The sequence below is a fragment of the Rhinolophus sinicus genome, chromosome 8 (genome assembly GCF_057876585.1).
Source record: "Rhinolophus sinicus isolate RSI-liver-muscle chromosome 8, RSI-T2T, whole genome shotgun sequence".
Lineage (NCBI taxonomy): Eukaryota > Metazoa > Chordata > Mammalia > Chiroptera > Rhinolophidae > Rhinolophus > Rhinolophus sinicus.
In genome coordinates this window covers 60,365,263-60,612,842 of record NC_142508.1, presented here as the reverse complement: position 1 = coordinate 60,612,842, position 247,580 = coordinate 60,365,263, and the positions used below count along the sequence as shown (strand labels likewise).

General features: G+C 41.1%; 4 protein-coding genes, 1 long non-coding RNA gene and 2 pseudogenes across 12 annotated transcripts; 2 read left to right on the top strand and 5 right to left on the bottom strand.

The window, feature by feature from the left end:
- Positions 1-10,276: 10,276 nt before the first annotated feature.
- GLG1 (golgi glycoprotein 1) lies at positions 10,277-114,245 on the bottom strand. The gene is made up of 26 exons (XM_019710346.3): positions 113,624-114,245; positions 58,147-58,179; positions 55,625-55,711; positions 52,015-52,230; positions 46,504-46,707; positions 45,437-45,508; positions 44,314-44,497; positions 41,602-41,816; positions 37,686-37,807; positions 36,103-36,204; positions 34,309-34,462; positions 32,514-32,651; positions 30,224-30,310; positions 28,841-28,903; positions 28,044-28,157; positions 26,873-26,961; positions 25,801-25,918; positions 24,636-24,728; positions 22,932-23,069; positions 21,494-21,617; positions 20,657-20,799; positions 20,372-20,473; positions 19,342-19,449; positions 17,864-17,984; positions 17,204-17,310; positions 10,277-15,221 (listed from the first exon to the last, which is right to left on the bottom strand). Exons 1-26 carry the CDS (start codon positions 114,083-114,085, stop codon positions 15,054-15,056), a joined length of 3,564 nt encoding a protein of 1,187 aa, XP_019565905.3. The 5' UTR covers positions 114,086-114,245; the 3' UTR covers positions 10,277-15,053.
- LOC109459159 (STING ER exit protein pseudogene) lies at positions 65,615-67,059 on the bottom strand (annotated as a pseudogene).
- Positions 85,630-86,047, top strand: LOC148757589 (large ribosomal subunit protein eL36 pseudogene; annotated as a pseudogene).
- Positions 114,025-133,303, top strand: LOC148757588 (uncharacterized). Its single transcript, XR_016022032.1, has 3 exons — positions 114,025-114,441; positions 122,263-122,428; positions 133,100-133,303. It is a non-coding gene; the product is annotated as an uncharacterized LOC148757588 (long non-coding RNA).
- RFWD3 (ring finger and WD repeat domain 3) lies at positions 122,803-162,300 on the bottom strand. Of its 6 annotated transcripts, none has more exons than XM_074314574.2 (14): positions 162,144-162,292; positions 158,509-158,606; positions 154,095-154,569; positions 150,024-150,226; positions 142,207-142,277; positions 139,422-139,613; positions 139,236-139,327; positions 134,021-134,135; positions 133,298-133,526; positions 132,567-132,717; positions 131,292-131,468; positions 129,437-129,651; positions 127,772-127,983; positions 122,803-125,181 (listed from the first exon to the last, which is right to left on the bottom strand). In XM_074314574.2, the coding sequence occupies exons 2-14, from the start codon at positions 158,576-158,578 to the stop codon at positions 125,038-125,040; spliced, it is 2,346 nt and encodes a 781-aa protein (XP_074170675.1). In that variant the 5' UTR covers positions 158,579-158,606; positions 162,144-162,292; the 3' UTR covers positions 122,803-125,037. The 6 variants fall into 6 exon arrangements, with proteins under 6 accessions (XP_074170675.1, XP_074170672.1, XP_074170673.1 ...); XM_074314571.2 differs by having other exon boundaries at positions 139,422-139,616; positions 142,207-142,280; positions 162,144-162,291; XM_074314572.2 differs by having other exon boundaries at positions 142,207-142,280; positions 162,144-162,291.
- A 4,118-nt stretch (positions 162,301-166,418) lies between these two features.
- MLKL (mixed lineage kinase domain like pseudokinase) lies at positions 166,419-184,995 on the bottom strand. Of its 2 annotated transcripts, none has more exons than XM_019710411.3 (11): positions 184,765-184,995; positions 180,683-181,138; positions 176,830-176,904; positions 175,770-175,953; positions 173,420-173,517; positions 172,200-172,335; positions 170,733-170,814; positions 168,550-168,701; positions 168,289-168,338; positions 167,899-168,039; positions 166,419-167,055 (listed from the first exon to the last, which is right to left on the bottom strand). In XM_019710411.3, the coding sequence occupies exons 2-11, from the start codon at positions 181,134-181,136 to the stop codon at positions 167,012-167,014; spliced, it is 1,416 nt and encodes a 471-aa protein (XP_019565970.3). In that variant the 5' UTR covers positions 181,137-181,138; positions 184,765-184,995; the 3' UTR covers positions 166,419-167,011. The 2 variants fall into 2 exon arrangements, with proteins under 2 accessions (XP_019565970.3, XP_019565962.3); XM_019710403.3 differs by having other exon boundaries at positions 166,544-167,055; positions 180,683-181,148; positions 184,765-184,969.
- A 6,989-nt stretch (positions 184,996-191,984) lies between these two features.
- Positions 191,985-239,138, bottom strand: FA2H (fatty acid 2-hydroxylase). Of its 2 annotated transcripts, none has more exons than XM_019710427.3 (7): positions 238,765-239,138; positions 214,543-214,635; positions 204,388-204,530; positions 203,683-203,789; positions 196,394-196,566; positions 194,697-194,949; positions 191,985-193,457 (listed from the first exon to the last, which is right to left on the bottom strand). In XM_019710427.3, the coding sequence occupies exons 1-7, from the start codon at positions 239,032-239,034 to the stop codon at positions 193,378-193,380; spliced, it is 1,119 nt and encodes a 372-aa protein (XP_019565986.1). In that variant the 5' UTR covers positions 239,035-239,138; the 3' UTR covers positions 191,985-193,377. The 2 variants fall into 2 exon arrangements, with proteins under 2 accessions (XP_019565986.1, XP_088656363.1); XM_088800237.1 differs by having other exon boundaries at positions 193,234-193,457; positions 194,697-194,868; positions 238,765-239,131.
- Positions 239,139-247,580: the final 8,442 nt, after the last annotated feature.

Sequence of the window (247,580 nt, the reverse complement as noted above, 5' to 3'; positions counted from 1 at the left end):
AAGGGCAGCTGAGGGATGGGAGGAAGGGCACTAGGCAGAGAGGTAGTACTCTGGCAGCTGGGGTCACCTGTACAATGTTGTCCAACTAAGCTCAACCTAAGGAGTAGAAATAGGCGACACTGATTAAGCAGTTGCTGTGCTAGACTTGATCTCATTGAATCCTTACAATTCTGTGAGGTAAGTTCTATGACTTCCACTTGACAGGTGAAACTGGGGCTTCCACGATGTATTCAGTCACACAGCTAGGGCCAGCAGGGCCGCCCTGCAAGGAGGAGGATGGGCGGGAGGACTCCTGCGCTAGAGGAAAGTGCAAGACTGGGAGACGGACAAACTGTTCTGCAGGCGGGTGAAGCCCCTCCGATGGGGAATGGGGTGGGGTCTTGCTCCTCGCTCCAAGTATGGAAATGAGACCAGAGAGACACTGAGGAGTCCGCAGCAGAGCTGCTAGGTGCACTTGTACCGGAGACAGGAGAGGGGCGAGGGAGACAGATGCCCAGGACGAAGACCGAAGGGGCTAGAGGAGCTGATGGGACAAGAGGGAGGGGGAGAAGCCCAAGGTGGTGAGGACAGACGTGGCTTGGAGACGGACGTGGTCAGGGATGAAGTGCTGCAGAGAGGTCAGGAGATGAAGGTGAGGAGACACCATTAGCACTGGGGCTTGGTGTTCACGTGTGGGGTGGGAGAGGGGCTTTCTCCCTTTCCCCCTTACATTTCTCAAAACATAAAACTTTTTGTCTGATTGTAATAGTAAAACATGAAAAAATACAATTGAACAGGAGTAGGAATATTTAAAGGTATAAGACCTCCCATAATCTTAAACCCACACACTGCTATTAATGGTTTCAAGTATTTCCTTCTGATTTTGGAATATGAACAAAAACGGATAAATCTGAATGTATGAGAATTCCAATTGCTCCATGTCTTTGACAAATATTACCTGTCTTTTTCATTTTAGCCATTCAGGTGCGTGGACAGCTGTTCTCATTGTATTCTTAATTTCAGTTTCCCTGATGACTAGTGAGATTGAACACCTTTCATATATTCATTGACCTTTTGGATGTCCTGTTCAGTCAAGGGCCTGTTCAAGCCTTTTGCCCATTTTCTATTGGTTTGACCTTTTCTTTTTGTAGGAGGTCTTCACATAGACTAAATATAACTCCTCTGTTCGTTGTATGTGTTGTGAATTATCTTCCATTCCATGGCTCTTTTCACTGTTATTAACAGTGTCTTTTGAGAAACAGAAGCTCTGATTTTAATGTTCAATTTATAGTTTTTCTATTATAACTTTTAAAAAAAATTTTGGTATTGTATTTAAAATCATTGCCTATTAAGATTTCTAAGATCCTTTCCTATGATTCTAAGATTTATGCTCGTAAAGATATTCTCCTAGGTTTTCTTCTAAAAGTTTTATTGTTTTACCTCCTAAATTTCAATATATAATCCAGCTGAAACTGATTTTTGGTTGCAGTCTGCTCAGAGTAGATGTTAAAATTCATTTCCAGTGGATATCAAGTTGACCCAGCACCATTTATTGAAAGACCTGTCCGTTCCCCACAGCCTTGAGTATCCTCGTGTCATAAAACTTGACACAGCTTCTGGATTCTGACTTTCGTTCCACGGTCCGTTGTCTATCCTTGCGCCAGCACCACACTGTTTCCTTTACATCAGCCTTTTAATGTCTCGGTTCCTGGTAGTATAAATGCTCCAGGTTTGCTGTTCCACAAGATTGCCCTGAGCATTCTCGGTCCTTTACGTTTCCATAAGCTTTTTAGAATTAGCTTATTATTTTCCACAAAAAAAGACCTGCTGGGATGTGAGTGGGAGCGATTTGACACTGTGTATCAGTGTAGCGAGAACTGAAAGCTTTATAATACTGAGGTTGCAAGGCATGCATATAGTATAACCCTCTATTTATTTACATTTTCTTTCATTTATTTCATGAGGTTTTATTATGTTGTGTAGATTTCAGTATGGAGGATTTGCATTCATTTTGTGAGATTGATTTCTAGATATTTAACATTTTTTGCTACTATTATAAATGGTATTGTTTTGTTTTCATTGTATATTTGTAGCCATTATGTAGAAACACAAGTTATTTACAATAGTCACCTTATATCCAGTGACCTTGCTAAGCTCATTTATTAATCCTAATAGTTGATGCATTTTAAAATTTACTATGCATACCATAAGGCTGTCTACAAATAATGAAAGTTTTATTTCTTCCTTTCCCGTATTATGTGTTTTTAAAAACAACTTTTTAAAAGTATAAATGTCATAAAATTCACGAATTTTAAATGTACAATCTGTTTTTAGTAAATTTACCAAGTTGGGCAACTATAACCATAATCTAGTTTTAGGACATTTTAGCACCTGAATACGATCCCTCATGTCTGTCTATCGTCACTGCTTCAGCAGCATCCCACACATTTTTTGACATGCTGTGTTCTTATATTCATTCAGGTCAAAATACTAATACACTTCCTGATTTATTCTGTGACCCATGATATTTAGAAGCATGTTATTTACTTTCCAAATATCTTATTTACCTTCCACATATTTGTGTGACTTGAATCCTTTTCAATGTATTGCGACTTTTTTTTTTTTTTTTAAGGCTTAGAGTATTGTCTAAGTTGATAAATGTTCCAAGGGTACTTGAAAAGCAAAGTGTATTTGACAGTTGTTGGGTGTTGTCTGAAGACCATTTAGTACAGATTGGTTGATAGTATCATTAAGCCATCTTCATCCTCAGTGATTTTCTGTCTACTTGTTCTATCAAATAGTGAAAGATGGATGTTGAAATCTCGGGCTATTACTGTGGATTAGTCTTTTGTTTCCACCTGGTTCTATTATTTTTGCTTATTTTAAAATTCTGTTATATGTGCATAAATGTTTAGGATTATTACATTTTCTTGATGAACTCTTTAACATTATGAAATAAACCTTTTTACTGTCAGTAATGTTCTTTGCCCTGGAAACTACTTTATCTGATTTTGATACTGACACTTCAATTTTTAAAAAAATTCACAGCAGCATGGTATATAGATTTTCATCCTTTTTCTCTTAAACTATTTTTGTTTTTAAGTGGGTTTCTTGTGGGTGAAATACAGTTGGGTCCTTTTTTTTTTTTTTTTTTAATTCAATCAGACTTTTGAGGCTTTTAGACCACTTACCTTTAATGTGATTATTGATATGGTTGGGTTTATGTCTTCCTTGTAGATTGACACTTTTTTTGGTTGATTTTCTTTAATTTCTTTTCTTTCTTCCTTTTTTTTTTTTTTTTTTTTTTTAATTTTATTGGGTAACAGTGTGTTTTTTCCAGGACCCATCAGCTCCAAGTCAAGTCATCGTCCTTCAATCTAGCTGTGGAGGGCACAGCTCAGCTCCAAGTCCAGTCACCGTTTTCAGCCTAGTTGCAGGGGGCACAACCCACCATCCCATGCGGGAATCAAACCGGCAACCTTGTTATTAAGAGCACATGCTCCAACCAACTGAGCCATCTGGCTGCCCACAGGCAGCTCAGCTCAAGTAGTTGTCTTCAATCTATAGTTGTGGAGGGCGCAGCTCACTGACCCATGTGGGAATCGAACCGGCAACTTTGTTGTTAAGAGCATGTGCTCTAACCAACTGAGCTAAACTGCCGGCCAAGATTGACTCTTTCACATCATTAGGTGTACACCTTTATCTCTAATGTTTCTTGCCTTAAAGTCTACTTGGTCTGATATTAGTTATCTACACCAGTTATACTAATGTTTTTACTTTTAATCTTTTGATGTCCTAATATTTAAGGTGTATCTTTTGTTAGCAGCATATAGTTGTTTTTTAATCCATTCTGGCTTTCTTAGTCTTTTAATTGCAGAATTTAGTCCATTGATATTTATTTAGGTTTATATCTACTATATTATTTGTTTATTTTTCTCTTCTTGTTTTTGGGTTATTTTAAACAATGTTATTTCCTCCTCTAATAACTTGCTATTTATACATTTTAAATTATCCTTTTAGTGGTTATTCCCACAGATTAAAATATGCATTTCTGATTTAGTAGTCTAACACAGTGTTACTTCGATCACTTCTCCAGTAAGTCTAGAACTTTAGAGCACTTTAACTTCACTTGCCGCCTCCCCACTTTTGAGTTGTTTTTATAGACATTTTACCCTGTTTTCCTGAAAATAAGACCTAGCTGGACAATCAGCTCTAATGCATCTTTTGGAGCAAAAATTAATATAAGACCGGGTATTATATTATATCATATTATATTAGACCCGGTCTTATATTATAGTAAAATAAGACCGGGTCTTATATTAATTTTTGCTCCAAAAGACGCATAAGAGCTGATTGGCTGGCTAGGTCTTATTTTCGGGGAAACAGGGTAAGTCCATATATATTTTAAAAACATTTCTATTGCTTTGTACAGACAATATTTATTTATATTTAATCACATATTTACCCTTTCTAGTACTCTTCATTCCTTCATGCATTTCCATATTTCCACCTAGGATCATTTATTTCTCTTTTGTCTGAAGATTTTAAGATTCCTTTTGTGCAAGTCTGATGGTGAAAAATTCTGTCAGCTTTTCTTTATCTGAAAACATCTTTATTTTAAAGGCTATATTCATTAGGTATAAAATTTCTATGTTGGCAGTTTTTCTCACACTAGAACTTTAAATATGTCTTTTCACTGTCTTCTGGCTTCCATCATTTCTGATGACAAGCCAACAATCAGTCTTAGTACAACACAGTACAATGATCAAAATGAGGAAATTGACAACAAAATATTATTTAACTTACAAGTCTTATTCAAATCTCACCAATTCTCCCATCAATATTCTTTAGAGCAAAATAAAAAAATAACCTGGTCCAGGATCCAATCCAGGATCACACACTGCATTTCGTTTTCATGTCTCTTTAGTCTCCTTTAATCTGGAACAGTTCCATACTCTTTTTATCTTTCACGAGAGCAAGCTGGCCAGTTATTAATATTTTGTAGGATGTCCCTCAGTTTGGGTTTGTCTGATGTTTCCTCATGACTAGATTCAGGCTATGCATTTTTGACGGGAATACCACAAAAAGGCAGTTGTGTCCTCAATGCATTACATCAGGAGGCATGTGATGTCCATTTGTCCCATTCCATGTGATTAAGCTGTGTCTGCCAGGTTTCTCCTTGGTAAATTCCATTTTTTCTCTCTCTGTGTGGTTAGCAAGTAATTTGCGGGGAGGTACTTTGAGAATATGTAAGTACCTTGTTCTCAAAACACACACACACACACGCACACACACACGCACACACACGCACACACAAACCAAAATCCCAAAATGTTCAGACTAGTTTTATCACCTATTGATGTTCCTTTCCTGAGGAATTATTACTACGGCTGTTGTCAAATGATTTTTGAATTCCATAATTCCTTTTACAATTACTAGTTGGAAGTCCATCAAAGGCCGTTTTGACAGAATTCCATCTACTTCTCATTTATCTCTGTTCTTAAAGCCTTGCCCTTTAGGGCTTCCCACTGACGTCCTGGTAGTTCACTGGGGTCTCTTCTTTTGAGATCTTGAACTCTCATCTTTATCTTCTCAGCACTGTGATTCTGCAGAAGCTCTGCCCTGCTTTAAGAGGTTTGGGTTTAGCTTTTTAGGTTCCCATCTTGTAAAACTTCAGACTTCAGTAAATGGTGTGAAACCCTAACATATTTTTGAGGTCCCTCAAACCTTCAATTTTGTCACTCTAGGCTGTGAGACTATTAACAAAAAAACCCAAAAAAACAAAAACCCCTGCTAATTTCTCTTGTCCCACCTGAAGTCTTCTGCCTGGGGAAAACCTGCATCCTCAGCCTCGTGCCAGAGCTGGCAGATGAAAATGGCTGCAGACTGTCAGTTTGGCTCTTCTTGGTTCTCCCTTCTTCACAATCTTAACTCCCCTGGTTACTGGTGCTTCTACAACTCTTAAACCACAAAAATCATCCGTTTCACTGGTTTTACTGGTTGTTATCACTGGGAACATTAATCAGCTACAACCTACTCTATCCTACCCAGAAGTGGAAGGTCTACATTTTTCTTTTTGAGGACTGCATAATATTGCAACATATGGGTGTCTCATTTTAAAATTTAACCTCTGCTCTAATTATAGTTTAGTTTCTCATCACTATAAAGACTGTTATAATAATCATCCTTGTAGGTATACCAATATACATGAATTAAATTATTTTTATAGGATAAATTTATGGAAATAGATCAGAGGGTATGATGAACAATTTTCATAGGTATTGCCAAATAGCTCTCTAGAAAGACCTCACACTAGTCTGAGCTGAGCGTAAATGCCTAATAAATGGCCACAACAAAGGTATTCTGACTCTATCCTTCTCAGAGGTCTTCCAGCCCTCTCTGTTCCAGCCTCAGCCTTCTCTGGTGAGTGGACCAGGAAACCCACACATCTGGTTTGTGGAACGGGGCAGCCCTGCCAGGGCCCTTGTCTTGTCTCGGTACCAGCAGCTGATGGGGGATGGCCCCACCTTCCTGTTGAGTAAGCAAGAAGGGGCTCCCCCAACCTATGGTTTGAGGTGAACACCTGCTTCCTGGCAGAGATAGACCCCGCCCAGAATGCCGCACGCCTTACCGTGGGCAATGCCAGCCCTGATGAGGGCACTTCCTACGGCGCCATGTGGTTTTCAGGCCACTATATCTTTGAGGAAGATACCTGTCTGCTCTATCAGCGTGAGTCTGAGGGTGTAGGGTGCTGGGGCCCTTGGTGTGTAGGACTGCAATGAGGCGAGTGACAGTGGGCTTGGGAAGAAAGGTGTAGATGGTGAAGCCCCTTTGGAGGAAGCTTCGGTTGATGGGGGAAGGAGAGAAGGAAGGCTCAAAAGAGTGGACGCTCAAGCTTCTTGATGCGGGAACTGACCAGGAGTATTTGACGATGGACACATCCACCTTAAACCCAGATTTTTATGCCCTGGAAGGAAAGCCCAATCAAGAACACGAAATCGATTCCCTTCCTTTGCTCTGTAGGAAGGTGCATGTGGTAAACTCAGAGCTCATGTTCTGCGGAATAAGCTAAAAGGCTAGCTGTGGGGCAAAGTAGATTCTGGGAGAGGCAAGGGAAGGCCACCGAGGGAGGGAAGAAGAGAGTCTCCAGAGGCCCTGGGAAAGAAGGGGATGCAGCAGGACTATGGGTGGGTCTGAAAGAGGCTGCTGGTGGTGGATGACACCCTGCTTCCCTTCCCTGCCCACCGATGAGATGCAATGTCCAGCTCTCTGGCCACCCCAGCTGAGCCTCTCATCCCAGCCTCTGGCCCTCCCTTCCGTGAATTGTGTGGCCCCAGGACACGAGCCTGACCCTCTGAGGGGCTCCTGGGTCATGAGAGGCCAACATCAGGAAGAGGCGTTCACTGGGGGACCTGGGCATCCCATGGCCAGCTGGCTGCAGCTGCCTCGGGACATGGCAGGGATGTCTGTGACCTGCCAAGGCCTGCACCAGAGCAGGGCCTCGGGTGTTGGCTGCCCCTGCCCTGGGCCAAGGTGAGTACCGAGGACCCAGGGGCTACGCTGCAGTCTTCCTGATGCATCCATCCGGCACTTGGACATTCAGATCACCCCCTGGCTACCCGGAAGGTCAAGACAGGCACTGCTGTGTGTGGCCAAGCACTCCGGCTCTGCCCCTGCCTCCAGGTGAAGCCTGAAGAACATGGTGGGACCAGCTACTCGTGAGGTCCTAACACCCACTTGGTCACTCTTGGCTTCTGTGCTGTCTTGTGCTGAATGCCTGTTTACTTCCTTTGGGGGATACAGCAGAGGGAAGTTACTGGAAGGGTATCTGCTCTTTGTAGGGTGCAGAAGGCTGGACTCGGAGAATCGGACTGAGATGCATAACACGGGAGACATTCTCCTTGGTACAGATCCCCAGACATTGACCTAGAACCTAGGACCCCCTAGGTGGCGAAGACATGACTTTTCCCTGTCAAACTGACCCATTCAACAAATATTTATCGAAGACTAAGTATTTGCCAGGGCAGAGATGGCTGAACATAGTCCAAACACGAGGGAGTCTAGAAGGCTAGGTCAGACACTGAACCAAGGTTTAGAGCGAAAGGACGACTGTGCTAAGGCTCGAAGGACAGGAACACAAACTGCGTGCCGCTCCGAGAGGAGAGGAGCCCTCCCACTGGAGCGTCTGGGAAGTGAGCAGACCAGTCAAGAGCACCTGGGGCTAGTCCTAGCTGTGCCCCCAACTCTCTGTGCCCTGCGGATGAGTCCTCGTCTTGGTCTCAGACCCACCCACCTACTTACCACACCCGTCCAATCTATCTTTGCCCTTATAGAACTGAAGTTGAACTTTTCCATCTGTGAACGGGGCATAACTCAACCTCTAGAAGGATAAAGTGAGCGAGAAAAAGCTCTTAGGAAGGAGGCAGAGTGGTGGGGATAAGCCCATGAAAATGCAGTGTCAGAGGGCTGGGTGGGCCCACCTTTCACCCTGTGCCTCTCTCTCGTGGAGCTGGGACAGACCCTCACTGCGTCACCTACTGCTATGTGGGGCTGCTGTGTGCGCCTCTGCTCTGTGGCCTGGCCCTGGCTGCTCTCTGAGGGAATCGCTGCCCACCGTTCCGAGCCCCTCACCCTAGAGGTTCAGGGAGCAGCCCCCGGTTCCAGGATGCAGGCAGGTGGAAGATGCCAGTGCCCTGCAGTGCAAGGGGCAGAGCCCCAGCAGCTTTCACATCCTCCTAAGAACTGCCCCTGCCCTGGCCTCTCCCTCCTGCCTCCAGCCTTCTTCCTCCGAGTCTGTACCTTTTGTTCTCTCCCAGACTTTTGAGTTTCTCCACAAATACAGGGAATCTGGGAAGACACTGCTGTGCTATGGGTTGTTTGGGGCAAGGAGGTGGGAAGCCAGGACCAAGGCCAACAGCTCCCACGGGAGGCTTGTCCAGTCTGCAGACTGGGGGTCAGGTGAGCCGTCCCCACCTGGAGCCTGGGCTGGGGTTTTAGTTTGGTCACACAATTGCCAAAGTCAGTCTGGCTGGACAGAGGGGAAAGTGTACGACCTTTTGCTGCTAGTTAGCTGTGAAAGCGAGGTCCCTCCCCTTCTCTACACCTCACTCTTCATCCAAGTGGGAGAGTTGGATGGTCTAAGGTTCTCCCCCTTTTGGCTAAACCCCTTTTATTCTTAGTCCCTTTTGAGAACTAATGCCAAATGCCTGAGGATTGAAGTTGGTCAAGGATCTTTTACCAGAAAAATCACAAACACAAATTTGGGGTGTGGCGATTCATTCTGAGATTGCTGATGCTTCTGCAGGGCGGCGTGTTCCCCATTGCTGCTGAGCTCCCCTTGAGGGGCTGAGTGCAGCTGGGCTAGGGAGTCACTTCTCCCTTGTGGGGTCCTGGGAACGGAAACCTGAACCTTGAACCTCACTTCCCACACTTACACCAAAGAGGCAGCTTCTCCAGGACACTCAAAAACACCTGGTGCCAGACTCTTCCCATTCAGGGCTGATAGCTGCCCAGGGCTCCCTATGTAGAGGGGGACCCTAAAGGCCCCCAAACCCTCTGCCCCCTTCCTTGCACTTGTCACTTTCTCCCGGCCTCCACTCTATACCCAGGCCCACCACCTCTTAAGCGACAGCTGCTGAAATGGGTTTGAGGAGTGTGAGAAGAAACCCTGGGTCCCAGGTTACTCTTCTTTCCTCACTGAACATCCATTACTCAAATCCTAGTATGAACATTAGGATTTTAAGAAATCTTTGCTACCGTGCAAATTCATTAAGTTATTACTTTTTTAAACACCCAGATGCAAATTAGCTTTGCTGAGAGGGGAGGAGGTAGAAGAAAAGTCTCAGCAAGGGTGTCACAGCCGTCACTGACCCGAGGACTGGCCAGGCAAGGACTGACTAAAAGGGGACATGGCAGGGCACAGAAAATAAATGCTGTCTAGCTTTGGGCCTAAATGGGAAGGCGGCCACTAGACCAGGCACCATCCATGTGTCGTGTCAATAGGAAGGTTTTAGGTAGGGGGTCTCCCCAGGAAGGAGCCTCAGAACACGGGTTAAACACATTAGTAGGATTCATCATTCTGGACATACCAGCCTGAGAGTCAGAAAACCCCCGATCTGACTTCCATTTCTCCTCTAAAAGTTCCATGATCCTACTCTGCTTGACCTACTTAGCCAAGAATACTAAAAACCTAACAGAAAGCTGTGAGCGCCAGTGAGAAGCTCAGTCAGTGCTCACAGCTTGACATCTACTAGCGGAGCAGGTGGTTGGAGAATCCTCCCAGTCACCACAGAGAAGATTTAACAAGTAAAAACCTGCAAACTCTTTATTAAATTCTCCCGTTTCATCTGTACAGAAAAAAAAATGCACATTATGTTCAGAATCTCAGTAACATCTCAAAATTACACAGCATGAACATGTAAAAACAAGGAACTGCCGGGACTTTTTACATAGAAAGGAAAACCATTTACAAAAGAGGCTTGTTAATTTTAATTTTTTCTTTCTTAAAAAAAAGGGAAAGGTCTAAGATCTCACACAGCGTCTGCTGCGCAGTCTGTTTTCCTTCTCAGACTGACCTGGGAACACTGTGCTGGGAGAAGCTGCTCCATCCAGCGCCCTGCCATCTGACCAGGGGACCTGTTCCAACCACCCTGGCCTAGCATGTCTGGCATAGGGCCTGCTGGACTCTGGGTCCACATGTCAATTCCCCATTAGCGGAAGGCAAAAACAGAACATAGAGGCACTCTCTGAGGTTTCTCCACTGCACGTATGCCAACGTCCCTGCCTGTGTACTGTGGTGGAACGTGGGAAGGGGGAAGGAGGGGAAAGCACTGTCAGGATCCTGTCACCACCAGCCCGAGCAGACTGTCCCACACCGGTGCTCCCAGTGTAAACACTGGGTCTCCACAGTGATCTCACCAGATGGCTTGGGGGGAACTTGTCACTCTGAAGAGTGGGTCTGGGTTTGCTAATGACTTATCTGCTGTCTGAAATCTGGGCAGGAAGGGGGATTCGGCTTTACATCTGATGGCCCTAACATGGGACTCTGGTCCTAGTGGAGAGGAGGACCAAGAGGAGTGGAGAGAGGCGACCAGCCAAAGACAAACGAGAGAGCGAAGCAGGCCAGAACAGCAACTCTGGGCCTTTGGGATCAAAGACCAGTGTGGAGGAGGTTACCGGGGTGAGGCGTGTCCCTAAAGGCCTGGGAGAAACCCAGGGCACGGGAGTGCTGCATTTTACAGAACCACTTAGGTGCTGTCCAAACGGTGAGAAACAAAAGGGATTTTTGAGGTTTTTCACATTCACAAGAATCTGAAATACAAGTAAACATACCAAAATGCACATCATTCAAAAAGCCATATACTTCTTTTTGTTCTATGGCCAAAATTTAGGGTGAATGTGTCAGGCTGGGCTGGCTGGCTACCAAGGGTCCCTATTCTAGCTTCCTTCTCCATATCTGATTACTTAGAATAAGTTATATGTAAAGAACATTTATTTTTTGGTGGGGGCGGGAAGAAATGGGAAGCAAAGGTCTTTTCTCAGAGGAGCTTGAGGCCAGCTAAGAAAGGAGGCCCCACGAAGCAATCTAACTCTCCCCAAGACTCACTACAGAGGGGATCTTTGGGCTGGAAGTAGTATCACAGCCTGGGGGTGGGGAAGATGGGAGACATTTCCAGAAGTCTCCTCTTAGGAAGGCAGAGGAAGTCAGCATATAACTCCCTTTTCATTTTGTCCAATAAAATGTAAATGGATGCTACAGGCCTCTTTACCACTGGATTCTTCTATTACATGATCTCAGGAAATGGGAAGAGATGAGACCTCATCGTAATTTTCTGTTGCATCTTCTAGGAAAGCAGAATCTCCCTCTCCCCACTGGCAGAACTGCTCACTGTCCCCCAGAAGAGTAAGTGCAGGATGTGAGATCGCCAAAGGCCTGCAGTGAATTCAAGCCAACACCCCTCACTATACTAGAATTCCCCTAGTTTCTAAGGATGCACTGGCTCAGAACGAGCTGAGTGGATCTACAGAACTGGCAGAGGGCCTCCAGGGAAAGCAGAGGACTCACGCCTTTGCTATGGCTCCCATGTTGGTGTCTCTTGCCAGCAGGTTTCCCTTGGGACAGCAGCGATAGTAGAGGAAGGCCAGGGACGCACCAGGGTGGTCTCACTCCCAGAGTCTCCATCTCGGGAGATGATGCTCTGGGACAGGGAGCAGTCAGTCTCGTCCCTTACATTTGGACCAGATCTCTGATTTCTCACACGCAGTGCCTCCAGCCCAGGAGACCGACCTCCTGGGCCTCTGGGGTGTTGTGGAGCACTCAGAAGTGGGGTCCCTGAGACACTGGGGACAGCTAAACGGCCAGGAGCGTCACCTGGCTACTGTGATTTCCAGCAAGTGCCTGAGCCTTGGCCCTGGCAAAAAACTCTACCTGCTGCTTAGAGAAGAGATAAATGCCAAAGTCTGTCATCAGCTCCTCCACTTGGGCCCTGGTGTCTTCTTCTTGACTAGTTCTCGAGTACTGATTTACTCATGGCTGAACCATGAGGCCTATGAGCAGTGGTGCCCCAGCACCTGTTTTGTTGTACCTAATGCAGTGCAGAATAGATACCACGGGCTGCAGGTTCAGATGGGGCTGGAACTCTAGGACGTAGAAAACTGCTCAGGACACTGCTTGGACTCTCAAGAACCAGTCATATAAAACTATTCCAAGTAGGATGGGGAAATGCTTTCTGGCAACAAGCAATTGAAGATACTGGCAGTTATCTCTTCTATTCTGACCATTTCTAAAAGTGACAAATGTTTCAAGAATCAAACTCCTTTCCAAACTTTCAGATTTGCTGCAGACAATGAATGGGATTGGTTCTGAGTTCAGAAAGAACAGAAATATCACGACAGATTAAACTGTGAAGTTTTACCTATATTAGGGGGAGACTGCAGAGATGAGAATGGTACCCCCCTCCCGTCGTCAAAAGGTGAACATTCATCCTATCCTGTGAACCACACCCGACACCTCAGTGGGGGCCTGCATTTAGAGAACATCCCTGCTTCTCAACCCCAAGCCACAGTAGTTCACACCATCCAGGTGGGAACCCCTGGAGGTGGACGGCCGGGACCAGCTCAGTTCAGTTCCCACAGCGGTGGTGGTGGGGGGTGCTGCTTGGACTCCAAGTTTCAAGTTTTATGGGATGAAGAATCTCAGGGCAGCTGCTGAGAATCAGGAAGACCCTAAGAGCAGGACTGAGGGGATTAACAACTTAGTGGCTCCCCTTGTGGCTTGCAGTACTCTAGGCTGCGGGGATATACAGCTGGCTTCTGGAACCCACTGCCTCCAGGAAGGGCAGCAAAGAGAAAAGAAAGAAAAAGAAAACCACAGTATTCAAATATACATCAGTCAGATTAGACAAGGAGTACGTTGGATCAACTGATCCACAAACTGACGCACTTTGTATTGAACACATTTCAGGAAAGAAAAACGTTACGTAGGTCCGGCGGCACACAAGGACGGTGGCAAAGGAGGGGCAGAGCAAGGAAGGGCGCCATGGTCTATGCAGACAGTTTTAGGCACGTGATTTATAATACTTTGTGGACATCTAACAGGTTAATAAAATATATATTATATAAATATAACGGCTACTGTACACACCGCCCTCTCGTGCAGCCACTGTGATTCTGCCCCAAACTCAAGACCAGGTGTGCCAGGTAGAACCAGGATGCCTGCACGCCTCCCTCTTTAGACTCCGAGCCTGTCACCTCCAGATTGGAGGCCGAGGGAGGATTGCCAGGAATGTTGCTTCCATTAAGCTCAGACTCTGGAAAGACTGATGAATCACCAAAGTACAACATTTAGCTAATGCCTCCTACAGTGGGTGTATGAAGCAAATGGACAAAAAGGGGGGGGAAAAACGGAGAAAATCCTCCATATTTTAATGTAGTAACTTTCCATGCCCTCTCCACGTAGAGGCAGAAAAGAGTTTGTCTGGGAAGGCGGCCTTGGGCCTGCAGAAAGATCAGGTGGGACTGCCAATCACACCGAGACCATGCTAAATCTTTATAAGCCATTATCTCTGACCTGCATTGTTGCTTGAAAAATAAAGCAAAGTGAATCAATCCCTTGCTCCTCCTTCCTGTCCTGAGCCCCCTCCCTGCCAGTCACTTCCTCCTGGTAGGACTTCTGGAGCTACTGCTACCCCAGCGGGGTCATTCCCAGTGCCATTGAGCCCTGCACTAGCCTGGGATCCTGCTGCCTGGGACTCAGGGGACAGCCTCTTGATGCACATCAGTGGACTGACCAGCGTCTCACATTTTTGGTTCTCCTCCCCAACCCGTCTGCCCTTGGCCTAAGGAGGCTCATGCTTTATTTCACTGAGGTTAGGAGATCACAGAAATACCCATAGCCTTGGGGTCTTGACCAGCAGTGGCTCTATTAGGGTGGGAACTAGACGGCATCACGTTCCAGCAGAAGAAAAGAGGACCCAAAGCAGGCTGGTGAAGTCCATGGCACAGCATGACCCAAAGGTGCTTTTGAGAAATGAGCAAGACATCCCAGTTATAGCATATTGGGGGGGGGGGGGTGTTTCCCCTCTAATGTCCTGCCTTTGTTTTACACAGTCACACAGAAGAAATAACCCCACTGCCCAAATCAAGCCTGGAGGAGATGTGTTACTATATACATTTTTTTCTTTCTTTAAAAATTTCTTTTTTTTGGTGTTTTTTTTTGTTTTTTGTTTTTTTTTTTAAAAATTCATTTGAGTTGCAGGTCAGGTGAGTTGATTCTGGAAGTACTGGTTGTTCCATTGGTATGAGAGAGACTTTTCTACAGGCAGGTAAACCCAAGTTTGCCAACAAAGGCGATAACCCAAGTGGCCAGCTGTGGATGCTGCACAGATGATCGAAGGGAGGGAGACACCACGGACACGGGCGAGTCTGAGATGGGACAATGCAGTGCATACCTGCTGCTGCTCTACCATGGGTGTTGGTGCCACCTCTGAGAAGGACGAAGTGAGTGGGTATGCTATACAGGAGGGCTGTACAAACTGGGCACTGGACAGGTGGTTCCTTTGGTGGTCAAGGTAGCTCTACCTGTCCTTGAGCTCGCGTGTCACTCGTTTGGTGATACGTCCACACATCAGGCCGATCAGGAACAATATACAGATGCTCCCACTGATCACAGAGAGAATGTAGTTCTTTGACGGGGATGTCATCACTTGCATGGCGAGGTCAGAGAAGCCATCTGCCGGGGCTACCTGGAATGACACACAGCAGTATCACCCTCTGCGAGAGAACTGGGCTGGGGGCGGTGCTGGCTCGAACTCGTCCCCCCTCAATTCCTACTTTCATTGACACCATTTCTTTTGGAGAGAGAGGGCAAGGGACAAGAAAGTCAAACACAGAGTTACAAATCTTCTTCCTGATCGTGATATGATATATATCTACTGCACAAGATTAGAAAACACAAATCCAAAGAGGAAGAGTCTCATCAGAGCCTCTGATCACCACCAACCAAGGAATAGCCCTCACATTGAGGACTGGACCCTGGCAAAGGGCTCAACGTGTTAGCAATCATTTAGTCCTCACACCAATCCTCGCAAGTAGATTTTATTACTCCCGTATTATAGATGAAGACCCAGAAGCCCAAGCGGTGGAGGTGGTTTAGTAGATTGCACACGGTCACAGGTTCTTACGTATTCTGATTTATTTTCTTCATCATGTTTGCTCCCTTTTAAAAAAAATTGAAATTGTGCTGTATGCTAATTCTGTGTCTTGACTTGTGTTCACTCACCATTATATCATAAGCATTCCCTTACATCAAACCAAAGTGCAAACATGACTGAACGTGGACTGAACAGACTTCCCATTGTGGACATTACAATGTAACCAGTCTTCATCCTCAATTTCCCTCACTGCTTTCTCAAATGCACCTCTGTGGTAGCCTGCTATGGCAAAGGTTCCCCAGATGCACGCGAGCCTGTTCTTTTGAGTCTCACCTTAGCCTGGGTGCCTGAGAGGTGCTGGCCCAGAGATGTCTGGGTTGCTGCTATGCTCATCCCCGTGTACACAGAACAGAGCAGGAGGCTTCACATTAATTTGAATTCAATGTCAACATTTGCCAACACAAAACAAGCCGTGGAATCACCCTGAAGCAATGCTCAATAGCTCAAAAGTAGAAACCCGTGAGGAAAGAAGACTAATTTAGTGTCTCTGCTGCCTCTTCTAACCAAGGGCCTCAAAGCTGACTTTGTCCCCTTGGAAGAAGGGGCGAGAGGCGTGCTCGCTATTTTGACAGCTATGGTCCCTGACCCATCATGTCTAGCTAGGTATGAACACTTTCTGTGGTCTTTCCCGTTTGCCAGTTACCTTTGACCTTTAAGCACATGGGTGACATGAGGAACTGGTCAAGAAGGGGGGGAACTCTTGTGTTCACTCTCTTCATCTAAGGAATGTCTATCCCAGAGCAGGTAGATACAAAGAGCGTGGATCTAGAAATTTGACTTTTTCACCTTGGGCAAGTCATAATTTCTAAAGCCACGGTTTCCCTTTACCATAAAGTGGGGAAATAATCATTCTACTTACCTTGTAGGGTTTCAAGGTTTAAATGACAATAATATAGCCTTCAAAGTAATTTGTAAACTACAAAGCAATGCCTACATGAGAAGAACTGTTATCATTCTTCTCACTGAGGCTGATTTTTGTAGGAAACTTGCCCTAGCCCAAGTCTGCCTGGTACCACACACTTTCACTAGTGTAGTTCTGATGTCTTTCTGCATCCTATTACTCTCTATGTTCCAGGCTAGCTGAGGACCAGTCTCACATACATACTCTTCTCCTACAGACTGTGTAAAATTAAAAAAACAAGCTAGAAGACAGGAGTGGCTGGATTTCTTCCTTTTCCCATGGAATGATGTCTACGCGTAGTTTCGCTTTACATGGTTGGCTTAAGTCATCCTTCCTTTGGGTGGCTCCCTTTGTAGTGGTGGACTATGGGCAACTGAGGGCCGAAAGCACGGTCCGGGCAAAGCCTTGCAGACACAGACCAATGCAAAGGGACTCCATATGCATAGTGGCTCCAGGCTCATGGACGGCCAAGGAGCTTAGCGGTACACGGACAGATTTTTCAAATGCACTGACAGCCAGTCTCACAAGGACAAGAAGACCAGTGAAGTATCCTGAAGAGATTGGGAAACTGACAGAAGAGATGGCCACTTCAGGAGATTGTCTTGGTCATTACCTTTGCTGCATAACTCCACATTTCAATCCGGTCATTGAGGCGTTTTTTGCACTCAGGTTGTAGCCTCACCCGCTTATCCTCCAGGGCCTCCATGAGGCAGGACATTTCTGTGGAAGGGAAGGGATATAAAGAATCTGAAACCATACAGAAGAATTTCTGTAAGGTTGGGGAGAAGGGTATCTAACCACCAGAGAATTCAGATCTGTAGGCTAAACAAAGTTAAACCCATTCTAGGAAACTTGATCCAAGATCTAACACAGAGAATAATGATATTTAACTTCCAAGGTCAGCTGTCCAGAGTCTCTCTTAAAATCTCTTATTTTTACTGGGCACGCATGACTCAGAAACAACTTTACACCTGCCCAGGTTCTACCTCACATAGAGCCTGTGTATTGAGCCCAATGTGGCCACAGGGGAAGCTGATGAAACTGTTCCAGGTTGGACAAGCTGGGGAAGAGGGCCATACGACGGCTTAGGATTCTGACAGGTCACAGTTAGATCAGTTCAAACTTGCAGGATTAGTCCTAAGTTTATTTTGCCACAAAGGCCTAGTTCCAGCATCAAACAGGCTCCCAGAGTAGCTGCAATTGATGCCTCAGAGAAAGGCTTTGCTCCTCCTAAGACAGTTCAGACAGGATCAGAGTGAATACAGTGACTTACGACGCCCTCGGCCGGGGGTTATGGCAGCACAGTGGTGTTTAATGTCCAGGGCACAAGCTGTATGAAGAACTGGGTCCACAAAGATGTCTGCTTTGCTTTCCTTCAGCATGTTTAACACTTCCTAGGAAGGGAACATCATCACAGAGAGAGCTTTTACAGAGGAAATGCATCAGGTCTGTTGTCTGCAAATACTTTAGATACAAACAAAAAAGTCAAGGAGGGAAGGCTGAGGGTTAACGATAGAGCCTATTCCGAGATAGGCAGTAAGTGGTGATGATGCAAAGAATACAGATCTTTAGCATTCAATTTAATTCAATGAATACACTTGGGGAGCTAGTATATGCAAAGCTGTTTGCTAAGCAAAGCAGGTGATTGTAAGATCAGACTTGGGTTTTTGGCATTCTGGTATGCTGTATTATTAAATATTAAATATTAGTATTGGTGTGATAGTTATTCTGTTATTTTAAGAAGTGTGAAAATGTGATATTTGAAAATCAGAGTAATATGCTATATGAAAATTCCCAAACAAAGGTAAATATCTGCAAAATGTTTCACTTTACCTTCCTTATCCTCAAAAGGAAAAAAGAATTGACAGAGCATAATGTTACTGCAAGAATAATTCTTATTTGAATTTTAAAAAGTTCTGAACGAGAGACATATAAACATAATAGAACTGAAACCAACTCTGCAGACCCTCCAATTACACATGATGAAATTACAGGAAGTAAAGACAGGCTGGAAATGCTTTCTTAAATAAAAATTAGTTTGCTCTCAATAGAAAGACTGTAGTCCCTGTAAAACAACAACAATAAAAAAAAAAACTCCCCCAAAACAAAACTCAAATATTGTTCAAAAAGTCCTCCTTAAAGTTAGATGGGACCATTTGATGGTAAAGGAAAATAACTATATTTAGCTTTTAGTGAACTCAGATCATGAGAAACTAGAAACATTTCTAGCAGATGAAAATATTTGCATACAGTATTCACATTGACTCACCAAGGACATCACTGAACACTTTTCAAAATAAGATAAAGCTTCTTAAAAAAAGATCAAATATATTATTCGATTTTCAATTTTGCAAGATAATGTATGCTTAGCTGTCATATTTTGATAAATTTGTTTTTATTGATGTTTCTGAAATGAATTAAATTTTTAGTTTCATTGATTTTTATGAATGCAGTAGTACACTTAATGGTAATATTGGAATTGACATTTGGCGTTGGTATTGCATTCAGAGTGCCCTTTAAACAATGGTTTAGTCATGGAAATGAGACATTCACAAATAATTAGTACATGTAAAAGAATATTTAAGTTATAGATGATTAATGGTCAAGAACCAAACTAAAGTTTGGTAAGAGGGAACATAGAATTCTAAGAAGGAAGGTTTAGATTTTATTACTAAAAATGCAGACTATAGCATTAAAAGGCAAAAGGAGAGAAAAGCAAGTGGGGGGAAAATGGTGATTGATGGTGATTACCCTTTTACACATTTCCGTTTTGATTTTGAGCAGGTTAACTTTGAGACACTCCTCTACTTGACCTGTCTGCTCCTGGGCTGCTGCTTCTTCAGCACATAGATTGGAGATCTGTTCAGGAGACACACAAAAAACAAGGCCACCCTGCTCTCACCAGGAACTTTGGTCACTGTAATAGGCCAATACGGTGATCCTCCCACACAAGTGCTTGGGGCTCTTCTCAAACAGATTTCTGGTGGATTTCACTTCCCTCCCTCCAGAACGAGAAGCCAAACTCCGTTTCCTTTCATAAGGACTGACACAAAGTCAGTGCACGTATCTTTATGTTGTCAACCCTAAGACTTGAGTCAGATTATCTCAGGACTGGTCACAAAGGCTACTTACTCCTCGATTCCACAGGAGGAAGGTTTTACAGCTACGTAAAATACTAAAAGCAAATGCTTGACATTTAAGGAGGTTCAGGGTCAACCCAGACTCACAACTTAGAAATACACACACACACACACACACACACGTTCTGAAACACAGCCTACAACACAGACTAAAAATTTAACCTTCTTTGAACAGCTCTGAGTAAGCTTCTTTGAAATATTTTGAGCCATGATCCCCAAAAGCTCACCCATGTTGAACAAGGTTCTCCACATGGCCTTTTCTAGCTAGGAGATCAAATAATTTCCAAGGACAGGCACTTCTTTAGAGCTATAATGGGAGATATTCTAGCTTTCTGACAAGTCTTAGGGGTGTTCTGGGTTGACAATCAGAGTATGGAGAAGGGAAGAACAAACTATATGTAGATATAGTAAGAGAATGCTCTTAATAGAGAAATACGGAACCAACATTGTATAGTGACAGGGCTGGTGCCAAGTCTAATTCAGTGTTACAGAGAACCAGGAATTCAGACAATGGAGAGCCTAGAAGATGGGACTTCAATTAAGCCTGGAGTCAGGGCTTAGGGAAAGAGTAAAGAACTTTTCTCCAATAAAACCTCCTCTGACCAGCTCAGTTCACAAGCAGTTTCATCCCCAAATCCTACCTCATCTGAGCAGTGCAGCTGGAGCTGAGGATCGAGTCGGTAATCCAGAGCAGACTCCTGGATAATAATCTGGATCTGGTCTTCGCAGTCTGAAGAGAGGCGCTGTACGTGACAAAAGGAAAATATGTCCGCCTATTAGACAACTTCAACTTTTTATTTGGCCCCTGGCTTGGGGAAAAGGCTTTGGGAAAGTAGGAGCAAGTTAAGGAACTTCCAAAATAAAAACTGCCAGGAATAGCGGTGGCTACATAAGTACACCTATGTGGAGAGCCCAGGCCAGTTTACCTGGTCAGCATATCTCAGCTTGAGGCAAGAGATGACTTGACCTTCTAGCTCCGAATCATCCTTGGCCTTGGTCAGGATCCCGTGACAGAACTTAGGAATGTCAGCTTTACAGGCTTTCCTCAGCACAGGGTTTAAGCGGTAATCTAGGGCAGAAAATAAGTACATGAGAAAATATTCCAACTGGATTCACAATTTTTTAGAGATCCACCTTCCAAAAAGGGGTGTATTAAATCAATGACCACAAATAAAACACTGATTTGTTTATTCACTAAATGTTTACCGAGCCCTCACTATATTGTTTCTAATCAAATTTGGTGCAAGTGTAGATGTGGTGACCCTCAGAAATCCTTCTCATCTGCAGCAGCTCTGCAGGGTCTTAGGAGACCGATATTTTAAGCAGTTTTCACAAAAACCAAGCAGACATCAGCAACCTTTCACATACCAGCTGTTCATGAAAATACTGACAACAAAACAGCCAACTCACCTTGTCCATTGAGTACCAGGTCTTGCAACTCCTCTGTTCTAAAACAGATTACCCATATATTCTGCCACATGGAAGAAGTTTTATTAAATCTCTAGAATTTTCAAGAACTCTAGCCCTGATTTTTATTGTACGTCCTTCAACAGTAGTTTTCTATTTTTTCAGCCTCTTCTTTCCCATGACTTTCATTCCGTTCTTCTGGGTACTATTCAAGGAAGGAGTAAGTCATTTTGCTTACATCCAGGCTCTCCCTTAAAATTCCCAAGCAACAAAGCCCCTATAGTTCAGTTAAGTAAGTACATGCCCACTTCACTCTATTTAAGCATGGAACCAGGAAAACCACGCTGAGACGTTACCTGTGTTCTGGGTAATCTGGCGCTTGGTTATCATCTGTTTGCATTTGGGATCCATCAATTCGCTGTTTTTATTTTGCTTCAGGCATTGCAGCATGGTTTTGGAATCTGCTTCTGGACAGAACCTCTGCAAAGAATCAAAGTTTTATTAAAAAAAGCTATCCAAATATGGCAATTACCATCACCTGTATCACTCTTATTGAGGAGCTTATGACAGCAGAAGTTTGAAGGTATCACTTGGTACAAGAGAAAGGCTAAGCACTCGGCCTCAAGTTCCCTGTTCCTTACCTATTCTCCATTGTAGTTCTTACACTTCTTTCTCTCACCTCACTGTTTCCTACTTGGCATAGCATTGATTCCCTACCTTCATGCTATGTTACATTACAGGGCATCTCATGAGCTTAAATGTTATTTAAGCATGAATATAACAATGGACCAGGTGGCCATGTAGCCGTCAAGCCCTATCTACCCCATCCCAATGGGAGACTTAGGAATTCCCCACTAACCAATGTGAACAGGAAGTGTGGAAAGGACCCGCCCGGTTCATCCCTTAACTACAGGGCTAGCCCCTGTACACTTGCTAGTGTCCTTGAAGTCAGAGCTCCATTTTGGACTAGAGTTAAACTCCATCTCTATCTGTTGATTATAGTCTACTGACATCTTCATATGGGGATGTGGATTGCTGATTGATTTTTTAATAAAGTGACAGAAATCTTACCTCAAAAAATTCCCTCAAATCAGAGCCTGACGCTTCCACTTTTATAGAGGACTCAATTCTACCAGGCCCAGCTAAAGAGACTTCTAACTTCCATAGTACTCTTTGGGACTTACTTGATAGGGTGAAAAGTAGCATTTTATTTTAAAGAGAAGCTGAAATAAGGGGTCAGAACCTTAAGTTTAATGTGTTTGTATATACGGATCAACCCAGTGCCTGACACCTCGGCTATCATCAGCCCTGCTGCAGAGAGAATGTTCACTGCAGAAGTGAATGAAGCAAAAGAACTTACAGACAAGCCTTTCGATTGCGGGGGACGGATGACTAGGACATCTGATGGTGGCTTTCTCAGTCAGCAAGCACTCAATGCCCCCACGACCAATCATTTACTCATTGGATACCTATTTACTGGTGGCCTAGGTCAAAGTGAGGTCAGTTATCTTAGCTCAGTGGCTCTCAAACTTGAGCATGCATCAGAATCAACTGGAGGGCTTGTTAAACTCCACGCCCAGAGTTTCTGCTTCAGGAGATCTGGGGTGGAGCCCGAGAATTTGTAGGTTCCTAGGTATGCTGATGCTGCTGGTTTGGGACCAGACTTTGAGAACATCTTAGCCGTATAAAGAGGTTGAAATGGGAAGATTACATGAATTTGTTCTGACATTTAAAGAAGTTTATGCTGGTAATTTTACTTACCCTGTGCTCAACCCTTGGGTTTGGACCCCTTACCTTTATCATCTGTTTGCAGACTCTCATGAGCGTATAATCTAGCTCTGGGTCCATCATTTCTGTCTCCTGCAGCTTAAAAACTTTCTGGTGGCAACGGGTACTTAGCTGCTTCTTGTTTTCTTTCAGACATTCAATAATCTAGGGTGTAACAGTTATGGTCAAGTTAAGGGGTGTATCTGGGATTGATAATCCATGTAGTTTGACCGAAGCATTCAGATTTTAGTGCATCTCCCATTTTTCTATCCAAATACCTTCCATTGCTAATTCCTAGGTAATAGGAATCAGGTCTTCCTCCCCAAGGAGAATTACATTTATAGATTTACAACTTCAGAGCTAGTAGCAAACCAAACTGAATAAGAATAATGGATGAATAGCAGGCTGTACTAAACTCTAAAGGGAAGGAAACCATCTCAGGATTCCTGGTTTGTTTTGCCGTCTAGAGCCGTTCCTTGTCAAGATTCCCTCTGGAGCACACGTGGCTCTCTGCCCTTCCCTAGAGTGATAACCCTGACTAGGCAATAGGCACAAGCTAAGACGATCAGTCTAACTCACCACTTACCACGTGAGAATACAGCATTAGATGCCAGGTATGAATTAGACCCAGTCCTCACCCCTGCTGAATACAGTCTCACAGGGCAAACTTATAGAAACACATAACTACAATAAAGAAGATGAGTGGAAACAAGCATAAAGTCCATAGGATAGATTTTAAGATAGTGAATTAAGTATATCCCGAAATCTCCCCTTCCATCTGTAAGTGATGAAGGAAGCAGATGGGAAGCTGTAGAAGTTAGGGCTACAGCATAGTCACAAAATGTCTATGAAATCTTCAAAGGACAACCAAGAATCACCAAATATCTGAGTGCAAAAAAGTAATCAAGCAACTAAAACATATATTTAATACCCTCAGAACAATAAAGGAGGAAATGGTAAACAAAAATTAAAAATAGGTAGTTATGAAAAGAACCAATTACAGGTCTTAGAAATGAAAACTGAAGAAAGATATGAATTCTGAGACTGAAAGAGACAACCAGAATAAAGCAATCAAAAACCCATACCTAATTAAATCAAAGTGAAATTACGGATGATTAATGATAAGGAGAAAACGCAAAGAGAGTTTCACTGCACAGATAGGAGAATCAGATTGACATAAGACTTTGCATCAGAAGCAGTAGATACAAGAAGACAGTGAAACCATTATCTCACAGGAAAGCACTGTGAGAGCGCCTTGAACTAGAAGAGGTAGCTGAATCACTGGGAGAACATTAAAAAAATAAAAAAATAAAAAATCGCTTGCTCTTCATTCCTGATGATTCTGGGTAGGGCCCTGTTTCATGTATTTAAAAAAACTTCCTAGGTGATCCTTGTGTGACCTTTAGTTAAGAACTTCTGTGCAACTGGAACACAGTGAGGGAATAATTAATTTTGGAGGTGCAGGGTGTTGGGAAAGCTATAGAGAGGAGGAGGCATTTGAAGGATCATTAAGAGGTTATTAGGTAGACAAGGTAACCTGAAGGAAGGAAGAGAATAAACAGGAGACAAAGAGGAATGCAGGTGAAGAACTTTGGGAAAAGTCTGGTGTAGCTGAAGAGATGATTAGGCTGGATAGGGTGTGAGGAAGCCTATCCCACCAGCAAAGAATTAATTATTAAAATGTTACCTTAACATTACTTTTATAATTAAAAAATAACAACAAGACGTTACCTGAGCATTGCCATATTGCACTGTGGAACAATAGTTCTTGATGTCACTCTTACAGGCCTCATGCAGATCTGGTTCCAGACGGATGTCTTCTGTCTGCAAGAGAGGGAACCAGTACGGAAAAGAGAGGTTATTCTAAGCTGGAGATGTCAAATGTCCTACACACTTATTTATTGACTGACTCTTGTCTGGTAACCACAAAACATCTGCACAGCAAAGTGGCAGTAGAGTGGCCGCTGCAGTAAAAGAACTGGGATTTAGTTTCAGTTCTGCCACTAACTAGCTACATGGCCCTGGGCTTTCTTTGCACAATGAAATGGTACCATTTACACCAACCCCTTCACAGGACTGCTGTGAGATAACATGATGTGGAAACCACTATAGAAAGTTAAAACCATTATATAAATGTAGGCTTCTACTTTTATTATTATTATTTAACTGAAAGGTAGGTTCAAAACTAGGGACCCCAAAGTCTCAATTATAATAGGACATTTAGGCCAGCTCCCTAATTATCACTAAATCACTACCACTACATGTGAAAATCTGGTAAGGCAACTTTTGTGATATTAATGGTAGTTGGTGTTCATTACTAAGTTTTTGCTTAGACTGAGATGAAATAAGTATGATTCACAATACAAAACATACTAAAAATATTTTTAGCTGTTTTTTTTTTAACATGGTTTGGGCTTAACCTCTAGGAAGTTTCCCCTTGTTGTGTACACTGTGGCTGATTTCCCAATATCCATTTCACCTCAATGATCAGTCAGCTCGTCAGTGCATGGCACGCCCCTGGACGCTGCTGTTGACCAGGGAGTGGGCACAGATCTTAAACTGACACAATCAAATTGAAGGGAGGATCTTTTTTTCACGCTGCAGATTGATTTTGGGGCAGGTGGCCCAGTTATTGCAGGCAGCCATCATGAGGGAAACTGGCTTTAGGATGAAGCTGGTGCAAGGATAGCAGGATGAAAAGGGAGAGACCCTTGATCCTTGAGGACACTGCTGATGCAATGATTGTATCGCATGGTTACAGCTAGTCTTACTCTGGACTCCCAGTCACGTGCGGCAAAAAATATTTTTCTCGTTCAATTGGCCCTCTCCCCTGCCCCACATTTTATTCTCCGCCCCGGTGGTTTCTGGGCTGTGAGGCTCTGGCACGAGGCATTACCATCTCCAGCTCCTCCACACGCAGCTGCTTGCGGCACTTCAGGGACACCCTGTGTTCCTTGGCTTCTTGCAGAGTGTCGTTGCGCACGGTGGTGCTCAGGCAGATCACCACGTCCACTCTGCCACAGAAAGGAGAAGACTGAGACTGGATGGAGTCACATGAGGTCAGATGGCCGAGAGCTGGGCTGCGATAGTGGCAACACCACCTCCCAGAACGCATGACCCCCTTTACCACGCTCCTGAACGTCCTTCCTATAAGGTTCACTGTGTTTTTGGAGCTCTAAAAGCAGCACTTTGACTGTATATGTCATAAAAGTTGGGTCACAGCCCTGAATGTTGACTATATTCCTGATTGGCAGGGAGGCCAGAGAGGCGACATGTATGCAATGACAGTTCAATACTTGTTTTGTTAAAAACGTGACCAGAGAAGAATGCTGCTCTTAACTCTGGACTGTGTCTTTGATGTAGTGTGAAACTCATTTCTGAAAAGTACAGGAACCTGAGCATAATAGGAACTTGTCATATATGAGAGGAAATGTATTCTATAAACAGGCCTTTGCAAAGAGTGACATGGAAAGATTTGGGCAGCTATGCTATGAGAGCTCATCACTCTCCTCTAAGATGTTATTCTTAAATGAATAAAGTTTTTGTTTCATCACTAGATCTCTAACTCATTAAAAACCTCTGCTCCTTCCCTGAAGAGGCAACATATGGAGTTATGTTGGGAGCAATTCAGCTAACCTCTTGTATTCACATTGCAATTTGCTCCTCTAAGTACACAATCTGTGTCTGCTTCATCAGTTACATAGCGTGAACCTGGAAAAATTAAAAATGCTCCTTTAGCCTATAGGCTTTTCCATATCAGAACTACCAGTACCAGTTGTGGTTTTTAGCAGCTATAAAGATGATGTCCAGACAATCTGAGTGTTTGGCCACACAACCGATGGAGTGTGCAGGAGACCCCAGGGCTAATACTACCAGACAGCAGAAGGCCGCCTGACATCTTGGCTATTCATTCAGTAGCTAAGAGGGACTTCAGAGAAACAGAATGAAATCAACTGAAAGCTACATACTTCTTCTTTATGTTGGGGCAAAGTTTCAACACATCTTCCTTGCAGGCCATTTTAAACTTGTAGGAGAACCGAAAATCCTTCATCTGCACCTAAAAATGATGGTGAGAAAGAAGATCAGAAGCTCTGTGGCAAGTTCTAACCAGCAGTGCTGGGTGACACGGTGTTCACATGGTGTGCAGAAGCCTGTTTTCTAGGCCCTGCACGACTTGCCCTGTCTCTTGCAGGCTTCATGACCTGCCGACCTTCCCATTCCTCCCTCTGCTTCAGGCAAACCTGTTCCCTGCCATTCCAATTACACGCATGCTATTCCCTCAGCCAAGTGGCCCCTTTTCTCCCAGATCTCCCCATGGTTTGCTCCGTCACTACCTTGCATTTCTATTCAAATACCTCCTTCTGAAGTCCCTTTTCTCCTTCACCTGTCAGCCCTTCATTGCTTTATTTTTCTTCATAGGCCCACCTGAGACTGTATTTACTTGTAAACATGTTTTGTGTCTTTCTCGTACTAGAACATAGTCGACAGGGCAGGGTTTGTCTGTTCCACCACTGTCTCCTGGAGCCTGCACTCTGGAGGTCCTCAATACTATTTGTTAAAGGCTATCTGCCCTGAGAAGAGGGCAATTTTACACAGATGCCTGCATTTTGTCCTAGAAGGACATGCTTGCTTTACCAGAAATATTTCTTCAGACAGGTGGTAATTATGACGAGCATGGTTTAACCTTCTTATTCAAATGCCAGACTTCGGTAGTATGATTTAAAAGAAAAAAAGGCTAAGAGTCCAGTGCATTGATACATATTTGGGCCATTGCAATGAACAGTAACACAAAACAGCAGATCCCACTGTTACTGTACAAGGAAAGGCTAAAATACCTTGTCAAAGCAAGTGACGTTCGTGAAGCAGGCAAGGCCCGTTTACCTGTCTCTATCCCCACTGGAGGGCATGCTCCCTAAGGGTATGAACTATGTCTTATGTTATCATTGACTTTCCAGGAGCCTAACAAAGTGTCTGGCCATAGTAGACAAAAACCACATTTCTTGAGAACAAATCAAAATAAGACATATATTTGGAAAAAAATGACTTTTCACAGGAGGTGCTCTGGTGTTCTGAAAGAGGAAGGGATTCAATAACCACCCAAGCAGCCAAGACAGGAAGAATTTGCCAGGTGTTACTGACCAGCTGGAAATGGGTGACTCCAATGGCACACTTTTCATTCATGTCCTTCTGGTGTTTGTTCTGTATCAGACACTCCATCAGGTCCCCAGAGTCTATCTGGTTATCTGCCACATCCTGGGGAAGACAAAGCACATTTACCCTTCATCTGTAACAACTAATGAAAAAATCCTGCACCCCAGTCCATGGAAAATGCAACCAAGACTGATTCTAGAGCCTTCGCAAACAAGGTACCAAATATTAAATTATGTCAAAATAAGACTGAGAAACTGCAAGGGATAAACATTTGGGGAATACAATACACACGCAAGTCGCCCTGCATGCAGCTCCGACAGGAACATGGACATGCTGTGCTTTCACTCCTTTCCGCAGTGATGCGGAACAATTTAGATAGTTCAATAAGTTAATAAAGTAATAGAATTCACTCAATACTCAATATTGAAGTACAAGGAGAGAGTTGGAAGGGGAAGCCGCTATTACTGCTAACAAACGCTGGGCTGATGTATGGGAAGCAACTTAGCCATGCTAGTGAGGGCTTCCCACTTCCCTCTTTTCTTAAAAAGGGCATCTCAACAATTGTTGCTCACCACATATCTGGGTACCTCAAAGGATAATCAAATAAAGTTTCCCAGGATGGTGGCACCCCTCTTGATTCTGTTTACATCTTTAACTTCTCAAAGTTGACTATCGCTTAGGAGTAATGTATGCTGAAGACAGAGATGAGTCTGACACACTTGCGGGCCAGAGTCCCAGTAAATTTGGTTCTATTTCTAATCCTTGTTTCTCCAGACATCACTTACGTGGCAAAAGTTCTGAATTATGGGCTCACAGGCTCTCATCAGCAAGGCTTCTATTTGAATATCCTGTAGAAGATTAAATATATTAATTCTGCCTTAGAAAGAACCAAGGGTGGAGATAAGAGCATTTTCCTTCTCTGAATCAGTAGCACCTGACAGGCAAATAATCTAATATGTACATTTGGAAACTACTCTAATCTTTAAGTTAGGAAGCCCCAGCACAGACAGAACTGCACCTCCACTATACTTCGAAAGACAAGTTTTCTAGAAGCAGATGCAGAATTAAGATCAGTGGGGAGAAAAAACATTTAACAATACTAGAGTATAAAGCCTTTCAATTTTTCCAAAAAGCTGAGCAGTTCAAAATGAACATAGGGGTAACTGACATCTATCTTTAGTTTCTAAGCTCCTAACCCAGATCGCTGTCCTCTAATCAAATGATAAACCACTGCCTCTGGGGAACATACACTAAATGCCTTTAAGCAGAGAGTAACCCCTGTATAGCACTAGTTGCTGAAGTAACATTTTCCTTTAAAGATTTACACACCCCAGAATGTCCTCATAAGCCCACAAGGACAATGAGAATGGGAGAGGAGATGACAGAAGATGAACAATGGCAATAAACTTTTGAAAAATAGAAAGCAAAAGACAAACAGAAAAAACACAAAAGAACAACTGGCTGAGAAACGTGATTTTATATACTGCCAATTTTGACAATTCAAATTGTTCTAAAAGACTTATGATAAAAATAAAAAAAGAAGCAATTCCCTGTTTCCCTGATTTCTGCCCCCACAAGCCAATTTTAACATTTTTAGCTGTCTCCTCCTCAGTAATAATGTCTGCATTTCTAAAAAGTATGCCTATGCTTATGAGGTTTTTCTACTTTCATTTTTTAATGTTTTAGTGGGTTTCAGGATGGAACAGGATAAACACATGTATTCTATCTTCCATGTTTAACTGGATATCTTAGGCTTTTACTTTATTAAACACAAAAACATTACCAAATTACCTAATTGAAAGAGCTAAAGGTAAAAGAATAGGAATGCTTAGGTTATTCTTGAATGTGATTAAAAGATTTAAAGTATAGTTGCTATCTTTTCTTAAAGGAGGAAAAAGGGGGGAAAAGTTCTAATCACTGTGATAATTCTAATTTACGAAGAAAACCAAAGGGCTAAATGTATAGAGTGTTTTACTGGAGAAATGAGGAAAGGTGTTCAGGAAGCATCACAATATTCTGCTTTATAAAGCAAACAGATAAAATCTGACGAGGTTTCTTTTGTTTTACAGAGAATCTGTACTCTCAAAGGGTCTAGAAACAGTAGAACCAAGAAAAAAGGAAAGGCTGCTGCCAGGGCACTCTCCTTCTGGGAGCTGCAGACTGCTTACCTCAGATTCTAACTCGGTGAGGTTGCTGACTATATCTCTGCACTCTACAGCCAAGTCATCAAGATGGTCCTGGAGGCACTCAAGCTCCTGCAAATAAAAAGGCAATCCCTTGGCATTGGTCAAATTATACAAATGATCAAGGGAAGCTGAGATAACAGTGTCTACTTCCTTGTCAGTGGTCCTCCTCCTTTTTGTTTTCTTTTTAAAACAATCTCACTGAACAGAATACTAAAGCTTTATTTGATTTCCCAAACTGGGATAGTTTAAGAGATAACTGATGTAACAGGGTGGTTAAGAGGGTCAAGAGGGTACAACGGCCAGGCAAATCCTCCAGAAGTCCAACAAGAATCAATGTTCAGGTGTCCTCAGAGTCTAAAAATGTTATCTGGCCTTTCATTCCATCAACACCCTGCCATTCCATTTTCCCCCTGTGTTTTGATAGTCTTTGCCTTCCATTTTAAACCTGTATTTTGATAATGATCATTGGACAACAAATTAATAGTGAAAGACATGGAATATTTTAAGACTCTTTATGGGAAAAGTACGGTGGGACCCAGGATCTTAAACACAGCATAGAGCTGACAGTTCCTGCAAGCAAATCTGGATTCCAATCCTACCCCACATACAAGGATCCTCTGCAAGACAAGTGAGTACACAAGGTATCTAAAAACTATCTTGTCTGGGCTTTGGAAACAGCTAGAGCTACCTTGTAGCATCAGTCTATTACTATTTCTCTTAGAGATTTCGAGGTTTTTAAGTGTGACATCAGCTCACCTTCCCAAAGCACATTTCTCATCAAAGGTCTCTATTACCAGATCATTTTAACTTGCTGACTATTCTGCAACAATCTGTTTTGAAATTAGAATGGGAAGGGAGAAGGGTTGCAAAAATTGTACAACCCTAAAGGAAAATGCACAAACCTTTTGGGAGTAAGATAAATGGCTAAGGGCAAAATCCCATTCACAGAATCCTTTCCTAAGTTAAGCTTCACAGCCATGGGCTGCACTGCAGTACAGCTTCCTCAGTGCTACTTTACAGGAGGGTATGAAATGAAACTGTTTCCTAGGATTCTGTATGACCATATCCCTTGTTGCATTCAGAGAGGCAGCAGAAAGCAGCACAATAGGCATTTTCTAACAATAAACTCAATAGAACTGCAGCAGGTCCAGGAAGGGAACTGCTGAAAATGGTATTTTCAGGCCCAATAGATATGTGTAGGCAGCCATATTGTTTCTTAAAAATGTCCAATTCTTGCACATGTCACTTTTTAATAGTTTAATCCCAGAGGGCGTTTTGGAATAGTACAAGTGGAACCTGGAAACCTGGGTTCATGCCTTGTTCTAGTATTAAAGGGGCTTTAAAGAAGCAGCTTGGTTTCCTGCCTTAAAATAGAAGACAAGCTACCCTCCTACTTAGTTTGATAGAATGCAGTAATGTATCTTCTTCTGCTCCTCCTTCTCCCCCCACCCCTCTTTAAAAAAAAACAAAATTAGGCACAAAATCCTAAGGAACCATTCATGGCATGCATGTAATTCTTGGGGGCTGCCCCTTCTCTACACTCTCCTATATGGAGAGGTTAATATAATGGAACGAATGCCTGGCTAGGATTAGACCTGAGTTTTAGGTAAGGAAGTCCATACACTTCACTTCTCTGAGCCTCAGTTTTGTCAATTATGAGATGGAAAAAATCATTCCATTCCTGCATATCCTACAGGACAGTCATAGGGCCTGCACACTGCCCACGCACAGCAGTATTTATATATATAATGTATGTATGTCTATGTATACCTTGCCTTCCCTCAGAAGGGCTTAATGTGGTTATAAAAGTGAGAAAAGAAAAAGGCAAGATAAAATGAATTAAAAATGAGTAAAAAAGAGGAAAGAAAAGGAAACCATGTTAAGGAAAGTGGGATGGAGTCAGTAGCAGTAAGTTAGTACACAGAATGCCTACCATAAGATCTTACATACTTGCTACAGGCAGGCCATGCCTTTGGCTCTAGGCTTTCCAAGAGGTAACACAAAGAGGGAAAATGATCAATTACAAAATACAGTAACCATAATATAAAAACAAACTAACTGCTTAGGAAAAGCACAATTATTCCTGATATAGAGACCAAAGAGAAAAATTTCCTCAGGATTTCTTATGGAAAGAACATCAAATAATGTAACAAATCATGTCTGTGAAGTAAACAGAGATGGATTTTATGGGGTTTGTGCTCCATATAAAATGTTAATCATGAACTTTATTATTATAATTACTGTAAGATAAATGGGTAGTTATGTCACCTACCTGTCCAGACTCTGTTTTTTCACTGCACCATTTCCCCAGATCAATCAGGCACTTATCCTGGAGGGCAGGATCCAGCTTAACATCCATGGCACGTTGGTGGAGGATCCTTTGGACTTCAGCTCGGCACTCCCGTGACAGCTACAAGAGAAAGAACAAGCAAAATACTTTCAAGGTACCAAAGCCCAAACAAAAGCCACTAGATGATGTCAGGAAACTAACAAATAACTTTATACCTTGAATCTCTTCCAGAATAAGAATTAAATGTTCTAGGAAGGCTTCTAAAAACCCCAGACTCTTGGAATGAGATTATACGCTTGGCATATTCTAATATACTATATGAAGCAACATCCTTTTCTCAGGGCATCCTGAAAAAGCGAACTGCATTTGTTCAGATTAGGTTAGAGGGTTTTTTTACTCCATGAATGTAGAGTACAATGCTGGGTCCAATTCTAGACCCAGAATACACACGAGTCAGGAGAACTGAGTTCAAATTTACCTAAACTCAGAAAAAGCGAGCAACAGTAGAAGCAACAGTTACCATAAGTCAGAACCAGACTCTTCCAGATGGGTTAGAATTATCAGAGGGTGAAACAGATGGAAACTAACATGTTTGGAAGGGTTATGAGAAAGCTGTCACTGACAGGTACAGTTAATCTCTCCCCCTGAAAGGACCCACACACCTGAGGTAGGGGAAGGGGAATGGAGAGTAACTGCCCGATGGGCATGGGGTTTCCTTCTGGAGACATGGAAATGGTTTGAGAAGACAGAGGTGGTGGTTGCACAACTTTGTCAATGTACTGAATGCCACTGAAATTTTCTCTTTCAGATCGTTAATTTTATGTTATATGAATTTCACCTTAATTTTTAAAAGAAGTATATTTTTAAAAAAGACAGATTCCAGCTCTTTCTTCATTTGTAAGACAAGGAACCTCCTACTATAGTGACTACCAAGATGCCAGGATTTAGGAGCTCCGTGATTAATGAGCGACTCAGCATATGAAGAAAAAACTAACAATAAGTTCCTGTATTTTCTTACATAGTAGTATAAAAACTGGGTTAAGACTGCAGTAACTGAAGTATGACATTTCTTTACATCTGGGTCTCCTCATTCTGAATACTAAACTTAAACAGACTTTTGCATTAAGCTCGGAGGGGCATTTGTTAAGATGCATGTGGAATAATACCATCTCTATTTTCTGTGGCAAATGCAGGACTGAAATGCAATCGAATGCCTTAAAAAGGCCATCCTGGAGAGCAAGCAGTATGTCGGCATGGCAGCAGAAGGCAGTAAAAGTTGCCTGAGAGCCAAGTGCACACAAATATCCCAGAAAGAGGTGGCAATCAGGGCAGACAAATACCAAGAGGTTTCTGCTCCAAGTAGTGTACTGTGAGCAAGGCCTCATTAACAGAGGCATGATGTGTTCTGCTGCCAAAGGCAGAGCCTAAAACCATTTGTATCCTGGCTAAGAGCTTCTAATGGATCTTTTAAAGCTAAATAAAGTTAGGGCAACAGAATTTAATTGTCTATTTGTGAGTTAGATTTCGGTAATTTAAAGAAAAAACGGGAAATGTCCTGACTCACTTTGTTAAAAACATAAAATCAGAAGGAAAGAAGCCAGTAGAACAACTCTATGTACACTCACTGAATGAAGAAGTTTCTAGTAGTGCAGCAACCCTTCCCCACCAGATATACTAACTAAGTTTTCCTAGGACGACAGAAATTGGAACAGTATATAGCAAACTAATGAAAAAACCAATGATGGGGAGAAGAAATGAAGTCAACAGTGACACGTACCCTCCTGCCCTGTTCCTCAGTGCGGTAGGCATGTCTGTATAAGCAAGAGAACACAGCTCCGGGAGGTATGAGTTCACTGGTTTCATTCCAGCCGTGGGTGTGGCAAAGACGAGATGCATCTCCCTGGCACTTGCGGTACAAGACAGGGTCCAGCCTGGAAGGTTAAGAGTTAAAGGATAACCATCCTTACTACGCCTTTCCTTCTGACACACGCTAAGGGTTTTCACAAGGTTCTTGCTGGTGTAACAGACTGACAATCACCTCCAGGGCAGTGGAGACAGCAGGTAAGCAAAACTGTGTTCCTGAGTTTGTTCTTCGTGAGCACACAGTAGCCAATCTGTAGAAGTTTGTTAACCTTAATACGGAAGATTTAAGTTCTACCTCAAAGATGTTTTCTTGGCTATGTAAGGCACACATTACAGTAAGAGGCCCAACACTAAATGCCCTGGCTAAAATGAGAAGACAAGGGTTGTAGCAATCAGCAGGCAATTCACAACTTTGTACTCAACACTTTCTTCAAAGTATGAATGAAATTCAACCTTATCTGATATACTAGATTCAATAAGATCAGGAAATGTCAAGATAAAGAGAATCTCCCATTCACTTCCTTTCTAGTAAAACGGTTCCTCTTCTTTTTCCCACACAAGGTAAGGCAATTATAATTTTAGTTTACCTGAATATGCTTGTTGATTAAAAAAAAAAAATTTGACATTCAACTTTGACTCTGGAGACAGTGGATAAGGCAATGAACCTGCTGCTTCTCCAAATTTGACCAGTGATGCTTAATTGTGTCCACGTCATAATGTCAATTTGGGGGGAGGACTACTTGATGGGAGAGAGAGGCTAATATTTAGAGCAGTTTTTAATCCTGTGAAGCATCTTTTGATCATGGCTGAAGGAATTACAGAAGAGGAAAAATATGATTTTGTTACAGTAATAAAGTCAGTAACCTCTTGGTTATTCCGTTTAGATGCCTGAGCAAGCATGGGGAAATTCCCACTTTGCTTTTTGTAGTCTTTTCCAGAGCAAATTTGAGGGGACAGAAACAGAAACACATTGACTCTTTAGGTAATCTTTCTGGTGAAGTACGAGGGTAAAACCTATATTAATCACCAGAAAAAGTTAATGACCAAAGTGTAGTGGCTTAAATAACTGAATGAGGAAGAAGCTCAACTTGGGAAGCAGGAGCAGCAGCCTGATCTGGTACTGGCTGCTTTGGAGGTGGGAAGGGAAAACGACATGACAGAAGAGGGGATTGCAGCCAGTAATTATATTGATTCTACCGGTAATAGATCCTTGTCCTATTTTATCTCTCCCCCCCATTTTTTTGCTAACATGATGAGAAGAGAATCAAGTTGTCACTTACTGATAAGAGCCTCTTAAGATAGAATAAATTCAGTAATTTTGAATAGTTAAAGAAATAAAAGCAAATTCCCACATCCAGTGCCAATCAATAAAAATAAAAATGCACTATTATCTTCTTACAGACATATCTGAAAATGCTTATTCTGACCCAAAGGTGCTCAAATTCTTTCTAGAAAGGTATTTGTGGTATCAGAAACATTTGACCTGGACTTCCAAAGTAGCAATGCCTGGGGACAGACCTGCAGGGACTGCCTCTGCTTTTAGATACTGTTCTGAAGGCAAGAAAAGAGGTTTTCCAGGGGATTGGAGTATGTCAGCTATTCTAGAATTTAACAAATTCCTGCTGATTATTTCAAAAAATACAAGGGATACTGACTACACAGGAGAACAGGCTGAGGCTTACACTTATTCTGCCTTCAAAATACTCACTTCCAATCTCGGGAGATGAAATACTGTAGCTCTAACAGACGGTGTTCACAGTCTTCCACCATCTTCTCTGTGTATAAATGTTCCATCAGGCACGAGAGGATCCTGGGCATAAAACAGGGGAAATGGTAACAAGAGATAGAAGAGTTCTGACCACATGTTCAGAACTCACACATCAGTATTTCTTTGGTCTGTAGAAAATGTCATTTAGCTATTTTCTAGGGCAGTCAGGGACTTACTTTTCTGAGAATCGCTCAAATTAACTCACCCTGACAATGATTAGCCCTTCTATCAACTTCAGAGCCACTTAGGACGCACTTGCACAAGATCTGTGTGTAGCTGCTTTATTTTTAACTGTTTATTATGAAAATTTTCCAGCACAAACAAAAGGAAAGAATCATGTAACATCCACCTTCCCTTCCCATAGCTTTATCAACCTATGGCCAAGGTTGTGTTAACTTTATACCCCCTTGCGATATTTTGAAGCAAATCCCAGATACTACATTATCATTTCATTCTAAGTACTTCAGCATATTTCTCTATACTATGAGAATGCAGTAACATTATCTACCAAAAGAAATTAAATTTTAAAAATCCGTATTACGTAAGCTTTCAAAATTTTCCAATTATCTCATGCCTTTTTTACATGTTTGTTAAATCAGGACCCAGAAAAAGGTCCACACATTGCATTTAATTGATAGTATCTAAAATCTACTTCAATCTGCAGCAGTTCCCTTCTTCTTCCCTATCTGTTGTCCCCTTTATAGTCGATGCAGTTATTTTTATATTGGTAAATATACTTGATTAGTCTTCAGTGTGCTTGTCTGTCTTCTCCAACCACACAAAAAGCTTTAAGGAAGAATACCTTTCTGTAATCCCCTACCACAGCACGAACAGCAGGAGTGTATGTAGAGCAGAATGATGATAAACATGGACTGCTTTCATTTTACTGTTGCATACTGCCAGCTGTAGGCTGTAACGATTTTTGCAAAACAGGAAACCTGTTCTTACCTGCAGTCTAGTTTTAAGAGGTGTTTTCATATCATAGGGAATAAAACTAATGCATGGGATTCAAATACTTCATTATAGCATCTTATAGCTTTCCCAGATCCTGGATGCAGCTTCAGAGTTCATTTTGTCCATGATTATGCCTTCCAACCACCACATTTTGTTTTGTATTCCAATTATAATTAATTACTCTCTAATGATTATCAAGTAGCCAATGTATATGAGTCAATATAGAAACAGGATGAGAAGTATGGAGCCAAAGCATGTTGTCACTTTACCCTGAGCGTTTCTCTCTCTCATTTTATTTGCCCATTACATGGAATTACTCAGTGACCTAACATACAGGCCCGCTATACGCTCAGTCCCTGTCAACAAACATCATCACAATGCTGGATGTAGGTGTCTCTACATCATGGAGGAGGCAGAGACGAAGTCTCAATTCCCATTCTAGTTTTAACAGAAGTTGGTACGTGTTACTGTTTAACAAGATTCCAGTGAAGATGTTGAGGGAATGTTCCCTATGCTGCACTGCCAAATAAGATACAATATGGATAAATACCACAAACAAGATAACCTACATTGGGTCTCCGGATCTTATGTGTTTGCAGGCTGTCTGTATTACAGATTCACAAGCTTCATTCAAAGCTCTATCAATGCGGTAATCTGCACCAGGGTCAGTCTCCTGAATCAGTGTTTGAAGCTGGATTAAAAAAAAAATTAAGAAGGAAGAAAGAAAGTCACTTACATATCAGGGAAGAATAATGTCATCTCTTCATACAGTCACTCAGTCTGGTATATCACAGTGAACTCTTAACAAGGTACTACAAGTGCCACTGGCCAAGCTCAAGGCCTCTTGACAAATACTTTCCAACTGGTTTCTCTACGTTGATGGCAAGTTTTTCTGTTTAAGCCACTGTGGGGATTACTTGCCTACCAGTCTGAATCATCCCTGAACATTTGCAAAACAAAAGGTCTTTATAATATAAAGGCTGTCTCTTTCCTCATATCCGCCTACATATTAATCAGGTTACTAAATCTGACACTGAGGGCCAAGCAAGAACTGAGTGGAGAAGCTTACATAGAAGACATTTCCAGTTTAAAGATCTAATTTGGTCATAAGAATCTAGAATTTAATTTCACTGTAGACACTGGCATTAAAACAAGCATACTCTGCTTTATTAAAAACAGATGTGAGATTTCATTTAACTTGCAAGAAATATTAATTACAAAAAATTAGAATACTTATACTTTCCTATTTTCCCTCAACCATCTTTTATACAACCAAAAGGTAAATCAGACCTTCCTCATTATAACCATACAGAACAATACTTGTCATTGTGCAGCTGAAAATGAGAAGAGAGTCTGTTAACATTTACTTCTGCTTGATCCATCCTTTGTCATGAAATAAAGCAGGAGATGTGCCTGAGATTCTTTTTTCCTGTCTGAGGAAAAAGCAGTTGGGGCACAGAGAAAAAAGCTCTAAATTAAGGATCAGGAGATCTGAGTTCTATTAATAGTTCTGACTCTGCCAGATATTAGCTGTGAGAATATGGGCAAGTTGGTTAAGCTCTAAGTTCCAGTTTCTTTAACTGCAGAGGATTATAAGAATACATAGGAGAAGGCTGTGTACACTGAAAATCATTTTACAGATGTAAAAGATCATTATTACCACAGATCAGTAGCAGGTGGTGTTTTGGGGTGGGAATCTGAAACAACTGAAAGCAAATTTGAAAACTACAATCCTTCTGGTTTGGGCTCCTTTCTTCCAAGTTAAAGAACTGGAGCCCTTTTTGTGTCAAAGACACAGGTAGGTAGCCTCTGTAGGAGCTTTCTCTGATTCTCATACATTTGACCTACGATCCTTCAGGGGCTCATACCGGCCTCATCACATATTCCTCAGAGAACAGATCAAAAGGAAATGAAGAAAGAAAACCCTATTCTGTCTATTCTAAAAGAAGTCAATATCAAGATGAGAGAAATATGAAAGATTTCCCAGTATTCTGGGATGGAAGTTATTTGTATCAATTCTTGGTGGCAATTTGGAGAAGCTACAAAATGCTGTGGTTAGTTGATAGAAAGATTACTGTCAAAGGATTATCGATTTTAGTAATGATGTTTGTTGACAAAGACCAAAATATTTACATCTTTTTCATGGGAGTCTGAAAGTCTCTGCAAAAACTGTATCAGTTAAATATCCGCGACTGACAGGCAAACGCTGAGAATTCATAATGAATGCACCAGATTGCAGCTAATAAAGGCAGGCAACGAATGCCCCATAGACTCTATTAGGCTAACGGCTCAAGGGGTCATTGCCACTCTGGAATCCGGTGATAACAGTGTGGGAAATAAACACTAAGAATGGAAACTGCTACATGATTATACATCTATTCTGGCCCCTGACTGCTTAGGAAAAACCTGGGGAAATGCTTCTGAGAAATGGTTAGTCCAGAGACCGGACTGGGCAGTCAGTAGTCATCTGGGAGAGACTGGGCCCAGACTCGTTCAGCCAGACTCAAGAGAATTTATTAAGTTCATGGTTATGGTGCATTTGGAAAAGTATGTACTCACTAAGATAATATTTATTTTTATGCTTTACAGTTTACTATTTGTTGAGAGATCAGTAAATCAAAGCACGACAAACAGCGAATAGGAAAAATTAATGGTCAACCACAGCCAGGTACGGAAATCTACTGTATCAAGGAAGAAAACTTCGGAAAAGAAAGAAAGAAACCCACTCAAATAATTTCAAAACACTCCTCCATTTGACTGAGGATGGATAATGTAGTAGAAGGCTAAGGACAATTTTTTTCCTTTGGATCATTTATTCCTTCAATTCCTAAAAACCATGGGTCCATAAAAACCCAAATCAAGTGTTTGTTTCCCACTTAGCTAAACTTAATGTGGTTAAAAATAACATATTTCACTATTTGAGGTTTAACGTCTAGGTTTGGAAAGCATTTTTATTCTGGGCACAAAGGATGAGGTGGGCGGTACTTATTTATCTTTCAAGTTGAGTCACTAGCTCTTTTAACAAGCTAAATTTCAAAAAGCTCTGGAGGTTAACTAGAGCCTCATAATAAAGTCAAACCAGTTTTTTTCCTTTTTTCCGTACCCCTTAGTACAAGTGTAGCCTAATTTAAAAGAAGAAAAAATATATGTAATATGTAAATATATATATATTCTCTCCCCTTTCCATGATACATTAAGGATGAAATGCAAACATAGGATGTCTTGATTAATTCTTGGTCTGGGGCCCAGGCACATACATCGCCACAGAGGTTTCTCAGGACAGTCATCAGCAAGGACTGCTCCAGAGGAACTATATCCAGAAGCCTTCTGTCTAGGTAGGCTTGTATTTTGAAGAAGCAGCTACATTTTTCTATTTTTCCCACCATGGGTCAGAGTAATAGAACCTAAGATGAAATTTTACTCCACATAAAAATTCTATATAAATTTTGTATTTCAGGCTGTAAGATTCTGATTTTCCATGATTAGCAGGAAAATAAAATTTTAGTAATATTCAATTTTTAATAAAAACAATAACACAATAAAAAGACTAAAGAATTGCGGTTTGCTAGTTTCCCTGAGGCGAGAGCCTCAACTCCCTAATTTAGGTTATAAAGTTAAACTGTATCTTTTGTGCTTCCTAAAGGAAGGTATAGGAAAGTACAAGTACATTGTACAGGGTACCACTGTTGCATTTGGTATTGTAAATTGTTCAGACTCTTATTCAGTAAAATATGGACAATGGTCATGAAAGAGAGGCATTATATCTTTAATATTTTGTTAACTTTATACTATGTACCTGCTCTGTAGTTATTCAACTGTTTATGAACCCTGGGCAAGAGTAACTTTATCTTCTCAAGCAAAGTATGCTAATATTTTCCAACTATTTTTATAGAACTGACTGTAGAGTTTGGAGGTAGAGGAAGAAAGACCCTTCCACGCATAGTTGCCCTAGTCTAACAAGAAAAGATGGCGTGATTTTGAAAACGACATGCTTTCGTGATCCCTTCAGGCCTGGAATTCATGCCATGTTGCACATTAGTAATAAAAAGAAACTCTTAGAAAATTTCTACTATTTTTAGCTCTCTTTCAGCCTCAACTCAGTCAAACCTAATGGGCAAGTTCTCTTTTGGTGAAGGACCTTTTTTGGTTTATTAGAACTTGGTTTGCCTTGATTCTGAGTTGAGTAAATCCAATCTATCAAGTTACCTTTAAAAAAAAATATTCCAGCAAACAATGCATTTTATCTATTTCTTTAAGTATATAGCTGTTTTTATTGGTTATGAGCTCAAATGTCTACTTTGCAGCAGAATCCATACTCTTACTGTTACATGCCTGAAGAAACAATATTCCATGTCTGGTTTTTAGTACCTAATATTTGCTGTGATGTCACAAATGATCCAGAAAAGGTAAGTTGGGACAGTGTCAGGAAGACATTCCTTAGCTGATAAATTATGACATTCAAAATGGGAGAACATTTTTCCTTACCGCCTGTTGGCAGTTCATTCCAAGGTTGCCTTTCTCCCCCCGAACTACTTTCATCAGACAATGCAGGGTTCGCCCTTTTCGATGTAATCCAGAACAGTGATGTTCAATCTCCCCCCGACAGCTCAGGATGATCTCAGGGCTCAAAGAAAAATCTTCCATCAACATGCGTCGGTAATCTAACATCTCCCCCTGGCACTCACTGCTCACTTGTCGGCCTAAGGTAGGATTTAAGTCATAACGTTATGGTGAGCATTAGGATCAGATACCAACACATAGTAAAGGTACATGTTTTTTCCCTAGAATATAATATACCAGTTACACTATTATCTACACTGAAAAGCTTAGAATTTAGCAAAAGCTTCATCAGCATAAAATGAGTTTAAGGCTCCAGAGACTAGGCTTTACCTTGTCAGTGTTTTGTATTATACAGATTTTACACTACTGAATAATGCAAATGTTTTGCCAATGAAAATCTCATCAATAAAATAACTATTTGGGTAAAAAAAAAAAAAAAATCCCTACTGGCCTAGGAGGTTAAAGCTTATGGAAAAGATTACACTTCAGATATTCACAACAGACCCCCACCTTCCTTGAGCTGTAAATGCCAAATGGGAAAGCTTAAGAAATGTGGTGTTTTTTTTTAAATTTATTGGGGTGACAGTTGTTAGTGAAATTACATAGATTTCAGATGTACAATTCTGTATTACATCATCTATAAATCCCATTGTGTGTTCACCACCCAGAGTCAGTTCTCCTTCCATCACCATATATTTGATCCCCCTAAGAAAGGTTTTAAAAAACAGCTTTACTGAGGTTCAATTGACCTATAATAAACGATACTTTTAAAACATATAATTGAATAAGTTTGACATTTGTACACATTGGTAAAACCATCACCACAGTCAAGATACTGAACATATATCCACCAACTCCAAAAGTTTCCTTATGCTCCTTTAGAATCCCTCTTTCTTTCCTCTTCACCCCACCTACCCCATCCCCGGTCAACCATTAATCTGCTTTCTGTGACTATAGATCAGTTTACTAGTTTGCACTTTTTAGAAGTTTATGTAAATGGTATGGGTTCTTTTTCATCTGACTTCTTTCACTCGGCATAACTATTTTAAGATTCATCCATGTATTTACAGTTCATTCCTTTTTATTGCTAAGCAATATTATTCCATTATGTGAATGTACTCTAATTTGTTTACCCCTTCAACTGTTGATGGACATTTGGGTTATTTCCAGTGTGGGGCTATTACAAATAAAGCTATTATTAGCATTAATGTACAAGAGTTTCTATGGACATATGCTTTCATATCTCTTGGGTACATACCTAGGAGTTACATGGCTGGGTCATATATATAGGAGATGCATGTTTCATTTTTTAAGAAACTGGTAAACTATTTTCCAAAGTGATTGTACCATTTTAAATTCCCATCAGCAATGTACGATAGTTCCAATTTTTCCATATTCTCACCAACACATAATATAAATCAGTCTCTTTAATATTAGCAATCTGTATTACTTTTCTGAATTATCTGTTCATATCCTTTGGCCATTTATTTACTGAGTCTTTTCGTGTTTCTTGTTAATTTTAGTTTAAGGACATTAACACTCTATTTTTTAAATATCAAATTAGATCACATTATACATATTGTTCTATAATATGCTTTTACTAGTCAATAATTTCCACCTTTCCATCTTAGGAAAATTTCATCTAACACCCAGACCATAATCAAAATTCTCCACTTGTCTCCAAAATGTCCTTTGTTTGGTATTCAATCCAAGACCATGCACTGCCTCTGGTTGCTATTCCATTGCTTTCCGGGTTAGAAGTTCTTCAATATCCAGATATGAAAAAAATATTCACCAAGAAGTTCAGAGTTTTACTTAATGATTGATTTTTTTCATTTATATTACTAATTGTCCCAGCACCATTTATTCAATAAGAGCTAGGAATTTAAATTTTGCCGCCGAGAGCCAACATTAAGGAAGACAACCCTGACCTTCTGTATATCCTTCTTGGTTCCTTTGTCAGGTGTTCACTGTTGGACTAAACAGACCATGAGTCTGACTCTATGGGGGTAAACCTTTCATCTTTACTGTTTAATTCCTTAATATCACCAGTTATAATAATCATAGTATCTATCACTTATTATATGCTAAGTGCTATTCCAAATAGCCTCACTCAGTCTTCAGGCTGAGTGGCACTCCTCAACATAGGTAATATTATTTTTTATAGATAAGAAAAATGAGGTTTGGAGAGATTAAGAAATGTAAACAGTGGACATCCAGACAGTTAGTTTGGTGACAGAGCCATAATTTGAAGCCATGTCTCTCTGACATAAAGCTCATGTGTTAAATCATGATGCTACTCTGATTCTCCTAAAAATGCTGTAAAATATGTATTTAAAAAAACTGAAATATTTGGATTTGAGAAATATGCTTTACTTTGGGGGAAAAAAAGCAAGCTGGGATATAAAGAAAGACAAAATCATGGATTGTTGAGCTAAGAGAAGGGCCTTCAATAAGGCTTAAGGATACCAAGCCTTCATTCCTAGAGCTTTGCTTACAAAGATAGATTCCTGAGTCACAGACACAAGTATACTTGAAAGAGCAACTAGAGGGGGAAACTGACGTTTACAGGTATAAGAGGTTTTAGCGTATGAATCTAAAATGGAATGAAAAGGATAAAAAGAAATGAACTCTTACCTCTATGCACAGCTGATTCCAGACACATCAGAAGGTAGGACAGCCTGGCTTCCCGGGACCGGGGAAGGTTTTCCACATTGCACCGGTATTTTTTCAAGTCACTTTTACAGGATTTGGCCAATGAATAACTGACCTTATAATCTTGGGCAATCAGCTTTTGGCGGGTTGTTAGTGCTTCTCGACACTGAATAAAGAGTGCCACAAGAGAATTAAGTTAAGACTGCTCAGGTGGTTCAGCAGCTCACATGTACCTCTAGGACAAGTAGAGGCTCATGGCCAAGTACATGTCAACAACTGCAGCTGTTACAAAATGCCTATGTTTAAATTCAGTTAAAACTGAACACGAGCGTGCTGAACAAGTGTGGCAAGAGGCAGGGGTAAATGGGTGGGGAGCTGTGGAATTCTACAGTGAATCGTGGATTGTTGCTGCAATCAATAACAGCTGTCATAAACACATACAGGTTTGGTAGATTCTAATACATGAACTTGACAAAGTATTCTTTTCCACTGCAACAGTATCTCTAACGTCAATTTTACCAGAATCAAAGTGGCAACTGACACAATACTCTGGAAGTTTCATTCTATACTTTTTAAATATAATTATTCAATAGTAAAGGAACCGAAATAAAAAATATTTCTTCAGCTGCATAGGAAAGTAAATGACAAGATAGAAAAACCAAAAATAATTACTTTTAAAAGTCATAAAAGATTCTTGTATTCATGAAAAAACAGAGAACTAACAGTAATGATAATGCTTAATGAGACAGCCACTGAAAAATTAAATAGCTAATTACCTATGAAGTACATTGGTTTGGTTAAACTTCCTGAGTATGTAGGACTGGCTTCAGTGTGATTCTGATTTAAAATTCCCCAAGTTTACTCTCCTCACCGATTCCCTATTGGCTTCCCTATGTCCAGATATCACAATTAAAGCTTCACTTTCTTGGCTTAAGCAAAATATGCTCTGGTTCCCTACTAAAAGCCAAGTATCTCACCTCTGAAAAGGGTAAGTTTTATCAGTCATTTTACATTTTGCTATCAATTTATAAGAATATTGTTCGAGAGGATTTGAGGAAACTTTTAAGAAATGAATAAAACTGACTTGTTTCAAAGTAAGACTTACCTTTTCACTCATGGATTCTTCAAATTTATGATTGAAGAGGCACTTATACACTCTGCCTTCCCCAGCCTGTGTCTATAAGATGGAACATACATAACAGTTATATATGATGTCAGAGGGGTAGTAGATTGGGGGGGTAGTAGATTGAGGGGTGTAAATGTCTAACTATTACATTGCTTTGTACACCTGAAACTATTAAAACAAAATGGAACATACACATTATGATGATGACGATGATTAGCTAACTAGTTATGTTGAACATTATCCATAATCCTATATAGAACTTTCTGTTAAATTAATACAATGATTAATACCTTTGAACAAATGGCTCAGTCATTTATAAAATCTAGTAGTTGCTGAAAGGAAATAATGCCTGTAGCAAAGATGGAATGAATTTTTCCCATAATGCCTATTGTCATTTATTCCCAGATACACTGCTAATTAGGGAATCAAGAGGTGTCAGTGAGTCTCCCTTTTTACAACATTATGCTAGAGGCAATAAAACTCTTATAATCAGTGGCTCTGACAGTTAAAGCTATTAATTCAAAACAGCAGGCAAAGTGGGAGTGTACACAAGTCCTGCTCAGTCCTCTGTTGTAAAGATAATAGATTATTCTATTTAAAGTGTTAAAAAGCTATTCTATAGGGTCTGTGGGTAGCAATCAAGGACCTGGTTTTAAAAGCTAACCGCCTGTTGTTTTTACACTTTAGCTAAAAACATATAAATAAATGTGTAATATTAATGGCAAAGTTTTAGCCATGGAATAGATGTGAATAGGATTCTCTGGTAAAATAGAATAATACCTATAGGTAAAATAGACTGAAATTGAGAAGTTAAAGTAGAAAAAATAATGTGTGGAGATTGTCAGAAGTCAAGTGTTAACCAGATGTTAAATCAAGGCTGCGCATCCAGTATAACATTTTCTGTTATCCTGAGACCAACTCCACCTTCCATTCTCAGTGGCTTTTCTACATGTGAGGTTTGTGTTATTTTATTTTATTTTGGGATAGAGTATTTAAAAATTAAAAAGGAAAGGAAGAAAAGAAGAACAGTTTCAGAGTTGACTCACATTTTCACAAAAACGCTCCCGATCATCTCGACAAGCAAAATATAAATGCCGGTCTAAATGAAAGTCATCTGAGGACAGCTCAGCCACCCGGAGAATGGCTTTCTTGCACAGTTCAGAGACTTGAATCTTGGGATCTCTTTCTTCTGCTTCCTTCACTAGGCCTTTTTCCAAGCATGATACCACCTCACCTTGTGAATGTGCATCCTAAAATAGTAAGGATACTAGTATTTTACAACTCTCACCACAGTGAGTTTCAAATAAACATCATTTGGTTAAAAACAAAAAAGAGGCTCAACATATAGTTAGTTTATTGATGTTCTATTTAGAAATCAGGTGGGAACCAACCATGCTATGGAAGTTACAGAAAATGTCCTCAATAATCTTCGTTAGAATGCAATACATGCATGCTGTAAAAAATAGAGATCCTGGGAAATTAAGTATAGTTTAGTTAGCACTAGAAAGAGGAACCCGAGTTTTTAAAGTTTAAAATGTCAGAAAAAGTTAAAGGAATTATATCAACCTAATGCTCTGTTCATACCTCCTGCCAATGCTGAAATAATACTGTAGAAATCTGTTAATTTATCTCGTACGGGCTAGGTACTTTCGAGATAACAGTGCTTTTAGTCAAATTAAAAAAACAACAAACTACAATATTCATTGAGAAAAGATATTATAGAGACCCTCTTTCTCCTTTTCTTTATTACATATTATCCACAAAGACCCCAATACGTACAACCTATAGTGTAATATTCACGTCAATGTTTTGGATTTACCTTAATGTGATTTTAACAAGATTATCATTTATACAAACTGCTTTGGAGAGCTTTCCTAAAACAATCTAATTACCTTTAATTGTACATTGCATCATCCCCATAGCAACCATAAACATTCATTCATTCAAAATATGAGAAACTTCAGCTCCTAAATATTTTCTATTCAAGAGTCCTAATCTTTTATCTCAGAAAATATGCTTCAATAACTTGAAACGTATAACCATTAATAGAGCAAACCAAAGCAGCAGAAAATACAGTGCTATCATTTATTTATATACACATATAAAATCTTTTTATAGTAAAATACCATGTCTATGAAATCATCTGTGCATAATTAAAAGATTCCTAAAACCAGATAAACATTTACTTTAAGCAAAATTTGAATTCAACATACTGGACTTATTGGGGGGATCACTACATAGATTATATAAATGCCTAACCACTGTGCTGTACACCTGAAACTAATATAAAATAGTATTGAATATCAACTATAATTGGAAAAAAAATATATATGTGTGTGTTGGTCACAGGATGTAAAGTACAGCACAGGGAATATAGTCAATGGCATTATAATAGCTATGTATGGTGTCAGATGGGTAGATTTGTTGGAGTTATTACTTTGTGAGGGGTATAAATGTCTAATCATTATGTTGTTTTCTATACCTGAAACTAAAAATAAAAAAATTTTTTCAATTCAACAAAAAAAAGTACATTTTTAAAAATTTTGTTGTAATAGAATTTATTCTATAGTACACTACTTCCCAAGTATATTTTCATGTTCTTTCCTACTATACCTGTGAAGAGGGAATAAAAGCTGTGTACCCATTGTGCAGATGAGCAAACAGAGGCCTAGAGGAGTGTATCAACTCATCTGAGTTCCAGAATGTAAGATGCCTAGCTAAGAGGCCATCGTTTATTTTTCTAGACCTTGAGTTCTATGAAAGTCCTACAATTATATGTGGTTTTATACATTTTTCCTGAAGAAGGTTCATAGCTTTCATTAAATTTTCAAAAGGTTTGCTGACCCAAAAAAGATTAAGAAGCACAGCATGCTAGTGGATTCTCGTGTCTTCCTATTCTCTATCTGTACTTTAACCTTTCTCACTAGTTGTATGATTCTATCCAATGCTTCGAAACCTGAGATGACTAAAAAGATTTTCTGGAGAGTAATTCTGAACAGATAAACAAAACTCTGAAAGACAAGTGACAAAAAAATAACAAGAGAAAAGTGTACAGAAACCCCAGAGATCCGGAGCAAGGCTTATTTTTTCTTCCTGACTCATGAGTCACACTCCAGTTTGTCTGACTATGACCCACTCAGGCAAGGCCTATCCATTTCTACTTCTCAAAGGAAAAACAAAACTATGATAACAAAAGTTTGGACAGAAACCTGTCAGTCACTTATTATATACAGCACACAAGAGATTATAAACATGATTTTATGTTATAAAACAATGTTCTATACCAAATTTTAGTAGCCCATAGTAACTTACTTAGCTAGCAATCAGGTCTGAATCATCTAAGCATTTGAAAATAATAGCATGATCATCAACTCTTGATTTAGATTTAGCCTTTAGTCCAGGCATCATAGGGTAAAGAAGTGATTTCCATGTAATGAGTCGAAATATTTCCCTGTATACTTTGGGTTTGTAACTGTTTTAAATGTGCTACCAGTAAGATTAACTAGGGCTATTGTATTTCTTAATGGTTCCATTAGCTTCTTGTTGAATTTAAGGCAGCATCGTCATGGTGTGAGAACCCCTGAGGAATCTGAGATTTAACTTTACTTAGAGCAATTGTAGCACCACATATTGGTGTTAGACCATAACATCACCTCCATTAGATGTTTTCATTCATTGTAACTTCAGATAGATAATGTTTTCAAATAAAGATATTTCAGGAATTCTTCTCAGTTCCCCAGTCTTTGAGCTTTTTATTTCAGCCCGTTTGAGTTATATAACTGAAACGTATGCAAATATTTGACAAAGAAAACTGTTTGGCTAATAATTACTGAATATGAATGAAAGCAAGGGAGGTGAACTTATACACTTGCATATCATCTACAAGAAAATAAAATTACTTAGTTTAAGAGAAGTTACTAATACATAGGCTTGACATATGAATAACAAATGATGCTGTAAATGGATTTACAATGAGTTTTAAAAATTTTATTGTGGTGAGACAAATGTATATCTTAAAACTACTATCTGTGTCCTCATTAGTTTTTAGCAGTTCGATAGGTAATGTTTTTTTCTTCCCTAAATACCTTGCCCTCCCCTCCACTCTTTTTTTAAGAACAGAGAAAGATAACACTAATCTCAAAAAAAGGTAGGCAAGAACTCAGTTTTCATCTCTGCTATACATTCTCAATTTCAACGTTTTTGCTGTCTTCTGTGATTTACTTCACTAAATAAAGAGAAAAAGAATGCCTGAATTATTCAAAGAGTTGGTTAAAAGCATGGAATGATCAATGATATAACTACTGAGTGAAAAGCATAAAGTAGTAATAGTGTGGCACGTGTCCACATTAAGTTCCTGTAAGGAATGCTGCATTTGACTTTCTCGTCAGATGGTATGAATCATTTACACTTTCACTTTTGGAGATCTGCCCTATCATTTTAACAGTATTTCCTTAGAAGATTCTAAAGATCTAATTAATATTTAGTCTTTGTTCTAAAATTTCTATATATTTACATTTTGGAAAAAAATCATTATGGTTTTAAAATCATGACATTTATAAGTTCATACAAAGGCGGGTACAAACTGGTTAACCACACCCCCTTCTCCTCTGACCTTTGGAGGAGGTCCGTGCAAAGCCAGTAAGAGAGGAGTTCGTAAGCTTCAGTGGCAACAAATTTGAATTGATGAGCTGTTCTCCTGTGTGGTCAGAAGCTGACTTATTAATTTTCAGGATAATTTTCATAACTAAATAACTGGCTTCAGAGAAGTAAACTATAATCAGAAAAGGCAAAGAAGGGCTGAGGACATGCCTCCTCATTTTTAAACTTGGTGGTAGTACCAGACTGGATTATATAGGAAGGAACATGTTTTTCAGAAGTATAGGCATGAGTCACCTTACTGTCCCCAAAATACAACAAAGCCTTTGATGCAAGGATTTGGGGGGCCCGGTATACACAGAAATTCACCTAATTGGTTAAGGATAGCAAAAGACAAAAATGACCAAAATATGCATGTTTATGGTCCAAAGAAATATATTTTTGTTATTTTAACAAAGCTGAAAACAACCTTCTCTGCCATGTCTCTGGGCTCTAGCACTACTATTTTCTGGAATTATTTCAGTCACTGCAGACTTACAACTCATACATACCATTGAAGGCAAGGTTTATACTGACAGTTCAGATTGCTAGTGGGAAGCTACCCAGCAATAATCTTGGTGGTCAACAGAGAACTACTACAAAGAGAGGTGAGTTGTAATGGTCCACTCCAAAGCGTGGACCATTAATCACAAATAGGAACAAATGTCATCACTGATTCCTGAAAAGTATGCCTGGAACACTTATGTGAAGATTTTACAAAGAGTGAGATTTAGAATTGGATATCATCTCCAAAACCGTAAATAAGTCAGAGGAACTTCCTGAATTATCAGGGTGACTTAAGTGTTTTTGTGCCATTTCTAGAGTCTGCTGAGAAGGAAAAAAAAAAATCTGCCTTCTTTATTAAAACTGGCCTTTTTTTCAGCTGCCTGAAAGCTGTATGCCAAGTTCACGGTGCTCTCAAGATAGGCTGAGAGGTGCCCTGTGAAAGGACCAGAGCCCTGAGCTGATATGAAGGAAAGGGTATTTGGTGACAGCGAGACAATAACCAGCACTAAAACCTTCATCTGAACTGGTGTGTGCAGTTCCAGCAAACTACACCATGTTCCCTTTCTGAGTGACTGAAGCCTGCAAAGCATGATACAATGAACAAATAGGGGCAGAGACAAATGGGTTTTATTTTTTGTCATATTTCCTAAACAGCAGATTAATGAGCAGTGGCAATTAATAGCTAATGCCATACAAGGGTCCCAGTCTACCTCTCCCACTGGCATCTGTTACTTCTTAGGAGTTTCTTTCATTTTTGTTGAGCAAACAAATACAGAATAAACTTGGTCAAACCTCCATTTTGACCTGGACAACTGACTCATAAGGTAAAAAATAAGATCAGATATAATTAAGGGAGAAGGAACTAGCTAGGCAGTTTTCTTTCCCGTCTTTACTAAAATTAGTTCTTCTGAGATGAAGATAATATGTCACGTTTATAGAATACCTTTCTTCTGACAAGTTGAAGTACTTTCACATATTTAAACTTTTCTAATATTTAAATATCTTCTTTTGTCCTGGTGTGCTTACTTTTTTTTTTTTTTAAATGGGAAGAGTGAGGTATGTGCAGAGAAAGTTTTGAGAACTCAAGTCTCTCCTAACCCAACTACTATTCCCACTAGACTACAAAACGTTTTGCCAGAGGAACATTACAGGTAAACAGTAAGTGGTTTAGTATTTTGAAAATAACACTACTCTTAGCAGATAATTAATTTCTCTATTTCTCCATACTATATCAAAACGTTTTGTCACAAACAGCTAAGATGCATTCACAGGTCAACTAGCCTTTGATCTTGGGGCTGTCTGGACCTCAACTTAAAGGTCACCTCCAAACCTAAATTTTTCCCATGCCAGTCATGCCAAGCTTTTCATTTATTAAGTTCTTAAGACCCCTTTGGTGAAGCCAGTGTAGTAAATACCTTTTCTCCAAGCCGAATGCTGCCACATTTCAGAATGTTGATGTCATTTTTGCAGTCATCCATGAAGCCACAGATTAGACGGTAATCACTGAATATGATGGCTGTCATCTTGGTGATGTATTGGTGACACTGGTACTCAGTGATGTTGCCTCGGTGATCCACCAGGCAGGAAACCAAGTAACCTTTTCCTACTGGTTCATCAGCACATTCTTTAATCTGCTCAAAAGAAAGTGGCTGTTTTACACAAGTATTCTATTCTTACCTCAAATGACATTTACGAAAGAGAGAATGTCTGATATTTTATTGTTGATAGTGTGTCATGCCTACTAAGATTGTTGTGCCCTCTAAGAAATACTTGATGTGTTTTGCAAGAAAATACGTACATATACAAATGCTAGGTAGAACTCATGTCCAAATGGAGTAAAAAGAGCTGTTAAAAATTTCATCTTTATTGAGATATAATTAAAAAGAGTTTTTAACATCTACAGTTTTAGAATGGTTCCACCATTCTAAGTGGTTCTACTGAGAAGTCCCTTTATCTATGCAAAGAATGCAATGGACTGTGAGGAGATTAATCTAGGGAATAGGTCTGGAAAACAGGTGCAGAACTGAAGTTTAGTTGCATGTCCTTAGCTAAGCTACAGAGCAAACTATTACTGTTAGATGAACCTAATAGCCAAGGGGAGGAAGGAGGAAAGGCATAATACTGCTTCTTGACATGACATTAATGTGTTCTGAATTAACTACGATTCTGGACATGTGTTTTTGAACTTAGTAGAATCCCAGCTTCACCACTGTGGTCTGGACCAGAATCATGTTTAAAATGACGTTCAGTGCAGCCTGGTAAGAAGTTTAGGAAGGGGAAGGACACTGAAAATCTAATTTGGGTGGTTTAGATATATGATCCAGTGGACTAAGCACAGAGTGATTCCACATGGTTAATGTTCCTACAAAGTACATACCAAACCACAAGTGCTAATGAGGCAAACTAGCCAAAAAGTGCTGGAATTCAGGCATTAAAAAAGTGCTATCTACTTATAGGGTTATAGGCTTAAATTATAAAGCATAGGAGGTTGTTTGGAAAAGTCCTACTGCATTTAGAGAAGTTAAAAACAAACAAAAAAGGCAGTTTTGACAAGAGGAAAGAGCCAAGTATAAATGTTTATTTTGAATATAAATGAGAAGGGAATGTTTTGTTTTGTTTTTTTTAAAAACCAATAGAGACTATTCTCCACTATCACACCACCTATCATAAATATGTACGAAGGGCAAAACAAATATAATCTTCTTTTCCACAAGGTGCTGGGGGAAGGACATACCACACACACTTCTCTTATAGGCCACTAGGTCTCTTATGTCTAACTCCAAACCAAGTCAAAGACTGAGTTCAAGACAGAAAATTGTGTTTACTTTTAAAGAAGCAAATTTTGGAATTTAAGTAAATAGTCTCACATTGGCTTTAAGAAGCAGTATGCATCTTCAACAGTCAAGATGAATGAAATTCTTTCAGCTTAACCTTGAGCTCTTTTTTTTGTGATGCCTAAAAAGAGGGCCATGAATATATTTCCAGGAAAAGTTCTGTGGTTTTTTTCTGAGCAAAACAGTTAAGTTTCCAAAGTGAAAGGAGGAATAGTTCCTTGAAAAATCTCAGCATTTGTAATTCAATCACTGAAAAAACCATGCATTAAAAAACAAAACAAAAACAGGACTAGTGGCAGACACCTGGGTTTGAAAACTTAATGAAGTAGAAGTATTCCTAGGGGATCTAATACTGGGCAATCAACAATTTAAATCTGAAGAAAAACCAAGAGCACAATTTGAATTGGAGCCCCAATAAGAAATTAAAAGTATATTTGACTATAACCACTTGAGATTTTACTGAAATACATAAATGTAGTACTATTTGTATTTCAGTTCACCACCAATTACAATAGGATGTACAGTGTTTGAATTAGAAGGCTATGCTTTTCTTCAACCATTCTATTGGACAGAAGTTTAAAATGACAGAAGGAAAATTTCTAAGGTTAACAGCAAAAAACAGCATTAAATCATCAACACATTTATGAATAGGCATAAACTTTGAAGTGGCTGGGGAGCAGATTCACTCTATTGTTGACGTAAGGCAGGAGAAAAGCAGGCAGTATTTGGCTCAATCATGGAGAGTAAATAAAAAGTTTGGTTTACAGTTTGCAGGTATTCTTGTGATGTTTTTCTCTTTGGAAATAGGATTCCAAAATTAAGAAAAAAGATAGGAGGGAGATATAGAATAAAATGTTTTCTTAGCAACTATTTCTTCCTGATATTTAATTTCTCTGACTCCAGTATCTCCCTCTAGCAAGGGAGAAGTGCCCTTGTTACTTGAATCTGTTACAGAACCACAATACTCCAAAAGGTTACAAGCAGGCCATCATTACAGTATACATTATAAGGAAGCCAGCTTTATAATGTATGTTATAAGCAAGCCAAAAAAAAGTTATTCTGATGAATCTGCATATACTCTGAGCTAAAATTCACGTGGCAATCATACTGGTTTGCATAGCTAGTCACACATGTATAGCTAGCTAAGGGAGTTGGAGGAAAATACTGAAGCTAGAAGCTAAAGATCAATGTTTCAAAGATATGCTATTCTACATATTGTGAAGCTCCAAGGTAAATATGAACAAGGGTCCCTGCTATAAAAGAATAAAACATATCTGATCCAGGATTAGAAGGTTTGAGCACAAAAATAGATTCTAATAGCTCCCACAAGGCCTTAAGTGAGGAACCCGAGCTGGGGGCTCATTGGGAGTAGGGTCTTCCTGAAGAGCCCAGAAGAAAGTGGCCCTGACTTAAGTCATCAAACAGGGTAGTTTGAAGACAGACCTATATGTGGCAAGATCTATGATTATTAACTCTGAGACAGAAAAATAGCAACTGTTTGCTTTGTAATTCTTATACTTCAGTATGCAGAAATCTCTGGCTTCCTGGAATTTCTATCACTGATTATGAAAAATAAAATACCATAAAAAATTTAATACCACAATTTTCACTAATATTTGTTGTTTACATTAAGCCAAGAAAAATAATTGAAAAACTTCCCCAATTAGCATCCATACAATGCTACACAATTTCATTAATTATTTTTGTCTTTATACTCAATCTTCATTTATAACAATATACACAACAATCTTTTTACACACCTTTTTAATGCTAACTCCTATTATTTGAAGCCTACGCCTCTGTGGTTCAGTTGATCCAAATGCATAGCCAAAACACTTAGAAATGTTTATAAGCCTCCTGGGGAAACCATTTTGATATGCCTCAGACACAGGCAGATTGTAAAATGTGTGAGAGCAGCACTGAAGACAGGAACAGCTGTAGTTTTCTGTTTGGGGATCAACAGAGCCTGATTATCAACTTGTCTGAATCAACAGCATCCTACTGTAAGTGTAGGTGAATGTTAACAAAAAGAAGTCTAATTACACCCACACTGGCCTATCTCTTAAACAATACAGATGTGAATGCTAAGAAAAATAAAGTAACTGAGTCATTCTTCTCTTAATGACTGGTCTGGTAAAGAGACGTAGTTTTCTATGCCATTAAAAACCCACAAAATTCTTCCACAACCTACCTCTGATATGGTAGATTTGCAAACCTCTCTGGCCACAGATTCAAATTTGGGATCTGTAGTTAGGTTGAGCTTATAATTCCACAACAACTATGTACAAGAGAAAAAAAACAAATAAAAAAAGCTCCAGTTAGAATAGCATGAAATTTACCATCAGTTATGATAAATATAAATGATTAATGATAAATTATGATAAAAATAAAAGATAAAAGTTCATTGTACAGAGTCAGATAAAGCATATTGACACTTCAGTTAACAGAAAAGTATGACAAAATGTCATTGCATTTAAAGACAAAAGGAAAAAATGTGCTGACAAAATAAAACATGATCATGCGGACATACTTTTTTCTTTTTTTACTTAAGAACAATTTTTTTAAAGTAAAAAAAATTTAAAACTAAAATCCCTGATAGTTTTCAGAGAAAATATACATATGTAATATAAGCTAAATTCTGCTTAAACCAAAAAATCGAACCTAGAAGATCAGATTTAGTAGGTTTAGTTACAGATTTCACAATCAATAGTACCTTCATAGATCAGTTTTATGAAGGAGAGTTGCCCAGAGTCCAGTTTCCAGGCATATCTATCTTCATTCCTTTAAAACCCTTAACACCACCATAAGGTCAAATTTACATTTCTTTTGTTACATTTATTCCTAAGTATTTGATTCTTTTTGATGCTATTGTAAATGAAATTATTTCATTAACTCATTTTCAGTTGTTCATTGCTGGTCAATAGAAATACAACTGATTTTTGTAAGTTAACCTTCTATTCTGCAACCTTCAATCTAATTATGAACGTTAGAAAATTTCCCATAATAAAAGTTCAAAAAACAAGTATTGAGCTTAATCAAATGCGTTTTAATGTATCTACTGAGATAATAACATGATTTTTCTCCTTTATAATGATTAATTTTTCAAATGTTAAATTTAACCTCAATTCTGGAGTAAACCCAAATTAGTCTTGATGTAGTTCACTTCTTATATTTTACTGGATTCAGTTTCTAATTTGCTTAGCATTTTTTCATCTATGGTTCATGAGTGACAATGGCTATTTGTTTCCTTTCTTGTTATATCCTTGTCAGGTGATATTAAGGTTACGTTAGCCTCACTGAACAGGACGATGTTTCCATTTTTATCACACTCTAAGACTAATGTTACTTCTTCCTTAAGAGTTTGTAAAAATTGACCAATAAATTCACCTGGTCCTGGAGTTTTTTTATTGAGATTTTTATTTACAGATTCAATTCTTTAATTAAACATAGGGTTATTCAAATGTTTTTCTTCTTCTTGTGTTAGTTTTGGTAAGTTTGTTTTTCTAGGAATTTGTCCATTGCATCAACATTTTCAATTTCATTGGCAAAAAAATTGTTCATAACTATCTTATCTCTTGCTTAATGACATTAATTCATTCCTGAATTCCCTACTAGGTGGAAAGCTATTTAATTTAAAAAATTTGTTCCATTACCTATAAATGGGAAAAATGATAAATGCCAATGCATTATATTATTAGATTTATTAGATTGCTAGGGTTGTCTTAACAAAATACCATAGACTGAATGGTTTAAATAACAGAAATTTATTCTCTCACAATTCTCAAGGCTAAAAGTCTGAGATCAAGGTGTCAACAGTACTGATTTCTTCGGAAGCCTCTCTCCTTGGTTTGCAGGTAGCCGGCTATCTTCTCCTTGTATGTTCATGTGTTCTTCCCTCTGTGTCTGTGTCCTAATCTTCTCTTTTTATGACATCAGTTCTCGCGTTTTCTGTAAACTATTTGTCCTCGTGTCCTTCCTATTCTTCAGCCCTTTGGGGTTCTTAGACACAGATCAGCTTCTTTTGGGCTTTCCCTCTGCCAGATTTGGTCTATTGATGAATTTTGAGGGCTTTTTCCTAATATTTTGCTTTATAAACAATGCCACAACAAATATCCTTTTACGGACACATTCTAATCCATTCTTTTAAGTATAACTACACATAAATTCCTAGAAGTAGGAATACTGGGCCAAAGCATATATGCGTTTTAAGTCGACTGCTTTATAAAGAAGTTTTTCTTATTTATATTTCTATCCATAGGCAAGAGCAGCGTTTAGTAAACTTCTTCTGGAAAGGGCTGTAAATATTTTAGGCTTTCAGGGTCCTACCCTCAAAATGAGCAGTGATGCCTCTAGTAGTCACTGCTGCAGCTACTAGATGATTGTGTGGTGATGAAATGAAACAACTTTAAAATACAGAAATCTGAATTTGTAAACTTGATAAGCACAGAAACAATTATTTTCATACGGTAGCTGTAACAAAAGAAAAACTTAAGTACAAAGATATTATTTGGCAGAACCTGCTGGTTTCTCCAGTGGAGGAGTATTTGTAGATTTACCATGGCCCTTAAACAAAGCTTATCATCCTCTTTTTAAGATTAAGGGAATCTAAAAAAAAAAACATAATGCTTTCCAGAACAACACGAAAAGCTTCCCCAAAATTTGTCCTCATATACATAAAGCACACATGATAAATTATGGAAAATCCATACTTACATGATTACAGTCTGAAGAAATTTCATTTTCAGGCTAAAAGGAAAAAAAAGAAGAGACAATATTTAAAAAAAAATCTCAAGTTTTCAAACATCACCAAAATAAACTCAAAACAAGAAATGTGAATAGCCAACTGAGTATGTTTCTTCAGTATAAGGAGTAAAATGGGGCTTACATAGTTTTTAAATTGCTGGGGAGAAATATACCAGCAAAGTAGATGAGACATAATCCCTTGCCAATCAATGGTACAATCTGGAAATGGGGAAAATGGAGAAGAATGTACTAGAGATAAAGCAATAGTGACATAAGGATCCTTACATGACACTTCATAATTCTGAAAGCTATAGAGGATCAGGTACAATAAGGTGTCTTTTCTTTAAATATTATTTATACACACACACATAAATATAAAACAGGCTTGTTAAAGATGGCAAAGAAGGTCAGTCGATGATTTAAAAATTAGTCTCATGTTAACATTAGGGGAAGCTGGATCACATGATGGTAGGTACACAGGACCTCTAGGTACTATGTTTATAACTTTTTATGAGTCTATAATTTAAAATATAAAGTTTAAAAAAACATAAATTATACATATATGTGTGTATCACACACATACACACACACATATATATTCATTAGACTACATATGAATACATTTGTTTTATAATGCCAGGTACACGTTCCAGAGAGAAATGAAGTTTCAATTCCATGACAAAAAAGGTAGACTAGGTTATGCTTAATATCGTATAGCTTTGCTTTACACATCTCCTCTGTTCATACCTTTCCTTGTTCATACCTTTGTTCATACATTTCAAGGAGATACAATTGTAATACTACACACCATAATAAAGCATCATTTCCTTTGAGTTTCTATAGCATTCCAACCTGTTCAAATGAAGTGTGCCTTCTATGAAGTATTACCAATGTAGGTTGTAAAAGGTGTCATTTTCAAAATAAAAAGATTCCATTCAAGGATAAATATACGGCAAAAAAGAAAACAATAAATATTAACAATTGAGCAGCCACATCTACCATCACTTCAAGAAGAAAGGGGTTTCTAGGGAACTATTAATTCCACTCCAGGATTTAGTAGGCATTAATACTAATATGCAAACTCATTTTTGCAACTAGTGATAAAATATTATATTAAAATTGACTTTAATAGATCGCTAAGTAATCACAAGATTATAACACACCATTTCTGAATTTTCTCCCTACTTATCTATATAAGAATAGATATTTTAATGCCTTTTATGAGGTGCCTTCTGCATCTCAGAAATCAACCTCCATACTATGAGTTAATAATCTAGCTTAACTCTGTTTCCTCCACTTCAATTCCAAGTGCTTGATTTATCTCATAGCAGTTTACTAGCAAGAATGCTTTTTGTTTAGGCAGTTTTCTACTTTATTCCCTTTTAATCCAGCTCTTAAATTTTTTCAATCAATCAGCAATTCTAGTTCTTTCTCAAACAAAGCATGGAAAGCAATTAATGTCACTATTATTTCTACTCATATTCATTCATTTTTACTAAACAATAACTTTGGATTAAAGAGGCAGTCTTGAAAGAAATTCAGAGCATTGGAGAATTTTCAAAATAACATAGTCAAAGAAGATGTAAGTTACTCATGGAAAAAAGTGTTGTCTTGTTTCAAGTCCACAGGACGTATATTAGCAAATATATGATTGTTTTAATGGCTTGCTTCCCTACAGTGGGAGACTGAATTACTTCCCCCAGTTTGCCACCCCTCTGTAATACAGATCCTTTGTCCTGTAACTGCACAGCCTCCCGCTGAGGACTGAGTACATACACCCTGCTCTACTGATGTGCCGTCGGTATTAGGCTAGTCCACTGACTTCTTTGGCTAATAGGTTTTAGCAGATGTAATATGAGCACAGGCTTTAAATGTGCTTGGGTGGTTTGGCTTGCATTCTCACACTCCTGCCATCCCCCCTGAGAAGAACATATCCAGGATGCTGCTAGTACAATGGGAAGGAGAGACGTGGAGCAGAGCCAACCCACTGACATGCACAGCCATGAGCAAGAAAAAGAAATATCTGTCATTATAAGCCCTTGAAATTTTGAAGAAAAAAATGACTAATATATCTATCAAGCAAATGAAATAATAAAAATTCCAAAGCCTTTAAGTTGCAATTGGTAACAACTATGATCTAATTTAGTGAATATTGTAAGTACAGAGTACTGTACCTTTTATGAAGGAATGACATAATCCACAGAGACACAAACAAACTGAAAACTTGGCAACTAGTGTTTGGTTTTCATCTCTTTGGTTGCCTTGATTTGCAATTGACAATAAACTGTTCTCATTTTTTTCTTTCTAGATTCAGTTTCTCTACCCAGAAAGAGATGACAATGTAGGAATGCCATAAAAATAAGGTTATGATGTTAAGCCAGTGATATTCATAAAGCTAAATAGCTATGAAGAATTTACAAATGTAACTGCAAATAATTAATTTCAGAAATAAAAGGGTCTTTAGACCTCGTATTGGTCTAGAGGAACAGAACAGAGACCTGCAAACTATAAAATAGTATACCCAAACAGAGGAAACATGGCCAATACCAGCAAAAACTAACTATAGATAAAGTGTAAAAATAAAATGCTATGGGTTAGCACTTAGTCATTTGATAAGACACTGAAAGACAGAAATCTCAAGAAACAAAAAATGTGGGCGCTGACACAGGTTTGGTTCTCAGATTGTACCATTCCTGTGATGTCCCAATCAAATCATTTAATCAGACATAGTATATCTATTTCCACAAAACTGTAAATGAAGACAGGGTTGTCTTTACTCTTACAAGATGAATAGTATCAGGAATAACACCCAGAATTGCTAAGGTCGAATAGGGCTGAGGATTCCCCCGCTTTTGTTGACAATCAGTGAAATAATTCTTTGACATGTCCCAAGAAATGAATCAACAGTACAGCATTGAATAATTATGATGTACACAAAATTGTGCTAGGTATTTTTGTGGGATATAGAAGACAGATAAAACATTGTCTCTAACCTCAGGTAGTTTACAATCCAGCTGTAGAGATAAAATGGCACAATCAAGAAATTAAGCAGGAGTAGGGACTTGAGCTGGGTCTCAAGGATTTGACAGAAGAATGATTTCCAAAGAGGATGCCAGTTAGATGATCTTTCCGGGGCTTAGGAAGAAAATAATAGAACGTGTCTTTTTTAAAAGACTCATACTTTAATTTACATTTTAACTTTTTATAATGTGTATGTTAGAATAATGAATATTTTATGAATCACTACATATCTATTAAGGATATGCCTAATCATTTTTTCAAATGGTAAGAACATGATCAAGATAGAGGATTAAGAGCTGAACCTTTTTTTTAATTTAATTTTTTATATTAGTTTTAGGTGTATAAAAACATCATAATGATTAGACATTTAAACCCCTCACAAAGCGATAACCCTCCCCCTCAAGTGTACTACCCCTCTGACATCGTATATAGCTGTTACAATACCACTGACTATATTCCCTGTGCTGTACTTTATATTCCATGAATATCTATCTATCTATCTATCTATCTATCTATCTATCTATCTATCTATCTATCTATCTATCGTTGACATTCAATATCATTCTAATCAGCTTCAGGTGTACAGCGCAGTGGTCAGTTATGAAGTGCTCCCCCTGATAAGTCCAGTACCCGTCCGGCACCCTACATAATCTATACAACATAATGATTATGTTCCCCATACTGTAGTTCACATCCCTGTGACTATTTTATGACTACCAATTTGTACTTTCTAATCCCTTCGCCTTCCCCCACCTCCCAACCTTCCTCCCATTTAGCAACCATCACTTTTTTCTCTGTATCTCTGAGTCTATTTCTGTTTTAAGAGCTGAAACTTTTCTTCTTACCAGTTTAGGAGTCCTACCCTACCCCCACCCCCACCAACAAAAGGAAAAGTGAGGGCCCCTGGCCTGTGGAAGCATCAAATTAGAAGCTGAGCTCTGCCATATGATTAACTGCTCTGTAGCACTCTGGAGATAGAAATCTGGACTTCAAAAAGAAGAGACTCTTATATCAAGTGTTTCCTCACTGGAAATAAAATAATTGTCCTCTGAACAATAGAAAACTGGGAGAACATTTTATGAAAAGCTTCATAAATAGCTTTCTGTTAATTTAATGATCAAATCTTGTAGAACAGATTGCTGAATTGCATATATTCATAGCAATAAAGGAACTATGATGAACAGAGAAAAAAGAGAACACAATATATCCCCCCAATCCAACACAGCAGTGAAGACGATAGAGAAGGAACTCAGTTAATGGTGAATAAACGATGCAACAACATCATGTAAAGGATGAGGCACTGAGCTCTTGGAGAAACCTGCCTGGTGCCAATAGAGAATGGGATGGGTGCAGCAGGAAATAGTAAAAGCTGTCCCTTAACTGAGCTAGGCGCTACATTTATTTCTTACAACATGGTGGACTGTAATATAAATGGTATTGTGTTCAGTTTTACAGATGATGATACTGAAATACAGAGAAACTGAGTAACATGATGAAAGGTACATTGCTAGGAGACAACAAAACGATTTAAATAATGATAGTAAGTGGCAACTAATGCTTATTGTGATGCTTTCAGCTCGAAACCGCCCCAAAAAGGCTTGGTAGGTCAGGCTGCACACAACCATGGGGGGTTGGGGGGGACCTTTGGGAAGTGCAAGAGAAAGAAAGGTAAACAGGATGAATAAACAGACCTAGTGTTCTGGAGTGATTTGCTTGACAGATATATGATGAATTTCGATGTAGGCAGCCCAGTTAAGAAACTGATGGAGTAATTAGATCAACTAGGGATCTTGGATTAACCCTTGAATAACCACAGCAAGTTATAAAAAACTTGGCTTAGTTCTTTGGCTTTTCCAAATCAATGATTTAAATGTTTTGGGTATTACTGTATTTTAATCTCCTCATTAGGTAAGCTAAAGCTGAAATAGTTGATTTTAAGGCTTAAAACCCTAGCCTTCCTTTGTGTTTTGTAAATTCAGAACGGGTTTTAAAGAAAGGAACAGAATAGTGGAAGAACAATAGACTAAGAGAAGTATTCAGCTATAGAAGCTGTGTGATTTGGGGTGAGTCACTCAAACTTCTCCAGACCCTGAGGACAGGCTTTGGACTAGAACAGGGATTTCTTCACCTAGGATCCATAAACAGACTTTAGGAGTGAGACTGTCTTAAATCTGAATACAAACTTTTGTGTGCAAGTATATTTTTCTGGGAGGAGAATCCACAGCTGTCATCATAATTTCTAAAAGATCCATAAGACAAGAAAAAATTAAGAAACACCAATCTAAAATGCTTGAGATTCTTTCTAGCTTTATGAGTCTATAAAATCTGAGACGTAGAATATAAAAATAGAAATATTTATTGAATTCCACGTCTTTTAATGCTGGCAATTTGCGTATTATGATCATGGTTTCCTTCTTCATCTTAATCATTCTGTGCTGGTCAAATTAGATCAACCATCACATTCATTTAAGAGGATTGTTTTTACAGAAAGTACAAGTCTGAAACTATGATTTCCCGGAGGTGAACAGGCTGAGTTAATTAGTCTGTGAGAAATTAAAGCATTCACAAAACTACCTTGGAAGTTGCTTCAGTTTCTGAAATAGAAATGCTTGGGAGTTGTATTGTATCTAAAATATGGAACATTCTACAGTTGCATTGACTGAAGCTGAACTACCCACCAGCTCATACCTGGTACTAAACTAAGTGACAACAGACTGTTTATTAATCACCTGGGAGAAAACAAACAAACAAAAAATGTCAACAGTATCTGTGCTTTCATGGCCTTGCAAAAATCTGAAGACTGGAAAACAACCTGATGCCTCCTTCCGATTAGAGACATTCTGTTGTAAGATGTGAGTAAATTCTTCTGGGAGTTTATTCATCAAGAACTCAGTAAACGCCCAACTATGTGAGCAATCCACTTATTAACATGGCTCAAACCACTCCCCTCCTGCCCACCAAAAAAGCAAACTCAATATAATATAGTTAGTAACGATCAGATAAACCCAGTCTTAGACTTGATAAACTTTCCCCGAGCAAGTACAAACTGAATCTTAACCCTCAATCAGACTCATAACTGAGTTACTCTTAGTGCCTCATTCTGGCTCAATAAGTATGAATTTTTCTTATTTGCACCAGGGAATAGCTGGTAAGTATTGTTTTTCCAAAACGATAGTGATCAACATAGGCTTCATGCCCTCCAACAATGTTCTGATTCACTAAAGAGGTGTTCTTTTGCATGATTCTTTAAAATTCCTCCATCTTTTCAAAAAGGATTTATTGTACAGGTCCAATGGGAGATTTAAAAAAATATATATAAAATAGGGTTGGCCGGATGGCTCAATTGGTTAGAGCACGAGCTCTTAACAACAAGTCTGCCGGTTCAATCCCCACATGGGATGGTGGGCTGTGCCCCCTGCAACTAAGATTGAAAAGACGACTGGACTTGGAGCTGAGCTGCGCCCTCCACAACTAGATTGAAGGACAACGATTTGGAGCTGATGGGCCCTGGAGAAACACACTGTTCCTCAATATTCCCCAATAACATTTTTTTAAAAAGGTATAAAGTAAAGAATACAGATGCTGGCTCTCAAGTAAATTAGTGTGGTAGAGGAGATAAAACATGAGTCTATACCTAACCATCACGCAAAGCTGAATATGGAGTTGGTGTGTGTGTGTGCGTGTGTGGTGAGGGGTGCTGGTATTTTAAAGAACGGAAAAAGTACCATCATCCTCCACAAGTAGGATGATAGAAAGGAAACCAGAGAGTCTAATGGAGGACAGTACATTTAAGTTGAACCTTAAAAGGAGGCTGTAATTTGGTGCTGTGATGCTGTATGTTGAGGAGGATAAGATGGGGGTGTGAGATGGAAAAGGCACATTCTGTGCAGATGGCAGAGAACTGAGTATAGCGAGGTGACCATTTTTAGGCTTATATACTTGGCATCTCTAATACATGATAGGATAATCAGAAAGTTTTAATAAAATCTGAACACTGGTCCAATAATAATCTCCTATAATCCAAATTAATATGTTATGTTAAACACAGTGTAGAGAATGGTGATTTAATTTACTGTTATTTATTTGTTTGCTTCCCCAGTGGGTGGTGGGGTAACAGCTGGGAAATACAATACTGTATAGTTACATCTTTTTTTTTTAATCTTTAAACATTTTTATTAACTTTGAAGGAATAAGAACAGCTTCAGAAACTAGAGACACTCAAGCACTGATCTATACATAATTTCCACACAGCTGAAGAAGTTTACAACAAATGCACAAAAAAATAGTACAGAAGACCTATATATAGAAAGATTTAGAAAAATCCATTTCTAGAAAGCCGGTCAGATGGACTCAAAGACCTCACAGAATATAGGAGAATCAATGGGGAGCAGTGTAAGCCCTTGTGCTGGGGCATAAAGGTAGGAACTAGTCCATGCAATCAAGAAAAAGTTCTTTTTCCTCCTGATCTAAATGTTTGCCTCTGGTCTGATCCTTTGAACTGGCTGTCAGTCAAGGTCCCCTTCATTTTCACTTTCTTGGCTTCCAGTTCAGCGGCTCTTACTGACTCCTGCTCATGCCCTATGGTTGTTTTCAATCACTTTGGCATTCTGTGCACACGGGTCAGCAACTTCCCGAGCCTCAGTCTGCTCTTCCTCTTCATTAAAAGCAGACACACTGACAGAGCTGAACTTGCCCATGTCTTTGGCCTGTTTGGTCATCATCGCCTTCTTGGGAAGCTCTTGTTTCTGAGCATATATATTCGTTTTTCCAAAACCCTGGCCAAATTCGACTACTCCTCCATTCACGATGAAGGCCACAGGAGCATTCTTCTTCTGGAACAGCTAAGAAGAGTAGCAGTCCCCACCCCGCACACTTCTCCCTGTACTGTTCAGTGCCTTCAGGCCTCTGAAGATAGTCTCCCGTCTTCAGTGTTACAAACCCTGCGGGCACATTTGGCAGCACCAATTACACATCCCCGGGCCTCATGGGCAGTTTTTCTAACTGACAGTCCAGCACCAGGACCATCTGGCCACAAAAAAGGTAGGTGTGCAGGGGCTTCTTGCCGTTGTCATGTTGTTCCCGGTCCCAGGTGTTGGAGCAGACTACCCACTGGGACACTCCTTTAGGCAAAGCTCAGATAAGCAGCCTGAAAACTAAATGCCAAGAATAATGTATAGCTACTTCTATAGGAACATGCTGAGTTTTAAAACGGGTAAAAGATAGATAGGTAAGACCCCCCCCCACAGACAAATTAGGGCCCACTTATCCCTGATTCTTGGACAGTCTCACATAAATGCAAGACAGTGATGGGGCTATGGCGAGGTCAAGACTTGCCTCTTGGACCTTTAAAATGAAAATACCCTCAATATCCTTTAATTCTAATAAAGTCAAAAGGTGTGCATGTGTATATACATATGTGTGTATATATAACAGTGGGAATTAGCAAACAGTTCTGCTCTGGTTCAGATAGCATACTTAATCATACATAAAAATACTGGCAAGATTTTCAGCTCTGTCAAGTACTGATTCATTCATATTCAGTGAGGTTATACCCCTATTCTGAAAATATGAAAACACACAGCAATCTGCCTAATTACTGGACCTAATCACTGACAAAAAAAAAAAAAAAAAAAAAAGACTGAGCAACTCTTGACTCATGACAGGTTTTCCATATCCATGAAGATGTTAATACCCCAGAATTTACTTTCAGAAATTACATTTTACTTTTGTTTAAGAAAACTCTAAAACTAGTTAAACTGACCAAACAGAAATATCAAATATTAATATAATTTATCATTTTCTGTGGCCAGAGCAGGAAATAATGCCAAATAAGGATATAGTACAGTAGTCTCCCTTACCCATGGGGGATATGTTCCAATATCCCCAGTGGATGCCTGAAACCATGGATAGCAGCAAACCCCACACATAATGTTTTTTCCTATACATACATACATACATACATACATACATACATACCTATGATAAATTGGGCACAGTAAGAGACCAACAAAAGGTGAAAAATAATAAAATAGGTAATGATAACAATATGCTGAAATACAAATTATGTGAGTGTGGTCTCTCTCTCTCTGAAAATGTCTTATTGTACTTGCACTCACCTTTTCACTTAAAGGAAGCACTTTGCCTTTAGCATTTCCAAATTGCCAGGAGCAGTACTCTTGCCCTTTGGGTCTATTATTAAGCAAAATAAGGGTTACCTGAACAGAAGCACTGCAATGCTGCCACAGTCAATCAGATAACCAGATGACTAACAGGCGAGTAGCATACACAGTGTAGATACGCTAGACAAAGGGATGATTCAACATCTCGAGCGGGACAGAGCAGGACGGCATGAGATTTCATCACACTACTCAGAATGGCGTGCGATTTAAAACTTACGAATTGTTTATTTCTGGAATTTCCCATTTAATATTTTCGGACCGCAGTTGTCAGTGGGTAAGTGAAACCTTGAAAAGCAAAACTGCGGATAAGTGGGGCTATCATAATTTAGCTATTAAATAAAAACTACATCATTATGGCAAAAGGCTACATATTGGATTATGGTTCTACAAATCTTAAAGTTTATAAAAATGTAAACTACAAAAATATGTAGTTTTCTCTCCTATAAGCAACATTGTGAACTCTTTCCCCATTTTCATCCCTGTTTGACTATTATAAATCAAAAACAGGTACCTATAAACTGTAGGAAACAGGTCATCCTCAAAAGACTGTTTGGAGATTACTCCTTTGCACATATAGAGCTCAGTCAACCTTTTCATCAATTTCCCATTTGAGAGTGTCCAATAGTCAAGAAATGTAGAGCTGTCTGGGAATGACACGTGTTTTAAAATCCAGTTACGGCCTTGCGAAGACTCTGCCTCATTTCCCCCTTCACAATGTGAATGAGTGCGTTTCTCTGGGACTAGGTCATCCTCATGAGAGCCTACTATCAGCAGGAGGGAAAAGTTACCTCATTTTTTCTCCCTAGGAGATGACTTAGAAATCTGGAATCCAGTTTGGTGCTGGTGGGGAGCATTTTTACCTCATTTATGGGCGAAGGAAACGAGTCAAGCATTCTATCAAAAGCTTGGCGAGATTCCTCTTTAACCCCAAGGGAAAGAATCTTGGACAGGTCTATCCACTTGGTTCCCAACCATGGCAAGCACACAGCTATAAAGGGATAAAAGGCCTTGTTTTTCATTGCCCAGTTGCCTGGGTAGTCAGTTTTGGTGCCCATGTTACAAGAGTGGCACCTAAAGCAATATTATTCAGTCCAAAGTGGCTAACACTTATAAACTGTTTTGCAAGAAATTCACCAAAAAGGCCATACAGCAGGTCCTCACATAACATCGTTTCACTCAATGTTATTACAGTGATTAGGTGCTATAGGAACTTAACTCCTGTTTATGTCAATTATGTTCCTTATTTTTACCTCAGGATGCAGGAAGAAAAGCTTTGAGCATTTACATGAGACACATCTTCTCTGTAATATGTACTAAATAAAATCCATAAAATGCAACACTCTAAGACATTTAATATACACATTTAGGTTATAAACAGTACTGTACACATGTATATGTCTACTCTGAGTCATTTGGTTAAGAATCTTAACATTATGAATGTTGGCGGCCTGTTATGCCACTAAAATAAAGAATTCATAATTATATACACAAATCAATTTATGTGATTCATGACAGATTTTGTGAACAAAAATTTAGGACATAACTCACACTAAGATATCTTATAACATTTTATCTAATTAAGTAACTTCCTAAAAACCTTTAGCCAGAATTTTAATTTTTAAACTTTACCTAAAACTTACCAAAAACACACTTTAAAACATAATGTGGGATAATTTCGGCCTAAGAGCAAGTTAATGAAGCTTGAAAAGAAAGAGAAGTGAATACTTCCTTTCCAAAAAGCTTGACACTGAACAAGTAATTTCAATATTCATGACTTAACAACATAATTTATTCAACTGGTTACTAAAATTGTCCCTGCTTTCAGAACAAAGGAACAGTGTATAAGAATAGAAAGTTGATTTCCCTGGTTTAAAACTGCCTCTTATTTCATTTTGGGGCCATTAAAAATTTCTAAGTTTTTCTGGTTTTATTTTGTTCCCCTGCTTTCTTGTAAGTGGTAGTACCCTCAATTAAAAACAAAAACAAATTCCCATAAATGTAAGTTATCTCTTCAACCTGTTCCCTGGTTCACCAATAGCTTATTTAATATAATTATACACCCTCTCTAAAAAAACAAAAAAAAACAGAAACAGATAAAACAAACAGCAGATTCTTTCCCCAAAGATGACTAATCACCTCGCCTTAACATTTAAGGTTAAGTAGATCTAGTTACATAATTAATTGCCACCAAAATAGATCAGTTACAACACAAGTGTCTTGCCTCTGTGTATTGGCTTTGCATAATGAGGAGAGCAATGGACTGGGTAAGACTGTGCAATTGTTAATTCCAGATCCTATTCTACCAGGTAACTCGTGCAAGATTTGGGAGAAGCCAATCATTAATCCCATGCTCTGCCATTAGAATGCTTTCAATGTGAACTATGGTGAAAAGAGAAAATGATATTTTTTCAAACCTTTCTCCCATAAAAATTAGAGCCATACCTTTCTGAATCCCTCTTGACAACTCTAATAATATAATTACCAGCTCACACAACAGTTTACATCTGTGAAAAATATCCACTTCCAAGTAGAGGAACCATTGAAATTGTCTCTTATACCAAAAGTTGTATTCTTGTGATATATATAATTTCATTTAATCCACTGATGACAGCTTAAACTTGTATTTTTAGAAAAGAAGAATTAAGCATGAAAAAGTCAGTTTTAAAGTCAATATTCAATGTCAGTTTCTGAATGAGAACCCGACTCACAGCAAGCCCTTTAGCATCTCTACCATTCTGAAAACATCTGCCAAGGGACACCTTCTTCAATCTGAAATTGAATAAAAATTTCAAATCTATGTTCTTAATTAATTCTTACTTGGGGCAACTATGACATCACAGAGCAGGCAAAGGCACAAATAATTTTGTTGACACAAATTTAGCTTCAAGTGATATCTATTTTGAAATTTCTCCTGAAAATATTAGAATTCTATTGAAGTAAATTCTTGGTTGATCCCAAGAAGCCCAGTCTCTGGTAGAATTCTTCTTCTTAAGATAAGTTACATTTCAGGAAGTTCCTGGAAGGCAGTAGTCACAGCCTTCCTGGGCTACCACAATACTAGGGACACAGTGGCATTCTATATACATTTGTCACTTGGTTGACAGAAATTCTAACTGACCTCCAGGTTTCCAAAGGCAAACTGGCAGTCACTGGGGTCACAAGAAAATAAACAGCTTTTCCCAAATTTTTCCTTTCTGATCTATTTTTCGGACCTTTAAATTTTAACGTCAATTCTCTAACAAAAACTCAAATTAAGACCAAGACAACTGTGCAATGACTTCAAACCGACAGGACAATAAATTATTAAATAAGGATGTCTAGAAGGACTAGTCTCAGAAAATTAAGGCCACTATTTTGGTTTCTTGATGAAAAAGCACTAGGATGGGGAAGAAAAGGATTATCAAGAATTACATTTCTGGGTGGCCGGATGGCTCAGTTGATTAGAGAGTGAGTTCTGAACAACAGGGTTGCCGGTTCGATTCTCGCATGGGATGGTGGCCTGCGCCCCCTGCAACTAAAGATTGAAAAGGGCAACTGGACGTGGAACTGAACTGCGCCCTCCACAACTAGACTGAAGGACAACGGATTGACTTGGAGCTGATGGGTCCTGGAAAAACACACTGTTCCCCAACATTCCCCAATAAAAAAAAAAAAAAAGAAAAGGATAAACTTTGGGGGGAAAAATTACATATCTGGAGTTCCTCTGCACACCTCTAAAGGAATTCACCTTTATGAAACTAATGAAAATAAATAAATTCATTATTTATTTAAATCCAATTCCCCCAGGAGAAAATGTTCATCCTTCAAATGAAGTTTTAGAAATGACCAAGAAAAAAATCCCATACGAATAAACACCAATGGATTAGATCTGAAGGAAAAAAAAAAAGAAAACTTTTTATCTCTTTAAAATTCCTTTAACACATCCTTTTAAGAATGTCTAAAAATTAGATATAAACTGGTTACAACATACGTATAAGGTAAAAACCAATCAATTTCATGTGAATGCTCAGTAAATTCTGCTTCATTTCTTTCTTTCAAATACCTATTTCAGAAAGTTAGAAGACAGAGGGGTCCTGGGCAGTGAGGGTGAGGTGCATGGCAATGGCTGCAGCTGAGTATCAGTCAATCCCTTGTAAAGGACAGAAAGGACCTGCCTTTTTTTGGGCCTGTTGAGGAGGAAGAAATGTTGAAAGGGAGAGGGACTGAGAAGTGAGAGAGAAAAAGAAAACAGAACTAAAGAGCAAAAAGGTGATTATGTCCCTAAGATAACAAATGGAAAAATAATTCAAAAGGGAAGGGGAAATAATGGGAAAGCCATCTCTTAGGAAGAAAAACTCCCTTCTTAGTTTCTCAATAGTTGCTCAGAAGACATTCTTGCTGGCTTCTGCTGAATCTGATAATACATTTCTAATTTTAGTCCCTGTTCCACTCTGTTCTTCACCAATTCCACTCAGTCTCCACGATCCCAGTACCCTGCAAGTCTAAGTCAATGAAGATTCTGCATAAAACTTAAAATGCTCTCTATTCAACTAAAATTGCTGCTAAATGAAAGAATAAAAAGGAACTTTACTCTTTTGTAAAGGGAAAATGCAAATAGTGGTATTTACTTACTAAACAGGAAACTGCCTCTACTAATTGTGTCAAACCACTGCAAGTAGACATTCAATTTGTTATGTCAGTAGCAGTTTTGTTTGGTGAGAAAGAAAACTTTTATAAATTATGCTTCTGTTCTACAGAAAGTAGAAAACTTTTCTTACAGTATAAGAAAGAGGGGAGGTGAAAGCCAGAAGAATCTGCTTTAATATTAATTAAAAAATAATTATAAGGGTAATACAAATTGCTATGTGTCTTAAACTTTATAGGATCCACTGATTCTTTACATGTAACTTTAATAAAAAAATAAAACTTAAAAAAACTAAATTATAATAAAATTAAATCTGAAACTTGTTAAAGATACTTATCTTGTTACTAAAACTGTGCGGAGTTTATTCTTGTGAATCTCAAAACCTAAAACTGCTGGTGGAATGAGAATTTACTACACTTCCTATTAAGGCATGATCTTGACTTTGCCCTCTACAGATTCTTGACTCAAACTACACGGTGTACTTATATCATTAAATTCAGGCTGACAATGTTGAGTGTATGTGGTATTTAGGAGGTGACTTCAGAGTTGGCAATTTATTAGATGTGAAAGTGGGGAAAAAAGAAAGAAGGATGATGGCTGTCCTGGTTTCCAGGTTGGAGGACAAAGTAGATGGTGGTACATTCACTGAGAAGTGAAATCCAGGCCCAGCGGGCGTGGGGTAGCAGGTACTAAACTCAGTTCCAGAGATGCTGAGATTGAGGTGCCCGTGAACATCCCCCACACATGCGGTTGGCAATTAAGTGTCTGGAGCTCCGAAAAAAGTTTTGGGCTGGTGATAGAGACGCGGGAATCATCCCATTTAGGTGTGAAATGACCGCGAGTGAGTGAGAATAGAAGCATGACATTTAAGCACTTGATAGAGGAGGTGACTAAGGACCGACTGATAGGAAAGTCACAGGAACTATTTTAAGAAGGGAGTGGTCACATATTGATGATTCCATTTATATAAAATGTCCAAAAATGCAAATTTAGAGGCAGAAAGGAGATAGGTACAGTCTAAGTGTGGGAACAAATGGGAATTAATTATAAGTGGGTATAAGGGATCTTTCTGGAGGGATAAAAATGCTCTAAAACCGATCTATGGTGATGGTCGCACTATTCAGTAAAGTCACTAAAAACCATTGTAAATCTGAAATAGGTGAATTCTATGATATGCAAAATATACTTCAATAAAACTTAAAATGAAAAGATTAGGTGGAGTATTGCATCTTCCACACTGTGATGTGGGTACTGTCTCTAGTGTGAGAAAGTGTTTGGTGAAATTTATAATAACCAAAATTATAAGTGCCTTCACCAGGCAAGCTGGAAACTCTTCCTTTAGACATCTAAGTATGTACTCACTTCTATTTTTCAAAAAGAAAAGAGAGATGTTTTACTTATTAAAGTTCAGGGCAACCCTCCAAGTTCAGCAGGTAAAATGTGGTACAGACGTACAGAGAACAAAGGTGTTATATAATAAGCAGACGGTTAATTCCTAATCAGGTACATTTGGAAATGTGAAGGGACACTTTTATTTATCATATGGACTTGGGTGGCAACATGGCATTTACAGGGCAATGTCTTAACTATAATTTACTGCTTTTAAAAATAGTAAATCAGGAATACATACTGGTATTCACTTATACATAATAAAAGCTTCCTCAATGTTATTGGGTCAAACAGTTGTAAGCAGGTATTCAACTCTTGATATGACTATAAAAAATATAAATGTCCTTTAATGCACAAGACAGTACCGCACAATGAGAAATGGTCCCTTCATAATGCCAAAAACATTCCTGCTGACACACACTGATTTAAACTATGTTCCTATTAGCACCTCGAAAGGTAAAGTACCTGTAGATTATTATTCTAAAATATTTAAATATAAGGTATCTGTATTACTAACAAAATGTTTCACTACATTCAAATTAAAAATATAATTTCTCAAAATTTCAACTTTGAAACACCACACGACTATTAGATGTTCAAATTTTAGAAATAACATATTTAAAGACATATTTAATTTTTCAGTTATGTGTCACTTAGCTTGAACCAGCCTTATAAATTTCTGAGCTTGAAGCATTTTTTTTGGCAGACCAGGCACTAACATTTATAAGTACTTCTCTGTAATGTTGAATTTAATATTTTCCTTTGAGTCTTTAGAAAATGTGATTTCATGAGCTGCCTCAAGATACAACCGTAGTATACTGTATTCTCTCTAGTAAACCTGCTTATATATTCTTGGAAGATGGAATTTTGCCAATTTCATTTTTTTTGTGTACACAGTGCCTAGTACAGCTGATACACAGTAGGTGCTCAGTATTTGTTTCAAGAATAACTGAATAAGGTTATTGAAAGTAAAGGGGTTCAAAACAGGCCTCCCCAAGATGTGCCAATTTGGCATGTGAATTATGTTGCCCTGAAGGCAATTGAGACAAGAAACTTTTACCTCTCGCTTAAAGAATTTAAATTAGAGGTCTTGCCCATAACAAGAGTTATCATCAGAAATAACTTTTAATGACCTATCTATAAGGCAGGGCAAATTTCTAATTGCTAAACATGTTTTTCTTATCATCCTGTGAATGACCTTCGTCCTCCCTGAAGTCCGAAGGTGCCTTAGCTCAGAATGTCACATATACCTCATTTTCCCTTTCTGTCTCTGAACCTCTCATGTGTGTGGGGTTCCCATATGTACGTCTGCAATTCAGTTAGGTCATTTTCTCTTGTTAATCTGTCTCATGTCTATTTGATTATTAGACCAGCTGAAAGAACCTAGAATGGTAAAGTTTCATCCTTCCCCACAAAAGCTAATAAACATAATCTATATGATAAACAAAACCTACCTGTGTGACTTTATTTTCAGGAGAATTAGCTATTATACTGGAAACCCTTAATAGTAATTTTATAAGGTTGAGAAACATTTGGATGAAGGTCACAATGAACTGAATGACTGCTCTAGCATAAAACAAAGAACAGGCAGAGGGCAGTTACTTGGAAAACATAACTGGACACAAAGGACAAAACACACAGAAATGAGAGAGGAACAGTGATTAGTCCCTTCTACTTGTCATGTTCTAAACTCTATCACATAGAACTATTAATACAAATTTCAGCCTATCTTCCAATACTTACACTAACACCTAAGATCAGTATTTGCAAACTCTTTTCCTTCTGGATATTTGGTCAGGAGAGTGGGGTGAGTAAGAGAGGAAGGGATAATTACCGAGACAGGGCACAGTGGTGGAGGGGTGCCAGCATGTAAGGGGCACTGAAAGACTTATTGACTGTATTCTGAAAGGTACATACTTTCCTTTCTTGCAATAGTCATTTAGAAGCTTCTTTCTGAGGTTAGGTAAGATATTCCATGAAGTTCTGAGTATGTGTTTTCAAAATGTGGCCAAATGTTAAAACTGGTGGGAAAAGAGTTGTGAGACTCAACTGATAAGATACCATAATGTCCTCAAATCTTAATATATCTTGGTCAATATTTTGGCTTAAAAGGTTAAGCATATGGGGAGCAGTGTCTCTGCTTTATGCCAGGCAATTGTCTCCAAGGGTGTGGGTTTCCTAGTCACACCATATGGTGCTGCTTTCATTGGCACGGGCAGGTCAGAAGCTGCCAAAAAACAAATATGCTATTTGGGGCCATAAAATGTGATAGATCCCAAATTTAAAACATAAGAATTTTCTAAATTAAAGAAGATCTTTTTTAATTTTAAGGTTTCAAAAATATTGGACTTTTATAATTCAAGGCTCAATTGGGTAACAGCTCTGTCTTTGAAATAAGACAAAGACAAGAGTCAAGAGATGGGAATAAGCTTGGCAGCAATTCTCTGCAAAAAAAAAACATTTTAAGGATTTAAATGAAATCTCTTTATAGTTATACTATGAAGGTACAATGTAGAAAAACTTAGCTTTTGGAATGCTATGCTCTCATAACATCAAACAAGGGCAGTAGATGTGAGAAGCTGAAAGACAGTTCATCTATGAGATGGATTCTGTATTTCTCTCTAGCTACTTCTACAAGGTTCTGCACAATAATACATCTCCAACTACTCAAATAAGCTAATCTAATGTTTGAAGTTAGAGCAACCTTGGAAATATTCACGTTGAATCCAACAGACAATCTATTTAACTCTTACAAACTCAGCTCTAGCTTTGAGTAACTAGGTCCAGGATTCTAAAAACAATTTTAAATGCTGTATCGAAACTGGTAATATTAATCTCAAAGCAGCAATTTTTGAGCTTGCACATTGAGTGCTAGCCTTTCCCCTAAGCCTGCTCCTTTTTCCTGAATTAGGTTAATTATTATAGGTAATAAAAATAGTTTTTAGTTTGCTCTGAGCTGGCAAAATGCATTTTATGAACTGCTTTATATAAGCAAGAAAATTTTAAGGATTAGGTTAAACCTAAAACTACACATGAAAATTCCATTTTCCTGCGCACCTAATACATTGCACAATAATAAACAAAAATTATCTACGCTAAGATGAATTGTAAACTCAAATAATACTCAAGTAAGGAGGGCTTTGATAAACATGTAAAAACATTCATACAAGCTATTGTGGTTCTCCAAGTGCATCAATATTATCATTTACAAATTCTTGGGCCCTCACCCTCAACCTATTGAATCTGTGTTCTAACCAGGCTTCCAGGTGGATCCAAGTTTAAGAACCATTGAGGTAAGAGTACTTGGACATTTGATATAAGAAAGACAAAATATGCCAAATACGAGTATAGATCATTATTGGAAGAGAAGGGACATCTGTTCCTGCCTTGGCGAGGTTACTACTTGCAGGCAGTGGCGCAGGCCATGTAAGGGTACCTCAGTAAGAACCTTCGGAGCAGCTCCCCTTGCCTGCCAATACCAGTGCTGTAACCCGCTAGCTACGTGCCCCAGAAGCGAGAGGCCTAAGCCAGCAGCCGATACTCACTCAGCTTTTAGCTGGAAAGACTGACTCTACGGAGAATCAACTTGTAGGACGGTACACCTCAACTAAATTTGCACCTTATTTCTTTCATCTCTCCTTTGCCTGGAATAATGACATAATTAATCATTGCTTTGGAGTATGTTCTTTCTTTACTGGCTTATTAAGAGACATAATCCTGTATGCTATTGGCTTGTGAAATATGAGTATAAATTATAATTCCCACAGTGAAGCTATGTCAAATAAATTACTGGCAAAGACAATCTCATTTTCTGAGCATAATTTGCCCCAAATAAAACACTGTGACATCAACACTCAGATTCTCCTACACTAACTGTTAAACAATTTTGGGACAAAAAATGGGTGTTTTAATAAATCATAAATTCCTAACTGGGCAGGTCATGTGCGTAGTCACGCCCCAGACCTATAGCTTCTTTAGTGAAAGGTTTTAAAGTAAGCCCTGTCCATTGTTCTTGTGCGTCTAGGTTAACACACTTTTGAAATACCAGAAGTAATACCCCTTGAAAGCATAACCACCCTCAGAGTACATAATCTTGTTAACTATCCTACAATCCAATCCCTACCTTGCTTTCTCCCACTTTTGTGTAATCTTCCTTAAATTCCTTCCTTAATTCCAAATGCATAAAAGAAAATGCAAAACTGTTATTCTCCAGAGCATTCGAGATCTTGCTTCCCAGCATCATATATCGTCAGTTTTGCTCAAATAAACTCATAAAAATTCTCTACTGGCTTGTACATTTCTTACATCAACATAGCTTAACAGTATTAGTTAGGTAAATAGCAATTTTCTGCAACATTCTTTAAAATAGGTATAGACTCCTTAGCAGTTTCAACTCCAATTCTTAACACTTTGCCATTACTTGGTCTTCTTGTGGCTGCTAAAAGTTTCCACTATATACCCAAATTCCATAATTTGGTAAAGAGCACTTTTACAGAAGTAGCCATCTGACAGTAGTAGGACTCCCATAGGCAAAGATACAAATTACCAATCTAGATTTATTTTTAAAGATCCTCAACCAAAGAATCTACATCCGACATTCTCAACCATAGAAACATGGTTTACAACACTGGTACATTTCAGTGACAGACGTCTTGAAGAACCAGATACAACACAAAACAGTCATCTATAGGAGAAACTTGGGAATTACTATTCACATATTATCCTTGGGGAAAAAAATCAATTTGTACAATTCCTCAGTATTTTTCATTTAAATCCTAGTTTGTTCCAAAATGATTTAAGGCAGAATTTCTTCACTAAATGGGTTGAGACTCCTACCTTTTTGTCAATATACTACTGCTAAATATCAGATGGTCATTTAAAGTTAGATGGGACTTCATTAAATCATGATGAAAATGAACAGTCAGGAAAAGAACTAAGTTATGGACAGGAACTTTGGTAAAGTGCATGAATAAAACTATCTTTTGATGGATGTATCATTAATATTCATTTCCTCAACTTACAAGTTCAATGACATCGTTGTTTGGGACTTTAGCTCTCTGCTCAACAGTGGACTTACTGATAGATACTCAAATAAAGATGAGATGCTAATATAAAAAGATGTAATTTCCTTCAGTTTATTATATAGGATTTTTATGGTGAAATGGAAAAAATAAAAACCATCAATATAAAAACATCACTTAATCAGTTATAGCTTGCTAGGAGATACCAACTGGATGGACTCTTCTCACATATTGATCAAATGACCACTGTGGTAGTTTTACAAATATGTTCACAAATTGCAATATTCCTTTCTTTGAAATCTACATCAGGTCACCAAACTCCCCAAATCACAAACTTGTCTTTGTTTGGTGGCTTTTTTTTAGACTGACAAAACATAAAACAGGTCAAAAACAGGTCAATTATTCATGTGGTGAAAGGATCCAAAAAACTGAAAACTTATTACAAGTTTCGTTTAAATCTGTCAACTCCATCAGTACATTTAAAATGTGATTCCACTCTCCAAGGAATGATTTGCAAATATTTTTGTGTAAAATAACCAGGCATATAACATCAAAATAACTGTTAATGTGTGTTAATCAATTTCTGTAATATAGTGCAGCAGCAGCAAAATTTTCAGACTGCAGAGGATGGCACAGAAGTCTCCTGCCTCCTGCTAGCTCCTCCTTCAATGGCAAGAACTAAGATCATTACCAGGATTTCTCTCATTTATTTATGCTAACTAAGGAACCTGGTTTAGAATATATAAACCCATATTTGTATCTTGCTTTGGAACATCAGATGTTCCAAAACATACGGATTAGCAATGGATTAACTTCATTATGTTTTCCTTGAACTAATTATTAAAACGTGCACCCACTCCTGAATACTCCTGAATACAGGATGGCCAATGGCTCAGAAACAATTAGTCCAGGATTTAAACAATTTCTGTAGGAAAAAATAGTCACTAATTCATACAAGGAGAATTCTAAGCTGGTGATAATTCACCTACTTTATATTACAGTAAGAGTTAATTATAAATACTTACATCACAAACAATCTCTTATATTATACTACAATAAGAGTTAATTACAAATTCCTAAATCACAAACAACCCCTTTTGCTTTCACTATAAGAAAGCAAAACAATCCAATAGGAGAAAACATGATGTTGGAAACGAGCAACCTAAGAGACTGTTGATTATTTCACCATTGCATAAAACTTAATTTCGAATACTACTAGTTCTTTAACTAGAAAGTTTAAAGTTTTTTACTAAGAAAAATGGACTTCTCGCCACAAAATTTTTGAACTTTCTGCAGGAAAAAGTCTTGACTAAAATTACATATCCTATACTACAGGGATCCAATCTTGTCTCTTGACCTATGAGTGGAAGATACTGCGGTATAGCTTGTCCAACTATTTAACACATGAAATAGAGAATGGTAGGACAGTGGCAAAAAAGGAGGGGAGGAATGGGACACATCCTATTTTTGTTGAGGAAATAGTGTGAGTTGCCCACATATCATCTACTTTGCTTTTATAGAACATGGAACAGACAACATCTACTCTTAGTTCAAGTGCTTCAGGGGGGTACTTCATCCCTGAAACGCGTGGAGCAAATGACTCCACAATCGTATGCATATAAAATTCCTAAGTGGTTCAGGGACTCTGACAATGACAAACTATAAAACATTTGCAAATAATGTTGGCAAGAATGGAGGTGTGGGGATAAGAGCTATTTTGGTCACTTTGTCACCATGTAGAAACTGTGAAAGAAGCCGGTCCCAAAAGCAGGTATTCAGAAAGAAAACAGTCCAGCTAAGAGGTTGAGCCCCAGTATCTAGCTAAGCCCGAAGCCAGTGTTATACTTTATCTTTATAGTTAAAGGAAGCCAATTCTCTTTTCTGCTTAAGCTAGTTTGGATAGGACTTTGCGTTACTACAAAAGAATCATAACTCCGAGCTGATATGTGAGGAACATATACTTTTTATTTAAATCTCACTCTGATGAAACAAAGGTGAAAGAAACATTAGAATAATTTTACTACTCTTTAATCTAGCCCATGTTTACTTAAAGTTACAATGATAATACAATAAGTAGGTCTCTTTTCTTTTAAAGAAATTCAGTGGTAGTATGCACACTACATGCTAAATGCAATGAAGTCACCCAAATTTAAGGGGATATGGGGAAAAAAGAACACGGTACTTTTAATACATTAAAGCTAAATCTTCTACACTCTGGCAAATGGGCCTGTTTAGCACCAAAGCATATTTAACAGCAACTTCTGTCTAGTGTTTTTCAAAAGGAACATGGCATACTTGCATATCCTATATCTATCTAATCGCAATGGGATCTGTCAGCGTTTTACATCACATTTTTCAATAAGGCCTAGAAGAGTTACCAAATTTTCACCTGCTTAGTTGAAGTCTCATCTGTTTTTTTAATGGGCAGATGGCAAAGTTTATATCTCGGTATTAAATAAATTCTATTAACAGATTCCCGGCTGCAGCTATAGTATGCTGGAACCCCAATGGGGATTTTAGTGATGGTCTCACAGCAGAACAAACCAAATGGGAGTTTTCTAGAACTATTAAAAACTAAATGCCTGCCTCTCTGAAAAGGCCTAGAAGCTGATAACATGTAGGTAGCCCTGGAAAGAAGTCATCATGTTTGTTTTCTCAGAGATTGGTCTGTGAAACAAAACCAACTAAAAAAGAGTTTTGTGGCTATTGGTTTGTAGCAGTTGCTGCTACAATTACTACAAGGATGCAAGTCAAGAGAAGGAAAAAAAGTGCATTAAACAAAAAGACAAGTGTAGGAAGAGAACTTGTTCATGTTCTCATAACAAAGGGGCTAGATTGCTGATGTAAAAATGTGGTAAATGTTTATAGGCTGATAAATATTAACATGCTCAATTTTGCAATTCAAAACATTTTGAATTATTTAATGTTTGGAATAAACTCCAGCTTGACTTTATAGTGACTATCTCAGCTGACAATGATCCTAGACACATTGTGCAAACGTAAACGTAAACATCAGTGCTGATTTTAATGCATAATAAACCAAAGTACGATGTATGGGCATGTTACGAAGCACACAGAGTTGTCAAATCATTTAAGGGGCAAAAATTTCACTTTTATAGCTCAACTACATTTATTAATATATTTCTTCTTTTGCCTTGTCAACTACAAAATTCAATATGAGTGGGGACAAAAGTACCAGCTGTTAAGCATCCATTCACCATTCCACCAATTTGATTCACCTTCTGCCACGTCTCTGACACACTACTCTAAAACATTTATTTTGCTATTCTAGTAAAGACATATCTAATTTGAAACTGCTAACCTCAAGATCCAAGAATCACAGCAAAAGCCTACTGCAAATTACCAAAATATTTGATCTTCCTATAATACTTAAATACCTAATTCCTAGCTTGTGAAGCCCAGAGCAACATGATAAACCACATTCTTAAAGAAGAGTGGCAAGCAGTTATTTGGTAAGTGTTAAGAAAAATGACCATTTCCTTAGCTACAACAGTGTGTAAATATAATAGAAAATAACTGGGCAAGAAAGATTTGTTTGTTTTCAATGGAAGGAAAAAAATATTTAAATGAAATCCTTTTACATCTCACCTATAGATTTAAACCGGAGAATGTCACATTATAATTGCTTTGTGCGCGCACACACACACACACACACACACAGTAGATTAGAAAAATAGCTCACTGTAAAAAAAAATTGAATCCTAAATAAATAAAATTACTCGATTCAGCTACTTCAAAATAAGATTGACATGATTTTTTTTAACCATACATTTCCACTAGGCGTGTCACAGCTCCTGAGTATGGGGGGTGGTCCTCTGTCATTCGGGTACTAAGCAGCCATCAGTAAGTGTTTTGGTAATCACTTTGTTTTCATACAAAGCCTGAATTTCCCACATTGGTAAGCACTCAACTTCTTACAGCCACAAACATATCTGGCCAACTCAAAAGCCCCAAAGAACACAAAAATATTTTGTTTCATCCTTTTGTTAACTGAAGAAAAGAAAGTTTTTGTCTTGTGTGTGTGTGTGTGTGTGTATGTTTAAACTGAAATGAACATTACCCACTGACTTTAAAGGACTCTTAGGTTCTCCCTCCTAAAATATGAGTCTCCACCTATTTAATTTTCATAGTTCTACATATTATACTTGCAAAGTGCTTAATCAATAGTATCCTAAATCTGGTGTGCATGTGAATTAACAGGGACACCTAAAAAAACGCGTATGTGGTAATCCATTTCTGGTAATGGGTTAGATTATTTTTAACAACCCTCAACTGTGTCATCCAAAAGTATTAGAAGATTAAAACAAAACTTCTTAAGGGCCAGCCCGGTGGCTCAGGCGGTTAGAGCTCCATGCTCCTAACTCCGAAGGCTGCTGGTTCAATTCCCACATGGGCCAGTGGGCTCTCAACCACAAGGTTGCCTGTTCAACTCCTCGAGTCCCGCAAGGGATGGGGGGGCTCCGCCCCCTGCAACTAAGATTGAACACCGCACCTTGAGCTGAGCTGCTGCTGAGCTCCCAGATGGCTCAGTTGGTTGGAGCGCGTCCTCTCAACCACAAGGTTGCCGGTTTGACTCCCGCAAGGGATGGTGGGCTGTGCTCACTGCAATTAGAAAACGGTAACTAGACCTGGAGCTGAGCTGCGCCCTCCACAACTAAGACTGAAAGGACAACAACTTGAAGCTGAATGGCACCCTCCACGACTAAGATTGAAAGGACAACAACTTGACTTGGAAAAAAGGCCTGGAAGTACACACTGTTCCCCAATAAAGTGCTGTTCCCCTTCCCCAATAAAATCTTAAAAAAAAAAAAAAAAAAGACTTCTTAAAAGCAACAAAGAGCTAACTATACTTTAGGTGTTACCAAGCCAAAACTGAAGGAAAAAGGGGTACCCCAAAACATAGGAGAGCTGAAAAGCTCACTTTTCCCTTGAAGGCATTTGCTAAACCCATCAAAATGGATCCTCCTTTTTGAAGGGCCATATGGGCAGAAAACAAGCCCAAGACCTGCCCAAGGTACAAAATCTCATGTGAAATGCTCCCTGGTGTAAGCTGGACTCTCAAAAGGCTACACCCTTGAAGAAGGGTAAACTACAAGTAACTAGCCCTTCTACAGATTTCCATTGTCTGGGAGTTTCAGAAAACCCCAAGACTGTGTAACTAATTTGAGGGGGTACTGGACTGGGTGTGGCCTGAACCCCCTTGATAGAAGCAAATAGAAGTCCTTTCAGAAAAACAGCACTTTCATCTTAAGCCCCAAATTATCCCCACAAATAATTTCCTAAGAGATAATGAGCAATATACAGTAAAAATAACTAAACATATTATGAAACAAGATACCATTATGAGAATCAGCAGAATGGCAAAGAAACATACCTTAAAAGACTTCAGTTATTGGAATTATTAGACAGAGATGATAGATCATATTTGCTATACTTAACCTTCACAATACAAGGAAAAAGAATCATTTGCTATTTTTATACTAAATACTTTATGAATAATATAAAGTAAAGTGAAAAACTTTATTAGAAATCTTAATATACATCTTAACATGATAAATCCAAATATGTATTCTATATTTTCCTAAGTTTGTAGGGATACATATCCGTTTATCAACTGCCAATCACAAACCTGGGGCATTTTCCACCTTGTAAATACTGATTCCAGATTTCAAACACATTTCTAACAAATTCTACGTTATCATTACTTCTGGTTCTTCTTGAATTTGCATCATCAAATTGCAATAGTTTAAAATTTTCTGATGTCCCAATTTTGTTGAAAACAGGACTGTCTCTTCTTTTCTCCGTAATTGCAAAACATTTTCAAAATATTAAAAAAAAAAATCACAATAATAAATCCAAAGAATATTTTCATTTCTATATCACCTATTTCCTTCTATTCACCTTTGTATACACATTTGACTTCAGTATTTGTCCACTAGTAAATTTTGGTGCAAAAACATCATAGAAGATGTACAAACTCTTGTCACATATCCTCCTAGCAAAAGGAGACATTCTACGGACTGTCACAAAATACTGCATGATGAAAGCCTTCTTGCTGAATGACTAATCAGATGAGAATAATACATTTCATTTTTATTCTTAGAAATAATTTGTTCACCCAATGAATTTTGAATTTCAGAAAATTTACCTAGGATACTGTCATCTGAAGACTCAGTCTGAAATGTTGCTTTTATACTATTAGAATATACATCAGTGTTGCCCAAAAGAAATATAATCTGAGCAACATATGGAATTTTACATTTCCCACTAGCTACATTAAAAAAGTAAAAAAATATATATATTTTAATATATATCCACAATGTTATTTCAACAATGTAATAAACACAAAAAAATTGATATGTTTTCAATTTCCTTTCTCTTTCCAAGTCTCTGAAACCCGTGTATATTTGATACTTCCAGCACATCTCAAGTGCGCAATCGCCACCGATGGCTGACAGCCACCATACTGGAAAGCATAAGTCTACAGTGCTGCTATTTGTCCGTTTACATTTGTCTTCTAATCCAAATAACTGTGAAGTATTTTCTTCTGTCAATGTTCTTCTCATTGCCATTATGGGCAGAAAATGAAAAATTCTGAATTTTCAACTGCATTCAATGAAAGCTTAAAACACAAAGATGGCATCTTAGAATTACAAAAGGGCCCACTGCATCCATCCATATGGTAACTGCAAGACAGAAAGTCAATTTTCTCTTTGCTTTTTGAAAGATTTCTAAAAAAGAATAAAGGTCATGAGATATCAATCTTCACAGATATTATTGTTCAACAAAGAAACTCAAAAACTAAAATTGGATCCAATGGAACTGTATAGTACAAAAGTTAAAGAAATGAGACAAACTTGAAAAAAAATCTTCAGGGAACAGGACAATATAAAAAGTGATTTAGCAGAGAAGAACTGGAAGAGCCTAAAATTTTGAAAAAAAACAAAACAAAACTGGATGACTCAAACTACTTGATTTCAAGATTTAATATAAAGCAATACTAATTAAAAGTGTGACATTGACAAAAGCATAGATATACAGATAAAAGGAATGAAACTATGAATGTGTTAAAACTCATAAACAGCACACCAAGCCAAAAAAAAAGGTAAATTTTACCACCTGTAAATTGTACCTTAATTAAAAAATGGGAAAAAACGGTGAACTATGGTTAATCTGGTTAAAAAAGAAAGTAGAAGAGTTAAGCAGCTGGGCCTAACTGAAGAGAAAATTAGTAAACTGGAAGGTAAATGAAAGGAAATTATCCAGAATGTGGCGTTTAGAAGAGAAGAGATATGGAGCCTTCCAACGCAGCAGCCACGGCTCTGTACCACCCTATGGTCACGGGCCTCAGCAAGGGCCACAAGGTGACCAAGAACACGAGCACACTGAGCCATTGCCGTGAGCCTCACTGAACACACCAAGTCTGTATGGGACAGGATCTGAGAGGTTCTCGGCTTTGCCTCATACAAGCAGAGCGCCTTAGGGCTGCAAAGGTCTCCAAGGACAAGCAGGCTAAGTTCATCAAGAAATGAATGGGGATGCACATCTGTGACAAGAGGAAGCAAGAGGAGCTGAGCAATGTCCTGGCTGCCATGAAAGCAGTTGCCATGGACTGAGCCCCCTGCCTCCCCACTCTGTGCTTAATAAAACCTTTATAGAAAAAAATATAGACATGGGAAACAGCAAGAAATCTAATTTAACTGAAGTTCTAGAAGCAAAGAAAGAGTGGGGGCAGGGGTATATAATGGCTGAGAATGTTCCAGAAAGGATGAAAGATATCAAAAGAAATTCAATAAAGCCCAAGCCAGACAAAAGGAAGTTCACACCTAGACAAATCATAGTGAATGAGAGAACACAGACAGAAAATCTGAAAAGAAGCCATAGGACTTAACTGTTTAATAACAACAGTGAAAGCCAAAAGACAGCGGAAAGAAAATGTGCTGGAATAAATAATATTCCAGCCTAAAACTGAGGCCACAAATCTCTCCCATTTCGTATGCACACCTTTCTTTTTTTTTTAAAGGAGGATATTTATTTATTTATTTATTTATTTATTTTTTCCCCAAGTCAAGTTGTTGTCCTTTCAGTCTTAGTTGTGGAGGGCGCAGCTCAGCTCCAGGTCCAGTTACCGTTGCTAGTTGCAGGGGGCGCAGCCCACCATCCCCTGCGGGAGTTGAGGAATCCAACCGGCAACCTTGTGGTTGAGAGCCCACTGGCCCATGTGGGAATCGAACCAGCAGTCTTCGGAGTTAGGAGAACGGAGCTCTTAATCACCTGAGCCACCGGGCCGGCCCTTAACAACCTTCTAAAATTTTAAAAGCCATTCTCACCTCCAGAGACACAAAAACAGTTTGTGGGCTGGATTTGGCCCATGAGCTATATATATAGTTTGCCAATCTCTAGTCTAAAATATAAATGGGCATAAATGGGTACTTCATAAAACAAGGTTGAAGAAATCAGAGAACAGAGCTATCCTAGATTTTTTCAAAAGGTATTCAATAATGCTTTAACAAGAACTGCTCAGCCCAAAAAACAATGAAGCTTATTGAAGAAAAGCTTTTTAAAAAATTATTTTCATTTAAAATATCTTTGTCAAGGCTCCGTTTACTCACAAATAAGATCCCGAATGAGTAGCTGAAGAAATATTTTTATGTTTACTTCTTGGAGGAATCATGTACCAATTCTAATTTAGAAAAACAGACAACAAGGTCAAATCATTTTTTCTAATGACTTCTATCACACTTTATACATGGGACGCCCAAACTCTGCTTCAACATAAATATACAAAAAGTAACTTTCAGAGGATTATTTTATTCACTTTTGCTAATAGCAAAGTCTATCCAGGCTCTGATAATCTTTAAGAAAAAGGAGAAAGTCTCTAAGACCAATGAAAAGCCAAGGCTAAGGCAACAGCTTTTGTATCAGTGCTGCCCAATATGTACTTGTGTATAAAACGGAAAATAAATTTATTGGTGTGTTTTATAGAAATAGTGTTTTCAGTAGTTACTAAGAGAAACTTAAAAGCTGAATGCCAGTTCAGGAGAATCTCTGTCAAATTGCCCAGACATATACCTATGGCTGTTACTAGAAAGAAAAAAATTTTCCAAATTTAAAAGCCAGATTCACACAAGTTCTAAGTAAATCTATTCTGATAAATTATTTGAGTTACAGAGGAAATCATCAAAAAGTAGAAATGTTTTCAAACAAAGAACTCTGCAAAATTAAAATAGGCCATGACTATGGGTCCAGAAGTGCAAAAGAAACATAGTTAAAGGACTGTAATCTATACCAAAAATCCCAAGTATAATAATGAAAATTATAAAAGAGGAAGAGGGGGATCATCTGTGCTGCTCTAACTACTGTGTTTCCCCGAAAATAAGACCTAGCTGGACAATCAGCTCTAATGCGTCTTTTGGAGCAAAAATTAATATAAGACCCAGTCTTATTTTACTATAACATAAGACTGGGTCTTATATAACATAAGGTTGCATCTTATATTAATTTTTGACCCAAAAGATGCATTAGAGCTGATTGTCTGGCTAGGTCTTATTTTTGGGGAAACAGGGTATTCTAATTTCACACTAAAACATTCTAATAGCAACGACTTTGATTTGCCCCTTTTCTCTGTTAAAATTTAAAAAAGTAGTAAGACATAACTTTGGGGGTGTTGGTTTTTGTTTTTGTTTTTAACTAACCAAACCTAAGTAGCAATGAATTTGATCTTTCTAAAAAAACTGTTTACTATATCAGTATGTTGATGACTCATGATTGATGAATGAGACTGAGACATGAAGGAAATGGACCCAAACTGATCTCATTAAAGTAGGTGAAAGCTTTCCATAGAACTCAGCCAATTAATGCTGTATTCTAAAGCTACTGACTTGTCTGAATACTGTGTGCTGCAGCGTAGTCTATTGTATCCTTTAGCTTTGTAGGATTTCTTGCTCTGTGAAATTCAGTTTCAGAGGTAAACACTCTTAAATGTGTTTTATGAGGACTAATTATAAATCGTTTGTAAGAAATCAGCAGATAATGTACAATATAAAAAACAAGAAAACAGCATACGTATTCTATTTTTAAAATTAGGTAAATACAAGAATAAAGAGCTAAAAAAGTTGAAAATTGGGAGAGCTAAAATGGGAGATTAGTTTTCCATTACAAACCTGGTAGCACTCTGACTTTTAAAACTATGTATTAAAACTATGTATGTGGGGCTGGCCTAGTGGCTCAGGTGGTTGGAGCTCCATGCTTTTAACGCCGAAGGCTGCCGGCTCAATTCCCACTTGGGTCAGTGGGCTCTCAACCACAAGGCTGCTGGTTCCACTCCTCGACTCCCGCAAGGGATGGTGGGCTCTGCCCCCTGCAACTAAGATTGAACATGGCACCTTGAGCTGAGCTGCTGCTAAGCTCCCAGATGGCTCAGTTGGTTGGAGTGGGGACTCTCAACCACAAGGTTGCTGGTTCGAACATTCCTTGAGTCCCGCAAGGGATGGTGGGCAGTGCCCCCTGCTACTAACAATAGCAACTGGACCTGGAGCTGACCTGCACTCTCCACAACTAAGATTGAAAGGACACGACTTGACTTGGAAAAAGTCCTGGAAGTACACACTGTTCCCCAATAAAGTCCTGTTCTCCTTCCCCAATAAAATCTTAAAAAAACAAACAAACAAAAAAAACAATGTATGTGTTACTTGAATAAAAAAAGAAAGGGAAGAGGCTGAATCCATATGCCTGCCAGAACTTACGGTATCTATGTGAATATACTAGGAGCATTTTCTGAAGATGTACTCCTATTCTACCCTGCTGTTCTACCCTACCCACAAAAAAAGTTATGTGGTCTAAATATACTGGTTTTTTGTATGTTTTTTTATTCCCCCTCAAATGCCACTTGTATAGATTATCTGGAGTCATCCTGTTAAAACAAAGTTTAAGAGGGCGGCCTGATGGCTCAGTGAGCTCTGAACAACTGAGCTGCCGATTCGATTCCCTCATGGGCCAGTGAGCTGCACCCTCCACAACTAGATTGAAGGACAGTGACTTGGAGCTGATGGGCCCTGGAGAAACACACTGTCCCCCAATATTCCCCAATAAAATTAAAAACAAAAAAATACACACCAAAGTTTAAGAAAAGACCTTTGAAACAATGTCCTTCTCCAAGATGACATGGTATTACAAGGCATTCAGTAATCATTTAACTAGTTGAAAACAGGTAAATGTGTTCTGAAAGTTCTGCTTTTATTAAGAGTTGGCTCTTAATAATCCACATAAATGGGTGGGAATCCTGAACCAGACTGTTCAGGGCTGCCCCAGGAATGTTGAGTAGTAACAACATACCAGGATTTGGGAAATTAAATGCATAAACTTTTAAAAACTCAGGAGATCTTCATTTAAAGATAGTAGCAAACTTTTCCAGAATAGTTGAATCTCATGCTGCACCATTGTTTAAAACACAGTTCTAAATCCTAAAGGCTATTAGATATTACAGATGCTAAATCAAAGAACTAAACTGAAAATGTTGCTCTTAATGGGGATTAGAACAAATCGCAGTGAGGCTTTGCTTTTTCGGGGCCTCTCAGGAAAACGGGAGATCAAAGAGAACAGCAACAGCTCATCACAGGAAGTCCTTGAAAATCAAAGCCACACTAACAACAAATGCAATGAGGTTGTTTTTTAATCAGGCACCAATTTAAAAAATTGAAAGTATTATTAATATATGTCTAGATATTTCCCTTCAAGAGTAACAGGCTTGTACTTCACACATTATTTGCAGATGTACATGACATAATCTTTTCCTTAAAAATTCAACTAGAATTACTAATTAAGAAAAATAATTATGAAATAGTACAAATGTTTTGTGATCTTAAGAGTGAGCAGTTTACCACCTTGAATGTAATTGACTGAATAAGGAGATGCTTCCTGTAATTACTTTAACATATTTACTTTTAAAGCAATTTAGTGAAGTGGGATTTTTCTGCCACGTTATAATCACCCAGTGGCAGTACTGACGAAGTCATCTATTAATAGGTTTTTGAAAAACCAACTAATGTTTGTGAACAATAAATTATACAAAACTTCAAAAGTTTTTGGTTAGCTTTTGAACTTATGTGCTGCTGGTGCAATAACAAAAGCCAATCAAAGAGAAGAAACCCCAATAACAAATGCCAATCGAAGGGAATAGCACCTCCAACAATATGTAACTACCTAAGTACACGGCTATGCAGTGCAGCATTGTTCATACCTGCAAAATATGGGGAATAAAGACTCATGCAGAGGAGAGTGGTTGAATAAACTAAGGAAGATCTCTATGAATTGATATAAAGTGATTGCCGCGATATAATGTTAAAAGAAAAAAAGCAAAGTGCAAACGAGTATCAAGTATGCTACCTTTTGGGTAAGGAACATAAATAAGAAAATACACTACATATATATGTATCTGCTCACTTGTACATATAGAAAAACAAAGTATAAACTAAAAACAGGCTGGCTCCTCTCAGAATAGGACAGAAAAGACAGAAGGATGGGAATGGGGTAAAAGGTATAGCAAGGAGGCAATTCTAGAACCATTTTATTTTTATTGACTCAAAAATTTAAAAAAAAGAATGGGGGAGGCAAAATGCAATTAAAAAAACCCAAATAAACCTAACTGTATTTCAAACGAATAGCATAACCACAGGGGAGGGAAAGGGAGGGAGAGAGAGAATAACCTGAGTGGCTCCTGAACACAGTATTTTGACTATATGCCCTCCGTCCAATGACAAAAATGAACTATAAACAAATACCTCTACTTTGTTTTCTCACAATGGTATTGTTCAGCAATTCTGAAACTATTTTAAGTGTATTATAGGATTGAGCAATTAAGTAAGCTGTGGATAATAGGAATCAAGCTTTTCCCTGTCAGAGAAGAGAAATATAAATATGTAAAGGTAGAAAGCTAGAATGAACTCTCTGGTATTGGTGGCATCAACACGAATAAAAATCAGTTTTTAACGTGTGTGTGTGTGTGTATGTATATGTGAATATAGATGTGAATACACACACCCTTTATACATTTTCTGGCTCTGTTTGCTGAAGCAATGATACCTGAGCAGCAATGAACCTTGGCTTCTAAGTACCATGCTCCACTAAAAGGAAATAGGGCTCCTTGGAGCAGTGGTTGATTCCAGGGCTGGGACTGGAAAAGTACAAGATGAGCCTCAGAGACTTATGGTTTCCGGTCCTACATATAAAGAGCTTGGAAATCATCAATCCCATCCTCACAACAAGAAAAAAATGCTAAAGAAACTGAAAATCAACAACTCTTCTTAGATTCATCAGAGAACTAAAGTTATGGGCAAACCCATGCCCCACAATTGGAGAGACAGGCAAATACAGAAAATCACAGCTTTCTAGAAGCTGAGGCCCAGGAGTAAAAGCCCACTGCTGGAGCCAGTGCTATAGGAGCACTTAAACTATAACTGACAATTATTACTTACTCAGTGTAGACAAACAAGAGTTAAAAACTCTAGGGGAATGAACAACCCAAAAAGGAAATTAAGTAAACAATTTCATGTATGCTAGCATCAAAATGAAACAAATACTAGGAATAAACTTAACCAAGGAGGAGAAAGATTTGTATACAGAAAACTACAAAACGTTGTTGAAAGAAATTAAAGAAGACACAAATAAATGAAAAGATATCATATATTCATGGACTGGAAAACTTAACACTGTTAATACAATCCCCTAAGAGATCTACAGATTGAATACAATCTCTATCAAAGTCTCAACGGCATTTTTTGCAGAAACAAAAATCCATCCTAAAATTCAGATACTATCTCAAGGGGCTCTGAATAGACAAAACAATCTTAAACAAAGTTTGAGGTAGCTTATTACAAAGCTACAGTAATCAAAACAATATGGCACTGGCATAAAGACTGACATACAGGCAAATGAAAGACAATAAAGAGCCCAGAAATAAACTTTGGCATATATGGGGTCAAATCATTTTTGACTAAAGTGCCAAATGAAGAAAGGACAGTCTTTTCAACAGTGTTGGAAAAATTGAATTTCCATGTGTAAAAGAATGAAGTTGGACCCTTAGTCTACAGCATGTACAAAATTAACTCAAAATGAATCAAAGGCCTAAATAGAAGAGCTAAAACTCTTAGAAGAAAGCATAGGGGGAAAACTTCATGGCATTGAATTTGGCAATGATTTCTTGGATATAACACCAGAAACACAGCCAACGAAAGAAAAAAAATAAACTGGACATCAAAATTAAAAACTACGATGCAGCAAAAAAAGAATACAATCAACACAGTGAAAAGGCAAATTATATCCATAGAATGGGAGAAATTATTTGCAAATCATTTATCTGATAAGAGATTAATATACAGAATATATAAAGAACTCCTACAGCTCAATAATAGCAACAACAAAATCACCTGATTAAAAAATGGGCAAAGAACTGTATATACCTTCCGTTTCTCCATGGAAGGTATACAAATAGGTAATAAACATATGAAAAGATGCTCGACATCACTAATTAGGGAAATGTGAATCAAGACCACAAGGAGATACCACTTTACATCTATTAAAACGGTTATTTTTTTAAAAACTAAAAACAAAACAAAATAACAAATGTTGGAGAGGATGTGGAGAAATTGACACTGTGCACTGTTGGTGAGAAAGTAAAATTGTGTAGCCATTGTGAAAAACACTCAGGCAGTTCCTCAAAATGTTAAAAATAGAATTACCTTATGATCCAACAATTCCACTTCTGAGTATACGCTAAAGAACTAAACGCACGGTCTCAGATATTTGTACATCTATGTTTATAGCAGCAGCATTATTCACAATAGCCAAAAGGTAAAAACAACGCAAATGTCCATCAATGAATGAACAAACAAAATGTGAGAAAAACTATATATTATATAATGGTATGTATTATTCAGTCTTAAAAAAGGAATGAAATTCTGATACAAGCTACAACACGGATGAACTTTGAAGACATTATGTTAAGTGAAATAAGCCAGACACAACAGGACAAATATTGTATGATTTCGTTCATATGAAGTAGTAGAGTAGTCAAATTTAGAGGCATAAATTAGAATGGCAGTTGTCATGGACTGTGGAGAGGGAGAATGGGGAGTTAGGGTTTAATATGCATGGGGTTTCAGTTTGCGCTGATGAAAAGTTCTGGCGATGGATGGTGATGAAGCCTTCACAACTATGTGAATGTACTTAATTCACTCTGAACTATACACCTAAAAATGGTTAAAATGCAAAATTCTATGTTATGTATATCTTAACCACAATTTGAAAAAAAAGAACTAAGAAAAAATGGATGGCATAAATTTTGGGTAGTTTTTGAACTTGTATGCTGCTGGTAAAAAAACAAAACAAAACAAAAACTGGGGTAGATGCCAAGTTTTAAAACAAGCTATACAAAACTAGATACTCCTTGTTTGTACTCGTGGCAGAGAAACTTAAAGTAATTAAGTTTCTAATTAATCACAGCCAGTAGAAAGTCACTTTCGTTTTTTCATCAAGGATTTATTGAGCACATGAGAGACACTGGGCTAGGAACTGGGCATAATACAATGCTGAGTTGCTGTAAGCACGCTTACATACTCAGAGCCCAAGAGACCAGGGTTACACAGACACAATATTAGATGACACACTGATAATGTTTAGGCATTATACAATTTATTGAAAACTTCTAGCTGGAACCAGAGTGTTCACTCTTTGTGAGCCTAACATTTTGCATACTTAAAGCTACAATTCTTTACAGTAGCTACTTATGGTGCTTTTTGCAACTGTTCTGGATCTGTTCCAGAATGGCATTCAAACCATTTTTGGTCTACTTTCCTTGAGGCCTCCCAGGCTCACTAAACATTATTTTTGGGGCACAAAGCCCCAAGAATTTGGCTCCACCCCAGACTACCCTGAGATCTTAATCAACATGGTGACAACTGAGAAAGTGGCTACACAATTATTGTGGACAATAGAGCTAAACATCTCTATTTACTTTTCCTGAAATTTGACTTCAGAGTGTAAAGGTTCCAAGGTGGGGGAAAAAAGAAAAGCAGAATACTTCTACGCTGTGGATCATAAGTTGAACCTGAAAGAGCAACTCTCTTGGGAACTGATAAGGTTTATGAAATTCAAAAGGGCTATAGCCTTTAAGTTCTTAAAAAAAAAATAAAAATTATAAATCATGTTTTCTGACACCAAACTCATTTGACTCTCCTTCCCCTTTTTTTTCTTTGAGCATTTACATTCACCTTCTTTCTTTCCAGCATCTCCAATCTTTCATATTCTATTGGTTCCTTTCTCTTTGCCTTTAAACTAAAATAGATTTCCTCAATCTTGACAGATTTATTTAACTGGGATGTCCTCCCTTCCAAAAGTCTCACCTCTCGTCACTATCAAACTTCTGAAATAGACTAAAATAGTTTCAAATATTCCAAATGTGGATTCTATAGAAACTGTTCTATCTCTGTGTTACCAAAAACCATGCTCTTTTCTCAGTCATAAACTTTAAATGTGTTATTCTATTTACTCCAGTGATTACTACCACCTCCTTTCAAATTTCCCTTTCCTGGGATCCCACAACTAAAATTTACCTCCTTGGTTTCCACAACTAAACTCCTCTAATTTTTCTTTAACTTTCAACCACTCCTTCTGTTCCCTGTAATTTCCTCAACAAGCCTCTTTCCAACCCTTAATTTTGAACATTCCCCAGGGCTCAATCCTTGGAATCATACTCTTCCATTTACACATTCTTTAAGAGGGCTCAACCATGTTCATACCTCCAACTATAGCCTTTTAAGCTGGATGACTCTAAAATTTAGATTCAGTTCAGGATTTAGTTCCAAATTTACATCCTCTTACTGGAAATTGCTCGAAGTGCCTGGCTGTCATTTCAAATTCCACACAAGCTAAGAATTATGTATTTTTGGAGGTAGCCTAACAGTTCAACTTTGACCCCTCTTCACCTGGTTAAATTGAACCATTCCTTCAGCTCAGTAATCATTTTCTCAGGGAAACATTTCCTGACAATCCTACCAAACATCCATGTACCTCTCTTTCATAGCACTTCTCAGAGCTATAATTTTCCATGTATTTGTGATTCTTTAATGGCTACCTCCTCCACTAGATGGCAAGCTCCGTGAGAGAAGGGCTCATGTCTTTTAGGTGTGGGAGGTGGGAGATACAATAATTCAAATTCCGAGCACCTATCATTGTAGTAAATACTATGTATCCAAAATGTGACTCATGAATGAATAAAAGCACTCTAAATTTCCTCTAAGTAATGAGTTTCCCATCAATCCCATTTCCATCTCCACTGCTATTAGTCCACTGTAGTCCAGGTCTTTACTTCAGTTTAATTACCTAATGAACTCCTTCCCATTTTCCTTACTTCAATCCACATAAGAGTAATTTCCTTAACTATTTTACCGTGCTATTCTCTTACCCAATAATCTTCAATGACTTCCTATTTCCCTCAAAAACAAATCTAAGCTAATGTAGACATTTCACTAAACAGCTCAATTTGCTAAGAACACTAATGTCAGCTGCTCAGGGCACTCTTTCCCATTGGCCATGGCTTTGTAAAAAACAAACAAAACTGAGTTCTCTTTGACTCTCCTTTAAGTTCCTTGCAGACCACCACTAGTAACATTACCTTGGCAATGTTACTATTAATTGCATCACAAATGCTTAACATTAACCAAGTTTTGTTGGCAACACATTTATAAACCATTGCTTAAGATGTGTTTCTTATAAGGTATGATTCATACCATTCTTATTAATTACAGTATCAGACAGTTTCATTTTATAAACTTATCCTTAAATTCTAATGATCACAAATTCAAAAATTCTAAGGAAAATTATGGCAAATTAAATTTAGTTATCTAAAATGACAGATGAACACTGGTTTAACATTAGAAAAATCTATTAATATAATATACCCCATTAAGAAACTACAGTTTCTTTTTCAAGGAATTGTTTCTGTACAAAATGACATTTACAAATAAAAATAAAAAAGTTCAACAATGTGTTACTATGCTATACTAAAATCTTTATGAAATAATAATATGTAATACAACCGAGTGGCTTAGTTTCTCTTCATTACTTAAATCCAATAACTTAAACTTTCTAATAGTAAGTGTAATCCTTTTCCCAGGTGGACGATTCACATAATTTTATGGTAAGACCACAGAGGAAGATTTTTTATTTTCAAAACATTTATAATGCTTCTAAGTAACTTTGACTCCATGCCTGCATAATTTTATGTATGTTTCAACACAAAGAAATTCTTGAACTGAAAAACTGCATCATTAAAATTAGAATACCTCTGGATTAGAAAAAGATTAGACAGGTGGAGAAATAGGTAGGCAGGTACCACAGCACTAGAAGACCACTAGTAAATATAGCCCAAAAATCTTGCATGGAGGGGAAGACTATCAAATAATCTTGCTAAATTTAGTGCTCACAGAGAATTAAATGGACCTCAATTCATGATTAAATACAAAACAAAAAACACACACACAAAAAAAACCCCCACCAACCTTAGCAGTTATACTACTTGAATTTTAGAAAATAATCTTGTCATCACACCACATATAAACAAACAAAAAAAGGGAGTTTTACCACCAAAATTTTTAAAAGGATTCCAATCTGGTTTTTCAAAAGGAACTGAACAAGGATTCCAACTGTTCTGTATTTTAATATAAAATGTTTAAATCCAACTGTCCTATGTTTAATGTAACATCTCCAATGTTACATTAAACCCAGAGACATCAGGTAATTCGCCCAAAACAGAAATGAAGGAGAAAGGGCAGCAGAATGACACCGTGGTGTAATCACAGAACCTGTTTTGAAACGGTTCTGAATAATTACCCTGGATAAAAGTTTAAAGCAAATAGAGAGGTCAAGGTGCTGAAGCAAAGCCAAATGGTGAAGGCACATCACAGCAAGAGGTCTCTATTATTATTTTAAAAAAAAAAACAGCCTGTAAAGTCTAATCCAAAGTATTAATTTAAATTCAAGTTTACACATAAATATCAAGTTAGCTAATAATACAATAGGAATAATTCCTTTAAAAGGTCTAAAAATAACTTTAAAATACTTGTTTATAAACTGTCCCAAACGTTGAATGAAAACACCCGTAATTCTCCCATGTAACACTATAGTGACATCAGATATTCTGCCAACTCCCACGGGACATCCTGATTTGTAACAAAGTCCTTTATATCCAGTAGAAAGCTTCCCAGCGTACCAAATGCTTTCAGATGGATCATAGGTATCTCACTTAATCTTTACTCCTTATAACTGCTCATTTTTACAGTTAAGGAAACTGAAGCTCCCCAAGTGGACTTAACCCAAAATAATTTAGCATCTATAGGCGTCTGACTCAGTTTAAAAGAAATCACACATGATGCTCATCCTTAGTTAAAATAAATGCTTTCCTTTACTTTGTCAACAGGTAAAGCACCACTAGCAGAACAGGCCTATCAGCCTGAATGAGCACTAACTTTCTAAACTAGGTTGTGTGACTCCTAGAATTGGATATTAAGAGTCCATTTCAATGAGTAACTTTAAGTGTTTGCTCAGCAATTATTCAATTTGCTAGGGAAATATAAAAAACACAAATACAAATAAACACTAGGTAATGTAGGTCATCACCATTTTTAATATGTGCAAAAAAGACCAAATTTTGCTGCAAAAGATACATGCACAACTATTTCCAGAATAATGTTTCTGTGCCGACATCAAAAATTCACCTTGGTTGAATTTGTTTTCTTTTTCTCTGCTAAAAATTTGATGAGTTGTCAAGTATTACAATGAAAAAGATTAACCATTTGAGAGGAATATTATATAAATGTTATATAAATATATAAATGAAATTTGTTTGCCTCTACAGTGGCATTATTTCACAAATATTCTATCTTGTAATCTAACTACATAATAAAGAAAAAATAAACCAGGGTCCAATGTTTTAAATGCACTTTTGGCAAAAAGCAGTTATTACCAATACCAACAGCATTTTAACATGTATCCAATCATATTAAAGTGACTCAGAAACCTCCAGCTGACAGTGATCTTCTGAATCCAAGAAATAATAACCTCTGTCTAGATTTTAGCATGTTTATGGAATTAATTTATCATCACAAAGACTGATCTCCCAATCATCCAACGGAGAAACAAAAGAATTTTTTAAAAAGGAAACTAAACATAGACATTTCAAAAGGTTGATACAGGCTATTATTATTATAATTAAATTATTAAACAACTATTTGGAGTAATGGAGGATACTGGCTCAGAGTAACAATTCTGAATTCTCCTTACTTCTACTTGCTATGTTCTAATTAATTTAAATAATAAATCTATTATTATCTCAAGGAAATCTATAAATAACCATTACATGGCAGTGCTAAACTCTCATAAAAAATAGCACAAGTTCCAATATGAATCAATTCGAATTGCCATGCTGTGCTGCAGGGTCTGCCATTCAGGAGAAAGTTCAATTTCCCAAGCTTGGTATATCTTGAATGATCTGGAATTCCTTTAGGTTACATAAACTGATACTTACAATAAGGGCAAGGACAAATCCAGAAACAGACAGCTGTGGAAAAAAAACAACCTCTTCAGAGAGGGAGGAAAAAGGAAAGTCTAAGGATATTGGCCCATCAGAATAGAATGAAGCAGACCTGCTTCAGAAAAGACAGGTTTTCCCAACCTCTGTGAGGAAACAAAGACTAACACAAAAATAAATGCAGTTGTATTTTAGGATACAAGATTTTTTGGTAACGTTCTGGCAGTAGGAGGGTGTTTTGTTTTTAGTAAGCACAGAAAAGCTATGAATTAAAATTGACATGGAATACAATTTGTAACATAGTATACAATAAATGTTTAAAACTAACACCTTTATGTGACAAAGCAAGTACAGCCGACCCTTGCATAGTGCAGGGTTAGGAGTGCTGACACCCAAAAATTTGACTATAACTTTGGACTCCCCCCAAATTTAACTACAGTCCTTCAGTATCCATGGGGGATTGGTTCCAGGACTCCCAAAATACCAAATACTGCAGATAGATGTTCAAGTCCATATAAAATGGTGTATAAGAATGCATACAGTTGGCCTTCTGCCTCCGTGGATTCCCAACTGCAGATCGAAAATACTGTTTTTGATTCATGGTTGGTTAAATCTGAGGATACAAAAGCTGGAGATATGGAGGTGTTGATTTTTTTTTTTTTTGTATATTTATTGAAAAATATTTTTGTATATTTATTTTTAAAAATCCACGTATAAGTGGACCTGCACAGTTCAAACCCATGTTATTCAAGGGTCAACTGTATAATAAAATGTTAATGATAGAATTTCAGTGGTTGGTATATTGGGTGTTCAATGTACAATTTTTTAAAAACTTTTCTGTATGTTTGAAATTTTTCATAAGATGGGGGCTAAAACTAAAGCTACCTCTTACAGTAACAGTGGTGATTAAACAAGGTAACGTATACAAGCACATAGCAGTTGCCCAATAAATGGTCATCTTATCTCCTTGTTCCTTTTGAATGATGTCAGCCAAAGAATAGGCTGCCTCAAAAATCAAGAACTTCAGTTTCCAGCAATATACATATATGTTCTCCAGCAAACAACAGAAGCTGAAAAGCCTTCAACAATAAACAGAAGTATAAATGAGGTCCTTTTAAAGGCAACGATGAACTCAGAAGAAAGGGGAATCCTCTAGGTGCCAGGAAAAGAAGGGAGGATTAAAAACTATGGCACCAAGCAGAGGAGGAAGGAAGGGAAACTGTTTCACTAACCTAGGGCTTGGGGCTTAATGACCAAGGACAGGATACAAGATCTTGACCTTCATTTAGCAAGTATAAAATTGGAACTGAGATTGCTACATAAGGCTGAAACTATTTCTATAGTTTAAATCAAAGAGATTACAACACTGAAAACTAATCATGACAAAGTGTCTCCCTTTCCATACAGTTAGAGCAGAAAAAAGAAAAACCTGATTGCTTAACACATTCACCTTCCTGGAGAATATGGGAAAGCACCATTACTTCTTGACATGACAAATCAAGTCCTGCCACATGAACTTGCCCTGACTTGCCCAGACAACTGTTAGCATTCTATGCTCCCCTTTTCCCTGTGTGGAACTGTCACGGGGAGTGTGTTACCCAGTCCCCCCGTGTATCCTGCTGCATGTGAAGATTTCTGGCCAATGAAATGTCAACAAAAGCAGAATTGATCACCTCAGGGCCAGAGCTTTAAAGAACAGGTGGTTAAAAGGGTGAATTTTATGGTACATGAATTGTATCTCAATAAGGATGGGAGGAAGGAAGGAAGGAAGGAAAAATGAAAGGAAGGAAGGAAAGGAGAAAGAGACTGAGGGAGGGCGGTGATAAGGATTTAAAAAAAAAAAAAGCAGCAGGCAAAATTTTGGACTCTCTTTTTCCTTCCTGAGAGCAGAAGCCTCGAAAGCCCTAGAAAATGACACCACAAGATGGGAGGAACCAGGGTCTCCGGATCAGCAGATGTTATAGCTGATAGCTAGTCTCCCACAACTTCTCAATGTTAAGCCACTGAGATTTTTGGGTTTGGTATTGCAGTTACTTTGCCCTAAACAATACATTAACTGAAAGGAAACCTTTTATCTTGTAAGCTGGCAAAAGGCTTGGCTTGGCTCAATCCAGTTAAGACAAGCTGACTTTGTTGACACATAATGAAATTACACTTGTAACTAGGTGTGTCAATACAGAGCAATGGAAAAAAATCTTTCTTTATCTTAAAATTTAAAAAATGCTCAACAGGTAACATATACCTATGGATCAAATATTTATTTCTTTTTGAATTAAAAAAATGTATTTTCAATTACCATTGACATACAATATTAGTTTCAGCTGTACAAAACATAGTGATTAGACATTTGTATACACCTCACAAATTGATCTCTCCAGTAAGTCTAGTACCCACCTGACACTGTACGTAGTTATCACAATATTACTGACTATATTCCCTATGCTGTACTTTACATTCCCTTGACTGTTTTCAATTACAGATGATATTTAATATTATTTTATATTAGTTTCAGGTGTACAACATAATGGTTAGACATTTATATAACTTATGAAGTGATCCCCCATTAGTCTGGTACCCACCTGATACTATCCGTAATTCTTACAATATTACTGACTATATTCCTCATACTGTACTTTACATCCCCATGACTATTTTGTAACTACCAATTTGTACTTAATCCCTTCACCTTTTTCACTGAGCCCCCAACACCCCTCCCATCTGGTAACCATCAGTTTGCTTCAAATGTATATATATATTTTAAATAAAATACATAAAGAATGCAATGGAAAGCTTCCTACTTGTTATCTTCCATTAGCCTAGTTTCTTCTGCATCCTTCCAGAGTATTCTAATGCAAATGCAAACAAATGTTAATATTTTTATTCTTCCTATTCTTCCTCCTTGATTACAAAAAGGACAGTCTACAACATTGAGTGGTAACTACTCTCTTCATTTAACAATAGATCTTGAAGATCTTTCCATTCCTGACACAAAGAGCTTCTTTCCCACAGCAATACAATAGTTCATTGTCTAGATGTACAATAATCTGTTTAATCATTCCCTTATTGAATGGTGATGCGGTGCTTCCAATTGTTTGCTATTACAAAAAAAAATGCTTCAATAAAACACCTCCTACATTATTCATTATACTGTTATACATAAATTTTCAGAAGTAGCACTGTTGGGTCAAAGGATATATACATATGTTTGCAATTTTAATAAATAATTCTCAATCTCCTTTTCTAACAATTTCTACCCATTCATTTCCATTTGATATGACAGAAGTTAAAATTCAAGGGATGGTGATTTCTACTTCCACTCACGAAGGATTCATTACTATAGGAATTGCCCCCATAGTAATGAACAACTAGACAAAACACAAGAAATAATTTTCAATCGTTGGCCAAGGATTGTGACCCTGAGAGAAGGGAAACAAAGGTAAGCCTGATGATTCCCCCAGCTTACTGTATGGAGGTTGTTTCTCGGCTGCAGCAAAGGGAGAGGGAACCCAAACAGTAACTGGTGTTCTTGCTGAGGAGAAAATCAAAAGTTCAGGGCATCCAAGGTGGCTAGAATTTGCAAGACAGAGTCCTGGGAAAGAGAGCTGCATAGAGCCCAGGAGAGCTGCAGAGGGATCCCTTTGAGTCACGTCCTGTCCTATATACGTGTGGTGGAAAATGAAACACTGAAAAGCAATTAAGCCAAATAATTTCTGAAGCTCACATAAGGCAGGAAACACTTCATTCCCACCAACCACAATGGAGAGAACTGATATAACTTGGGCCACTGGGTAGAGTCCCAGAAGAGCCACATCTTAGCAGAATGAAATAAGGCAGATTGAAGCCTGCTCTGGACTTGCCCTTAAGTGCAAGCCCATATACGTGTGTATATACTATATTTTCCATTTCTCTCTTCATTATGTTCATGTTTTCCGTTACATCCTTGAGTGTACTTATAATAGCTGTTTTAAGGTCTTCATCTGCTAATTCCATCATCTGTCATTTCTTGGTCATTTCCTACTGTTAATTTTTCTCCTGGTGGTCACTTTCCATACACTATATACATATCTATCTATCTATCTCCCCCAATTCAAATTTCTAAAGGTGAAAAACAGAATATCTAAAATAAAAAGTACACTAATGGTATTAATAGCAGACTAAAAACTACCAATATTTGAAGAAAAAAAATCAGTGAACCTAAAGATACAGCAGTAGTTATCCAAAATGAAATGGGGGTGGCATGGGGGGGTCGGGGGTAGAACAACTACTGTTGGGGTGGAGGGTGAAGAACAGAGCCTCATGACTTGTGAATCAATAGGAAGCAATTTAACCTATTTAAAATTAAAGCTCAGGAGAGAAGGAACAAAAAAAACAATCTGAGGAAATAAGGGGTACATAGTATGTGTTCAAATATTTGTTGACAGATTTAAATAAAAATGGGAAAGGGCTATAAAAATATGAAAAACAATAATATGAAAACATATGTAAATGTGAAAGTTATCAGAAAAGCAATGTGGTAACATGGAAAGACTGGGTTGGAGTCTAAGCTCTGTTTCTTAATGCTATGTGACTTGGGCAAATCACTATCCATCCGATTCATTTTTTTTAATCAGTAAAATAAGGCTGATATCTGTCCTATCTACTACATACCATTATCAAGAGTTGCAAATGAGAGATAACAAGGGTTCCATAAATAAAATGTTGGATAGCAACTTGACTTAGAATAATGAAGTATTTAGTGAGAAGGTTATTAGGCCTATACTCCGTTTTTGAAAGCAAGAATATTTGATGAGTTCCTCTCTGACATTTACACCAGGTTCCACATTTCCCCTATTGTAAAGGAGTTAGGAAAAGTTTTTCAAAACACATTCTTTTATATGAAACGAAACTCTCAAGTCACCTTTTTCAAGCCAAATAGTATTCTTGCTTATTAATTAACCCATAAAGTAAAATGCTCAGCAAATAATTTACAAATGAATGAGTAAAAAATATAAGGTAAAAGTTTAAGATTCAAGTAATGGCTCCTCTGCTTTTGGTCCCAGGGACAGATAAGACAAGTGAGAAACTAGAAAAAAGAAATTTCAGGAAGACCCGGAAGGTGAGAGAACCCCACATGAAATGACTAATTCCTTGTATCTCTCATTCTTAACTATAGATTTTAAGATGATACAAAAGGTAACAATGAAATTGCTGGAAAGGAGATACTATTTACTCAAAATCTAAATTAGGTTGAACCATATGAAACTGCTGCTTTTGCAAGTCAAATATGATAAAATATTGGTAATTTCTTATTGTTCAATCTAATAAAAACAATGAAGCCTAAAAATAATACTTAAAAATATAGCAAGGAGAGGGGCAATGGGCTGTACAAAGGCAAAAATATTGAGCAATATTTTGGTGCAGAAAATTCTCAAACCACTGAATTCAAAATCTTTACCAACAACTAATATTTACCTATATACTCTGTAAAAACGAGAGCTGCAACTCGGTGGTCTCTGGAAGCCCACACCACTACACTACGTATTTGTGGGTGTGGGACAGCAGGATGTTGTGTAAGGGGCTAGTGGGAAGGAAGTACTGCAGAGCTGGAGAAGTAAGCTCACACCATCAGGCTCGAGAACGTGAATTTGTTTCCGGAAAAGGAAGGGAACTACACCAATCTCTTGTGACCAGCTTTTCACTGACCTGATTTCTTCTATTTCAGATATACTATAAAGCTGAAAAATCAGTATATGATAGTAAAATTCCTTGAAACTTCTTATAATGATAAAAAGCAACAACAACTGGAAACATCAAAAGCTTCTATCTATACACATAACAAATAGCCAGGTCCTAATAAATCTATCAAATTTAAGCTTTAATATGAGATTGTGAATTTTAACCGTTTCAAAACTATTCAAAATGAACTCTGCTACCTAATTACCTCAGAAAGAAGGCTTACATACTGAAAATACTTTGCACTATCCTTAATGTATGATTAATTTATGTATTTATACTTTAATATACTGTTTCATAGACCAGAAAATGTTCCAAACTTAGCAATATAAAAGTCCTTACATATCACTTTCCCCCTGAAAAGTTGCCAACTTTTGGGAAAATTTAGGTGATTTTTATATTTACCTAGTTTTACAAAGGGCAAAAAAGATATAATCAATGTCTTCTGTTTCTCAGCTAATAAAATAACTATGTTCTTAGTCATTTCATTCGACAGAGGATCTGTTTTAAGTAGTGCAGTCTCCAGAATATAAGAACTGATTTTTTTCCTCTTATATGAGAGAATGGAGTATTACTTTGTCTGATATGTGGTATATTCCATATTTAAGCATTATTTAGGACTAAAGAACTAAAGAACATTTGATAGAATTGAATTCTTTTACGCAGAGAATTCACCCCTTTGCACTCCATAATCTCAAAGTGTAAGATTTTAAATACTTGGTAAGACTACATAAATCTTCTTGACTTTCAAATAAGTTCAACTACAGTTTTCTTGAAGGAGCCTTGGGAAGATTATATAAAAGGTGTGCAGCATTGCAATTCACATTTCTCGTAAGACCGTGAACATAAAGCCTTATCTTGAATTATTTCATCTGTAACAACAAAGGGAAAGAGAAGGGAAAGACCATTTACAGGCAAATGCAATTTGATGGAGTCTATATATTTAAAATTTTTTCATCCTCACTGTAACCCTGTTGAGAGCAGGTTTCATTTTTCAATTGTACAGATAAGAAAATTGAAGGTTGAAGAGATTAATTTGTCCAAGGTCACAGTCAGTGGTAAGTGAGCTAGGATTTTATCGAGACACACAACTATATCTACACATAGATTTTATCTCTACACTTTGTAGTTCTCCAAAGCTCATTCTATTCTTCTACTTACCACAGTGCTTCTCCTAATACGGGCTCCACATAACTATAGGAGCTTATCTCTTCTGATTTTTATTTCATATGTAATAGGTGTGCTCAGGAGATGGCACTAATTAACAGATGACAGATTCTGTTCATGATCAAAACTCTTCATCACATCCTCTTCCCCCTCGATGAAGCTTTTGTCCACTTCATGTTGTTCATCATATTACAGAGCTGACTTGGCCAGTACAGGAACTTTGGGAATTCCGTTAAGTGACTTGCAGGCTGTCTTTCTAATTTAAACTTAAATTACAGATGAAACCTTCCTAGAGACCAGAACACTTTCTTTAAACATGATTTCTTTTTCTGTAACTTTGCATTTGAATTGATTTATAACTTATATGCACCTTCTTCTGGTTAATTCATTTCACTTCACTGTTTACCTTGCCTATTATTTTAAATATATACCACATTTGTTATTTTTAAAAGGAAACTAAAACTGTTTTAAGAGTTTGTTGTTTTACAAGTGTACAGATACAGGAATTAAGCCAGCACCCATTTTCACTACGACTCCATCTACAGAGTTATACATGTGATTCAAGCCTTCAGCAGGAGAATTTATGGTATTACTGTAAATTCCATGCAGTCAATCTAATTTTCTCATTTCAGTAAAATTATTAAAGCTGAATGGAAACAGATGCCTGGTTCTCTTAATTCATTGTGTTTAGACTCCAGTCCACACTGCTTGCTTCTCCGCGCTCTATGTTAATGCAGATACAGGGTTAGTACTGGCACAGTTCTGAGGACCATCACTTGAGATTCTTAAGTTTCAAACTTATCTAGCTCAGCCAACTAAAGATGAGGCACTTATGACTTCCACTTTTATGAGACTATTGTTCTTCTCAAATTGAAGGAGCTACAGCATCCCTTACAACTCATGAATTAGGCATGCTCCTGCTGAGGATGAGATCCATCCGTTAACCAGATTGGGAGGCATTTTAAGGTACCTAAATTAAGAAAATCATGATATGCATCACCAGCTTAAGAAGAATGAAAAATACTGAAGAGCCTTTTTTCTGATCCTCCCAACCATTTCCTCGTCTGTATGCCCATAGCATTTAATCTATCTTCTCACGGTACTTATTACTTTATAACTTATATTATGGTTTTTAGCAAAGGTTCCTTTTTCTTCTTCTAAATCAGTGCTGTCCAATAGAAACATAATGTGAGTCACATATATTATTTTATGTTTCTTAGTAGTCACATTTACAAATAAAAAGTAAAATTGACTTTAATAATGTATTTAATTGAATATATTCAAAATAGTGTCATTTAAACATGTAATCAATATAAAAATGAGACACTTTATATTTTTTGTGGAGGGCACGAAGTCTTCAAAATCAAGTGTGTATTTTACACTTAGAGCAGGTCTCAATTCAAACTATCCATTTTCGACTGTTGCTTTTTAAAATAGTACATAAATATCTCAAAAAACAGGAGATTTTTTGGATTGTTGTTGACTAAAATTTTTTGATCATATTAGGAGAAATATACAAAAGAGAAATGTACCATTTCATCTTTTGGAGTGTTCAAGTATTTTATTTTTGTCTAAAGAACAATGAATTATTAAGCAAGTACATGCTGTAAAGCACTCTTATCAAGAGACTTCTTTAAAAGTGTTTGCCATAAATGACAGTGCTATTTTATAGAAAACTCTCAATTATCTGCAGGAATATTTTTATCTCAGGTTGGACTAAAAACACATCCCATTTCTGGCCTTTACTTAGAGAAGCAGTGAGCGGTGCATGTAAGACCATTTATAACCCAGACTGAAAAAATTCTCAAACTCTACTTCAGTCAGTACTGCCCCCTTAATTTCTCAAAGCATCTCCCCTTTCTCTTGTGCTTATGATTCCCTTGCAATGCTTTGTATTTTTACAGATCACAGAATCACAAAGTACCAGAGCTAGAAACATCTTAAGAGGTAATATAAGATAGTACTTTCCGAAGCATGTACTGTTGGTGGTAAGCAAGGTGACTTCAAGTGGGTATGTGTTAGTATGGTATACTTCAATGGGCATATATTGCATTTAATACATATTAGAAAACTATAACTAGTACATCAACCTCAAGAATCATGTATATTCTCACTTACAACAGGGCTAAAGTACACAGTCCCTACTTAATGGGGAAAAAAAGTGATATGATTTTTAAGCAAGAGTGGCAGAGCTGGGTTCCACCCAAGTCTAATCCTAACTTTGTGCTCTTTTCATTGCTCTAAGAACTTACGGTTTGTATGACACCAAGTGATTAACTCTTGATCACAGTCTCATTTATCAAACCAACTATAAGCAATAGTGGTGTCTTAAAGTACTAGTGTTCTTCCACAGTGATAGATGCCTAATAGGAGATCAATAATGCCCTGATTATGTGGTTAGATTGCTTCCAACCGCTGAGTTAGCATAGGAGGACATTCCTATGGCTAAAACAAAACAATTGTAATATATCCTAAAGACAAACAGTGGATTAATTGCTGTTTGCATTATTCATATCACGGTTTCCCTCCATGAATGAATAAGGTATCAGAAGATGGTACACATATAAATCCTAGAAACTACAGGTATATCTCATTTTACCACATCTTACTTGACTGTAAGTCAAGTTCAAATGCTTCAGATGTTGCATTTGTTACAAATTGAGGGCAAGACCCTCCACCAGCAAAAAAATTACGACTCGCTTTATTGTGGTAGTCAGGAACCAAACCCACAATGTCTCTGAGGTATGACGGTATACAGTATATACATATAGAGAATACATGAGGTCTGCCAATTAAGTTCGAGAACTCATCCTAGAAAAAATGCTACATACTTCATTGCTGAATATCACTATGGTCACCTTTGAAGCACTCCCCTTGGGAAGCTATGCACCAATGCCAGTGCCTAGTCCACCCTTTAAAGTAATTTTGGATCTCTTTTCCTGGAATGGCCATCAGAGCTTTCATCGTATTATCCTTGATGTCCTGAATGTCATCAAAATGTCTTCCTTTCAATATTTCCTTTATCTTTGGGTAAAGAAAGAAGTCATTGGGGGCCAGATCAGGTGAGTAGGGAGGGTGTTCCAATACAGTTATTTGTTTACTGGCTAAAACCTCCCTCACAGACAGCGCCGTGTGAGCTGGTGCATTGTCGTGATGCGAGAGCCATCAGGTCGTCTAACTTTTTCATGCAGCCTTTTCAGCACTTCCAAATAGTAAACTTGGTTAACTGTTTGTCCAGTTGGTACAAATTCATAATGAATAATCCCGCTGATATTAAAAAAAGGTTAGCAACATCGTTGCAACAAGTTCATGAACTTAATTGTCGACCTCGTACACACATGCACACTTGTGTGTGGGTGTGTATTCAGGGAACAACTCATATAGGTTATATAACAGGGATCTTAAAATTGTACTATTACCCAAACCTGTCATTTAACACATGGGAAACGGAGACTCCGAGTGGTAAAATGACTTGCCGACAGTCATACAGTTAGATAATGAGAGTGCCAGCTCCAGTCCTCATACACTCTTTGTGCCGTTCCAATGCAAATAGTAAGGGGATATAGCTAAATTCTTACATTATATTAGTAAAAATCCTGCTTCAGGTGAGACAGAATTTAAAAATCTTTTCATTAAGCAGAAATTCTGCTCATGATGGACTCAGACTAGTCATTAAATTAGCTTTGTCTAATAATGCTGGCCCTCCCTGCCTGAGAAATCTACAATACTCCAATGCACAGGAGCTGTTGCCACCCAACTGTCCTTGGTAGTGAAGAAAAAAGGATTCTAACTCCAGGTGACCATCCTCATTTTGTGCCCATTTATGAACCCCTGGCATTCTCAACAGTCATAATTTCCCTAGCTGCACCATCTATGGTAGATTGGAAAGAGTTAAGGTATTTGAAGTCAAAGAGAACTGCCTGAATACCAGCTCTACCACTCAGGGTATAACATTGGACAAATTACTTCATCTCTCTGAGCCTGTTTCTCAACTAAGATAGTAAGATAAGACTGTTCACCTCACAGGACTATCAAAAATATTAAATGAGATAATACCGATAGTGGGTATATACTATATTAGGATACAGTTCAGTGGAAGGCTAAGAACAGAGGGAGAAAAATGTTCAACTATGAGTTTGAAAGTGTGTTTATGGTTTGTAACGTTGATTCCTGTTCAACATATAAAATAGTCCATCTTCAATAAATATTTACAAAGCATCCATTCTGTGCATAGCTTAGAAATAGTGGTCCACAAATCTATAATCTGAAATTGATATATCAAGAGAAGATACCAAGAAATTCAGAAGAAATCTTTCATAATGCTTTTTAATACTAAAAGTAACACTTAGACTCTAGTTTTATTTTCTAAGTCCTTGCCAGACACATATTGAAGTGTTAAAGTGAAATGACATAGTGTCTGAGATTTGTTAAAATATTCCAGTTTTCCAACCCTTGTTCATTTTTTTTTTTTTAAAGATAGTTGAAGGTGGGTGGTGCCTATGGCACGTACATGGGGAGTCATCATACTATTCTCTCTACTTCTGTGTATGTTTGAAATTTTCCCAAATTAGAAAGCTTTTTTTAATCTAATAAAAAACAAAACAAAACAAAAAAAGAAAAAAACTGTAGAGCACTAATAAACTTCTCCTAAGGAACAAAGGTGTCCAACTAAAACTTCTAAACACAAGACCAGTAAGTCATTTCAGCCAAAAATACATAAGGTATTTTAAAATTACTCTCAATATAAGCAGGTGTTACTTCTTTATCAAATACTAACTAGAGAGTAGTATCTTCTCTTGCTTTGGTATTATTACTCTTCCACCTGGTAGAACAGTCCAGTGTGTATTTTTCCTTTTTCCTTTATACTTTGTTATTTTTTAATAACTAACACTGCCAATAGTCTGTCCCCCCCGCCCCCCCGCCCCCCCCCCCCCCCCCCCCCGCCGTCTCTCTCACCAGGACTCTACTACCCCACCATTACTGCTATTACACCTACCATTTAATAGTGGGCCCATTGGGTAAATGACCTTTTAAAAAGCATGACTCATCTAAGAGTGTTGTTTTTTTTTTAAAAATCCCCACATAACACATACTTTCAAAATAATGGCCAAAAAGACTGAGAAAAAGCTGTGAGCTAATCTATAGTCTATATGCAGCTTTTCTATAGTTCACACATATATTTTAAATTTGTTGGCATATGATGCATTAGACAAGCTGAAAGTGTCAGCTGAAGTTATTTAAAGGTAACCATAAATACCTTCAAATACACTGTGTAAGTGAATTACTACATAATTTAGAATACACCACGCAGAACCTTAAAATATTTGAATTTAAGACCTAACCTAACACTATATACCCCCATGTTGTTTCAAAATAAAAATATAGTTTACTATACAGCCATTTAAATACTCCCATGCTTTGCCTTTTCATAATTCTAACAGCAAACACATAGAGAAAAATCTTCCCCAAATTTGTATCGAAAGGGATAAAGAAGCACATATGTCTACTTCCTGAACAGCAAATACAAAACATACTCCACAATTTCACTTCAAATGTGCCCAGCTAGCTTACTTCTTTAATTAAGTTATGCTCTTTCAAACAAAAATATCAGATTTAACTAATTCCCAAACTAAGTGGAATTCAATTTCCTTCTGTGGTCTTTAAAGAAAAACAAGTAGTTTAAAAATAGCTCCACCTGGTAGTTACAAAATAGTCATGGGGATATAAAGTATAGCATAAGGAATATAGTTAATAATATTGTAATAACTGTGTATGGTGTCATTTGGGTACTAGATTTATCAGGGTGATCACTTCGTAAGTTATAGAGATGTGTAATCACTATGTTGTACACCTAAAACTAATATAATATTGTATGTCAACTGACTCTCAACACTGAATTTGGTATTCTAGAAAGTTACAAAGGAAATATAAGTCCCGGTAGCTACTCTCAAAGAGTTTATGTATCATCCCATAAAGGAAGAAAAATGTAGTTACTGAAACAATATCCTTGCTGAGAATCTTACAGGCAAAGGTAAAGCAAGGACTACATTTCCAGGCCAGGTTCCTTCCACTAAGTAATGCCACAAAGATAGTACCTACTAAATTAAACAGACTCCAAAAGTGCTCAAATCTATTTATGGATTATCTATGCTGCTACACACTTCTACATGTATGACAAAGGAAGACTACTACTCCTGTTCAGTGGAGATTTCCATATGTCCCCAATGCACACAAAGAAAGAGAGGTACTCCTTGAAAGGGCCACTTTTAGCCACCTTCCCTGATAATGTCCTGTTTCTGCCACAAACAAGTAACAATGTGTTGTCATCAATATCATATTGTATATCCTCTATTATATATCCTCAAAGACCAAACAGAAAACTCCAAAAAAGCTTGACAGATTTAAGTCTTAGCTGTATCTACTAGAGGAGTAGTTGAAGAATAAAGAATAACAAGGGATTATCATCCTTCTAGTCTTCAAGTTGTAGATGAGAAGTTAGATCTAAAGCCCCACATTTCTGGCAGCTCTGCCTTTTCCTTGTCTCCTGGTTGTATGTCTTTTCTCTTGTGAATTACTTTGTATAGAATACAAGAGCAAATATCATCATGGGATGGGGGAGGTGGGGGGTGGAGGGTGCCCTCTGCCAACAGTAGCAATTTTCTACAAACCGGTGACTGGTCTTCCCATTATCATGATCACCTTAAACAACTCTGATGATACAATCTGCCAAACAAAACTGTACCAAGCAGCAACTCCATTCTACTTCTCAACCTTTGGGCCTAACCTATATACCTAAACCCTTAAAAAAAAAAAAAAAAAAAGTATCTCTACCAGATTTGCTCCCAAACTTTGAGAACTGTCATACATGCACGTATGTCTGCAGCATTAAATCTACAGAAGAAATTCTCTATGTCACTTAACTGACTCACATCAAATAACATTATAATCTAGATTTCATTAAGAGGCACTGTTAAAATCTTACTTAGACGTCAGAAAGACACCACCACACACAACTCAATCACTAATACTGTATATGTATTACAGCTTCAGATGCTGCTCCAACTTTTCAAGCGTCGGCACTCTAAATCACTTCGAGAGTAACAGCTTAAACTTGAGATTCAGTACAAAAAAAGACCATGAGAAGAGAAGGGGAGGGGGGAAAGCACGCATTACTTTCAGCACCCGGTAGATAACAGGAATTTGCGAATTACAAACGAATGGGGTAAAGACAGTAAATTAGGCTGTAGACTACAATACATATCAGAACAGAACCCCAGTTACCTAAACAAACATTATCTTCTGCCAATAAACAGCAGTTCATTCTTTAAGTGCTTAAGTGCGCCAACCATTTTTCATTTGTTGCAAGACGGTTGCTACAAATTGTCCAAGTCAAAACGGATGGCAAAATCCTAAGCAGGTCTTCGGGGAGAAGCCACTGTGCTTAGAGCATCACACAAAAGACCCCAGCAAACATAAACACGCTCTGGGCCTTCGCGGATTGCGGCCAGGGGCCAGGGTCTGCGTCCTAGACCCCCGCACTAGGGAGGAAGAGAGGGGTGGGGGTGGGGTCGTCTTCTCGGAATGCGCCGAGAGACGGGTAGGGAGGGAAGGAGAGAGTGCAGCACAGAGGAAGCGAGAGAAGCAGCAGACCGGCGTCAGAGGCTTCCAAGGCCGGCGACAGCCTCAGGCCCGCACCAGGCCTGCCCCTCCCGGCCCGGTCCCGGCTCCTCACCTCCCTCACGTCCTGCAGGCACTCGAGCACCGCCAGGTTGTTGCTCCAGGTGTGCTTGGGACACACACGGGTCACGTCCTCCCTGCAGGACTCTTCCTCCGCCAGTTTCCAGCCCCCGCCGGGCCCCGCTCCGCCTCGCCGGGGTGAAGGCCCACCCGCCGGGAAAGGCTGCTGCGGCTGCTGGGGCGGTTGTTGCTGCTGCTGCTGTTGCTGTTGCTGTTGCTGCTGCTGCTGCTGCTGCTGCTGGAGCTGAGATGACTGAGGCAGCTGGAGCAGCTGCTGACCTACCGGCCCGCCGCCTCCAGCCTGCCCTACGAAGGACACAAAGTTGGCCCCCGGGCCCTGGCCCTGACTGTGGCCGCCCGGGCCCGGGAGTTTCTGGGCCCCGGCCGCCGCGAGCAGCAGCAGCTGCAGCGCCGCCGACAAGCGGAACATCCTCCGTACACGTCCACACGCCGCCATCTTGGGTCCGCGGCGAGCTCGACGCAGCTGCGGGCGCCGCGTATTTAAATGAGAGGGCGGGGCCGACGGGTCCACTCGAGCCCCACCCGGGCCAGTGTCGACTATCGCGCTGGGAGCAGAGCCGGAGAGGAGGCCAACCTCCGGAACAGCCCACGCCCTGGACTTCGCGGGCGGGAAAGCCACTCTCCTTACCGGGGGAGTTGCTGATGCTTCTTAAAAAGCCTGAGTAGGGCGGCTTTACCTCCTTCCCTTGATTGTCGTCACAGAAAAATCAAAAGAAATTGGCGTTGCCACAACCAAGATGGCCGGTTGAGTATATTGCCCGTTCAATATACAAGTGAACTTTACACGATCAGGTAGGTGTATTCCGGAATCTAAGAACCTCTCCTTATATCTCTCCGTGCTTCCTTCCACCTGCTTCAAAAGTCTTTCTTACCCAGAGAAGGCAGCATTGAATCAGGGTCAGGAGCACAGGTTCCGGGGTAAGAAAAAAACCCCTGCTCTTCTGCAGACTATGCGAATCCTTTAACTTCTCCAAGCCTGATTCTTCTCATCTAAGAAGAGTAGCTCTAACGTATGAGGAGGAGCTGTAATGTAAAGTATAACTGAATATTAGAAATTACAGTAAGTGCCTGGCCCACAATAGGGAACTCAGAGTTACAGCCCGCATCATAAATAAACTGTGAAGAAGCCCTTTGCACGTGAGCCCTGATTGTAAGCCAGAACTTAAACTCATGTTTAAAAGAGGAAAAGAAAATAAACACATCTTTGAGGCCTCCAGGTTAAGTCTGCCCGGGGAACTGTGCTTACTGACTCGTACGCAGCACTTTAGGCAGGGAGTGGTGGTTCTACCTCACACTAGTGTCCCCTCTATGTCCTTAGGCGAGATAATATCTTCCCAAAGCGGTTTCACATCCACTGTGTCATTTGAGCCATGTGTCACGCCTGGGCTGGGTTCTAATTCAACCGAGGAATGGCACAGAGATGGTAACAGTTCTGCACCGTAGGGTTAAATGATCTGCCCAGGCTGAACTCTGCCAGCCTGGGCCCACAAGCCCTCAGGCTTCCCACTGCCCTGGTGCTGTTTATCCCATAGTGCCAATCCAGCATGTTGGGTAATGACAGCAGCTTGGAGCATGTGATACCAACTGGTCAAATACGTTCAAAAATGCAGCTTTGGTTGTTCTGACACATAAAAGGGCAATCAAAACCAGATCAGACATAACTAGAGCCTGAGAGACCAAGAATATTCTGGGGGATACAAACTGCCCACTGTGGCTGACACCAGGTCTATCTCAGAGAATGAGGGCATGTGGCATCTCCACCAAAACTCACCTCTGCTACTGCCATGAAATGGTCCTGAGGATGCTGCCAACCTTGAGCAGCGACGGAGGCAGTCCAGAGTAGACCAGATAAGTGTACGTGTTCATTAACGGATACATGGCATGGGTGTGAGTCTCAGACAGGCTGGAGACACCACCAGAAGTTCTTTATAAGTCACTAGGGATCACTGCTTTTCAGTGATGGGTCTGCATGTGCTGAGACAAGTGGGAGATTATTTCCAGCCAGTTCAAGGCTAGAAATTGACAATCTGCTAAGAGAAGCCAGCAGTTGACTATCTCACCCTGCGCTGAGGAAACCCTATGCCCAGACACAGATTGCCTATGGAGATAGGGAGGAGTATATGAGCCTATCTTGAAATCACAGTGACCAAGAAGCAAGAAACCATGAGAAATCTGGGAACCTGGCCAGCTCAGACGGTGGCAGGCAAGCCTAGCCTTATATAAGGCACAAATCCCCAAGTCAGTGGAAAGAGGGTTGACCTAACCTGGGTCTCCTGGCCTCACTGACTCTTCAAAATAAAATATACTATCTCTGTTACAAACTGGGAATTCATTTCACCCTTTATTGTACCCTTAATTTTTCAGTCTTCATTTCCCTAATTCATTCAACAAGTATCTGTTGAGCATTTTTTTTTTTTTTTACAGGCATTGCTCAAGAACTGGCTTATATGAGAAATAATAAGACAGTAAAAAAAAAAAAAAAAAACCAAGATAATTTCAGACAGGATAAGCACTATGAAGAAAATAAAAACTATGTAAGGTGACTGGGGTAGGGTGAGACTTTTATATAAAGGCAGCTAAGGAAAGGGTCTCTGAGTGATAAATGAACCAATTAGCATAAAGATGATAACCTTGTAAAGAACTGGATCTGAAGTTGTCTTAGTCTGTTAGGGCTGCTGTAACAAAATACCACAGACTGGGTGGTTTTATTTCTCATAGTTCTAAAGGCTGATAGCCCTCTTCCAGGTTGCAGACTGTTGACTTCTCATTGTGTCCTCATATGGTGGAGGAGGCTGGGGAGTTCTGTGGGGTCTCTTTTATAAGAACGCTAATCCCGTTCATAAAACCTCCACTCTCATGATGTAAGCACCTCCAAAAAGTCCCATCTCCTAATACCATCAACATTGGGCATTAGGATTTCAACGTAACAATTGTGGGGAGGGAAAGGGACAGAAAACATTTAGACGACAGCAAAAGTATTCTAAAAGCAGAGGCTAACAAGTTCAAGACCCTGATGTGGGAATAAGCATTCAACATGGCTGAATTGAAATAAGAGGGGAATAGGAGTCAGAGAACTGGTCAAGGGTCGGGATCATAGGGCCTGTAGGCCCTATATAGACATATAATTGAGGAGAATTCTGATTTTAACCATGATTAAGAGTTTGCATTTTCACTAAGGTAAAACTATTAAAAGCTAGATAAGATACATAAAGCATATTTGGAAAGGATTAGAGAGTAACCAATGTAGTTAGAAAAGGAGGGGCTACAATCTTTGAGATAAGGGAAGTATGGGGGGGAGGGGCCTCCAGCCCAGATTTTTTTTTCTGTCCAAATTGTGGCTCAGAAGAATTGAGCCCATGCATTAAGCACAATCTTACTACGCAGGTAGGAGTTCAGAACCCCAAAGTGGCAGGGACTTAAGGGTCAAAATACTGAAGGAGGAAACCAGAGAATGCCAAAAAATCTGTGAACAAATTTCTCTCAAGTCACTGGCTGACTCCTAAGCTGTGCGTATACAGGGTGAGATTCCAACAGATCCAGAAGAAAACAATAGCTGAGACAGAAATAGAGATTTCAATAGCCCCATAAGTGCTGGGGAAACAAGTTCGAGTTTAAACCCTGATGAGGTATAGAGGCCTTGGAAGTGTTACACCCTAGGAATAAAGGCTAAACTCCAGGAAAAAGGACAACATCCTAAGAATAAGGAACTTGCCCTAGAAAAAGGGCAAAACTATGATAGGCTAACCCTAATAAAGCTTAAAATATGCCACAGTGAGGTCAAAGTGGCACACTGGTACTCTGTCTACAAGAAGAAACACTTTTTGGAGAAAGATAGCATCATCCAGAGCCTCTACAATTTTTAATCTGTATGGTCCAGCATTGAATAAACAAAACACAAAACTGAACTAAATAACCAAAACCAAAAAGAAAAAGTCAACAAAATCAAACTCCGTATGATTCAGGTATTAGACATGTCAGATGGGGACTTTAAAATATTATAACTGTGACTATTAATAATATGTTATAGAAAATAGATAAGATAGATTAAATGAAATTTCAACAGAGAATTGGATTCTATGCAAATAATCAAATAGACATTCTAGAACTGAATTAAAATTCATTAGATGACTTTTAACAGCAGATTGATGTTCAGGCTGCTATAACAATACTATGGACTGGGTGGCTTATAAAGAATAGAAATTTCTCACAGTTCTGGAGGTGGGGAAGTCCAACATCAAGGTGCCAGCAGATTCAGTGTCTGGTAAGAGCCCACTTCCTGATTTATAGGCAGCCCATCTTCTTGTAACCTGACATGGTGGAAGGGCACCAGGGAACTCTGTGGGGTCTTTTATAAGGGCACTAACACCATTCATAAGGGTTCCATCCTCAGACCTGATCACCTCCCAAAGGCCCCACCATCAAACACCATAACATTAGGGGTTAGGATTTTGATGTATGGATTTTTAGAGTACACAAACATTCAATCTATAGTGTTGGACAGAATTACTGAAGGAAAACAGTTCAAAAGAAAATATCCAAAATGAAGCACAGAAAGAAAAAATATTTTAAAAAAAGAACAGTATAAGAGATAAATGGAACACAGTCAAAAGTTCTAACAGAGTCCCAAAAGGAGAGGAGGAAGAGAATGGTGCAGTTGAAAATTTGAAGAGACAGTGCTTTGAATTTCTTAAAACTGATGGAAGATATCAACCTATAGGTAAGAAGTCCTTGAAGCCCAAGCAGGTAAATACAAAGAATACCATATCTTGGAATGTCATTGTGAAACTGCTGAAAATCAAGGAGAAAATCTTAAAAGCCAACAAATACATTATCTTCAAAGAAGCAATAACACTGATAATTGATTTTTCAGTAGAAACTATGGAAGCCAGAAAACAGTGGAATGACAATTTAAATACTGTAAGAAAAAATGATTGCTAACCTACAATTCTACATCCAGGGGACATGTACTTCTGAAATGAAGGTAAATATATCAAAAGCACAAGCAAAAAAAACCAGACTTTTAAACATCAAAGGACACTATCAAGAAAGTGAAAAGACAACCCACAGAAGGGGAGAAAATATTTGCAAAGCATGTATCTGATAAGAGTCTAGCATATCAAATATGTATAGAACCTTTATAATTCAATAATAAAAAGACAATCCCATTTTAAAATTGGCAAAAAAGGTTGAATAGCCATTTCTCCAGATACACAGAGGGCAAATAAGCATATGAAAAGATGCTCAATTAGGGAAGTCATAAGGGAAATGTGAATCAAAACTACAATGAGATGCCACTTCATACCCACTAGGATGGCTTTAATAAAAGAGAAAAAAATGGACAATAACAAGTATTGGCAAAGATAGGGAGCAATTAGAATCCTCATATTGATAGTGGGAATGTAAAATAGTACATCCACTGTGGAAAACTGGCAATTCCTCAAAAAGTTAAACTTTGACCCAGCAATTCCATTCCTAGGTTATAACCAAGAGAATTGAAAACATGTTCACACAAAAACGTGTATATAAATGTTCATAGAAGCATTTTTCTTAATAGCCCAAAAGAGAAAATAACCCAAATGTCCATGAATTGAATGGATAGATAATAAAATGTGAGACATCCATACATCCATATAATGGGATATTACTCAGCCAAAAAGGAATGAGGTACTGATACATACCACAACATGGATGGACCTTGAAAACATAATGCCAAGTGAAAGCAGCCAGAGACAAAAGGCCACCTATTCTATGATCGCATTTTATATGAAATACCCCAAAAAGCAAATCCAAAGAGTAGATTCATGGTTTCCAGATGTGGGGTGGTGCGGGGGGGGGGGGGGGGGGGGGTTGAGAAGTATGGGATTTCTTTTGGGGATGATGGAAATATTCTGAAATCAAACAGTGGTATGATCGCTTGACATTGTGAATATACTAAAAACCACTAAATTGCACTAAATTGTACACTTAAAAACGGTTAAAACTGAATTATATGTTATGTGAACTGTATCTCAAAAATTTTTTAAAAATACAATTGCATCTATTTAAAAAAGGTGAACTAAAGACATTTGCAAAATATATGGTGATGGAAGGAGAACTGGCTCTGGGTGGTGAATACAATGTGATTTATAGATGATGTAATACAGACTCGTACACCTGAAATCTATGTAACTTTACTAACAATTGTCACCCCAATAAACTTTAATTAAAATTAATTAATTTAAAAAAGACATTTGCAGACAAACTAAAGCTGAGATAGATAATTCATTGCTAGTAGACCTGCATTACTCTAAGCTAAGGGAAAATAATCCTAGATGGAAGCATATAGGACTGCAGGAAAGAATGAAAAGCACTGAAAGGGTAAATATATGTACAATTGACATTGTTCTAAACAACAATGAGGGATTTATAACGTATGTAACAGTGAACTATATGACTCCCATAGCACATAATCAAGGATGCAGATTGTAATCTCTAGGCCCTAGAGTCTAGGGTAAACACTAAAAGAATACTACAAAAATGAGTAAGTGTAAAGCTAATAGAAGAAAAAAACACTGGAATAAAAAGCACTTGATTAATCCAAAAAACAGTGTGGAAATACAGCAACAAAGAACACATGGGATAAATAGAAAACAATTGCATTAGGTGTAAGTCTATTTAAATCTAAGTGTGATAGGAAAGAAACCATTGGAGGTTTTTCAGCAGGGATGTGATTTAATCACCACGCCAAGAGCTGGAGTCTTAAAAAACAACTTTCCAGCTACCCTCACAGTGCTCAGCACGATGCTGGGCATGTACACAGGACAGTCAATGAAGACATACTGACTTGGCCAACCTACTCCTCTCGCTGCTGAATGGCTGACAGGGTTCTGTTTCCCTGAAGCACTCTAGTTGCTTTCTTTCACCAAGGAAGGTGAAGAGGTGACTGGGCAGAGCACTCCCCGCCCCCTCTTACTTTTTATAATCTTTCCAATTTGAGGATTATAGCAGTTTCAAAGGTACAGGAATACTTTCCCAAACTTGACTGTGCAGCTGCATCACCTGAAACAATTTTCAAATTTTCTGATTATGGTATCCAGGAATATCCTTTCCCAACAACTAAGCCAGTACTGGTCCATGTCTTTGGTAACTGCTGCTCTCGTGCAGGACTGCATTGGTGGGCTCCTTTCCTCAGGCACCTTTCTGACCTCTGCTGTATCCAAGATTTCAAGATCAAATAGAAGTGACATTGACCCATTAAGTTCTAACACATCCTAAAATTATTTATCCTTGAATGCACATCTCAAAAGTCTCAACTTTTTGAAGCCTCGCTGGGAAAATGTACCCCTTGTCAACTTGTCATTTTTATATTTATTAATTCATTCAGCAATTATTTTCTGAGCACCTTCTATGTATTTTCTGCTCTGCGGATAGCACTGTAGTTAGGAAAACCAGCCTAGTCTGTCTGGGTTTCATTATGTACTCCAATATTTGCCAGCTGGTGGTTATTCTGGGTTCTATGAGAAACAATCTCGACAGGATTAGCTATAGAAGAGACTTATTAAGATGAAAGCCTCCCAGGAATGGGCCTTCTTTAGCATCTACCACGCTCAGTCACTGGTTGGGAACAACATTTGAGGAGTATGGCCTCAGAGTGAACACAATGATGGACTTCATAAAACAGTAGCTGGGATATTGGTCAATTACACTTGCCACAGTTGGAGATCTGAGAGGCCTATTTTCAGGACCACTATATGCCACCCCTTGTGCCCCACAGATTTCTCCACACAAGTTGGGCGAGCAGCTACTCCATAGTTTCCAAGGAATTCTCTGAGAACAAATCAGAGCAGCTCCACCAGCTTCTTTCTTCCCCTCTTCAGTTGACATCTGTGATAAGCTCTGATAAGGGGGTAAGTTCTAGCCCATGTGTCATGGACTCTTTCATTGGACAGTGGTGTTCCGTCTCAACACCCAGAAACCCAAGACAAATGAGGGCATTTGGAAGAGTGGAAAGAGTCACAATAGTGTGCCTGACTGTGTACTTTGTTTTCATTTTAAATGCAAGAGAAATAATTTGTGGGGAATCTGCCCAGGCTGTTCTGGAGACAGATATCAAAGAGTGAAAGTGAGCTTTCACGTAGGTTTCCCAACACCTGCTTAGCTGTCAATAATGCAAAGTATAAAATGGTAAGACTAGAATATGTAAAATTTAATTAAATACCATCTAAATGTCACTTTCCTTTAGTAGGGCCTTTAACTTTTTCCCCCTACAAATTAGAATAACTACTTATTCTACAATATTGTTTAAAAATATATTGGGAAGGGGCTTTGTAAGCTATAAAGGGATAAACAGCAGAGACTGTTAATAGAAGTTGACTGATTAAAGGACAAAGACACAAACATCTATTTTCAGAATTTCACTTACAGCCCATCGCTGAGATGGAAAACAAAAAGTCCAGGGGAAGAGAAGACAATGGTGTTGGGTTTCTTAGTAATTTGGGGTTTCTACCCCAGGACTTACGTCATTTTCTGTTGGAGCACTAGGCTCTATGAAAACAGTAAGCTTTACCTATGGGTTCAGTCCTCCCGGAATAGTGTATGTACTCCATTTGCTAATCAGCTGCAAAATATTTTCAGCCTTTCCAGTCTCATCCCTGAACACCAGGATTTATGGCAACAGAAATTCCTGAAGTAAACAGAAGAAACTGAGGCAAGTGCCAGACTGTGCTGGGCAGGAACACAGGAGCCCATGCAACGCCGTTGTCACCATCATAAGTGCTGCCAAAGACTAAAAAAACAAAAGGTAAGTCATCTCCTCTTCTCTCATCCTCCCATATTAGTCTCCCGGATTCAAAGAAACTAACAGGAAGCTAACAAAGAGAGTCTGGGAAATAGTTTGTAGGATTTAGACCCATAGATCTGATAGTAAATCGACAAATGACCGGTGAAGGGGAGTTCTTAAGAGGCAAACACACAGCTTCCTATTAGTAGCAGTAAAACAGAATTGCCAGCTAAAGCCTCAACTACCTCATCAATTTAAATAAGATGGTTACTCTAGATCCAGGGATCACCCTGTGTAACTCAGACCTAGTACTGCATGAAATGGAGAAATCTACAGGCTGGGATTATAGCCCTCTCCCAAGAGACAGTCAAAGAAACAAAAGACACTACAAACTGTTACACATGGCAAATTCTTTATTTTCATATTAACATTAAAATATAAAACAAATATTCAAACACAGAACACAAGCAGAGATCCCGCTTCCCAGTTTTCAAAGCAGGTACAAAGACATACACAACAACGAGATATTTTGACAAATCCTCAAATGGGAAAACCACCTTACAGACAGGAATAAGGAAACATGGTGGGGCAGAGCCTGCATCTACAGAAGCAATCTCTTGTCAAGCAGAGAGGGTGGGGGTGGCTGGGGATAAAGTTTCTTCCTTTGGAGAAACCAGTCACACGAATTTGTTTCTAAAACATCCAGATTTACTAGAGGAATGCAAGGACTGGCAAGAGGTGAGATTCACCCAGTCTCCCTGGTAATAAGTCCCTTGGTTCCTACACTTAGGGGAATCAATCAGCATCCACTGTGTATACTTCAAAGCTAGTCAAATCCTAACCCTGCCCAAGACAAAAGGGAGCCAGGGTCTGACTACCTGCATCCCTCTCTCTAACAATCTGCTGAAACCAGGTGAGTTCTGCTTTTTAATTCAAATCCCATTCTGCCACTGAAGCTCTAAGCCTGGACAGTAATATTAAAAGGAGTATCTCCTCTGAGAAAAGGGGGCTCTTTCCCAGGCCCTTGAAACTGGCTTTTTGAAAGGTATCCTTAAATAGAAGGAGGCCACACTTTAAAAGGCACAACTAGAACATGGAACTCTGGGTAAATCTGCAATAACCCCTTGCTGGTGAGAAATGCTAGAAACAGCTCAGCAGCTGATAGGTCGTAAGTGTTTTAAAATAAAAATAACATTTCTACAATAATTATTTAAGAAAATCACACTCTTAGCTTTCCTGTTCCCAAGAACTGTACACTGACCACTCACACCTTGAGGCATGTGTTTCATTATGGACACCTATTTAGCAGAGTAGTCTTAGGTAAAGCAAACACATATAAACTGAGCCCTCTACTGGAGGAAAATGTAACACCCAAAGTTGGACAATCGAGGGTTAGAATGGAAGTTGGAGGGCATCTCCCTGCAATCCACAGGTCTCCAACCACTATTATATTCCTGAGAATAACCACTTTATTAACAATAATTTTAGAAAAGGTTAGGAAGGGAGGCAAATAAAAAGAACTTGGAATCAAACATCAGTTTCACACGGGAAGGTTTTACATGGGAATTCTAAACATGCTCAAGAATGGCCCCTCACTCCGAAGGGTTGGCTTTATTCAGTTGGAACACTTCCAGAATGGAAGAGACAAGCCGTTCTTGTTTTCAGCAGCAATCTGAGTTGCTTCTCTTGTCTAAGTCTTTCTTAGTTAGCTCATGCTCCTGATATGATACTAGGAGACTCAAGTAAGAGCTTTAAACACATCGCTCTTTTCCCAGTGAGAGGGAAAAGAAGTGGTCTTCAAAGTGTTGGCCTATATAAAACCATTCCTGAGATCCCAGGCTAACTAGGAAAAAGATCAGTCTTCCCCACTGCTCAAACAACCAGTCTCTCTCCTGGGCTTCTACAAATGTGACGAACATAATGCACTCAGCATTAGGAAAGTGTCTACAGCTCCTCCATCAGCTGCCTCCATTACTAGGCTTGTCAATATCCCAGCACTGCACACCTGGAACATAACTGTGGGTGCCACAAAGCATACCAGGTGTGTTTTACCACATACTTCTGTGGGAATGAGACCAAGTTACTAAAGGTTGTCAGCCCACAAGGTCAAAAATAGATCAAATCCTATGCTAGGTTCTATAGTGCCCTCTTGTGTTCAACTGAAGACTTCTGCATCCTCGCTGTATCCAAGATGCATCAAGGTTAGTCCCCTTCAGGGACATAAGCATTCCCAAACTAAACAGCCTAAGTGACAAGGCCATTCAAGCAGGGTGTCACATGTCCCAGAAAATGGCTGGTGCACAATCATATCCTAAATGACTACTGGGAGGATACTCTGAAGTCCAGCAGACAGTCTGATTGAAAATACATATTCTCAACAAAGATTCATGAACGCTTTTAACTCAAGAAATGAATAATGTAGACAGCGTACCAGTCACTTACATGGTTCATGTGCACAGCAAATACGCAAGCTGTACTGTTTCAATGACTTGGATTCTTGGAATCATACTAATCCAAAGGAACCATGTTCCCAAAAGTTCTAGGCAGGGATCTTGCTCAAGGCTGCTGGGTGCTAGCAAACGACATTTAACATTAACCAGCAGCATGCCTGGTAAGTTTCAAGACGAGGGTCACTCCCACCTATAGATGCGGACCATCTTCTCTGTTAAGGTAGCCAAGTAGTTGCTTTGGTTCACCTCAAATGGGCAGATGTCCAAGACAGGCTGATCAGTACGCAGATCCTGCAGCAACGAGCCAGTGCCAGCATCCCACACCTAAAGAAGACAAAGATAAAAGGTAAGGGGGACTTGCTTTCTTTCTCATCAACTTTGAAAGAAATGTAGAAAGCACTGCCCGAGGAGCAAAGCAGACTGCTCCTCCTAACCCCCACAAGGTTGCACATCTGACATCATCCAGGTATGGCCTCACCTACTATAATCAGCAATTCATTTACCTGTGAGTAGATCTGCAAACCAAGCCTAGCATTCATCCTTTATGTGCTGGACAGTCTTCTAGGGCAGAAGCGCCAATATGATAAAGTCCCTGCCCCTGCCCTCATGGAACCTGTCTCCTAACTGGTGCTTTCTTCTTTCTTAAAAACTTTTATTATGAAAAGAAAAAGTACTAAAAAGTAGAACAGTACAATGAGTAACCCACTACCCAGATTATTAACCTTTTACTACACCTGCTTTGATTCTATTTTGCTGACTTCATGTCATTTTACCCATATGTGTGTGTGTGTGTATATATATATACACACACATATATATACACACACACTTAAGTATGCATCTCTAAAACAAGATATTTTCTTACACCTCAATCATGCCCACCAAGTGAATAATTTCATAGTATTATCTAACACCTAGTACATAATCAAAATTTTCTGATACTATTATTTTACATTTGGTTTGTTTGAATCAGGATCCGAATAAGATTCATATTACATTAGGCAGTCATAAATTATATTAAGTCTTGTTTAAGCTAGAGCAGATCCAACCTCCCCATTTTTTTTCTTCTGCCACTGACTTGTTGCAGAAGCTGGGTTAGTTCTATAGGATGTCCACAACCTAGATTTATGCTTGCTTTCTGTGCTATTATTTAATTTGTTCTTCTAGCCACGGAATTCCAGTAAATGCAAGTTAGCACTAGACTCTAGGGTGGTGCTACCCAATATGGTGGCCACTAGCCACATAAGGCTATCAATATATACAGAAAAATTTTTAAATTAAGTTCTTCATTCACATTAAACACATTACAAGTGCTCATGCGGCTAGTGTGACTATATTGGACATCGCGCTCTAAGGCTTAGATTCTGGTTCAAGATCATCTCATCGAAGGTGCTCTGTGCTTCATATTGCCTTTCATCAAAAGGCAAATTGTAAGTGTAGTTGAAAAATTTTTTAAACGGGGAAAAAAGGTGAAGGGGAATAAGAGGTTCAAATTTCCAGGTATAAAACAAGTAAGTCGTGGGATGTAATGTACAGCATAGGGAATGTAAACAATATTATGATAGCATTGCATACAGTTATCAGATGGTAGCTGCACTTATGGTGATCACTACTACTACTTTTTTATTTTAAGGAGGGCGCAGCTCACAGAGGCCCATGTGGGGGATCGAACCAGCAACGTTAGTGTTATCAGCACCATACTTTAACCAACTGAGCTAACCAGCCACCCCAGGTGATTACTTCATTAGGTATATATTAGGTTGGTGCAAAACTAATTGCAGTTTAAGAGGTTAAAAAAAAAAATTTGCAAAAACCACAATTACTTTTGAACCAACCTAATAGATTAAATGATGAGTAACTATGGTGTACACCTGGAACTAACATAATATTGTATGTTAGCTGTATTTTAATAAAAATCTTTTTAAAAAAGAGGCAAATTATCTCTGGTTAGCCCACTTATAGTGATGCTAAGGTTGATCTACGTGTTCAAGTGGTGACAGGCTGACCCCTCCAATATGAAATTCCTCACATTTCATCTGTTGGTTTCCCCTGAAGTGATGAAGCTGATGCCTTAATTAATTATTTTATAGGGTTTTCAGCAGTGTCTTCTTTTTTTTTTCTTTATCCCCTACCCGCCTCAACTCTGAGTCAAGCCGTTGTGCTCAGTCTAGTTGTGGAGGACACAGCCCACTGGTCCATGTGGGAATCAAATTAGCACAGCACTCCAACCACCTGAGCCATCTGGCCGTCCCATCTTTTTTTTTTTTTTTTTTTTTTTTTTTAAGATTTAAAGTATGGTTAAGGTTTAAAGTATGGCCCATGGAACACTTCAGCCTATGTAAAAAGAATGAGGTATATCTACAGACACTGAAATGAAAATATATCCAAGATAGGAGATTAAATGGGAAAAGAGCAAACCACAAAGCAGAACATAAAGTGTGTCTCATGTAAATAATAAACTAAGCAGGGCGGACGGTTGGCTCAGTTGGTTGAGAACAGTGCTCACAACACCAAGGTCGCCCGGTTCAATTCCCACATGGACCAGTGAGCTGCTCCCTCCATAACTAGACTGAAAACAATGGCTTGACTTGGAGCTGATGGATCCTAGAAAAACACCCTGTTCCGCAATAGAAAAAATTTTTTAAAAAAAGTATAAAAAAATAAACTAAGCAACTACCGTATTTCCCTGGAAAATAAGACCTAACCGAAAAACAAGCCCTAGCATGATTTTTCAGGAGGGCATCCCCTAAACATAAGCCCTAATGCGTCTTTTGGAGCAAAAATAATATAAGACCCGGTATTATTTTTGGGGAAACACGGTATAAATACACACATATATGCAGATATGAGTAATCATGGAGCAGAACTTTGGCTTTTTGCTTTAACACTTCTGTATAAAATACAATAAGCTCACCATGGCCGAATTTGATGCTTCATCCCCAGTGCACACCAGGATGCTGCCATCATTCTCTGGGTTTTGGAAAATGGCATTTTTGGTCAGTAGTTTGCAAGTGGGTCCCCCAAGGAATGTCTGTACAGGATGGCAGGAGCAGATAGGCTCTCCAGTGTCATCTAGCTTGTAGGACATCTCCATCAGCACACTTCGTAAGGTGTTGTGATTTTTATCTATGGGACAAAGAAATGTGTTGCTCCATGGGATGGTCCAAAGAAATTAACCAAGTATCTGAACCTCAGACACTTACAACCTAGTTGAGTGGAAAAGCCACAATTTATCAAACCATCAATAGCTACAAAGCAAACATAATAACAAGAACAAAATAATATAGCACAAATGAAATTCAGAACCTTAGGCTAGGATAAAGTAAGTTATCTATAATAGGTTTGCCTATGATGGAAACAATTCTGAGAATGTTCACCTTTTTAGTAAAATCACTGTATACTGTCATACTTCTGCTTGGGTTTTTATCTTTCTGAAGAGTTCTGATCACCAATTTTTTTTTTCTTTCTTCCCACCATTTGAGGACCCCATTAGCCCTTGGAATTGTACATTTTTATAAAGTGAAAGCATGCTATTATAGAAGGGAAACATGTACCTTCGGTTCTGCTAGGAGGCAAACAAGAGCTAGAGAACAAAATAGGACCCCCAAGTTTTCTATACAAGTCACAGAAAAATCACAGCCTTGGAGAGAAAGGACCTGTGAGATGACTAAGAACCAAAAGGTTCTCAGAAGAGTCTGCTGAGGCAACTTTTCAGCTCAAATAAAACTCAAAAGGATGACATCTACCCACAATTAGCACAAGTATGGGCACTTCAATGACTATCTCTGATGAAACATCTGCCTGACCATCAGTATAGCTCATCAGGGACTTAGATTCATACCTTTCAGGTTTGGAACAACCTGTGAATTTAAGCAGTTTATTGTCAGTCATCTTGTCTTCTCTCATCCTCCCATATTAGTCTCCTGGATTCAAAGAAACTGATAGGAAGCTGACAGACAAAGGGAGTCTAGGAAATATAGTTTGTAGGATTTAGACCCATAGATCTGATAGTAAATAGACAACTGACCATTAAAGGGGAGTTCTTAAGAGGCAAACACACAGCTTCCTATTAGCAACAGTAAAATGGTTCTGGAGGCATTGAGAAGTTCAGCTGGCTAGGCCCACACAACCACAGTTGTACATCTGCTCTCCACTTACCTTCACTGGCCCTAAATAAGGAACAGCTAATACCCTAGTATGGGCCCAACGTGGCTGCCTTCATCTGGGTCTTTCTCTTAAGTGAAGGGCAGGCAGAAGACATGAAACTGGTCTGAGGGTAACTCAATGGCCTCAAGAGCAGGCCTTCTCATTCCATTACTGCTTTACGTCAGAGAGGCTCCTAAAGTGGCTGGTTTCCTCTCAGGGAGCACCTGGCAGAACCTGTCCCAGTGCAGAGGAGCAGGGAGGCAGGCTCTGTGAAGAAACTTGGGGCCATCATCCTCACTGTAGTAACAAGAGCTGTTAGTCTGTGAGGGGTATACCAGCACCACTGAATGGTAAGGAAAACTCTCCTTTCTTCTCTACCCATCTGCTCCCAAACAATTCATAGGAGGTCCCATGAGGGGATCCAAACACTTACCAGGCCGGTAGGTCACAAGACAGTGTCGGGTGCTACTCTCTGTCTGAAAATCTATGTAGCCCCCTGGCTCCATGGGAAGCACATGAGGCAAATGAGAAAAGCCCATTTTTAGCTCCCAGAAGGAAGCATTCTCCAAGGTTCCAGCCAACACTCCGCCATATGGAAATGCAGTCGAGGCAGCTCTGGGTATGTATGAGAGGGACACCAGCGGGCATCTGAAAGGAAAGAAAGGAAACTATGCCTCCCATTCTAATACTTGACTGCTCCAGACCCCATTACCAGGAGGCCTCAAGCACATTCTTTCCGACCTCTATAGGAGAGGTTAAAAACCTTCTGTGAGTCTCGATCCTCTGACATCTGATAAAAACTACTAGCCCCAACTGTAGAAATAAAAGGGCACACATATAATATTCTTCATCCAATTTCAGAGGAAACACCACATGCTCTAAAAGCAATGAAAAAAATGGACTAAGAAATTAAATAGTACAAGATCACAATGACAAGAAAGCTTGATTCGTGTGAGCTTCTGGAAATGGGGTTAGCCACATGCATAAGAAAAGTCAGGAAGGAAATGCAGCTTACACATTTAATAAAATAAAGCTGTAGTTGACAGACACCTCAATTAAAATATAGCTTAAAGCAAATACATTATAATTCAGGAACAGCACTGCTTCTTTAAATATTTTCTAAATCTCTTTCTGCAAATATATGACCAGGACTATCCAAGAATTCTCTCAGAAATATTAGCCTACAGATTATGTTCCTATTTATTCATTTCTACTGAAGTCACCAAAGCAATCACTGCCTGCTTTATTTCATTTCCCTGTCACAATAAATCTAACCAAAGCAAACCAAAACAAAAATGAACAGTATATACAAATATTCTTTCCTTGCTATTTGCTGTATTTTATTGTCTACTCTATGTAGGTCCCTCTACATCAATGGCAATTACCTTGTTTGCCTAAAGTTCACATTTGTAGAAGTTTACATCAACCACCTTCAGGCCCATGGAGCACATCACTGAAGCATGATTCTACCCCACCCAAATGAAAAGAAAATCCCAAAGTGTTGAACTGAGGTTTCAGTAAATAATTATTACGGTAGTGATATCTTTATATTTACATCCTGCTGCCCCCCTTTTAATATATATTCGAATTAGAAATGGAAATTCTCTCTCAAGACACGTCTCATTTTGGCCCAGGTCACAGACCCCACTCTCCTTTTGAGAACTTTATGCCTCTGGAGAGTACTATGCCCGTACTATGCCCAAATGGTACTCAATACATTCTGAAGAGCCACAGTAGTGCTGGTGGCCACTCACTCTCAGAACTTGGGCTGACTTCACAAACCTTCCAACTCTATAACTAGATTATAAATGATAAGTCATAGTAATACAGTATTCTTAGACCAAACTGGTTTAGTTGTGGATTAGGGAAGTTTTTAAATACCTTTTTATAGGGCTATCCTTTACCGTTCTTTACCTGTGTGTTAGCTATATGGTTATGCTAGTCTATGCTAACCATATTTGACAGGTGAAGCTCACAAGCCAAAAAAAACCAGGACCAAGATCACACATCTCATACATAGTGGAGCTGGGTTCTGAACACAGATCTGACTTTATTTTGCCACGTTGGGTGATGAGTGACTCTGTGAACCAGGGCTTTCCACCATGTGAAATATTATAAACACAAAATCTAAGGATCTTATTGCTTATGGAGAAAGAATAGATCAGTGGACTCAAGAGAACTGCCCTTGGTGAGGAATTCTGACCAACTGTGAAACACTCTTGAGAGGATTAATACAATGATCCAAGAGAAGGACGCTACCTACGGGAAAAAAGTGAGTGGCTCCCTACCTGGCTTTCTGAGGTACTAACTCCTGGACAGGAGAACTTGTATTTCGAAGGTCAAATACCAGAACTGAACCATTGACCAATCCAGCATACATGTAATTGGTTTCATCAAGACACCAGCAGCAGCTCCAGACAGCACGTCCAGCATTATAAGTCTGGACCACAGTATTTGTTTCCAGGCTGTAGAATTACAAGAGACTTTTACAATTATGCATTAAGAAAATCAAATATATAACAAAGGTGTAAAGATTGTCATTTCAATGATGACCTTTTAAGAACACACCCATATACCCAAACTATTTGGATTTCCAATTTCTTCTAGGGACTGCCCAGATAACTCCTTTCAATTCCAAAATATTTTTTTGGGGGGGTGGAGAGGGAGACACGGTTTTTTCTCTTGAGCTGTAAGGAAGTAAAAGAATAAGCTAAAGGGACGTAGCCACAGTACTACACATTCCCACACCCTACTTCCATTACCTTCTCCATAGTTACCTATTACACAGGTAATCATGTTTAGTGTTGCAAATATAAGGAAAATAAAAATAAATTATAACCTAAACATCCAAAGGTAGTCATTAATAACACTTTGGTATTTAACTTCCCCCCTATTTTTTCAAACACTATGAGAAAAAAAGTCATAGCATATACATACATATAAAACATAATGGTACATTGAGTTTTGGGGCAAAATTAAGCTGAAACATTCTTGAAAAGTCAAGACTTATAAGGCCTGATAGTACTATCATGATGTCCCTCAGATTTAGCTACAGAAATTAAACAGGAAGCCAACAATCAGATATCTCATAGGAACGACTTTCTAAAAGATAAGGCATAGAGCCCTCTCAGATTTGTTCATAGCACTCAGAGCACCTGAAAGATAAAATGTGGTAATCGAGGGTTATTGATGAGAGAAGTCATCATGGCACCCAAAAAGCGTGAGTTCCTGATGAGCACTTTTGTTAGGCAGAATGATCCAGGTAACACACCAGGAATAAGCAGTCCTAAGCCGGTATGGTGACTCCATGGTGTAACACATATAATTTTAAAGAAACGGGATACTAAACCTACTGTTTTTAACCTGCTGTGTCCACTTTTAAAAGGAATGCATTTTAAACTCAATGAACCTAGATCTCAAAAGACAATGCCTTAGACCAAAAAAAAAAAAAAAAAAAAGAAAAAAACAGAACAGCTAAGGCCATCATCACACAGATACTAATTTCTATGCTATTCAACACTATAAACAGCCCAGGTCCCCCATTTCTTCCCCAGAGCACTCACCTGGTCAGTTTAATAGTGTTGTCTAGGGAAGCAGAGAGAAGTAAGCCTCTGGACCGAATGCTGAAAGCCAATCCGCGGATCTGTTTGCTATGCATAGGAATGTACTGACTGCTTTTCATGTCGGCAGTACTCAACATCTTAACACCAAAGCCTGCCAAAGATAAGAGAGAGTGAGATAGGTCACTGAAAGTCAACTTAGGGCAAAGCAGACTACCTTTCCAACTAGCTCCTTTGTTCACCTATCTTGACATGTAAGTCCCTGGGAAAAAGCTAGTCAAATATACTTTTTATCATAAATGTAACCCCTGGGGTTAAATTCCCAGGGGTTACATTTATGATAAAAAGTATATTCTACTTCTAATATCCATGAACAGGTAAATGACAAGCCATTGTATGTACATACAATGGAATATTACCCAGCAATAATACAGAATAAACTGATATACACAAGAATATGGATGAATCTCAGAAAAACTTATGCTGAATGAAGCCAGACAAAAAAGAGTAATACTGTTTATGATTCAAATTTACAGAATGAAGTCAACAGACAGTAAAGACATGTTTGCAACACCCTGAAGTATCTGCATGAACAGGAAACTGACTAGGAAAGGTGATTTGGTGGGCAGTCGACAGTGTTCACCCCCTAGTGAGTCCTGGATTTTCCAAAAGAGAGAAGGAAAATAAAAGGAGTCCAACAATAAACATGAAAGCTGAGGCTCTGGACTATTTACCTGGAAGGAAAGAGGCCTGAGGAGAAGGCTGTGACACCACCAAGCAACTCAGAGCATCACAGTATGTCATGATTCGGCAGTTTCCACTCTGAGACACTGTGAACGTCTTCTGGAAGTGATACTTGTGCTGGCTCTGGCTGGAGGGCAGGCCCTTCAGGAAACGTAAGTGGGAGCCCCTGGGTGTCTGTAAATCCTGATCCCCACGCTGCAGAGTAAGTTTTTTCAAGATCTAAAATGAAAAAGATTTTGTAAAAGTATAACTTTTTCATGTTTTATTCCCCTATGCACAACTCCTTGATCTAATACAAAGAGATTTGTTACCCATTATATGAAAATGTTAACACGAATCCTAGAGAATTGCTGCAGTTTTCAGTGTTTCAACAAGCAAAGGAAATAAAGAGAGCACAGAATCATAAAACAGTAGGCTAGAAAAGTCATCAATGGTCATTTTGTTTAAAACCCTCATTTTATTGGTAGATTCAGGTAGATGAAATGACTTAAACAAGTTTTGAATTATCAGGTTTATGTTTTAAAAATTCAGATTGTGGTAGAATTCATCATATATCATGCAAGCTTTGGATAAATGTCCTAGTCAGAAAGGTTCATGTTTACTTGCTGAAAAATTTGATACATCCTGTCTGTATCTGAGATGAACCTAAGTAATATTTAGATTCCTTTTCAATTCCTATCCCAAGCTCTTTGGATTAGAAAGGGTAAACTTACCTGGACACGACTATGAAGCTTACTGCATTCATCAGAGAGGAGCTGAAGTTGGAGCCGGCACTGTGCTGATTCTAATTCAGCCTGCTTCCTCAGCATCTGCTCCTTTAGTAAGGAACTAGGTGGGGAAAGCCAGCAACAGGTGATTAGGAAGGCTACAGAAGACTTCCCATCAAGATGGTATAGTAAGTTCATGCTATGATACACACTTTGCTGTAAATATGTCATGATAGTGAATAAAATATAACAAGAGAAAAATCTCTCAAGTCCAGAAACAATGCAGAAATGTAACATGCAAGGCTAAACTTATAAGCCTACTAGGTTTTATTGTTAAAAAAGGCAGTGAAAGCCAGGAGTTTAGCTCCTTATGATATGGGGACTAAAAATGCAAAGTGAGGGATCAGAGCCAAGCTCTGTGCTTGGGGTAGGGACAAATTATAAAAGAGTAAAATGACATGTTAAAAGACTAGGGTTATCTGTTGGATTAAAAACTATCAGTTGATGGGCGGCCGGATGGCTTACTTGGTTAGAGCGTGTGCTCCTAACAACAAGGTTGCCAGTTCAATTCCCACATGGGATGGTGGGCTGTGCCCCCTGCACCTAAGATTGAAAACGGCAACTGGACTTGGAGCTGAGCTGCGCCCTCCACAACTGAGATTGAAGGACAACAACTTGACTTGGAGCTGATGGGTCCTGGAAAAAACACACTCTTCCCCAATAAAGTTCTGGAAATACACACTGTTCCCCTTCCCCAATAAAATCTTAAAAAAACAAACAAACAAAAAACACGCCACTATCATTTGTTCATCAAATACTCAAGCAATACTACAAAAGAGGCTGAAGTTAAAAAGATAGAAAGTATATACCAAGAAAATACTAACAAAAGACCAATTAGAATTAAAAAGTATGGATAAGCATAAAGAGGAAGAATGCATACAGGATAAGCATTCACCAAAAACAAAAGTAATAGGGGCGTGCCCAGTGACTCAGGCGGTTAGAGCTTCATGCAACTAACTCCGAAGGCTGCTGGTTCGATTCCCACATGGGCCAGTGGGCTCTCAACCACAAGGATGCCAGTTCAACTCCTCGAGTCTCGCAAGGGATGGTGGGCAGCGCCCCCTGCAACTAAAATTGAACACAGCACCTTGAGCTGAGCGGCTGCTGAGCTCCCGGATGGCTCAGTTGGTTGGAGCACGGGCTCTCAACCACATGGTTGCCAGTTCAATTCTTCGAGTCCCGCAAGGGATGGTGGGCTGCGCCCCCTGCAACTAGCAATGGCAACTGGACCAGGAGCTGAGCTGCGCCCTCCACAACTAAGACTGAAAGGACAACAACTTGAAGCTGAATGGCACCCTCCACAACTAAGATTGAAAGGACAACTTGACTTGGAAAAAAGTCCTGGAAGTACAACACTGTTCCCCAATAAAGACCTGTTCCCCTTCCCCAATAAAATCTTTAAAAAAAATAAATAAAAGTAATAAATTTGTATGTAACTAAAGACAATTTTAAAATATGAAATGCCAAAAAGGGAGGATTTCCACTCCAATGAGATAAGATAAAAAAAAAAGATGAAAATTGGGAAGGGATAAAACTGCCCTATTTATCTCGAGGAAAATTCAAGAGAACGCAAACTATTAGAGTTCAGCAAGGTGCTAGAATCAAGATCAAGAAAATTAGATGAATTACATTTCCCATTCACCAGGTAATTGCTTAGTAAATGTAATAGAAAAAAATTCATTCACAACAGCAATTCTAACAATAGCAACCTAGGAATAAAATTACAAGGCATGTAAGAACTGTATGAAGTAAAGTAAACTCACAAAAGACACATGTAAACAGTGAGTAACTGGAAGGATATTAATAATGTTCATGGCTGGAAAGACTCAAAGTCATGAAGATAGCATCTCAAGTTACTCTAAAAATTTAATGCAATTCAGTCAAGATCTCAAAGGGTTTTTCATGGAACTTAGCAAACTAATTTTAAAATTAATATGGAAGAGCAAAGTGCCAAGAAGAGCAAAGTCAATTTTAAAGAACAAGGTAGGAGGACATATTCTAAAGCTACAATTAATTGTAACTTGGTGTACTGGAGCAAGAATGAACAACCAGATCATGGAACAAAAGAGTAGTCCATTCATATACAGAAACTTTATTTAGGATAGAGGTAGCAATAAAAATTTATACAGAAAGAACATATTGTTTAATAATTATGCTGTCAGAAGTGGTTATCCACAAAACTAGATTTTAGATAGATTAAAACCCTGTGTAAAAAGCAAAACTTTTAAAGACCTTTAGAAGAAGATAATGTCTTTATGACCTTGAAACAGTGGGGACAAAAAAACACAAAACAAGAGATTGATAAATGATTGCATTAAAATTAAAAACTTGCTTTCAACAGAAGATTCCATAAACAAGTTAGAGACAAGCTAGACTAGGGGAAGATTATTTGCAATGTACACAACCAACAAAGAATTAGTATAAAGAAAACAGAACTATAATCAGTGAGAAACAATGTTTTGCTCAACATAAATGAACAAAAGATATGAACACAATTCATAGAAGAGTATGTTCAACCTCACTACTAATTGAGGAAATGCAAATTAAGTAAATACTACTTCATTCACCCCATGAGACTGGCAAAAATTAAGTCTGATAATATAAAGTGGGCGAGGGTATGAAAAAAATGAGAAATACTTTACACTGTTGCTGGTAGAAGTATAGACTGGGAATAGCTTCTTAGAAGGGCAATTTGACAATATCTAGTAAAGTGGAAATTACATTAACTTATGATAAAGCAATTCCATTTCTAGACCTAAACAAATCTCCCTGCAGCATGGCTTATATAGTATCAACAAAACCTGGAAACCACCTTACTACATTGTCCACCCATACAAAATACATATAGGTGAATTCTAATTAGAGAACTAGTATACAGAAATTGAATAAACTAGAGCTACATATATAAACTAGGACACGTGCCCCAAACATGTATTAAAGCAAAAAATCAAGCTACAGAAGGAAAATTATAATCAGTAACATTTATATAGTGTAAAAATTTCCTAAATCATACTATGTAAGATTTACATATAGATCCTCTGAGTAGAGATGGCGTTAAGGAGAACTGAGTTCATAAGTAAGTTTCTATTGTATCTATGATTTCTTTTCTAAGGCCAAAACACATGGCAAAATGTTAAGATCTGATAAAATTAAGTACAGGGGCGTTCATTTTATTAGTTTCTGTATTTATTGGCATTTTGAAAATTTTCACATTTTCTAAAGAGGCTAGGGAGCACACTGATTATAGTAATCAGCAAATTTTTAAACATAATCATCCATTAACAGCCCCACTTATAGATTTTGCTTTTTCAATAAAATTTCCTCCTCCACACAACTGCCATTTTAAAATGCTACAAATAAATATTTATTGGAGCAAATGAGAAAAAGAACATTAAAATCATCTGTAATCCCACTCCTCAGTGACTATCTGTAGTCTTTTTTTCCAGTTCACAAAAATATAATCCCTAATAATGTACTTTCCCATGACAACTTCATGTGCACTTCAATATCAGTTTTATTTTACATCAGTTTTATTCAGTATCAGTTTTATCAGTACTATATGCACTTCAATATCAGTTTTAACAAATGTGTAGTTTCATCATATAGATATGCCAGAGTTTACTCAACCAATTAACTCTCTTGGCTTGGATTATTAACAATGCTAAATGAAAAGGTTCATTTGCACACGTCCTTAATTTTTCTTCAGAATAAATGCCTGAAGTAGAATTACATTTAAAGGCTGTTGAAGCATACTGTCAAGCCTTCTCTAAATGCTGTGCCTGTGTACTTTCTTACCAGAAGTGCGCTAGAGAACCCACGTCCCTGCACTGTCTCGTTGGTGGGTATTTTTATTCTTTAATGTTCTTAAAACATATTTTAATTAATATTAGCAATTGTTCTTGGGCTTCCAAAATCCTGATAATTTCTTACATTGCACTACATGTGCAAACCTTCATTTATGAGTCTTTTGTGTTGAGTGCTGTTGCGAAGGGTTTAGGAATAGGAACACCATAAGCAAAAATGGCAACATAGAAGTAATGTGCCAAAACCCTTTTTTTGTAAGTATCACTAAGCCTAACCTAGCGAAGAGGAGACTAAGATTTGGAGAGTGTTTCAGATGGCCATGAATTGGCTACAAAGAGTTAAGACAAGAATCTCGGATTCAGCGTTCATGGTATTTAACTGCAGAGGCAGGCAGTAAATGTAATCCCTAGGTAAGAATCTGGACAGGCTACAAAAACTCTAGGGTACCTTTCTGCTTGGGTCTGCTGCCCAGGCCAGGTGTAAAGTATTACAGAAGGGATGTACGTTTCGCTGTGGCTTTTGATTTCAGGAAAGCTTAAGACACCATGGTCTTGATCTCCCAGGTCATGTTACCAAAGGCTTAACTCTTACAGCTGATTGCCACTCTATGGGAATGCCCAAGTGCTCCTGCAGAAGAAACAGCTGCTCCATTCCTTCTGAACCTGTTTCAATCAGCACACAACACACTCAGGCTCTGAACGCAGAGGCTTACAAGAGGTGCTGAGCAGACAGAAGAAACAAGTGGCAGAGTCTACCTCCTGCTGCCCTTTTTATGTCTCTTGGCAACACTGGTTAGTACTCCTTAGACGACAAGGGTAGAAACTTTAAACTGGCAAATTAAAATTGAAAACCAATGTACTGACTTTTGTAACTGAGAAATCTACTGGAGTCTAACTTCAGGCATAGCCGAATCGAAGTTCAGGAATCTGTCTTCCGCCACTTCCCAACTGTTTTCCTGTGCATCAACTTTATTTTCAGGCAGGCTCCCCCTATCCTATAGTTGAGAAGGCACTTGGGAGCTCAGGGATTATATTCTTTTGCAAGGGCTTGAGAAAGAATATCTAGTCCAAGGGCCTACATTCACTGAGCTAGCTGAAATCACAATTACTTGTTATTCTAGATCCTCATTTTTAATACTGTGTGGAGACTAAACAATGCAAACCTCGGTCTGAAGATGAGCAGACGTTTATTATAAGCCACAAAGTGAGACAGATTGCCAGTGATCCCTAAGGATCCCCAGTCAAAGCCCAAGTAAAGCTTCAGAAGCACACTAAGAGTGACTCATACCTCCTTTTGCAGACATGCCTACAAGGAACCAAAAGGGAACATTCCAGCTAGGCAGACTCTTTCTACCTACCTTTTCATGTGCTCATGTTCACTAGTGTCCAAAGCTCTCAGGGTTCGGGCATAAAGGACAACAATGTCACTGTGCTTGGCTTTCTTGTTGCACTAAAAAGCCCAATAGGACACAATTAGTATGGTTTTAGGAAACCTGACTTAACATGTTGACTGTGCATATGTAGTCCCCACCTATGGTTCTTACCTGAGGACATTTTCGTGCCTGTCCTTTGAGCCACTTAGAAATGCACTTATACCCAAAGAGGTGCCCACAGCGTAATGCTGAGAGCCGGTGATCCCCAGCATTGGTCCACTGTTCTAAACATATTGTGCAAGTATCCCCTTCTTCCTCATCTGTAGAAGCTGAAGGTAAAAGAGGGCTAGACTTCTGGGAAGACTGCTGGATGGAAACCAGAACACATTCAATAAGAGAAAATGCAAAATAAGTCTTGAAGAGGATGTACAACTATCAAATTAACAAAACCACAGAAAAATACAAACCCAACTGAAAATACTATAGAAAAACTGCAACACATATGAATCATTTGTCATTCTTCATAGAATGCAATCTGGTCAAATGTAATGAGCTATAAAAATATTACTACCCTTTGACCTTAAGAAACTCTTGGATTTTTTTTTTTAAATCAAATGAAGAAAAGGAGCTATCTTTACAAAGCTAAAAAACAAACAAACAAACAAAAAAACACACAGAACCTAGTAGTTATCTAGATAACCAACAACATGGAACAGGTTTGTTATACATCCAAAATTAGGTTCATAATCATCTCAAGTACCTATAAAATACATGGCTCATGTGAATCAAACAAAAATACCAAGAAAACAAAGGATATAAACAGTTTACAAAAAAATACAAATGGTCAATGAAATGTTCATTTATAATTAAAGAAATGAAAATTAAAGTAAGATACCATTTTTTTTTTCATGTATTAGATGGTATAAATTGGGATGTCTGATGACACCAAGCACTGCAGAGGATAGGGGAGAAATGGGCACTTACATATTGTTGCTGCAAGTAGAAAGTGGCAAAACTTTTCCAGTGGGCAATTTGGCACTATCTAGCAAAACTAAAATACATAATATATCTTTCCTTTGACACAGCAATTTCTCTGCTAGGAATATATACGATGAATATAGTCACAAATATTTGCCAAGACACTTATATAAGGATACTCAGTACAGCATGATTTGTATCAGGAAAAAAAGAAAGAACAAGGGAACGACCATAGTGTAATACAGGGACTCAGCTCCCGCTCCCCGCACAAGAACGCAGGACATGGTGAGGCCAAAAAGGAACACCCATGGAGCCATAGATCGGGGAGTCATACCACTATATTCTCACTGGTGGCTGGTGGAGACACAAAAGCAAACATCCGCCAGTACCCTAATGATGGGCCTTCCTGCACCCCAGTCTCGCTGGCAGTTGGGCAAGACGCAGGAAGTAGGATCAACACAATCCACAATCCACTTGCTAACCGCACTTGCTAGCCACAATCCGCGCTTGCTAGCGTAGCCATATTAGTGGCTAATGGCTAACTGCTTACAGCTGATGGCCATCTACTACATGAGCCAGCACCTTTCCATGTGAGGTCTAGAGCCTGGAAACTGCATTCTGGAACTCCGTCCCTACACATAGTATACATGACAAGGGAAGAATTAACTAAAAATTTATTTATATGATGGAACACTATTATTAAAGTATTAATAAAAATGAGGTTCAACTTCATGTACTGATAATAGAAAGCGTCCAAGATGTATAACTCGGAAAAAGGAACAAGGTATAATATAATCCCTTTTGTGTAAATTTAAAAATAGGACATTTATATACATAACCTTACGTGTACATAAAATTTTTTTCCAGAAGGAAGAAATAAAAACAGGGAGACCATACAGAAACATGTAAAAGGTAGATCAATGATGTTTTGGGATTGGGGGAGTCCACAGTTGATATAAATTAACGCATATTAAGGACAATGATATGTTGCAGGAGGCCAGTTGGCTCAGTTGGTTAGAGCACGGTGCTCTTAACAACAAGGTTGCCGCTTCGATCATGGGCCACTGTGAGCTGCGCCCTCCACAGCTAGACTGAAAGTACTACTTGACTTAGAGATGATGGGCCCTGAAAAAATACACTTAAAATGATAGTTAAAAAAGAAAAGGACAATGACATGTTATTTTTAAAAACAAAAATTGTTTATCACTGTGGGGACAGAGCCAAGAGTGCAGTTTCCAGGCTCTCGCCCTCATGGGGAAAGATGCTCACTCGGGTAGTAAAGGGCCATCAACTGTGATCGGACGGCCATCAACTGTGACTGGACGGCCATCAGCTGTGGCTAGTTGGCTGTCAGCTGTAACCAGTGAGCCATGACCACTAATATAACTGCTATGACTACGCTAGCAGCAAATGGGGGGCTAGCAAGAAGATGGTGGCTGAGCTAGCAAGCGTGGATTGCAGTTAGCAGGGCGGATTGCAGCTAGCAAGTGGGGTTGGTTGGTTGGCAGAGAAGCAGACAGCAGGTTGCAGATCGTGTGGCTCCTGCTTCCTAAGTCTCCAACCCAGTCGCCAGCAAGACTATAGCGGTATGACTCCCCTACCTATGGCTCCGTGGGTGTTCCTTTTTGGCCTCATCATATCCTGCGTTCTTATGTGAGGAGCGGGACCAGAGACCCCACATGGCAATCACACAGCAATCATATTTTGCCAGATAGTTCATAAACTACGTTCATATCTACTATTTTAATTGATACTTACCCTTGTTAGGTAAGCAGGACAAGTTATCCTTACATCTCCTCCCTCCCCTCCCCTTTTTAAACCTAAGAGAAAGAAGTCACACAAATGACTTCTTTCACACAAATAACTTGGGTAGAATCCACACCTGGACCTACAAAGCCTGCAAGTTTTCCATTTCAGCCTGCAGCCTGCTTTTTAAATGAAAATCCAAACCATTCAATTAAAAGAATGTTCATGTTACCTGCTTGGGAGGGGTCTCTTTTCCACCAATACAAATAACTTCTTGCTCTGCTGAAATACCTCCTGGTTGTTCTGCTAAGTTGTTTCCGGAAATGATAGGATAGGAAATATACAAAAGAAGACTTAAGTCAGGTATGAGAGAATAGCAGGAAAGCCTGACTCACTCACCATTTCTAATCAGTAGTGCTGCTATAAAAGGGATGACAATTTCCCCAAGTAGCATCAGTGAATTTATTTTTTTCATTTTAGATACTTTCAAACATACACAAAAGTAGACAGAAGTCTATAATTAACCCACAGGCGGTATCCATCACCCCATTTCAAAAATAATATTTTGCCAGTCTTGTTCCATCTAAACCCCATTCCTATTGTTTTCTTTTGGAATACTTAGTAACAAACCCTAAAATATCATTTCACTTGTGAAAACTTTTGCATACTAACTAATAAGGATTTATTTTTATATGAACACTATTTTAACCTTATAAAATTAACAATAATCAATTAACATAAAATTAACAATTTAATACTAATACCCAGGCACCCAGTTAATATTCAAAATTTCCCAATTGTGCTATAGTTGCTCTTTATAGTGGATTTACTCCAATCAAGATCTAAACAAAATCTCCAAATTGAGCTTGACTGTTATGTCTCTTAAATCTTTTCCATTCTATAAAAATTTTCCTTTACTCGTTTTTATCTTGTCATTGATTTGTTGGGGGAGACCTGGTCATTTGTCTTTTAAATGCCCTACATCCTGGAATGGCTGATTGCTTGTGTTATTGCTTCCTTATTTGCTGTATCACCTATATTTCCTATAAACTGGCAGGTAGGTTTATAGGCTTCAGTAGATTAAATTGTTTTTTTGGGAAGAGGGCAGCAAGATATTTCTTAGGTTGTGCAGTTCTGATTGTAGCACATCAGCAGGCTCATATTGGGTTCAGGTGGTGTCTATCTGACCCCTAGACTATCAGGGTCTTCACCAACCTTTCACAATCTCCATTAATGGTCAAGGGAGTTTTAATTTTTAGTCATTTTTCTTTTTGAGGCTCAAATTGTCCCATCATAGGCAAATGGGAACCCCTTCAAATTGTTTAAAACAAAAAACAAAAAAAGCTTTTATTGAATTGTAATGTATGTATAGAAAAGTGAATCCTAAGTATTCAGTTTAGTGAATTTTCACAAACTGAACTATAAACCAGAAACATCAGCAAGCCCAACAGTGCCCCTTATACCCTGATGTCCTCCTTATATCTTGGGGGAGGGAAGGTGACCTCACACCCATGAAAGGTAAACCACCTTAATAAATTCTAACACCATCGACTGATTTTGCCTGTTTTTGTATATAAATGGAATCTCAGAGTTACCCATTTTTTTGTGTCTGCTACTTTTGTTCTATATTGTTTATAAGATTCTTTCATACTACCAGTAATATGTGGAGTTCATTCATTTTCACTGCTGGATGGTTTTTTATTCTGTAAATGTATAACAATCATATATCCATTCTATTGCTGATGGGTATTTTGGTAGTTTTCAGCTTTCTCCTATTACAAATAATGCTGTTACATTATTGTACATGTCTTTGATGAACATAGGAGTATGTACTCATTTTTTTGGCTCTATACTTTAAATGGAATTGCTGAGCCATAGGCTGTAAATAATGAGTTTGTAAAGATACTACCAAAATGTACCAATTTACACTCCCACCAGCAGTGTATAAGAGGTCTGGTTGCGTTATATTCTTTTCAATATTTCACATTTTCAGGCTTCTAATTTTTAGCTGTTGTGGCGGATGCATATTCGTTACCAAACTGTAGGGTTTTTTAAAGTTAAATTTATTGGGGTAACTTTGGTTTATAACATTATAAAATTTTCAGGTGTGCAAGATTTTAATTCAACATCTGGGTACTCTATTTTGCACTTCCTACCAGAAGTCTAGTTTCCTTCCATTACCATATATTTAACCCTTTACCAACTTCACACTCCCCCCACCCTCTTTCTTCTCTGGTAACCACCATTCTGTTGTCTATATCTTGCGTTTGTTTTGTTAGTTTCTTTGTTACTTTTTGTTTTATATTCCAGGAGTAAAATCATAGTTTTGCCTCTTTCCATCTGACTTATTTCACTTAGCATAATACTCTCAAGATCCATCCATGTTGTTGCAAATGTCAATATTTCATCCTTTTTTATGGCTGAGTAATATCCCATGTGTATATATACCATCCCTTTTATATCCAATTATCCGTCTGTGGACACTTAGTGTGTTTCTATGTCTTGGCTATTTTAAATAACGCTGCAATGAACATATGGGTACATATATCTTTAAGAATAAGTGTTTTCGTATTTTTCAGGTAAATACCCAGCAGAAAAATTGGTAGATCATATGATAGCTCTATTCTTAACATTTTGAGAAAACTCCATACTGTTTTTCCGTATGGTTACACTAATTTACATTCCCACCAACAGTGTACAAAGTTCCTTTTTCTCCACATCATTTCTTAGCTTTTTGATAACAGCCATTCTAACAGGTGTGAAGTGATATCTCATTGTGGTTTTGATTTGCATTTCCTTAATTACTAGTGATGTTAAACATCTTTTCATGTCTTTTAGCCATCTGTATGTCTTCCTTAGAAAAATATCTATTCAGGTTGTCTGCCCATTTCATAATCAGATTTTTTATTGTTGAGTTGTGTGAGTTCTTTATATATTTTAGATATTAGTCCCTAATCAGAGGTACTGTTTGCCCATTTGCTTGGTTGCCTTTTTGTTTTGTTGATGGTTTCTTCTGCTGGGCAGAATCTTTTTAGATTGAAGTAGTCCCATTCATTTATTTTTGTTTTCCTTGCCTTTGGAGTCAAATTCACAAAAACCCCTCTGAGACCAAGGTCCGTAAGTCTATTTTCTTTTATGTATTTTATTGTTTCAGGTCTTACATTCAAGTCCTTAATTCATTTTGAGTTAATTTTTGTGTATGGTATAAGATAGCCATCTAGTTTCATTCTTTTGCATGTGACTGTCCAATTTCCCCAATACCATTTATTAAAGAAATCTTCCTTTCTCCATTGTATATTCTTCGCTCCTTTGTCAAAAATTTGTTGTCCATGTGTGTGTGCGTTTTTTTCTGGACTCTCAATTCTGTTCCATTGGTCTTTGTGTCAGTTTTTCTACCAATAACATATTATTTTGATTACTGTTGCTTTGTAGTATAGTTTGAATTTAGGGTGTGTGATACTTTGTTCTTTTTTCCTCACAATTACTTTGGCTATTCAGGGTCTTTTGTGGTTCCATACAAATTTGAGGATTGTTTTTTCTATTTCTGAGAAATATGCTGTTGGGATTTTGATAAGGATTGCGTTAAATATGTAGATTGTGTTAGGTGATATGGATATTTTAACGATGTTAGTTTTTTTCAGTTGAACACAGAAAATCTTTGATTTCTTTGTGTCTTCAATTTCTTTCAATAATGTCTACAGTGTTCAGTGTACAGGTCCTTCATCTCCTTTGTCTATTCCTAGGTATTTTATTCTTTTTATTGCAATTGTAAATAGGATTGTTTTCTTCATTTCTCTGTGATACTGTTGTTAGTATATAAAAATGCAACAGATTTTTGTATATTAATTTTTTTTTTTTAAATTGGGGAATATTTGGGAACAGTGTGTTTTTCCAGGGTCCATCAGTTCCAAGTCACTGTCCTTCAATCTAGTTGTGGAGGGCGCAGCTCAGTTCAGCTCCAACTCCAGTTGCCGTTTTCAATCTTTAGTTGCAGGAAATTGAACTGGCAACCTTGTTGTTGAGAGCTCGCTCTCTAACCAACTGAGCCATCTGGCCACCCCTCTGTCAGCTCAGTGTCTTCAATCTAGTTGTGGAGGGTGCAACTCACTGGCCCATGTGGGAATTGAACCGGCAACCCTGTTGTTTAGAGCTCGCACTCTAACCAACTGAGCCATCCGGCCACCCCCGTATATTGATTTTATATCCTGCAACTTTACTGTATCTGTTTATTGTTTCTAACAGTTTTTTGTTGGAGTCTTTAGAGTTTTCTACATATAGGATCAGGTCATCTGCAAATAGTGACAATTTTATTTCTTCCTTCCCAATATAAATGAATTTCATTTTTTTTGTCTAACTGCTCTGGCTAGGACTTCCAGTACTACGTTGAATAACAGTGTCTCATTCCGATCTTAGAGGAAAAGCTTTCAGTTTTTCACCATTCAGTATTATGATAGCTGAGGATATGTCATATATAGCCTTTATTATGTTGAGGTACTTTCCTTCTAAACCCATTTTACTGAGTGTTTTTTATCATAGATGGATGTTGTATCTTGTCAAATGCTTATTATATATCTATTGAGGTGATGATTTTTCTCTTTTGTTAATGTGGTGTATCACACTGATTTGTAGATGTTGAATCATCCTTGCATCCCTGGAATGAATCCCACTTGATCATGATGTATGATCCTTTCAGTGTGCTATGATATTTGATTTGTCAATATTTCATTTAGGATTTTTGCATCTAAGTTCATCAAAGATATTGGCCTATTATTTTCTTTTTTTGTGATGTCCTTGCTGGTTTTGGTATCATGGTAATGTTGGCCCACACTGTGGTTTTCACTCCCCTGATGACTAATGAAGTCTTTTTGGAAGTACCTTTCAATCTTTGCTCATTTTTCTTCTAGGTTGTAGACATTATTTTATATATCCTAGATAAGTTCTTTTTCAGATAAATGTATTGTGAATGTCTAATCCAGTCAGTGGATTGCCATTTTACTCTCTTAATGATTTATTTTGAGGAATATTAAGTTCTAAATTAAAATTCATCTGTTTTGTCATTGATTTGTTGGAAAAAGCTGGTCATTTGTCCTATGAAATGTCCTATGTCCTGGATTTAACCGATTGTTTCATGTTATTGTTTTAACTTTTACTTACAGTAAATTTTAGAGCTGTAAAAACCCTACCACATCCAATTTTAAAACAGTTTCTACCACCCCAAAAAGATTTTCTCATGCCAATTTAGAATCACTTCCCATATGCACCAGCAGCCCTAGAGTTTGTCTTTACAGATCTGCCTTGTCTGGACATTTTATGTAAGTGGAATCAAAGTTATCTATGCTGCCTGTCACAAAAAAATTTTTTTTGTTTTAAATCTAATTTTCTTGGATTGTTTCTAGATTTTGAAGTACTCCTAACTACTAGGTTTTATCACTTATGTACTTGTCTAATACTTAAATGGTTTCATTTTTTACATTAGGTCTCTGATCCACTTAATATATCCTGGTTTATATAAAACTGGAATGAATCCAATTTCATTGTTTTGTAGTTAGCTATCGACACTGATTTGAGATATTCCCTTTACAAAACTACATTTTCATATACATTTAGATCTTTTTCTAGATGTTCCAAATGTCCTATGTGTTAGATTTGAATGACTGCATCTTTGAGATGTTGTTTACCTTGTTCCTCTAATTCCTTCCTGTAAATTGTACAAACTAGAGTCTTAAATAGAGTCATGTTTTGTGGGGTTTTTTTTTTGGCAAAAGTACTTCCTAAATGGAGGATATTTCCAACTAGCACATCAAGGCACGTAAAGTCTGGAGGTGTCAGCTTGGTCCCATTAAAAAGAATCCCACTCACCTTCTAACCTAATCATTTTAGGATCCACTGATGATCTTTGTCTAGATACATCATTTCATTAGAAGTCACAAAATGATGACTTTTTCCTATTATTCCTGAACCATTATTAGCTGGAATTTTTCTACTTAAAAAAAAATTTCCTTGGGGTAGGTGGGATGAATAGACAGAGCAGAGAATTTTTAGGGCAGTGAAAATGCTGTGTATATTATAACGATGGGTATATGTCATTATATATTTGTCCAAACCCATAGAATGTATAATACTGTGTTTCCCGAAAGTAAGACCTAGCCAGACAGTCAGCTCTAATGCGTCTTTTGGAGCAAAAATTAATGTAAGGGGCCGGCCCGGTGGCTCAGGCGGTTAGAGCTCCGTGCTCCTAACTCCGAAGGCTGCTGGTTCGATTCCCACATGGGCCAGTGGGCTCTCAACCACAAGGTTGCCAGTTCAATTCCTCGAGTCCCGCAAGGGATGGTGGGCTCTGCCCCCTGCAACTAAGATTGAACACGGCACCTTGAGCTGAGCTGCCGCTGAGTTCCCGGATGGCTCAGTTGGTTGGAGCACGTCCTCTCAACCACAAGGTTGCCGGTTCTACTCCCGCAAGGGATGGTGAGCTGTGCCCCCTGCAATTAGCAACGGCAACTGGACCTGGAGCTGAGCTGCGCCCTCCACAACTAAGACTGAAAGGACAACAACTTGAAGCTGAGCTGCATCCTCCACAACTAAGATTGAAAGGACAACAATGACTTGGAAAAAAGAAGTCCTGGAAGTAGACACTGTTCCCCAATAAAGTCCTGTTCCCCTCCCCCAATAAAATCTTAAAAAAAAAAAAAAAATTAATGTAAGACCTGGTATTATACTATGTTATTGCATATTATATTATATTAATTATATTACATTATATATTATATTATATTATATTATATTATATTATATTATATTATATTATATTATATTAGACCTGGTCTTATATTATAGTAAAATAATACCGGGTCTTATATTAATTTTTGCTCCAAGAGACGGATTAGAGCTGATTGTCTGGCTAGGTCTTATTTTCAGGGAAACACAGTACCAAGAGTGAACCCCTAAGGTAAACTATGGACTTTGGGTGATTATGGTGTGTAACAAATGTACCATTCTGGTGAGTGATGCTGATAATGGGGAGGCAATGCATGTATGGGGACAGAGGGGATATGGGAAATCTCTGTACCTACCTCTCAATTTTGTTGTGAACCTTAAACTACTCTCAAAAGTCTTAAAAACAAAAACAAAACTAAAACATCCTTGAAATATTTGGTTTTCCTGAATATAGTTCATTCCAGAAAGGCAGGGTAAATGCTTAATCCTTTATTTACCAGCTTTCAGAGTAATGAGTTAGGGCTCCAATAACTTACAATAATTGATAAATGAGGTTTTAAAAAAATACATAATTATGTATTTGTAATTTTCATAGATTTGATGTATTTCACCCTATTTCAACCCATAATCCAAGAATACATCCATTATTCCTTTTGATGTTTAAAGTGTCCCATCTTAGGCCACTAAGAGCCCTTTTAAGGTTGCTCCTGTGCCTGATGTTAACTCTATGAGACTTAGGTGGTCTCCTCACTTTCTAGCATAATAAAATGCCTGAGGCTCATCTTATATATCTCCTATCCCAGACCTGGAAAGCCATTTCTCCAAAAAGCCCTGTTTCCGTTTAGTGGGAAAATCCCACAATCTGGGATGTCAGAGATTTTTAATGTAAACAGGATGTATGCTTTAGGAGTCACTGCCCACCTACTGCTAAATAAAGTTCCACTTGCACAACACTTAACATTATACTATGACTTAAACAGAGAAAAGACTAAATACAGAGAAAAGACTAAATAGGATGTTGAATTTACAAAGCTTTTCTGAAAAAAAAAAAAAAAAAAAGTCTACTTCCTTCTTAGAGATATAAGAAAATGAAAGGAAATATGTCATTACAAAGTAACTGACTCACTGGGTCACAAATCATTAAATTGCAAATCAGATCAAATCCTCTCTATGTAATTATGGCCAGTGACAGCTAAACTATAAAGCAGGAATCTATAACATTTGGGGAGGGGGGTAAAGGGAAAGTATCAAAACACATCTACGGTTTCTAGCCCTCTGGAGTCTAAGCTTTCTAGATGTTAGCCTTATGAATCCAAACCCGGATAAAACACTCACCTTCTAAAATGACAGCTCCAGGTTCCTCTTCCTGGACAACAACCTCTTCATACTCTACAGAACTATCGCTGTCAGAATCAGAATTACTTGATACCTGCAAGTCTTCAGAGACAGGATTACTAGCCCCTGAATTATGAGAGGTAGTTGGCAAATGAGGCTGGGTCCTGCTCACTTGAAAGTAAGCATCCAACGGTGCTCTGGACCTATGTAGGCAGAAAGACGACAGAGTTATAGAACAATGGACCATCATCACAAGAATAACCCATAGTAATCTGAAGGTAAAGCCTTCATTTCAACCCATCTCCAGGCTATTAAATGCTGCCTTTGAACACTGAAGCAAGAATAGCAGATTTAGGCAGATGCTGGCTAGGTCTGGATACTCTCTTTTCCACTCAATCTTTATATTAGCCCACACTGGAGCTTGACCCTTCTGCTAAAAGCTAATCCTACTTTACTGGCCTTTGGCCATGTGTCATTATCTTTTAAAAGACACAACTCAGCCATTTGTCTGCAGAGAACGGGCAAAGAAAAGGGCCCTGTTGGTCAAATATGGTTTCATGGGATTCTGCTGCTGCAGCTAGGCAGACCAAGGTCTTCTGTGATACAGTATGACATCTGGCTTTAGTCATCATTGCTTCAACTTTTATTTTAAGATATTATTTTTCTTCTCAAGTTTAAGTGATATCAGGTTAAAGTTAAAAACACATGATAGCAAAAAAGAACTCAAGATGAGAGTTGGGAGTTGACTTAACACTCCAAGCCATTCTGGCTAGCTGAGTTTTAACCATAACCACTGCTATACTTCAGTTTCCCTTACTTCCCAAGATAAAAAATAAACCAAAAAACCATACCCTACTTATAGCACAGAATTAAAATGACATTTGGTATTAAAAACTAAAATGTTGTTCTGAACTTTAGAACATATTGCTGAGCTAATAATCATAAAGTATTACTGAAACGTGACCTACTTTTAAGTTTTAATACTGTTTTTATGACATTAAGATATATTATTGCCCAGAAACATTACTGGAGACTGCTCCGATAGAAAAATTTTGATTTCTCATAGGTTGGCTAAAATTTGTGGCAAACTAGGGCTTTGTATAAAGAAATGGATGATTGAATGAAATAAACATTATGTGGTATCCGATTCAATAGATAGAAGACTCACCTTTGTAAAAAACAAAAAGACAGGTGAATAAATTGAAATAAGAAGTAGTAATTGTAGTTATGCAACCACTATCTTACTCCAAAACATTTTCACCACAACTAAAATGAACTCTGTACCCATAAGCAGTCACCCCTTCTTCCCTCTTTCTCCCAGTCTCCGGCAATCACTAATTTACTTTCTGTCTCTGTGGATTTGCCTATTCTGGACATTTCACAAATGGAATCATACAATATGTGGCTTTTTGGGTCTCGCTTTTTTCACAACTTGATATATACAAGGATTATGTCATCTGCAAACAGGTCTAGTTTTATTTCTTCCTTTCTAATCAAAATGTCTTGTATTTCTTTTTCTTGGCTAATTGCCATGGCTAGAACCTTTAATACAGTGGTGAGTAGCAGACATCCTTGTCTTGTTCCTGATCTTAGGAGTAAAGCTTTTAGTTTTTGTCCATAGAATATGTTAGCTATTGAGTTTTTCATTGATGCCCTTTATCAGGTTGAGGAAGTTCCCTCCCTTTCCTGGTTTGTTAAATGTTTTGTTGTTGTTATCATGAAATGGTCTGGTCAAATGCTTTTTCTGCATCTGTTGAAATGTTCATTGCCCCCCCCCCCCTTATTGTATTAATATGGTGCATCTCACTGATTGTTTTCTATATGTTCAATCAGCCTTACTTTCCTAGAACAAATCCTATTTGGTTAGGGTATATAATCCTTTTTATATGTTGTTGGATTCGGTTTGCTGGTATTTTGTTGAGTATTCTTGTATCTATATTCATAAAGGATGTTGTTCTATAGTTTTCTTGTAATGTCTTTGTGTGGTTTTAGTATCAGGGTAATACTGGCTTCATATAATTGATGGGAAGCATTTCCTCCTCTTCCATTTTTTAGAGGGGTTTATGAAGTATAGATGTTATTGATTTTTCCTTTAAATGTTTGGAAGAATTCACCAGGGAAGCCATCTAATTCTGGGCTCTTCTTTGTGCAAATTTTTTTTTAATTACTAATTCTGTTATTGGTTTATTCAGATTTTCTTTTCTTGAGAATACTGGTAACGTACATGTCTGGTTAGAAATGTGTCTATTTCACCTAGGTTACCTAATTTCTTGTTCACAGTAGTCCCTTATAATATTGCTTCCCTCTGTAAGGTTGACAGTAATGTTCCTTCCCTCTTTCATCCTTGATTTTAATACTTTGAGTCTTTTGTTTTTTGGTCAGTCTAGCTAGAAGTAAAAAATTAAGTGATTGACTTAATTTTTAAAAAAAATCACTCTCATTAATATTGCTTTTATACAGCAAAATAGCCATTTCCAAGGTCAGGTCGGTACATAGGAAAGGCAAACTATGACAGGAAGCAGTGCTAGGGGTTTTTCTCTTTGAGAGTGCCAACTTGAAATGCAAGAAATCCTCCTCTTTCTATGCATTTTTTGATAATATTTTTTCTTATCATTTCTGAATGCAATAATAATAGTATGGTAAGCTTTTGCTTACCTCTATAGTCCTAGATTCCACAAGCACCATGAGAACAGGTCTATCCTGTTCACTAACGTATCTCTAAGCAAAGTTCAGTCCCTTACAGTGGAGCACTATAATATTCTGAGGCAAAAGCTGCTCACCTTGACCCAGGCTCTTAACACCTGGCCTAGAGAACAGTCTGTCAGGTGAGGGAATGCCAAACACCATAATGAGAAATTCATGTCAAGAAATTCATTAGGTATAAGCAACTATTCCTGGAAAAGCTCACATTTTTATGTGAATTTAGTGTAGAATTTGCTTACAACACAATATTTCAGGAGAAAAATTTTAATATCACATTTATCTGGCCCCAGAATCCATGTTCTTTACACTGAACTAAAAGTTCCGTGACATATCCAGAAGTGACGAGGCACTACAAAGACTAAAGCCACAGTAATAGCAGGCCCTGCTACAGTAATCAGTAGGATCCGTGAAAAAGGATGCTAAATCCAGAATCTGAAGGCACTATTCCAATTCCAGAGTTACCCCAGAAAAGTCACAAATTATCCCCATCGTTTCATCATTTATAAAACATAAATAGCTGGCCTAGCTTCTGCTTTTTAGTATCATCTCATTATTCTCATAGTGTTAAGAAAATAAATGAATCTGACTGAAGCTTCCTCTATCTGCTTGTATAGAAAATGAGTTAGATCCAGGTTCTATACTGTAGCTATGAGACCCTGAACAAAACACTCTCGGGGTCCATAAAATAAAGAGCTTGAATTCCACCTTTTTAAACATGAAAATATTTGAAAGACCAAATGTGAAATAAAGTATTTCAAATAAAGCAGGAGGAAGTTAAAAACAGAGGAGGCACAGGCAATTGTTATTCTTTGTAATAACCCTGTCAAGACTTAACAGCTAAGCCCTTCAAGAGGTAAGTTCAAACCAAAAACTATGAAAAAAATTTTTCAACTCTTTAACACATTCTCATGTGAGAAGGGCTGGAATACTTCCCACTTAGATAAGATCTAAATTCACATTCTACTTTCACAACAACTATTCTCTAAATCCAGCCTGCATCACTACGTGGAGTGCCAGTGAACAATGGATCTTGGGTGAGTGGACTGAACACTTAAGTTATGAAATACTTTTTTGCTACACAAGATGTAAATGATCTAAAGAAGAGCCAGCCTCTACAGAAACCACTGCCAACAAACTACCACCTAGTTTTCAAAGCACATAACTTATGCCTTCAATTACTTTGTAAAGCAAATAAGGCAAACACTTTTCTTTTCATCTGACTTTTCATAAGGAAACAGGGGTTCAGAATGGTTACCTGACTTACCAAAAGTCATAAAGCCTATCTTCGGCAGCACTGGGGGGTATGACCAGAGCCTATGGGTCATAATTCCCAATTGGGACTAATTCCACAATTTATACATTATTTACCTGGCACTGGCTGTCCTCTGAGACCCTCCGGCTCTTGCCCTTCGTGAAGCAGACCTCCTCCTCCTCCTGGCTCTCACTGGCCCCACGTTGTGGTCTAAAGGTGGTCTCAGGAATTCCAGCATGCCATGAAGTCTCTGTAGCCCACTGATGAAGGTGCTCATTGAATCCACTGAAGCCACTCGGATGACGCGGTTAGCACCAGATCCCTGCCTGGGCGCCTCTGAAGCTCCTGGATTGGTGTTCTCCACATTCCCTTCTCCAGAAAGGTCCTCTTCCTCTGTCAGGTCAATGGACACCTGTGGCGTAGGCTGCAACAGGTGCGGTTCCCCCTGACTGCTGTCCACTTCAGCAGGAGCAGTCTGGAGCAGGGGTGGCCCCCCTTGGCTGCTGACCACTTCAGCAGCAGCAGGCTGTTCTGCAGCATCATGCTCTAACTGTACCTGAAGATCATATTCCATTGTTTCATGAGCCATCACTGAGGAAGCAATAATTGTAAAAAGTATTATTAAAATAGATAAAACATGTCATGTAGCTGATATAGCTAGTCTTTTTAAATTTTTATTTAAGATCATTTTGGCAAAACTGAGAAGCTTAAAAAGATTTTGTTACCTATTTTAAATCAGAAGTGTTTTGGGAATCATCCATTTTGTTCTCCATAGGAACACCTATAACCAGTTGTACAGTTCACCCTTTAAAAATAAAGTCATGTGATCATACTACTATTTTCTAAAATAGATTTTAATATTTTCTAAAAGGGAATTGAACTATTGGGTTTGAACGTAATCAATTTCCCAGACCTTACAGTTCTCTGTCATGACCTGAATGTGGACATTTTCCAAAACAGATGCTTATAATGCTATATTAATTTTAGTAAACAATATTCAGTTTTCATGGCACCAAGTTACAGAGAATAAAGAGAAAGGACACCTGCAAAATTAATTCAATTACTAACTTAAAATAGAAATTTACCTAATTTCTCCAAAAACACTGAGCAAACTTGATTTACCCTATGCATTTCATTATTTGTTTCCCATCTCTAATTCCATCTGTTAGTCCATTTAACAAATACTTATTGTAAACATTTATTATGTAGTCAGATATCCCACACGTGAAGATGGATAAGATTCTGCATAACAGAGTTTACATTCTAGCAAATGGGAGAATAAACAAATAAATGTGAAAATTATACATTGTGATATTTGGTTTTGGGAGAAGGCAAGAAGCACCATTTGAGATACAACAGCCAGGGAAGGCCTCTTGGAAAGAGTGAAAATGAGCTGAGGAGTGAAGAACTAAAAGGAGCTAGCCATATGAAGAGCCAAGGGAGAATTTCGGAAGGAAATCAGTATCCAGGTCGCTGGTGAGCATGGATTTGGTGCATCTGAGAAAGCAGGCAGACCAGTGTAATGAGCACAGGAAGAACAGATAGTACGGGACGGGGTTGATGAAGCAGGACACTATCACTGAAGGCCTCGATAAGGAGATTTTGCTGTTAGGAATCAACTGTAGGGAAGCACGAGTGCAAGCAAGGTGACCAGTTTACAGGCTACTGTGGGAGTGTACAATAGTGGTCACAGAGGCTTGGGCAAGAGTGGCAGTAGTAGAGATGGAAAGGAATAGACAGCTTCAAAGGGAATCCTCACCACAGACATGCTACTTAAAATCACGGGAGAGATTCAATTACCTAAGAAGCAAAAGAAACAGAAGAAAAGCAGGGCAAGGACTAAAACTGGAGAAATCAACATCAAAAGGACAAGTTACAGGAAGAGAACCCGGAAACAAGACTATGAGGTAGGAGGAAACCTAGGAGAATGTGGTGTCTTGAAAGAATATTTCAAGGAGGGAATGGTCAAGTAGGTCAATGGGAAAGAATGGCCATTAGATTTAGCAATGTGGAGATGACAGATAACCTAGAAAAGAGCAGTTTCCCCAAAGTGATGGGGTCAGAGGCCAGACTAGGCACAGTAAATAGAATGAATTCAAATAAACATGGTAGATGAAGCACGTGTATCTTTCTCTAATCATTCCTAAAAACCTATGAACATGACTCCCCTCTCTCCAAAAAGAAAAGACATTGAAGAATCCTCAGCATAGACATGCTACTTGCTCACAGGAACTCCCCCTGGTCTCTGGAGGAGGGACAGTGACTCAAGGGGTGTCGGAGACATATGGGGGGAAGATCTGAGGTGTGTGGCTTCGGTTGAGGGCTAGAAGATAGTCGCCATTTTTCCTGTGTGGGGTCCTTCTCCCATGTAACTGGTAGGCAGGTGCTATCTTTCCTGTGTTGAGCCCTCCCCCACACCTATGGCCAAATCTGAATCTGTTATGGTCTGGTGAGCTCTGCTTGCTATACCCTGGTGAATCACTGAGACCCTACCACGTCCAACTCCACCAGGCTTTATCGGCAGCTGAACCTTATGGGAGCCAGCAACTGACAGCAGGCCTCCGTGTGTCCTGTTTTTTTTTGCGGAACTACCCCAGGCCTGGTAGTGGTGACAGCCATCCTCATTTCACAGCGTGGCCTCTCCCACACACCTCCAGATTCCAGCACAGGCGGCAACCAACCATGGATCACTTTGTAGCTCCTACCAGTTAGTCTCCAGCCAGTCACAGGCAGTAGCTGACCTGGGCCTGCACCAGAGCACCTCCCAAGAGGCCCCAGAACTAACATACTTGGCGGTTGGCTTCAGACCACAGCAGAGCACCACACAATTAGCCCGACAAGAAGCACAACGAAAGAGCAGTCTCAACAGGCACCAGAGCCTGCTGGGGCGAATGCAGTTCCATGTGGTGAGCATCCCTGTACAACTGCCCGTAAGCTGTAGACATGGCTAAATCCCACAACCAGTCAGCCTGAACATCAATCCCACACACTGACATGCCAATAGCAATCAAGGCGCAAATATAACAGGGCACACACATCCCACACAAAGGACACTTCTGGAGCACCACACACAGGTGACTGGGAGACATAGCAGATCTACTTAACACATAGAAACAAACACAGAGAGGCAGCCAAAATGAGGAAACAAAGAAATACGTCCCAAATGAAAGAACAGGAGAAAACTCTAGAAAAAGAACTAAACAAAAGGGAGGCAACCAACCTACCAGAGACAGAATTCAAAACACTGGTTATAAGGATGCTCAAGGAACTTAGTGAGAACTTCAATAAAGAGATAAAATTTAAAAAGACAAAGAAACCATAAAAAAGAACCAGAAAGAAGTGAAGAATACAATAACTGAAATGAAGAATGCATCAGAAGGAATCACCAGCAGAGAGATGAAGCAGAGGATCGAATCAACAATTTGGAAGACAAGGTAGCATAAAACACCCAACTGGAACAGCAAAAGGAAAAAATAATTTTTAAAAAATGAGGATAGTTTAAGAGACCTCTGGGACAACATCAAGTGTAACACTTGCATCACAGGGGTACCAGAAGGAGAAGAGAGAAAGCAAGGGATTGAGAACCTATGAGAAAAAAAAAATAACTAAAAACTTTTCCAACCTGGTGAAGGAAATAGACATGCAAGCCCAGGAAGCAGAGAAAGTCCCAAACAAGATAAACCCAAACAGGCCCACACCAAGACACATAATTAAAATGGCAAGGGTTACAGACAAAGAGAATCCTAAGAGCAACAAGAAAAAGGTAACTACTAAGGGAGCTCCTATAAGATTGTCAGCTTATATCTCAACAGAAACTTTGTAGACCAGGAGGGATTGGCAGGAAATATTCAAAGAGATGAAAAGCAAGGATCTACAACCAAGAGTACTCTACCCAGCAAGGCTATCATTTAAAATCAAAGAGTAAAGAGCTTCCCAGGCAAGAAAAAGCTAAAGGAGTTCACCGCCACCAAACGAGTATCACAAGGAATGTTAGAAGGACTTCAAGATGAAAAAAGAAATGATCAAAAATATGAATAAAATGGCAATACCTATCTATCTATCAACAATTACTTTCAATGTAAATGGATTAAATGCTCCAATCAAAAACACAGGATGGTTGAATGGTTAAGAAAGCAAAACCTTTACACATGCTGCCTAGAAGAGACTCACTTCAGATTGAAAGACACACACAAACTGAAAGTAAAGCGATAGAAAGTTATTTCATGAAAATGGAAAAAAAAAAAACCACCCAGGGCAGCAATACTTATACCAGACAAAATAAGACTAGAAAACAAAAGCTGTAACAGGAGACAAAGGACCCAGTAATCCTACCTCTGGGTTTTTATCTGAAGAAACCCAAAACACCACTTCAAGGGGACATGTGCAGCCATATATTCATTGCAGCATTATTTACAATAGTCAAGGTGTGGAGGTAACCTGGGTGTCCACCCATGGATAAATGGATAAAGAGGAGGTAGTACATATATACAATGGAATATTGCTTGGCTATGGAAGGGAATGGGTTCTTACCATCTGCAGTGTCATGGATGGTCCTGGAGTATCGTGCTGAGTGAAGTATGTCAGACAGAGAAAGACACATACAATGTGATTTCACTTATATGTGGAATCTAAAGAACAAAACAAACAAAACAGAAACACACTCATAGATAAAGAGAACATTTTGATGGTTGCCAGATGGGAGGGGAATTGAGGGGGTAGGAGAAGAAAGGAAGGGATTAAGAAGTACAAATTGGTTGTTACAAAGTAGTCATAGGGTTGTAGGGGATAGCCTAAGGAGTACCCTGTTTCCCTGAAAATAAGACCTAGCCGGACCATCAGCTCTAATGTGTCTTTTGGAGCAAAAATTAATATAAGACCCGGTCTTATATTGTATTCTATTATATCATACCTGGTATTATATATTATATTATACCCAGTCTTGTATTAATTTTTGCTCCAAAAGACGCATTAGAGCTGATGGTCCAGGTAGGTCTTATTTTGGGGGAAACACAGTATATATATTCAGTGATATTGTAATAACTATGTATGGCATCAGATACTAGATTTATCACGGTGGTAGATAGGAGGGGGTTTGGGAGCCAGGGTGAAAAAGGTAAAAGGATTAATAAGTACTAATTGGTAGTTACAAAATAGTCATGGTGACGAAAAGCAAAGCATAGGGAATATAGTCAATAATATGGTAATAGCTATGTACAGTGCCAGGTGAGTACTAGACAGGGGGATCACTTCTAACGACTATGCTGTACACCTGAAATTAACACAAAATAATGTTGAAGGTTAACTAATTGAAAAATTAAAAAGGGGGGGAAAGGTGAAGGGGAATAAAAGGTTCAAATTCCCAGGTATAAAATAAATAAGTCATGAGGATGTAACGTACAGCACGGGAAATATAGTCAATAATATTGATAGTATTGTACGGTATCAGACAGTTACTGGACTTAACGGTGATCACTTCTTCAGGTGTATAAATGTTGAACCACTATGGTGTACACCTGAAACAGAGATAATGTACGCTAGCTGTATTTTTTTAATAAAAATCTTAAAAAGGATAAATCACAAGGACAAAGCAAGTGCAAACAGGATAGGAAATATGTAAATCAGTTTTTTGAACTGATAACTGGTAACTAGTTGGTAGAGCTGAAAAGACAAAACTCAAGTGCCTACAAAGAGTAGGGATTGAGTGTTCTTGAGAAGCTTATTCCCACTTAGGGAACTGTAGAAACCAGGTACCACAGAAGACAATGTTGAAAGATGGAGCTGAAAAGAAAGGTTGATTGAAGGCCTGTGAAAGTAATTAGTGTGTCTCCCAAACAACAAAGACAGCCAAACAAACAAACAAACAAAAAAACCCTCTTTACCCTATGCTGTAGAAAACTGGAAGTTTAAAGCAGACAAGCTTAAGACCAGCATGGGAGGTAGCATAGCAGTGAAAATAAGGATTTAAATGAAAGTCTACAAAGTGAATAGTGTGAAACTTCCAGTCCTTCTCCCCAGCTTTTCCCCCTGCACGAATCCAGGACGCAATACTCTGGTTTATATACATTCTCTGCACCCCAAGTCAGGAGATTAGAGGATTGCTCTCTAGATAAAACCAGCTCAAGAAAAGAGATCTATAAATACTAATTTGTGAATTCCCCAAGAAAATGGCTGGGTCTCTATCCATACATCTAACAGTAAAAGCCCACCGGTTGATAAGGTTCAGCCACTCATACAGCTTCCAATCAGCTTTCTGGAGGCCTCTCCTTAAAAATGAACAAATCGCCAAGGATGAACTGACATTTGAAGAAAGCCTTCAACATGAGAGACCAAAGAAGACAAACAGAAGAAACTTGGAAGAAAGACAATGCAAGAAACAGTGACAAAAAATCCAAACTTACCAGAAAAGAATGCTGGGGGGAAAAAGACAAACCAAAAAAAGAAGAGAGTTCTTGGTAATAAAAACGACAACCAAAATAAAAGATTTAATAAGGAGCGGAAGATAAAGTTGAGGAACTCTTCCAGAAAGTAGAAAAGACAGCTAACTAAGCACAATAATAAAATTGTAAGATCAAGCCAGGATATCTGATTAACTGAAGTACCAGAAAGCCTTCAGAAAACCGAGAACAAAGTAAAGCAAAGCCTCTAGTCAATATGGAACCATAAGCTCTCTTCCAACTAAGAACCCCAACACAATAAACTGTCCTCAAAACTTACATCCAGTAGAAACAAAGGTTGCAAACAAATCCACTAATTCCATTTTGAGGATACTTAAAACATGCAAAACCATACTACTATCTGGACTTAAAATACCAAATTCAGGAGAAAAGTGGTGCAGGAGTACACACAGGGCTTCAACTGTATATACACAGTATTTTTATTTCTTAAAAAATGGAAGGAATTATCTCAAAAAGTAATGGCCCAGACTTGTTAGATCTAGGTGGTGAAGGCACAGGTCTTTAAAAAACTATTGTCTGTACTTTTCAGCGTGGTTAAATACTAAAAAATGAATTTCTTCCCATCACGTGCCAGTTTTGATTAGTAACCATTTCTGATTAGAACAGGAAGGCAGAGAACTGAATCCATCAACTTCATCACTTTATCGTCCACAGCATCAAGTACATAGCAGATGCAAAATACCTATTGAATTATCCACCATACACTTAAAAAGAAACAAAACGAAACAAAAAGAACAAAAAAACTTCAACAACTAATAACATATCAGCACCTGATATAGATACAGGTACAGAACACTTTCATCCTGACATAAAGTTGTATGAAACAGCGTCACTGTTCTGGAGCAAAGCTTCCCAATCGATGTGGGGAAATTATCTCTCCAGCCCTTGGGGTAACCAGGGATGTCTAGAGCAAAAGACCATCGCTGGTCACCCCAGCCCTTGAGCAGCCTTGTCCTTGACCTCTGCATGTCACACAAATGCTATTTTCTCTGTGCGCCAAGAGAGTTTAAGCTTAAAATGTTAACCTCCCACTTGTCTTCTCAACCAAGCTTTGTTCCTCAGATTTCAATCAATCAATATCCATAGCGGGATGATGGCCTCCAATTAATAAGAGGCGGCAACAGAGTTGGTTCAAATCTCTGCTCGATCACGTACTACCTGTGGGACCTTAGGCAGGTTTCTTATCCTCTGTTCAGCTAGTTTATCTGTAAAACGGGGATGACAAAAATACATTCGTCGCAGAGTTACTGTAAAGTTGGATACAACTAAAAATTAAGTTCTTATCAGAACACATAAAAATTAGGTTATTCAGTTAACTTGAAATAGATGCAACTAAAGGGCACTCCAGGGAGAGCAAATATTTGTAGATGAAGGGTTTGAGCCACGGCTCCTGAGAGAACAGCTGGGGAACCTGACTCGCGCCTGCGGCGAACTCGCCTCCTTCCAGGATCGCCCGAAGTTCCTGCCTTCCCCGCTCCCGACCCCGAGCTCGGGCGTCTCAGCAACCTCGAAAGAGCCCCACTTCGGACGCCGCAGCCCCGAGTACTGGGGCCGTCCAGAGCGGCCGAATCTCGTCAGGCCGCGGGATTCCATGACCGCCCGCGGCCCACCTCGTGGGCGTCCCTAGGCCCTGCGTCCAGGGACCAAGCCCGGGAAGCTATTCAGGAGTCAGAGGCCCAAAGCCTGGGAAGAGGCAAGCGCCCTCCTCACCTGAAGCCGGAAGGACGCAGCGAAGCTCGCGAGCCCGCGGCGGTAACAGCTGTTTCTTCAGCAGAACTTGCGTCTCCACCGTACCAACCGCCACTTCCCCAGCATCTCAAGCTGCCCGCCTGAGCAGCGGGAGCGACCTCCTCCTATAGGGCAGTAGTCCCAGACGTCGGCCAATACCCTCTCTCTTCTTCCTTTGGTCACCGCTGGCTGAAAGAGCGGCGCTCTCATTGGCTGTAATTTCGAAGACTGACTGGGAGGGAACACGCGCGAGGGAGCTTCATACAATTGGTAAAAATCTACGTCCGTCAAACAGCCCCCAAACAGAAGAGCGGAAGAAGGGTTTTACCGCTGTTTTTTTGAACTTTCTGGCGGAAGGAAGTTGTAAGAAAGATTTCTCAGTACATTTTGAAAAGATGAAAATATTAAAACTGTGGCTCTTGCTGCTTCTTCCTAACTCTTTAATAAAGGAGATATCTTTATCCAAAGGCTGGTAATTAATCCAAGAATTCCAAAATACCGCCCCCAGAAATCGGAGCCTGTAAAGAGGCGTGGGACAATCCCCCACCTGGGGTTGAGTTTATGTAAAAAAAATTTGCCTACACGGTTTGTTCAATTCTGAACCATTGCAAGAAGTTACCTGCTATTGGAGTGGCTGGTTAGCTCAGTTAGTTAGAGCGTGGTGCTGGTTGCACCGAGGTTGCTGTTTTGATCCCTGCCTGGGTCACTGTGAGCTGTGCCCTCCTTTAAAAAAAAAAAAAAGAAGTTGCCTGCTACTAAACTATTTTCACACCATTTAACAGCAAACATTTTCCAAGCATCTCCCTGAAAGATGAAATCTCGTTTGTAGAAGGAAGATCTAAAAACCTGAACCTGAGGCACAGACTGCGCATTGCCAAAATTTTATTTACTCAGCTGGCAATTTTCGGCGGAATTGGTGGCAGATGAGAGCATAAATAATTGAAAATCATGGGTAATCCAAACATCGGCTTTTCAATGTTTTTCTCCTCCAAACCCAGCATATTAGCGTTTGTGTTTTCCTCCATTTCCTCCCATCTAAGGGAGCTGCTACGGAGCTGTAGCATGGCTAATATGAGAAGAAAGGCTTTTTCTTTTGTAAATAAACACATGTTAAGGAGTAGAATGAAAAACGTTTTGAGCAATTCTCACTGTTATGTAAGTACACATGTTCAATGTAGAAAAATTTTTTTAAGTTAGAAAATTAAAGAGGCAAAAAAGAAAACTCGTCTCTATCCAGAGAGTCATTATTAACTTTGGTTTAAAATCTTCATCTATCTAAATACATATTATTTATCGATAGATGAGCTCGTGTTTCAATCTTAAAATAGATCTTGAGTTGCTTTCCATGTTAATGGGTACATAGGTGCATTGTCAAATACTGAGTATTCTTTGAAATTTTTTTAAATTAAAAAATAGGTAATACCGTGTTTCCCCGAAAATAAGACCTAGCCAGACAATGAGCTATAATGCATCTTTTGGAGCAAAAATTAATATAAGACCCGGTCTTATTTTACTATAAGACCGGGTCTTTAATATAGTATAATATAATGTAATATAATACCTGATCTTATATTAATTTTTGCTCCAAAGACGCATTAGAGCTGATTGTTCGGCTAGGTCTTATTTTTGGGGAAACATGGTACATCACATGGTAAAAGAAATTTGGACAACACAATACTTACTGAAAAGTATGCAGAATGTTTCTAAATGGTTCTGAAAGTATATTCATTCATGATCAACCCAGTACCCATATTTACTAGATAGGAGACAAAGAAAAAAACAAAACCAGAAATGTATAACTTCCAAAAGTTGTATGTAGCTAAAGGGACAGGTTGGCTATTTTCCATTTTAGGGGTGAAAATGCCAACTCTGTGGGTGTTACTTAAACCCCAAACTTCCTATTGGCTTGTGGATCTTGAAAACATTCATTTGATGTGACTCTCTAGAAGTAATTTATCTGCCAAGATGGACTCCCACAGTCAACTGAGGGCCCAAATTTTATAAATAATAAGAGCCCAACAGCCGTTTGCTAACAGGGCCTTCTCAGTACTCTGAATACCAGGAAGGGCTTCCTGCACTATGCCCTGCTTGTTTAGGCCTTCTGAGTCAACAGTTAGAAGGGAGTTCCTAAGACCTGCCCTGTCCAATCAAAACGGCTCCATAATGACCAATCAGGAGTGGAAGGGAGTGATGACAAAGGAGCTTGAGGAAACTTTGGGAGTTAATGGATAGGTTCATGATCTTGACCGCGGTGGTGTATACATACATCAAAACTTATCAAATTACACACTTTAGACGTGTAGTTTATTGTGTGACAATTATACCTCAAAAATGCTGTTAAAAATCAGAATTGTGGGACAGGAGTGAGGAAAGGGATTGACTGATTGTATGGGCATAATAGAACTTTCTGGTGTGATGATGATGTTCAATATGTTGGTGGGGGTTTGGGTTTCTCATATACATGCAGTTGTCAAAACTCACTGAATGGTATATTTAAGATTTGTACATTTCACAGCATGGAAATGTTACCTGCCCATCCTCCCAAAAAGACCCTATAAACAAATATTAAACTTCAGTTTAGTATAAATGCTGAAGTGTTTAGAGATGAAGTGTACCGATGTCTGAAATTTTCTTTTAAATGCATAAAAAAATTAGGATGGATTAATGGGTAGAAAGAGACATGGATAGATGGATAAGAATGCGATAAAAATATAGTAAATATTAGTTGTAGAACTTAGGTGATGGGTATATAGGTGTTGAGTATAATTCTACTGACTTCTCTGTGTATTTAAATTTTTTCATAAATAAATGTTGGGGGAAAAATTAAGTACAGGGCCTTGAAAGATATCCTGTGCAAAGTGAGGAGCCCTGAAGATTAAGCTTTATTAGTTTCATAAGAAATCCACCTCAGCCTGTAGGTCTGCCAGAGTGTGAATAAGTATCTGCAAGAGAGAATTTTCATTCTTAAATCCTATAGTAAAAGAGAACAAAGGATTTTAAAGATGAAAAGGGTAGAACTTAATGAAAAGCTCTAGAAAAGAATCACTTAAAATGCTTGACCTGTCCATTTTATTCTTCTACATTTTTTATTTATAAAAGGAAACATGTCCTAGGTGTTTTAAAAAGAATAAGTAAAAGATAAAAAGGAATAGAAATCAGTCATAATTTTATTCGCCAGAGATTACTAGAATACAAACTCCAAATGTATTTTTTTTTTTTTTTTTTGTCTTCCTCAGTGATTGGAACAATGCCCAGCATATTTGCTGTTGAATAATTTGGGATGAGTCTGGGGGGGGAAGAAATATTTAGAGGTAAGGATTAGTGTATCCTAGCTAAAGCACACACCATGAACAACGGTGTAAAAATTCAGAACAAAAGGGCCATGTGCAGGAGACACAGATTTGAGTCTGGCAGAGATTAAAATCTGGGGGTTTCAAGACTAACATATTTTGTTTGCCTTATATGGCATTAAAATAATTTTGGATGAGATGCCCACCTTTAAAAATATGGACAATTTACAGAAAATCTGAATTTCCAGCCTCTTTTGACAAAATGGAAAGCTCTGGAAACATTGGGACATCATTCCTACATGACAAAAATAGGCTAGAGCTGAGTGAAGGCTGTCTTTAGCGAGGCTCATATGTTCACTGAAGTCCCCTGCAGACTCAGTTCACTCATTTAGATTCCTTTCTAGAAAATATAGGTATTTGCAATCTCTGGTAGGAAAACTCTGGAACTTGATACTGGAAGTCAGATTGGGGGTTAGAGATAGAAGGCCATAGGTATCTATCCCAAATGGGGAGTTTGTACTTAGTTCAATGGGCAAGAGGAAGGATTGAACAGTGTTTGCTTAGTTACTACCATTGTGTAACAAATCACCAGAAAACTTAGTGGCTTAAGACAGCAATAGTTTATTTAGATCATGATTTTGTGAATGGGCAATTTGGTCTGGCTCAGCTGCGTGGTTGTTCTGGTCTTGATTGGAATCACCTGTGACTGGGTCAGCTGCTGGGTTGGCTGGTCTAGTCTGACCTCAGCTAGGACAGGTTGTCTCTGCTCCATGTGGTCTCTCATTTTCCAGCACACTAGCCCAGCTTGTTCATGCCTGGATAGGGTTCTAAGAGAGGGAGTGGGAGTTTGTAAAGCCTCTTGAAGCCTAGGTTTGGAACTGGCACACCGTCACGTCTATATTTTATTGGCCAAAGCCAGTCACAAGGCCAGCCCAGATTCAAATGGTGGGGAAGTAGACTCCACTTCTTTTTTTTTCTTTTAAAAATCATTTTATTGTGAAAAGTTTAAAGCATATTCAGAAAAGAAGGGCATGTGAACCACGATGTGTCCATCATCCAGATCCAACAGTTACCAACTCGGGGCTGATCTTGTTTTATCTTTTTCTTTATCTATAACTATTCCCCCCTACCCTGGGTTATTTTGAATCAAACCTCAGATATGTAATTTCATCATCTGTAAACATTTCAGTTTGTAGGAGAGAGTATTTCTCTCTTTTTTTTCTCAGTTGAAGTATAACTGACACACAATAGTATGTTAGTGTCATGTGTAGACTCCACTTCTTGATGGGAGGAGCTGCCAAGTCATAGTGCCAAGCGGTGTGAATAGAGAGAGAGACACGTTTTTGTAAAACATCTACCACAGTTACTATCAGAGGTGTATTTTTGACAATATCATTTGGAGTGGGATATGCTCTGTATGACTGGAACTGTTTTCTATTTGTAACAGAGAAGTTCTGCGCCCTGCACCCATCATAACTACATGCCAAAGGATTGGAGAGAGAAAGATGCCCAGCTTGCAATTCTTCCAGCTTCTTGCCCAAGGATCTTTTGCTTTCAGTTTTAGTCCACATCTTTGTAAAATACAGACAGTTTCTCTAAGATTTCTGTGAATGAATGAACAGAAAGTTAGATAAAAGCAGGGAGATTAGAGCCAAGCTAGAAACACAAAGACATTTCCACCCCACTGCGTAGTGTAAAACTTCATTCCCATTTGTCTGGCTGGAGCCTAACCACCATCTGCATTCATGCCTTTGTGATATGAAGTTCCCTCTTACTTGGTCAACTTTTTAAATACAAGTAGCTTGTGGGAGAGGTAAACTCATATCTTAGCGTGAGTTAGTCTCAGGTATTTGATTCTCTAATACCAGGAGGACCCTGGGTTGTAAGGCAGCCTGGAAAAGGAAAGATGGGAGAGAAGGAGGGAGGGAGAAAGGGAGGAAGAAAGATAGACAAAAGGACAGAAAGTTAAAAACAAAATTAAAAAAAAAAAGAAGACGAGAGAGAAAGGGAAGGAGGGAGGAAAGAAGGGGGGAGGGAAAAAGGGAGAGGGAGAGGAGGGGGGAAGAGGGAGGAGGAGGGAGGGAAGGAGGAAGGAGAGAGAAAGAATTCAGGCTGGAGTAATTTCCCTTCCCAACCCACTTTAAACTAAACAGTGCCCTTAGCACAGGGTTTCTGATCTCCTGCACTATTGATATTCAGGATGGATAATTGTGGCAGGGGCTGTCCTGTGCATTGCAGGATGTCGAGTGGCATCTATCTACTAGATGCCAGTAGCACAGCCTACCCCTCCCCACCTCCCCAGAGTTGTGACAACCAAAAATTTCTTTAGACATTGCCAAATGTCCCCTGAGGGGAGAATCACCTCTACTTGTGAACTACAAAGGAAATGTTTCACAAATGTGAAATAACAGGTGTGGCTCATCCTCTTTAGACCAGAAAGGACCTACCATTAACAGAGGGCCGCCTGTCAGGCTCATATGCCCGGCAATCATCAATGATCTCCTGCAACTGAGGAGGGCAATCTTCACCCAGTGGCTCCTGGTGCCGGTCCACAGCCACCAGCTGATAAATCGTCTCAGAATTACAGCCTGCCATGGGAACAATAGGATGGGACCTTTAAATATTGCTCCGACACGCACACATCTGTCTGGATGCCGATGGCTGGCATCAGCACTAGGGATTTGAGTATCAAAGAAAACTGACCCCACTGACCAGCCCAGGCAACGCCCACAACATTGGAGACCAAAGCACCCAGGACAGTATTGAGGGGGACTTTCTAGTCTATTGAAAGGGAACCCGATCTCAGGGCCATCTGAGCCAGCCTGCAAACTGGTTACCTTCAAACGGGATCTTCCCAGTGGCAATTTCCCAGAGGACAATTCCAAAGCTAAAAGAAAACCAAGAAACTGAACAACAATAACAAGTTTTCCTTTTCCCACGCCCCTCTAACCATTTCTAGAAACCTCAGTGAATTTTCTGATTACCACCGAATTCCACTCAACAGAGTAGAGTTGTGATGGTCCTTGGATGTGCTGTTTGACTTGGGCCTTCCTGTCCTGTTCATCTGAGTGAGAATCCACGTGTGAACATGAACGTACCTGTAGATTTCAGCTTTGATGTCATAGCTACGAAACACATCTTCCAGTTTCTGAGGTGAGATGTATGCTGTGGGTCTCACTCTCTCTGCTGCTTTTCCCTTAGTTTCTCGACTGATGGAAGTCTGTGTTTTGCTCAACTCAAATCCTGCAAGCTAGATGGAAAGGGGGATTAGATGCAGAAGGAAAAAGCATGATCTTGGGTTGGGAGTAGAGGATGGGCAGGGGGTGCAACAGGGGAAGGTCTTCTACATTTGGGATGGATTTCAAGTGGTGTCTTCTGTCTGTGTGGCTACTCTCCTGGCTGGTATTATGGTGCATCGACCAGGAGACACACAGAGGTTTCTTCTCTGTAAAACGGGGCAATGAGGATGACTTGAGGTAACAGTTATAAAGCACCGGTAAGGCCTGATAAGTTGTAGTTGTTCTAGTATTACTATGTTCGATACAGGGCTTTCTCAGTTGAGGACCCAACTTCACTAAGTGAGGGTGGACAGGGGTACATGGAGCCACCACATGGCTTGCTTTCTCTCAGAAGCAGATGAAAAAAATGACATGGGGCCATCCCCTCTGTTCTGTCTGATCCTATAGGATGGCCAGCCTGTTCCTTTGGATTTTACATGACAACGGTGAGTTACTCCACTGACCCTGCATGGCCCATGCCATGCTCTTGAAGAAGCCACAGCACCAAGTAACAGGGGTGTACGTATATTCTCCTTGCCCTAGGCACCACCTTCCATTAACTCCATCAGTGTGCAGGGGGCTGCTAGCCCCAAACTCGGCCAGATACCCAAATCTAGGGGCAAGCACAGGAAAAGGAGAAGACACTTAGAGGGCACATCCCCTTTTTATTACATGTTTATTGAACACTGACAGCCTCTGACATCTGGCAGCTACCAGAGACGAAATGCTGAAAGCATATGAGTGGTGTAGACATGGTGCTCTGGGCCCCCTTCTGTCACACCAGCGAGGAGAAAAGGCACCTGAAAGGCAAAACAGACCTGTCTCCTGTTATTGGAAGGCTGTCCCTGGTACTCATAAGGCGGGAAGAAAGAAAGTCATCTATGCAAAGAAAATATTCTTTTAGCATTTGGGAACTGTGGACACTGAGTTAACAAAAAAACCTTTCCTCTTCTGTATGAGAACCTGAGCTTCAGGTAATGTTTTAGTGCCACTTCCCTGTGACCCTGATAAAGGCAGGCTGTCACCTACACTCCTAAATAATATTGCTAATGATAAAAAATGACTGCTGATTGGTAAATTGCTTTTTCTTTTTTTTTTTGGCTGGGCATCAATTTTAATATGGGCTGACCATGGGTGGGGAATCTAGGAGGGTCTCCTTTTTGTTCTTTCTGAGAGAGAAATCCCCGTGAGATTGTCTAATTCCAAATAAACTGTGAACTAGGGAAGTCATTCTCATCTTCAGCAGCCTCCACTCAGTGGCTGGCAGGTTCCCAAGTTCCAGCCAAGGGAGTCCCATGGACAAACAGGGTCCACAGATGAGGGGGTGGGGGATGTGAAGACTATAAATTGCAGATAGGGATGCTGGGATTGGTGGTGACTCATAACTGGCATGGCCCTTGTGGAGCATGAAGGCAGGCCTGCGGAATAGTTATAAGAGAATATTGACTCTTGTGGGTTCTGAGGCTTCTCAAGTAGGAGGGCCCCACCCCCACCTCAGGGGAGCCTCTTTCTCTAGAAGGGCAAAGAGAATATCTCCTGGATGACTGTGGGGACAGCTGTGGGGACCCTCACTGGAGAGAAGAATTTGACGCTGCCCTGCTGGGAAGCTGTATTTCCTGCATGATGCCCTTCTGAGTGACTCCAAATGCCAAGGGTGGCCTGTGACAGTCCTGTGAGTCTGAATGCCTAGTTAGACCTAAGAAAACCCCCTGATGGGTACTGGAGGGATGTAGAAGCAGTGTCCAGGCCTCTAAGGGGAAATGACTCTTAGCTCATCCCTGCTAAGTTGGCAGTGAGGGAAGCCAGTCATCACAACAGCAGGCAGGATTGAGTCTGTCCTGTGCTTGGCACACGGAAAGCTGCCCAGGCAGGGAAAGCGTTGATTTCAGTTCTAAGGTTAAGGCAGAGAACAAGTAGGCACAGCGCTTCTGGGAAACAGGTGTCCCTCTCCCAAACAGTCACACAAGTTGAACTCCAAGAGTCCCCTGGAAGGCCACACTCACCTTCACATGGTAGCCTTCAGTTACCAGGAAGCTTGTGCTGCTGATGTTTCTGTGGAGTTCGGGTTTTTCTGAGTGGTGCACCCTGATATGACCAGAGGCAGAGAGCATTAGTGACCTCTACACAGACTTCTAGGAGGCTCGCTAGTCCTTACTGGGACAATGATGCTGGGGAGTCCCATGCCGTCCCCATGGGTACCAATCCATGGAGAGATGAGATGAGGGGAAGGGACAGGGACACTTAGCTATCTATCTGCGTGAAGGGGCACCAGTGCCCATGGGTATTCCTCTGCAGATGGCAGCTGTGAGCTGTGAGTAGCAAAGTATGCTGAGTCAGGGATGAGTATGCAGAGCTGGTAAAAAGGATCAGAGGCCATCTGGATGGGGTACTAACAACATCTCCTACAGTCCAAGATTACTTCTCACAAAATCCACTAGTGTAGGGTGTTAACATTAATTATTAATTATTAATAACTCAATTATTATATATATAATAAATAGCTAAGGCAGTATTTCCAAAAGTATGGGATAAGTGGTATGCAAGATGACACAAGAAAATTATTCTCCTTTCAATTTGTTTCAGTCTTTCTGATTACATCAAAGAGAAAGTCTCAGCTTTGTGTCAGGTGTCTTTAGTACCTCTCTAAACCTGCTAATATCTGCTTTGTACAAACAAAATGTGGGTCTGAATTATAAACCTTTTGGTATCGCCCAGACAGAATTTAACAACATGGTTTTGGTTTTATTTATGGGCACCTATTTGTGGCAAGTGATTCTGGTTTCTGATTTAAGAAAGTAATAGCAAGTGTTCTTTCACTGTATTTAGGTTTTCAAAAGTGAGCTAATTTAAAGAACGATAACAATAACACTGGCAGAACCATGGATATGGTAAAAGCCGTGAAGGTGGTCTGTGAATGAATGACCTTTGGGGACACTTGAGTTAAAGAAACCCTAGACTGCATGTGAGAGTGAGGAGAGTTGCCAAGTAAAACACAGGACACCCAGTTGATTTTGAATCTTAGATAATCAATGACTTTTTTTTATTTAGTATAAGTATGTCCCAAAATTGCATAGGACGTACTTCTACTAAAATTTTACTTGTTATCTGAAATTCTGTACATCTGAAATTTCAGTAAAAGTATGTTTTGTAATATTTGGGATATACTTATACTAAAAAAATCATAATTGCCTCTCTGAAATTCAAATTGAACTGGGCAGCTTGTATTTTTATTTACAGGAGTGGCCTGGACGTTAAATTCAACCCTCAATTCTGTGAGCTGGTAGTCACTGGCTTAAGCCTCCCTTCCTCCTCCTGTCTAAGGGGTCAGAATCAGAACAAGTAGTAAAATAATGTATGGAAGGGGACATTATCTGGGGTTCCCGGCCTGTTCCCTCCTCATCTCTGGGATTATCAGTAGGGGAGACAGACTCATTCCATTCTTCTTGGCACCCTTTCACCCCACATCGTACCTGTACAAGCCTTTGGCTGCTCCCAAGACCAGGATGATACGCTCAGAGATTCCGAGGTCCTTTTGTCTATCCAGCAGTTCCCTCAGGGTCCCGAGCTCACAGTACTCCATGACAATAGAGAACTGAGGTGGGGTCACTGATGGAAAGGAGTCAAACACTATGAAGATCAGCGCCACTCAGAGGTCCGACTCTGCAGCCCATCTCCCCTTTTCTCTATGAGAAAGACTCAGCTCTGCTATTTCCAGCCCTCTCAAACCCTCCACCCGCATCTCACGAAGTTTGCTCCTCCTTGAATGGGTCAAATACCCGCAGAGTTTCCATACCTCTTCTCCATGGTATTTGGCATGTTAAAATTCTATTTTTCTCTTAGTTATTTGAGTAATGTCTCCTTCACTCAACTGGAAGCCTCTAGAAGGCAGGATCTATTTTGTTCATACAGTGTTCACAAGGAGATTAGTAAATATGTATGGAAGGAATGAATAACACACAGACTTCAGGGGCTGGGGAAGGGAGCTCAGACCAGAAGTGGAGGTGTCTGGTCATGGGCCTGAGATGCAAGAACCCACACACAGAGTGAGTCAGCCACCTCGACCACCACCCAGGAGAACAAATGTCACTGGAAGGTTTCCTTTAGTTGCCTGAGGCTGTGGAGAAACTTCCAGAGGGCATAAGACAGGAGCTGCTCTGTCCGCTCTGTTGGCAAAAGCACAAAAAACATAACCCGCAAGAGAGGCCATGCTATGAGATAAAATGCAGCCACATTAAAAAATTAAAATTAAAAAGAACCTGGTATGTGAGGTTCCTGGTAAAGGGACAGGTTAATTTAGTGTTTAGGTTTGATCTACACTAATGATGATCAAGGGTAGATTCCTTGTTCAAGTCAGTCAGCTTGATAATGTTTTATAGCAACAAAACACACCCATTACTCAGGGCAACATCTGAACATGCCCCACCCTCCTCCCGGGTTCCCAGTGGGCTGGTAGAAGATGTGGCCACATTCGTGCAAACCAGCCCTTGCACTGAAGCCAAATTCAAGCCCACCTCTCCGGAAAGAAGATAGAAACCTGCACCTTGGGACGTAAAAAAATTAACATTAATAATAATAATAACACTGTATGGATTCTACCGTTCAGCTGTTCTTTAAAAATGCAATGCATTATAATACAGAAGCCATATGACAGACGAGCAAAAGAAGGACCAAACCCAGAAGCACTCCTTACCAGTTTCATCAATGCAAATCCCAAACATACGCAGGATGTTGGGAGAATCAAATTTCTTCATGGTTCTGATCTCATTATTGAAAATTTGCCTCACCTTTCTATGAGGATAAAAGGGACAATTAGGATTTCAGGATTGGAAGTTCCCTCTGAGAACATTTAGTGTGGTGACCGTCTGTGTCTGTGTGGGGCATGAGGGATTGTCAGCATCTCTTAGGGTGAGAATGGCTGCTGTGATGAGCTTGGCCATGGATGACAGTTCCTGGAGCCCCTCAGATGTATTTGGCAGCAGAATTAGCATGTATAATACATGCTACAACATAGAAAATAAATATAACCTTGAAAATAAATATCATACTAAGTGAAAGGAGCCAGACACAAAAGGCCGTATATTGTATTATTCCATTTATATGAAATGTCCAGAACACATAAATCCATAGAGACAGAAAGTAGATTAGTAGTTGCCTAGGGCTAGAGATGGTGGGGGTGGGAACGTATGGGGAGTGACTGGCTATAGGGTTTATTTCTGGGATGATGAAAATGTTCTAAAAATCATATTGTGGCAACGGTTGCACAACTTTGTAAATATATTAAAAGCCATTAAATTATACATTTTAATGGGAGCATCTTAGGGTATGTAAATGATATTTCAATAAAGTCATTTAAAAAAATGTTATCCTAATCCAAATCTCAATGTATATGTTGAGGAATGTGATAAATCTTCCTCTGATATTTATTTAGCTGAGTCAGCCTGAGAACTAAGAGTCAAGAGGAGGGAGATGCCTTACTACTATTGAGAATTACTACAAAGTCATAATAAAAAACAAAACAAAATACATCAGTGCAAAGGCAGACAAATGGACCAGCGGAACAGATTAGAGAGATCAGAGTCAGATCAATGGGAAAAACAGTCAATAGACAGTGTAGAAAAAATGGACTCAGTCTGAGGATAAAAATAAAACTAGGGTTACAAGAGGAATTAAAGCCTAAATGTGGAAAATAAAACTATGAAGTTAATAGAAGAAAATCTAGAATAACTTTGCCTTCTAGGGGTGTAGAAGGGCCCTCAAGAGCACAAATAATAATGTAAAATTTGGGTGAATTTCATTACATCAAAATTTAAGATGTCTGGCAATGGACACTATGGACAAAATTATAGAAAATGTGATGAGAAAAGACCTTTGTAATATCTAAACCTGAGAAACAATTAATTTCCACAATATACAAGGATCTTCTACAAACCAACAAAACAAAAACAGAAACTGGGACAGAACAAAGGGCAGAGGATATGAACAGACAATACAGTGAAGAGGAAACCCAAATAGCTAAAAGTCATAGGAATAAATGTTCGAATTCATTAGGAAACAGAAATGTAAATTAAAATAACTATCAGGTGTTACTTTATAACCTAAAGCAGGGCAATCCCACGGGCCAACTGCGGCCCGCAATCCATTGTTAATTGGCCCGCAGCAAATTCCAAAAATACATTTAGTTTACTTAAATAAACCAGGTGAGGCAATACATACTCCACCTCAAGTGAGTGGCCTGGCTCTTTGTGTATTTTACCGCCTATGGCCCTTGGTAAAAAAAGTTGAAAAAAGTTTGGACACCCCTGACCTAAAGGATGAAAACATTAGAAAGCTGGCTAATACCAAGGGAAATACGTAACTATAGAGCTGTCACACATTGCTGGAGGGAGTACAGGCATATACAAGCCATTCTGAAGAGTTATCTGGTAGAACTTAGTGAATTTCATACATGTATTTCCTTCGACCCATCAATTCCTCTCCTAGCAATACAGCCCCAAGAAACTCTCATACAGATGCACAAAGGGATTCTTAGGGCGGCGGCATTGTTGGTGGGAGAAAGTTGGAAATATTAGATTGAGTTCCATCCCTGGAAAAATAGGTAAAATGCGGATGTACACCACAGACAGCAGTCAGAAGGAAAGGGCTATAAGTGCAAGACATGTTCTATGATGTTGAGTGAAAAGGGTAAGAAAAGTAGGCAACAGACATATAATACTATCATTTGTGAAAATTAAAAATGTGCATGCGTATAACAACATACATTTTGCAAGCACGCATTCAAACAAAACACACTTTATTGTCTGTGGAGGTGATAGGGAACTGAAAGGAATACAATTTTTAAAATATCTAAATACATGAATAAAGAGAGAAGTTTCTAGAATTGAGGTTAGAAGATATGTGTCTAAGCCTAGAGTGGAGGGCAAGTCATACCCTTTGAGGCCCATGTTTCCCCCACTTTAAAATGGAGACAATATGCCTCTCTCCTTGGGGAGTTACAGAGAGGAAGTGAAATGATATATAGAGAACTATACAAAACGACTTACCCAGTGCTTATGGTCTGGGGGTTATTGAATACTTTTATGGCCACTGAAGATTGGTGGTATTTTCCTTTATAAAGTGTGCTGAATTCATTTTTCCTTAGCAGGACCCAATCAGGTTCTGAAAGCTCCTCCTTCTTTATCTCCTTGATTTGATATTCTGGGATCGTCTTCACGGATTTCTGTAAGGCTGACCACAGGAGAGAGAGAAGGAAATAGTCAATGAAAAAAAATGGAAGAGTCAATGAGGTGAGGAAGGTGTCCTAAGGGAGAGACGTCTTAGTTTAATATGTGAGTGGGAAGCCCTCCGCCACGAAGCAAAGCTGGTCCTGGCTGGAGCTTCTGATTGACTCAGCCTGGGGGAGAGGTTCCAGTGCCTCTGAATGACCAGGAGAGACAGAGCTGGAGGGTTAACAGAACTTCCTTCCCCTCCTCTTCAAATCTTGTCTGTCTCTCCAGCCGAAACCTCGATCCCCATGCTTCTCTCTCATATTGGAGTTCTCCCGACTCCTATGGACACGCAGCTTGGCACTTGAACATTTAGCATCTTGTCTAGTCATTTCAGTGCTAGTAGATAAGAGTTCAAGCTCAGTGAATCCATTGCCGTGCTCACATGTCTCTCTTTCCTCTCCCTTCTTCTACCCCATGGCTGTGAGCTCCTGGAAGGCAAGGTCTTTCTCTGCAGCTTACTTTCCTCCATGCATGGACTCTGGCACAATGCAGATACTCACAGATTTGTCAAGTGAGTGATGAATGAGTATTTTTAATTTGATTTGAATTTCTTTTTGGAAATTCAGCAAATTGACGCTTTGATGCTACCTAGAGGAAGTTTTCATCACTTTGACAGGTGCTAGAAGATATCTTGCTGGTCAAGAAGTAACCTTTAAATGCTACTCCGTGGACAGAAGCCTGGATAGTCATGAGCACATCCCCAAACCTGGGGGCTGCTGTCAGCCACCCAGCCCAGAAAATGGACAAAGGTGGGGGGGGCAGGTTGGAGTTCCTAGTAAACAAATGACGTCTAGTTTGGGGGCAGTCAGAAGCAACAAGACACATGATAACTCACAGCGCTTCACGATTTTGATGATTTGTTCCATGATTTGCAATTGCCTCAGTAGAACTTCCTTACTTTCCTCACTTCCTGCAGGAAAAAGAGCAGCAAATAATCAAAAAATAGAAATACTAATTAAAAGCACACCAAGATCCCATTTTTTCTATCTATCATATTCATTGCAGAGGGAATTACTACTGCTCATGAATATTCAGCTTTCTACTTCTGAGCACACAGGAAGTGCCTTGAAGCATGGCCCTGTGACTTGCTTTGACCTAGACATGAAGCGAAAGAGAAGTCAGGGAAGTTGGAGTCAACAGGAAAGTGCCATAACACTGGAAGTTCCTGGAAAGAGGACAACTACCTTGGGGAGTCCCCTGAACTTTGCCTGAATAAGAAATAAACTTTGTTTCTTTAAGACACTGAGTTTGCTTGTTTGTCTGTTTTTTAACCATAGCACAGTCGAATCTATCCTTTTTTATATACTCAGAAATACATTTTAAAAATGATAAAACTATATAGGGTGGCCAACCATTCCTGTTTTCCCAGGACTGAGTAGTTCTGGGGACACGGGACCTTCCGTGCTAAAACCAGGAAAATCGTTTATGGAGAAAAGTATGGAAAAACAATCTCATATATTATTGGAAGGAGTGATATTTGTATAACCTCTGTGGAGTGCAATCTGGCAATCTCTATCAAAATTTAAAATGCCCGTACTCTTTGACCCAGCAATTAGACCCAATAATTCCGTTTCTAGGAATTGTTCCAAAACATATCCTGAAATATACACAAAGATGCTCAAGGTGGGACTATTTATAATTGTGAAAAATTGGACACAACTTAAATCTCCATCAATAGCGAGCTGCTTAAATATACCTGGTCCACGTATACCAAGGAATACTAGACAACTCTATGGAAATTTCTGTGGAAGAATATTCAAGATTATTTAATGAGAAAAGCAAGAAGCAGAACAGTGTGTTTAGGATGCTACTGATTGTGTAACAATGACAACAAAATACTTATACTTACGTCTCTGGAAGTTTTATTCAAGAAAAAACTGTTAAGAGAGATTGTGTCTAGGGAAGGAAACAGGTCCCTTGAAGTCAAAGGTAACAGGGAGATTTATTTCTCACACTGGGCCCTTTGTGGACCTTTTGAATTTTGTACTCTGCAAATGTAATACCTGATGAAAATGTTTCTAAAACATGTAGAACAAGAGCAGAAAGTAAATCCTGTCCTCCAACTCGATGGCACCAGCATGGCTCCCACCTCCACCAGGAAGTGGACCAATGAGCGCTGAAGATTGGGAAGGCTGGGGGCCGATCCTGCCTTGCAGCTGGCTCAGCCTCCGCACCGCCCCAGCCCAATTCCTGATTCTCTTCCTCCTTGGCAGAGGGTGTTTTTTTTGGGGGGATTATAGGTACCTCATTTTCTCTTATTCAGAAAAGGACCCATTTTGCCCACAGGTCTCCTCCAGATCTTGTTTGCCCTGTCTGAGTGTCTCCTGCTGACCTAAATGGGGAGAGACCGTTCTCCACATCAAGGTGGCAAAACAGTTATTCCTCTGGGCTCCAGCACCCAGAAGGTTGATCCCTAATGTCCTTCACCCTCTCTTCACTTCCTCTCTCCCACCCACAATCTTTACAAGAGGGAAGGGTTTGGAATTCATAGCGCCAGGATCTGAAAAGGGATAAAGAGGCAACATTTGTTTCTGGTGGCCCTGACTCCACTGTCATACCCCACTCCAACCTAGCCCAGGTGTCATCCCCTTAGAGCCTTGTCCTTCTCTAAGTCCTCCTAGTTCAAGGGCCACTGTAGTTCAAGCCACTGTCATCTCTTACCAAGTCTCTAAAGTGGTCTTCTAGCTGGGCTCGCACTTTCACTCTTGCCGCCTGCTATATATTGAATTATTGGTCCCAATTTTTCACTCCTATGTAGTAGCAGTATACAGTCACACCCTGGCCATGACTCACAGAGGGCATACTGCACTTCCCTGTCCCTTCATGTTGGGCTTGGCCATATGACTTTGGATGCTAGTGGATGTGATACAAGTAGAGGCTTGAAATGTGCCAGCACCGTTGAGCTTGCCTACTTGCAATTCTGCCATGAGAAGAATGTTGTTCAGGTTCTCACTGCTCCTGCAGCTTTGGCTCCAGAATAACACATGCTAAACAGACCCACATTGGACCTGCTGCCTGGAGCCAAGCCCAGCCAAGCCCACTTGAGATCCGAAAAACTCCAATAGACCCACCAATCTACGAGCAGGAGAATTAGTGACTAGTGTGTTAAGCCTCTGAGCTTGGGATGGTTTGTTATGCAGTACTAGTGCAGCAACTGACTAATACACACCACTACAGTCCATTTGCCACATCGCAGCCCAAGTGACTTTCTTTTAATACAAATCAAATCATGACAGGCCCATGTTTAAGGGCGTCCCTTCACTGGTCTCCTATGACTCTTAGAATAAAATCTACATTTGTTATCATGCCTCCAAGGCCCAGCACAACTGTGCTCCTGTATCTTCTGGCCTACTTCTCCACTTTCATCTGGTACCACTCTCTCTGCCTCGCCTACCACACAAAAGCCACCCTGGCCTTCTGGTTGTTCCTTGCACATGCCACATTTATTCCCATCTCAGGGTCTTTGCATTCCCTGCGTTCTCTGACCGGAATGCTCCTCTCCCTCATCTTCATATGGCTTGCTCCTTCTCATTATTCAAGGTCTCCATTCAAATGTCACCCGTCAGAGAGGCTGACCACTCTCTCTGCACCTACTATCACTTTCCGTATCATTACCCTGCTAATGACTTTCATAGCCTTTAGAGAAAACTGTATACTTAGCTCTCTATCTGCAGACTTTATGTTCCATGAAGGCAGACATCTTATCTATTTTGCTCTGCACTGAATCTCAAACACTTAGAACAGTGCCTGGCATACAGTAGATACATGCCTCATAATGACTTTTTGGTCAATGACCGACTGCATAGACAACGGTGGTCCATAAGATTCTAATGGAGCTGAAAAATTTCTATTGCCTAGTGATGTCAGAGCACAACAGAGTACTCACGTGTCTGGTGATGCTGGTATAAATAAACCTACTGCACGGCCAGTCATATAAAAGTATAGCACATACAATTATGTAAGTACATAATACTTGATAAGAAATGACTATGTTACTGGTGTATTTCTTTACTATACTATGCTTTTTGTTGTTATTTTAGAGTGTACTCTTTCTACTTATTTTTTTTGTCTAAGTTTGCTTGTAAAACAGTATGTTGTTAGGCTGGGAGCAGCCTCATAATCTCATGTTTATTGGTCCCTTGACGGCATCATTTTCACTTGTGCTTGCTCTCGTGTTGTTTTGTACAGTAACACGCTGTGTAGGCTTGGAGCCTAGGAGCAGTAGGCTGGACCATCTAGGTTTGTGTAAGTGAAGTCTGATGCTCTCACAATGATGAAATTGCCTACTGATGCATTTCTCAGACCCTATCCATCCTTATCCATCCTTAAGTGGCAGTTAATTCTTCCTCTTGGGTAATTTTCATATTAACTGAAGGTCCTAGAAACACAAAGGCTGGAAGGAATTAGCTTCTGGAATTCCAGGTATCACATCAGAGAGAGAAGGGAGAGGCAAAAAAGACTTATTAGTATCATTCCCCTCCCACCCCAGGCCCTGTCTCCCACTCTGGTTTGCCCAGATTTCACCAGCCTCTACCATATCTAGGCCCAGCGATGTTAGGAGGTCTTGGTCACATGAATAAACACCTGCTCAAACCTCTTCATCCTTCCTGCTTCCTGGTAAATTAAAATGAGACTAAAATGCCCCAATTACACCCCCCCCCACACACACACACACAAGTAAACCTTACCACTCAGTCCTTGGAAGACTCTCCAATCTTCCTCTGCATCCTGCTGATCTTCTTTTTGCCAGCAAGCTGTTGTTTTGATGCTTAAACTATGCACATACTGATGTGCTTGAAGCTGCAACGAGAGCTGCTCCCAGACATATTTCAGATTCTCATTTATGTCATCAAAGAGCCTTTCGTTCTTCTTTACTGTTAGAAACTTACGGATATTGGATTTATTGCTATACTTATCTATCTTCTTCTTAGCAGCCTGTAGGACAGCCTGGAAACGGTCCACGGTGTTGGTGATCTCGGGGGGCAGGTTTGTCTCTCCTTTGTTCTGAAGCGTTTGTAGACACTCCAGCAGGTGGCGGACACGGTCCTTTAGACGCTCACACTGTTTCTGGCAGTATTTCATCTCTTCACATTGTCTGTAGATATGCCAGCCAAAGGAGATGATGTCCTTCAATTTATCCATACCTGGAAGAAACTGATAGAATTTGTTAAAGTCCCAGAATCTCCTGAATATTAACTACGGGGCTAAGGGAACCTCAAGGGTGTCTGTGATTTAAATGCTGAAGAGGTCTCCCCACTATTGTCATGTAAGGTAGAGACGACTTGCTGTCCATCAAAATCTGTTCTGACGTTCCACAATAACAGAGTTGTGGCTGGGAAGAGTTGGCCCAGCTAGGACTGGATCTTTCAACCTTCCTTGGGGCTTGATGTGGCCATTTGACTAGTTCTCGCCAATGGGGTGTGAGTGGATGTGATATGTGCCACTTTAGGATGAAGCAGGTTTGTCTCCTCTAACACTATCAGCTGGATGCAGAGGGTGATGGGAGCCCTAGGGGTGGTAGAGTTCCAAGAAGGAAGAATCCTGGATCCCCGAATCATCACTTAGAGGAGGGCTGCTCATAGACCTGGAACATCTGCCATGGACTGTTAAGTGAGAGAGGAATAAACTTCGATTGCATTTGAGCCACTATATTTTTGGGCCTATTTGTTACATCAATTTAGCCTATTCTAACAAATATATCCCACCAAAGTATAGGGGTGACTATAGGATGGTGGGTTGCAAAGCTCAGGCCCTGTCTAAAGAAGGCAAGGGTTACCCAGCAAGTCATTGACTGTTACTCTCCAAGGATAAAAAGTCCAGTGGTGGAAGATCTTCTAGTTTTGAAAGAACAGTCAGAAATCTGGATTTTTATGTTAAATCTCTCAATTTAAAATCTTGCAATCAAGTTAAAAAATGTTTGAGAAACTGTGCAGTCCAACACTGTGTGGGTCAAATAAAACATGTCTACCAACTGGATATTGTGTCTGAAGTCCCAATTTGTAACCTCGGCCACAGTTGGCCAAGGATATTCAGGATTGTAATAGAAGTTGGCTTCTATCAGTTTCAAATTTTCCTTTCTGTCTCTTTCCCCAATGTTTGAGCATCCCTGCCTCCTTAGTCCTCACCCCAGTCCTCTCTGTTGTATTTTTAGCAAGCTTAATTTTTTTAGCCTCCTCCATTGGCCAATGCATCAGTAAAACTTCACGTTGTAAGTGCTGCCCCCCTCAGAGGCATTTGCAACAAAGACCCAGGGATTTTCCAGGCCGGAGGAATTGTAGTAGACATTTGTGTTGCCTTTGAAGCATCCATTTCTCTACTTCCTATTACTGCCCAGATTTTCAGTGGCTATCTGCTTCTCCCCCACTCAGCAATGTGTTTGTGGGGAGCTGACCCCATCCCTGGTTCTGAGAGTGAAACTTTGATGTGTCTAAGTCAATTCTCAATCAAAGGAGATTTTGCCCTACTGGGACTTCCAGCAATGTTTGAAGACATTTTTGGTTGCCACAACTGGGGGATGGGTGCTAGTGGGTAGATGTCAGAGTGCTACAGTGACAGCCCTTCAGCAACAAAGAATTAGCCAGCCCAAAATGTCAATGGTGCAGGGTTGAGAAACTTTGATCTAAGTCATCAGTGATTGGTTCAAAACTGGGCACCTGGGCTAACTTGAGTGGAGAGGAAGGTTTGCTGAGGAGATTCCTGGATCCCCTAAGACAGCCCAGTTATATTCTAACTCTTAATATCGCTCTTTCTCTCTCTCTCCTTGGAATGTGAGTGAGAAAGATTGGAGCCCCAATCCTAAAGCCTTGGAATGAGGTTACCCTATGGATGGCAGGATGGAAAGACAAGAGGAATCTGAGTCCTTGATGACAACATTGAGCCACAGGTTTGAACTGACCCTGAAGTCTATCCTGCTCCTCAATTACAGGTTTCATGAACCAATAACCTTCCTTATTGTTTAAGCCCGTTTGAATCATGTTTGCTGCAACTACAGGCAACTGGGTTTAATAATGAATGATGACAGTGATCACAAATCTCTCTACTCACAAACTATATGCTAAGTGCTACATGCCATGAGCCTACTGTTTTATAGATGAAGATTCTGAGGTTCAGGGAAGCTGCATTTAAGTAAGTACAAGACCTTGGAAACAGTTTCCAAAGTACTTTTAAACAAAGTTAGTCTCAACTGCTGAATGAAATAGATAGGATACCTATTATCACCATTTTAAAGATCAGATAACAGTTTGGAGAAGTCATTGGCTGGAAACCCAAATCTGGCTTTAAAGCATGAATAAGAAACAAGCAGAAGTGAAACCAGATTAGCAACCAGTTGATATACTTTTGTTTTTGTTGCCTTAAAGTTATATTGATCCGCAAGGGAAGTAACAGGTATTAGAGCAGGCTTAAAAAGACTCAATGGATCTCAGGCTACCCAGCTATTGTCAGTTGCTGAGCAAATGCCTTCAAGGCCATTTTTTGGGACTCGTGAGGGCAATGGGCTTTACACTTTTCTCCCGTCCACTGGAGACAGAAGTAGAGGTGAAAGTGTTGCTCAAGGAATCTTATGCAACAAGATCAACTTCATAGCTTCAATCTCCAATTATCTTATTACCAGCTTCATCAAAAAGCCATATCTCAGCAATAACTAATCAATAAAGATAATGAGGAGAATATTCCACTCATAAAAGTAACAATTTAAAACAATAAATTTTACAGGAAAAGTGATGACATGGTATGAAAAAAACACACAAAACAAAGCTTGAAGAAATGAAGAGAATTGTTATATTTCTGGCTGGGAAGATAAAAAATGACAAACCTGACAATCCTTCCCAAATTTAAGCCCAATTTAATGCAATTTCGATAAAATTCCCAGTGGTATATTTTGGTATTGAAACTAAATGATCCTAAAGTTAATTTCAAAAATGAAATTAGTAGGGATAACCAGGATTTCTTAAAAAATAAATAAGAGGACTTACCTATAAGATTAAAATATATTAAAAATTGTAATAACTAAAATTGCTTAGGGCTTATTAAGTATATGATAAAGATATCAAAAGGATGAAAGGGAACATAAATACATATATACTTTGGCTCAACAATGTGAATTTCTAGGAACTTATGCTATAGAAAAGCTTGTATGTGCACAGATAGACGGACACTAAGATTTTCATTGTGGTGCTATTTATAACATGTAAAACTGCTAACAACCCAAGTAAGAATATGTTCATATATTACTTATAGTAAAACAATGGGGGGGGGGGAGTTACCGTTTTTAAAAGTGAAAAATTTTAAATTTTAGTAACAATATAAATTCATAAATAATCTAATTCCATTTCCTCCTCTCCAAAAAAAAAAAAAGGTATGAGGTACCCCTTTTCTGATGTGGCACTACTCTTCTTGTGCCTAAAATGGATCCCAGAAAAGGAAGAGGGCATTATCAACAATTATTGGAATTATCTATCTCGGTAATTTCCCCACAGACAACCTGGCGTTTGTCTGTCTAGGGCTTCTTGGACGGTTCTTCTGAGCCAGTTCCCCCCCCCCCCCCAGCCCCCTCCACCGTGATCCCCGCTCCCATTCCACTGGCAGAAGCAGTCAGAGACCTACCGCAAGCAGGGAGCTCCACCATCAGAGCGGAGGAAACGAAACCAATTGGGTCCTGAGTTCCAAGAAGTAGGACATTGAGTCACCCCCCCACCCCCACCTCCCCTCACTGCCCAGGCATCGGCCGCAGCCCCTCTGCCCTGAGCCCCAGGACGACCTCCAGACTCACCCTAGTACCACCTGAGGGCGTCCAATCTGTCCCGTGCCCAGTTTCAGGAAGACACCTCTGGCTCATCCGACGACTGCCTTCTGCTCAAGGGAGAAGTCGGCGAGGGCTCCCCCAGGAAGTTCCGAGTCCCTCTGCCTCCCTCTCTCCGGTGCCCTGCGCTCGCGCTCCCACTGGTCGTGAGGGACTCGACAGGATGCCAGCTGCAACAGGGCTGTGGTTTCCTCCAGAAATGAAACCTGAGCGGGCACACTGCCTTGGCTCGGCCCCTGCAGCGTCTCCCCAGTCAGCTTGTTGGACGGCTGTTTCTATAGCTCTTGCGCCCTCCAGAGGCCAACGCCCAGAGCAGGGAAGTCTGCCGTGCCTGGCAGTTCTTCTCATGGTTCTTCTTCTTTCGTCTTTCGTCTTTCGTCTTTCTTCTTTCTTCTTCTTCTTCTTCTTCTTTTTAATTTATTGGGGTGACAACTTCACATGGTTCTTGCTGCCAACTGCCAGGCTCACTGGCCCTGGCTCCCTAGAAGTCCTTTCTAGGCAGTTCAGAGAGAAGTCTCCTTTCTTCCTCCTGGTGTTCTCCTCCTGCCTTTTCTACACTCTCCCCACCTTCCCAAATTCACTCAGTTCACTATTTATAGAGTACAGTGAATCCTCACTTAACATCTTCCAATAGGTTCTTGGAAACTGTAACTTTAAGTGAAACCACTATAAAAAAACTGAATTTACCACAGATTAATAGGTATAAACAAGAGTCAAGTATGGCATATTTCTGGTCACAAAAACATCACCAAATTTCTAAATAAAGACCCTAAACACTTCTAATGTTAAACATTGAAATAAATGTGAGCTCTGCATACATTTAAGAAAGATTAATAAAAACAAGGAAGATAATTACTCTCCAACCTTCTTATTCCAGTTCAGGGCCAGGTGGCCAGAGGCTCTCCCTGTAGCTCAGGGTGCAAAGCAGGACCCCATACTGGACGGAATGCCCTTGCATTTCAGGGTGCACTCACACCCGTACACATTCACTCAGACTGGGCCATGTAAACACGCCAATTCACCACATGTGCGCATTTTTGGGATGGGGGGGAAAACTGGAGTCCCCTTGAGAAAACCCACGCAGACATACCAAAGCCAGGCAAAGACACCACAAGAAAGCCAGGCAAACGCCACACAGTGCCCACAGCTGAGAACTGATTTCTTTCTTTTTTTTTCTTCTCTTCAATGTTAAAACAAAACGACATTGAACCAATCTATGTTATTTAAAGATCTGCTGTACTCACTGGTTCCAAGCCCTCTGCTTGGGGTGGGGGAGTCAGAAAAGAATATAATGTCCCAGGGAACTACTATAACCAGGACATACAATGGGAAGGATTGGATGAGCAAAAAACCATGTGAGCCAGAGAGAAGGTTCTTGTGTCTGCTTCTCTGTGCTTGAGAATAGTGGGTGGGGGATGGGTGAGGGAAGAGCCACACCTAATGGGGGGGAAAATCACTTCCTCCCCAAGGTCATTGCAGTGCTTTCTGTTATAGTGTGACATGTTTTATTAAAGTTAGCTGTGTCCCCAGCTATAAAGTCTACTTGATGTCATTCATTTACTCATCAGACTATTTTCCTCTGAAAGGACAGAATTGGATTGTCTGACAAGACTTTTTGGGTTGGAAAGGCAGAGGTGGAGGATGTCTGGGGTGTCTGTTTATTCATTTATTTGTCCCTACTATTGTTCTCTATCTATTGTATCATCAGTGGCCTTATCCTAGGTCAAGTTCCCTAGAAGCAGCGTCTGAGAGATTCAGATACATGTGATTTACTGAAGGGAGGCTCTCAAGACAAAGGGTAGGATATGGCAGGGAAATATAAAAGCTAAGCAAGTATGTGGTCCCAGTGGAGACTAGCTTCAGCCAGATTCCAAGAGAAGTTTTGGAGCACGAAGCTCTGGAGCGACACACAGCTTCCATTCTGCCCAGGAAAGATCTCATGTTAGGTCACAAAAAGTCTTAACAAATTTAAGAAGATTGAAATCATACCAAGTATCTTTCCTGTCTATAATAGAATGAAATTAGAACTCAATAGCAGAAGGAAAACTCGAAAATTCACAAATATGTGGAAACTAAACAAACAACTCTTGAACAACCATGCTCAAGATATTCATTGCAGTATTATTTAAAATAGATAAGATGTCCACCAACAGATGGACAGATAAAGAAAATATGGTATATACACACAATGCCCTTTAAAAAGAAGGAAATCCTTCCATATGCAACAACATGGATGAACGAACCTTAAGGACAACACGCTAAGTGAAATAAGCCAATCACAGAAAGACAAATACTGTGTGACCCCACTTATATGAGGTGTGTAAAATTCATAGAATAAAAAAGTGGAATGATGCCAGGGTCTGCGGAGAGAGGGAAACATGGAGTTACCAATCAAAGGGCACAAAGTCAAGCACAATAAGCTCTAGAGATCTGCTGTACATTACTCATAGCCACCAATAATATATTGTACACTTAAAAACTTGTCAAGAGGGTAGGTCTCATGTTGAGTATTCTTCCCACAATAAAAAGAAATAAAAATGACTATAAAATAATACTATGAACAATTTTATGCCAACCAATTAGATAACCTAAATGACATAGACAAATTCCTAGACATACATAAATTACCTAACTGACTCGAGAAGAAATAGAAAATCTGAACAGACCTATAACAAGTAAAGAGATTGAATCAGTACTCAAAACCCTCCCAACAAAGAGAAGTCCAGGCCAGAGGGCTTCACTGCTGAATTTTACCAAACATTTCAAAATGACAACATCAATCCTTCTCAAACTCCTCCAAAAACAGAAAAGGAGAGAACACTTCCTAACGCATTTTATGAGGCTAGCATTACCCTGATACCAAAACCAGACAATGACACCACAAGAAAGAAAACTACAAACCAATATCAGTGACAAATGTAGATGCAAAAATCTTCAACAAAATACTAGAAAACTGAATCCTAAAATGATTAAAGGATTATATACCATGACCAAATGAGATTTATTCTAGGAATGCAAGGGTGGCTCAACATGTAAAATCAATGTAATACACCACATTAATAGAACACAAAGAGCGGGAAAAAAACCCCATGATCATCTCAACTGATTCAGAAAAAACATTTGACAACATTCAATACCCTTTCAGGATGAAAAGACTCAGCAAACCAGGAATAGAAGGGAACTTGTGCACGTGACAAAGAACATTTATGAAAAACCCACAGCTACCATCACACCTAATGGTGAAAGACTGAACGCTTTCCCCTAAGATCAGGAACAAGAATGCTTGCTCATTTTCACCACTGCTGTTCAATATTTTGCTGGAAGTTCTAGCCAGAGCAATTAATTAGTCAAGAAAAAAATAAAGGCATCCAAATTGGACAAGAAATAAAACTATCTCTGTTCACAGATGACATAATCTTGTATTATAGAAAACTCAAAGAATCCATAAAAAAGTATTATAGTTAATAAATGAATTCAGCAGAATTTCAGGATAGTTGCAAGATTAACACACAGTAATCAGTTGTTTCTATTGTACACCAGCAATGAAAAATACAAAAAGGAAATTAAGGAAACAATTCCATTTACAATAGCTGTAAAAAGAATAAATTATTTAGGAATAGATGTAACCAAGTACATGAAATGACCTGCACACTGAAAACCACAAAACATTGCTGAAAGAAATTGAAGAGCTATGGGAACTAACTTCTGGACCTCACCTTTCTCCATCCTGCCTATCTCTTGCCAGTACCTGTCTCTGCAGAAAAACTGGCAGTCAATGAGCAAAGGAACACATGGATGCATTTCAAACAGACCAGCCTCACAGGGTACTGGGTGGGATGGGGAGAGATAGAGAGCGGATGTGGAGGGCAAATGGAAGATATCTAGCACATCTCATAATTCCAATGTCTGATGTTTTTGTGGGTACATTTCTGTCGCATGTTGTTTCCATCAGCTTTTACTAGTGCCTTCTTTCCTTGTGTGTTTTGTTTTTATCATGATCTTATAATCCTTGGAATTTTATTTGTGGGAATTTTTTGAGGCCTGGCTTGAAGTTGCATTTCTCCACAGAAATTTGAAAGTGCTTCTTCTGAGAGCCTTGTGGCTTTACCAGCCAGGGATATTTTACACCAAATTTTTGACTTGAGGTGTTTCAGATGGCCCAGTTTGCGTGAATTCAGTCCTTAGACCTCCATGAAGGCTATGGTTGTGGTTCTGTATTCTCAGAAAAGTCTTTCTCTGCTCCACGCAGGCAGTTTTACTTTCAGTGCCCTGGAAGGTGGGTTTGTTTCTGGCTCAGTCTTACATTGAGGATATAGACCTGGGGGTTCGGTAGCAGATACATCTGGAGATCCTTGTCATGTCCCTTCCGTCTCTGGTCTTCACCTCAGTTGTGGTGGAAGGTTCTGTGTGAACACTGTCTCAGCTTTGATTTCAGCTATAGTTCTGGTGGATGGGTTTTAACAAGTTTACACACAACTTGTCCTGACTGCATCCCATTTCAAATGCACACACCCATCTTTCTGCTCCAGGACTTTTGTCAAAGCCAAGGAATCTGGTTGGTTTGTATGCCAGGACAGCCCATAAGTAAGGAGGGAGTCGACACTCCTAATCCTCAACCATTAAGAGAGGAAACAGGTGGATAAATGTTCCAGCCTCATGTCCTTTAGGTGGACCGTTCTGGCAGGTATTCTGTCTGCTTCTCAAGATGTCCCTGCAGAATCTGTATGAGAAGCTCACATACTCATACTTACACGGCTCCCCCACTTTCCCTTTCTAATACTTCCCAATCTGTATTTCTGCAATCACCTCCCAAATAAACTACCTGCATCCATGTTCTTATTTTAGGTTTTGCTTTTTAGGGAACCTAAATGAAGACAGGATCACACCACCCACCCCTTATTCTTTTGCCAAAACAATTTTTTTTCTTTTTCTTATCGTTTCCTCTTTTTCCTTGCTACAAACTTATAAGGTATCTGTGATGGAGTGAGGATACCAGTCCCACAGTTTTCCAAATTTCACATTCATGCTGTAGCACCCTTAACAGATAAAATTTATTCATTACGCTGTTATCCCCTAACTGTAAAGAAAGCTCCAAATTTTTGCAGCCATCGTATCTTATATAGAAAGTTAGAACTGGAAAGTTTACATACATAGTTCCAGTTTCCTATCAAAAATGATAAACGAGACAAAACAGTAAGACAAGCGAACAGGTAAGGTGGAAAAGTGCTGGAATTTTACAGTCACAGACATTTGATTTCTAAACGGTGAGGGCAGTCTTAAGGGGGCAGAACCTCATGCTGCCATCAGAGGGCAGCAGAGGCAAGGGAACGGGTGGAGAAGCGAGGACCAAATAACGCAACCTGCCAGAGATCTGACAGAGGCAAGACTAGCATTTATTGGGACCTGTTACACGTTGGGCAGTGTGCTGGAATAATAAAAAATTGTACAAAGTTTAAAGGCAGAGATTGGAGGCCAGAGCCAATCAAGAAGTGGAACAAAGTCAGTTAAGAAAGCAATTCTTCAAGTCAACCAGGAAATGTCGAAAAGACAGCAGGTCTGGAAGTACAACGCCAGAAATAAATATAATGGTTATGGGCTCATCCTCTGCCAGGGCAGTTGGATTGTTGCTAGAGAATGAGGTAAGGTAAATTGGTAGGATCATTAAGAGACGGTCAACCTGCATATTTACTTTACATTGACCAGAATTTAAATGGCCTTTGCCTGAGCAAGCATTAAACTTTCTTGATGAGTTTTGTATCTTCTCCCACTACAAAAATAAACATAATCACATGCCATAAGTTCCAGGCTTTCTCCTCATGCTAGATGTGTTGGAATTTTGATAATATCCCATGCTTGCTTTAGCATCTCATCTTTGACTCTTGCTATGTCTCTTGCACTTGATAAAATTATCTGAATCTACCCGATGGTCACTGAGTATGGACTGTACCATGAGTGCCAGTAGGCTTAAGGTTAAGGGCTTCGTGGCACCTCCTATATTCTTCTCTTCTGTAAGGTGGGGTTCACGCTCTCCTCCAAAGGCCTTGTGGAAATTGCTAACCCTCTGGGAAGGTATAGTGGGCACAGTAGGAAGCTCTGGGGGAATCCATCCAACGTTCACTGAGCGGACCTTTTTTATTAATAGGCTGGCTTAGTTTTGTGGATCTTTTTCCTACTATTTTCCCCCCTAAATATTCTCATTACCATGCTACAAACTCACTTAGATTTTGGTGTTTCTTACTAGTTCTTTTTCAAACTTTTTAAATAAGTATTTTTTTAATTAATTTTTTGTTCAAACTTGCTCATCTTAGACTTTTCTCTGGTGCACTTGCATATTCACAACTAGTTGATCTCCTTTGTTCTTCCTTTTGGTTTTTCCTTCCCCTTGTGTGTGATGTTCCGTAGTTAGCTTCCTAGTACCACCTAGGAAATGGAGGTTGTGATTTCTGCTGCTAGATTCCTGGAGCTAGAGGGATGGGTGGCTCAAACAGGTGGCACTCATCGTCAGGCCAGGAGCTGCAGGGATAAAGCCATCGCATGGCTGCCAGAGCAGGGAGAGGAAGCAAAGGTGGGGGCTCCCTCCATGTTGCCAGAACCTCATCAACATGAGTTTGCGTCTGCCTCCTCTTCTGCGTCTGCTTCCGCTTCTGCATCCTTGGATAGGTAAATCCAGAGCCCACCTCTGCTGGGCTTACTGAATTAGACTCTTGAGTGCTGAAAACTTGGGTCTGTATTTTGACAGGTTCCGCAGATGGTTCTAGTGTGGTGGCTGGGAAGACATCCTGAGAAACCGTTTCACGTAGACTGAGCTGGCCTGAAGTTCCAGTTCCCACTATGGGTATTTGTTGCTAGAACTGTCCTTCGTTTTAGGAAAGTCAACCAGACTCTCAGTTGGGGTCTGATACATTCCGGGAGAAACGTCTCCCCAGTGAGGTACCAGGGCAGTTGATGGAAGTGACACCCCCCACCCTCCCGTGTGTAGGCAGTGAAGGGAGATGCTGTCTGCGGAGAATTTTAAAACAGCAATAAAAGCAAGTAAGAAAACAAGCGTTGGTAAGCTTTTAATCATCACTGTGCCCCCACAAGTCTACTTGTGATCAATATGCCTCCCTCTGGACAGACCACCCCCATCTCCCACCCTACATGACACAGTTGGGTGAACAGACATCAGTAAGTAGCAACTAATCTGTCGGTTTCTTTTTTCAATGTTTTTATTTTTCAAAATATACAATTTATTTACACCTTTATTTCACAACTGTAGTTTCTATATTTATTCCAAAATCTTTAAATAACTCCACAGTAAACAGTACAAATCACAGGATCGGTCAAACTGCTTCTCATTAGCCTTTATGCTCGAGTCTTTTTTTTTAAGTTTCAAGTAGTTACGGTTTGTGGGTAAGAAGGGAACAAAAACAGGAAAAATTTTTACATAAGCTCGACACATAGGATTAGAAAGGGCAATCTGAACAGCTACTCGGTCTGGGGCCAGACTAAGGGCATTTATATAGTTTATAAATAAGCCCCTCTGATGAGCAGGGAGGGCTTTGGTTATGAGGAAGAAGGAGCTAGAACCTTATCTGCTGAGGGGGGGCGGGTGGAGCAGGGAAGCAAAGAGGGAGGGAGCTAAGGCACCACATAAAGGCTCCTTCTTGGTTTCAGGAGGCACTAACTGGAAGGGTCCTGAGTGGAGGGGGCAGGCGCCCCCTGTGCTATGTGGAGATCAAGATTGGCCGAGGATGGGGTGGGGCTCCCACCATGGAGAGGCCTCTTTAGCTTCCCTTGGAGAAATGCTCTGTGATTCTGGAGGCAGGAAGAGATGGCTAGAGCAGCTGATGGTTCCTGAAGAAAGGGGCCTGGGCTCCTGCCAGCCTTGAGGCCCATGCCAGCTACCCTCGGCCCGTCTGCACAGGCAGGTGAGGGCCCGGCATGTGGGTGCTGGATGTGTCTCAGCCTGAGGCATCTGGTGGTACAGCTGGCATTAGTTTGGACAAAGGCACTGCCTGGGATCTGGGGTGGCTGGGGGAGGCATCATGCTATCTCTTCTTGCGAGAGCCCTTCATCCACCTCAGAGTGCTCTACTCCTCCGGAAAGCAGCCAGAGCCATCACATCGTCCCCTGGAAGGGCAAGTGGGGACGACTAGGGCCAGAGGCCCTGCACACCCCACTCTGTGTGAACAGTGGCAGCTCCACAAGTGGGGGGCAGCTCCCAGGGGGCAGAAGGTGCTAAGACAAGCGGGACACAGGCCTGTCAGGGGGTCAGTCACAGGGGTCCGTTGCCTTCATTCCCCTTGGGGCTGACACTGTCGCTCAGGCCCTAAAGCAGTCCTGCGGGCTAAGGCTCGGGCAGGGGTGCTGGTGGAGAGGCCGGAATGCTGCAGGAAAGAGCTAGTCCTCGACGGCCATTTGACCACCAAGTGAACATGACCCTTCCGTGGTGGGTCAGGAGGCCGGTCTTCAGGATCTCCCCAGCACCCTCCACCAAGCCCGAGGGCCAGACAAGGCCCATCCTGCCTGGCCAAGCAAATGGTCTTTGCAGGATCTGGACAGGGCGGGGACAGGACAGGGACCACAACGGGGTGGGAGTTGTCACTGCATCTTCGGGTGGGGTTCTTCCGGCATTAGGGTGTGGAAAAAGTAATCCCAAAATTTAGTGCTGATGCCAAATCCTAGAGAGGGAGATGAATGGGGAGAAGGTGAGGCACTGCTGACGGAGGGGGATACGTCTGCTTGGGAAGGGAGTCAGAGTAGGGACGGCACTCGGGAAGATTGTGACATCGGTCCCCACTGCCCTCCCCACCTCTCAGGGCCATCCTGACACAAGTCAAGAGCAGAGTATCTCTGTTTCTAGTCGCCCAAAATGCCACTGGAAAAAACCCCAAATTCCTTATGTGGCCTGACTTCCTGGGAAAGCCAGGCCCCTACCTGCCTCTTCTTCCCCGGCTTTCATACTCCAGCCTCTTCCTTCTCTTTGAAGATGCCACCTTCATTCCTGCTTCAAGGCTTTACACCTGCTGTTCCTGAGACGCTCTTTCCCCAGACATCAGATGCTGGCTTCTCTTAATTTAGGTCTCCACTCTAATGACATCTCTGCAGTGACATCTTCCTGGGCCACTTTACCTAGCGTTCTGTTGTCCAAAGCCGTAGCCACTGGCCCTTGTGACTGCTGAGTATTGGAAATGTGGCTAGAGCTACAGAGGGACTAAATTCCTAATTTCATTTTATTTTAGTTAACCTAAATTTCAATTTAAAAACTTACACTCAATTCAGTTACTGGAAAGCTTTTAAACACATTTGGAACAACTCAGGTCTGTGAATCTACTTTTTTTTTTTTACTGTAAATTTTATAAACTCTAAAAACAGGTCAAATATTTCCAATGAAAATTTAGCACCTGAATTGAGATGTGCTTATAAGTGTAAAATACACACCAGACATCAAAGAATTAATATAAGAAAAAGAATGTAAAATATCTCATTAACAATGTTTTATATTGATTATACGTTGAAATAACATGTGGTTATGGTTGGCTTAATAAAATATATTATTAAAATGAATTTCATCCATTTATTTTTACTGGCAAATGTGGCCACTAGAAAATTTAAGAATCACATCTGTGACTTGCATATTTTGGACCCTTCCCCCAACTTACATGGTTCTTCTAACATCATCTTGTTGTATTTTCTTTGTGGCACCTATCACTGTTTGAATTATTTTTTACTGTTGATTTCCTTGTTTATCTGTCTCTGCTCAGCACCCCCGCACCAGAGAGTAGGATGGACGCCCAGGCTTGCCTTGCTGTCTGTGTATCCCCATTACCTAGAACAGTGCCTGGCTTTTGGAAGGGGCTTAATGGCAGCAGTCAAATAAATAAATGAATAGAGGTTGGGAAATGTTGGCCGGTCCTCACCTGACTTCTGATGTGCAAAGTGATGCTTGACGTGGTGGGCCTTCATGTTGTACAGGTAGGAGCCCGTGTGCGGTGAGCCGAAGTGCAAGTAGTAATGGGTCATGTCATAGAGGACGTAGCCCAGGAGGCCCCCAGCGAACACGGTGCCCCCCACCGCCTCGGGCAGGAGGAGCTGTGAGATTGAGTAGAAGAAGGCGATCACCAGAGAAGCTGGCGCAGGGGGGAAGACCAGGCGGGACTCATCAAAGGGTGCCTGTGGATGAAGAGGCCCAAGTGTCAGAACGCAGCCTGGGGCCGGCCTGAAGTCACAGCAGAGACACCCCCCTCAGAGGGTGGAGTCGAAGCAGCCCAGACACCCAGCGAGCAGGCAGTGAATGGTCATGGCACTGTCAGTGGCTTTGGGGAGGGCAGGGCCCATGCCTGAAAGCCCTAGAGAAACTGTGCTCCTCCCAATTTCCAAGCCAGGATGGGACCTGGAACACAGTCCAAGGACACAGAAGTGCCTGTGATATGGGCAGGATGCTCACGGTTCAGACTCCTGCTTTATGCTCAAGAGGCCACTTTGGCTCTAGAAGTTGTTGGGTGCTAGAGAGGAGCTCCGCCACCAAACACCAGGTGGGGCAGTTAGAACGGGTGATGTTGTCTGGGAGGGCAACACATTGGCAAGCTGAGGTTAATGCAAATTCCCATGGTGGGATGGTACTGGAAGTGTTAACATGCTTTCTCCCTAGCCCCAGGTCCTAACAGGAGCCCTTCTTTGTTCCAAGGGGGTGTTGTCATAACGAACAACAAGAGAAATAGGCCTTATGCTCTGGAACTTTAAAAGCCAAAGGACTGGCATAGAGGTAAGATTTTAGAGACTGCTTGGTAAATATTCTGAAAAGAGACAGGCCGTCTCTGGACTGGAAGGGAAGGGAGGCAATAGTCATAGAGCAACATGCTGATGGGAGCCTCCCTCCCCTCAGACCAGGAGCAACAGGACCAGTGGTGTGCTAGAAAACCAGCTTCTGGAAAAAGAAGGGAGGGAGGGAGGGAGGGAGACAGGGAAGGACGCAGGAGCAAGGTAGGCGAGAGACGCGCTTGGAGAGGCTGAGGACAGCATGGTGTAGGGACAGGGGGATGCAGCTTCCTCTGGGCAGACTTGGCTTCCAGTCCCAGGCACTGGGACCATCATGTTGCCCTTGAAGAGCCCCAGGCTGGTGGGTGGTTGAGAGCACCAACTCTGGAGTCCACAGAATGGGGCATAAGATCCTGGCTGTGCCATATATGACCTTGGGTGAATTCCTTAGTTTCTTGATTTCCCAAGCCTCAGTTTGCTGCTCTGTGGAATGGGGAAAAACTGTAGCACCATCTTCAGAAGGAAGCTCCACAAGGGCAGTGATTTTTGACTCACGTCTAGAATAGTGCCTGGCACAGAGTGAGCACATTTGTTGGCTGAATGACGGAATGAATGGTTGTTGTGAGGATTAAAGATGAGACACGAAAGGTACCTGCAGAGTGCCTCGTGTTACTAGTGATGGCACATGGACACACATACTCACTCTGTCCACGCCAGTTCAGAGTAGGACCCAGGTCTCCCCGAGCAATACTAACTGCCCTGATTTCCTCTTGTTCCCAACATGACTCGCAGAAAGACTGGCAGCTCCTGTCAGTCGGTTGCAGCTGCCAGGCCCCAGGGGCAGCCTGCCCGTGCTCACCTTGTGGTGCTGGCCATGCATGATGAAGTGCAGCGTGATGAGGTAATAGCTTTTGCTGGGGGGCTTCATATGGAACAGGAAGCGGTGGATGAGGTACTCCACTAGGCTCCAGAAGAGCATCCCCAGCACAAAGAGGCCCGGGAACACGGACTCAGGCATCGCTACTGAGTACTCTGCGGGGTGGCAAGAAAGAGACAAGGTCAGGGCAGACCATCCAGCAGGCAACAGTGCCTGGCAGCTCCAGACATCCTATGTCACCACCCTGCCACCTGGGGAGTGCTTCCCTCTGTCCAGCAGCTATGGGACCAGGCCACACTAGTGGGACTCTTGGGTCAAAATGGGAAGGATGCTGCGAGGATCCGTGCTGGGCTTGGAGGGGTACTCTCGGGGAACGACAGGGTCACCGGCCAGAGATCCGAGATCTTCCTTAGAGGGATAAGGAGTAGCTGGGCTGGCACCGGACCTTTGCCTGGGGCTATGGTCTGAATGCCCCTTCAAATTTCTTAAGTTGAAAGCTAACCCCCAAGGCGATGGTATTAAGAGGTGGGGCCTTTGAGAGGTGATTGGCTTATGAGGGTGGAGCCCTCATGAATAGAATTAGTGCCCCTTATAAAAGAGGGCCCACCGAGCTCCCTTGGCCTTTTGGTCATGTGAGAATGCAACAAGAAGTCTGTGACCTAGAAGAGGGCCCTTGCCCGACCAGGCTGACACCCTGATCTCAGACTTCCAGCTACCAGCACTGGAAGCAATTAATTTCTGTTGTTTATAAGCCACCCAGTCTGTGATGTTTTATTACAGCGGTCCGAATGGCTAAGACACTGGAGAAGGGTGACCCTGCCGCAGCGGCATGGTGGGGACGGAGGGATGGTCCCAATTAAACCAGTAGAGCTGGGGAGGTCCTTGATGAAAAATGTTAACAACTCGGGACCAGGGGGCAGGAGGGACAGGAAAACCCATGTAGAGAAATCTCAATGGACGACACTTGAAGTCATAGCATATGAGGAAGATTTGGACAAAAAAATGGAAGGTGATTAACCTGAAGACCAGAAGACTGGAGAGATGTAATGGTCCTCAAGGGGGAGGCTCACAACACCCAGCCCTGTGGATGCACTGCAGCCCTGAGGCTCTCGTTTCTTTTTTCCACGTCACTCATTCTTTGACTCCATGGGGACCTCAGCTCTTCTGTTTCCTCCAGTCTATCCTCACCCTCTTAGCTTTACTTATTTTCTCCACAAGCCAATGCTTCCGCCATATTTTCTCTCTCTCTTTTAAAATAACAGCTTTATTGAAATATAACTCACATCTCATACAATTCACTCAAAGTGTACACTTTAATGGTTTTTCGTATATTTTGAGCTGTGCAACCATCACCACAGTCAATTTTAAAACATTTTTATCACCCCAAGAAGAAACCCTGTATCCATTAGCAGCTGCCCCTGAGTTGCCTCCAACCCCTCCTATTTCCCAGCCTCTGGGAACAATGAATCTCCTTTCTATCTGTGGATTTGCCCATCTGGACATGTCATACAAGTGGAATCATACAATATGTAGTCTTTTATGACTGGCTGCTTTTCCTTATGATATTTTCAGGGTTCATCCATGTTGTAGAATGTGTCACAATTTCACTCCTTTTTAAGGCTGAATAATATTCCATTGTGTGGGTTGACCACATTTGTTTATCCATTCGTCATTCGATGGACATCTGAGTTGTTTCTCCTTTTTGGCTATGATGAGCAATGCTTTTATTAACATCAAGGTACAAATTTTTGTGTGGACACATGATTTCAGTTGCCTTGGATACATGCCTAGGAGTGGCATTGCTCGGTTATATCGTAACTATGTTTAACCTTTTGAGGAACCACCAAACTGTTTTCCACACATAGCCATTCTCTTTTGACCTTCACTCCATCTCCATCACCTGCCCCCATGAACCCCCAACCCTGGATCAGTACAAGAACTTGTGTCCCCACCCAATACCCAAGCTGCTGAGCATGGAGGGAGAGTTGTATAGCCATGGGTCTGCTGCCTTCGACTTCAGCTAGACCCCAAACACTGACTGGTGACCCTTTGATGTCTCCAGGCTCAGCTCTGCCCGCACTGCCCTCAAGTGTCCCCCTCTCCTTCCACCCAGTTTCCTACCTCACAGAGAAAAGAGGCCCTGCGGATGGGCGGGGGGAGAACAGCTCCTTCCACATGCTCCCTTCCACCTTCAAATACACCGGATTCAGCCCCCACCCTGGAACTTCCTTCTTGCTCTTCAGGGAAGAGGTGTGCCCCCAGGCACCTGGGCACTGGATGTTGGTGGTAAGAAGAAGAAGAAGGGGGAAGAGGAGGAGGAGGAGGAGGAGGAGGAGGAGGAGGAGGAGGAGGAGGAGGAGGACGAGGAGGAATATGTATCGATCAGTACCTACACGCTAGGCCTTGCTCAAGTATTTAATGGATTGCTTCCTATTTCATCTCTCTCCAACCTCACGAGGGAAGCACTGGCATGTCCATGTGAGTGAGAATATGGAGGTAGAGACGACTTACGTGACTTGCCCGGCTCACCCTGCCTTCCCTCCTGGGCATCTCCAACTTCTCCACTGGCCCTTCTGCTTGCCTTTAAGACTGTCCTATAATAGACTGTCCCTTCATAGACAAGCCCACTGAACAGGTAGGCCAGACTCAAGTCTCTGCTGCTTCCATTTGCTCCTCAAGTCCCTAAGTCTGTCTTCTGTGAAGAACTGCAAAGGCCATTCATGTATTTCTTGCCAGATCTAAGTAATTTTTTCAATTCATCTCTAACTTGGCTGTGGCATATGACATTAGTGACCACTCTCTTCTTGAATCTGCAACCACATAGGTTCCTCACCTGAGGTTTATGAACACCCAGAGGGTCCTCTGATGGATTCCAGAGTGTGACTTGCTGAAACGATATCCCAAATAATGCATCTGTGCACATTTTCTCTGGGGAGTGAGTCCACAACTTTTTAGATTCTCAAAGGATCTGGGATCAATAGGTTAGAACACACAGCTTCCCTCCCTGCCTTCTTGTTTATTTGGTTTTTCTCCTCTTTTCTAGATGCCCTTTGTCAGGCTCCATCGCGGACATTCTGCCTGTCCCCAGGGTGAAACCTTGACTCTGCACTCTCACCTGCTCTCTGCTCGATCCCAGATGCCAGCCACGGCCCCGGTCCCTGGACAGCCACTTGTTCCTGGGCATCTCCAGGCAGCTGTCCACTGGTCCCCAGGTCAACAGTTCCCAAATGAAGGCAATCATCTTCCTCTTCCTTCCTGTCTGGCCCATCACCCCAGGCTGCTCCTCTTGGGTTCCTTCCTCAGGGAGCTGTCCACACATTACCAAAGGCTTAACTTACCCTTCTCTCCTGCGTCCAACCAGTCACCAAGCTCTGTTGGCTCACCCTCCTTAATATCTCTTGGCAAAATAAAAGAAGCCAATACAGAAGACCACACATTGTACAATTCTACTTATATGCAATGTCCACAATAGGCAAACGTATAGAGACAGAAAGCAGATTGGTGGTACCAGGGGCTGGGGGTGGGAAAAATGGGAAGCGACTACTTGATGGATATGGGGTTTCCTTATGGGGGGATGCAAATGTTTTAGAACTAGACAGAGGTATTGGTTGCACAACATTGTGAATGTACTAAGTGCCACTGAATTGTTCACTTTAAAATGGTTCATTTTATGCTATGCGAATTTCATCTCAATTAAAAATATATACGGTATCTCTCTCTCAGGTCAGTTCACTGCTTGAAATGCCCCATTACCTTATCACCTCTTGCTCCAGTAACTGCATCCGCCTACTACCCCACTCCCTGCCCGTCTCCCCACGCTGTTAAAACCCTTCTCTGGTACATCATGACCTTCAGGCAAAGTCCAACCCCCTACACAGCACTCAGGGTTCCTCAAGACCTGACCCTGCCGGCCACATTCCTGCCCTGTCTCCCCATCACCCTGTCACCCTGTACTGGGTGAAACCAAATCACTTCCAGCTCCTTAGCTGGGCCATATTCACCCTCCTCTCACATCCCTAATTTGGCTCATGTTTCTTTCACTGGAATGCCCTCCCTTGCCTTCCTCATCCTTGGAGATTCAGCCCATGTGAGAACCCCCGTAGATGCCCTTCACCACGACCTGGGCTTCAAGGCTCCTGCCCTGCCCTCCACATCACCCTTTATCACACTGAACTATGGCTGCGGTTTGACTCACTCGCCCCCACTAGGGTATAGCCTTTCGTTTTATGTCCCCAGTGCTTAACACAGCAGGTGCTCAGACACTCACAGGGAATTAACGGGTGAACACGAGTCTTTCTGAAGGGCTGTGCAGGATGAGGTTTGTTCCAGGGGCAGAACCAGGCCCAGAGGGAGGCTGTTTCTGGTTCTGAGTAAGGAAACACTTCTGAAGGGGTGTGCCTAGTGAGGATGACCCCAGGTGCCTGCTGAGGACGGAGGAAAGCCCAGGAAGGAGGGCTTTCTTTCACTAACGTGATGCACTTAAGATCCAATCCCCAAAGGGTCCATCTCTCCCTAAATTAGATGTTAGGCTAGGCTGACATCTCATCAGTGGGGCCTGCTGTGTCCACATTTGGTACAAGACACTTGCTTAACAGCATTGCCCGCAAGTGGCCACTCGGACGTGGCTGGGTTGCTCGGGCTGGCCAGAGGCCCTGCTTCCAGGGAAGGCTTGATCCCTCTGGGGTCCTTCAAAACACTCTGGTGAAGTACAGAGAACACAGGCTTTAGATTTGCAGACCTGAGTTCAAATCCTGGCTCTGCACCATCTCTGTGGTTTCTCAACAGTAAAATATCCTCCCCATCATGAAGGGCTGTTGTTAGGATGGAGGGAATATAATACCTGATTATACGATCAGTATATAGATTAAATAATTATTATATATTAATACTTATTTTATATATATATATATATATATATATATATATATATATATATATATATATATATATATACATACATACACACACACACATATACATATATATATATATCAAATAGCTACTATAATTTTTAACTATGAGTCAAAATACATCTAAGTCCTAACCCGTGGTCCTACTTGTGCCCACCTTCTCGCAATTCTCCTGTGGAACTCTGGAGGGTCCCCGGTTGGGGGAGAGTTTCCCAGCTCCCTGCTTTTCACCCAAAGTGCAAGGGCCCGTCCTTGCTGCTTAAATAGCTCTCGTCAGCAGGGAAAGGACTGGACCCATGGGGGCATTCCTGGCCACAGACTTTGGTCTTGACCTTTGCTGGGGCTCCTACCACACATCCTGTCGGAGGCCTGCATACCTACCTCGATGTCATTTGGTTCCGGCCTGGCACTCACTCGAACCCTCTCCCAGGCACTGCTCTGGGGCCATCCTGAGTATACAGAACCTCTCTGCTTTTCAAAACATTTTCATGCATGCATCTAGGAATTTCAGCCTTGACCTGGTATCTCCGCTCAGCTTTCACTGCTTCTTGGCACCCTGACTCTGCTGCGATTCCAGGGAGCTCTGTGTCTAGCCCCTGTGCTGGGACCCTGCTCAGCCTCCTCTTGCCATGTTTCTCTGCTGGTATGCAGTGCCTTGCCTGACGCGCTGGAGGACGAGTTAGGGATCTGGTGACATAGCTCTCGTGCCACCATTGCTGGCATCACGGTCACAGGCGCTGCACTGGACCTTTATAAACAGCACATCTCAGCTCTCTGCAGAGGCCTGTGGTTCCGACCGAGCCCTCACATCGCCCTCCGTGCCACACACACGTCCCTTCCTATAGGTCAAGTCTCCGCCCGCCCCCTCACCCCAGCATCACCCGTTGGCCCATCCGCAGGAGCTGGTACCGAGTGGCATCTCTAGAGGAATCCTGCAGAGGGACCTGGGCCAAAGCTCGGGCGTCCCCTCCCCCCTCCGGCCGCCAGCCCTGGCTGAACTGCCACTGTTGGTGATTGTTAGGGGAGTGCCGGCGGACAGTGGGCGATTCAGTGAGTGGGCCTTCTGAGCAACAAGCCCTGTGCTGTGCCTGAGCTATTCAGTGTGGGCAGAAAAGGGGAACCTTGGCTCACAGGGCGTGCATTAACCCTTGGTGACCAAGAAGAGTTCTGGGCTCTGGGGGACGTCCTGTAGCTCGTTCATTCCTTATCACATCCTGGGCCACGTGGAAAAACAGACTCCCATCACTATGGCCGTGGCCCCTCTCTTCTAAGCCATTCAGGCCCTCAACGTGCCACTCCCAGGAGAGGTGGGCAGGAGACAAGCCTCGGAGACAAGCCTCAGAGTGTGGCGAGAAGGAGCCCATGTCTGGCAGAGAAGGGAGGCTCTGAAGGCTCGCAGTCAGGAACGTTACATGTGACCAGGAAAGGAAAGGCCACCTGAGCTACACCAGCACACCTCTCCTGCCTGTCCCCCAACCTGGCCTCCACCTGAGCCACCCACCACTGGCCAGCACAAACAGACCACCTGGGCAGGCAGCATGTACCTGGAGGCCCAAGGCAGTAAGCTTGGGAAGCAGGCTGGCAGAAGTGGCCACACCCGAACCCATGGCTGCCCTGAGATACTCAGTCCCATAGGCTCTTTGGAAGTTGCGCTATGTCAGCCCTTCTCTCTGTCCCCTGAACCCTGAAACTGGGGGGATGGGGAGGTAGCACCTGACATCCACATCCTAGCCACGTGACCCTGAATCGCTTGCTTGACTCCGTTTCTTTGTCTCTAAAAGGACATGATGACAGTATCCTTCTCGTGGGCTGTTGGGAGGGGTAACTGAGAGGGTCCCTGGGAAGCATGACGCTTGGCATGTGCTGAGTGCTTAGCAGAGGTTTGTGGGGTTGTTACTCCAAGTTAGGGGTACTGCTGCCTGGGCCTCTGCCCAAGAGACGCTGTAGGGCACTCCTAGGTCTTTCTCTTCCAGGCTCTAATCTGTGCTGTGTGCATGGACCATTCTGAGTCCAGCTCTCAGCTCAGCTACCTGGTAAATGATTTCATTTAGTTTCTTGCCAATCCCAGGTCATATCTTTTCTAGCATTAGACTCAGCAATAAGCCCTCTTCTTTACTGCTATGTCACCTTTTAAAATGATTTCATTTAGTTTCTGCTAATGTGTTGCTGTTCTTTTAATCCACTGGGGTTAGAGTTGGGGGAATCTGACAGCATTTTTCTTTGGAAGACTATTTCTAAAGATAAAAATGTTTGTGATCTGGTTTGGGGTTCCGTGTTCTTACTAACTCAGGGCCAGGGAGAACACCGAGGTCTCCCACCTCCAGGAGCCACAGGAGCAAATCAGAAAGGAACCGACATTACCTGTGGTGAAGGACGTGAAGAGTCGGACGTTGCCCTGGGCAAGGGTTCGGTAGTAGGACCAACTGAGGTACAGCACCAGGGGGATCCAGATGACGGGGACACTGTACCTGCAGGAGGGCCACCAGGGTGAGAGATACACATGCCCAGGGGCTCGACAGGGTCCAGCTTCCCCAGACATACCTCTCAACTAGAAGGGGGAATGAGATGATACCAAAGCATGTGCAGAAAGCATGTGGAGACCTGGGGTCAAGGGCACTGCTGAGGGAAACAAGAGAAAGTCTGAATCTATCTGTCTCCTGTCTCTAAGATGAGTTCTTGGCAGAAAAGAACTGTGTCCTTGTGGCTACGGACTCTATACAGCTGGATAGATGCTGACCTCTTGTGGCAAAGGAACTAATTGCAGGCAAAACTGTTCCCATGAGCATTAGAGGTTGGAAACCCTTCATAGGAATCTGGAACAGAACAGGGATGGCATTCGGAGTGGTTTCTGGCTACATGCTGGGTTGTCACTCACTCAACGGAGAAACCGTGCACAGGAATAGATTATGCCTATGGCATGTTCCACTATCCCCAAGAGCTTACAGTATAGCTCTGGGCTGGGTGGTGGGCAGACCCAATTGTCCTTTCCCCTATCATATCTGACTGGCACCAGCGGCACCATCAGGAGAGAGGGGCAGCCCACCAAGGATGCAGTGCAGGGCTCACCAGACAGTCTTGGTGAGGGACTCGATGAAGTTTGAGTTGAAGAGGCGGATGGGCCTGGTCACTGGCTGGTGGACCCACTCATCATACTTCTCTCCCAAGTGGCCTACCTGCCACAGTAGGGGCTTCTGCCAGTCTACCAGGTCCTGAAAGACAAAGTCAGTGGATACTTGATGTTCACACCTGCACACATTCATTCTCCCAACTCCTAGTTACAGTCCCCCAGTCCCCATCCTCCACCTCATGTGGTCTGTATGTGGTTACTCACCCTCCCAGTTTAGTGATTCAGGACTGACCAAACCACTCACCTCAGCTCCTGGCCACAGAATTGGGATCTAGGACAGGCTCATGACCTAAGCTGGTACAATAAGCCATCAGATACCCTCTCTTCCTGCTGGAGTTGCTAAGCTAGCAGGGCATGTCCCTGGAGTTGCTAGCCTGCCCGAGGACTCAGTGAACACAGAGGATGGCCAAGGCAGGACCTGGAGACACCGAATCCAGGTGATGACACCTGAGCACCCAAATTCAGTCATGCCTGACGCGTGAAGTCTGGCCCAGGACTCTTTAGGTATGGGAGCCAATATATTCTGTACTAGGAATGAAATAGGCCCTTTCTCCTCCACCATGGGCTTTCTTCTTGGTGTTGGCCTGGGCAATACATTCATTCACTCATCCCTTCAAACAATCATTCATTCAAAAATTTGCTTGATATTTCATATATATATATATAATTCTATGCTAGGTGCTGGGAAGAATAAACAGGAATGTGAGAGACTATCTTTGCTTTGTATAGCTAAGTGCTTAATTAGAGTTCAGACTCTGGAGTCAGGCCTGGGTACAAATCCTGGCTCCATCACTTACTGTGTGACCTTGGGCAAATTACTTGACCTCTCTGAGCCTCAGTTCCCCCAGCTATGAAATGGAAGTAATAATAATGGTACCTGTATAAAATGCTCAGCAAGATGAGACATGCCAGTCAAGACAGTTTAGTGGTGATGCAGGCGGGCTGAAATTAGGAGGCAGAGTGATTGGTACCAAGACCTGGGTCCAGGGTAGAAAATAAGGGCTTTGTAGAGAACTTGGGGTTTGGGTTAGACCTCATACCACATGGAGGACTCGGCAAGGGAGAGAGGAAAAGATAGAAGAGGGAAAGTGGAAAGAGACCTGCAGTTGAGAATGATTGTGTCCCATTTAGTACCTCGACATTGATCTGAGGGGCAGCAGGAAGAAACCTGTTGAGGATTTTAGATGACAGAACACTCCATATCAGACCCGGGAGTTGGCATTTCATCCTCCAGGCCAGTAGTTTCCAAGCTAAGGATTATGGCTACTCCAGGGGTACTCACAGGCTAACCCTCAGAGGCAGGGAGAAAATATTAGACTGTTTGTGACATACGTACCTCATCTTTAAACCATATTTGAATGCTTTCTAATGCACATAATATGAGCACATTAGCACATGCAAATAATTTATATATAATTAAAATGGATATATAATGGAAAATGTGGTCTAAATGTTTTACTTATAGGGATGTAAGATCAAAAAGTTAGGAAGCCGCACCTCTAGGCAATGGGAAGCCCTTGAAGATTTCTAATGAGTCAGTGTATTGAGGCAGATTAATCTGGACCCAAACCAGTAAACCCAAACCCATAAAGAACAATGAATGAGTCATGAAACCTGGCTCTGCCCTTTATCAGCTGTGGGATCCTGGGCAAGTGCCTGTACTTCTCGGAGCCCCTCAGTCCTCATGTCTATAAAGACAGGTGTGCCCACCACCCATGATAAGAGAGGGAGAGACATGCCCAGTGTCTGGCACACAGTGGATATCAATACATCTCCAATACAAGGGAGTCAGGTGGCTACTGCAGGTGAGAAGGGAGGTCGTGTCAGGAGAGAAAAGGAGAGGAGAGAGAGGTACATGGAGGAAAGCCAGGGAGAAAGAGTCAACAGCGATTCTGAAACCTGCTTTCCCACAGCCCTGGCTGGAATCTCATCCTTGCACAGACCTCCCTGCCAAAGCTGCCTCGGCCCCAGCAGGTCTCCCAGCCCTGCCAGAGGGGAAGCTAGCTCCACCATCACTATCTTGGAGCAGGGGTGTAAGGGTCTCAAGCAAACAGGGAAGGGCACTGGGCAGTCTCTTGGTGCCTATGACCAGGGAGAAAGGTCCAAAGATGGTTGTGGTTCCTGTTATGTGAACCCCGCCATTCTCAGGCGCTGGCTGCCTTCCTGCTTCCTAGGATGGAAGAACTCAGAGCAGCCTGGAGCAGTCCCATCCAGCACCAGTTAGACCAGGCAATCAGCCAAACCCCACCTAGTAGCCATTCCCCTCCCGGCCCCAGTCCCCGCATCTCCTTGACTTTCTCCTTTGGGTTTAGCAGGAAACAGATTAAATGGGTGCATGCTGTCTCATTCCTTCTACTTCTCTGCCTCAGGTCTACACACACACACACACCCCGCAACCAGGAAAAAGAACTGGAGGAACCAGCTAGTGGCCTGTGTTTACACCTTATCTTGTGCAGCCTGCAGAGCCCCACCTCAGAAGAAGCTAGGTCAGAGTCATGGTGAGAGCTTGAGGCTTTGCAAACTATTTTGAGAACCATTAGGTTGGTGCAAAAGTAACTGCAGTTTTGGCAACTATTTTTAACCTTTTAAACCGCAATTACTTTTGCACCAACCTAATAACATTCATAGAGCATTTATTATGTGCCAAGCATGGTTCTAAACACTTTACATGAGTTAAATAATTTGATCCTTGCCATACCTCTAACTAGGCAAGGACTATGATTATCTTGCAGATGGGGAAATTGAAGAATAACTTGCTCAAGATTGCCCAGTTATGCCTTTTTGATGAATTGGGAAACAGCCATCCTGGTCCCTGGTAATATTCCTTGTCCCAAAGCCCACTTTGTCTGATTTTAATAGACCCACACCAGGCTTCTTTATACTTGGCATTTGCATCCTCTTACTTTCAACCTGCCTATGTCTTTACATTTAAAGTGCATCTCTTGCAGGCCGCATATAGTTAGGTTTTGCTTTTTTATCTAGTCAGGCAATCTCTATCTTTTAATTGGAGTGTTCAGTCCATTTACATTTAATGTTGTGTTTGATCTACCATCTTGCCATTTGCTTTGTCTCCTCCATTCTTCCTTTCTTGTCTTTTTTGCATTAATCAAGTATTACAGAATATTCTGTACTGTCTCTTCTATTGGCTCTGTAGCGATGCCCTTTTGTATTTTCCCCTATTACGACTCTAAGGACGATAATATGCATCCTTAACTTATCACCATCTATCCCGAATGAAACGCCTGATTTTCATATGTTCCACTTTTGTATGTTACACATGACACTCTACGCCTGTTTTTCATTTGTACACTTAATTCAAATTAGCTACTTTATATAATGAATGTTTCCAATTATAGCACAGGCTTCGGCCAGGTGGGCCTCTCTCTGAGCCTTGCAGTAGTTTGGGCAAATTTTCACCTATTGATCCGTTTTGCCCTTATTTCATAAAGCGAGTAGAAAACAGCATAGGATTCATAAGCTTAATTCAGTTGAGACCCAGGAAGAAATGTCTAGGTAAGCAGCAAGCAGGGATTCCGGCCTGACTCTTACACTCTGTTGTGAAGAAACAATAGTACAAAAGGACAGAGCAGGTGTGGAGTGCTGGAGCTTGACCGCTGAAGAGGAGTTTAGTTTACAGGTGTGGTGGGAAGAGAGCCAGTGCCCCCCAACTCCCCACTCCCTAACACAGGGGTCTCTCATTTGATGTCCCGTTACCCATCTGCTCTTTGAACATGACTTCGGTTCCTCCCTGGGTAGACCAGCATGCACTGGACACCATACAAATGGTGGATTTGCTGTCTAGAGTTGGTCCCGAGGCTGCCTCTGGTCAGCTCACTGGCCTTGGAGGGCCATGAATCCAGGCTGGCCCCCAGTGCATTCCTGTGAGGTAGCCCTTCTTGGTGCCCAGGGAGGGTCAATTCACCCTGGAGCCTGAAGCACCACCTGGAGGAATCCTGAGAAGGCGCACTCTCTCTGCAAACATCCCTTCAGTGCTCAAAGGCCAACACCTATACTTCTACCACTGGGGCCTCAGCCCACTACCCCAGGGAAGTCAAGTGAGCCTTCCATGTGTGTGTGGAAAGCCAGGCCTGCTCACCTCCTCTCCATGCTATGGATGAGGGAACTGAGGCCCTGGAGGGTAAGTGATTCTTGAAATGGGGTTAGTTGGTCCCAGAGTGGGAGCCTCCCTTGCTCTCTCCCCCCAGCTAGAGCACCCTTCACACAATCTCCCAGGAACCGGGACATTACACTGTGTGCTCAACCTTGATTTAGATGGTACATGCACTGATAGGGTATCGTTTCCCAATTCTCTTTCAGTCCTGATTACTGAAGGACAAAGTCTCAGCTGAGTGCTAATATTTTCAACATCTCTCATTTGCTGGTCATTTCCAATATGGCAGCTGACTGGGAACTAGTCTTGAGAAGAGAGGAAGGCAAGAGATGACAGCTTGGGATCCAATGAGGAGGGAAGGGATTCAAGATAAATGTCATGTCCTACTCTGCCTGGCAGAGGGTCCCCTGGCTAACCCTCCCACAAATGCTCTCTCCCTCCCAGGCTGGTACCTGATCCTGTCCCCTTCCCAACCCTACTGCCTAAGGCTTGGAGAACACAGGGAAGGCATCAAAGGTATCGGCAAAGGGCTGCTAGCCTCTGAAGGAGGTTGGGTGGAGGAACAGGCCACTGCTTACGCACACACCCTCAGTTCCCAGGCATCTAGGGGCTTCCACAGCAACCCTCACAAGAGCAAATCTTCCTTTTACAGCTGTGGAAGCTGATGCTCAGAGAGGGCAAGTGATTCAATGGGGAATGCCCAGCTAAAGGACTAGCAGGATGAGGGTGAGGATATGCCTGGACACTGCTCTGGAGTGGGCTTGGTGGGGTGGGGGTGTCCAGTGGTGAACTGAAAGACCCCAAGCAACAGGCTGGGTGCAGGAAGCTCATGCAAGTCTGGGGTGAGATTGGCCAAAGCACTTAGTGCCAACTGTGTGTGTCCCATTCCCCTCCCCCATCCAGCTCTGCCCCTACCCCAACGGGAGGGGGAGGGCCTCTCCGGGCTATGCCAGGAATGCAGCTGCCACAGGGCTGGGCAGGGGGAAAGGGCAGCCTGCTGCCCAGAGGGTGGGTGGAAGGATGTGTGCTGCCAGATGGGGAGGGGGCCTCTCCCCTACCCACTGCCCAGGTTCCCCTCCTCCTGGGCAGTACAGGGGCCGGGTGGCACAGAAGTCTTTCCAGAGGCAGCCCCAGCTTAGGAATAGCAAGCTAGGAATCTGCTTCTCCCCAGAGGGGAAAATGAAGGGAGTGGGGGGAGCTGCTCTGTGCCAACAGCTGCTCCCACGACCACAGCCATGAGCCAAGGCAATTGTTCAAAAACGTCCACCCAAACTTAGGAGCTCATAGCTCCAGGGCAGAGTTCTGAGCCAGGAAGGCAGATATGGGCTTCCAACTAGTGGGGGCCGGTAGGGCGGGGAGTGAGGACAAGAAGCTCGAGAAGAATCCTAAGACACACTGTTTCTGCATCCTCGTCACAGGCCTCTGGGCTCAGACTTCACGTCTACTTTCCTTTGAAAGCCGTGATTTTGAGAACTAGGGCCTGGGACAACCTCATTTTACAGATGAGAAGACTGAGGTCAGGTGCTCAGCTACATATGCTAGAGGTGACCTGCACGGGAGCCTGTCCCGCTCCAGAACCCAGGTCTTAACCCAGGGCCAGGAGGCCTCCTCTCAGCTGGTTCAGGACCCCTCTGGCTACGAATTCCCAGCACAGAGGCTGTGAGGGACCCAGCAGGCGTGTGTAGTGCGGGGCTCTTGGTGGCATTGTAGGGGTGTCTGCAGGCCGTCTTATGCAGTCTACCTGGGAGCGCCTAAGCTCAAGCCCACGGAGGCAGTTCTGGACCGGCCTCCTCCCCCACCCAGGCATGTGGTAGCTGGGGAGGTGGCCTCAGGCTCCCTACTGTGAGGCTTCAGGGAAATGAGAGTGGACAGGGAGCAGGGGTGACGGGGCCGAGGCCTAGAGAACAGAGGAAGGCTGGCCATGCACCATGCAGAGAGCCTGTACGACCTCAGTCCTGGGGACAGAAGAACAGCAAAGGGGCTCCACCCCGTCCCCCCATCCTAAAGTGAGGGGGCTGGTCTTTCACTGGCAGCTCACTTTGTGATACCCCTTTGTACACCCTGTCAGATACTCCTGACAAGGCCACATGATACCAGGTGGGAATAATTGCCTTCATCTTGCTGAGGGAGAAACAGACCTGAGCCGTCTGTGGTCACGCAGCGGCATCTCCTGCTCCCAGCTGCCTCTTCCACTGCCCACACAGGGACACAGAGGGCAGCGCCCAGCCTGTCTGCCTGGTTTCTCCTGGGGGAGGAGGGGTGGGTATTTTGGGCACTCCTGAGCTCTTTGGAAGAGAGGCCAGGAGCTCTGGGCAAGGGGCAAACAGGGAGCAAAACTGAGAGCCTGGCCCAGCAAGGACGGTCTTGGGGAGGTCCCTGTGAATCCCTCCTGGCAGCCAGACCCTCCAGACCCCTACTCTGGGGAGGGTCAAGGGGAGAAAGGAGGCCCAAGGGGACCCAAGGGGATGGGGGTGGGGGGGCGGGTAGAATGCTGGGAGGTGAGCCAGGGCTGTACCCGCAGCGTTGAGGTTGGCCCTCCCTAGAGGTGGGCGGGCCAAGAGGCCCTTGTTCTGATCCAGGAGCTGTTTTCCTGAGTCTCAGTGACTTAACTGAGGGTCCTGAAAGGTTAACCCATGTGGCCCGTATCAACATCTGCCAGGCCCCGGGGACCCTCGGAGCAGCCCCTGATGCTAATGGGTGTGAGTGTACGTGAATGTGTACGGTGTGGGGAGGTGGCCAAGGGGCTTTGAGAGCCCACCGCTGCGTTTCGCTTTGGGACACACCTGGCTGTCTCCTAGGGAAGAGAGCTTTGGAGACACCTTCCTCCCTTCTGCCACCTCCTCTCCCAGTCACGGGCCTCAAGGGTGGACAGGTTCCAGGACACATGGAGGGGTGCCAGGCAGGGGAGAAGGGCTCAGCAGTAACACTGGTGGTGCTGAGCTAACCAGCAGAAAGACTTTGGGCAGGAGACTTGAGCTCTTCCTCATTAGTTAAATCAGGATCTGATAATCTTATCTCTGCAGTTGTTAGAGGACTACATCAGATAATACCGGCATATTTAAAATGTTTGGCCCGCAGTGTCTGGCACATGGTGGGAGCTCAATAAAAGAAGTGTTAATTTGGCCCTAACTCCGCTGTCCAGGGACACTATGGGCAGGAACTTCTGCAAACCCTTCAAATCATACCAGTTTCATCTGGTTCCCGCATGCTGGTCTCCAAAGTGGGCAGAGTGGAGGAGGCTGCCAGGGGAGGGCTCCGAAATGGACACGGTGAAGCAGGGAAAAGAGGCAGGGAGACAAATGGGACAGGTGTGCCCAGAAGCCAGGAGTGGTGGGCAGCTCCCGCCACCTCTACTGGGGCAAGTCTCAAGCTGGCTGGGTTCCAGAAAACGGAGACACGGAGGGTGGAGTGCAGGGTGGAGCTACAACCTGAGTTCTTGTCCCACAAAGAAGCCTGTGTCCTGCCCAAATGGGTAATGGGAGGGATGACAGAAACGGTTCCAATAAAAGCCCATGCAGAACCCGAAAGTCAGACAGTCAGATGGCATGACACCTCAGGGCACCCTGGGATGGTTTCCTAGCCCTCTGCTGTCTTTTCAGAACCTTCTCCCTGTGCCCCGGCAGCCCCATTCCAGTTCCCCTCACTCTGTCCCCAGCTTCTAGGGGACATTTGGCCATGGGAGCCCAAGGCTCCCTTCCTCAGCAACGCCCAGAGGAGCTCCCCTTGAGTACAAAACATGAAGGGTTAACTTTGGCAAGTCCCTTTGCCCCAAGGGCAGGTATGTAAACCCACCCTGGGCACAGGACTCCTGGTGGGAAAAAACACTGCTGCACACTTGGCCTCTCTCCACAGCTCAAGGGCCAGACCCAACGGCTCACACAAGCCCCTGGCCTGGGTCAGAAACAGATGCAGGGCTTAAATCAGACGATGGGCTTGGGGGTGGTCCCAGCCTCTCCACTCCTCCCAAAGTTTCTAGTATTGACCATGAGGTAGATGAATAAAAAAGAAAAGTAAGCAAAGCACTGTTCACTCTCCCTGGGAAGCCCAGTTCGGCAGGCTGCGCTTTCTCAGGGAGCTGGGGGAGGTATGAAGCTGACCTCCCATCGCCACCCATGGGGCTGAGGGGGTCTCCACACCCTCTCTTGGGCAAGCCCTTGCCCCTCCCAGGGTCACAGGAGGATGGGAGGAGGAAGACAGGAAGTGTGTGTGAGAGAGAGAATGACAGAGGTGGGGAAAGTGAGTCAGGCGTGACCTGCCTGAATGTGCCGGCAAGGAGCCAGGAGCAGGCCCTGGAGGAGGAGGAAGAGAGGAGGCCTCTCTTTCCTTGGGCGGGGGCACAGGTGATAGTGGAACAGGCCTACGTGGACTTAGTCCCCACTTGCCCCTCAGCCATGAGGTGACAGGGTTGGGGTCAGCAGCCCACTGAGATTGGGGGACCTCTCCTCAGCAGGATATTTATCCATCCCTAGTCAGCTCTCTCTCCAGAGTATTTTCTTTCCAACATTCAATCCCTCAGCCAAGCGCACAGATGCTGGCCCCAAGGACCCCTCTTCACGACTCCTCTCGGTGTCATCCATGGGTCCTGAGCCCTGAGCTGGATGCACTGCGGTTCATTCTCTGGTCCTGCCCTCATCCCACACCCTCCTCATCTTCCACTGCAGCTCCTCCTTTCCCAGGGCAAGGGCCTAACTCCATGGTTTCCAGGGTCCTTGTTCCATTCAAGTTGGCTATGGCCCCCTCCATCCTGCCCACATGCAGAACAAGCCTAAGTCCCCCAAACGCCCAGAGAAGTTGGACATTTGCACCAAGAACCCCCTCCCCCAACCTTAGCTCCTGGGCAATAGCAACTATGGCCAAGCCCAGGGGTTGAGGTCAGGACACCAGGTCTCTGGTGAGCCCTCTGGGGGGCGCTGTGTTGCCCTGGGTAGCCTTTCCCTTTGATGGCCTTCTATTTCCCTTTTGGTTACACGCCTCTCGAAGGACATGTGCACAGAACAGCCTGTCCTAGGCTCTCTGGTAGAGCACCCACATGCACCTTTGTTGTGGGCTGACAGGATCCCCGGGATGTGGTAGCAATTCCCATCTGACAGATGCCATCCCCCAGTTCCTGGGGTCAGGGCCTCAGGAGTCTGGCCAAAGGGCCCAGCAAACAACAGCTTTCTGGAGTCTCCCACCTCTCCTCTGGCCACCTGAGTTCTTTGGGAGTGCTTCTTGCATCTCCTCATGTTGTACTGTTTTCTGGTGGGCGTGTCTGTCCTCTCCAGCAGGTTGTAAGCTCTCTGGGCACAGGGGCCTGCGCTATTTCTTTCTTGTCCCACTATCCAGCACAGGCCGGGGACATTTATGGACGTACCCACTCATGTTTATTCCAGGAGGAAATGGCAAAACGATATTGGGAAAGTCTCATGACCCAGGTTGGAGGGAAATGGCTCCCACATCTGGTTCCCTTCAGAGACCTCAGGCCACGCTGCTTCTTCCCACCTCCACTGAGCAGCTCCACACCCACCTCTGACCACTCGGGACTCCCCTAACCAACAAAGGGGGCCTGCCTAATCCCGGCAAGATGCTGGCCTCTGCACGCAGACAGAGGTCTGCTATCGGGCTCTGCAGACAAACCCAGCACAGTTCCAGGCCTGCCCCCATCAGCCTCAGCAGGCTCCCATGCTGGTGACTCTTACACGGGATTGTGCTGGTCCTGGCAGCTCTGCCCTGTGCACCAGTCAAGCTGGGCATGTACTGTGCCCTTCTGGGCTTCAGGGGTCCATGTGGGAGCCCTCTCTCTGGGGTGTTTGGGGCCTGCCTCTGCACAGACCTCTCTGTGTGCAATTTTTCCACTGGCCATGCTTGTGTGCTATGGGCACCTGCTTCCCACCCTCATTTCCCCGGCAAACGCTATAAATAACCACAGCTTTTGACTCCACACCCCCTCTCCTTGGTCCCGGGAGCCCGTGATTATCATCCCAACCCCTCCTGTGCCAGTTACCTTGTCCCAATCCACGACTTTGAGTTTTGGTTCCATCGCTGGGTCTGTCTTCTGAGTGTTTGCAGAGCCTGCAGCCTCATTCTCCGTGGAGCTCTGGAGAGAGAGGGTACGAGGCGATTACTTACAGTGGGTAAGGGCAGAGTCCCAAGCCACCCCGTGATGAGGCAGCCAGGAGTGGTGAGAGCCCCATGTTGGGCAGGGTGGGCGAAGGTCAAAGGCACGGAGCGCACTTGAAACCAGGAATATACGGTTGTGGGATGTATTATTCGCTGCATTTTTCTTCTCCCTTAAAAAAAAAAAATAATTTCTGCAAAAACATGAGGTAGAAAGATCAGGGAGAGAAAAGAAGCTGGCAAAGAGACCGTATGCGAATGAGTAATTAGCAGGAAGCTCTGGGCAATGAGGTCCCTGCCAGCACCCCTCCAGGTCCCTAGAGGGTGTCAGGCAGCGCAAGTCACAGGGAGTCACCTGGCGGGCTCACTGTGCCACGCCTGATGACTACTCACCCCCTCCTCCCCCCGTAATTCCACAAAGCCCATGGGTCACAGGCTGGGCCACCCAGGTGCACGAGCCCACAAGAAAGAAAAGCAGCACAGAGTGAGGGAGACGGTCCCTCCAGGAACTCCCATGTGCAGGTCAGCAGCCACACATAGGGTGAAACTGGCAGAGGAGTGGCCCAATGGGTTCAAGGTTAAATCACAGAGGCAAAGAGGCAAAGAGGCTGACTTTTCAGAAGGGAATGGAATGTACTGGGAAAATTACATGGTCCCAGCTGGCCCTGATGTCACACGGGGTGAGGCTGGAGAGAACAGACTGGCACGTAGGTGAAACTCACGCTTCCCTGCAGGAAGAGTGGGTAGAGCACTTGTCAATGGGGGGCGGTGGCTGCTCTCTGAGTCCCTGTGACTAAAGGGCATGGTGGTGCTGGTGGCCATGGAGGGGGCCTTGGAAGCTGGGTATCAGCAAGAACACAAGAAGACTGTTTTGAGCAGCCAGTTGGGGTTTCTACTGTCACAGTTGTTACAGTTTTGCTTCCAAATGAACCACGTGACATTGACGGTGGCCTTGATGCTGGCATTTTCTGGGAGAAGCCATATGTAACCCAAATAAAAGCGGGCTTCATGGTTTGGCCTTGGTCTGGGTATCTCAGTATTTTTAGTGTGCCACCATGCTGCCTTCATTCTTTAAAAAAGCATTTCTGAGGATCTCTTAAGGACAAAGAAGAGTGGACTTTATAGCACCTCATACAATCAAACTCCCTAAGTATCCAATATAAATGTCATATAATAATCTTGCCCCTTCTAATTCTGTTCCACTCTCAAAATACCCCAGTGTCCCCAGTCACGGAGCTATTGACTCTCCCTCTCTCCTGGAGAGTTATTTTCTCCTGGTTACCTGAAGGCCTTTCTTAAGTAGGGTGAGCCAATCCTTCTCTGGACCCCCAACCCCACTCACTGCAACTCCATCATCTCTCTCAATAAAACAAAAGGCACATCTTGGGGTCTGCCGTCCCAAGCAGGGAAGGGTTATCACATGTATGATCGTTTAATGGTTTTGTCTGTGCTACACTTTTGAGACATCCCTGAGCGGCAGACACAGATCTGTTTTGGGCACATCCACCTAAACCACCATTGGCAGCAAGAGAAAGGGTCATTGCCTGTGGCACCGGGCACAGAGCGCCCATCTGTCTGGCCCAGGCTTCTGTTCACTCCAGTCTGAACTGTTTTCTGAGAGCTCAAGTCCCTGGACAAGCCTCCCTTCCATTCACTGGCTGCCTCAGGTTTCCAGGGGTCACTCCTGGTTCTTTCCCTCTAGTACTGAACAGGCTCTTTCTTTTCCACCTGGCAGGCTTATACATATTTGAGGATGGCCAGTACCCACCCTCTGCCATCTGCTTTCCTCCAAGACCCTCTTAGGACCTAACAGGGTCTGTAAGCATAACGGTTGGTCCATGCTCCTCTTCCAAAGCAGGTCTGATGAGACCAGTGCAGAAGCCAGAAGGGCTCGCACCTTCCTCAAATGAAACGTTGTATTTCAGGTTATGGGAACTGAGCTCCCATTGGCCCCTTTGGCTGCCATACTATGAGGCTCGTCACTTAGCGTACGGCCACCTGAACTTCTTTTGTGGACTACTGCTGCTGGTGGAGTGTGGAGAGCTCGTGTGGTCCAGGAGGTGATATGGACCGGCAGATCTACTCACTGGAGGGCCACAAACGATGCGTGAGCAAGACTGGGCACCCAGAGTAGTGATGAATGGGGAAGCAGAAGGTTGTGGAAAGCAGAGGAAGCCTGAGAAATGGGGTCGTCAAGGGGAGTTTGCAGGGACAGGAAGCCCTGGCTCTATATCAGCCTCTTCTTCAGGGGCTGGTGGTTTCGGTGAAGAGGCCCCCTCCTCTTCCCTCAGTCCTTCCCTCCTACGGGGATCTCATCCATAGCCACTGCCTTCATCCACTCATCCAGACACATACAGGAGCATCCGCAACGTGCCTGGGCATCAGCTCTGAAGACTCCCCACATCTCTCTCTCTGACATTGGCCCCGTGCCTTGCCCCTGGAGAAGGTTTCCAACTGCCCACATCATAGTCTGATCCAAAAACCCCGCTGTCACCTCTGATACCACATTCCTAAAAGTGAACATATCGTCCTTTGCAAATCGCCTGATCACTGATTTCCCTATATTTAACGTCTTTCCCCTGGATTTCCAAACTCCTCTCCTGCTATGCCCCTGGATTAACCCTAATGTTTCCCTCTAGCCAGTCGGGATGATTGACCATTTTCTAAACATGCCTTGCATTTTCCTTCTCAAATGTCACCCTGTCCAGGACGACGACAGAGGTTAAGATTCACGGATGCTTACTATGTGCCCAGCCCTTCAATCTTCATAACAACTGTATGAAGTAGGTATAATCATCATTCCCACTTGACAGATGAGGGGAGCTAGGCACAGGGCAGCCCCTCAGCTAGTGAGAGGTGGAGTCAGCAGCTGGACTCCAGAATAGTCTCTCGATCACCATGCACTTCTTTCCTAACCATTCTAGCCGGCAATGATCTCTTCATTTTACAACTTTTAGAAAAATCATACTTCCCATATGTCCCACGGCCTCACTTGGTATTTATAATTTCCTGCCTCTTGTTGTCTTTGTATGTTTGGGAAATGATCTTGCTTGTTCAGTGGTGTTACAGATTCCAATTGGGCAGGAAACCACTATTTCCTTTACTTAGAGAGGGGCTGTTGACACTATGAGATGCTCCACTCATATTAGTAGCTCCTGAGTGGGCCATGTTTCCATGCTGGTTCTCTGCAAAATAGTCAAGGTGCCGAGACTCCTGCAGTGCTGTGGGCTGGGCTCTGGGAACGCAGCTCTGAAGCTCTGCAGGGCACATGCTCCTTGGAAATGTAAAACAAATGGAGTGGGCATGTCTGCTTAGGTGAGAGAGGTAGCCCAGGACACCAAACACGCCATCTTAGAACGCCACTCTGGGCTGGACAGGACAGTGCCCAGATACAAGGGCCAAAATTCCAATAATTTGGGCCTTACATTCTCAGTGCCCTTTGGCCGAGTACACAGGATAGGCACGAGAAGAACTGAAAGTCCATTAGACTGATACAAGATTGCCAGCATTTTATTTTGCCAAATAAAAACATTTTTTAAATTACCATCTGCAGCATTTCATAAATAAGAGGAAATTTCAATACCAAATAGGTAGGAAAATGTATACTTTCATAGTAAAAGTCAGTTCTTCCCAAGGAAGGGCAGTTGGCAACTTTACACTGACATTAAAAAAGGGGGGGGGGGAGAGTTCTATTTTAAAATATTTATTAATGCAGAAAAATTACAACCTAAAATTTTTGTTTTGTGAGCATGAATTGTACATAATTGTTTTTCTGGTTCAAGGTGGTTGGCGTGGGGCCCTCTGATCTACGGGTAACAGGAAGTAGATCAAACATACACTTTGTTCCAGTTCTAAGGTTTTACTTTTAAAATTACTAAAAATCCAGCTTTGCACAGAGATGTTGGCTAAAAATGGAAACAGTACTTTTCAGGTTTTTTTCCGTTCAACTGGAAATAGTCTGGGTGAAGTGAGGGAAGTGAAGGAGCCCCATGGCTCTCTGCCTCCTTCCTGGGAGCCAGGAGGAAGGGGAGGAGCTCACAAGCTGGCCTCCCCAGCACAGAGCAGTCGGGGATGCTCTCAGGACAGCACCCTTGAATCGTGGACCAGCCCCGTGGGGGGTGCTGCCCATGTAGAATGAGGAAAAGTGGGGAGGAAGGGAGGCGAGTAGGGGCTGTTCCCTCCTGGCCTCCTGCCTCCTTCTGCTGCCCCGACTTAACCACAGTTTGAGAGTCCTGGAGCCACCAGGCAGTAATGCCATGGGTGACAGGCTTTTGGCAAAGAAATCCCAAACTGACGATGTAAGCAAGGTGCTTTCTGGGTGGCCTCACTGGGCCACAACCCTCTCTGGCAGAAGCCCAGATTGTTAATCACAAGACCATACAAACCTCCAATATAGGAGGAGACTTCAAGGAGAGTCAGAGCAAGCAACACGTCGCCAGCAGCAGAAATACCCTCAGGGACGAGGAAGTGTCCTCTAGCATGAGCGTGTTTTTCATTGACTATTTTTCCTGAGTCTAGCTGTGAGATTTCACACGGTCTAAAAGCCTTCTCCCCGTGCAGACAGGACAAAGCCTCCCGGACAAGGTCTCCCCTTCCCATTAAGGGGCTGCTTACATCTGAACCTGGAGGGTGGGGCAGGCAGGGGTTCCAGGAAGTGAGTCCTGCGGGAGCCGCTGCCCCACATGCACTGATCTGGGTCACATTTTCCAAACTTCCATGCCCCAGTGTTTATTTTATAGCTGAGCTGGGCTCACCCTTGAATTCCACAGGTAAACACCATGCATGAATCAGACGTGTATAAAGGTCATTCCTAGGAGCAAGGGTACAACTCAAACTAAAAGAGTTTGAAAAAAAAAGTTTCTTGGAAACTTCCACAATGCATTATTTAAAAGACTCTCCTGATCCTAGAAGCAAGCCAAAGGTAGCTTTAAAAAACAAAAAAAGCATCAGAAACTAAAGAACATGTGGGCTCTTTTCCAGTAGTTGAAAACTGTTCTAGGTGATGGCTTCAGATTAAATAATGAGTTTCAGTATTTTGGTAAGGAAGTGAATAATTCTGAAATGAGATGCACTGGTTTTCATAAGAATGGTCAACTTGTGTTAATGGGCATGGCAGGACATGGGATGGCCAACCTACCTGTGCCAGGTGGCAGCTTTCTTAGAGAGTCTACCTGAGGGACACAAGACCATCCCTAGGCAACGAGAATGGAGCTGAAGACCCACCCCTCCTCCTGGCCCCTCCTGACCGCTCCACCCTGTGAAGGAAGGCTGGAGACCCGGCTAGAAGCACTTCTGCAGTCAGGCCCACGGCTGTGTGCGAGGAGCCTGGTGAGGCCAGCAGGGCAGCGCTCAGGCTGAAAGCATCCCGTTCTTCTTACGCCTTTCCCTGTGACAGCCTCCCAAGCTAGAACGTAAGCTCCACGAGGGTAGAGGCCCTGCTGTCTTGCTCAACACTAGGTCCCCAGTAGCTGGCACCAGAACAGCACTCAAATTACTTGCTGAACAATACACTGATAAGTAGATGGTGGCTTGTTTAACCTCTGGCGGCCCAGACCTGGAGAGGCCACTGAAGGGTGGGCAGCGCAGGCAAGAAGAGAGAGTGTCCCGATGCCTTCCAAAGCCTGTACGTACTTGGAGAGAGAAGGTCAATGTGCTCTGCCAAGGAAGTTGGGTATGAAGGCACTGCCCATTCGGAGGTAAGAACTACTGGCTATGCTGGGCAATATGGTGGGGGCAGCGACGAAGGCGTGTTGATCCCCTTAGACCCCCCCAGTCACAGCCCAAGGCCGAGGGAGAGACGCCGCGAGACAGGAGCACAGCTCCCCTAGCACAGTGCCACTCCTGCGCTGGCGGTCAAGAAACATTACTTCCTCTCAGATCACCAAGCCACGGCCCTCCTCTCGTGGAGGCGTCCTGCTCACACCACTGCGCCTTCTCCTGGGCTCCGTCCTCCGCCTGTCTCTCTCACACGGAGTTCAGCACCCTCAGACCTAAACTCCTGGAGCACCCAGGAGGTGTTCCCTGCCAGTGCCCCGAGGTTCCGGCCAGCCCCCCTACCACACCTGTCCCTCCAGGGGGAAGCCTGGGGCAGGGGGAAGAATACAGGGCCAGGGTCTAGTTCTCACGTTGAATTCAGCTCGAGACTGAGGGACACAGTTCTCCACCAGGCTCCATTATGAACTTGCCGTGTGCCCTGAGGATCTTCCTCTTGGAACAAGAAGTCGCTTCTCTCTGGCAGGGGCACCCCCCAAGTTCCTGCTCTGTCCTCAGAGGTTGTGCAGGTGACACCAGTGAGTGAGGCAGGCAGGGCGTGGCTCCTAACACACACCTATCTTGTTTGCAGAAGAAATGCAGGAGTAGCTTCATCTCCACGGGGAAAGACGCGCACTTTCACTTTTCTTAAAATATGAGGCCCCAAGAAACAAAAAACAAACACAACCATGAGGCGCCCTTTTATGAGAGGTGTTGGTACAGAGAAAAACAACAGAAATGCAGCAAGTGCAGTACTCAGTGGTCACTGTCCCTTGGTCTTGAGACCCAGGAGGCTGTGGGGATTGGAGCCGACCGCAGTGAACTAGAAGTCATGGCGCGTCAAGGGGGGCAGCCCTCACTTGGATACAATGCAGGTCAGGTCTGACTTGTCAGACCTTCTGATTTCTAAGAGAAGCTGGAAAACTTGATTTTTGTATGAAGTCTCAGATTTTTACATTTGACTTGCATTTAACACAAACGATATGGGCCAAACCAACCTGTCTGAGCGCAAACACAGCCCTTGGTCTGCCAGACTGAACCATCTGGGTGAGCTGTAGCCCTCCTGCCCCCAGGGAAGCCACAGAGAAGGAGAGGCAAGAGTAAGGGTTTTTCCCCCTCGCACAATTCCTAGCGCAGGGACTACAGATGGAAGCCTAGGCAGCACCCACCTGGGCCAGGACTGCAGGGTCAGCTGTACCAAGACCCTGGGTGGGGGTGACCGGCTAGCACCAGGGGAAGCAGAGCCCCAGCAAAGTTCAGGGAAGGGCAAACCCAGGCCTCCTCCTTCCAGTCGAGCCAAGAGGACTGGCTTCCAGAGAAGCAGGGGGTCAGGGAGCAGAAGTGTGTGGTGGCTGCTGGTTTTACTGGTTCTCTTTCCCTTGCTGGAAGGGAGACAAAAATCCATGAGGGTGAAGGAATCACAGGAGAGACGCAGGCCATGTCCTAAGGAAGTTGCCTCCAGGGTCTCACTTCCCAGTGTGGAAGCCCATTCTGGACTGAATTGTGTCCCCCACCTCAAGTTCATATGTTGAAGTCCTGACCCCCAGAGCCTCCGCACATGACCTTAGCCACGAAACACCAGTGAGTGCTAGCAAACCACCAGAAGCTGGGAGAGGCCTGGCACAGATTCTTTGCACGGCCCTCAGAGGTACCAGCCCTGCCAACACCTTGCTCTTGGACTTCTAGCCTCCAGGCTATGACACACACACTTCTGTTACCTAAGCCACCCAGTGTGTGGGACATTGTTACAGCAAACACTAACACAAGGCCTGAACCAGTTTCCCTGGGAGCAAGACAGAGCCACAGCAGAAGGAATTCAACCAGGAGAGAGAAAAACAGAGGGAGGCCCCCAGGGCGCTGTGGAGACCAGATTCTGCCTTCTACCCAACACTGAGGGCGTGCCAGAAACCAGGGTCTTGCGATTAACACAGCCATCCTACCGGTCTGCAGTGGCAGCCCACACAGCTAGCTCCTGAAGGGGGCGGGGGGGCTTCAAGTACCCCGCTGCCTAGCCCACTGTTTCCTGTCCAGGAGGCAGGAGTTACCTTGTTCCCTTTCTTCAGGGTCTGAGAAGTTACTCCCCAGTTTCCCCATGTGGAAGTGCCATGTGTGGGAGGCAGGCTGAACTGGGGGGGGAGGGGGGGGGTGTCAGGCAAACTGCAGCCCTCTTTAGCCTCTTGGCCTACTTTGCATTCCAACACACACCCCCAAGCCTTGTGGCTCCTGGGACAGCCATGCCACCTCCCTGTGCCACCACCCCACATGTGCAGCTGGCATCTCATTGGTATCAACACAAGTCTCCCTGAGAGACTGGCAGGAGGTATGGGGAAACTGAGGCACAGGAGGACCAAGTCACTGATTCAAGAACTCTCAGAGGATTGCTGGGACAGCCAAACAGGAACCCACTTCCAGTGCTGTCCCCTCTAAAGTTGTTCCTGTGCCCTCCTCTGCCCCCTCTGGGAAGACTCAATGGGGTGGTCCCAAGCCTCTGGCACGGACTCTGCCTTTGCTCCCAGCCCTCCTCCAGTGCCCCAGACCCTGTGTCCCCGCAGAGGGTTTGCTTGGAGGGTGCATGAGGGGGAGAGAAAAGAGAATAACAACAGAAAGCCTGCACTCTGCATGGCAAACAAACAAGCTGACCACAGAGGCGGTGAAAGAAGGCAGTGTGTTGAGGGGCAGGGGCTGCAGGAGGCGGGGGAGCGGCATAAAGGAATGTTGTTCGGGAAAGCCGGGGCTGGGCACCGAGGGATGGACAGATGGCCTTTTATCCCTGGGTTTGGCCTGAAAACCCTTTTTCTGAAATGAGATGGTGCCCCAGGCCCTGTGTCCAGCTGTCCCACCCCATGGAGGCCCAAAAGAAGGTGGGGGCTCCCAGTGTGTCAGCACGCCTGGGTAGCACGGGACCTGGGCAGGTAGGAAGGGGCAGGCCCGGGAGCAAGAGGATGGGGCCATAGTTGCACCAAGAGTCTTTCTTGGGGAGAAGCCTCTGTGTTAAGCCCACCCCTGAGGCCCCCAGGGAGCAGTCTCCTCAGAGCTGGTTGTTTTCAACAGCCAGAAATCTGGGGCTATACTCTTGGGCTAAAGAAACTGCTTGCTTTGATTTCTAATAAGCTACCCTCTGCCTGATGAGGTCCAAATCAGAAGCCAGGCCCAGCGAGGTCCCGTGGCCTATCCTATTTTTAAAACATTTTAAATAAACCCTTTATGTGCAAAACCAAAAGCTAAATGAACAAAAAACACAGAACCCCCAAAGCACATCCACTCCTCGCTCACCCACAGTTGTGGCAAGGGGATGAGCTCTGAGACCACTATCCCGGTATTCACGGTAGGATGAAGAAAGGAAAAGAGAAAACGAGTAGGGAAGGTGTGCCCAAGGTGTGACCACCTCTCACTCAGGAGATGCAGGGATCTAGACAAGACGGCCCTACCCGCCCGAGTCCTTGACATTGGTTCACCATGGACCTGGCATCGCTACTACTCATGAAATGAGTCCCCTTGGACGACATCATCAGCAACCCTGTCACCAGAAGCAGAAGCCAGCAGAGGTGGGCAATCCAGGACATCAGCAAAGGGGGCCGGTGGATTGAAAATATTAATTACCGCTCAAAACTTGCAGAGTGTGCCCACGGGTTTTCAGGCTATTAACTTGATTCTCTACCAGATCCTGCCATGGACTGTCTAAGATGCTTTCCTCTCTAGCCTCTAACCTCACGTGAAGGCACCATTTCCAGGAAGGCACCAAGAGGCAAGGGGACATGTGCTTTTTTCCCAATGAAAGGCTTGACTCTGGGATTTGGAGCAGCCCAAGGGGACAAGCCGAGATGGGAGTGCAGGGTTGGGAGCATGAGCTGGGCTCAGTCTGGTGGGTAAGGGCTGCTTTTGGAGGCTCCCCTCCTCCGCCCTGCTTACAAACTCCTGCCTGGCACTGTAGCGGTAGGAGGAGTGGGATCACAGTCTCAACTCTGATGGCAGCACCCACAGCCTGTAGGATTATCCTTTTGCAGATGTGATGGGACATTTCTAGACTGTAGTCTCTCAGGACTTAGACCTCAAGGCACCACAGGCAGCCCTTTGGGATGTGCTATCCACAGAAAAACACACGTAAGCCATTGACAATATATTATCTCCTCACTCACCTAACTTGCAGAATAAAACACATTTCATTCTCTATCATATTGATTTACAAATGATTTCATAGATCACGATTCCAGAAACACGTTCCTAAAGCTTCCTTCTATACTCCAATAATTTAAGAAGAAAAATAGTTGTTGTCCTCATCATTATTTATAAAATCGCAAATGATTGTATTGCCAAAAATAGAAGTCACTGAATTATTTTGTAAACAAAATAACAACAACAAAAAGCTGCCTTATACCTACTAACTTTTTTTTACTGATTCAGTCAATTCCTTCTCCCCCTGCCCAGACATGGAATCTTCTACCATTTTTTAAAAAAAATTTTATTGGGGAATACTGGGGAACAGTGTGTTTTCCCAGGACCCATCAGCTCCAAGTCAAGTTGTTTTCAATCTAGTTGTGGAGGGCGCAGCTCACTGGCCCATGTGGGGATCAAATCGACGATGTTGGTGTTATGAGCACCGCGCTCTAACCAACTGAGCCAACCAGCTGCCCCTTCTACTTCCATTTTTCATTGACGATGTTTCTGTTCAGAGGTTGACTGGCTGGTCTCCAATAGTATGGTTAGTTCTAGGACACAGACTGTTGGACTCTAAGCCTGCATCTTCTTTCCCACTCTCATTTAACCTGACAACTTCCAAACCCACCGCACATTTCTTAACCAAGTCTCCGCAGTGAGCCCTTAGAACTGGCATCTCCTTGTGAGCTAGCGTCTATACTCCATGTTTTATGCTCGCTAAGCACCATGTTTATATTCGCCGCTATAATGGTGCTTCAGCCCCAGGGGATGATGTCCTTGAACAACCAAAGAGCAAGTTGTCCTTCCGGGTGGTCAGTGCCTCTCTGACATGGCCACAGGTCAGGGCCATCATTAAGGACACAATCTGGTGTGGTCAAACAGAGAGGAAAAGAAGGAGCCATTGTGAGCGGCGTGAATGACAGGGAGACCAGCTTCCTTGACCAGAGCCACCCAATTAAGACGCCATTATCCCAGAGAGAAATGCCTTGTGACTCTGGGCCACAGCTCTAGACCATCCCTGTCTAACAGAACTTTCTACATGATGGACATGGTCTTAGCTATGCTGGGCAATCTAGTAGCCACTGGCCACATGTATCTACTGAGCACTTGAAGTGTGGCTAGTGTGACTGAGGAACTGAATTTTTGTTTCATTTCATTTTAATTAATTTAAATTTAAATCGCCACATGTGGCTAGTGGCTGCCATATTGGACAGCACAGCTCTGGAATCATATACTCAACTACTATTTGAAATCTCTACCCGAGTGTTTCCTTGGCATCTCAAACTTCATGTGGCCCCAGTGACTATGCCCTATCCCAAACCTGGACTCCCAGCCCAGTATTCGTCATTGCCATAAACCAAACTACCCTGTTGCTCAGGTTAAAACCTTGGCATCATATTCCACAGCTCTTTCCCTTATTCCCAACATCGAATCCATCAGCAAGTTCTAGTGGCCCCACTTCCAAGACATTTCCAATTTCTATCCATTTCTTTCCATCCCTATGGCCACCCAGTCCAGGCCACCTCCCACCTGGACAATAGCAAGGGCCTCTTAGCTCTTTTCCTGCCTCCACTCTTGACCCCCTTCAATGTACCCTCCACATGGCAGCCAGAACACCCTAAGATATAGACCAACTTTGTCAGTTTTCCACTTAACATCCTCCAGCTCATTGTTCTCAGAATAAAATCGAAGCGCCCTACGATGACCCAGGGGCTCTAGTGAGGCAGGGCTTCTGCTTACCTCGCCATGCTCTCCCTCACCCACATTTCTCCAGTGACACCAGAGTCTCCTTTGGGATTCCTGATGTCACCAAGTCCTGTCGTAACCCAGGGCTTTTGCACTTGCTGTTCTCTCTATCTGAAAATTATTTTTCACCTAGTTTTTCTTATGACAACTCCTTTTCATCTATCAGATGTCGGCGCCTTAGAGAAGCCTTCTCTGACCCACCCCCATCAGAAGCTGCAGGTGCCACTCTGTCACAGCCTCCTGTTCTAAAATATATTATCTATTATCTATATGTGTGTGTGTGTATACACACACACAAAAACTGTACACACACACACACACACACATATAGTTTGTTGTAGCTCTTGCCACCATCTGTAGTTGTCCTGCCTCCCTCCCTCCACCGGCAGGTACACCCCATGAGGGCAGCAACCAGTTGTATTTTTCTCCCCAGCACCAAGAGCAGTCTGGGCATGAGGAGACGTGTACTCTGTGGTTGAATAGAGGAAGGAATGGTGGGGAGAAGGTGGCAGCCCTGGAACCACTTGGGGTCTGTCAGCCTCATCTTTAGAGACTATCTGTCCCTGCCAGGTGAGTGCTCCCCTGTACTGCACATTGCACTTGTCCAGGTAAAGATGGAATGATGGCAGCAGGTCAGTGCAGACCCCACCTGCCCTGGCTGGTGGAAGGACCAGCTCGGAGAGACCAGAATGTCACCTCTCCAGCTCCTCCAGAGGGGGAGTGGCCTTGCCCACGAGGGTCTGAGCACATAGCAACCCAGGTTCTGAAAACATCCATCCCTGACCACCTAACAGGAATCAACCTTTCCTTAGCAGAAGCTGGGGCTGAAAGGGCTTGTAATCATCCTGTTTCTCTTTCAGCTAATGTTCTATTTCACACACCTCACACGATCTCATTGTAGCCACACAAAATCCTGCAGGGAATAAGGACACCAAAGCTGGGAGAAGTCAAATGACTTCTGTGTGCAACGTCACACAGCCAATGAGAAGTGGAGCTAGACTCAGAATGCAGGTCTCGGGCTGCAGGTACCAAGCTCCTTCTCTCTCCTGGGGAGCAACGGCGGGGGCTATCTGACCAACGCCCACTGCACACCTGCTCTGCCCCAAGCCCCACACTGGGAGTTTGGGGACGCTTATGTTTAGTCATCCCAAGATATCTGCCCACTGAACCACTTTCAGTGCCTCCAGTTTTCCCATCTCCATTTCCCTCTGCCCTTAGCGGGTTATAAGCTTATGGTACTGCTGAGTCACACAGAGCACTTGTTACGAATACAGATTTCTGGGGTTTTGCCTCCAGAGATTCTGATTTTACTGGTTTGGGGAGTGGCCCAAGAATCTATACATATATAATATTATATATATATACATCCTTATTCTAATTAATTCTTTACTTTAGTTATGTAAGTTTTTTTTTCAAGTGAGACATCAAACTTTTCACATGTCTTCAAATGCTGGAATCGCTGTCACATTCCATAAATCTAGTGGGACAACCAATTGGTCATTTGGAAAAATATAAACCTAAAATACTTTACGTGAGTCATTTTTCCAAAATATAACACAGTTCTCTAGTGCTCCTTTGTGAAGATGGAGGCAGAGATTGAAGCGCTGTATCTATAAGCCAAGGATTCCTAGCCCCACCGGTAGCTAGAAAAGAGGCATGGAACACTGTCCCTCAGAGCCTCCAGGAGGGACCAGCCCTGCTGACACCTTCTAGCCTCTAGAACTATGAGAGAATAGATTTATCCTGTTTTAATTCACATGCTCTTACTTTATTTTATTTTCCCACGCATCCTTTAAGAACATACTGTGAGCGATGTCCACAATGCAACGACTTAGTATTTTCTGCAACACTTTATTATGAAAGTATTTAAACATACTGTCAAGCTGACAGACCCTCACTGTGAATACCTGTATCCCCACTACCTACATTCTAACATTCACGTTCCACTATTTCTTTTTAAAAGCAATTTTTAAAGACTTGTGTATACTAGCATCTAACTCTTGCAATCATGAGGTCTTATCCTTAGAAGTGATTAAATAGGCATTAAATTTGTTTGCTCCCCTTTAAAAATTGGGTATAATTCTCATATAATAAAAAAAAATTACCAGTCTTAAGTGTATAGTTCGATGAGTTTTGACAATTACATGCCTCTTTGTAGCCAATGCCCAAATCAAGATGTAGAAAGTCCCTGGAATCTATTTTTAGTAAGTTTCTTATTTGATTTTGATGAAAGGAAGGTGGGGGATAAGTATGCAGTTGCCTTGGCCAGAGGGACAAGAAGTTTGAGATTTACAAGGCTTTGCAAGCGAGGGACTAGTTTCCCTGTTAGCAAACACGGCTGCGTCCCTGCTCTCCGAGACTCTGGCTGTTCACACACACACAGCGAACTTGCAGGCCCCTCCTCCAACCACCGGCTGTGGATATAGTGCAGGAAAAGTACACAGGACCCACCCCCAAGCCGAGTTCCAGCCGCATGGCGGTTTCCAGATGCTCCCTCCTCAGTCTACTCCACCCCAGCATTCCCCGCTGAAATAGCTGCCATTCCATGACCGCTTGGACACCCACTGTGGACCCTTCCATGGGCTTGCCGACTGGGGCCTGTCGCCTGCGTGGGCTTCCCTGAGCCCTTTCCTCCTTGCCTTTTCCTCCCAGCCACACGACTCCAGGGTCCGGGCATGCCAGGCAGCCCCAGCCCCTGAAAGTTAGATTCACTGTTTCCCTAAGGCCAGCAACATGGCCCAAAAATGACACTCCGCTCCTGGCCTGCCCTTTGCTTTCTCTAGTAGAGCAGGCTGGAGCAGAATCCTGGCTGGGATGGAACAGAAAGAGAAGAAAAACCTAATGGTTACAACCTAATTAAAAAAAAAAAAAAAAAAAGAGTGATTTCATTGGTATAGAATAGAGTCCAAAAACAGACCAAAATATATCTGGGGATGATGTGTAATAAGGTGTTTTTTAAATCAGTGGGAAAAATAGATTATTCCATAAATCAACTGAGATAACCAGTTGGTCATTTGGAAAAATATAAACCTATAACAATCTCTATGTTGTTAGTTATACTGAAAAAAATCCCAGGTAGGTAAAACATTTAAGCAAAAGCAAACAACAACAAAACATTAAGCATAAATTATTAGCAGGATATTAAAATACTTTTGTGTTTACATATAAATCTTGAAGTATAGGTGGCCTTTCTAAGAAGAATAAATTATGATATCTTTTTCTACATGGAATATTTAAAGGTTTAAATGGAGGAAAAAACATTAAAGAAGTCAAAAGACACATGGAAACTGGAGGACAAATAGTAATACATATGATGAAAAAGAGGATATAAAAATATCCTTTATGCATAAAGAGTGATTATAAATCAATAAGATAAAGGTGCCTCATGATTTACTCTCCTGCCTAAGATTCATCCCTAAAAGGTGTGCAGTGAAAATACCGGGCACCTGGAGACTTGCATTCCAGGATCTCCCAGAGCTACAGATTTCTCATCTGTGAAATGGAAAAACTGACATCTCCTCCATCTACTTAAAGAGTTCAAATAGAAATCTATGGAAAAATACTTTGAAAAATATAAAGTGCTTTACAAATGTAGGTGTGTTACTATTAGTTCTACCAGGATCATTGTTATCCAGTGTTCTTAGATCTGAGTCCCTGAAGATTCAAGTCGCAAAGGACAACCAAAATCCCCTTAACATGCAACTATTCATGAATTGGCTGATCACTTATAAATTTCGTTCCTGCTCAAACACTGACCCCAACTCCCCCAAGTCCACCAATGCGAAGTGATTGGTTGGGGCTACTACCATCTGATAATAACCAATGTAACAAAATGCAAACCGATTACAAAGCTAAATTGAAAATAAATGCAAAAATACAGAAAATTTCATGACGTCAATGAAAGTGATAGAAAATTGTTTTGTTCACAACTCCATTGCCAAATAAGGATCTGGCAAAGTTAGGCTATTTAACACCAAAACACAGGCAATCAACAAAGGACAGACCCTTCAAAAGAGAATGACCTGTTTATCAAAGGATCAAGAGAAATTCTTAGCCCTTACATAAATACTCTTGCTAAAATGACCCTCTTTATGAATAAACTGAAGATTGCCAGATGGGAGGGAGGTTGGGGCGCTGGTTGTAAAAGGTGAAGGGATTAAGAAGTACAAATTGGCAGCTACAAAATAGTCATGGGGATGTAAAGTACAGCATAGGGAATATAGTCAATAATAATGTAATAATTATATATGGTGTCAGGTGGGTACTAGACTTATCAGGGGGATCACTTTGTTAAGTTATATAGATGTCTAACCACTATGCTATTTACATGACACTAATATAATATTGAATGTCAACTATAATTGGGAAAAATAATGACCCTTTTTGTGATCATGCTATGAACAGCCAATGCGAAGTTTAGAATTTCACATTGTGCTTTCATACACTTTTATCAGAAAAACCACACATGCACAAAAACAACATTACTTAATTCATTATTTGCTCAGTCTACGAATTGGTATGCAATTGCAGTCTGAATTTTGCTGTCAGGGTTAAAATAAACTAAAAAAAATACATTTTCATTTCGTTTTTAAAAATAATTTCCTTTTCCCAACCCCTCGCCTTGCCCCATTTTCTATGAAATTTTGGTCTTCATTTAAAGTAGATTTACTTTAAGTGACTTTTAGTCTAGCAGTCAAGGACTTTCCTACCTAGATTCAAGGAACTGAATGTTTTATGGCACTCTGTCTCCAACCTGCATAAGCCACCATGTTTCCCCAAAAATAAGACCAAGCCAGACAATCAGCTGTAATGCGTCTTTTGGAGCAAAATTTAATGTAAGACCTGATATTACATTACATTATATTATATTATATTATATTATATTATATTATATTATATTATATTATACCGGGTCTTATAGTAAAATAAGACTGGGTCTTATATTAATTTTTGCTCCAAAAGATGCATTACAGCTGATTGTCCGGCTAGGTCTTATTTTCGGGGAAACAAGGCGTTATACCTGGCAGTCCAAAGGGACAAGAGCATGGGACAAGAGAAAGCAACCACTATATTGGGTTGGTTTGGCCTTTACCCTGGGTTGGGGCATGTACAGGATCATGGAAGCTGTATTTAATCAGCCCAATGTGGCTGCTCCTTATTCCCCCATGGCAGCCAGTCTCAAAGTGTGGGCCTTGAATTGTCTTAAAAATGTGAGGTCTTTCTTTGATCTGCATGGATAAATGATTCCCATTTCATAGACTTTCATTATGACATAAGACTAGGGACTATTTATTAGTAACTAAATGGGTTATTATGGACTATTAACATTTGGAATTTATAAAACTAAAACTAGCCATTACTAGAAATCCCATTTTCCAGTGGGAGATCTGAATATCATGAAATGCTAAGCAATGTTGAAAATGTTCTACTGGGCACAGAAGAGTGTAGAGAACTAGAACTCTACTCCTTTTCAATTCTATTCTTTTTAAAGGAGAAATTATCACTAATTCACTTAGGTAATCATCAACCAAGTTTACCCTCTAAGTGTATAGTCCCATGGACTTGCATCAATGGAATTTCCAAATCCTCCCAAATTCATTGATCTGGTACCGCTATTTAAATACCTTGTAATATACTATCAAGGTAAGAAAACAAAGTATTTGGATAAGTATGTTTTGGGGCAATACTTCACAACAAAAAATCCTGAGTATGAAGTTTATATTTCTCAATGATAAAATTTTTGAGAGTTGCTAGCATCAAATTTGTTTTTCTCCAATTTTATTTTCATGACTGGGCTATTTTTTCCATTGGAGAGCAAGAGCAGATGGGGAGAGTGGCCATTAGGGTCTTCTGCCCACCTTAGACAAGTGGCAGTTAGAGAAGTTTGAGAACCACTGTTCTGAGACTATACGCTTTAGAAGAAATTTGCATGAAAAGACACAGGAAAGGGTAAACAGAGCTGGAAATCCAGGCTTGGTCCAGTCTGTGCATGTCATCCATACACAGAGCCACATGGGGACTGGTCACAGCCCTGAGAGCAGTGAGGGCTCTCAACTGGCATTTTCCATGGTTAACTTCACTTCTAGGGGCCTCACAGGTAAGTGTGAACTGCAGTAGCCTGGTATGGAAGATGTTTTGCTAACTCTCTCCAGCTGCAAATAACAGAGGGCAAAAATGAGTGATTCAGTAGACAACCTTCCATCCTTTCCCTCAGCTCCCACCCCTTTTAGCTAAGAAAGAAGAAACCAGAAAGGGATTTCTTGTCTACATTTTGATTCTTAAAGTATCTGTGTGCTAATATTACCACTTCCCTTTTCAATTATGCACACATCTCAATTTTCCAAGCAGCTCATTCATTTATCCAAACATTAGCTCCTGTTGGCATGCACCAGTGTGCTAGTGTGTCCTAGAGAAACCCAGATGAATCAGACAATTCCAGTCTTCAGCGAGTTTACATTTTAGTAGAGAAGAGAAGACACATAGTGAAAATACAGTAAGTGAGGAAGAACATTATGAATTCTGGACTGTAGGTACAGGCATCGTTCTATGAGAGTTTGGGAGAAGGAAAAAACCAGTTCTAGATGGGGAGGTGAGGAGAAGCTCTGTAATAGAAACAGCATTTGAGCTAGACTTACAGGCTGTGGTGATAGCGAGCCACTGAAGACTTAGGAGCACTGCTGTAACATAACCAAGTTCTCTTTAGAAAGGTTCCCAGGCATAATGGGGTGCAGGAAGCACAGGCAGGGAGAGACCCTCTCAGCTGACTGCTACAATAATGAACATAATGGGGCTCTGGCCAAAGTAGGCTAGAAGTGGGGAGATGTCCTGGAAGGAAGACTAAGGAGGCTCACAGGATCCGCACGTGGTCTGCTTTTATTTTCCCATTTCACCCCTTCTACAGCCTATAAATTCTCCAGGACAGGGCAGGCAATGGAGACAGTTGCAGTTAAGAGTAAGAACACAGAATAATCACCCAGACAGAGTACTAAGTGAAAGAAGCTGTACAGCAGAGTACATTCTACATGAGTCCATTTAAGCTTTGTGCACTTTTCTGGGAAATGAAGAGCAAGAGAAACTAGCGAGGGAGACTGAGAAGTAATGACCAGTGGGTCTAAGTGGTGAGGTAGATGGAATGATGTAGCCCCTTCCAAAGTCTATGTCCCAGTACCTGGAATCTGTGAATGTGGCATCTTACTTGGCAAAAGAGACTTTGCAGATGGAATTAAGGACCTTGAGATGGGGAGATGACCCTGGATTATCTGGGCGGGCTCAGTGTACTCACAATGGTCCTTACAAGTGAAAGATGGAGGCAGGACTGTCAGAGAAGGAGAAGTGACATGAGAGCAGAGGTCCGAGTGATGCAATTGCTGGCAGGGGCCATAAACCAAGGAATCCAGGCAGCTCTCACAGCTGGAAAAGGCAAGAACACAGCTTCTCTCCCAGAGCCTTCAGAAGGAAGGCTGCCCTGCCCACTCACCTGCGACTTCTGATTTCCAGAACTGTCAGAGAATATGTTTGTGTTGCTTAAAGTCATTGAGTTTTGTGGTAACCAGTTACCACAGATAGCAAAGTAGCACAGGTGGAAAACCAAAAGGGTGCAGTGTATTCTCCACTTGGGTAGCCAAGTGAAGAAAGTGTGTCAAAGTTTGGGGGGTGATTGCCGTGTCAAGAGTTGCTTCCAGGCCAGGTGAGATAAGGTGAGAACTGGTCACCGGGTTTAGTGAGGGGAAGGTCCCGATGACCCTGGCTAGGGCAGTTTTGGTACCATGGTGGGTTTCAGAGAGAACGGGGTGCTTATTACCTGTCTGCCTAAATGAATGAAGTGAAGATATGGACCAACAATGAATGTGTGTCATAAGAAAAAGAAAGAGAAAGGGAAGATGATGGCTGCCGCTCAGGATCGGCTTGGGTTCTTTCCTGGGAATGCTCCCCAAGATGATGACTCTCAGGTATTTCTGGGACGCCTGTTGGTTTCTTTTTATTTCCCCCAGAGAGTCCAAATTTCTGAGAGTCCAAACTGTAGCTCTTTCCCCCATCTTGGGTCTAAAGTCCCTTTATTCACTGAATTCTGGGGTGACACCTAGGAGCACACCTGGAGCCTGTGTTTACCTCAGTGTCACATGGAACCAGTGACCTGGGTCCCTGTACACTTTACCAGCTGGCCCTACGTAATAACTTGCCTGGCACCACAGCAGGCCAGAGCTTAGAAGTCCCTGATAGGTAGCAAACGATGGTGGCAGGCTCAACTGGGAAGCCCTCTTGTAGACGAAACAGATCTCAACCCCCTTCAGTTAGCAGACTTCTCATGTCCACTGTGCTCTGCAGGTGGGGGCAGTTTAGCAAGTTCCCCAAGCATCATTTATTTTTTTTTAAATCTGAATTCTCAGCTCAGACCAGCTTTCCAAGTTGGGTTGTGCTCAAGGTGTTCTGGAGCCTGGGGTGGGGTGGGAACCCTGAGCCTTATTGCACTTAACTCTCCTCCCTACTGTCCAACCCCATTTAATTACTCAAGCCCTGAAGCTTTGAGTGGTCAGACCCCAAAGCCTGGCAGAGCCGCATGTGGCAGAATCTGTGGATTTCTCAGCCACTCAGAACTGGATGTACCCTGTGGGATTAGGACATGCCACCCAGAGACATTCAGACATTAGGGTGACCCCTACAGCAGTGGCTGGGGAGTTGAGGCTTGCCTTCCTCCAGTGTCTATCAAACAGAGGGCTTTTATCCAGGGGTGTGGTCAGATGTTTGCCTACAGGAGGACCTCTAGTGATTCGGATGTATGAGCCTCCTTTTCACAGGTATTGTACTCTTGGCAACAGGTTTGGGGTGAGGGAAGGACTGTGATGAAAACTGTAGCTCTCTCACCAGAAAAAACGCACACAACCATGCCTTTTTTACACACAATTTCATTTCTTTCATCAATTCCAGAAAATGACCCACAGAATAGCAGGGTTAAGAAGCTCTATTCCATATGTTTTCCAAAGTGTGATACATGCTTCACTAATGGTGCCCAAGATGCTTTTAGGGGGTTTGAGAAAGAGCATTTCTTATTTTAATAGGTCTATATTTACTTCAAAGTGCATGTAAAACCTGTGGTTTCATTGGTATTATTGCCTAGAGTGACTAAATGATAAAAGGTGAGTCTAGTTAAAAATAAATATTAAATAGTTGAAGGGGTATGCTGATTTGGAAAAAAACTGGGGCAGTGATTCACGGGTGACCCAGGTCTGGGAAACAAGGTACCTATGGCCTTGGGAGGAGGTTTGGACCCAAAGTTCTTCCCTTTCCTATTACTTTTTAATTATTTTTTCATAAATGCTGGTTGCAGATCAATAAAAGGACTTCATGACGCACTAACTATGTGACTTGCAGTTGGAAGAACATTGCTCTTATCTGAGCTTGGAGTGAGGAGCTTGACCCTAGGGGCCCCTGTGGGCCAGAGTGAGAAGAGGGCCTGGCTTCCCTACTCAGCCACTATTCTCCCTCTTGCTCAAGGTGGGCAGCTCGGCTTCCTCAAGTCCAAGGCCATAGCCACAGCAGACCTTGTCTCATCCTCACAGTATGTTGACTCAAACGAGTTTTACTTGTTTTGTGTGCATGCCTTCGTGTGAGTGTGAATGTGTAAGTGTGTACACAGAGGGGTGGGGCAAAGTGGGGAACAGGGGAAACCAAAGGCCTTCTCCCGGGAAATTTCACAATAGAGCTCCAAGCCCCTCTCTTCCAAAGACCCCCAACGAGGACCACCATTCAGAAATGAGCCCCAAACAACAGAGCGGGTTTATGACACTCCCCTTCCCCATCAATACCCCTCCTGGCCCTCACATTACAGGAGCCAGGCTGTAACCTCCACAAATGTCAGCCTTCTTGGTCCAGCAGATAGAGATGGCAGCATGGAGGTTGCTAGAAGGGCTTAGCTAGAGAGAACAGAAATGTGTCCACTCAGGCCTTAAGAAGAGGGTTTCTCTCTGAAAGGATACCCCATTTCTACTCTAATTTCTACTCTAATTGCCTCTCTTTCCCAAATTAAAGACTCCCCTACACTAGTTTCTAGAATAGACCCCTATGGACAGAAGCTGACAAGCAATTGGATTATTGGGCGAGTATGGCCATTGGTAAAGTTTGGGCCACAGGTTTGTAAGTGTTATTAGTTGTTAGTTCTTTTTTTTCCTCCCTCATCCTCAGGTTGGGATCCAGATATAAGGATGACTACAACATGGCCACACTGAGATTCTTGGGTAACAGGTGAGTGCAGGGGTAGGAAGCAATTTTGGACTTAGTATTCTCTAAATGCAATCCCTGAGGGTTGCAAAGCAAAGCAAAATCAAACCCTAGTGCTTGCTGATCGGCAGAGCTGGGAGGTGGAGCCATTGAGGGCAGCTGGCCAGGAGTGATACTCACGGTGGTACTGGGAGAAGCCATACCCTAAGGCTTCTATTTACAGAATACAGTTACAACGTAGGATGGCTCCATGAGCCATCACAAGCCTGGAAGTCTCTAGTATTTTGGGCCCAACTTCTCATTTCCTGCACTCAGCTTTAGTTGTATCTGCTGCTTAACCTTCTGCCCCTTCAGTATGACCTGACATCAAACATCAACTTCCAACATTAAATTGGGCTCTCACTACAGAATGCTGATTCCTGGCATTTTACCTCTATAGATTTTACCTATAACATCTCCCCAATTCAACCACCCTATCCCCTCAGTCACTGTTACCTCTATCCTGGGTTATGCAATAGCCTCCTGCCTGGTCTCCTCACATTCACTTGGGCTCCCCCCATTCCTCTGCACTGCAGCAGAGGTGCTCTTCCGAAGATGCAAATTTGACCACACCCCACCCATGCTTGAATCCCTTCCCTGGCTTTCCATTGTTCTTAGAATCAAGTCCCAAATCCTGACCGAGGCCTAGGAGGCCCTGAGGCGCTGCATGACATCGCCCCAGGTGATCTCTGGCCTCCTCCCACATCCCTCTTCTTGCCCATCAGCCTCTGGTCACATTGTTTTTATTTCTGTCCCTTGACTATGCCAAACCCTTACCCTTCGGAGCCTTCACACATGCTTTCCCCACCACTTCACCTAGCTAAGCCCTATCCATCGAATAGCTCTCAGTGTAAATGTCACTTTCTCAAGAAAGCTCTCCCCTCCAGATCCATACCCTGACAGCACCAGGTAATTAAATAATTACTGTGCAATTAGTACATTCCCTCCCTCTCCTTAGCCTGTTAGCACCACGAAGACCAATGGTTTTATCCATTGGTGCCTCTCCAGTGCCTAGTTCAGTGCTGCCAACCATTAAGGGACCAAGTGAATGAGTGAATAAATGATTGAATTAGGGAGCACAGCCCAGTGAGAAGCCACCTGAAACAGTGAGAGGCAAGTCCTTTCATCCAAAAAGATCTAAAAGCACTTGCTATAGCCATCTTGAAAGCAAGAGCTGGAAGGAGGGAACCACTGTTGGTTTATGTCCAGCTTGATGGCCCCACTGTCACCAGTCCTACAGCCAGGCCCGTGAAGGCCCAAGGAGTCCGTCTGACCAAGGAGCCCTGTAGCTAGGGGCTATCTCCCACGCCCAAGGATCCTTGGGATGGACACAGGAGTCAGACACACTTGGCTTTTCCACTAACTAGCTATTTGACCTTGGACAAATTACAGAGCCACCTGAAGCCTGTTTCCACTTCCTAAAATGGGGATAACAAAACCTACCCCAGATTCAATTAGAGTCTTAAATACCATAATGAGCCTGCACTGCACAGCAGCATACAGCTCAAAGTGCTAATTCCTTCTCCCCAGCCAAATTGGCGTGGCCCTGTCATTTTACCCTTTCGGACACCTAAGCCAGCAGGCAAGACAAGGAATGGAGGTCTGAGGAGGACACAGTCCACCCAAGACACTGCCCTGACCTCTCTGCCCACCCAGAGGAGCCCTAGAGTGAGAATAGGGAGGTACCAGGAAACCCAGGCAAGCTGGAAAGGGTGAGTGATCTGTGTCTTTTGGGAGGGATAGGGTGAGATGGGGAGGGGAGAACAGGTGAGCATGGAAGCTATTATTCAAACAGAAATAAAGAGCAGTTGCAAAGAAGGAGACACTAATAAGGGAACAGGAAGGGAAGACTGGGCCTATGAAGGGCTGGGAAAAGGTGATCCAAGTTGTCAGATGGCAGAGGCTGTAGAAGGAACAAGTAGGAAGGAGGAGGGTGACTGGGGAGGGGGGAGAAGTAACAGACCGAAGAGGGTCAGGGGAAAGGCTAGAGAGGAAGGGCAAGCTCCTGGTGAGGAGGGCGGGGGGTGGGGGGCAGTGACCTGTTTGCTGGCGAGAAGAGAAGGGAAGCAGAGGTGAGGGCGGAGGCTGTCACCTTGGGTCCTCCTAGAGGGCAGGTGAAGGGGGCTTGCAGGGAGTGGAGAATTGGGGGAGGGAGTGAGGAGAGTGTGTTTGTGGGGTGGGGTGACCCGGGGCCCGGCCGTACCTGAGGGTCTCCTTGCAGCTCGCCCACGTAATACTGCTCAAGCCAGAGACGCGCGTTGGCCGAGTGCCGGTGCGGCGGCCCGTCCAGGTCGGCGCTAACATCTTGGCCAGCCCGTGCCCGCAGCAGCTGCTCGCCCCCCGGGTGCTGCCGCAAGAAGCCGGTGAGGTCGTAGAGGCGGGCCCCGCAGCGGACCCAGCAGAAGCCGGCAGCAAGACGTTGCTGGACCTCGGCGAGTGAGAAGGAGGTGTCCGGGGGCGGAGCGGGAGCCATGGCAGGAGACCGGAGCTCGCAGCTCGAAGCCCGACGTTTGCTCCGCAACCGCCCAGCGTGCCTCTAACATCCCCTGAGCCGCGGCTGCCTAGACCAGCGGGCCGCCACCGCACCTGCTCATTTGCATGCCGCGTTCCCATTGGCCGCTGCCCGTGCCCCGAGGGGCATCCTTTCCATTGGCAGACAGGAAGCGTGGCAGCCCCGAGAGGGGCGGGCCAGGCGCTGCGGGCCGCCCGCCAGGTGGCCCTGGGCAGGTAGAGGGTGCGCCCGCCAGGTGTGTCCCATCGCAGGCGGAGAGCCAAGGGGGCCGGCAGATGCAGAAGTAGCAAATCTTCCTGTCTCCGGTGGCTCTCTGAGAAGACATCCTCGGTGGCGTGATCGCCACTGGAATAACTCTTCTGATGCTGCTTTATGGGGGAAAAGTCGCAGTTTTCGATCCACAGGCTCCAGGAGGGGGCAAAAACGGGGGAAGCAGGGCAAGGGCTAGAGGAAGGCGAGTGAGGCACTGGGCTCGGGCGCAAAATTTAAGAGGACAGACTCCAAACTCAGTAATCACAATATATAACATTTTAAAGTAATATTTAAAAAATCGTATCGTTGCACAACAATGTGAATGTACGTAATGCCACAGAACTGTAAAATTCATATTGTGTATATTTATCACAATAAAAATATATATATAATAACGAATTTCCTTTTTTTTAAAATATCATAGTGCAAACGGCAGCCTGCACCCAGCCACCTGTTTCTGTAAATAAAGTTTCATTGGAACTAGGACTAGAGAGGTGAGTGGGGCAGGATGGTGAAAGTGAAGGATGGGATTGTCTTTAACATTTAAAGTTTTAGTATTTTGTTCATCCTGGATTTTTGCATTAATTGTGAATTTTTAAAATACTGCATTAAAATATTATTTATCTTGACTACTGAGTGTTTTGGCGTGCTCTGAAGTTTTGCACCCAAAGTGACTGCAACACTTGCCTTACTCTGGTCTCACCCTGCAGGGAGGACCCTGAGGCAAGAATAGACAATCCTATTTCCTTTATTGAAGGGGAAATAGGGACCTAAAGGAATAAAGCCAGATGGTCATGATAGAAGGAAAGGAAGACTGAGCGTGCTCATGCAGTTTTGCTTAGAGGAGGGAAGAACTCCATACAACTTGACTTGCCCAGCCATTGGGGATCTCACTTGAACTCATGATTCGTACTCAAAGGATCCTGGTACTGAAGCTGCCCCACCCAGCTGGCCTCAGTCTCTCTCAGAAAAAAGTAGTTTCAGGGTCACCCTTGTTTATGCTCTTCTGGGGATGGCATCTGTGCCTGGCCAGCACTGTCGGGGTCCAGATGCCTCAGGAGCCACCCTAACAATAGACCTGCCCAAGGTCAGGAAAATGGTGTCTCCCTTCTCTCCCTTCCAGGCCCCTGCTGGCTCACCCTCAGGGAGGAGGCAAGAGTTCGGCAGAGTTTATGGGTCTCCCATGGAACTGCAGCCTAACAGGTCTGGAGGCCTTAGGTCACTAATGTTGCTTTTCTCAAGTGGCAAATACATAAAGAGTCACCCTTCTCCCACTTCCACACCTACTGTGTTTCAAATACAGTGCATGTGCAAAATGCAAAAGCAGTTAAACATACAGTCGTAGGTGTCCTCATGTTCTTCGTGCTGACAATATCTGCGACACCCATTTGGATATCTCACTATTGCCTTACACTCCTATTGTCTGGAGTCGAACAAGCAATTTAGCCACCTATTCAGAACAACACATTTCTTGCTACAGTAATTCCACTTCTAGAAATTTGATCTTAAAGACATACTGTATAAAGAAGTATGCATAATGATATTAATTGCAACATCTTTTATAGACTAGAAATAACCCAAATATTCATCATTAGGGAGGACTGATTAAATAAATGGTGTATTCAGATAGTTAAAACTATGTATCCATCAGAAAGAATGCGATAGACTATGTGTACTGATAGGGAACAATCTCCAGGACATTGTAAGTGGAAAACAACAAGAACAATGTGTATGGTATGCGAACAATTATTTTGCTATTTTTAATTCTTTAGTATTTAAAAATATTTTTAATGCAACTGAAAGATTATATGTACGTTTTAAAGCAAAAGTAGTATAATTAACTCAATGAATTTGCCTCCCAACCCAAAAGATAGGACATTACCAAAAACTTGCACCCACTTCTATATTCCAAAGTTTCCATCTCCTTCCCCACTCCTTCCCAAAAGGTAATCACTGTCCTGACTTCTGGGCTTATTCTTCCTTTGCTTTTATCTTTAATATATTCATCACATCTATGTGTATGCCTATATAATACATTGTTTAGATTAGCTTGTTTTTGAGTTTTATGAAAATCACATGATACTATATTTTGCTTTATGTGACATTGGCATTGCATAGTGTTTTAAGAATCATCCATGTTGTTGAGGGTCACTGTAGTTCATCAATTTTCACTGCAGTGTCATATTCCACTATATTAATTTATTCACCCATTTTCCTTTACTTATAGATAGGAATTTGAGTTGTTTCTTTTTTCTATTATAAGCATTCTTGTACATATTGGTAAGAGTTACTATAGCCTAATGCAGTTTCTGGGTCATAGAGTATACAAGTGTCCACATTTATAAGATAATGTAAATTAACTTCTAAGTGGTTGTACTATTTTACATTCCCATGAAAAATGTATGAAAATCTCTTACCCCAAGTCTGGGAACAGGAAAGAATGCCCACTCTCATCACTTGTATTCAACATTGTATTAGAGGTCCTAGCCAATGATATAAGGCAAAAGAAATGAAAGGTATAAAAAGCAGAAAAAAAGGCTTAAAAAATCTCTCCTTGAAAATAACATGATTGTTTACATAGAAAAACCTCAGCCGATTTGCAAAGCAACTAGAACTAATAAGTGAATGTAGCATGTTCACAGGACCAAAAGTCAAATTTAAAAAGTCAAAAAAATAAAAAAATTACTAGCAGCAAACAACAGGAAAATGAAACTGAAAAACCCCATTTGTAATAATGTCAAAAAGCATAAAATACGTAAAAATAAATTTGACAAAAAAAAAAAAATCCAAGCCATCTAACTGAAAACTACAAAATGCTGCTGAGAGAAATTAAAGAATACCTAGCTAAATGGAGTTTATATAGGTATAACAAATTCCAAGATCACAGATTGGATGACTCAATATTAAGGCCTCAAATCCTCCAATTGATCTAAAGATTCAACACAATCTCAATCATAATCGCACGAGGCTTGTTGGGTTGTTTTTTTGTGTGTTTTTTAGAAATTGATTAATTATTATATAATTGAAATTTGCTAAGAAAGTAGAATTTAAATGTTCTCACCAAAAAAAAAAAAAAGATGAGCTGCTTCTAAAATTTATAAAGAAACGTAAAGGACCTATAATATCCAAAGCAATATTCAGAATAAAGTTGCGGGACTTACACTTCCTGACTTCATGACTTAATATAAAACTATGTATTTAAGACAACAATGTGGTGGCACAGGAACCAACAAATAGATTAATGGAACAAAACCGAGTCCAGAAATAGACCCAAACACATAAGGTCATTTTGTTCTTTCATGGAGATATAATTTACAGATAGTAAAATTTTTTATTTTTAATGTAGTTATATGAGTTTTGGGCATCTTACTGTTGTGAAGATAGGGTTTGTCTCTCCCTTTGCCAATACCACATTATTTTCATTATTATAGCTTTATAATAAATCTTGATATCTGGTAAGACTAACAGAACTTCTGACACATAGTATCTGTAGCTGCAATGACATCATGAAACTTTAAATACTCAGCAAGGAACCTCAGAATCCGCTTTTATTTCTCCTCTACCACATTCCCAAAACCAGTCAACTGCTGAATTTTGTCTATTCTACCTGTGAGATTGTTTCTCATCTTCACCACACCTTCACCATCCAGGTACAGATCCATACGCATTCACCTGGACCATGGAATCTCACATTATTTCATTCAATAATGGGTGTTGGGGTAACTAGTTAGTGACTAGGGCTAATTAAAGTATGTACTCGTACATCAATTTGGAGAGTAAGAAGCAAACATGTTAGAGAAGTGTGGTAGAGCTGCCTGGTTCGGCTGAGTTTCTATTTGAGAAAGTTGGAAGAATATGCACCAAGATGTTATTGGAAGTCACCTTCCGTTTCCAATTTTTATTTCATGCTCATTTTTCCGAAACAAGCATGTGTGGATAATGAGATGAGAAAAAATAACCTTATTTAGATTACCATATTTATTTACACAGGGGACAACCAAATGTATTATTACTATGTAAAAGTTCTGCAAGGGACAAAAATCAGATCAAGGGTTTGGAGTAAGGGAGAAGAGTGACTAGATAGGGGCATGAGGGACCATTTTTAGGGCAATGAAAATATTCTATATCTTAATTTTGGTGGTGTTAACACAACTATGCATTTGTCAAAACGCATAGAATTGTGTACCTAATCGGGGTGAATTTTACTGCATGGAAATTATGCCTCAAAAAACCTGACTTTGAAGAAAAAAGTTATAAAATGTAGAAGTTTATAGAGTGAGTCAGGCAAGCCTTTTTCTACCATCACATCCCCAGCCCAGTCCCCACAATTCTACTTCCCAGACAAGAGGTAACCACTATTCACAGTTTGGCATATTGCCTTCTGGTTCTTTTCCCAACCCCCACATAAATTTTTTAAAAATTGAGATAAAATTGACATATAATATTGTATAAGTTTTAGGTGTATGACATAATGATTTGATATATGTATATATGGTGAAATGATTGTCATAATAAGTGTAGTTAATATAACCAATTATAGTTACAACTTTTTTCTTGTGATGAGAACTTTTAAGATCTACTCTCTTAGCAACTTTCAAATATATAATATGATATTGTTAGCTATAGTCTCAATGCTGTACATTACATCCCCCGTACTATTTGTCTTATAACTGGAAATGTGTACCTTTTGACCACTTTTACCCACCCTCCCATTCCCACCTCTGGCAACCAGCAAACTTTTCTCTGTATTTACAAGTTCTTTTTTTTTTTCAATTCCACATGCAAGTGAAATCATGCAATATTTGTCTTTCTCTGTCTATTTCACTTACCATAATGCCTTCAAGGTCCATCCATGTTGTCACAAATGGCAAGATTTCCTTCTTTTTTATGGCTAAATAATATTTTATTGTATATATACATTTTTTATCCATTCATCCATCGATGTACACTTTTTCATGTCTGCACCTTTCTTTTTTCTACTTAACAGTATAGCTTTGAAATCACTTGATATCAATTGATAGAGATTGTTTTCATTTTCTTCCACAGCTTCAGAGTATTCCACTGTTTGGCTATAACATAGTTTATCAAACCAGTCTCATTCCAGCCTATGTATATTCAGATTATCACCAGTGTTTTCATTTACAAAATATTCCAGAATGAGTAGTCATATGCTTATTGTTTTTATATAATGATGAGTGTCTTAAGGGTAAATTCCTAAAATATAAAACTACTGGGTTAAGGGATAAATGTATTTGTGGTTTTGTTAGATAGGACCAAATCCCATTCCATAAAGATGGTGCCCTTCTGAACTCCCACCAGTAATATATGAGAGTCAACGGATTATGTAGTTAAACTTTAGAATCCTTGCCCATCTGATAGGGGAGAAATTATGCAGTCTTCATCTGTATTTCTCTTGTTACGAATCAGCACAATCTTTTAAAAGCCTTTCTGCTGGGAGTCTCTTTTCATTTATATACTCCCTACATACTGACTGTTACCAAGTTAAACATCTTTCCTAAAGCTTGTTGATTATAACCCTCGCTCCTTCTCACATTCCATGTCCTCTGACATTGGTCTCAATCCACCTTTCAACATTTCTCCAACTCTTGTCCACATATCAGAACAGACTGGATTCATTACCCCTAAATACAACCCCACCTTTTCTTGTGTCAGAGGCTTTGCTCATTTGTGGTAGTGCCATCTTTGGGGATGGCAGTGATTCTTACCATGAGTTGATATTTTGTCTGTATTTCAGGGTCCAGCTCAAACATCCACTCTGATTTTCTACATTCATATTTGTTGCACCTAATTTATAAGTCTTCCTCCCTACCAGACTAGATATTATACCAATGACTGTCTCTAAGGGAAGAATGACATCGAATCACCTGAGGATAATTTTTCTTTTAACAAACATACTCAAATGTTCAGCTCATCACTTAACACTGGGTGTATGAAACTTTCTGAGAAAATTTGGCATGTTCTAGGGGGTGTGGATACAGTGATGAAGAAAACAGGTAAGTTCTCTCTCTTAAGGAACTTACATTCTGGGGGTGGGGGGACGGATGCAGGTAAATAAATTAGTAAATAAACAGGAAATCCGAGAGTGAAAAACACCAATCAGAGAATTAAAACAGGGTGATGTGGAAATTTCCTCTTTCATTCAAAATAGAGTACATCAATGAAACCAAAGCTGGTTCTTTCGAAAGATCATTAAAACTGATAAATCTCCAGCCAGACTAATAAGCAAAAAGAAAGAGAACTTAAGTTACCAGTATGAGGAATGAGAGAGGTGAGATCAATACAAATTCTACAGCTATTAAAAAGTTAAGAAGTACATATTATAAACAATTTTTTTCTCTAATAAATTCAACAATTTAGATGAAATGGACTCATTCCTTAAAAGACACAAACAACCAAAATTCACTTAAAAAGAAATAGATCACCTGAATAGCCCTATAATTATTAGCAAAAGTGAATTTATAGTTTAAAACTTTCTCACAAAGGAAAACTTAGACCCAGGTGACTTCACTGGTTAATTCTACCAAACATTAGCTTCACTGATCATTTTACTAAACAATTTCAGGAAGAAATAATACCAATACTATACAAATTCTTCCAAAAATTGAAGAGGAGCGCTACATTAACTCATACTTTGAGGCCACTACTACTCTGATACCAAAACCAGATTTCAAAATCACAAGAAAATAAAACTACACACAAGCATCACTCATCAATATCATTACAAAAATTCTTTACAAAACTTAAGCAAATTGAACACAACAATATATTTAAAAGATATATTGGTCAAAAGATATATTGACCAATATATTTAAAAGATATCATGACCAAGTGGGGTCTATCAGAAATTCAAGCTTGGTTTAACATTAGAAACTCAGTTAGTAATAGCACTGTATTAACAAGCTAAAAATGGAAAACCATGTGACCATGTCAATAAATGTACAAAAAGCATTTGACAAAATCCAATACCCATTTCTCTTTTACCCCCAATTTTTATTGTAGTACAATGCACATAACATAAAATTTACCATCTTACCCATTTTAAAGTGTACAGTTCAGTAGTATTAAATACATTCATATTTTCGCATAACCATCATTGTCATCCATCGTTGTAACTTTTTTGTCTTGCAAAACTGAAACTCTATACACATTAAACAATAATTCCCCAATTCCCTGCCATCTCTGTGTGCTCACATGACTTCTTATGTGTTCATGGAGAGAGAGAACGAGCTCTTTGGTATCTCTTCCTATAAGGGCACTAATACCATCAGACCAGGGCCCCACCGTCATGGCCTCATCTAACCCTAATTACCTCCCAAAAGCCTTATCTCAAAATACCATCACACTGAGGGTTAGGGCTCCAACACCATGGATTTGGCGAGGGAGGGAGACACAAACATTCAGTCCCTAACAGGGAGTATTGCCATCTTAACAATATTAGGTCTTCTGATCCATGAACACAGAATGTTTTTCCATTTTATAGGTCTTTAATTTATTCTTTTGACAAGATTTTGTAATTTTTTAAATGTAAATTCTGTAGTATTTTATTATTTATTCTGAAGTATTTTTCTGAAGTATTTTATTTCTTTTGGTACTATTTTAAATGGAATTTTCTTAATTTTATTTTCAGACTCTTTACTGCTAGTGTATAGAAATACAATTGATTTTTGTATATTGATTCTGTATTGCACAACCTCGTGGAATTTATTTATTAGTTCTAATAGTTTTTAAAGTGGATTCCTTAGAATTTTTTACATATAAAATTGTCATCTGCAAATAGAGATAGTTTTATTTCTTTCTTTTCAATCTGGATGTCTTTTATTTCCATTTCTTGCCTAATTGCCCTGATTAGAACCTACAATACAATGATGAATGGAAATGGTGAGAGCAAACATCTTTGTCTTATTCCTAATCTTAGGGATAAAGTTTTGAGTCTTGCATAAGGTATGCTAGCTATGGGTTTTTCATAGATGTTCTTTATCAGGTTGAGGAAATTCCCTTCTAATCCTAGTTTTTTGAGTGTTTTTATCACGAAGGATATGAAATTCTGTCAAATTCTCACTCTGCATTTATTGAATGTTCATGTATTTTTTTCCCTTTAATCTATTGATGTGGTTTATTACATTATTGGTTTTCAAATATCAAATGAATCTTGCCTCCCTAGGATTAATCCTACTTGATTATGTTGCACAATATTTTTTATATGCTGCTGGATTTGCTTTACTAGCATTTTGTTA

Excerpts from the sequence above, each read along its gene's own strand:
- FA2H (XM_019710427.3), bottom strand. The coding sequence starts at position 239,034 with ATGGCTCCCGCTCCGCCCCCGGACACCTCCTTCTCACTCGCCGAGGTC. Across the intron at positions 196,567-203,682 it reads CTTCACGTCCTTCACCACAG|AGTACTCAGTAGCGATGCCT; the intron begins GTAATGTCGGTT and ends GCCACCCCGCAG. Across the intron at positions 194,950-196,393 it reads TGCATGGCCAGCACCACAAG|GCACCCTTTGATGAGTCCCG; the intron begins GTGAGCACGGGC and ends CTTCATCCACAG.
- MLKL (XM_019710403.3), bottom strand. The coding sequence starts at position 184,830 with ATGAGCCAGAGGTGTCTTCCTGAAACTGGGCACGGGACAGATTGGACG. Across the intron at positions 168,702-170,732 it reads CTGAAGGCTACCATGTGAAG|CTTGCAGGATTTGAGTTGAG; the intron begins GTGAGTGTGGCC and ends CTTTCCATCTAG. Across the intron at positions 168,339-168,549 it reads ATCAAAGCTGAAATCTACAG|CTTTGGAATTGTCCTCTGGG; the intron begins GTACGTTCATGT and ends GTTTTCTTTTAG.
- GLG1 (XM_019710346.3), bottom strand. The coding sequence starts at position 114,085 with ATGGCGGCGTGTGGACGTGTACGGAGGATGTTCCGCTTGTCGGCGGCG. Across the intron at positions 25,919-26,872 it reads TGCCCCAACATAAAGAAGAA|AGTGGACGTGGTGATCTGCC; the intron begins GTATGTAGCTTT and ends TTTCTGTGGCAG. Across the intron at positions 17,311-17,863 it reads AACCCCCGGCCGAGGGCGTC|AAATGTCCTGCCTCATGGAG; the intron begins GTAAGTCACTGT and ends TCCCTTCCACAG.
- RFWD3 (XM_074314571.2), bottom strand. The coding sequence starts at position 158,578 with ATGTGTCTTTCTCTGTCTGACATACTTCACTCAGCACGATACTCCAGG. Across the intron at positions 154,570-158,508 it reads CATCCATGACACTGCAGATG|TGATGGCTCATGAAACAATG; the intron begins GTAAGAACCCAT and ends TTGCTTCCTCAG. Across the intron at positions 129,652-131,291 it reads TTAGTACCTCAGAAAGCCAG|ATGCCCGCTGGTGTCCCTCT; the intron begins GTAGGGAGCCAC and ends CTTTCCTTTCAG.